This window comes from Triturus cristatus, chromosome 4_2 (genome assembly GCF_964204655.1).
Source record: "Triturus cristatus chromosome 4_2, aTriCri1.1, whole genome shotgun sequence".
Lineage (NCBI taxonomy): Eukaryota > Metazoa > Chordata > Amphibia > Caudata > Salamandridae > Triturus > Triturus cristatus.
Genome location: NC_140586.1, coordinates 744907770 through 745196127, shown reverse-complemented (window position 1 = coordinate 745196127; position 288358 = coordinate 744907770). Strand labels below are relative to the sequence as shown.

General features: G+C 47.4%; 1 protein-coding gene across 2 annotated transcripts in view; it reads right to left on the bottom strand.

Moving 5' to 3' along the window:
• FAF1 (Fas associated factor 1) overlaps positions 1-4286 on the bottom strand; it is a 1868643-nt gene extending 1864357 nt beyond the window's left edge. For both annotated transcript variants that reach the window (XM_085602652.1, XM_085602654.1), the window contains exon 1: positions 3114-4286. In XM_085602652.1, coding sequence (XP_085458778.1) covers positions 3114-3158 — 45 coding nt within the window. In that variant the 5' untranslated portion in view covers positions 3159-4286. The remainder of the gene's footprint in view (positions 1-3113) is intronic.
• Between the last annotated feature and the right edge of the window lie 284072 nt (positions 4287-288358).

The following is a 288358-nucleotide window of genomic DNA, read 5'->3' as shown; positions in this document are numbered from 1 at the left end:
GAGGAAAGACATCAACGACACTCTTCATCAGTGTGACACATACTTGGGTGCAGGAAATCTCTTGAGAGTGCCTCTGTGATTCCATTGGACCGCACTTATTAGGAAACGAGCACTGGAAAAGCCAAAAGGTCTCGCCTATGCAATAGCTATTGGCTTTAACAAATTTTTAGCCATGTTGTACACCAGTGTGTCTGCTGTTCAGCATGCCTAGTAGTTAGTGGCATAGAGGAGAGTGGCGTGACCTACAGTAGCGTGGAGTGTCAAGAATGTTGTAGGAGTAGAGCAGAATAGAGTGGTGTAGAATAGAGTGGCTTAGAGTGGAGTGTCACAGTCGGATGGAATAGAGTGGTGTATAGCAGAGTGGAGTGCCAGAGGGAGTGGCGTACAGTGTCGTAGAGTGAAGTGACAGATTGGTGTAGAGTGTAATGGCATACAGTGGAGTAGAGAGTCATGGAGTGGCTTAGAGTGGATTGGCATAGACTGGAGTAGAGTGTTGTGGAGCGGCATGGATGAGAATGGAGTAGAGTGAAATGGCACAGAGTGGAGTAGAGTATCGTAGAATGGAGTGGCACAGAGTGAAGTGAAGTGGTACAAAGTAAAGTGGAGTGGCACAGTGGAGTTCAGTGCCGTAGAGTGGAGTAGCATAGAGTTTTGCAGAGTGGCTTAGAGTACAGTGGCATAGACTGGAGTGATGCAGAGTAGAGGGGCTTAACGTGTGGTGGCATAGAGTGCAGTAGAGTGGCAAAGAACAGAGTTATGCAGAGTAGAGTGCAGTGGCGCAAATGTAGAGAGGCCTAGAGAAGAGTGTTGGAGTACAGTGGTGTAGATGCAGAGTGATGTTGAGTGCAGTGATGCAAAGTAGTTTGGGGTAGAATGCAGTGGTGTAGAATCCACTGGTATTGAGCAGAGTGGTGCAGAGTACACTGGTGTAGAGTGCATTGGTATTGAGTAGAGCGGCGTAGGAGTGTATTGGTGCGAGTGGCGCAATGAAGAGCGGGCATCTCAGAGGCGAGGGTCCAGTGGATTGGTGAGGGTAGGGCGGAGAGATGTGCAGGGTAGGGCTGAGAGCTGGGTAGGGTACAGAGTGGTGCGGGGCAGAGTGGAGAGTGATACAGGGCAAAGATGAGTGGTGTACAGTGCAGTTGTGTAGAGTAGACGTGCACAGAGTTCAGTGGTGTAGAGTTGTGTGAAGTACAGTGGTGTAGAGTGGAGTACAGTGGTGTAGACTGATACAGAGTAGAGTGCATTGGAGTACGGTGCAGTGGCGTACAGTTCAGTGTTGCAAATTGCAGTTGCGTAGAGGAGTGGTGCGGAGTTGAGCAGAGGCGTAGAGTGGACCAAGTAGAGTGGTGTAGAGAACAGTGATGCAGAGGTGAGTGGCATATAGAATAGAGTGCAGTGGAGTGGCGTATAGTGGAGTATGCATGTGTGGTAGCACACTGCCATAATAGATAGCACATTCTCAATTGAAAATGCCATTACATTTGCACAGAAGTACAGTTTAACAGATAAAACTATACAGCGCACAAAAGATAATGTGTGGAAATTACATCATCTATTGTATTGATAGTATTAAAATATTGGTTTCAACCACACTTAAGAATTACAAAAAAAAAATGCTTCATTTGTGTGTTCCTAATTCTTAAATATCTGCACAATTGATTTACAGACATTTAAAATATTGTTGTGTGCTTCAAAAAAGCCATTCCTTTCACAGCAAGATTGTCACATAAATCCTTTCTCTTTATAGTCGGAGAAAGAAGTAAACACTAAGCTTCCTCAGAAGACAGCGCCTGACATTTGACCTCTGTTTTTGAATGCACAGCAAATGCAACTACATAAGAACTAGCTTTAAATGCCTGTTGACAGAAAATGTTAATGGAGGAACAATGCACAGCATTTCTATTGCAAAGGCCCCAAAATCAGTGCACAAACAAGAACTGCCATCCCATTCAAGGTCAACCCAAAATAAAATCTACATATAAAAACCACACACAAATCATGATTTAACACCTCACCATGGAAATATAGCCTAAAGTAATAGGTAGCCAATCTATTTACTCTAATGGCGAACACTAACCCAGTGAATGCACTGGTTCTGTGTGTTGGGTTGTTGGTGGCAAACTAGACACTACAGTATGGTTGACAAAGTAGCCAAGGAATCATATTTCGTGTATTGATATGTGACACCACAACAAGGAAAACACTTGACCTTAAGCCCCAGGACCAGTTTTCAACTGCCCTGCGTAGAGACCTGGAAGAAGAGAACAGTGTGCATACATATCATGCACCACACAGACACCCTCGTGTACAAAGCCAAGGCAGCAATAGTTCGACTTAAAATCAATCGAATAACACTACACTGATATCTTCAAAACAGCTTCCACTAGATAGCTCGCAGCACACCTGCCTGTTTGCATGCAAGCACCCCAGAGATATCAAATGGGACCCCGCCCAGGTCAAAGTTGTTAACACCCAAGCAGTGGGCACCCATTCCCTGTAAATAAAGCACATGAATGCCATATGGGTTCCACAGTCCTACAAATCCTTTTAAAGGGTGCACAAGGACAGACTCTCGTAGAGAATCTAAAAACCTATGACAGGAATTTTAATATATGTTGAGCTTGCTTGGAAGATTATTTCAACACAACATGCCACTATATCGCATTTATCACAAAAAGCATGACAATGCAAATAAAATCGGAGACTGCTGAACACGCAGTCCCAAAGTCTGCTGTGAATTTCCTTGCTACCAGTGTTCGAAATGGAAATATACGAATGCTGCTAGTCGCTATCACAGAATACCTATTTTCTTTAGAGAAGTGTCGTTACTCTCCCACTAAAACGAATCCACACCTCATGAGAAGTGCTGGTAGCTTCCTTTCAAATTGAACAAGTGCAGCTACTCACTACCGGTCAGGATATGCCTATTTAAAGTCAGGACGGACTATCGTTGTAAGTGGCAGCCTTCTTTGTCCCTCTGTCAGGTTAAATCTAGTTGAACCTCTGCTGAAGGCAGTGCCTTATGTTGGCAGCAGCACCTGTCATGTCGGAATTAATGCAATATATAAATCCTTCTAAAACCAGAGAACCATACTCCCATTTCCATGTACCTGGAAGTCAGCAAGGATCATTTCCCGGTCCATATTGGAGGCCATGGCGGCGGTGACTGTGCGGGGGGACGTGCCAGGCGCTCATGTACACCGAGAAGCCTGGGTGAGCAGGGAAGGAAGACCTGGGACAGAGCAGGGGGGGGACAGCTTATACAGTTGCTTATGCCGGCTGCCTTTCAGATTGCAATACTGAGTTCAGAGCTGCCACTGGTTCCCATCACAGGAAACGACCCAAGCGATTACGTCGGGTCACGTGACAAGCACGTACCGCCTTACACTGCAGCGCCCTGAATACATGCCCCGCCTTCGGCCATGACTTGCTATAATAACAACATGTTCTACTCTTTTCGCGTTCCAATTGGTTCAGCCTGGCACTAAGGGGGCGGCGCAGAGAGCGAAAGGACAGTAGAGGCAGACAGAGTGCCAGAAAGTCCCTCGCAAAACACAACATTTTCAGCTTGTTGGTTTGTATATCCGGGTCACTGGTGTCGATTTTTACAAAGTCAGCCTGGAATTTGTCGTTGCCAGTGGTATTACTATTCTGGGCCTTTCTACCTGTGTGAGTGGTGCTGTGCTGATTACAAGTGTACAATTCGAATGCTAGGTTCTTTGAAGTCCGCGTTTCTGGCAAAAGTTCCCTTCCAAAGAAACACAGCATTGTCAACGCCAAGAGCGATTTGCCATGAGTTTTTGCTGATCTACCAACTCACACTGTCACCGTGTGACACGATTTCGCCCCCCTCACACTCCTCCCCCGGTGAAGAGCCGATATCACATGTGGCAGGGAAAACGAGTTGAAAACCAATGTAAACTGTGGATTATCAGCTCTTTATTGTAGTCTTGGGGTGTCGACCTCCAATTAGGGATGTGAAAACACTCCAGGACATCGGCACCAGGAAGCGTTTTTTCTTCTTTTTGGAGGAGGGGGCTTGAGTTCCGGGTGGGGGCAAAAGTGCGTCTTAGTTACTTCTCCGCCCCGTTAGTTGGCAAGTATTAGGGTGACCAGAAGTCCGGTTTTTCCCCGGACGGTCCCGTTTTCTCGTGAAGTGTCCGGGTGTCCCAACCCTTTCCTCCAAACTGAATAAATGTCCCAGTTTTTGGATAGTGGCTGGGATGAGCACAAACCGGTTTTTGAGTAGTGGATTAATACGCACTGGTGTAATAGAGATGTACGCATGCTCACTTCTCACTACTGGAGATGTTATTGCGTGATGTCACTCCAGAAGGGGTTGTTGTGGGAAGGGAAATCCTTTAAAGAGACATTTTCTCTCTGGATTTCCCTTCTCTTTCTACAACACAGCAAGAATGTCATTATGCCAGCCATCGCGGCAACAGCATGTCCAACCGCCAGCATGACCCTGCTCACTGCAGTCAGAGGTCACTGCCTGCACCAAAATCCAGCCAGCCACCAGTGTAAGCTGAAGTCCTACTTCTATGTTTATGACCTGTCCCATTTTTTAGGTCAAGCGCAAGCCAGCGCGCAAGCGCTGTGAAGAGCTGGGGTAGTTGAGTAGGGTGAGAAGCTTTGCCCACTTCCCCTGCCCTTATTTTTCATTGGCTTGTGTGTTTGTCCTTTGTAAATGCTGGCTTCTGATTCACTATGAGGCTTGTTAGTCCCTCCTTAGTACAGCCATGGTGTCATTTGCATCCTCCCATGGCTACTAGCCCCTTTACTGTGATTTTACACGGTTCCTGTACTTTTTGTTTATTGAGCAAGGACAATGGCATAAGCCTTGCAGAGCGAGGTGTCCCGGCTCCGCGCTTTCTTCCTCTCCTGTGACGCCAACCGCTCAGGGAACGGAAGCTGCTGTTCCAGACCCCCTCCCCCCCCAGCGCTTCACCGCTTCAGCGCTTTACCGTGGCCAGACCTGGGCTCTGCAGGCGGCTGGTGAGAGAAGGGGAGTTTGGGTGTGCCGCTTGCCCTCTCTGCAGCAGTGACGAGTATAAAACCTAAGGCAGACATGATCTGTAGACACCATCTTGTGCAGTTAATGCAAGAAAATAAAAAGCATATCTTTTAGAAAGTGACAGAAAAAGATACGGAGAATATAAGAGGGAACAAACAGGGAGGACGAACCAAAACATTTGGAAGAGGAACAAACTGTGTGAGCAGCCTACAAGTGCTAGTGTGCAGTCCTGCGGCTCAGTCACAGGTACATCATTCTGTTGCCAGACATCCAATGCCAACAAACATCTGTCGCATGATAATGTTCCCCATCAAAGAACCAGCTGCGTCAAGCAAGGGCCGTGGATGATACCAGTAAATGACAATCGTAATCATTCTCTTGTCAGCTTCTACCGAGCATCGGAAACACTGACTGATAGCTAGATGTGAGCAAAAAGTGGCAATTCGCAAATGTGGGCCAGGGTTTTTTTGTCATTTCCTGAGTCAGTTTCTCTTCCAATTTTGAGACTGTGTCTTCATCATCGAGGCATTTGCTCAATAAAAAATGTTTGAAGAGCAAACAATCTATTTCCACAGGAAATTGTAAAAGTTTTGGGTAAAATATTGCATGACTGGAGGTGGGCTATTGAAGCAATACACCAATGGCTTAAGGAAACTGGAGCGGGAAGAAGAAAAGGGATATGTGCTATAGAAGGTGGCTAGAGGATTCAGAAGAAGAAAAAGGTTTATAACTCCTTTGCAGAATCTCTCTTGCGACAAAAAGTGCAAGCAATTCCTGCACTTCAGAGAAACTATTTTGCAGCTGGAGCACTCCCTGGGGCATATCAGCAAGGGCCGGCGATAATTATCGCTCAGCGCTCTTAGCGCAAGGATAATTATCGCCGGCTAATGCTGGATTGTATCGCTGAGATAGCGTGCTATCAGCAACGCTTATCTCAAAAGCGATACAATTCCAAGCGCAAGCTGCCAAAAGTGCGATTATCGCTGGGAATCCAGCGATAATCGCACAACGTTTGGCGAAAGCTTGATGATAGGGCAGGGCATACTTAGCCACTATATCCACCTTCCATTGGATATAATGGCTAAGTCAGACTGAAAGCAGGCGTAAGGAAAGTAGCAATAACCAAGGTTAGCGCTACTTCTCTTATCGCTATGCTATGCGTGCAGCTTGTTATTTTGAGAAATGTCGGTTAGCGACATTTCTCATGTTATTTAGGTGTGAAACGCACACTTTGCATCTCATTAGAGATGCAAAGGGAGACGTAGGGAAAAAGGGTGCTAACATGCGATTATGAATGTTAGCACTCTTGTTAATAGGGCGATAGCTTTATCTCTTTATCTTTTTAAAGCCAAAAGGGCGGAGATAAAGCCCTTGTTAATATGCCCCCCTGTTTAGGTCTCGCGAGCCAAAGGCTCGAAGAGACATTTTATATCTGGGCATTTTCAAAGTGCTGCCGTGGCCTAAAGCTACAGTGCACGTGAACGTGCACGCGCGCAGCCCGTAGCGATCGTAATCACGATCACTTTCACTTTCGCGGGCTCCTCTGATGCTGGAATTCCCCCCTCCCTTCTCGTCTAACTTGCTTTGTTTCTCCTTTGTTAAAATGCTTGCTGTGAAAGGCCAGTTTCGTTGCATTGCCAGTGTTCAGTTTTCAACCTTATTCACCCATTGCTGTTTAATGAAACGGTTTTCTAAATAGTGGAGTCTAATTCTGATTTTATCAACCTTGGCAGCCGACGCGTGTTTTGCTCGCGTTGCTACGACCGTCTAATCTGTCGCCTTCATCAAGGCTTGTTTTGTTTGCTTTTCTGGTCAGCCCAAAGCCCCAATCACAAATGACATTCAACTGTATAGTTTGGCTCAGAAAACGGCCCGCCTTGGGCAAGCTGACATGCCTCGTTTTGCAAGTAGGAACTTCCTTCTTTCCATTCTTGTCAGCGCAGCTGCTGTTTCACCTTTTATCTCTGGTTGTTTTTAAAACGAAGCATCGTTATGTGAAGTCGGCGCGCCTTCCATGTGTGTTTCCAGCCTCTTCTACGCGCCCCCCTCCCAGCGCCCCCCTCGCACAGCTTCTCGCCGCTCGGATTCGATCTTACACGCGGCTCAGGTTTGGACACATTATTTCCACACTTGTAAGAATCTTGGAACAGGAAGCCGTGGCTACCCCTAGAACTGCCAAATATCACTTATTTCATGAGAACGGAGGTTAGTAGAGGGTGCGGGCTCCAAAGGTTCTCGAGTACCGATGAACACAATGTTCCATTTATCAGAACCAAGTTCACTTTAAGAGAATGCAGTTCCTTGTTTTGGTTTGGACTGTTCTCGTCTTTAAACAACAGTCGATTTATTTTGTACCCAATCCTTTTCCTCTTAAAAGTGTTCTGTTCCATTTTTTTTTTAGCGTTTTAGATAGCGCGAACTAGACCTGAAGATATCGGAGCGCTTTACATGAGCTCCAGTTTCGTTACAGACGGACAATTTCATTTTTGTTATGCAGGGGGAGATTATTTGCCCAGAATCACAAGATGTTGAGCGTCGTTGCCGAGACACGAACCCGATTCCTCGGCTTCCAGGTCAACCGCTCTAACTGCAAGGCCACACTCCTGACTTATTCTCGTTTCTTATTTGAGCATTCACATGCATGGTGTGCCTCATGGCATGTCTGGCAGAGCTAATCTACCTCCCCCCTCTCCCGCCCCATTCCCCCCCACATACACATCACAGTCTCATGCTCGGGGACGACAGAATTATGCTGCAATGATGGAGCAAATTATGCAGCATGGTTCACTAAATTATGCAGCAAGAAAAGGCAAGTTAGGCGGCATAATGTGGCCCGTTGTGTGTCAGTATTGTGCCTTTAGTTTGTCATTTTGACACAATTAATGTTGCCTGGGTAAAAGTTACATTTCATTAGCACCAGAGTAACACCCGAGTACTGCATAATCAGCTAGCTAACTTGTGCTCGGGCTCTGCCCCTGCTTGACACAAGTGTAGTACTTTTTTTTAGTAACTTTGGATTCGTTGGATTTAGATGCCTTCTTTTTTTTTTTTTTTATTAAAGTCTGCAAATGGCGCAGCAGATGGAGGTTTAAGTGATAAGTATGGTAAATCTATAATTATGCAGAAAACACTACAGAATTGCAGAATTCCTGTGCCCTGCCATGCTAAGTTTAGAAATGTAAGTTTCTCTATTATACAAGTAGTTTTTTAGGTCTCGCGAGCCAAAGGCTCGAAGAGACATTTTATATCTGGCCTTTTCCAAGTGCTGCCGTGGCCTAAAGCTACAGTGCACGTGAACGTGCACGCGCGCAGCGCCATGTGTCTTTCCTCCGTAGCGATCGTAATCACGATCACTTTCACTTTCGCGGCCGCGTTTCCACGATCGTAATCACGATCACTTTCACTTTCTCGGCCGCGTTTCCAAAGCTTGTTTAAATTCCGCCGAAGCTGCAATCAGCAAGTGGTGCCAGTCAATGGGTTTTCTCTGCTTCACCAGCCTGCCCGTTTCTGCCAGGAGTGCAATGACACCACATGAAATTTCAATAGTTGCTGATCGCTCGGTGTTTCAGTATTAGAGGCTAGCAGTGCAGCTTGGACAAACAGCTGCAGGATTTTAGGGCTTTTTTCATTTACCCACCTTTTTAACGTAGCCCGGAGTAGCCCGCTAATAATGTGGGCTGGGTGCAGACCTTTAATTCTATACAGAAAGTTTCAGAGGGGTGCAGCATCACATCCTGTGAGAAGTAGAAGGTGCCACTTCATGCAGTGCACAGAAAGTATTGGCACGCGGCCGCGTTTCCACGATCGTAATCACGATCACTTTCACTTTCGCGGCCGCGTTTCCAAAGCTTGTTTAAATTCCGCCGAAGCTGCAATCAGCAAGTGGTGCCAGTCAATGGGTTTTCTCTGCTTCACCAGCCTGCCCGTTTCTGCCAGGAGTGCAATGACACCACATGAAATTTCAATAGTTGCTGATCGCTCGGTGTTTCAGTAGTAGAGGCTAGCAGTGCAGCTTGGACAAACAGCTGCAGGATTTTAGGGCTTTTTTCATTTACCCACCTTTTTAACGTAGCCCGGAGTAGCCCGCTAATAATGTGGGCTGGGTGCAGACCTTTAATTCTATACAGAAAGTTTCAGAGGGGTGCAGCATCGCATCCTGCGAGAAGTAGAAGGTGCCACTTCATGCAGCGCACAGAAAGTATTGGCACGCACTCTCAAAAAATCACTTCAAAGCGCCCGCTTAATTCTTGCACCTCTGATGTGGGTGCTCAATTGTATGGCGCAGGCCAGCGCACAGAAAGTATTGGCACGCACTCTCAAAAAATCACTTCAAAGCGCCCGCTTAATTCTTGCACCTCTGATGTGGGTGCTCAATTGTATGGCGCAGGCCAGTCTCAAATGCCAGCTCAGAAGCAGGCCGGTTCCAGTTTCAGTTGACGACCTCAGAAATAGTCCGGCACCCGTGTCCCAATCTCAGAAGCGCCAAAACGCCATCCTCTGTGCCACCGCGCCAACAATCATCCAAGAGTCTCTCCAGGGGCACTTGGTGCCAGCTCCAGTGCCAATCCCTACAGATGGCATACTCAGACTGGAGTGCGCTTGTCTTCTTATTCTCTTTCCGAGCAATGTGGATCTCCCGTTGCCGTCGGCGAGGTAAACCAGCCAGAAAAACCCAGTCATGGAGGACGAAGAGGATGCCATTGGACTCCTGGACAGAGCCCTGAAGGAGGAGGACGTGTTTCTGTTGGGTGACTACAAGATCATTGTGATGCCCTCGTGCCCCCTGGAGCTGGACTTCCTCATGTCGGGAAAGGTGAGAAGACATGGAAACACTGATTTTATTTTTCATGTTTACAGTATTCCTGTCTTGCAGCTCTGTGCACATTGGAAGGCCAATGTGGTCATGTATGGACATTGCTTGGGGGTCAGAGGAGGGAGGGGGTTGTTGAGGGTGTGGCAAAGCCTGCCCTCTGAAAGGTGATTGCTCAGTGCGCATAGTAAAGGCTGTCTTGTTTGTAGGCAAGGTTGGTGGTGCTATGGCCGCGGGCTCTGGAAAACTCGTCTCAATGTATATTTGTTTTACCGGTGCTAGTAAAAGAGGGTGCGCCTGCTGCTCGTTTTCCACTGGAGCTGTTCCTTCGGAAGGGGGTAGGTGATGAACAAGAGTCCCATTTGTGCCCCTCAGCTTGGCAGACATTGTCCTGGGTGAACAGCGCGCTCCCTCTGCCCCCTTGGTGTGGTGCCAGCACGTCGACCTTCCTGAACACAAAGTGTGCCTCTTGCAGGATCACACTGCAGATTGCTGTCCCTGCTTCCCGTCTGTTTGCAGGTCTGAGGCACACACTTCTCTGGACATGGCTCGTCATACCTCAGTGCCCTTTGCACATTGCTACCTCTCTGAATGTAGCTCAGTAAAAGCCACACCCAGCTACCAGGGTTCAACGTGATGTAGCTAGGTTGGGTGTATGACTGTGCCAGGTGGCCACAGTTCTACCAGATTACACCTGTACTAACAGCAGTCACCAAGAAGGGTGCCCCAATGCAAACTGAGTGGACCTCTTAGCTGGCACACAACGCCCATAGCCTACAGCCCCCTCCGTTGTGTGTCTCAGCCTGGGCTGATGCAGCTGGAGCTGCTGTGCGTTCGGCTGGGCAGTGTCTGGAGTCTTATCTCCTGCACCCTGAGTTATTCACAGATCTTTAAAGTCCATTTGCATATTTACATTCCTTTGTAAACTGGTTACCCAGGCTTCGTTTGTTTCTGGTTCCAGTACCCCCTGTGCCCCCACTCTGCCTATTCCTTTGCCGTAGTTTCAGAATGTATTTCACGAAAAGGAATATAAAGTAGGATTGCCAGAAGAAAAATGCCAGCCATGTGTTGTTTAAAGAGCCTGCAAAACCTTGTCTTGACACTAAATAGGGATGTAAATAAAAAAGTATGTATTCATTTGTAATGTGACTTTTCTGTCTTTGTTCCCTTTAATTGTCATGGATCATTCAGGCAGTCCTAGAACACAATTAAAAGTGCTTTTTATTTATATTTGCTGTTCCAAGTATGCACAAATAACTGCTGAAAATACGGCTTTAGGTGACTGTTTATTTTTGTACCATTTGGGACATCAAAATAATGAGCTGGCAACCCTAATCATAAGACTGGAAGTTTGTTGTAGGATCACCACATTATTTATTTCCTCCACCCTTAATCCCTACTTTATGCCATAATAGAAATAGTTTAATTTATATCTGAAACTCTACGCCGCCGTCAATAACATGCTGAGTTACTTCAATAGTCTGGGAATGTACCCTGCATTCAGATAATTGACGCCTTATTCTCGACCTTCACTTTCACCCTGCACTCACAGTGATCACACTGATCACCATGCACTCACACTGATCACCATGCACTCACACCATTCACCTGCTCACCCCGCACTCACAATGCACTTGTACTGTTCACCCTGTACCTCACCCTGCTGTCAATGAGCACACTACTCACCCTGCAGTCATGTAACACTTCACTCACCTGTCCCCCTTACTGCTCAATCTGCAATCTCACTCAAATAAGCCCATCACTAACCATGCATTCATTAGTCGCACTCTGCACTTACATCCGCATCCAAATTCATATGGTCATCTCACTCACCCTGCAGTCACTCCTCTTACCGTACTCTCACACTGTCGCATCGCTCACCGTGCACTCACATGTGCACTCTTATCACCCACACAGCACACAGGGTTAATGTGCCTGCTACAAAGAACGTGTACCAAGCAGATCACAGAACTGAGTGTGAGTAAACTAAGAATAGCCCTATAAAACATATGAAATGTTTGTCAGAAAGAGGCTATAGAGAAATTAGGTGCACTGTTGGCGAATGGTAGGGAGGGAATTTATGGAGAAGGAGGAAATGCGGGAGGGGCGCCAAAAAAGACTGTTGCACTGTGTGCGACCAGGGCCAGCACTGGCTGGCAGTGTTAGTTTCCCCACCCCCCGAAGTTCGGGTCTAGTTGCACCCCTACCTCTTAGTGCCTCTGACTCACCACTGTGCACTACTCCCACCAAGCTGCACGGGGAGCTTCTTTTACTTTCCTTTTTACTTTTAATCTAGGAAACCCATTTTTTAAAATTATTGTTATCTTTGTTGTTAAGACCACACAACACACCTCCTCCAGGCCTTTCCCTCTTTAGGTCGAGCCGTGGCAGCGCATGCGCTGCAAGCTATGCTGTATTGGAGTATGTACTTGAAGCCCCGCTCACTCTCCGCCCATATTTGTCATGGGCTTGTGTCATTGTCTTTCATAAATGCTGGCTTCGGATTCATTATTAGACTTGTTAGTCCCTCCTTAGTATCACCTTGTCTATATTTGTAACATCCCATGAGTACTAGCCCTTTTACTTTGGTTGTTACACAGTATGTCTTTAGTCTGTGAGCACTATTTTCTGTCATGAGTTTCTCTTACTGCAGGAGGGTCTCTTGTGCACAGATGTGACCAATGGATTGTTTATTCAACTCATAGTAAATGGGGAGCTCTTCAGGGGCCAAAGGAGATAGAAGGGGGCAACTCAGTGATGCCGTCCAGCATTTGGAATGCAATAGGTCTCGCATTTGCGAGAGTTTAAGCTATTGGCATTTTAAATGACAATGCCTTTTATTTAGGTTTTAAAAACCAAATTATACATAAAAGGCATAATCATTTACAATGCCAATAGCTCAAACCCGCGTAAATGCGAGACCTATTGCATTGCAGATGCTTGTTTTTAAATGCTGTTATTTGGCACGTTGCTTGTAATTTGGCACCGCCTTTGGATGCCCCAGCCCTACTCTTGCACAAAACTCGGATCCATCCCTTCCCACTGAGAGCCACATGCACAATATGCACGGGCAAATTACTACTTTGTTGGTGGCTTTTATTGAACTCAGCAAGCTGTTGCCAACAGAAACCAAACCTGTACTCTTTCGTAGGATACCAGCATGGCAGCATGGCCACAAGATGCCAAGTGACAAAAAAATATCAGGGCGCTTGCTTCTCTTTTCAACAGGAGAGGTGCAGTGTATTAGGGTGCTCTAGATTAGTACCTGGTCTTGACAGATGAGTGTTTGAAAGCGACAATGTGAGAAGAGCACCGGTTGGAGAGAAGCCGGCATGCAGATGCACTCGTAGGTAGTGGGAGATAACAAATTACCAAACAAATTACTTAATCCCCCCCATTCTTGTAAAAATAAATGGCTGGCTGCTGTTCAGCATGGCTAAAAGTTAGTGAGGTAAAGGAGAGAGGAGTTGAACGTCATAAAGATTGAGCGGAGTGGACTGTTATAGAGTTGCGTAGTTAGTCGTAGAGTGGTGCAAAGTAGAGCTGAGTGGCGTGGAATGGTATGGAGTGGTGTAGAGTGTTGTGGAGTGTCGTTTAGTGAGTAAAGTGTCAGAGTGGAAGGGTATAGAGAGGAGTATAATCTAGAGTGATGATGAGTGAAGCAGGTTGTTGTAGAGTAGCGTGGCATTGAGTTGAGTAGTGTAGGAGAGTGGAATGGCATTTCGGGCCATATGTAGGTAGCCTAACATTTACCACTTCATAAATACCGAATTTTACCGATTCAGTATTTATGAAGTGGTAAATGATATGTAAGTAATCCATCGGTAATAATTACAGATTCGGAATGGGTCGGTAATTTAGAATCGGTATTTACCGATTCGGTAATGGTAACTGGCTTCCCATTGATTCCTATGGGCCAGGAGGCCCATAGGAATCAATGGGAAGCCAGTTACCATTACCGAATCGGTAAATACCGATTCGGTAATGGGGGGAGCACAATCAAGGGTGGCAGGGTGTCACAGTGACACCCTGTTGCACCCCTGATTCCTGCATGTGTGCACATGTGGCACACAAACATGCCCTAAGGGCATGTATGTCTGCCACATTGTACACTTCAAAGTGCAAAAAAATCCTTTTTTACAGCTATTCGTCATTTACCACCAACTTTTAGTTGGTGGTAAATAACGAATCCCCACAACAACCACACACTCCCCCTACATATCATTTCAGGATTCGGTATTTACCGAATCGGTAAAATTACCTAATCGGTAATTTTACCGATTCGGTAAATTACCGAATCCTGAAATGTGCCCCCTACATACCAAAAGCCTGAATACCGGTCGGTAACGGGATATTTACCGAAAATCGGCCGTTACCGACCGGTATTGGGCTTCCTACATATGGCCCATAATGTTGTAGAGTCAAGCGGCGCAGAGTAGAGTAGCATAGAGTGGAGTAGATTGGTGTAGAGTGGAGCAGTATGTCGTAAGATAGATTCAAGTATAGTGGCCTGGTGTGGTGCAAAACACTTTCCTTTGTGTTTGCTTCTCTTAGGCATTTCCTTTTCCTTTGAAAATCTGTTGGCGAGTTTGGGTCCTTTAGGCACGTGTTATGGAAATTACTAAATCTCCTTCTGTCTTTTTTTATACGAACGACAAAGATCTGTTGAATTTTTGTACTGAGTCGGGTGGCATAAGGTTTTTGCTTGTTTGATGCACTCAGAATGAAAGGGACATCTGTAGCATTGTACATTAGGCGGACAGGCTGTCTCTAAAGTAGTTGTGCCTAAATACAATAAAGGCTGAATTGTTTTCAGGGAAAACTGACTTATCTAGGCAGATGTGGCTGAAAAAATATGCAGTGGGTCTCACAGCTACGCAAGTTTAAGCCATTGGCATTGCAAAAACCAAAACATAAATAAAAGGCATTATAATTTGCAATGCCAATAGCTCAAACTCGTGAAAATGCGAGACCTATTGCATTGCAAATGCTTGTTTGTTTTGGGAATCTGGTCACCCTACTTGAAGTATGCAATGTAGTTTAGCGATAAAATAGAAAATGGTTGTTGCTAATGCGGAGCAACATATGTAGTTTTGTAGTTTATTTCTTTCATGCATAAGTTAATTAAAACCATTGCAATACAGTCGTAAAGTTAATACAAATAAAAACGTTAGTGCATCATAAAATGCTGTAGCCGTAGTACAGAATTAGCCCAGGCGAAAGGATCGAAAGTTCTCGTAGAGTCCAAGTTACTAAGTTCATTCCTTTCATTCGGAGCATATTTTCGTATTTAATTTAGGCTTGCGCTCTGCAACCGGGCCCAATTGCCCAGCTGCCTCTCAAAGGTCCTTATGTTGCTGTCCTCCCGATCTCCCCTGCTTCCTCGGTGCTCCATCCATGAGATGATGTACCAGGAGAAGTGCCTGTGCGTTGCGATTTAGTTCACTTTGAAGGGGTCAGCTGATGAGAAATATTAAATGGGAGGTTCCAGTCTCTAATTATTCCTTCAACACGAGGACAGCAGCCTGTTGTGATACTAAGTGCTCTGACTTAAAAGGGTAGCCAAGAGTGTTCCTTTGGTCTGGTCTTATCTGATGGTCATTCTGGCTTCCCTTTGAAGTAATCTGGGATCACCTTTTGGACTATCCGAAGGCCAGGTCGGGGCTGGAGAGCATCCCTGATGCTTTGTATGAAACGCCCACAACGAGCCAGGATGTGGGCTTCTTCTTGACTAAGACATATGGCAGATGCCTCCTGGCAAGTACTTGCTTTTTTGCCCAGGCATAATTCCCTCAATAGAATTCTTCTCACGTTGGCTATGGTTGGGCAACAACACAGAAGATGCAGCCATGATTCATGTTTATAGGCACATAGATGGCATGCCACCCCTGTTTTTTTGTGCGCCCATGCCAGGCTAAATTCCGCTATCGGCAGGGCCAGCAGTCGCATATATAGAATCTCTCTTGGGGTTTTTGGGTTCAGCGCCACTGAGAGGTAAGGCTGAGGTTTAGATATCAAGTATGATGCGTTGAGAGTGGCCAAGAAAGGAAATGCTTTTATTTTTTCCTGATCTTTCCGGAATGAAATTGTTTGCACTTTCTTGTTCATGCACGTTTTCCAGGTGGTGTATGTAATATAAGGCAAGGCAAGTGCTGTTTTGTTTATTTCTGTGGTGGCTAGGGCTTTCTCAAGCTCAGTGTGCCACGGAGATCCGGCTATCTCAAATATGTCTTTGAGGCAGTTCTTTAGAGATTTTTCCGGAGCTTTCAGGATCCGAATGTGATATTTTAGATGGTCTGCATCAAGAGCTAAAGATTGCGTGGTCAATCCGAGCTCCAGTCTCAGTCTCGCCCTGAGGAGATATTTTGGGAGTTGGAAGATCTTTTTGTAGCACAAACACTGTGCTCGTTCCAGGATTTCCCAGCAACTCCCTGGAAACGCATGATGCCCATATGATAGTGCTGGTAGGAGTGACACTTGCATGACTTTTCTTATGCCCTCTGCTGACGGACTTTTTAGCTTAGTATTTAATCTGATTAGTCCATAGGTAATTGCCGTTGCTTTCTTGTTCAGATCTTTTTTTTGCGCAGAGGGTTGAGCACTTTTTGTGAACCAGACCCCCAAGTATTTGTATTTTGGGGCTGAAATGATAGTCATAGCGCCTATATGGCAAAGGATTTGTGTTTTTGTTTTCCAAGTACCAGAATCTTGTTTTTTTCCGAATTAATGATTAGGTGGTTGGTGGTGCAGTACATGTGCAGACTGGTCAGTGCGCGTTGCAGTCCTACTTTGGTGTGGTCCATGATAAGAATGTCATCCGCGTATTGAAGGGCATGTAGAGAGCGGTGGCATAACCGTGGAGGGACCAGATGACGGTTGGAGAGGGCCATGGCCAGATCTGCTGTGTATAGATTAAAAAGTAAAGGGGCAAGAACACATCCTTGCTTCCGGCCACCAGATGTGCTGATTTTTGCAGACAGAGATTGAGGGCCTGTTTTCACACGTGCCCGGGTGTCCGAGTACAGAGATAGTATGGCCGTTAGGAGCAAGGATGGAATGCCCCAGTTTACCAGTTTCTTCCAAAGGACTTGTCTATCCACCTTATCAAAGGCTGCTGTGAGATTGACAAAGCAGCAGAAGAGGGGAGGTTGATTCATCTATGTGGCTTGATGGCTGAGAGCTGATAGGGCTATTATGTTGTCAGTAGTAGCTGCTCCTCCTCTGAAGCCTGTTTGGAAAAATGGTAGCAGCTCATTTTCTTCTGCCCAGGTTTCCAGTTTCTCCAGTAAGATTCGTCATACGCTTTTGCCTCCAGGTCTAACAAGGTGATTAGACGGTAGTTATTTGGATTCAGGAGGTTGCCCTTTTTGTGGATTGGGCACAATATTGAGCCTCTCCAGGATTCAGGTGTTTTACCCAGCGTGTATGCGGCATTAAACAGCGGGGTTAGGAACTTGGCACAGCTGTCTGGGGCAGATTGCAAAATCCCAGCAGGGAGCCCGTTTGGACTTGGTGCTCCGCTAGCCTTCATGGATTTGACTAGTTTTACTATTTCCATAGATGAAATTGGAGCTTGGTGTTCTTCTACTTTTGCCCTGGCTGATTCCAAGATGGTTGGGGCTTTGTGAGCTAAGAACTGACACCTCACGTGGTTTTCCCACACTGCTGCTGAGACTGCATTCGCCCTTGGTGGCCCGGGCGCTTTCAGCTTATTTACGTACTGCCAGAACCGGGCTAGGGATCCTTCTTTGAGCATCACAGATATCTTTTTCTACTCCTCCTCTAGGTTTGCACGTTTTACGGCCCAGGTGTTTTTCCTGTGTGCTTTCCGTGCCTCCTTTGCTGCTGATAACTTTCCGGATGTAAAGTTGAATTTGAGCAGACGGATTCTCATCCTCTAGTTCTTCCGCATTTGATTGATGCTCTGTTGCTGTTGAGAGTTATTGTGCTGGTTAAGATGTTGTCAATTTGGTTTTCAAAGTCTTATGTGGCCCTGGAGAGTGGTGACCTGAGTTCTAATCTTTGGGTCCCAAACTGAAAGAATTTGGATCCCTAGTTGGTCTATCAGCCAAAGTGTCCCATCCTTGAACCATTTGGCCACCTGGGGCAGTTGGTGAGGGTGCCACTTGATTCTCCTAACTAAGTTGTGTAATTCATCTCCTGTTGAACGACCTAGCACCTGCCCAGTATCAGCTTTCTGGTGGTTTAGGTTCAGGATTATGACCAGAGGGTTGTGATCTCTTTCTCCACGGGTAACTATGTCAAAGCTCTGGAGATTGTTTGTTAAGTAGTTTGACATGAAGATGTAATCAATTTTAGAATGTTTGGTTCCCCATGTTCGATGCATCTTGTCTGCCGATGTTAACCTGAATGCTTATAGTAGGTCGGGGTATTTGAGTTTGTTCATTGGACGTTTGTGCTGCATATTTATATTGGCCCAGGTGTTTGGTGTTAAAATTTCCAGCTAGCACAATTTCATGGGTTGGATAACTTTCTATAATTTCTTTTATGCTCGTGCATAGTGACCCCATGGCACTTGCCTTGGTGGATTCGCGAGGATTCAAGTAACAATTGATGAGAAGCATGGAGAGGGTCTTCTGACCACATTTTAGGCCCTCTGTTAATAGAGCTTGCAGGTCCCTGTGGTCTTGCGTTTGAATGGAAGTTGACCCTATATCTCCTTGCTTTAGGAAAATCGAGAAGCCCCCGAGGGCCACCCAAAAATGCTTGTTTGCATGGCTGGGTTGAAAATTACATGGAATCCATACATTGGTGTGGGGTTCAGCGACCATGTCTCCTGGAGACATAGGATGTTGCCAGTGTTTAAAAACTCCCGGCCCTGTTTTGATTTTAACTTAGAAGTCAGCCCGGCCACGTTCCAGTTGATGATGGAAAATTGATATTTTAATGCTGGGTTGCTTATCTGAGGATGGTGTGAGGGAAAAAGGTTCCGCTGTGTTAAGAAACAATGTCGAAATTGCTGGCACTTGGCGTTTGGCAGCTGCATTGGCCCCTCCTGGGACTGTGCTGCAGATTTCCACCTGATGGACCGATGTGCTGAACTGCAATGGATCCTTAGGGGGTTAGATTCCACCGTGTCCCAACTAACCAATCGTGAGTGGCTCTCCAGACTCCCTTGTATGAGCTCTAGCTCAGTACCCCAGTCCTCAAAGGTTGGTGCCTCTTTGAGGTTTGCATCTCGGGTTGTTACCGAGTCCCAGTTGGTTAGGGTAGATTTGGGTGCTCTTGAGCCCAGGATATGGGCAACGTTTACCGATTGAAGATCCGTAGTAGTGAGATAGTTTAGTGATGGTATGTGTTTAAATAGTTTTAAAATGTTGCCTCTATTCAGGATATCCGCTGGCCCTTTGGACGTGTAGTGGGGTGTGAATGCTTGGCCGGCCATGGACTTTTCTTCCCCCATTCGCCCGACTCTTTTAATACTTTGATCTATTAGTTCTCTTAGTTGCAGGGAGGCTAGTGCTGTACTATCTCTTTCTTGTAGGCGTATATGATTTATGTCGTTGGGCACGGCAACCCTAGGCGTTTCTTTATTGTTTGCCGTCCCTTATTTGTATTGCATTGAGATGCAGCCGATCTCCCATGTATCAAAGATTTGCTGGTTATAGGCGGATTCGGTATGCCTTTATTTTCGGTGCCCTGTAGGTGTTCAGTTTGGTTGTCCGTCATTAGTAAGCCAGCTGAAGGCAGGACAACTCTAGGGTGGGCTCCCTGTAGAGGGGTCAGGCTTCCTGAGTTAGAGATCGATTTTCCTGGCCTAGACTGTTGTTCCTGTATCATTCATCCCAAAGACTTTTGTGTTTCCGTGGTGTTATGGGAGATCAGTGTCGAGTCACTTGAGTTGCCACTCCTCGTATTTGAAATTGGCATTCTTTGGATCCCCTGTGTGGTTTCTGGCTTGAAAGGTAGTTGCTTTTCCTGATCGCAGGCCCCTAGGTCATTGGCTGAAGGTACGGTGATACTGGAGTTTTTGCTTACTTTAGAGCTGTGGTAAAAGATTGGAAATAATGTAGCTGGCTTTCCTTGTTGTTTGGTTGGACCTATACCTAAACTTGGGCCCAGTATCCCCCAATGTCTTTATTGAAGACTGTGTTTTTTGGATAGTTTCTTTCTGTTTATTCTTTGCTCTTCTAGTGAGTGATGGCTCTCCCAATGTGTGAGGGTTTGTGATGTACTGAGAGGGCCTCACTTGTATCGGAAGATTTTTTAAAGAGTTTACAGTTGCAATGGGATCTTTACTTAAATCGGTTTTGATGATTGTGGCCGTATTTCCTCTTTGTCAGGATAACACCGGGTGGGAGGCTAGTTCCACTGTTGTTGGAATTGAACTTGCTGCATGTAGGTTCCACTGTTGTTGGAATTGAACTTGCTGCATGTAGGTTAGTGGTTCCGCTGTTAGTGGAAAAGTGCTAGCTGCCACTGCTATGTTGTCTAATAGGGGGCAGTTCTTTTTTGCGTTGTCAAGTAGAGCCCACAAGATTTCTGGTAGTGTGGACAGTTTATCCATCAGTTGAGTACATGAGCAAAACTGGCCCGCATCAATCTGGTTACTTTTAAATACAATCTGCATCAGCCTTTTTCCTAAGTCCGCAAGCATTGTTGCTATTGACTGAATTAGGTAAATCTGTAACTCCGTTTTATTTTGATTACCAAAGTAAGACTTTGGCTATTGTTTCCTGTTTGTATGTGGAGATATCTTCCTGAAATAAATTTACGGGGCTCACTGGATTACTGCCCACTGCCTCTTCGTGTTTTTGCTGCGGAGAGAAGTCATTGTAGGTTGGTTCTCTCACAAACAGTGGCATTTGGGCCAGAGATGCTTCTGGTTGAGCATCAATTTGAGCTTCTAAAGTGGTTAAGAATTCCTTTGATAGAGATCCCAAATCGGAGTCTGATGTACAACATCGAATTTGCTCCCTTTGAGGGGATCGTAGCTCCATGGGGGCTGAGGGGCTTAGATGAGTGGCGGATTCCTGTGAGAGATGCCCTGCGTGGATTTGCACTACTGACCTGGAATGTCACAGACTTAGTGAAGTGAGAGGAAGAAGGCTGTTCTCCTAGGCTTTGCTCCCATTGGCTTTAGCAGCTCTGAGCTCGTTGTAGCATGCTTGGTTAGAGATAAGCAATGTCTTGTTTCGGCCTTAGGGTCTGGTCCTGGGTCGAGACAGGTGTGCGTTGGTTGCGTAACTTTACTGAAATAGTTCTGAATTTTCCCCCGTGGATGCTGAGGCATTTGCGTGATGGGAGATCTTTCTTTGAGAGCGCGTGTGCTGTACGGACTTCCATTTTCCTTTACGGAGTGCGTAATTAATTCCTGTGATTGAGTGGTCCACAGTGGCTCTGACTGGAGGCTAACCTTTTCACTTTCACGGGGCTCCGGGCTCTCTTGCGGGTGATCTGTTAAACCCTTCCTCGGGGTACTTCTGGCCGGGCATCTCTTTTTGACCATGTTTTACACCCTTCTGTTGGACCTGGAGGATGAGGGTATTCTTTTGCACCGCTTGAGATCGTCAGAAACAGATAAAATCTTTCTATGGCCCAGGGAGCTAATTATCTGGCCCGTTTGGCTTGTCGGTGCTGCCTGCGTTATACAAGCAATAAGCTGTTCTCTCGGGGGAGATCGAGGAGGAGGTCAGCTGGGATAGCCAACTGGGGCGGGGAACGTGCAGTAGCGAGCTTAGACAGGCCCGTCCCCTGTTACAGGCGCTCGTTGGATATCAAGTGTAGGGTGCTAAGCCCAGAGCAGCTGCTCCACCCATTCCTACCTTCCCTTGGGGTGCAAAGATTTGAGGGAGTCCTTGGGCCCCGGTCTTGCTGTCTTGTGATATCCAAAGATGTCCTGTGCAATAATCTTTTGAAAGAATCCTCAGTATCCACCATATGCACTGGTTAAGAGCTGCTACCAGGGACCTCCCTGATCCTGGCTTGCCACTCCTTGCCTATCCTTTGGTTGCCCTATTGAAAGAGGCTCAGTTGCTCTCCTCTGCTTTCCCCTTCACCCCCTTAGCTCTTCTAAGGGCTCCTTTGAGGACCGAAGTGCTCTTTAGCGAAATTGGCGAGTGGGCCAACCAGGTGTCGGCAGGCTGCGCCCAGAGCTACCCGCGCCGCCTACACGGAGCACTTGTGGCACACTCTTAGTGGCTGCTGACTGACGGCGGCCACACTCGCCGGGATGAAGGCAAAGCTGCGGGTGCATTTATGTCCAGGGGCGCCTCGCTCACCTCAGTGCTGGCTCAAGGGGTTTTAGATGGGAGTATTAGTAGCGGAGAATGTAAACTGAGCTCCCCTCGCTCCGCGCTGCACGATGCGCACTGCTGCGGCGTTTCTGACCACTCCACTCCATGTTTTCTGAGCGGAGTGCGCTTTCACTTTCAAAGCAGCATATGCCAAAAAAGCATATATGTTGCATCATGAACCACATCTTGATGGGGATTTATAAATGTACATTCATCACCCGGAACTACCAACTGATGGCACCCACCGTGTGTCACGAACAGTCATCTCACTTAACACAGTCTCCTGATGAAGAGCTGATCTAGCATGGTGTGAATACTGAGGTGGAAACCCATGTAGAAAACCATTTTCCAAAGTAGAGAAGGAGGCAGAGGTAGAGGCTAGGTGTATCCTCCTGACAGTTACGTAGTTCGAAAGAAAACCTGCTCCTTGGGAATTAGATAGGATCCAGCAAGAATTTGTTGTAATCCCTTGTCTAGAAAAATGACTTTTTCTCTAGAGACCCCTCACCCACCAGGGTTGCCCCTAGGTGGCATGCTTCATCATTGGGGTTCCTCTTAATCCTCTATTGATTGTGGCGTGCTGCAACTTGGGAATTACGTAGGAGCATTTTTTATTGTAGACTATGTGTAGTGCAGTGATGTGGAGTGGAAAGGGAAAGAAAATGTTAAAATACCTAATTAGTTGGCCACTCTTTTATTCCCACCCCTAGTTTGTATGGTTAAAAATCAGGGGTCGTTTCCTGAGAAAAAACCTTACCTTAATGAATCTGGTTGTCTCAGTAATGTGTTATTGTCAACATGTTTCAAGCTGTTCCCCTAATAGCTCTTCATCAGGACTCCACGGGGTCCAGCCCCATGTGTACCACTCCTAGTGGATCCTGTAATAAGGACACAAACCATGCATACCTGGTGCGCACTGTATACATACGGTTCTAGTGATTAATCCGTGTTTCTGTAGATGCTATATTATTGCATCATGGTCAAAGCCAGGGGTAGAAGGGCTTGTAGTCACACTTTCGTCAAAGCCGCCAGTAGGTACAGTAACCTGCTTCTCTCCCTGGAGACCGCATACTAACTGGTGCATGATTCGTTTCCGTTTATAAAGCCCTTTCCTAACCATGCGGCGGGAAAAAAACGCCCTGTCATTCTGCTTCGTGGTACTAGACCGCTCCATCAGCTCAAAATGGCCGCCGTTCTAAGAGTAGTGGCAGCACCATGTTGGGAGGATTCCCATCCTGAAAAACATTACGTTACTGGAAATGTATGAGGAAAGGAGTTGATATTAAAATGTTTCACATAATGCAGAATGCATACAAAATCATTGGGAATTACACAGGTATAGTATTTTGCCGTTTCCTGCCCAGAAAACAAGTTCTACTAGGGGGTGGTTAGATGTAATGGCTTCTACCTAAGTTTGATATTACTTCAACCAGGCTACTCACTTATAATGTAGAGCAGATGCTTCCCATGTTTTATTCTTATTACTGCATGCATGTACCCATGGACACAGCGGTCAGTATTTTATGATACAGATTTCAAACTAATGGCTGCTTTATGAGTTCTTTTCAACTGCTGATATGTCCCATTATCAGAGAGATGTTATCTGAAGGATCTCTCAATGATTCATTCCCGGAGAATAGTAACGCACTCGTATCACGCTCAGATGTACCATTGTTAGATAGATGTATATTAGAATCTCTCAATGATACATTCCTGGTGTTATTTTGTATTACTAATCATTTGTAAGCAGGTGGTCACTGTTTTAAATTGTCTAGTCTTTATAACACAATATTTTTGTCTGGGACTTCATAGTTATTGTTAGATGGGTCTCAAACTATTATGTACTTGTGTGAGCGTGTTCTCCAAAAAAACAGGGTGTTATACTTAGTTATAGAGACTCCTAAAGATGTCTCCACTAGTCTCAGTGTTGTGCATTTTCAACGTAAGAGGCCTCACGGGATATTGTCATGAAGTACCACGGTGTCAGTGTGGAGTTTGTACACCCACCGCTGTTCTTTTTCCAGAAGTCTTTGTTCCAGATTATCACTATAACACAGGTGTTCAAGGACAATCCACTTCAAATCATTGGGTGTGTGTTTCTGTTCCTTGTAATGTGAGGACATTTTTGTGGTGATGCGTTGACACCATACGTTTTTGAGTAGTGGCTGAGTATGCACTGGTGTTAAAGAGATGTGCTCACTTCTCACTACTGGAGAGAAGTTATGGCATGACGTCACTCCAGATGAGGTTGTTGTGGGAAGGGAAATCCTTTAAAGAGAGACATTTTCTCTCAGGATTTCCCTTCTCTTTCTACGACGCAACAAGAATGTCATTATGCCAGCCATCAGGGCAACAGGGTGTACGAACCACCAGCATGACCCTGCTCACTGCAGTCAGAGGTCACTGCATGCACCAAAATCCAGTCAGCCGCCAGTGTGAACTGTAGTCCTACTATTATGTTTATGACCTGTTCCGGTTTTTTGTTTTGGGAATCTAGTCACCCTACTTAAAGTATGCAATGTCGTTTAGCGATAAAATATAAAATGTTTGTTGCTAATGCGGAGCAGCATATGCCAAAAAAGCATATATGTTGCATCATGAACCACATCTTGATGGGGATGTATACATGTACATTCATCACCTGGAACTGGCAACTGACGGGACCACCGTGTGTCACGCACAATCAGCTCAAGTAACACAGTCTCCAGATGGAGAGCTGATCTAGCATGGTGTGAATACTGAGGTGGAAACCCATGTAGATAACCAGTTTCCAACTCATTTTATTTATGCATTTTTATATAGCGCAGACTTTACCCAGAGGTGTCCTAAGACCTTTACAATAGAGCGAAGAACGTGACATAAGAAATTCAGAGTAACATGGTAATAACTACTATGATTACTCATGGTGAGAATTATGTATTTACAGATTGCATTTTCATTGCTCATTACATATTTAGAAAAGTTAAAGCGATTAGGGTTGCACAAATACATATTACATATTTACAGAGTCAAAGGTCTTTGTAAACAGACAGTGAGTGGACAGCTGTTGCTGGGCTTACACAAAGGGGCTGATTTACAGGCCCCGTGCGCCACTTTTGCGCCGCCGTTGCGTCACTTTTGTGACGCAGCGGCGGCGCAAAGCTAGCACCATGCTGTGACAGATTTACAACGTGACGCATCTAGGGAGATGCGTCACGTTGTAAAGCCCTGCGCCACATTAAACCCGTGTCAGGTTTAATGTATGCAGGGTGGGCGTTACATCGGAAAAAGCCTCGGAAAAATGACGCAGTGAAATCTACAAGATTTCACAAAGTCACTTTTCCGACGCTGGTGCGTCAAATCCTTACGCCTGCTTCAAGCAGGCGTAAGGCGTGACGCACCATTTTATGTATAGGGCAGGTTGGAACAGTGCTGGAGTTGCGTTGCGCTTGCGACACAACTTCAGCACTGCGCCAACCTTACGCCGGCAGATGCGTCGGGCATCTGCTTGTCCTTGCACCACGATGCACCGCATTGTAAATGCGGCGCATCTGGGGTGGCGCAAGGGCAAACTTGCGTGACGCATCTTCCCTGGCGCATCCCTGCTGATTTGCAGGGATGCGCCCGGGGAACGTAAATCTGCCCCATAGTGTCTTGTAATGCCCGGTTTAAATTGATCCATTTTAACTTTCTTTGCAGGACATATGTGACCCCAAACGCACTCCATTGCATAACTTGCTCAAAACCGATAAAATACCCTCAATATAATGTCAATAGTGCAGGCTTTATACACTTAGCATGGTGGTGCCCCATGGTCCGGGACTATTTGATGCAAGTAGTTTTGGAACTGCGTATGATCAAACCCATCTATATCCGGGAGACTCCATTGGTTTGTATATTGGACAACGGTAAGAGGCCAAAAAAGCTTAAAATGGACTAAAACTTCTTACAACTGGCCGTAGTGTTAGCTTAACAAAGGGTGGCCATTACCTGGATGGGATAGCCTTCCTCCACAGTGGACTATTGGCTATGAGACGTTCAGGAATGTTCCCTGGCGGAAGAGTCACATATGAAATTGAACAGGAGGGATGACAAACTGATAGACGATCTGAGTGTCTGAAGAGAGCTTAGTAACACCGTTTTCACGCTGGTTGCCAAAACTGATTCCGCAGAGGACCATAGCTCTGGTGTGAGTGAGGGTGGGGATGAGAGAATGAATAGGGCGTATACATATGTAAGAGAATGTGTAGGGAAGTAGGATCTGCTTTCATGGTTACCCCCCACTTTTTGCTGATTTCAGTATGTTTTTTTGACTAGCCTGACTGGGATCCTGATAAGCAGGAGCCCGGTCTCTTTGCTTCCTCCCTAAATTTATCATAGTAAGTACTTCTGTACTTCCACAATTGGCTACTCGTGTACCCCCGTAAGTCCCTTGTACATAGTACCAAGGTACCCAGGGCATAGGTACACCAGGGGTCTCCCATAGGCTGCAGAATGTATTGTGCCACCCATGGGAGTCCACTTAAACTGTGACTACAGGCCTGCCATTGCATCTTGTTTGATTTGGTGCTTGCACTTCTCACAACAGATATAGGTTTCCTTATAACTGTGGTCACTACACTTAAAACCTATAAGTCACCCCTATGGCAGGCTCTTTAGTCCTGAGGGCAGGGTTTTTGGTTATGAGTGTGAGGGTGCCTGTGCATGAGCAGGACACCCCTACAAACCCCGTAGTTGATTCTCCAGGCTTCGTTAGGGCGGTCAGCCATTTTAATACATGTAGTGGACATTAGACATTACAAGATGTCTAACTATATAGTAGCTGCTCCAAACCCGGTCCTGTTTGGTTTCAAACATGTTGGAATCATACACCAACACAGTTGCCGGTGTTTAAGGTATGATTCCATGCACTCCTTCCGGGAAGCCCCCAGTACTCACAGTAACAGCCTTTCAGGGTCTGCTAGCAAGCTAGTGCTGCTGCCGACCACAGGCATGATTCTGCTCTTTTGCTGCTGACCTGAGCTCGAGCAGGGGAAGGTAGAACAATAGGTTTCCTGTCACAGGGAGGTGTGACCACCTCCAAGACAGGACTTAGTGTTTTGGGCTGGGGTGGGAGCGCTTGCCAGCGCCACCAGACTGCTTTGAAGGGTCATTTGGTGTCCTCCTTGCATACTCTGGTTTGAGCCAGTTCAGGGAGCCCTTGGCACCCACTCTGGCGTGAAACTGGACAAAGGACCTGGGAGTAGCCTCCCCTCTGTCCAACCCCTCCTCTGGGAGGCACCCCTGAGTCATCCTAACCCCTTTCTTAGAGTATAAAAGGACTCACCTCTTGGTGGGTCCTCAGATTCATCATGGGACCAGACTCAAGCCTGAAACCATGTGAAATGGACTGAGTATTTAGTCCCCCTTAATTAGCATTTTCTATGGTAGTCCACAAAAGAGTCCCATTTGATGTATATTAGATTTTGAGAAAAATTATTTATTTTAATATTCTTTTTGTATTTTCATCTTGAACAAGCTTTGTCGGTTTCATCCCTGTTAATCCAGATTGTTATGTGTAATGCATTGTAAGTACTGTAGCAACCGACACGTTTCACCCTATATGGTCAGTGCGACCAGGGCTTTCTCAAGGCTGTAACAGAATTTTGTTAAACAGTCAATGTCAATCATGGAACCGAGTGTGAACACCCCACGAGTGCATATTGTGGAGGGGACAGAGATGGTGACCATATCAAAGATAAAACTACGTTAAAAGTGCAAGTTTAAAAAAAGTCCAAGATATGGTTCCAAATAGAAGCACTAGAGGCTATTGAACACCAGGGTGTGAGGAGAGAACCTTGATTTAAAAATAAAGAAAAAAGATGTTTGGTAAGTAACGCAGTACGACAGTGCTCGCAATGCAGCATTTCGGAAATATGATTGTTAACAGTGATTGCATACGGTCTCTTCTATTAGTCATGCAAGGAGGTTAGTCGAAATATTCTGTTAGACGACTATTTATGTAAGGTGTGTCCATAGGCACCTTAGCAATGTCAAGTGAGGCCGTGTCATTAGTATATGTGATCACATTCTATGAGTGGGTATCAAGTACAGAGAGATAATACAGCTGGATAGGTACCTTCTTAAATAATGCATACATTTATTTTTTGAGTAAAAATTAGTTGTTCTTCAAGTGAGCATCTTTGATGTAAAATTCTTTAAAGTTCTTTTAGAGTGGAAGATTTAAAGAAAGAGAGGGAGGGACACAAAGAAGAAAAAGAAGCAGAAAAGCATTCAATATCTATTGGTCTTATAACTGGGGATCTATTCTCTGGGGGCCATGCCTTCTCTAGCACAGAGGAGGAGAGATTTAATGAGGCCTCTTTTAGGGACCATTTTATCCTCAACCGGGTCCGCTCTGCACTAAGAGCAGTAATTCCGGGATTCCCTCTCGAGCCCGAGCCTTTTGTCCCACTTACCACGGTGATTGGGAGCTCAGGGGGAGAACATCTAATTTCCAAATTGTACGGGGCGTGTGCTACACTGGTTCCCAATAGCGACGCTAAAGTTCGAGAAGCTTGGGAAAGCGATCTAGGGCATCCTATACTGGATGAGCAATGGCGATTTTTCTGCACACAGACTAAAGAGGTCTCCCTGAGCAGCCTACACAAATTGATACACTTTAAATTTTTGCGGAGGATTCACATAACACCTGAGAGAATGCACACTATTGATCCCGATAGACCACACTGCTGTTTGAAATGTGGGACACCACATGCCGACTTTGCGCTTCTTACTTGGAATTGCGTCAAAATTAAGGCTTATTGGTGGGAGGTGTTCAGAGTTATTGGGGAAATGGTAGATCTTGAGATTGCACCAATGCCTGAAACTGCATTACTGGGCTACGTGCTAGGTTTCCCAAAAGGGGTCCGCAAGTTTATGGTAATTGTGTTACTGCTTGCGAAGCGGGAGATAGCTCTCAAATTGGTTCGTAAATCCTCCCCAATGTTAAAAGGCTGGCTCAACAGTTTAACATACTGCAACACAAATAGTGACTTATACTCTAACACAAAACCACGGGCGTCCCATACGAAAGATACTTGGGGCCCCTTAAGTGTTATTTGCTGACATCAAGCACTCCCACTGACGTACAACAAGCGCACAGGATTGTCCCCACTGGAGTGAGTTGAATTGTTTCATACTGGGTTCCTAATAGTTTGTTTGCGGGGCGGCGCCATTACAGACAACACAGATGCTATGTATGGGTCAGTTGGGAATGAGGATTATGGGGTTAGGTGGGGTGCCGGTGGGGTGGCCAGAATTCACAAGAAATGTAATTGTTGTCTAATCTGCATCATGTCTTGTTGTAATGCAAAACACAGTGAGTAACCACGTATTGACTGTATCTCTTATGAAACTGGTAAATAAAGTTAAAAAAAAAATATATATATATATATATCTATTGGTCTAATAAGAACTAACAGGTCAATTAGTGTCTACCAGTTTATCTATTACCTGTCCATGTATCTCACTTTGTAGACAGATTAAAATGCTTTAGAGCCTAGAATGAAAAGCCATAAAGCGAAGGGTACATATTTCTTATTATGATAGGTAGTCATCCCTTTAAAAGAAGCTGAAACCTTGCGGACAAATATATCCAATATTCACGCGTTATAATAACCCGTAATAATGCTAGTTGTTTACTTGAACGGGTTAATTCTAGAAAGGTATATAATTCGGTTGAGGTGCTAGACGCTGCATCAGATTAAAGAATGCGGGAAATAACATCAGAGGTGCAAAAATTATTAGATTATTTCACTAAAAATGACGTTGAGGTCTCCTCATATCCGAGGAGAATAACATAATATTGTTTTGAAATGGTAAATAAAGGAGCTACAAGACAGACTTACTCGAGCTGTAATATGAGTCGGCAGCGCTGGGTCAATCCCATAGTCTCTATCAGCGCATGGGTGTTTTGGCGTTGTTCTTGGGCGCCATCTTTAAATAAGGGAACCGCTAGGCTCATACTTTAGGGAGAATCTTTAGGTGATTGTTAGCTATCTTGGAATGTCCAAGATCTAATGTTTATCGTTTGCCATGCCGATAAGTTGGAACATTTTTATTCAGCCTATGCTCCCCCTTATTCCATTACGAATGAGCTGCTGCTTAAAGAGATTTATTCCTAAAAGGATTTTTTGTTTGTCGCCTCCGAGATGAAATTCAGAAGTACGTCAAAGCATTGTAAATTAGCAGTCAGCACGGAGGTATGAGACATAATAAAGAGCACGTTGCCTGATATCTAAAATGGGCATTTTAACAAAGAAATGGAGGAGTAACAATTCTCATCGGCAAACTTGGTGCGCTTTTATTCGCGAGTCCGGCTGGGTTCTGACTCCTGACTGAAATGTTAACCAAGTGTGAGTTGCGTTGTTGTGTGGAGGCCATCTTTAAAATGATTATACCACTTGGATGACATTCAGAGTAACATTACCTTAATGATCCAAAGGTTTTTAGGGGATATGAGCCTAACTAGTCGAAAGAAGAGATACAAGAATCGGGTATGATCTATAAGTTACAGAGCCATTTCTGAAGGGGGAAGATCTTTAAAGAAAGCAGACAGAATTTAGGATAGTGCTTGTCGAAGGAGAAAGTTGCATACTATGAGAGTGCATTCTGTGTGGAAACAGAACAATTCATAAAGTCTTGACAAACAGATGTAATTTTTACTGTTAGTGAGACATCAATTATGGTTGTATTTACGTTAATCCTAAATTGTAGGATTAAAGACAGCAGGAGTTTTGTGGGCCTGGACATCTCACATACATTAACAGGTTTACATATTCAAAAGTGTTGGACAGTCAATAGTACTGTAAAAACAGTCTGTAGGCGAGTAATAGAATCTCATGATGATAGTCTCAAAGCCAATGATGCCATTCACTCTCTTTGTTTAGTCCTTTGGCTACAGTGTCAAAACGGATGATTAGGGCACTTTCCTGTTGGCGTAATCTATGTTCCAGATTACCTCCTCTTGCGTGTTGTTTCAACTTTTTGAGGGCACAGAAAGAAAGGTTACGATGGTGTGGATGATTTTTCTCAAAACGTTCCACTAGTGGCTGCCGTTTGTCAATCTTGTGAATGTTACGGTAGTGCTCTTTGATACGAACTTTAAGCGGACGTGTTGTACTATCTATGTAATGTTTGTCACAAGGGCAAGAGATTAGATAGATCATGTTTGTACTCTTGCAATTGATAAAGTCTTGAATATGGAAGGAGTGACCATTGACATTTACTTCCTTGGTTTTAGACCTGCCTAGTTTACAAATTGAACAGTTTGAGCATGTGTAAAAACCATTTGGTCGATGTAAGAAGGTGAATGAGTCTTTTTTGTTTTGAAAAAAAAGGGACATAGGACATATCTGAGATTCTTACTTCTTGTAAAGCTCAGTTGTGGTGAGTCTGTGAGAGCATGGCGGAATTCTTTGTCAAAAGGTTCCAGTTCTTTTTAAGAGTCTTACGTCTATGTTGTTGTCCATTATTGTATTGAGTAAGGAAACTAATAACTGGTTTGTGGTCTTTGGAATGTTTGTGCGTAGAGTTGGTGTGTTTCCTTAAGAAGTCTTTCGCCATATCCTCTTTGGCTCAGTCTTTCAGTAACCTCCAGAGATTTTCTGTCATATTCTGCTTGTGAGCTACAGTTGATACATGCTCGGCAGAATTCTCCCGATGGAATTTAGTAATTTTATGATGGGGATGGCAACCGGATGCATGAAGGATGGAGTTTGCAGCCATAGTCATTCTAACCCCTTTCTAAGAGTATAAAAGGACTTGCCTCTTGGTGGGTTCTCAGATTCGTCATGGGACCAGACTCAAGCCTGAAACCATGTCGCTATTAGTCTTTCTGACACTTGGACTTCGCCTGAAACCGACACTGCATCAAGGAAGACTCCTGCTGCTCCTGCTTTTCTACAAGACTTTTACGTCTTCTGTGCTTCTTCCAGCATCTTCAGCAGACCTGTGGGCAGCAGGAGCACCCAAAGTAATCTACCTTGGAGTGAAGGAGTCACTCCCCTGCATCTGCAGGCTCTGCAACAAAACTGATGTCTCACGACTTCAAAAGGTTCAGTAACACAGGTGGTGGTTGTGCAACTCCCTCGAGGCCTGACCTGCCCTCTTTGCAATTTGACAATTTGAGGCCAGTATTCCTCGTTGGAACTGCTGGGACCGAACTCCTGTGTACCGTCTCGACTTGCTATTGCCAAGGCTTGTTGACTCTGCACTTCAGAGATCTACGAGCTACAAGAAGATCCAGTCTCCAGCGTCTCTTCCTGTCAAGATCTTCGTCCTTACTGTATCCTCTGCACCATGGGCCTTCATCTTTGATAAGCTGCTCAAGGTCCTCTTATGACTTGTGTGCCTTTGGCCTCTGGGTTCTCTAGAGGGTCTTCTCTTGCTTCAGTGGACCCTCCTGCTTGCCCAGGGCCTGCTCTGACTCTCCTGCACTTGGTGAGTCCATTGGACCTTGTTGGTCCCAACGTTGCTCCATCATCGTTTACGTCTATTGCTGCTGCCAAGGCTTGTTGCTGCTCATGCCCGATACTGACCTCCTGGTTCTCGACTTCTAATGTGGGACAGCTCCAGCACGGCTCCTAGTCTTCCTCAGTGTCATCTGCCCCTCACAGCTGCAGTGACAAGGCCACCGTCATCACTCCTGCATCTTCCGTCATTGGTGGGCATTGCACTTCCGTGCCTCCTGGTCACCTCAGAGTGGCGTAGACTCTCGCCCATTTGCTTGCAGGTTATCCTCTTCAAGAATCCACCATTGGATTCCACCAGACTCTTGCACAGTCTTCTCCAGCTGCATCGTTTCTGAAGTCCAACATTATGGTATATGACGGTTTCCGTTGTCACTTCGCACCTATGATCCAGCTTCCCTGGTGTAAGTATCCTGTTCCTGCGGTCTCCCCGGGAGGGGTGATTCTCCAACCTCCATTGGGAAGGGTCCATCTTCTTCAAAAACTGCAACCATGACTTTTCCGTTAACTTCTATTGAGTACACAGCTGTGTTTCCATTCTGCACACAGCCTCCGCGGGGTTCCTGGGCACTTGCCATGAGTGGTTCCTTGTGTCCTCAGGTCTTCTGAGTCTCGTGGTACAAGTCCCAACTTTAGTCACAGATCGCATTCCAAATTCTTAGTATATGGTTTGATCTCCCCCTGGAGACCACTGTGTATGGTGCTTACTTACCTCTTGCAATTGAAGTATTATTGTGTATGTGTATTGATATCTCCGGGTAGGAGGTATACAAATGTGTTAGTGAGTGTTGTGTAATAAATAGCCATATTTTTATAACTACACTGTCTGATAATTTTTCATTTAACCCACACTACATGATTAGATATGATAAAACAATCTGCTTAACACTCCATCTGGACTAAGCCTGAAGGCTGCTCCCCACAGCTATCTCTTAGATAGCTTTCTAAGCTTGTCTAAGACCACTTAAATCACCAAAAGTGTTGTCTGGATTAGTGCAAGGTGCTTCACTTAAATAAGTGTGCACCTTATTGGGCATGGCTTGCCAAAATGGCCGCTTAGACGTGTCTGCAGGAGCTTCCTGGGACAAAAGAGTAAACTAAGAATTTTCCGCAAGTAATCCTATAGATTGATATACACGGAAGCAACAAAAAAGCACGGACTCACCTGCGAACTCAGTATGGGGTGTTTTCGATCCCCAGTGTGGAGCCCCAGGGGAGTGACGAGCCGAAAGACACGACCGCCGTGAATGGCCGGGAAACAACGTGGGCCACAGCCGATTGCCAACCAACGGGAGCAGTGAGAGACTGGCGCCCGCCTGAAGAACTCGGCTGGCAGAACTTATCAACCCTGCGACACTGTGGCCCAAACACTGAATCAGAAAGCTGCCGATCTGCATCATAAGATGGAGAGGTTCGGATCGAGATCCTGAGACGATGGGACGAGGCGACCGTCTGGCGCTGTGACCGAGGGGTGTTGAAGCACTCAGAAATCGGCTAGCGGTAAGCAGGAAGTCTCCCTCCAGAGAGTTGGAGTACCGGGGGTGTAATTAGACACACCCCTGACCGCGGTAGAAGCCCGATGGGCCTTAACAACTAAGACCTGTAGTGCGCGCAGAGTCCCCGGCGTGTTGCAGAGGCCAGAAGCCCTCCTCCAGTAGACCGACCGCGGCACAGCAACAAAGCTCAGAGAGGCTGTAATGGGAGATCCGCCCTAGAGGAAAAGCTGAAATTGATAAGGCTCAGCCCTGGGATCGAGGACAGCCTCTTCTGGAATCCTGAGAAAGCCGAGCCTGCACTTTAATTACATCGGGTGAGGATCTGGATGTCAGTGAGTGCCCCTGGGTCATGCTAACTGTGGGAAATCCAGAGATCCAAAGTAGGGGAAGTGTGTATAGTCCCCTGAACGGACGCAGTACCTGAGCAGTGCTGGAAGAGCAAGAGGCAGTATTATTATTCCTACGAAGTACAGGAGAACTGAGGGTGTGAGCCCTCCTGGGGCCATCATAAATCCTTGAATATCATAGACATTGGAGTGCAGAGAGAGCTGCTCATAGATATGGTCCAACGATCAGTGCAGCCAACAATCTTGAAATGTCATAACAGCGATTGTGAACCAGAGGTGAGGCCTCGCAGTGAAAAGTGCTTCGCATTGCCGTCAAATGCCATCTCATAGAAATCCCCAGCCTATGACATTGTTCGAAAATGTACCCCCTAGACTTCCAGTAGAAACCTGACACTCTCCCGGTATATCTTAATACTCTGTGGAATACACTTTTCAGAGTGTCCCTAAAGGCCCTGTCATCTGCAGAATAGTGGATGATTTACCTTGAGGCCCCCATCATGGTGAAGGATAAAGAAGCTACAGCGCAGACTAAAAAAATAAGCAACTATGCTTTGCCCCTCCCACTGGGATCGGAACACCGTGAAGAAAATATGGGTGCAGGTGATCATGGAGAACCACAAAAAGAAAACGAATCACCCTCGCTGGCGGACGTGCCGCAGGCGATTCAGTCTACCCGGGCGGATATAGTCCATAGAATAGATGCAGTAGTCATCAACATCAATCTCCTCCGATGCGACCTGAGGAAAGTGGCCGACAGAGTAACTAATGCAGAAGAAAACATGGAGACACTCCAAACAGAAGTGCGGACCCTCAGATATACAGTTATTGCACTTCAGAAACAAGTAGTTCACCTGGATGAGAGAGCGGAGGACTCCGAAGGAAGGTCCAGGAGGAATAATCTGCACTACGTTGGCTTCCCTGAACGGGCGGAAGAATGGATCCTGCAAGAAATAGCCCTGAAGCGTCTATCAAAGTTTTTCAACATTGAAAGAGCACATAGGTCATTAGCGCCCCACAACCGGGGGCACCACTGAAGGCTATCATCGCCCGGTTCTTTAATTATAGAGACAGAGACACAATCTTGCAATCTATACGTACTAAAGGTCCATTATTATTTGAGGGCTCTCCCATATCCATATACCCTGACTACACACAGTGTGTGCAGGAGCAAAGAAAAACTTTTCTCAACGTCAAAAGGCGCCTCCGGGAACCCAACATGAAATACAGCTTATTGTTTCCCGCAAAGTTGAGGGTGGAGAAAGCTGGTTGCGCACTGTTTTTCCAGTCGGCAGCTGAAGCCAGTGACTGGTTGGACTCCAGCGGAATACCAGGGGCCTGTCTGGTCCCTTCCACAGGATCATCCAAGACTTCAATGATGGGGGACAACAACCGGCAGCGACGAAGGGGCCCAAGGCAGAAATCGCAAACATTATGAGGCAGCCCGGTAGGGTAAGAGTCCATCCCGACGGAACACTACAAGCATCAGACACTGAAACCATACAGGAATCAGAGACTGCAACCTAGGATACAGGACATGACCTGGAGAGACTGGATGAAACGGTCGAGTGAGCATGAGAGGCTCCCTGATTGCAATGGGGGAAAAAATGTTCAGGGTTCGAGAAGCAATGTAAAGATGAGAGAGACAATAGTGTAAAACCTGGACATTGCATACATATACGTTGAAAAGAAAAATGTGATTGTTACAATTGAGTTGTCCCGGGGAGGCAAAGCCCCCTCCCCCCCAAAAGGGGCCAATTCCAACGGAGAGGGATGTAGGGTTCACATTGCAGCCCCCTAAGTAAATATGCCGCTAGCACAGCAACCAGTAGACTTGTGTAAAAGGACTTTTAAAGAATAGAAACTGCCTCTAGCCGAATTAGGCAAGATTAGTTAAGAGTTGTAGTTGGGGAGGTGGGTGGAGTAGGGCGTACTTGTGGCCTGAAATCCCACACCGTATGGGGGGGTGTGACTTTCAGGAATGCCCGTAGGGAGGGGGGTTGTTAGGAGTTTTGTTGTTGAATTTAAATGGGGAAATATGCAGTCAATAATGGTAAAGTGTCTAGTATCTGATTCTGGGATGCTGCTTAAGAAAGAGGGGAGCGAGGAGACCATTACAGGAAGTGCAAGACATAGAGTGATCAGAAAGAAATGGCAGGAACTATGGGAGTACAAGAACTAAAAATTATTACGTGAAATGTATGGGGTGTGGCAAATTTACAGAAGAGGAAGAGAGTGCTAGACTATCTTAAATGCTACAAGGTGGTGATTGCAGGTCTACAAGAAACGCATATATGGGGGAGGCGATACCATGCATTCGATGACGCTGGAGAGGCCAGATATATGCCACTTCCTATTCAGGGTTCACCAGAGGGACAATGATATGGGTGCCCCCCTGGGGTACCGTTCCAATGCATTAAACGTGTCAGATCCGGAGGGGCGGTATGTAAGACTTTATGGGAAGTGGGAAGGGCAGAAGATATGTCTTCTTAATGTTTATGCTCCCAATTTCGACTGCCCTGACTTTTTCACAAAAATAATGGAAATAGCTGCTCCTTTCCTGGGTGCAGAGGTAATCATAATGGGAGACTTTAACAGCCCCCTAGATGCGTGGCTAGACAGAGACCTGCCCAAGGAGAACACTAAACCCAGAACGCTCAGAATACTGCTGAATTTCCTGGCCGGCCTGCAGCTCAGAGATGAGTGGTGGGAGCAAAACCCCTTAAATGTTCTCCTGTCGCACCCCTGCTACAAATACTTAGTCGACTAGACTACTGTTGTATCTCCACAGGCTTAGCACCGGGCATAGACGGGATATCATATCTGCCAGATCACGCTTTGCTCCTGATGACTATTGGAGCAGTGTGAGCGTGGGGGGAGTGCGGGCCGGATACACAGACGCGGAGGCTGGATGTAGTGTGCAATCTTAGGGGGTTTATTAACAACAACCGGCTGTCTTGATGGTTTCGATGAAAAAGAGACCTCTTTGGTGTTTCCTCCTCTCCTTGTTGTGCTCCGGTGGTCTCTTCGGTGGGTTGGTCTTCTCCTGAGGTAGCTCCTGACAACGGGTTGGGCTTGCGGAGGCTCATACAGAGGGGATAAACAAGAATTAGACGTCAGTTGCTGCTTCTTATCTGATTCAGTGACTAACGACATCCGTCATCGCACCCAGTCGGTGATATGAGGGTGAAGATAATGGGGAATGGAGGAATGTGCAAAAAGGGGGGAAGGCGTAATACAGAAATTATAAGGTATAGGGGACGCAACGCTAAGGAAAGGAAAAAGGGGGGTCTCCAGTCCCTATGAGGGGACGTGAGGTTTAGAATATTTCAGGGTTTGTGTATCCTGCGTGCTGTACACCCAGACCCTCCCTATCACACCCCCGGTTTTTGTTCCCCTCCCACCTCCCCGGTTCCCGTTTCCTCTTTCTCTCCAGCTCGAGGACTCACCGGCTCCGCCGCAACTCTCCAGAGTTGCGGCCGCTCTCCAGCGTCCTCCGGTGGGCTCCACCACTCCTCGCTCCACTCTACTTCTCCTTCTGGGGCGTCCGCTTCGTCCACTCGACTCGGGGTCTTCGCGGTTTCTTTTCCTTACTGGCTCTCCTGATCGTCCTCCTCGTTCCCTGCAGATGCGCCGCCTTCCCTTCGCCTCCTTGTTCTATTTACTGGCTTTGGGTTTCTAGTTCCGGGGTCATTTCCGCCCCCTTCCGCCGACTCTCGCCTCGGGGTTGGTTCCTGCAAGGACACACGACAAGGGGCGTGGTTACCCTCGACGGCGTCGGACAATACTCCTCTGGATTTCGTAGGGATCGTGGAATGATTTTACCATGGCGTTCATGATGAAGAGGTACGACACCATCCCTAATATGAGCTGCCTCACAAGCAGGTAAGGGGCGACCAGCAATACCGGTATGGCGCCTACTTGCAGAAGCCTTACAAGACCCCCCTTATGTAGCTACCCTCCAAGATGCCCTCACACATAACTGGGAAACTGTCTCCTAGAGCAATAGAGTGGGAAGCTATGAAGGTTGTTATCAGAGGTGTAGCTATTCAGACAACATATAGAGTTCATCAACAACTAGAACAGGATATTCAAGCCCAAGAACAGAAACTAGGTGAAGTGGAAGAGGTCCTAGATGAGGATCTATAGGCGATGGGGGGAGTGGGGGAAGACACGAGAAGAACTTATGGCCTCCTAGTGCACATTGGAAAAGCATAAATATATAGAGTATAGACAACGCCTTCACAGGGAAGGAGATAAGTCTGGGGCCCTCCTAGCTAGATTGATAAGGTCCGAATCCGCTCCATCCCGTATAATAATACAGTTACAGTACAGTAATAGAGAGTTTGTAGGTACTCAGTGAGCTATTGCAGACACATTTGCACACCATCTGGCTACTGCTTGTCGATCCGATTCAGATATATTACCAGACCGAATAGAGAAATACCTTAATTATATTGAGCTGCCACGGATAGACCCCAAGGAAGCAGATGCCCTTGCGGCCCCCAGGGAAGAAATACTAAATGCTATTGGTCATCTTAAAACTGCCAAGTGTCTGGGTAGTGACGGCCTCTCAGCTGAGTTTTACCAACGGTTAGCACCGCTTCTGGTTGACAAGCTACTGGAGGTCTATACTGAAGCACATGAGAGACAATCCCTACCGAGATCAATGCGAGAGGCTCTGGTGTCCATGATCTTAAAACCAGATAAGGACCCTTTACAACCCGGCTCCTACAGACCAATTTCCCTCTTGAATCTAGTGTGGCAGGGATTCCGCCCAAAAACAGAACTATGGGTAGGATTATGGGACCTTAGTGCATAGGAACTGAGTCATCCTACCACCTGAGCACCCGTGAGCCCATGACCGACTAGCTATAGTGTCTCACTTGCTCTCCTACTCACTCGCAGAGAAACAAATGATTAGACCCCTCAGAACACAACACAACACTCCCAGTTCTCTCAGGAATTGCGGTTCAAGACACACCCTTTCACTCGCACTCTTGTACTTGTCCACAATAAGATCTGACAGAGACACAAAACAGTTTAAAAATGTATTTTTTTTTTTTTTTTTGAAACCGTTTATTACAGAATCCAAAAGATATACAAAGATGGGCCTACAACCTTCAGGCCGGCCGCTAGCAGACAGAAAGAGCATATAATACAAACAGTAGAACACACGCTGCGGCAGAAGAGAGATCACAGGAGTTGAAAGAAGCGTTGGCAGCCACACCATCCGGACCCCACACAACGGTTTCATTTTTATATAAATAACGAAGAAACAAGTCCACAAGGCAACCCACAATCGGAACAATAGCATGTGCTCCCCTGGGGGGGACCCTACCGGTCCACAGGAATATCAAGGGGGGGGATAGGTCGGGACGGAGACAAAGTGAACTCAAGCCCAGAACCAGGAAGACAAGCAGGCTAAGGAGACGGGGCCGGTGACGGATCAGGCATCAGCGGCGGGGTACAGATTCCCCCACGGTAGGCGTTCCAGGGGCCCCACACTTTCACCCATTTCCCAGGCTTACCTCTCGCAACATACACCACCTTTTCCCGAAACATACACCAATCCATGTTGTCCTTCCACGCCGAGACAGTCGGTGACCTCTGGGAACCCCACAATTGCGCAATATCACGCTTGGCCACCATTTATCCCAGAGTCACCCACCACGTCTGCGGCACTGAGTAGTCGTTACTCCCACACATTCAGGAGACATCTCCTCGCCTCGGGCAGCAGCGGCACATGCGTAACTGCCTGCAAGACCTCGTGCACACCACGCCAGAATCGCGCCACCTCCGGGCATTCCCACAATATATGGAGAAAGGTCCCCAAAGAACCACACCCACGCTTACACAACCCGTCCACAGCATAGCCCATACGCATCAGACTCGGCCCCGTAACATAGACCCTATGGAGTATCTTGAGCTGGACGAAGCGAAGGCGAGCCGGTATGGCCACCTCTTTCGGGGAGGCCACCGCAGACACCCAGTCCTCGTCATCCAGCTCCAAGCCATCAGCCCCCCACGCCTCACGAAGGCCAGTCAGCAGTCCCGAGCGATCATTGATGAGTTTTTTGTAAATTAATGAAATCGTGGCATCCGGTACATGCCCATCTAGCACTCTATCCTCCAGAGGGGAGTACTCCGGGATGGAGGCAACGTCCGGGAATACGGAGCACAACGCATGACGGATCTGCATATATCGAAAGTACTCCCTGTCCTGCAACTGGAATTCTGTCTGCAGCACATCGAACGTTTTGAATCCCCCCCTCGTCCAGAGATCGCCCACCCTGCTGATGCCTATCATATCCCACTTCTCAAAGCCCTTCGAGGTCCACAGGGAGCCCAGCCGCTCAGATGCGTATAGTGGCGTCGCCCGGGTCAAACGATCCTTCCACCCCATCGCCAAGTTAGCCGCGTGCCACACTCGCACCATGACCCGCGTGGGGCCCGTCAGACGTGCGTCGAGCGAGCTAGAATAAAGCGCCCGATTATAGTCGCCGCCCGGCAGTAACATTTTATCCATCTCAAAGGCCGGGTTTAGAGCGGGCCCGTAAAGGCCGTGATTTATCGCAGCCAGCTGGGAGGCCCAGTAATATCGCTTGATGTCAGGGAGGGCAACCCCCCCGTCGTACCACGGGAGCGTCAGCTTCGCCAGGGCGATACGCGGTCTACCCTCCCAGAACAGGCGGCGCTGCAAACTCTCCACCTCGCGAAAGTAGCGCGCCGGGACAACGTCCATCGTGTTCTGTAAGGCGTACAGGAAACGTGGCAGCGACATCATCTTAAACAATGCAGCCCGGCCGAGCGGCGAGAGCGGCAAGCGCCTCCAACGCGCGACATCCTCCTTCAGGCGCTGGAGGGGGGGAAGCAAGTTCTGTTTATACCGGGCCTCCGCGTCCAGGGTAATGAAGATACCCAGGTACCTAAATCCCCGCGGGGCAATCTGGATAGGACAACCCCGCGGAAGGATAGGAGCCTCCCCAGAGAGGACATACACACAAGATTTAGCCCAATTGATGACTAGGCCGGAGTTGAGGCCAAATGAGTGCAATACATCAACCAGCACTATCAGCGTTTTACGCGGGGAAGCCAGGTACAAAAGAATATCATCAGCGTAAAGAGATTCGCGGTCCTCATACTCGGGGGTCCATCGGAGACCACGGATAGAAGGATACCACCGCAGCCACTCCGCCAGGGGCTCCAAGGCAAGCGCGAAGAGGAGCGGCGATAACGGGCAGCCCTGCCGCGTGCCCCTGCCCAGCTCAAACGGAGCCGACACTCTACCGTTTACAGCCACCTGCGCCAGCGGTCCGGAATACAACAATTTCACCCAACCGATGAATCCCGGGCCAAACCCAAACTTCGCCAGCGTCGCCCAAATATACGGCCACTCAAGTGTGTCAAACGCCATAGTGGCGTCCAGGGACGCCAAAATGGCCGGCTCCCGTATGAACGGGACACGCGCGAGCACCCCATGCAAGCGCCGCAGGTTGAGCGCAGTGTTGCGATGAGGGATAAAACCGGACTGATCCTGGTGAATCAGATCGCACACCACGCCAACCAGCCGATTGGCCAACACCTTGGCGAGAATTTTGGGTTCCGCATTCAGCAGTGAAATGGGCCTGTAGGACGTGACCCGGTCCCGCGGCCTCCCCTCCTTGTGAATAACCACGATAGTAGCCAGACGCTGGTCTAGCGGGAGGGAACCCGCCGAACGGGCCGCGAGGAACATAGCACGGAGATGCGGCGCCAGCATATCCGGTTGCAGCTTGTACAATTCGATAGGAAGACCATTAGGGCCCATGGCCTTGCCGGAAGCGACCGAACGTATGGCGAGGGCAATTTCCTCAGATGTTGGGGCGGCGTCCAACGACACCCTGTCCTCCTCCGAAAGGGAAGGCAGCGCGATATCCCTGAGCAGGGCATGGGAATCCTCTTCCGAGCGGGAGGACACCGGGGAATACACCCCACGGAAATATTCTGCAAAGCAATCAACAATTTCTTCCGGTTCAGTGACACACACACCATCCAGTTTCTCAATCGACGGGACAACACGACTCGCTCTCTCCTTTTTATCCAGCCACGCAATCAGTTTCCCAGCCTTATCACCCACATCATATAGTCTCCCCTGTTGCTCTCTACTGAGGCCCCTGGCCGCCTCCGTGACGAGGGCCTTATAGGCCGCCTGCTTGAGTCGGAGAACATGTAGTTTGTCATCCGTCACCCCACATTCTAGGTCACCCTCCAACTCGGTTATCTCAGTTTCAACACGGGTCACCTCCTCCCGCTCGCGCTTCCGGGAATGGGAAATAAGGGACAGGGCCTCCCCCCGGAGTACCGTCTTGAAAGCCTCCCACAGGGAGACCGCCGATGACACTGACCCCACATTATCGTCAAAATATCGCTTAAGGGATTTAACCAACTCTGCGCGAATGGTGGGGTCACACAGGTACCAGGAATTAATCGGGACCACCCTACCCCCCCCCCCTCGGGAGAATGTCGAAGTGCAACAGGAGCGGGGAGTGGTCTGAAATACCCCGCGCCAAATGGCGCACCTCCCCGATCCTCCCCGCATGCGCCGCCGGCACCAGGACATAATCTAGCCTTGAGAGACTGCCATGGGCCCCGGAATGAAAGGAATACTGTTTCTGCGTAGGGTGTTTCAAACGCCAACAATCCACCAACCCCAAAGTATCCAAGAGGCCAGATAACCACGCTTGGGCACGGGGGAGATCCCTAGGGGGGTGACGGTCCTCAGTTCCGGAAACCACCGCGTTGAAATCCCCCCCAACCACTAGAATCCCCTCCGGAAGGCCAAGGAGGAGGCGCCCCAGATCCGCAAAAGTAGTCATTTGCAACCCTGGCGGGACATAGACAGAAACAAAAACAATCACTCTGCCCTCCATTCTACCCACCAGAACCGTATAACGTCCCCTGTCATCATGGAGCACCTCATCAACTTCCAATGGGAGCGAGGTTTTAGCCATGATACCCACACCCCTGGAACCAGACGTGAAGCCCAAATGGGCCAGAAGGCGGTAGCCCCGTCGATTCATAGCATGAAAGGAGTTGCCAATGAGGTGCGTCTCCTGCAGAAAAACTATATCAGGTGAAATTCGTTTCAGAAACTGCAGGACCACACCCCGTTTTATCCTGTCCCCCAGTCCATTAACATTCCAGGACAAAAGACTCAGTCCCCTACCCCCCATCATAGCCAAAAGCGATCAATCGTCCCCCCGCGAGCACTTTAGGAATAGCACAACAATACTTTTGCCTTGTGGTACAAATGAACAATACCCCACCCCAACCCAACCGCCCCAACAAAACTCCCCCCTCCCTGCACCCCTGCATGAGCCCAGACAGCCCCCCCAACTTGCAGTGTGCCTGTCGCCCCTATATAATTGGAACTAGCTAGACCCCCTAGAGGAGGAAAGAGTACCCCCTCAAGACCCCGCACAGCCTCCAAATGAGGGGAGACGAGTACAACAAACAAAAGACCCTAAGCTTGGCCGAAAGTGGCCGCGTCATCCGGAGTGAGCCCCGGCATCAGTACCTCAGACCCGGTCCGGTGGGCAATCCCCTCCCGCAGCCCCCCCCGCCATCCCGATCATGACCCCCAGACAAAGTGTCCAGCCAGTCCCCGGCCATTTCAGGACGGTCAAAAAAGTGAGTGCGACCATCCACCTCCACCCGCAGCCTGGCCGGGAAGAGCATGGCGTATTTTAAGTTCATGCCTCGAAGCCGCCGCTTGACGCCGAGGAAACTCAGTCTCTGCTTCTGGACCGCTTGGGTGAAGTCAGGATAAAAGTTCACCTCCATGTTCTCCAGCTTAATCGGCCCTTGCAGTCTGGAAGCTTGCAAAATCGCATCCCTGTCCCGAAAGTGAAAGATACGGGCAATAAGAGGCCGCGGAGGGGCTCCAACCTTCGGTCTGCCCCCGGGAACTCTATGGGCCCTCTCCACGGCAAAGAATTTACTCAGCCCTCGAGGCTGGAGATGGGTAGTGATCAGGTCCTCCACGAAGAGATCCGCCGCCGACTCCTCCCGTCCCTCGGGCACTCCGATGATGCGGATATTATTCCTCCGGGCCCGGCTCTCGGAGTCCTCCAGGCGCCGATCCATGAGCGCACTCGCCTGACGGAGCCGGTGCACCTCCGTTTGAAGGGCCACCACCTCAGTCGTGAGGCCCGACGCGGTGTGGGCCAAAGAGTCGACCCGGTCGTTAGTCTTAGAGAGATCAGCTCTCACAAGGTTGACATCAATGAGGACCGCGTCGATTTTGTGCGCTAAAGTGTCGAACTGCTGGCCCACCGAGGCCTTCATCTCAGCAATGGCGCTCATGACGTCTTGCAAAGACAGATCCGTGGGCAAGTCCGGGGGGCACTCAGAGGACTTGTGCGATCCGCCGGGAGACCCCTTCGGGAGGGTGTAGCGGTCCATGATGTTGGCCTGATGTGCGGCGCCACGCCGGGTTGACTTGGCCTTCAACCGATCCCCATCCTGCTTCGTGGCCATCGTCGCGGGTCTCACACCCGCACCAGTCACGCAGTGAAGAGCAAGCAATCAAGGCCACGAGCTCCGGGGGGCCACCCCAGGACGGCAGAGCGGGCCACAGCAGGCAGGCAGGCGGGGTCTCCCAGCGAGGCCACCCCAACACAAAGAGCGCCGTGATCCCACTTGCGAAAACGGCAAGGGGGCGCGAAAGTGAAAGCAAAAGTGTGGGGTACGCGACTCGCCAGGCCCAGCCCGCCGTTGTTGTTCACTTTGCCACTGGGTCGCCCCCAAACGCGAATCCGGGGTCATGAGAGAAGTAGGCCGCAAACTTCAATCGGTGCTCACTCCGGCACCCGAGGTCCGATTCGAAAACGGGAAACGGGTAGCAACTCGGCTCAGGCTCACCGACACAGTCCCCTCAACCGATGCAGGATGAAGACAGGATAAACGTAGGAGGTTGCGGAGGTCCTCGGGAGCCTCGCACCTACGCGGCCATCTTGGTTGCGCGCTAGGCTCCTCCTAAAAATTTATTTTAACTAATGTGCCCTAATATGCAGTATACATGCCACAACAAGCAGGAAAATGCATAGTACAAATACAGTCAGCATAGCAGCTAGCACATAAATCATGAAGGGAGACGTCATCATTAAAAGACAATAGAGCCTAACCTCCCTCCCCTTGCTAAGAAGCAGTATTATTATATATTAGAAGATCTCTGGGCTTTGTCAGCAGACCCCATACCTTTGCCTATAGACAGTAGATCTACATCATTGGTGCGGTCTCGCTCTTCTCCCTGGAAAGGTCCCTCTCCAAGTGTGTGCTACCTATTCGTGTATCCCTATAAAGCCAAAGTACGTTGACCCATTCAACAGCGGTATGTTTTGTCTAAGTGTCACGGCCTGGCCAGCATAAAATAACAAGGGGCGTTGTTGTTCGACCTTGCTCACAATGTTCAGTCAAAATCCCAGGAACCTGCAGAACGTGAACACAGCGATGAGTTCTCATGTGATAACAGCCATAGAAATTATTGCAAAAATAAAGTTGTGTAGTAATGTGTGCAAAGCAGTGGGCAAGCTGCAGTCTGCTCATGCTAATGTAGAGAAAACGACAATGTCCCCATGGGCCATGTTACACTAGATGTCAAGATTCTGAGTTGGATTCTTGCAACTAGGCTGCCATGATCCATCTAATCCACCCAGATCAAGCAGGTTTTATACCTTTGAGAAACACCATGCATAACTCAAGAAGGCTTGCTCATGTCTGGCATGCTCAGATAATACAAGGTGAGGACTGCTCTTTAGCCTCAGGACTACGCATTAACCCTGGAAAATCTTTATTAGATAGTCCCCATAGGGAAAATGTAGCAAAACAAAATTGCTGTACAGCCTGAAGTGGAGCTTCCATGGAAACAAGAAGGTATGAGATACCTGGGTATGCAACTGTGGTATACCTCCTCATAATTTTTAGAGTATAACATACGGAGGATAATCGCTGAGGTACAAGCTTCGGTGGGTTTCTGGAAATCCATGCCTATCTTCCTAATGGGCAAAGTAGCTATTATAAAAATGATAATCCTACCTCGCTGTATCTATACTCTGCAACACTCTTTCCAGGAAATCCCCAAATCCTACTTCACAACCTTAGATAGTTTACTGGTAGACTTGTTATGGGGGAACTAACAGAAACAAGTTAAATTGGATACCCTCCAAAGGAAATGGGTGGACAGGGGTGTGGAGCTGCCCCGTATACGCCTATATTACATAGCGGCCCAACTACAACACATGGTCCATTGGCTGGAAGAGGGTTGTAACTGGGAGAAGTCCCTACTGGCGGGCACGTACAACAATAGCACTTTGCCTGAGCTGCTTATAATGGGATCCAAAGTCCCAAACGACTTTCCGTACTTGATTAGATATGTGGTGAAAATCTGGGAGGTTGGGAGGTGATTCGAAGAGCACCTTACTCCCCCGACATGCCACTATGGATCATCAGACTTTTGCAGAGTCTATGTCTATTCAGAGATGGTAGGACGGGGGATGCCTTAAAATGGGAGACCTGTTCACTAACAGCAATGTTATAACCGGAGAGGATGTGGTGACTGCTTTCCAGCTGGGAGCAGGTCAATTCCTACAGTATTACAGCAGTAGCTAGAGAGCTTTGGACTTCCTTTCCGGAGGAAACCCCATGCACAGCCGTTCTTACAACCATACTATCAATGGCAGGCGGGCGGTGTCTGATCTCCCATATTTATAGGGTCCTTCGAGATGATAGCTCAGTCAGTGCTCTCTGAGTTCAGGCAAGGTGCGAGGTGGAATCAGAGGAACCCATAATAGAACGAGACTGGGCGAAAGTACAAAAAGGAGTTCGAGTGGTGAGCTCCAATACCCGTTTTAAGTTAATTAAATATAATATAGTTCATCAAGTATATCTACCCCCATATAGACTGAGAAAAATGTACCCAGACAGATCGGACCCTCACCCTAGATCTGGAGAAACACCAGCGCGCTTTGTACATATGATATGGAAGTGTCGAAGGCTGAACATTTTTTGGGGAGGGAATGCTGAAAATTATACAGATAGCTACCGGATGGTCTATCCCCAGGAAGGTCCAATCTGCTGTTTTGCATCTAATACCCACCCCGAAAGAGAAAAAGCTGAGTAGAAAATTTGTGCTCTTGAAGTTGGTGCTTGCAAAGAGGAGAATAGCAATCTCATGGCTTAGCCCAACTCCACCTCCGATAAGTAGGTGGCTGAGAGATTTGAAGGAATGGGCAACAGCTGAATTGGTTAAAATGAAACACATTAGGAAAGATGATAAACTTGAAGAGGATGCACAAGCATGGTCCGCAATGATTACAGATGTAAAGGATCCCAATGGGGAAGGAGTAGAGAAGGAGAGAGATTCGTAACACGTCCCAGAACAGGAAATGGGATAGATGGAATATAAAATGGCACTCCTGTTGGTTAATGTATGGATTCGTAGAAATGTGCACAGTTATTAGACACCAAGAAATGAGGGGTGGATGGGTAGAGGGGGGGGGAAAGTTGATGAGAAAAGAACACTTATATTGTTGCAATACAGCTGGAATCATACCAAATCCTGTCAAAAAGTAAATGCTGGAAGATCATATTACAAATGTCCATGCTACGTTATCATATACAAAATGCCAATAAAGAGTATTAAAAAAAGTGTGCACCATATACTAAGCCAGCCTTCTATTCAATATATATGTGTTGATTAGAAGAGAAAGCGCTCTAAAGCGCCCCTTCCTAGGAGGAAATTTGGGATCATAATTCCTAAAGCAAATCTTACACCTGTGTATGCTACCTGCCCATTACTACCTCACTGTTATGTATCACAGCCAACTGTTTTAATTTTTGAAAAAAGAAAATAAAAGTTATAACTCTTGTGTCATGTGACATGGTCATGCCATAGACTATGAGAGCATAGGTCTGGTGGGGATCTTGGCCAAGAGTGTTTTGATAAAAGTGTCTTTGGAAGAGAAGAGTTTTAGGTGTGTTTTGAAGATCCATAAAGAGGTGGTGGTGTAAAGGTTTGGAGATAGCGAATTGCAAATTCTAGGGGCATTACCTGAGAAAGATTGCGCCATAAGTCTTTCCCTTTTGAAAGTTGGAGGTTCGAGTGGCTGATTTTCAGCATTTCATGAAGATCTAGAGCCACATGTTATTTTGAGTTTGTTTGCTAGGTTGCAAGGGTTGGAATTGTGAATTACTTTATCGGTGATACAATCAGTCTTGTAAATGATTTACCTTCAATAGGAAGCCAGCGAAGAGATATCAGCATAGGTGTGATAAGGTCATTTCTTTTGGCCCCATAGACAAAATGCACAGTGAAATGAAGGATGGATTTTAAAGGAGATAAGTGGATATTGGGGAGGCCTGCAAGAGGAGAATTACTGTAGTCCAGTCTGGAGAGTACCAAAGATTGGACAAGAGTTTTCAGATCTTGCTCAGGAATGAAATATCAGGTCCCGTAAAGAAGGATCAGTTAGAAGCATGCATTCTTGGCCAGGGTGTTGATTTGGGATTGGAGGTTAAGTCTTTTGTCCAGGGTGGCACCTCGGGATTTGGCACTGTCAACTATGGTAGGTTTTCTGTTAAGAATGTTCATATTATCCATCCATGATTAAACAGGTAGTGGAGAATTTGAGGTATAGATAAAGGAATTCTGTTTTAGATGATGAGACATGCTCATTCAATATGTGGAGGCTTTGTGCAGCCGACATAAGGGATTTTTACAACTCCCCCAGGACGTTGGGCAGCCTTGGAAGCCTGTGTAATTTTTAGGTCTCGCCTGGCGAACGCAGCGCGAAAGCGCTGTCGCCAGCGAGATCTATTGTTGCTGACTTGCCTCGGAAGTGGGACAGGAGATGGGCACGCGCAAGGCTTTTGGCAGATTGGAGCCTGTGTACGCGAATGTGAACACGCACGTCCACGCACGCGTTGTGCACATCTCCTGTCCCCCTTCAGACCACATGCCAGCCCCGTTGGAGCGGCCCGCTGCAAGAAGTGCCACTCAGAATGCCAAAAGGACACAGTGCCTCGATCAGACACCAATAATAGCCCACACGGAGCCCCCCAGCCCATCTTCACTCACCGGGCTGCTCTTCTGTTGGGGGCTCCTCCTCGCGGCGGCAGAACTTCTCTTGCGGGGCTTCCCTGCACTCCTGGGAGCCCCACACTGCCGTGGGCAGCCTCAGCCGCCGCACTCTTCACCCGGGCCCCCTCCTGGGACCCGGGGCTTTTCTCCACTCCAGCCGCCACCGCGGGGCTCTCCCTTCAGCATGGGAGCCCCGCGTTAGCATGGCAGGCCGGTTTCTCTTCTTGCCGGAGCAGGACCTGCCCACTTCCCGGGCAAGGGCGCCTGACTTCCGGTTTGTTAGCGTCCGGGACTGAAGACTAGAAGTTAACAAGCATTTGCAATGCCATAGGTCTCGCATTGACACGAGTTTGAACTATTGACATTTGCAAATAATAATGCCTTTTATTTTTGTTTTCTTTTTAAAAGCATAAATAAAAGGCATTATTATTTACAATGTCAATAGCTCAAACTCGCATCAATGCGAGACCTATTGCATTGCAAATGCTTGTTTCTTTTGGGGTGGGAGGGTCTCGGCTGAACTTTAAGCCACTATTGACGGGTGCTGATGGGCTCAAAGCCCCTATACCCACACTAGACCCCACCCATTCAAGGCACCACCCTCTCCTCACCCTGTAAAAGACATTTTAAGGTTATCAGGTGTGGTCACCATACATCGGTACGTATACTTCATGGCAGTGAGGCAGCCATTTTTAGGTTTGGTATTTTCCAAGGCCTTCTACCTTTCAAAGAAATAGCTAAACCATGCCTACATATACCTACTTAAAGGGTCATTCTTGTTTTATTTCTGCTCATCACAATATATACAGTACAGGGCAGTGGGTCAGCCCTACACATCCATTGACTTACCTCACTGTGAGTGATGGGATTTTGCCACCTTACTGCTGCGTAGTGTCCGCTTTCACATAAAGGGCAGACAATGACATGCTACAAATCCCCTTAAGCGAGAGACCAGCTTTACAGTTCCAGGCTACAGGTGTTGGTGGGATTCATTTTGTCAGCTATTGTCCCCGCATTCAGCTGCAGCAGCATAGTATCTATCAGACGAGCATTGAACACTGTGGAAACTTGCTGCAAAGCTGCATTTGTATTCTATTAGCCCCAGAGGTCCTACTTAAAACCCCACCAGCCCATTAATGGCTCTGTGGCTTCTTGGGCTCGTGGTGTGTTGTAATTATTATGAATTATTATTCAAAGATGCCTGTTCAGCATGTCAGCTAGTATGCATCATTTAACACACTAGGGTGTTTTCTAAGTTCATATTAGTGGTTACAGAAAGGCTTCCACTCAAAGATGGCCTCCTCTTTCCATACACATTGTTTGTGGTTTATTTGGTGGTTACGTTTTCAGTGTTTACATATGTTGAACACATGTTAACAAGAAAAATCTCACCCAGCCATGTATGTGGCTGTAAGTGTATTTAACAAGCATCTGCAATGCAATAGGTCTCGCAGTTACGCACGTTTGAGATATTGTCATTGTAAATGATAATGCCTTTTATTTATGTTTTGGTTTATAAAACATAAATAAAGGGCATTGTCATTTACAATGCCAATAGCTTAAACTCTTGCAAATAAAATACCTATTGTACTGCAAATGCTTGAAGGCATCGTGGAGTTAACCCCTTCTGTCTCCCATTACCCCTGAAGAGCTCCCAGTTTGCTACGGGACAAGAGAGCCTCCTGCCGTCCTGTAATAAGATGAACTCATTAAAGAAAATAGTGCTGACAGACTAAAGAAGACGTACCATGTAACAACCGAAGCAGAAGGGCCAGTCCATGTGGGAGGTTATAAATGAAGACAAGGCGGTACTAAGGACGGACTAACAAGGCAGATTACGAATCAGAAGCCAGCATTTACGAAGCACAATAACACAAGCCAATGACTAATATAAGTAGAGAGTGGGCGGGGCTTTAAGTACATACTCCAATACAGCATGGCTCGTGTAGCGGTGACAGACTCAACCTAAAAACCTGTCCTGCACACCAAGATGCAGCAATTGCTGGCGGATTGGTGCAGACCGATCACTGGAACCCAAGCCTGAGCAAGGTAAGCTTAAAAGGACACCAAACAACTTCTCACTCTTTATGATGGGCAGAAACAATTGAACTGAAAGAGCAACTGGGGCCATACAACGATATTTATTCATATGAAATGTGCACACAAAGTCAACGAGAAAACAGAGATCCACCATCTGCACACAGGAATGGTGACAGAAATTACAGCATAGTAAACTGCATACGAAATAACCTCTCTGAAACAAAATTTCGTAAGAGCATGAACACAATTATAGGACACTATATCAGTATTTAGCAACAGTTTTAGAAAATGTTTCTTTTTTTAACAGGAAAGGATGTCAGGGTTGGCGTAACGAACTGATAGCAAGCTACAGCAAGAGATATCTTGGAGCAGGAAACGAGAGGAAAGTTATTAGATAGGCTTCGAACGTGGTCTAGTCTCGGGCCAAAACCCAAAATTCTCATCAGAGAAGCTAATGTAGAGCAGTGATTTACTTGTGATGGAGAAAACCCATCCTCTCTACAGTGCCATTAAGTTCTTTGATTCTTAAAAATGTTACCGACACCATATATTCGGTTATTATAATTCAAAGATGCTCCCTGATTTCATCCCAATCTTGGTAGAACATGCTTCATGACTCAAGTAGTTATGAAGCACAGAATGTGATAGCATTGTAATCCCTACGATATAGGAGACAACATAAAATAATGTCTAGGGTAAAGTCCGTCAGAAAGCAGACTGGATGAAGAACCACATTCTATCTGGTCTTCAATATCTCCAAAACACAACCACATTTCAGAGCTGGATTACCAGGAATCAAAAGCCCTAAATGTAAATGTATTTTGAATCACATAACTAGCCAGTTCACGGTTGAAGACCTTAATGTGTGCAAGGAGAGAATCAGATGGCCTCACACACCCCAGAGCCCTGATGCCCCCATTCCTACTGCGCTAATGATAGCAATGACCCTGGAGTAGATGCATGTAGTTGGTGTACACGTTGTTAGCTTCACTCACTTGGCAAACCAGTGTGTACTAAATCAGTCTGGCATCAAAGAGGCAGCAAGAATATAATGGTCAGCCAAATCAAAATCTGCTTGTTTCCATCACATGGCCAGTTTGTGACAAAGAAGCACGGTGCCAATCAACACACTGCTTTTCATACTTTTGGAGTTGTGCCCGTGTCAAGCATATGACAGAAGTTCTGAGTTCTTGCAGATGGAGTGCCCTTTCTGATACCACTATCCATATAACACCTATTCCAGTGCCTACCTGCCTACTTCCTTACAGTCTCTCACTGGTTTACTTGTGGCACAAGCCTAGGCTAAAAGGTTGTTTTCTAGGTTATCCAAAAACTTTGAATAATAGACCACAAGGGAATAAGCCAGGTTCGATGTTATGATGGCAGGGTTCAGCTCATCATCCTAGGTTTCAGATGTTGAACTCCGGAATTAATGTTAGTCCATGAAAATGCCAGGAGAGCTCGTCAGCTCATTTGAGTGTCATTTAAAGAGTCAGAGTATATCATCTAAGTAGGTGCTCGCCACTCAGTGAGAAAGTCGTGTTTCACAAGCCCAGAAATTTGAAAGCTAGGTGTTGTGTAAAACTGGGGAACGATTTACAGTACTTCTGCTGATGACTCTGCACATGCAGCCATTACCCATGACCAGCAGTGCTTCGGAAAATTATTTAGTACTTACCTGGTCAACAGTGACATGGATAAAAGCCAATCCTCCTATGCCAAAATAGAACTTTACCCGAAAACAAAGATATTTTCCACAGTCCACGTCAACTTTGATACAGTACAGCCCATTTGCAAGAAGGGAAGCTGCAACGACTCAGAGACGTAAACACCAGTAGACGAGCTATGCAAAACGAGTGGTGTGCGCGCGCGCGCGCTACAGCGAGACATGTGTTTTCAATTATCGCGCCCCTGTCTGGGCACGATAAGTGGAAACACATGTCAGCAATGCGCGTAATAGACACCAATAGGCCATGGGCGGAGCAATGCGCCCGCCTTTGGCCAATTGCGTGCTGTCTTTCATAAAAAGAGGCACGCAAAGGCCAATAGCGTGGGCCAAAAGGAAAAGCACACGCACGAGCGTGTGCGATTCCTAGGTCCATTTCCAAACCCCCTACAAAAAGTCTCTCGCTGCGCGAGCAGGTCTACGCACTGCATCGCTAGGCGTGAGACCTAAAAAGTGATGATTTCTTGGAGAAGGATAGGGAAAATTGGGAGGACTGGAAGATTGACCATGGATGTTTATAACAAATTGTAGTCCCTCTGCAATTGTAGGAAGCTCGCTCTCTATATAGAGTACTAAAAAGTACACTGTGAAGAGTCCAGTGGGTCCCAAATTGCCTTACAGAGGCTAAAGAAGATGATACTAATTCTCTCTTTTGTGGTAGTGTGGGCATGCAGTTAGGCTTATCAGAGGGTAGTGGTAAGCATTTGTTGTACTCACAGAGGCAATTAATGAGTAACACACTCAAAGAATAAATCCGAGACCAAATTATAAAAATAACATTTCTTTTTCTATATGTTTCAAAACCAAGAACTTTGTTTAAAGGTAAGTACTCTTTTCTATAGAAATGCGTACAGGTAAGTAAAGCTTTTTAAAGTTGTGCTCCTTTATGCACAATGCAACCTATGGAAGGAAAATTCAGAGATGCATAAAGGTAGGTACAGTCAGTTTCAGGGGTTCACTTTCCGGGTTTGGAGTTTTAGTGGGCCACGATCCAAAGTACGACCAGCAATTCTTTGAGAACTGCCCAGGGTCTACCTGGAGCAGGACGCACAGTGTGTCCTAGAGCTCCCAATGGGGTTCTTGGGTCTCAAGGAGTCTTGGAGCCAGGGGCTCAGCCGGTTCGTGGGGGGTCAGACAGCTCGGGTGCAGAGTGGTTAGAGCGGCTGTGCTGGTGCACAAAGGAGCTCCTTGCTGTTAGAGGCAAACAGCGGGCAGGAGCAAAATCAGCACAGCTGGGCTACTCACAAAGTGAGTTACAGTGATGCTGACGTCCCTCGATGGCTGCTCGGTCATGGTGCAGTGGGAATCTGGACTGGACTCTCAGTGTTAGTGTTTGGTGCAGGGCGTCCAGTACGGCAGAGGTTGATGCTGCATGGTTCCACTTGGTCTTGGTGTCTTCACACTCGGTGGGGAGACAGATCTGACCTTTCAGAGCATGAGTACCTTCCCCTGGTTATCTGCTGCGTGAGTCAGGCCGGGGAGATGCAAGGCGGTGGACCGGACTCTGCTTTTCAGTGTCTTTGGACTGCAGTGGAGTAGCTCCTCAAATCCAAGGGAGACTATTGGTGATTTTGGAAGTGCTGGCAGGCTACCCAAGACTTTGATAGTTCTCAGGCTCGCAGGACGAGTTACTCTGTCATGATTGTCAAGAGAGGGCTGAGGATGGGCAGGGTTTCACACCAAAAGTCTACAGTTCTGCTGTAGTTCTCGCCAGGCAGTGACTCTTCTTTGTCCTTCTCTTGATTCGTTGAATTGCAGTTCTTGGGGTAATGGGTGTCACCTAAATACTTAATTTAGGGGTGTTTAAGGGGATTGACCGGTAGTAGCCAATGGGCTACCTACCTTTAGGGTGTCAACACCCTCTATAGGACCACTTCCTTTGTGAAGTAGGCATATGCCTGACCCTAGAATGCTAATTTTGTCCAAATCAAGATGGAGGAATCTGAAAAATGTGGTCCACATCAGCTGGCCTGATCTGGGGGTGGTGCAGGCTGAATGTGGGCACACCTCCTAATCTAACACATTTTCTCACTTGTCCTGGCACCACAAGTGGGAGCAGAAAAGGGGGATGGGCCTCTCCACTATCTTGAGAGGTCTGTGTCGCATAACAAAGGCCTCCAACCAGAGCAGGCTTTGTTCGTTGCCTCCGAGAGCAAAGGATTTCACCCCAGGAGGTCAGAAACCTGTCTGTGGTGGTTGACTGGTCGAGACCAGTCAGTCAACACACTAGTAGTCGGTAGGTTTTCAGGGGGCATTACTAGGGTGCCCTCTGGGTGCATTGTTTAAAATATCCGCCACTGGCACACGTGTGGGTGTATCAAGACAAGGTGTTTAGTACCAAACACCTTGGGGGTACAGTAAAGACATCATGTAGCTGGGAAACTCGTAATCACAAGTGTCCAGCCCATGTATTCATCATGGCTTCCCTGTGCACTCGTAATAACTATAGTTCTGCTTAGATATCACAGGGACACATTCATTCATGCAGATATGCCCACACATAGGGTATTGTGCACCCTGCCTTATGACTGTAAGGCCTGCTGTGGGGTGACAAACCTATACCACATGCAATGCTTTGCTGGCATGAGACACGGGGGTGTCTGCCAAGTCGACTCTTGATTTTTCTCTGTACCAAGATGCACAGGTTGCAATAGCAGTTTGCATATGCTTAGTGAGGGTCCCTTAAGTTGGCATAATTCATGCTCAGCCCTTAAGGACCCTCTTTAGTTCCAAGGCCCTAAGTACCAGAGATATCACTTACTAGGGACTTACAGGGATCCTAAAGAGGTGCCAATTGTGGAACAATGGTACAGTTTAGGGAAAGAACACTGGTACTGGGAATCTGGTTAGCAGTTACCAAGTACACTTTCAGTCAAAGTGACACTAGATAGGCAAAAAGTGGGAGGAAATCATGTAAAAAGGGGCACTTTCCTACAGCTACCAACTCCATTTTCGCATGATGGTGGATGATGCATGCACTCTTAAACTCCTCTCATTAAATGTGCCCTAGTATATATGGGTATGGAGATACCTCTTGCACAACAATGCTGATATTTTTTACCTGCTGGAAACTTGCTGACTCAACAAAAATCACCCATGTATGTGTCATCCGAGATATACCCATCAACATTGAGGTCCTCTCATGGGCAGAACTGTGGGTGTTGCCATACTTTGTAGGATTCACATAAGTCTGAAGCCACTGACTAAAATAGAGACAAAGGGTTGCCAATTTAGGGGAGGATGTGGATCAAGCAGACAGTAATATCAATCTATGGATTAGTGAAGCCTTAGATTCAGTCACTACATTAGGTCCAAAACATCTGTCATGCTCCTTTCCTTCTACTCCCTTGTTTAATGATGAACTAGTGGCAGCCAAGAAAGTGTGCAAGCACCAGGAACACCACTGGTGGTTGGATTACAACCAGAGCAGTCACTCTAATCTTAAATTAGAACTTAAACATGATCAAAAGCTAATTAGGAAGGCACAGAGAGAGTTCTATGTGCAGAAGATTGATAGATCTAAGCATTCTGCTAAAGAACTTTTCTCCATACGCAAATCTCTGTCCTCTCTCAACTGAGTATCTGCCATAGAAACTCCCTCTCAGGACATCTGCAATAGCATTGCTCACTTTTTCGCCACTAAAATAGGCTGTCACCAGGCAGGTCGCTCCCCCCATCCGCCACGCAGCCCCCTGTGGGTTGAACCTCCGTTGCCGCTTTTGCCGCCTGACTGCTCGCTCCCTTTTTTATTCTGTACCCCTGCGCTTGGCTTTCTGTGCCACTTTGTTTATTCATTCTCTGCCCCTGTGTTTTGCTTTCTGTACCCCTGTGCTCTGTTGTCCCTCTCCCGCCGTCTTTTCCCGCCGTTTTTTCCCCAGGTTTCCCCCCGCCGCTGAGCCCCTGCGGCCCTGCCCCCTTCACTCCCATTGGCAGCCCCGCTCCCACCTCCCAGCTGCTCCTCCCTCCCTCTGCCCTCATATGGAGGCCGTGAAGCAGCCGCGCGTAGAAGCAAGCCCGTCTGCGCCCGTCCGTGCCTGGACCGCACCCAGCGCCAGAACCCCTGGACCCCGCACCCCTCGCAACGCCAGACTGCACTACGACGCAAGCACCCTCCACGCACTCAACACCAGACGAGACCACCCCTGCTACCGGGCCACCCCAAAACGCACCCAGGGGCCTTTCACCTGCCGGAACTGCAGATTCACCAGCATCCAACCCTCCACACCACCCGCCAGAGAACCCAACCACCTCCGCTGCATCCTCCTCAAGACCCGCTCCGCTCGCAAGCACGCCATCGAACTCTGGGTCCTCCTAGACTCCACCGCCCCCGACGTTGCCTTCCTGACGGAGACCTGGCTGAACGCCACCTCAGCACCAGAAATCGCCATAGCCATCCCACAGGGTTACAAGATCTCCCGCAGAGGCCGCACAAACGGAGTGGGAGGAGGAATCGCCATAATCCACAAAGACTCCATCAAAATCTCAACGAACACCGATGACACCCTCACCACCGCCGAGCACATGCACTTCAAGATCCACACCGACCCCAACACCACCTTCAGAGGAACTTTCATCTACAGACCTCCCGGACCCCGCCCACAGTTCAGTGACACCATCGCCGACCTCATCAGCACCCACGCCCTCGCTTCCACGGACTACATCCTCCTCGGGGACCTGAACTTCCACCTCAAGAACAACAACGACGCCAACTCCACCGCCCTGATCGACAACCTCGCCAACCTCGGACTCAAACAGCTCGTAACGACACCTACTCACGCCTCTGGACACACGCTCGACCCCATCTTCTCCGCAAGCCCCCATGTCTTCTTCAACCACACCACCGAACCACACTGGACCGACCACAGATGCGTCCACTTCACCTTCAGAAAACCCACCACACACCACCGCACCCAACAGCTACCACGCCGCTGCTGGGGCAAGGTCACCGAGGACCAACTGACTACCGCCCTCGCCCTGAGACCACCCACCGACTCCACCGACCCAGACACCGCCGCGACAAACCTGACACAGTGGATCAACGACTGCGCCAACATCCTCGCCCCTCTCAAGACCTCTACAACCAACCACACCAACAAGAAAGCCGCCTGGTTCACTGAGGACCTCCGGATCTCCAAGCACACCTGTCGGAAGCTGGAGAAGAAATGGCTCCACGACCGAACACCAGACAACCACACAGCCCTCAAGAGCGCCACCCGCAGACACCACCAACTCATCAGGACAGCCAAGAAGACCGCCTTCAAGGACCGCCTAGACAACAACGCACACAACACCAAAGAGCTCTTCAGCATCGTGAAAGGACTCTCCAACCCCAACTCCAACACCAACGACATCCTGCCATCTCAAGACCTGTGCGACTCCCTGGCCACCTTCTTCCACCGCAAGATCACCGACATCCACGACAGCTTCAACTCCGACCCCCCGCACCCACCACCGAATCCACCCCCCCTGCGACTACCACTCGCACCAGTCGCCTGACCGTCTGGTCCAGCGTCAGCGATGAAGACACCATCAAAACCATGAACTCCATCCACTCCGGATCCCCATCGGACTCCTGCCCTCACCACGTCTTCAACAAAGCCAGCGCAACCATCGCGCCCCACCTCCGGAAAACAATCAACTGTTCCTTCGAGACAGCAACCTTCCCAGAAAGCTGGAAGCAGGCCGAGATCAACGCCCTTTTGAAGAAGCCCAAGGTGGACCCCAAGGACCTCAAGAACGTCCGGCCCATCTCCCTGCTCCCTTTCCCGGCAAAAGTGACCAAGAAGATTGTCAACAAACTGCTGACCCGCTACCTCGAAGTTAACAACATCCTGGACCCTTCCCAATACGGTTTTCGCAGCAAACACAGCACCGAGACCGCCCTCATCGCCGCCACTGACGACATCCAGACTCTGATGGACAAAGGAGAAACAGCCGCCCTCATCTTCCTGGACCTATCAGCAGCCTTTGACACGGTCTGCCACCGCACCCTATCAGCACGCCTCCATGACGCCGGTATCCAAGAGAAGGCCCTGGCCTGGACCACATCCTTCCTCTCCGGCAGAACCCAGAGCGTCTGCCTCCCACCCTTCCGCTCCAAAACCACCGAGATCATATGCGACGTCCCACAGGGATCCTCCCTCAGCCCGACGCTGTTCAATATCTACATGGCCCCCCTCGCCCACGTCGCACGACAACACAACCTCAACATCATCTCCTACGCCGACGACACCCAGCTGATCATATCCCTCACCGAAGATCCCCACACCGCCAAAGCTAACCTCCACAGAGGAATGAAGGCCGTAGCCGACTGGATGAAGGACAGCAGACTGAAGCTGAACTCAGACAAGACAGAGGTCCTCATTCTCGGACCCACCCCATCAGCCTGGGACGACTCTTGGTGGCCCACGTCACTAGGCACAGCCCCAGAACCCACGGACCACGCACGCAACCTGGGGGTCATCCTCGACTCCACTCTCTCCATGACCAGGCAAGTCAACGCCGTCTCGGCGTCCTGCTTCAACATCCTCCGTATGCTCTGCAGGATCTTCAAATGGATCCCCCTCGACACGAGAAAAACCGTTACCCAGGCCCTCATCACCAACAGACTCGACTACGGGAACGCCCTCTACTCAGGAACTACAAACAAGCTCCTAAGACGACTCCAACGCATCCAGAACGCCTCAGCCCGACTCATCCTCGATGTCCCCCGCCGCAGCCACATCACACTCCACCTGAGAGGCCTGCACTGGCTCCCCGTCAACAAAAGGATCACCTTCAAGCTCCTGATCCACGCACACAAAGCACTGCACAACACCGGACCCACCTACCTCAACAACCGACTCAACTTCCACACCCCCACCGGAAGCCTCCGCTCAGCCAACCTCGCCCTCGCCACAGTCCCTCGCATCCGAAAAACCACCGCTGGGGGCAGATCCTTCTCCTACCTCGCCGCCAAGACCTGGAACACTCTCCCCACCATCCTACGACAGACCCAGGACCTGCTGGCCTTCAGAAGACTCCTCAAGACCTGGCTCTTCGACTAGTAGCACCCCCCATCCCCAGCACCTTGAGACCCTCTCGGGTATGTAGCGCGCTTTACAAATGCAGTGATTGATTGAATAGGTAAAATCTATGATAAATCTCTGCCAGAAGTCAAGGAATATAGTGCTAAACTGATGATAATAGATAACCCACTCACCCGGGTGCTCTCTTGTTCTTCACCAGCCCTTCGAAGAAGAAGTACAGGATCTTTTCCTACAGATTAAATCGGGGTTCCATTTGGATCCAGCTCCACCTAGGATCCTCCAACAAGGAATATTCCTCATCCTTCCGCATCTCAGACAAAGTATTATGATGTTTCTATATTCAGGATGTGTACCCCAGAAATGGAAACATCCCTCCCTGCTTTCCGTACTACTTCACCACTCTCGATCTGGTTATCGGCTGCCCACTCAACAGAATCTGCCCTTCTTCTTGCTACTGAAAGGCTAAGATACAATGCAGATCACGGTCCTACTTCGGCTTTATTACTACTTGACCTGAGTGCTGCCTTTGACACTGTATCCCGCAGCCTCTTGTGCCACAGGCTAAGGGAATGTGGAATTGATGGCTTGGCCGTAAGATGGCTTTCCTCCTTTTTGTGTAACCACTCATTTGAAATAACCCAGAGACCTTTTATCTCTGAGACACTGACTTTTCCTCAGGGAGTTTCACAAGGCTCTATCTTGAGTCCCACCCTGTTTATTATTCACATGCGCCCTCTGGCAGAGATTATTGAAAAACATAAGGTTAGAGTAGTATCATACGTTGATGACACTCAATTGATTGTGACTGTTTCTCAACATTAGGCTGGTTTGGCTCTCCAATTTGAATCCTGCCTGGTAGAACTGGCCTCCTGGATGACTGAGAGCTGCCTAAAGCTCAATGCTAACAAAATGGACATCCTGATAGTTGGTAAGACTCCTTCTATATGGTCATCGCTGTGGTGGCTGGATTCCCTTGGCTGGATCGCTGAACTGAAGCCGAAGGTTACAATCTTGGGAGTTTGGCTAAATACTAATCTTTCTTTTGAACCCCAAATCAACTACGTGGCTGAGAAATGCTTTGGCACTCTGAAAATATAAAGGAAGACGCTGGACCCCCTCCCTATTGAATCACGTGAAACAGTGGTTACCGCACTAGTCACATCCCAGTTAGATTGCTGCAATGTGCTATACCTCGTAGCTACAAAGGGGAGCCTAAAAAAACTTCAAAGAGTGCAAAATGCAGCGCCATCCCCCCCCCCCCCCCGGTCCTTAATCTCACCAAAAGGGGTTCAGCTACAACGGCTCTAGCCACCCTCCACTGGCTTTCATTGGAAAAGAGGATCTGCTTCAAGGCTCTCAGTTTTTGCCATGGGATTCTAGCTTAGAAAGGTCCCAAATATTTGTGCTCCCTAATAAAGCCCTAGTTCCCCGCAACGTTACCTAGGATGCTCTAAGGCCAACTTGGTGCAAATACCTAAGATCCGAAGGGCCATATTGTGGGCACGTTCCTTTCCCTTTGTGGAAGCTAAGTTTTGGAATCTCCTTCCCGCATCCATAAGAGCTGAACCTTCAGAGACTCGGTTTAGGAATTTGTAAAAACCTGGCTCTTCAGTTCAGCATAATAGCCCACCTGGGTTTCAATGTCGCTTGTGTCGGGCTTTGGCAACCTGGTCGTGGTGTGGGCACAGGGACACGCTGGTGTAGTGTAACCAGGCACTCTATAAATGTACATATCATTATAATTATCTGAAGCTCAAGGTCCAGCTGCAGGGAATACACTAAACTATGCTAAACCTATATGACCCTAATGTTTCACAGGATTACTATAACCACATCCTATCAAAGAAGCAACTTTACAATACCTAGGGTGGTATAATTGTGGATTGTGATTTTATTCTAGCCTGGGATCCAGATATGGACAGAAATCTGAACACATTTCACAGGGCAGTGCAATGTTAGCTCTCCTCAAAAAAGAGATGAATGAGTTTAGTGGATGTCTAGTGTTGCAATTGGTTTCCTCCAATTCAGTACACCCTAGCTTTTTGGATCACCCGGTTTTGGACTTTTTACTGTTGGTGAGTCTTACTAAGTGTCCCGCCCACGGTAATCACATGGCAAATGGACTGCAAGTGTTTTCTACCAGTGTCTGCGGTGGAGACTGCTGTTGTGTGCAGCCTGTTAACTGCGCACAGGTAGCCAGGCGCAGAGGGGATTCTGCAGGATTAGATATTGACGTGTGGTAGGATTTATGTTAGTGTATACTAATAGGGAAAGTCAGTGTGATTTACAGTTTTTTCTCTATCCACACTTTATTACACACACAAGACAAAACCTGTCTTAGAGTACAGTTTTGCTTCCCCTTGACCTACAGAGACCAATGCCATATTGAATTGGGGTGTAACCTGTGTGGGAAAAACAATTCTGCAAGTTCCACAAAGATATCTGTACAATTTATGGGTCATCCATAACTGTAATTTTTCTCTGTCCCAGATCAGGATCAGAGCCCAGGCCTTTTATTACCCTGCTGTGCCCACTTAATTACATTTTTCCGCTACTAAAATATTCACAACTTCCGGAAGAGCACTCCATAATGCCCTGTAGGGCTTTTCAGTACTTTTATTCCTTCCTTTATGGTGGGCCCCAAAATGGTTAGGAGGCACCACCAATGTTTAAAAGAAGGCATGGGAGGCTGCAGGAGTGCAGCAGTTCCCCCAAAGGATTTTTTCTAAAAGTAATGATCCTGTATTTGCGGGGTCATAGAATCCAGGACTCCTTCTGGATTTTATCAATGTTTCCAAGCACTCCTAACGCTGGAGCTTTGGTTCTACAGCTAGGAGTGCTGCACCCTCTAGAGGCTGATTTTAGGGTTTTAATAATTGTGGCCTAAAGATGCTTATTGAAGGCCTATGATGTAATGAAGTGTCCCCTAAAGGCTAAGTCTATGGTTGCATGTTATTGTAGTCAAAATGTGCTGCCCTTTTGGGGTTGTTTTTATGATTGCACTTTCATGGTTTAATAATCTACAAAAAGCACACAGACACATGCTTTGTTCATTTTGAGAATGCTTTGTTATTATAATTATGTTGGCAATGCTAATTGATGATAGTGCATATGCTTTATTAACATTAATAAGCTCATTTAGAATATTATTATTATTTTTGATGATTGCATTTAAGTAAAAAATGATGTTTTTAACATGTAGTCTGCTACCCTTGACCAAGCTACTGGACTTACTTGATATGCTTGCATTTTCCCATTGGGTGGGGGGGGGGGGGTTTCAAAAGTGATTATGCAATGTCATATATGGTTATTTTTCATCTGCCAATGTACATATTTGTAAACTACTACGTAGTATTATTAGTGTGTGTATAATAAATGTAGTTCTCCTTTTTCTAAAGAAAAAGTACTGACTGGACCATCGTTCATTGAGTGTTATTATTGCATGCCAGTGAACGGTGATTACCAGCCCACACCACTTCCCCCCCGAGTAGGCCTTGGACTGCTCTGCCTCACTACCCTGAGGGAGTCAAGTACTACAATAGGGTACTTGATTCCTAGTATGGAGACTTGTGGGCCTGTTACGTGTGCAGGCCACACAACTAATAACCCAGTTTTCTACACCTGATGACACCTACACCCAGAACCCAGAGACTACACTTTTTACTCATACGTGAATGTCACATATTACTGCATCAATTGCATATTCATCATTCACTCACTGCTACAGTCATTGGACTCAGCCCATCTCTCAGACATCTCAATCTCGGATCACACACAGTTGGAATTTACTTGGTGGCTGAATCTGCAAATTCTTAGGGACATAGTAACTAGAGCTACCACAGAAGCCACAATCAAGGAATACGTCTCTCTTAACAATTACCCTTACATATCCCCTCACATGCACTGGGATGCCATTATCATAATTTAGATAGACGGGGCAGAAAGCATGCCTTCTAGAACAAAATCTAAGATCGGAATCAACGAAAACTGGGTATCCTGAGACAGCAACTAAAATCATACAAAATAAACAGATCAGAAAGATCTTTACTTGTCCTGGGGCAGCACATTTATAACAAAGGGAAAAAAGTGGGCACTCTTCTTGTATGTAAAATAAAACTGCACAGAGCCAAATCATATATCACACCGGTCAAACCATGTACTGGCTCTTGGGCAACAAGAGTCAAGGAGAAACATAAGACCTTCCATAAATTCTACCAGTCACTTTACAGTCAAGAGGTCACACTAATACCTAAATCAGGTAAAGACCAGACTAATTGCTCATCCTACAGCCCAGTAGCACTTCTGAATACCAACACAAAAGTTTACACCTTAATTCTGGCCCTGTGATTTCCCTGACCTTATAGACCCAAGTCAGGTCAGATTGGTTCGCATACGAAAGGGAGTAGACAATATTAGGCAACTTGACCACTTGGTTGAAAAAGCCCATAGGCATAACTAGCCAACGCTGCTACTATGCTTAGACACAAAGAAAGGGTTAAGCCTAGTCACTTGGGATTTTCTCAGGTTGGTTCGGGACAAAATACAACTTGGACCTGCAATGATCAATAGAATCATGGCGGCATACACGTTTTCCACAGCAGTTATCAGGGTTAATGGCCAGTGCACCAACTCCATTACAATTGTGAGAGGTACTTGATAGGGGAACCCCTTATCTGTGTTCTTTTTGCCTCGGTGTCATCCCCACAAGGTGAAACTTTTCACTGACCTGCTCCTTACACTAACTCCACCACATCTCTGTCTGAACTAGTTAAGGAACTGGAAAATGCCAAGCTAGTATCAAGCTTCAGAATCAACAAAGCTAAATCTCATACCCGAAACCTTACAATTCCTGTGGGACTTGGTTCATTTCCTTTGGGCTACTCACTCCATCAGGTATCTGAGCCACAAACCTAGCCATCTAGGTGACGGTCCCTGTAACACCTCTTGGATCAGGTCAATGGAGGAAAGTTGATTTTCTCTGGTTCCCACAGCAGCTGCTGAGGAAGCACTCAACACCTGTGAGCCTGTTGCAGAGCCAGTGTCCACTCCGACTGGAGCTGAAGCATCCTGTGGGGCTTATAAGGCACTACAGAATCCAATTAGATATGTACCTAATGTACATGCAAACCATTTTAGAGAGGAAGCAGCTAGGCTGTGGTCCTGATTAGCAGGGCCACAGCCAGACTAAGGTCGAAAAACAGTGAAACACCAGCAAAAAGTGGGGGTACCCATGTGAAGCAGATCCTACTCTCCTACACAACCCCCCAACCAAACACAAGGACATTAAACTAACCTTGACCAGTTGAGTCTTCATGTTCTAAGTGGAAATACCTAGAGAGTCAATCTGCATTGGCATGGTTACTCCCAGGTCTATGTTCCACTGTAAAGTCCATCCCCTGTAGGGAAATGGACCACCTAAGCAGTTTGGGGTTTTCACCCTTCATTTGTTTTAGCCATAAGAGGGGCTTATGCTCTGTCTGAACAAGGAAGTGAGTACTAAACAAGTATGGCCTCAACTTCTTCAGTGCCCAAACCACAGCAAAGGCCAACCTCTCAATGGCTGACCAACATTTCTCTCTAGGGGCCAGCCTTCTGCTTATGAAAGCTACTGGCTGATCCTGACCTTCATCATTCAATTGTGACAGTACAGCCCCTACTCCCAATTCAGATGCATCTGCTTGGACAATGAAATTCTTGGAGTAGTCAGGACTCTGCAGAAAGGGAGCAGTGCACATGGCCTGCTTCAGGTCATCAAATGCCTTTTGACAGCTAGCTGTCCACTGAACCTATTTGGGCATCTTTTTAGAAGTTAAGCCATTCAAGGGTGTCACTATTGATCCATACCCTTTGACAAATCTCCTATAGTACCCAGTCAGGCCTAAGAAGGCTCTCACCTGATTCTGGGTAGTTTGAGCAACCCATTCCATTATAGTCTGGATTTTGCTCTGCAATGGTTGAACCTGGCCTCCACCTACAATGTGGCCCAGGTACACAACCTGACTCTGCCCTATCTGGCACTTAGTAGCCTTGATAGTGAGGCCTGCCCTTTGCAGGGCCTCCAAAACATTCCTCAGGTGGACTAGGTGATCCTCCCAGGTGGAGCTAAAGACAGCAATATCATCTAGATATGCTGCACTAAAGTCTTCCAGGCCTGTAAGGACTTGATTCACCAACCTTTGGAAAGTGGCAGGTGCATTCTTCAAACCAAAGGGCATTACCACAATTTGATAGTGCCCACTAGGGGTAGAAAATGCTGTCTTTGGCTTTGCATCATCAGCTAGTCTGATCTGCCAGTAGCCAGCTGTTAGGTCAAATGTGCTTAGAAACTTGGCTGAGGCCAAAGTATCTATCAGCTCATCTGCCCTAGGGATAGGATGGGCATCAGTCCTAGTGACTGCATTGAGACCCCTGTAGTCTACACAAAACCTCATCTCTCTTTTCCCACCACTGGTGTGAGGTTTAGGTACTCGGACTACTGGGCTAGCCCAAGGGCTAACTGAGGGTTCGATCACACCCAGATCCAACATCTTTTGGACTTCTGTGCTTATACAGTACCTGACATGGTCAGGTTGCCTGTAGATCTTATTCTTCACAGGTAGACTGTCCCCAGTGTCCACTTCATGAGTGCACCAGGTGGTCTAACTTGGAGTCAGTGAAACATATGTCTAAACTGGCTGAGAAGGTTTCTGCAGTCAGTTTGATAATGGGCAGTGAGGCTGCCTGCCAAGGCTACACCATCAACTGACCCATCATCAGGGTTCTGTGAAAGCAGGTCAGGGAGTGGGTCACTCTCTTCCTCCTGTCCTTCATCAGTAGTCATGAGCAAGACCATATCTTCCCTGTCAACATATGGTTTAAGTCTGTTGACATGAAGTTCCCTGTGGGGACTCCTAGGGGTACCAAGGTCTACCAAGTAGGTAACCTCCCCTTTTTGTTCAACAATAGTGCGGGGTCCACTCCACTTGTCCCGGAGAGCTGCTGGGGCCACAGGCTCCAAAACCCACACTTTCTGTCCAGGCTGGTAAACAGTCAGTACAGCCTTTTGGTCATGCCTGGCTTTTTGCAGTTCCTAGCTAGCCTCAAGGTTTTTGTTTGCCTTTTTCATGTACTCAGCCATCCTGGAGCAGAGACCAAATACATAGTCCACTATGTCTTGCTTTGGGGGCTTGAGAGGTAACTCCCATCCTTCCTTCACCAAACACAATGGACCCCTGACAGGGTGACCAAACAAAAATTCAAATGGGATGTAGCCAACCCCCTTTAGAGGCACCTCCCTGTATGCAAATAATAGGCAGGGCAAGAGCAGGTTCCATTTTCGCCTAAGCATCACTGGGAGTCCTTTGATCATGCCCTTTAAGGTTTTGTTGAATCTCTCAACTTAACCATTGCATTGTGGGTGATAGGGTGTGGTGAACTTGTAGTTCACTCCACACTCCTTCCACATAGCAGTCAAGTAACTGGACATGAAGTTTGCACCCCTGTCAGATACTACCTCCTTAGGAAAGCCTACTCTTGAGAACACACACTCAAGAGAGCTCTTGCCACTACAGGTGCTGTAGTGGTCCTTAGGGGAATTGCCTTTGGGTACCTGGTGGCATGATCCACCACCACCAGTGTAAATCTGTGCCCAGATGTGGTTTGGGGATCCATGGGACCAACAATGTCAATCCCTACCCTTTCAAAGGGAACCCCCACCACAGGTAGTGGTCTCAGGGGGGCCTTTGTAGTGCTCCCTGCTTTGCCACCGGCTTGGCAGGTTACACAGGAGCGACAAAACTCCTTTGTGTCTTCAGACATGTGGGGCCAGTGAAAGTGAGGAACAATTCTGTCCCAAGTCTTGTTCTGGCCTAGGTGTCCTGCTAGGGGAATATCATGGGCTAGTGTCAATAGGAAACCCCTAAACTTCAGAGGTATAACCAACCTCCTGGATGCACCAGGCTTGGGGTCTCTACTCTCTGAGTGTAGGAGTCCATCATCCCAATAAACTTTATGGGTGCCACTAGCATTCCCAGCAGCCTCATCAGCAGCTTGCAGTCTGAGGGTTTCAAGAGAGGAGCAGGTTTTCTGCTCCTGGCTCAGATCAGACCTGGAAGGGCCCCCTGTCCCCAAGAACTCAATCCGGTCAGCTTCAAGCTCCTCTGGACAGTTCCATTTTCAGGCTCAAGATCATCTCCCTGAGGAGACTGATCAGCATTCCGAGTCAGGTGGGAAGGCTCTGCCTTAACCCCATTGCTCCTCCTCTTGTGAGGCACCTGGTCCATTATTCCAGAATCCAGGGCCTGTCCAGTTTTAGATATTTTAGCCTGTGACCTGGTCACATCAAAGACATGTGCAGGCATCCCTAACATGTCTGCATGTGTCCTGAGCTCCACTTCAGCCCAAGCTGAAGTCTCTAGATCATTGCCAAGCAAGCACTGTACTGGTAGGTCTGCACTTACCACAACCTTCTTAAAGCCAGTTACCCCTCCCCAGGAGAAGTTAACAACTGCCAGAGAATGGTCTGTTCTGACATGGCTAGCATTGGTCACTTTGGACATTTCACCAAGTATAATCTGTCCAGGATCCACAAGATCTTTTGTTACAATTGTGACACTTGCTCCTGTGTCCCTGAATGCCCAAGCTTCTACTCCATTTATCAAAGGCTGCTGTCTGTATTTGCCCACGTTACTGGGACTCACAAAGGGGGACATATTCATGCCCACATCACTGACAAGCACAGCCTGAGTTGGTACTCTGACTAGGCCAGAGTCCATCTCAAAACCCAGGGTCAACCCTACTACACCCTTATTCTGTGTATTCCCACCACCAACTGTAACTGCACCAGGGAGAGCTGGTGCCTTAGGGGCATTGGTGGGGGCTGGAGTATTTTCTTTGGCCTTGGTGCAGTCACTAGTCCAGTGAGTTTTCTGTTTACAGATTTTGCACCAAGGTTTCTTCTGGCCTTTACCCTTTCCTGACTGTGAATCCCCACCTGAAGAAGATATTTGGGGCCCTTGAGAAGACTTCTGGTCTTTACCCTTGTCCCCACCCTTGTCAGAGTTTTTGGAATCTTGCTTCTTTGGGTCACCACCTTGGTTCTGTACCTTCTGCCTCACCCTGGTTCTGACCCATTTGTCTGCCTTCTTTCCCAATTCTTGGGGAGAGGTCAGATCAGAGTCTACCAGGTACTGGTGCTACAGCTGATTTTGATTATTAAGAATCTGCTCCCTCATTATCAGATTGTACAATCCTTTGAAGTCACACACTTTACTGCCCAATAACCAACCTTCCAGAGCCTTAGCAGCACAGTCAACAAAGTCAACCCAGTCTTGATTTTGTGCTTTTTGGGTGTCTCTGAACTTTAACCTGTATTGTTCAGTGGTTAGGCCAAACCCATCTATTAGTTCACTTTTCAAGACCTGGTAATCATCAGCATCCTCTTCTCTTACAGTGAGGAGCTTGTCTCTACCTTTGTCTGCAAAGGAGAGCCATAAGATTGCTGACCACTGTCCTTGAGGGACCTTCTGTACTTTACAGGCCCTCTCCAAGGCAGTTATCCATTTGTGGATGTCATCTCCACTCTGGTAGGAGGGACAGTCTTACTTAGGTTTCTATGGTCATAAGACCTCTCCCTATCTCTAGGGAAATTGCTGCCACCAAGGGACTCTAGTCCCTCCTTTTTACTAGCTCTGTAGAGCTCTAGGGCTTCCCCATCTAAGGCCATCTGCTGCTTTCTGAGGTTGAACTTGTCTTGCTCATACTTCCGCAGTCTCTCTCTCCTCTCCTGGGAGGTTTCTCTCCCTCTGTGAGAAGAGGCAGAGGTCCCTTTAGAGGAGTTAGACTGGACAGATCCCCTTGACTGAGATCTATCCCTTCTAGCCCTGTTGTCAGGTCTACCTGGAGGAATAAAGGAAGGAGCATTATTGTCATCCTCCTCATCCTCATCCAGGAGATCTGGGTTCACCAGAGTCTGGTCATTGTCACCAGTCTGGTCAGCATCAGAGGTAGGGTCAGGGGAGTTTCCACCCCTAGGCCCACCCTCAGGTGCTGCCCCACCCACACTGTCTATCCCATCAGGCCCACTAGGCCCTGTGATATCATCCAGCTTAAGTATCTTTATGAGATGCTGGGTGGATGGACTTTTGCCTGTCTTCAGCTTCCTAATGCACTACCTACACTAGTGTGGCCTACTAAACTCTCTTGAGTTGTAAAAAGGGTGTGCTATCCCTTAACACACAACTCTAAGTTCAGTAGAACTTACTGTAGCTAAACTTGATATTATATGTACCTCAGGTACCTTTAGTGGTTTTCAGTTGATCAATTCAATTGAGATTATCTGGTAAAACAATAGCAAGCTGGAATCCCACTGCTGCCACCAATGTGAGAAGGTGGCCTGATATATGCTGTCCACTAGTTCTAGTGGGCACCTTGTACCAGTCCAAACAACCCCTTATGGTGATTAAGGGTGGGCGTAGTTCGCGAAGTAGCACTTCGCGAAGCTACGCAAAGTGAAGTTCGCACTACGCGAGCTACGCGTAGCACTTCGCGAACTGCGAAGTAACATGTTCGCACTGTGCAAGATGTTGTTTTCAATGATTGCACAGTGCGGACAAGCAACCGGCACTGTGCAATCATTGAAAATGGCATCTTGCACAGTGCGAGCTGTAGTTTTCTGCTGCTCGAGTAGATTTTTCCTCGAGCTGCAGCTTTCTCAACGCGAACTGGTAGTTTCTCATCGCGAGCGGTCGCGAGCATACGCGACCCCTCGCAATGAGAAACCTGACCTTCTCGCGTTGTGAATCTCGCCGGGAGGTTTATTTTCCATGCTCGCGATCGCGAACAAGGAAAAAGTCTCGCCAGGATGTCATTTTGCTTGCTCGCGGTCGCCAACTTGACGTTGAGGACCGCGAGCAAGCAAAAAATGACCGCAGCACTACGCAACACTACGCTACGCGTGTTCGCACTGTGCTACGTGCAGTTCGCGTAGTGCGAAGTAGCGCGAACTTCGCAAACTACGCGAGCGTAGCGTAGTGCTTCGCCCAGGCCTAATGGTGATAGGTTAAAGACAACCTTTATTGAAGGCTATCCTAGTGGTAGCTATGGAGAGCAGCCTTCAGGCTAAGTCTTGAAGGAATATAAAGCAGCTTGTTTTACCAGTCTATAAACTCTTGAATGATCAAATGAAAGGACAACCACACCAGGTATATATTCAAAATATATGTATTTAGGCTAACACACACCCCTCTAGTCTCTTTATGAGACTGGAGTTCGAAGTACTTTGTTTACAAGTTAGCAATTATCAGTAATAGCACAAATACATGTTTGGGCCCTAGGGGCGAACCAAACCATATACCAAAAAAGTGGTATAAGAACCACGATTGAACTAGACACAAGACCTATAGCCTGTAGAATCGCTGAGACCCCAAGAAACCACCCAAGGTAGTGACACAGGGGACCCACGGGGACTGTATGCAGTGTGTAAACACAACCGCGGGTTACTGTTATCTTCTATGGGCAATGTCGCGGGTGAAATTTTTAAAGATTAGGGACGCTTAGAATCGAGTCAGGACCAAACCCTTTTGGACTTAAGATGTTCTAGGGCCAGCACCCATGGGAGCACTGTAGTACTCGAGTTACCTCACCCACGGAAGCCGGGTGCATAGGTGTCTTTTGGTGTCGAGTTGCGTTGTCGATTGCAATGGAAGCCTGCAAAGAACTGCTGCTGCCGTGAATAGGAGAAGTGTCCGAAGAGATCCAAGCCTGGATCTAGGATGGAAGGAACCTGAAAACAGAGGGGACAGAGTCTGGGTCACTAGCCAGTGACCGAGGGCAGGATGGACCAATGCCCACAGATGTCGGGTGATTCAGGTGAGTTGATGGGTGTCTTGACTCTTCAACCACGAAGTCCAGGAGGTATTTATGAAGTCCACGAGCCGGATTCAAGCTGTCCCATGAAGTCTGTCGAATGCTGCGGTGTCGGTGATCAGAATGGACCCAACAAGCCTTGGCAACAGCAAGTCACTGTAATTCAGAGAAAGGACTGAGGTGCAGACCAGCAAGGTCTGAGGGAATCACCCAGTATGGTTAAGTCAGGGCACATCTGGAGCAACCAGGAAAGCCCAAGCAGAAAAGGAGTTGCCTTCATGGGGACCTGCTAGCCAATGGGCTAGTGATTGCAAAGGAGCCTCGAGCAGTCGCACTTGAAACTGGCCCACGGGTCACTCGTGGAGTGGAGGCCAGCAATCTTCGATGCAGGAGGTGCTCAAGGCTGGGGCTACTCGGAACCTAAAGCACAACTTCAAGGAAGCCCAGGAAGATGCTGTTGCTGCAAAAGATCACGGTGTCCAGGGGTCACGGTTCCATGTCACCCACGATAGCCACGGGCCTCCGCTTTGCTGTGGACTCAGGGTAGCCTTGGGGAAGTCTGGAAATCCACCTCTGGTGATGCAAAGACTTCAGAGTACGGTGGGAGCTTCAGCGATGCAGACCCGTCAGTTGCTTCTTTGGTGCCTGCCAAGCAGGGTAGTTACTCCTTGACCCCAAGGGAGATTTCTTCAGTCTTCTAGTCAGGATAGAACGTCGAAGGTCCAGGATATATGATGCAGCATTTCGTCCAGGGTAATCTAAAGTCCTAGCGACTAGATTCCTATACTTATACTAAGTTTAGGGGATGGACTAACTCTAAGGCTCCACCTATGGGTGGGCTTGGAAAGAGGGGTGGTTACACCCATTTCCTTTGTCCAGTTTCTTGCCAGAGCAGGGGCAGGTAGCCCCTGCAACCGGTTTGAACTGGACTATGCACAGGGACACCAAGTGTGCCCCCAGTGTAGGACTTCAAAGCACCAGAGAGTGCTCCCGCCCAGCCCCAATACACATCTGCCTGTCTGGGTGGTTACACCTCCCTTCGACAGGAAATCTATCGTCCAGGCCTCCCCTGCCGGAGTTTCGGTCAGCAGCAGGAGGCCAGACCCGTGTCTATGGCAGAAGCATCCATTTTGTGATGCCAGGGCTCAGAAAAGTCCTACCGGGTTTGACCAGTGTGAACATGTCTCTCCCTCTAGATGGATGGAATGCTACCCCCGCTGCCAGAACTGGCAGGGGGGGGGGGGTAGTATTCCAAAGCGTTTGACACAAAACACAACATGTTTTGATGCAGCCATTCCAAAGTTAGCATTTACCGCGAGGTTATAATGCACTTAAGAGTATATGGTATGGCTGTATCACAGAACAGCCATAAGGAAGGATTTCCGAAAGCTGCAGAGGGGCTCAGCTCATGTTTGGGCATCCTCTCACACAAAACCAAGCACTCTGCCTTCAGGATTGTTAAGGCCTGCCATAGGAGTGACTTATAGGTTTATATGTGTCTGTATATATATGTGGATATAGGTAGCCTATACCACTGTAAGGGGTGCAAGCACACCCTTACCCAGGCTGCAGTAGCAGACCTGTGGTGCCATTTTGGAGTGCTTCCCAGGGGTGATATACATGCTTCAGCCCCTGGTAGGCCTCTGAGGTACCTGTGCCCTAGGTACATAGTATACCATATACTAGGGGCTTATAAGGCACTCCAGAATCCAATTAGATATGTACCTAAAGGACATGCAAACCATTTTAGAGAGGAAGCAGCTAGGCTGTGGTCCTGATTAGCAGGGCCACAGCCAGACTAAGGTCGAAAAACAGTGAAACGCCAGCAAAAAGTGGGGGTACCCATGTGAAGAAGATCCTACTCTCCTACAGGGGATAAGGCGGGGAAGCTTATCGCGTGGTTAGATAGGAGAGAGTGGGCGGCCCGGCTGGTTCCCCGAGCTGTACGGAGTAGACGCATCCCCCATAATAGCAGATTACTATCAAACAGTGTATCGCATGACAGGCAGATACACACACGACGACAACAGGGAATTGATTAGGGATATCAGACTCCCAGTCCTCTTCGAGGAAAATAATGACTATCTCAAGTCTTCTATCACAGTCGATGAGGTGGCACAGGCAATACAGGGGGGGGGGAATTCGGGAAAGGCATCGGGTCCCAATGGTATTCCGATTGAACTGTACAAATTAAAACCGGACAAGATTGCTCCATTCCTAAGTTCGATGTTCCTAGAGAGCAGAGACAAGGGGATGCTCCCATTTGACCAATGAGTGGCAAATATTGCGGTCATCCACAAGGAGGGTATACCCAAGACCAGCTGAGCATCCTACAGACCCATATCACTGCTGAATGCTGAACCGAAGATTCTAGCTAAACTATTAGCTACACAACTGATTAAGGTAATTGACACATTAGTGCACCCCGACCAGTCAGGCTTCATGCCACACCGGAATACTGCTCTCAACTTACGCCGTCTGCACGGTGCCCTGGTTGAAGTGCCAACAATCCTAGAATCCGCCATACTGGTATCCCTGGATGCCACTATGGCATTCAATATGGTCGAGTAGCCCTACCTTTTTGCTGTATTAGACAAACTAGGTTTTGGACCTAACTTCAAGAGCTGGGTCAGTCTGCTGTATTCTAATCCTATGGCCCATGTCGTTGTGAACAATTGCAAGTCACCTGCTTTTCAACTAAGCTGTGGCACGCAACAGGTTTGCCCTCTGTCTCTGCTCCTATTTGCGTTGACTTTGGAGCCCCTGGCGGCATGGATCCGCAGTGATCAGGTGATTCGCGGGATGCGGTGGTCACCGGGGTGGGAAGATAAGATATCGGTGTATGCAGACAATGTTTTGTTGTACCTGACCTCCCCAAAGGCCTCCATGATCGGCTTCCTTGACATTCTCGCGGTGAATGGGAGATTCTCCGGTTTCCCCATTAACTGGTCAAAGTCAGTGGTGTATGTCCTACAGGGAGCACCACCTAGCCTTGCAAGGGGCTGCCCAATTCATATAGTGTCAGATGGCTTTCGCTATCTCGGTATTTTCATCACACTGAATGCAGACCTTCGTTTTTCCCGCAAGCTGGGGCCACCTATGCAAAGGCTCAAGAGAGACGTCAAGTGCTGGAAGTCTCTATCCCTTTCATTGTTAGGTAAAGCAGCCTTCTTCAAAATGATGGCCCTACCTCGCTTCCTGTACGCTCTCCAGAATTCAATGCACCCAGTTCCCCCTTCCTATTTCAAGGAAATAGAAAATCTTCAAAGGGATCTCCTGTGGGATGGCAAACCCCACATAGCCCTAACTAAATTGATCCTTAATTGGTACGATGGGGGCATCAGCCTTCCAGACGTTAAAAAATACTACTGGGCGTCTCATTTGGCGACTATCAATCACAGGATCAATGGTCGACCGGATGACCCCGGGTACGCCATGGATAAATGGCTGCTCCCTGGGGGTGAATATACCAGAGCGCTCTACGCCAAGCCTCACAGGTATCTCCTCACAGGACCCACTGCACATTCGGTTCATGTTTGGCATGTGGCTAACCGGCAGCTGGGATTGGACCGCAGACTTACCCTGGCGACTCCACTGTGGAACTCCGAGAGACTGGGAGGCCTGTGGCAATCCAAGGGTTTCGACAAATGGGGTCTGATAGGAGTCTCACGGATTAAATACGTTTGGGGTAAGGAGACTATTCTTCCCTTTGCCTCCCTCCAGCAGCAATACCGTCTGGCAGATGCTGAATATTTCAGGTATCTCCAGGTTCCGACATGCCCTACTCACACAAGTTATGAGTGAATCCCCACTACCGGAGGCATCTCCATTGGAGGACAGGATACTGGATGGCCACCTCCCAGAGAAAACCATCTCCATGATTTATAAAAAGCTGATCAATAATATGGAAGATCCTTTACAATCACTGAGGGAGAAATGGGTTGGCGATGGTATAGAGTTAGATGAGGAAGATTGGCAGGAGGCAGTCTCCTCCCCGAGAAAAGTCGCGATCCAGGCAAGACTGAGACTAGTACAGCTCAAAATTCTGTACAGGATTTACAATACAGGGCCGAGCTTGGTTCGTATGGGTAGAGTAGACACGGAGGAATGTAGGCGAGGATGCGGGTAGGTCGGTACGTTTATGCATATCATATGGGACTGTGTACATATTCAGCCTTATTGGCAAGCCATACATCGAACTTTACGAGAGGTTCTGAAAATCAACATGCAGCCAGAGGCCCGTAGGTGCCTCATAAATATCTGGGAACCTACGGACCTCAACTCCTTTACTACATTGTGGGCTACTCTAGCTTTCATGATTGCAAAAAGGGACATTTCACAGCACTCACCCATACTGCGACAATGGGAGGAGGGTCTTGACTGGTGTATGTTCAGGGAGAAATAGGTTTATGCAGCAAGAGGATTGCCTGGGAAATGGAATAGAGTGTGGGGGTCCTGGAATCAGTACAGAGGAGATATCTGTGTTCCACCAGCTCCAATACAAGATACTGAAACTCTAGAAATCCCTAGAAATACTCTAAATAATACACAGTGAATTGATTTACTATGTCTTATGTTGCAATCTAAAATACTGTATGGTTCCTTGCTCGTGAATTTAACTGGTGTTTTCTGTTGATGATGTCTAATAAAAAGAATAATAAAATTAAAAAAATAAAAACAGGATACCATCTAAAAGGAGTAGGACCAGCAGAATCCCCCTAAAAAACACGGAGCGTATAAATGATGGGATAACTCCAAAGACTGTCTGAAAGGTGCTCTATAGTCCAGAACCTATCTCTTAAATAGGCGCACAATCCCACTCGTATCAGACATGTGAAAGATACGATGTACCATTTCTCTGAAATGGAGCAGGAAGTTCGTTTCGATTAGTGCCTGTATCTCAGCTGAAGACCTTGCAACCTGGAGATCAAAAGTCTCTCGGGCTGAGGTTAAGGCCACATCCCTCTGAAAAAGCATGGCTTTCAGTCTGCCCAGGGAATAAAACCATATACGGGACACATTCCATGAAGGCCATAGCAGTGCCTTCCTAACTGTGTGGGTCTGTGGAAACAATACTTGCATACAACAAGTAACCCTGGAGCCTACCGTAACCAGATATGCGATGCCTGGCAGCACCCCACAACCACCTTGGTCATTCAACATTAAATAACACTGGATGAATCACAGCAGCTCGGGATCCTTTTAAGTGACACAAAAGTTTGCAACTAAAGCATTACAGGCCCCATGAAGCATAATATCTTGACAAGTTAAGGACCCACTTAAAGAACTCTCACACCCTGAACCGCTAAGAAATACTTCAGTATCCCCATTTGTGCATCTAAATCTGTACGGAAATTCCCAAGATTCATGTTGGAATCCCTTACCCAAAGCTTTATGCCTGCCTATCTGATGGTACTGTAGATAGTATTGAAATTGGAATGTCGTGACTGGCAGTGTAATGTGGGCATGGATTAACCATTCTGTGGAAGGTAAAAGGTAATTGGTACAATTTATCAAACTGCAGCATTGAATATTTTGCACCTCTTCATGCCATTGTTGTCTGTCTTTCTGTCAGATTTCATGCAGAAAACTGAGACCTATTATTGCTATACCACCAGGAAACATGACCAGAGCGCAATGAGTGTAGCGTCTAGCTTAAAAAACACAATGCATCGCATTTGCATTTGCCCATGTTGAAGAATAGACAAATCCAGTTCCATTATATCTATTGCAGAAGATACAATGTTGCCCAGCGAATAAATCCTGGATGACAGTGTGGTTATGCCTTTGTCGACCACTGCCAAAGCCTTTTCTATTTTAACCCGGTCAAATACACGCAATCTCTCCACAGCCTCGTGTTGAGAGATGTTCCATACTTCGTTGTAAATAGCGTATAAGAAGCGCTTCTGACGTGGTTGATGGAGACATAATAAAAAATCCCATGTCATCTGAGAGTAAGGACACATGTTGTTTCACCTGGGACAGTGCTGAAGTTTTCAGCCACTCTAGGCATAACTTAACAACACTATAGGATGCCACCACCCCGAATGTTCTCGTTGTACGTAGTGTTGGTCAGGCCTATGGATACTAAACTCTTCGGTGGTACCCCTGAATCTTGACTGACACCTATTTGTGCCAATAGGCGAAACCAACCATCCATTCCAACTGGGGTCTGAGGAATTGTGCGTACCATCATGTAGAATGTCATCTACTTTATCCTCACTATGTTGTGTGTAGTTTTGCCATCCCTCAAAGTGTGAAAGCGAGGGAATCCAAGGTGTGTTCAAGCCCTTGATCTTGGCTAGACCAAGAGAGGAAGTCTGTTGCACTGTGTTGTTCAGGAAGATAATTTGCTGTGGTATGAAGCATGCTCTAAATAAGGCCAGATTTTGTGCCTAAGGTGTCCCTCCAAAAGTCGAAACCCTGTTAAGACAGCTAGGAAATAAACAAAGCAGACTATATCTGTTTTGCGTTGGTGAGCATATTTGTCTTTGCAGGTGAAGGCAGAGACGTTTTAAGCCATGGGCAAAGTGGGCTGTGACCCAGGACCCCAGCCTTTCAAGGCACCAGCTCTGTTCTACAGAGATTCTTGCCCTGATGACCTTGAATGTTTGTTTAACAGATGGTTGTAAACACAGTTTTCCTTTAATTTATTTTTAATGTGAGTGATGTGTGACAATCTATTTACATACATTTTTCAGAAAAATTTGCTTGTTTCATGCAACATCTATGAAAAAGTTTAAAAAAAAGTTTTTAAGATCAAAAGAGGACCTCACATATGAGAAATGGGAGGCTGTTGCAGAGATTTGCAGTAATATTAGGCAGCTGCTGATGTGTTACAATATTGAAAACACGTCACTATCTCAGAATTTTAGATGTAAACACATTAAGAATTTGGACAAGTTTACCTGTGCACTTTCAGTGACCTGCGCATGGAAGAGCTGTAACTGGATCATAAATTCAAAGCTCTTCCAAACAAGGGCCCCCATAATATGTTTGGCCCAGGGCCCTCAAAATCTTTAAGTTGTCCTTGGGTGTAGGTGCAACCGTATAATAATAAGATGTTGGGTCTGAAGTGTTAAACCCGAAAAATAAGCAAACTTTTGTGCAAACGTTTGTGAACTACCTTTCAGTGGTGTTGGGCAATGTTCCCATTGATGGTATGTGAACACATTATGTTATACTTGCTTTGTGCAAGAAGTGATGACCCTATTGTTGGTAACAATACATAGTGTCAAAATCAGATGTATCATCATACAATTAATTACTGGAAAATGCAGCAGATTATTCCAAATCAGACAGCATAGTATTTACAGTTTCAAAGTCCCAATCATCAGAAAAAGTCCTGTAGGTGAAGATATCATTCAAAGAAATTTTAATCAAGTGTGGTATTTTTAAAAGTTTATTTGGACCATATACATCAAATGAAACCCTATCCCAAACTATTCCTTCTGGAACTGCTGTAATGTTCACAAAGTACACATCTCTTTGTTTACGGTGCGATGATACATGTGGTTTCGGAACCAAGTTCACACTTTGTACTGCACAGCATTCTGGAAGATAGTTTCCATTCAGGTGCAGGAAAAAGACCAATTGCAATCAAGAGCTGTAGCCAGGGAGAAACAAAGTAAGTCATTTTCAGCCAAAGGTATAAATCACGTTGTTTTTCTTTGTGGGAAACAAGAGCTGGCGGTGACTCGGGTTCACTTGGATCCAGAGAGAAAGTATCGAAATCGATGAAGTAGCCAGATGCAGTTTGATCTATCTTTGCTAGGCCAGCTTGTTTTGTAGAACTGATACAGAGAACAATGGTCCTTGACCAATAATTCAAGAGGAACTTATTTTGTTTAACACAATAATCAGTTTACACATTTCAGAGCTAGCAAATGTCAGATCACAGTTTATATTCAACCATTTGGATTTGCAAAAATATAGAAGATGTGAAACAACCAATTTACAAAAAAAATAATATTTATTCTATTGATAAATGCCACAACATGGTTCAGAAAAATGGAGAGGGTCGAAAAAGGAAGAAAGGTTGTTCCAAGGGGAACGTGTAAAGGAGTGCTCAAGGGTGTCAAAAAATTCAAAGTATAGTGGGACATAGAGTTTTAAAGACTGTGCATAGAACTGATACCGAATAAACAGTTTGTTGTAGCCTGGCCAATCACAAGATAAAGTTTGGCAATTCACATAAAAAAACAGAAGATTTTTTCTTGGTTGGAATGAGGGTGACAGGAAATTGTGGTCCAGGTACAAATGGGGGGATTTCGTCGACGTTTTGATCCGACTTGACGGCAAAGAAGGGTAATTTAAACCTCAGCCATGCGGATCTTCCTCAGGACAGGGGGTGGGAGGGGCCGACCCTAAAACTTAAATTAAAAATGAGTGTAATTATTGAGGGGCACCTCCAAGGGTTGCCAAAAAAAATGTATTTAAAGGTTGCACATCCAGGGATGGGAAAAGCTCACCTCATCAACCGTGTTAGGCCCCCGAAGCGTCCAGGGGTGAGGCATCAACTATATTCTGTATATGACCTCAATCGTAGTTGTGAATCATCACTTATTGAGGTTGTGGTGGGAATGGCATCAGTACCTGAAAAATATTAACACTTGTAGTTGCCATGATGCCAAGAAGACAACCTAAATTGTAAAAGGAAGCTCGGGGCATCTCCACTTACCAGCAATAATGTTGCGCTGAGTGCAGAGAGATGCCCCTAGCTTCCTTTTACCCCTCCCACCCCCTTTCCTGAGGAAGATCCGCATGGCTGAGGTTTAAATTACCCCTCTTTGCCCTCAAGTCGGATTAAAACGTGGACGAAATCCCCCCATGTGTACCTGGACCACAATTTCCTGTCACCCCATTCCAACCAAAAAAAAATCTTCTGGTTTTTGATGTGAATTGCCTAACTTTATTTTGTGATTGGCCAGGCTACAACAAACTGTTTATTCAGTATCAGTTCTATGTACAGTCTTTAAAACTCTATGTCCCCCTATACTTTACATTTTTTGACTCCCTTGAGCACTCCTTTACACGTTCCCCTTAGAACAACCTTTCTTCCTTTTACGACCCTCTCCATTTTTCTGAACCATGTTGTGTCTTTTATCAAATGAATAAATATTAATCTTTTTGTAAATTGGTTGTTGCACGTCTTCTATATTTTTGCAAATCCAAATGGTTGAAAATAAACTGAGATCTGACATTTGCTAGCTCTGAAATGTTTTAACTGATTGTTGTGTTAAACAAAATAAGTTCCTCTTGAATTATTGGTCAAGGACCATTGTTCTCTGTATCAATCAATACCCAGGTCCAAGGACTTAATCGGGTTACCCCATTGTTTATAATGGTCAGTTTTGTAGGACTGGCAGATGACTCGTTTAGAGACATATTCACATAGATATCCGTATTAGACCGAATTGAGATTTGTTTTTCATTTGTATTGTGTTGCTGTTCAATTTCAACACTGAACTCAGGTAGTGAAGTGAGCTAAAGAACGATGATGGATTTAACCCTGATCTGTGACTGGGGGTGAGTGTCTGAAAAGTTTCAGCACTCCGTCCATCATCATCTTGTGTTTGCTTTGTTCGCACTAAGTTGGCAGTGTATGCCCAGATGTGGGTCCCTTGCTCACTTTGACACTGGATTCAAGCTAGCCTGTCTGATGAAGGGTATTTCCCAGAAACCGATCCCAGGATGCTTGTTTCCAGGTCAGGAAAGACCTGGCTTGGCAGTTCGCGCTGGACTGTTTTCATGAGGCACAGGGTCAAGACTGATTTGCAGATAGCTGGATCTGAACTGAGGTGGCGAAGTGAGCTAAAGGATGATGGATTCAACCCAGATCTGTGACTGGGGGTGAGTGTCTTAAAAGTTTCAGCGCTCTGTCCATCCTCTCCTTGTATTTGCTGTGTTTGCCTAAACTTGGCAGGGTATGCCCAGATGTGGGTCCCTTGCTCACTTTGCCACTGGATTCAAGCTAGCCTAGCTGATAAAGAATGTTACCCAGAAACCGGTCCCAGGATGCTTGTTTCCGGTTCAGGGAAGACCTGGCTTGGCATTTCGGGCTGGACTGTTCCCTTGAGGCACAGGGTCAAGACTGATTTGCATAAAGCTGGGTCTGAACTGAGGTGGCGAAGTAAGCTAAAGAACGATGATGGATTCAACCCAGATCTGTGACTGTGGGTGAGTGTCTGAAAAGTTTCAGCGCTCCGTCCTTCATTGTCATGTAATTCCTATATTACCTATACAGGATCTGCGTGTTTTGGATAACATAAACTGTGGGTTTGGTGGCAATCTGGTTCCGTGTAACCCCAATGGATCCGTTACCCTAATTTGCATTAGCTAGCTCACAGTGCCACAAGAATCTCCTCTTATCGGGGAGAGAATAGTTTCTGGCAACCTCAGAACAAGACAGCCCTGATCCCCCAGTGTCGTGGAAACAATATACTACTTTTCGCTCAGTCACTCGTGCTCACTTAGTTTGTCTCAGAGATACACAGAATAAACAGTCTGGGCGTTTCAATAAGTATTTATTGAACCGTTGTTATTCTAGTGTAGAATATATTAGCTGCAACAGCCATTCGACAGTAGCAGAGATATATGATTAGCATTACTAAAAAAGTAAAGGGAAGGTATAGTTCTACCATCTTGCAGTAATCATGAATATATACAAGTACATAGAATATATGATAATAAGTGCGTACTCCTACAATGGCTCCCTAACTAGACGTACCTAAATGTACCTAGCATCTGTGTAGGTGTCATGCCAAGAATCCCTCTAGGATCTAGTCCACCCCATTACCTGAGAATTAGAGAATGTGGGACCCTGTCCTGGTCTTGAGTTGGACAACCTGCAAGGGATGTTAGACTACTGCTAGCTGGAGCGTCTTCATGCAGGAACCTCAGCGTCTCTGGTCAGTGTGTCAGCCGGTAAATCACGGCCTCCTCTGTCTCTCTAAGCAAGACATGATGTATATATACCCACAGATCTCCCCAGGGGTCCTACCTTGATGTGTAACTTTGTCGGCCTAAAGGATGACGTTGGGCTTGAACTTTAACATAGATATTATACAGGAGATGTTCGTCCTGTTGTGAGTCCTGCTGTGCTTCCAAGAAGCCTCATGCATAATGTATGAGTTTCGAACCAGGGAAAAACCTGTGTTCTGAATGTAGTGTTGTATTTAGGTAAAAGGTCAGTGCCTAAGAACCGTTATGTATGTAATGTAGGGGAGAATATAGGTGAAAGATTGTGATGTCACCTGCGCCTATATAAGATACCTACATGGAATATAACACCCACTCCTCTTCCGACTGCATGACATATGTAACCGATCACGTACTTCTAGCCTAACTAGATATAGGTATGCTCAAAGTTCATAAAACATTTGTTTTCTTAAAATGTTTAAAACTTTTAAAAACTTCTAAAAAGCTTAAAAAATGTTAAAAGAAAAATGTTTGCAAACTATTGCTCTAAAAATGTACGTAGTTATAGTCCAAACCAATATAAGCATTAGAATGCCCAATAAATGAAAGGAATGTCGATGTCAATTTTGTTTCTGAGTTCCAAATTGAGCTTGTTTTAAAAGGGCACATTTTTTCCCAGCACACAACGAGCCAAAATGAGTCAAATGTTTGTGTTCTGGCTGGCTGGTGCAGGAATATCGACTGAGAAATATCGAGGGACATAAATATCACCGCAGAAATATCGTGGGGAAGAATCATCATCAACAAAAATATAGTTGACAAGAATATCGACTGACAGGTAAGTAATATCGATTACAAAAATATCGACGTTTTAAATATCGTTTACAAAAATATAGTTGACAAAAATACCGAATTATTAATAATGTTATGTATTTTAGTGTTTTTAATGAGAATTGTTTGTCATTTTATTATATGTTTAAAAATGTTACTAGTTATTATTTTATTTTAAGTATAATTTTGTGTTTTTAGTTCTGTAGCAGGTTGTGGGTTTATAGGGGAATAGGGTGGGAAGTAATTTAATTATATAGTTTAATTAATTATTTATAGTAGTTAATACTTTAAAAAAAAATGAATTTTGCGGTTTTAGTTCCATAGCGGGTTGTGGGTTTATAGGGGAATAGGGTGGGAAGTAATTCAATTATGTAAAATGTATTGAATAATTAATATGTATAATTGTGAATTTATAGAGTTAAATGTTTTAATTGATTAATAATTGTTTGATAATTAGTTGTTAATTAATTTCAATTTATCAAATAAGAAATAATTATGTTAATTGTTTAATTAATTGCAGGTGTGTGTGCTGTGGTGTTTATATGTGTAAATGGTGGGAAGGGTGATAATTACTTTATTATTGATTAATTATTACATATTTTTCAATTAATTTCCATTAATTAATTAGTAATTATATATTGTAATTGTGTAATTAATTTTAGGTGTGTGTTTTGGATATTATAGTGTTAATTAATGTGTAATTAATAATGTTTTATTATCGTTGTTAATAATAATAATATATTTAAATTTGAATTATAATTATGTTAATATTGGAAAATAAATTTAATAAAAATGTTGATGTTTTAGTTTTTTATTGTTGTGGGATCCAGCGCTTTCCCTACTGTTGCACTCACTGGAGTGGGAATAGTAATTTTTACCCCTCCCCTATCCAGTGCTTTCCCTACTGTTGCACTCACTGGAGTGGGAATAGTAATTTTTACCCCTCCGCTATCCAGCGCTTTCCCTACTGTTGCATTCACTGCAGTGGGAATAGTAATTTTTACCCCTCCGCTATCCAGCGCTTTCCCTACTGTTGCACTCACCGGAGTGGGACTAGTAATTTTACCCTTCCGCTATCCAACCCTTTCCCTACTGTTGCACTCACTGGACTGGGAATAGTAATTTTTACCCCTCCTCTATCCCGCACTTTCCCTACTGTTCCACTCACTGGAGTGGGAATAGTAATTTTTACCCCTCCGCTATCCAGCGCTTTCCCTACTGTTGCACTCACTGGAGTGGGAATAGTAATTTTTAACCCTATGCTATTGTAACGCCCTGAACGTCTCAGGATCGTTTAACAGACACGACAATGAGGACGCAACCACTTGTGAAGGGTTAGTTCTTTTAATGAAGGCAAATAAAATACAAAGAACAAACAAAAGTTATAGTCACTGGAATCCTCCAGGCTAAGTACGTTACCAGCCCACAGCACGGATGGTCCTAACCGTCCTCTGCATATACGCCGATCCCGGCGTATGCCAACAGAGGGCAGAAATGAAATGGCCGACAATGCCAATCGGTAGGCTGTGAGGGGCACGAAGAGTGTTGGGGAGAATCGAGGAGTCAGGGAAACACCCAGCCGGGGTCTCTACCTGAAGGGAGCAGCCGCTCAACCTCTTCCTCAGACTGCACCGGGACGCGGAGTCACCTCCTGGTGATGCGTCACCGATACCCCAATCACAAGCAAGAAGACTGAACCGAGAGCAGCCGCTCGATCGATCCTGTGGACTTCCGAGTCTGTAACGCGGCAAACACCTCCTGGTGTGCGTTACAGCTGGCAGTCCCTGTGTCTCTGGTCGGGCTGGGAGTTACGACTCCAACCAGCAAAAGCGCCACTGCGCTTGGACTCAGCCGAGTCAAAAAGCGAAGCTCAATGGTTGACCGGTAGAGCTTCCGGGTCCTTCACAGGTGACGATGGGGCAAGACACGGCCCAGGGAGTAACGACTCGACCTACCTCCGTTCTTGCCTTACTGGAGCACCACTCCTGAACACTGCTCTTCACGAAGCAGGTACGTCGGTGTAAACACAATATCCGACAGCCTTGTACCTCCCGGTTCCTCCCTTTATAGGGCGTGTTTTCCTTGAGTTATGTAACAGCTCTCCTGTTTACATAAGGGCGTGTTTCCCTTGAGTTATGTAACAGCTCTCCTGTTTACATAAGGGCGTGTTTCCCTTGAGTTATGTAACAGCTCTCCTGTTTACATAAGGGCGTGTTTCCCTTGAGTTATGTAACAGCTCTCCTGTTTACATAAGGGCGTGTTTCCCTTGTATGACAGGAATTCTTGACAGTACATCCTCCCTCTCAGCGGCTCCCCACGGGTCCAGCGCTGGCAGGAAAACGCCGATGGAACAAGGAGACCAAGCGCGGAGCATGAACCCCTTCAGCCGGTTCCCATGAATGCTCCTCCGGGCCATAGCCTTTCCACGCAACCAGGTACCACAGCTTCCCCCTGCGCCATTTGGACGCCCGTATGCCCGACACTTCATACTCCACCTCCGACTCCACGCATACCGGCCTAGGTGTCCCAGACGGCTTGGAGGGTGCTGGTTTGAGCAATGATACATGAAAGACAGGGTGTATCCGCAATGACTGGGGCAAGCACACCTTCACGTTCACGGGACCCATACACTTGGTAATTCGATAGGGGCCCATGTACTTGGGATGGAACACACTGTTCTTTCGAAACCTCATGTTTCTTGTGGATATCCAGACGTAGTCTCCAGTGCGGTACAGTGGCCCGGGCCTTCTCTTCCTATCTGCCGCAGCCTTGTATCTTCTCTTGGCCTCTATTAGGACAGCCCTTGAGCGCATCAACGTGTCTTTTATGTGTGCCACCCTGTCCGCTGTGGCGGGAATCCTGTCCTCTCTGAACGGATGTAGAAATGGCAAGAACCTGGGATGTTGGCCATAGTTGCTATAGAACGGAGATGACTGTGTGGAGCTGTGAGTGGCGTTGTTATAGGCTATCTCTGCAACCCATAGCAAGTCGACCCATTCTTCCCTGCCCTGGTCCACAAAACATCGCAGATACTGTTTGAGCGTTTGGTTCAGGCGCTCGGTTTGGCCGTCCGTTTGAGGGTGGTAGCTGGTGGACAGGGCGGTCTTAACATGCAGCGCAGTGCACCAAGTCTTCCAGAATTGCGCAGTAAACTGCGACCCCCGGTCCGACACGATCACCCCAGGTAATCCATGCAGTCGTACCACATTCTTTAGGAGTAGTGACGCCAATTCCCCGGCCGTAGGGACTCTCTTGCAGGGGATGAAGTGCCCCATTTTCGTCAAGTAATCCACCACCACCAGTATTGCCGTCATCCCCTGGTCTACCGGTAGGCCCACCACGAAGTCCAGTGATATGCTATCCCATGGTCTATCCGGGGTCGGAAGTGGATGTAAGAGCCCTTGGGTTCGGCCATGGTCGGCCTTCATGGTAGCACACGTAGGACACTCCTGTCCCCACCTCCTGACATCCACTCTCATGGTTGGCCACCAGAAATGCCGTCCCATGCTAGCCACCGTTTTTTCAAAGCCCAAATGACCTGCGCATGGAGAGTCATGGCACCAGATGAATGCTTGTTTCCTTAGCCTAGGCGTGGGTATCAATAGGCACCTGCCCTTCAGGGGTATCCCGTCCTTCAGCTGCCATTCTCTGTGACTGAGGAGCCACCTCCGCCATGCGAATGACCTGATCCCTCTCTTTATTCCCCTCAGGAAAGTATCCGGTTGGATAACCCCCAATACCATCCTCGGGGAAATGATGGAACGCTCGGTTGCAGGCAATGGTTCCTTAACTGCAGATTGACGGGACAGGGCGTCCGCCTTCCGGTTTTCCGTCCCCGGCCGATATGTGATGCGGAAGTTGAACCCCGCAAAGAAGATCATCCACCGCAGCTGCCTGGGAGAAAGGTGTCTAGTGGCCGTCATGAACTGTAGGTTCCGATGGTCCGTGTACACCGATACCACATGTCTTGCCCCCATCAACCAATGCCTCCATTCGGTGAAGGCGTCCTTGATTGCGAGAAGCTCCTTCTCCGCAATATGGTAGTTGCGTTCGGCGTCGTTGAGTTTGCGGGACATGTACGCAACGGGATGAAGCACTCCTGTGTCGTGGTTGCGTTGGGACAAGATAGCCCCCAGCGCCACATCCGACGCGTCCGCTTCCACCACGTAGGGGAGATCCGGATCGGGGTGAGCCAACACCGGCGCCTTACCAAAGGCGCTTTTCAGGGCCTCAAAGGCTTTGTTCGCTTCAGGGGACCAGACAAACTCCTTGGACTTCCTCAGTAGCTGTGTGATTGGGGCCACCACTCCTGAAAATCCATCTATAAACCGCCTGTAAAAGTTGGCGAAGCCAATGAAACTTTGGACGTCCTTCACGCTTTGGGGCACCGGCCATTCTTTCACCGCCTTGATCTTTCGTTCTGCCATCTCCTGTCCCTCTGGACTCAGCATCACTCCGAGGAATTCCACGGATGTGACGTGGAAGTCACACTTGCTGAGTTTACAAAACAGCATGTTTTCCCTCAGCTTTTGGAGCACAGCTTTGACGTGGTGTACGTGCTCCTCCACACTGGACGAATAGATGAGGATGTCGTCGATATATACGACCACGTAGATATCCAACTCCTCTCTGAATACCTCATTCAAAAAGTACTGAAAGGCTGCCGGGGCGTTGCACAGACCGAACGGCATGACGAGGTACTCAAAAAGGCCGAACCTGGTCTTAAAGGCGGTCTTCCACTCGTCTCCGTCCCTCATGCGCACCAGATGGTATGCCCCTTTCAAATCCAACTTGGTGTAGATACGAGCTTTCTTGACCTGTTCCAGAAGTACACTGATGAGAGGCAAGGGGTACCGATTTTTTATGGTTATCGCATTCAATGCCCTAAAGTCCACACAGGCTCTCAGCTCCCCATTAGCCTTCGGGATGAAGAAGAGTGGCGAGGCGGCCGGAGACTTGGACGGGCGGATGAATCCTAGCCTGAGGAGTTTATCCAGGTACCCCCGGAGATGCACGTTTTCAGGCTCCGTCAGGGCATACAGCCTGCCGCTGGGAACGCTGGCCCCTGGCACCAGGTCGATCTGGCAGTCAAACTGTCTATGTGGTGGTAGCACTTCCGCCTTCACCTCATCAAATACATCCTCAAAACTGTGATAAGCCTGGGGGAGAGCCACATCTTTTTCTGCCGCTGTAGCCACCGTCTGACTCCCGCTCTCATCTGCGTCAAGGGATTCCGTTCTTATTCCACAATGCAGGATGCAATACGGTGACGTCATTTCGATGCGATGTGTTGGCCAATCCACAAAGGGGTTGTGTTTCTGTAGCCACGGCAATCCCAATATGACGCCATATTGGGGCGCTCGGATGATGTTAAAATCGATTTGTTCCAAATGGTTCCTCCCATATCTCATCGGAAGGACCCCCGTGTGCTGTCCGATGGGCCCAGTCACCAATCGCCTTCCGTCTACCGCATAGACGTCTTCGGGTACTGCTTTGGGAAGAAGCACTAGCCCTAGCCTGCATGCCTCGTTGTGGTCCATAAACATGCCAGTGGCCCCTGAATCCACCATGGCCACAACGGGTATCCACTGGTCATGCACTCCCACGTGCACCGTGATAAACAGGTGTCGTTGTCCCTTAGTGACCGAGTTGGAAAGTGAAGGGATGGATGAGTGACTCCGAGATGCCCCTTCTCTGGTCTTGGAGTCCTCTAGTTTTCCGCCGGTATGTCCACCACGGCTGTTACCGACCGGTTGGCCCGATAACGTGACGTCTTCGGTTTGGCAGGGCATTCACGTACGTAGTGGCCTTTTTTGCCACAATATAGGCACAATCCTTGTTTACGGCGTGACTCTTTCTCCGTGGCTGTGAGGCTCGCTCGTATTGCGCTGATGTCCATGGGTTCTCCCTTGGATGCGGTGGAAGTTTCAGGACTTCCCACCGTCACATAAGATGGAAGGGATTTTCCTTTTCTCCCATGATCCCCCTTTCTTTCACTTAGCCTATGTTCCAGCCGTAATACCAGGTTGATAAGGCCCTCGCATGTCTTGGGTTGAGGGTCAATATGAGCCACGGCGTCCTTGAGCTCATCGCACAGCCCTTGATGGAAGAGTGCCGTCTGTTTAGCAACAGGCCACTTGGTTTCCGCAACCAGCCTTCGGAACGCGTTGAGATACTGCACCAGGTCGTTGGATCCCTGTCTCAACTCAAGCATTTCACGGTCCGCCGTGTACGAGTCAGCCCTTCTGTCGAATACCTTCAGGAATTCCTCGCGAAAAGCACCCCAATCACATAAGAGGGGGTCGTCCCTGCTCACCAGAGGTACGGCCCATTGTGCCGCGTTTCCAGCCAAATAGGATATAAGGAAAGCCACACGAGCCTGACTCGTGGGGAACGCCTTTGGTTTGCACGATAAATGTAGCGCCACTTGTGTGAGGAATACCTGCACTGTGTTAGGATCCCCACTGTACCTCTCTGGTGTTGCCAAGGGGATGGCTACCGGCATTTCCACTACTACCGCAGGGGTCTGGTTCGTGAGGGAGGTGCTGGGCGTGAGCGGGTCCAATTGGATAGCATCCAGTCTGGCTTTTACATCGGCTGTTTCTTGCCTAGAGGCAGCCACTTCAACTTGCATGGCCGCTAAAGCAGCCAGCACATCATCAAGTGTTGCCATGTCTGTTATCGACCGGGAGACAGTTAGTGTTATTAAGGTCGGATATTTTGTAACGCCCTGAACGTCTCAGGATCGTTTAACAGACACGACAATGAGGACGCAACCACTTGTGAAGGGTTAGTTCTTTTAATGAAGGCAAATAAAATACAAAGAACAAACAAAAGTTATAGTCACTGGAATCCTCCAGGCTAAGTACGTTACCAGCCCACAGCACGGATGGTCCTAACCGTCCTCTGCATATACGCCGATCCCGGCGTATGCCAACAGAGGGCAGAAATGAAATGGCCAACAATGCCAATCGGTAGGCTGTGAGGGGCACGAAGAGTGTTGGGGAGAATCGAGGAGTCAGGGAAACACCCAGCCGGGGTCTCTACCTGAAGGGAGCAGCCGCTCAACCTCTTCCTCAGACTGCACCGGGACGCGGAGTCACCTCCTGGTGATGCGTCACCGATACCCCAATCACAAGCAAGAAGACTGAACCGAGAGCAGCCGCTCGATCGATCCTGTGGACTTCCGAGTCTGTAACGCGGCAAACACCTCCTGGTGTGCGTTACAGCTGGCAGTCCCTGTGTCTCTGGTCGGGCTGGGAGTTACGACTCCAACCAGCAAAAGCGCCACTGCGCTTGGACTCAGCCGAGTCAAAAAGCGAAGCTCAATGGTTGACCGGTAGAGCTTCCGGGTCCTTCACAGGTGACGATGGGGCAAGACACGGCCCAGGGAGTAACGACTCGACCTACCTCCGTTCTTGCCTTACTGGAGCACCACTCCTGAACACTGCTCTTCACGAAGCAGGTACGTCGGTGTAAACACAATATCCGACAGCCTTGTACCTCCCGGTTCCTCCCTTTATAGGGCGTGTTTTCCTTGAGTTATGTAACAGCTCTCCTGTTTACATAAGGGCGTGTTTCCCTTGAGTTATGTAACAGCTCTCCTGTTTACATAAGGGCGTGTTTCCCTTGAGTTATGTAACAGCTCTCCTGTTTACATAAGGGCGTGTTTCCCTTGTATGACAGGAATTCTTGACAGCTATCCAGCGCTTTCCCTACTGTTGCACTGACTGGAGTGGGAATAGTAATTTTTACTCCTCTGCTATCCAGCGCTTTCCCTACTAATGAGTTTATTTTGTTATTAAATGTATGTTTTATTCTTTTTTTAATAGTTTGTGTTAATTAAATATAGAATATTTTATATTAAATTATATATGTGTATATTTTATTTTTATATAATTTAAAAACTTTATAAATCAAAGAAAGATAATAGTTAATAAAAATGTATTTAAGTAAATATATGTATATGTACACATTTTTTGTCTGTTTATATGTATTAAATTAAGTTTATTTGTTATAATTAGTTAAAATATATATTAAATGTAATTTATTTTGTTAATAACATTAATATTATTTGATACATTTTATTTAAGTTATGTAATTTTGAAAAGTTGATATTTTTTACTTCTATATTTTGTACATCAATATTTTTGTGTCGATATTATTGTACTTACCTGTTTAAGTATAGGGAGTCTATATATTTTTTTTAAAACAGAATTTTATTGAGTTTCAGAACACCTACATTCAAGTCTGTGGTCCCCGAGATGAACAGGGGAGAAAGTCAGCATACAGTACTATAGATAATATGACAATCAAGGTACTATGTCATAGCCAGCCCCCCAGATACTGGTGCTGCAGCTCAGCCCGTCAACAGGGTTGAACCAGTCCGATGGGTGAAGCTACAAGAAGAACTCCTGATCACTTCTCTCCCCTCCCACACCTAAAACACCCCCAACAAAGCCCCCCCACCCCAACCGCCCACCCATGTCACCAGATACAAAAGCAGCCAGAAGGCAGTCAAATCTCCCCACCACCTATCAGTCTCCCTCCCTCGAAGGTCGGGGTAGCACAGGTGCCAGAGACACAGGGGGAAGCCTATCGCCACACTCACAGGGATCGCAGTGCTCATCATACTCCCACAAGCGGGAAGGTAGTTCAAGGGGCCCGCTCCACGCCCCTCCCCCCCCCCCAGTGCATCCTCCTCATCCAAAGCTGGGTGTTTGACTAGGTCCAGGAGTGCCACCCATGCCCGTGCCATTTCCAAGGACTTCTCAGTCCCATTACGTTGAGCCATGCAGAGCCTATATTTCCCCTCGCTTTCTGCCCACTTCACTAACTCTTTATTCTGTTGCACAAGGCTAGGCCCCTGCCTCGCTTTCCAGTGGGAAGTAAGATCTCTCTTAGCTAAGACCAACCCTAGGTCAATGAACCTTCTGGTAATCTTAGTTTTTGCTGTGTGGGGGAACCAATGTAACAAGCAGACTCCCGGAGTCACAGATATCTGTCACAGCCAGCAGGACAGCCATCACAGCTCTCCAGAAGTCTCCCACCCACGGACATTCCCAAAACATGTGGAGAAAACTCGCCCCAACCTGGGCACACCGGGGACAAGTGGCCTCCACCCCAAAATATTCAGCAATCTTACCAGGTGTGAGGTAGGCCCTATGAAAAACATAGAATTGAATGAGCTGGAAGCACGCATTCCGAGAGCATTTCCACGGCAGGTCTACAATCATCTCCCAAGGTCTGTCTGCAATGGGCTCCCCCAGATCTGCCTCCCACTTGAGGTGCAACGCCGTCAGGGGCTGCCGCAGATCACGGGTGATCAGACGGTAGAGACAGGTCACCGCTTTAAAGGTTCCCGTGGCCATCACCATATATTGACATGCGAGAGACGTAGCTGGCTCCAATAGTCCCCCTCCCCAGTGCTTTCTGACAGCCGCCGTCAAAGCCGCATGGAAGAGAAAGTCCCCTTGCGGAAGATCATGTAGTCTCTAAGGTCATTAAAAGGGAGAAGGTTACCGTCCTCATAGAGGTCCCCGAGCGCCATAACCCCCTGCCTCCTCTGGGAGTCGATCTTTTTATAATCGATATTTTTACATCGATATTTTTTTTCATCGATATTTTTGCCATTGATATTTAAACATGGAACTGTTTTGGCTGGTAGACGCAACATTTTAGTTGCTTGCTTCCGCAGTAGATGGCCCCTGTAGTACCTTGCAAAGCACGTTAATTGAACACGGATGATGTTCTACGTTGTCCACAGCCGGTGCTGGGGCAGCCTGTGCACCGTCCTAAGCCTGGGTGTCAGTGGAGGAGCTGGGTGTCAGTGGAGGAGCCGGTGTCCATACCAACAGGTGCAGTTACTACCTGCGGTGGCTCAAGGAATGCCACCATCAACATTGGAATACGCTGGGGGCATTGCAGAACATGGGCCAATATTGGATCCAGTAGAGCATTCACATCCGGTTGCGCACATGATGGGAATGTCAAACAAAGGTCTAACATGCATTCTTCTCCGCAAAACAGGCATCGGAGGACAGGTAAGATGCAGTCCATCCAGACTGGTCGAAATGACAGGAACCAAGATGCACTTAGTTCTTTTAGGCGAGGCATGCCTAGATGTTGTACCATGCGGTCACGGTATTTACACTCCAGGAGTGCCTTTTCCATCTCCTTGGTGACTGGGACGTCCATTGCGTAGCAGATAGAAGACAATCAGGATACCTGCTATTAGAAACAGGATAGGTGGACAATGCTAGTCGCATCAGACATGTTAAAGATACAATTTACCATTCCTACGAAATGGAAATGGCAGTTTGTATGAATAAGTGCCTGTATCTCTGTTGAAGACCTTGCAATCTGGAAATCAAAAGTCTCTTGAACGAAGGTTAAGGAACACACCTCTGTAAAAGCATGGCTTTCATTCTGCTTAGAGTATCAAACCGTATTAAAGAAACATTCAGTGAAGGCCATAACGGCGCCTCTCTGACTGTATGTGTCGGTGGAAACAATACTTGCATATAACAAGTAACCCTGGAGCTCGCGCTTACCAGATATGCGATGCCCAAAAGCATTCCGCAGCAGCCTTAATTGTTCAGCATCAAGTAACTCCCATTCGAAAGTAGCCTGAATACTGGAGTAATCACTGCAGCCGGGGAACCCCTCAGATGACAGGACAAGTTCGCTACAGAACCATTACAAGCCCTGTGCAGCATCATATCCTGACATATGAGTGATCCACTTAAAGCGTTCTCACAGTTTGTACCGCTAAGAAACACTTCTCAATCCCCACTCCGGCATCGAAATCTGTATGGTAATTCCCAAGATTCCTTAATGTATTCTTTACCCATTTTTTCATATCTGCCTGCCTGCTTTTGTTCAAGGCAATATTGAAACTGAAAAGTTGTGACTGGTAGAGTTAATGTGGCCATGGATTAGCCATCCCGTGGACGGTGATTCTGCCACTGTAAATGGTAATCTATCCAGTTTTTCGATACGCAGAATTGTATATTTTTCTCCCCTTTGTGCAATATCTATCTGTTTATCTGTTAGATTGTATTCAGAAAACAGAGACGTGCTGTTGATAAAACTCCATGGCACGTAGCCTGCACGCAAAGATTGCAGCATCCAGCTTAACAACATGATAGAACGTAATTGAGATTGCCCGTGTTGTAATACGATCAAATCTTGTACTAGGATGTCTATCGCAGAAGATACAATGTTGCCTAAGGAATATATCCTGGATGTCAATGTAGTTAACCCATTGTCTACCACTGCTAGAGATTTTTCTAGATTTATAAGGTCTATTTCCGGTAATCTCTCTGTGGCCTCTTGTTGGGATATTTTCCATATTTCATTGTAGGCAGCATAAATGCCAGCATATATGAAACATTTCTGACGTGGTTTCCTGAGACCTAGTAAAAAATCCCTAAGATCCATATCCTGTGTGAGTAAAGATAAGTGTTGTTTCACCTGTGTGAGTGTTGAGGTTTTTAGCCAATCGAGGCACAACTTCCCAACACTTTATGATATCACTACCCCTGGATGTTTTATGTGCATAGCGCAGATTTGGCCTATGAATTGTGAACCCTTCAGTTTTACTCCTGAATCTTTCCTGACAACCATTGGTGTCTTTTGGCCAAATCAACCATTTCTTCCAATCGGGGTCTGATCTATTGTATTGTATGATGTCATCTAATGTAATCCCTGTTTGTGTTGTTTCGTTACCCTCAGTGTGTAATGGTGTCGGCAGCCGAGGTGTGTTCAAGTCTTTATTCTTGGCTAGTCCAAGGCAAGACGTCTGTTGCACTGTCTTGTTCAAAAACATGAGTTGTTGCGGGATGAGGCATGCTCTAAATAAAGCTTCTATCCCTGCACCTGCCGTTCTCTAGTACCCCAGACTGATTTCAAGACTATAGTGTCTTTCCATAAGTCGTAACTCTGTTCAGACAACTGGGCAATAAAGGATGCAGAGTAAATCTGTTTGGTGCTTTTTAACATATTTTTCTGTGCTGATGTTGGTGCAACCTTATAATAATATGAGGCTTGGTCAGACATATTGAACCCTGAAAAATATGGGAACTTTTGTGCAAATGTTTTCGAACTGCCCTTTGGCGGTGTTGGACAATGTTCCCACTGGTGGTATGTGAACACATTTCTAGGATTTGCAGATTTATGCAGAAAATGATGCTCATAATGTTGATAACAATACATTGATGCATAATCTACTGAGTTCTCCAATGTTTGTCTTAGAAAATGCAGCAGATTCTTCTAAATCAGTCAACATGTTATTTACAGTTTCAAAGTACCAATCATCGGGAAATGTACTTGAGGTAATGATATCACTTAATGATATTTTGAACAAATGTTGAATTTTTAAAATTTCTGTCGGGCCAAATATATTGAAATCAACCTTGTCCCAAACTATACCATCTGGTATAGGAACTGTGTTAGAATGGGGAACCTCTGGTTGGCACAGGTAGGTACTTGTGACAAGCAGTGGTCCCTTCTTCTATTCAGGGCGAGAGAATTACCCCTTCAGAACAACCCCTGCTCACCCTATAGGTAGTGTGGCGTGAGCAGTCAGGGCTAAACTTCAGGGCGCTAGTCAGTTAAGCATTTATGATCACACACAGTAAACCACAACGATCCCCCACAAATGGACACCAGGCGTAAGTTGTATCAAAAATACGGATGCTTTATATAAAAGATTCTGGGTTACGCAGGCATGTACAAGACCATCAATAACGGTTGCGAAATGGAAGCCACAAGATGATAATTAGGCACTGTTCTTTTCTTTGATAACTTATTCGATCACGAGCGTTTCGCAGGGCTCGGTTGAGTCGGTCCAGTCACGATGATGCGCAGTGCACCCGGGATACAGTGATACGGGGAAATCAGAACGTAGAGCACCCCGAGTCCGATAGAGAGTTCACTGTACCTGGGAACGTGCGATGTGCTTGGACGAGTCGTCCGGGGAGATGCAGGTTCTGCACCTCGCGGGTCTCCGGATCAAGAATTCAGCGGGCGGCTCTCGGTAGACAGGCGCGGCCCAGGGCCTCCGACACGGACTGTGCGGGAGGTCACTGCGGAGGGCGGCACGGTCAGACTCAGGCTGGGAGGTGAAGCGAGGCGGCCGGATACGTTACGACGTACAGGCGGCCGTCCGAGGCTTGATTTCACTTCCCACTTAGAAATCCGGCGGGAGGGCGAGAGGGCACCAGGCACTCTCCAGTGGCAGGCAGGTGACAGGGAAGCGGGGCGGCCAGCCTCGATGGGTCCAGAGCGACTCAGGTAGAGCGGGGCTCTCGGCGAGGGGAGGCGGCCAGGCTTCTGGGTGTCACGGCCCTAGGAGGGGTGGCAAGGTGCGCAGAGCACTCCGGCGGGAGAAAGCACACGGCTCGAGTTCTCAGACGAGCGGAGACACGGTGAACCCACTGGTCCTGGGGTTCAGTTCAGGGGGCAAGCTCTTCTTCCAAGCCCTTGGAGATAGTTGAAAAACAAAAGTGCAAAAGTCTCTTTCAGTTTTTTTCCTCTCCTTCCTCAGCAAGGCACCTACTGCAGGCCAGTCCCTCAAGTCAGGGAAAGTTACTCCTCCTTCAGCTTCTTCCAGGTCCTTCTAGTCGGGCAGAGTTCCTTCGTGGTTCAATCTGGATCTGATTTCTTAGGAGCCAGGCTCCTACTTTTATACCGTGATTCTTTTGTTCTTTAGCGCCAGGGGGCCTGGGCCTGGCTCAGTCCAGTTCTGGAGTACTTTGTTTTGGTGACTCTGCTCTTTCCTTTCAGCAGCAGGGCAGAGACATCAGCCGCTCCACAGGGGGGCGGAGCCGGCTTTGTGGTGGCAGAGCACAGGTCTATTCAAGAGTCAAGGTGTACTCCTCCCACCCATCCTGGTGTAATCTCTCTACCCACCACCTGGCAGCCAACCTGTCTCCTGGAATCCCCCAGCCCTGCTCCTGTACTGTTGCTAGGCAGAACACACACCCACAGCAGAGGCGGACTGAGATGGTCAGGCACGCAAAGGCTAACTTTCTAAAAGTAGCATTTGCAAACCCAGGATATTAAAATAACCTTTACTAAAAGATGTATTTTATTATCCCGAGTTCAGGCATACCAAGCATGACTTCCTACCATGCTCTCTGAGTCCACTGGGGTCACAGCGTGTAGCGATCCCAGCAGCCCATTCTGGCCTATGGAGAGCAGGTAGCCTTCAATAGTGAAAACGTAAATGGCTGTAATTCACTATTAAGACATGCCACACACATCAGGGCATGTCCTACCTTATGCCTACAATGCACCCTGCGCTTAGGCCTACCAGAGGGGTGACTAACATGTAGTTAAGGGAAGGTTTAGGGACTGGCAAGTGGGGACACTTGCTCAGTCAGCGCGACGGTACCAGACCGCGCGCAGGTTCTGCAGTGGCAGACCCTAGACACATTTTACCCCGCTGCTTCGGTGGGTGGCACAACCAGTGCTGCAAGCCCACTAGCAGCATTTGGATATACAAGCCCTTGGCACCCCTGGTGCACTCTACTAGGGACTGATAGTAAACCAAATAAACCAAACGTGGAAGTCAATTCACATCATACATTTTACCATAGGGAGCACTTGCACTGTGGCACTGGATGGCAGTGGCACAGTGCCCTGAGCAGCTAACACCAACACAAAACACATTGAGGCACAGACAAAAATGGAAGGGTGACCCACGCCAATGGTGCCAGGTCTAACACGTGTCCCCTCCAGCTGAAAAGTGGGGAGAACTACCCTACCCCAGGGAGTTCTGCATCACTAAGGCGGAAAAACCTGGACAGACCGTCAGCATTGGCGTGATCTGTGCCAGGGCGATGCTCCACCGTAAAGTCCATACCCTGTAGGGAGATGGACCACCTCAACAGTTTTGGGTTCTCACCCCTCATTTGCATCAACCATCTGAGGGGCCTGTGGTCGGTCTGAACCCGGAAGTGAGACCCAAACAAGTAGGGTCTTAGCTTCTTCAGCGCCCAGACCACAGCAAATGCTTCTCGTTCTATCGCACTCCACCTTTGTTCCCGGGGAAGTAGCCTCCTGCTAATAAAGGCTACTGGTTGGTCAAAGCCCTCCTCAGTGATCTGTGAGAGAACAGCCCCTACACCATGCTCTGATGCATCCGTCTGCACCAGGAACTCTTTGGAGAAGTCAGGAGCCAAGAGCACGGGCGCCGTGCACATGGCAGTTTTCAGGGTGTCGAAGGCTTTCTGACAGGTGTCAGTCCATATCACTTTCCTGGGCTGCTTCTTCGAAGTCAGCTCTGTCAAGGGGGCAACGATGCTGCCATACCCCTTGACAAACCTCCTGTAGTACCCCGTGAGTCCTAAAAAGGCCCTCACCTCCGTCTGGGTCTTTGGGGGCTCCCAAGCCAGGATGGTTTCAACTTTGGGTTGGAGGGGCGCCACCTGGCCGCTCCCCACTTGGTGTCCCAAGTACACCACCGAACCCTGCCCGATCTGACACTTGCTTGCCTTGATCGTGAGGCCTGCCTTGCGCAGCGCCATCAACACTTCCCAGAGATGTTGCAGGTGTTCTTCCCATGTGCCGCTGAACACTGCGATGTCATCCAGGTAGGCGGCGCTGAACTCGGTCAGCCCAGCCAACACCTGGTTGACCAACCTCTGGAAGGTGGCAGGGGCATTCTTCATCCCAAAGGGCATCACCCGGAACGGGTAATGCCCATCTGGTGTAGAGAATGCGGACCTCTCTTTGGCCCCATCAGTTAAGGCGATCTGCCAGTACCCAGACGTTAAATCAAACGTGCTGAGGTACCGTGCAGCCCCTAACCGATCGATGAGCTCATCAGCTCTGGGGATGGGGTGCGCGTCAGTCTTCGTGACTGAGTTGAGTCCTCGGTAGTCCACACAGAACCGGAGTTCGGGCGTGGCACCCGGCGCTGCAGCCTTTGGGACCAAGACCACTGGGCTGGCCCAAGGACTGCTGGAGGACTCAACCACCCCTAGGGCAAGCATCTTCGAGACCTCCTCTTTGATGCAGGCTCTGACCCTGTCAGTTACCCGGTAGGCCTTGTGCTTCACAGGTAAGCTGTCTCCTGTATCTACATCATGGACGCACCAATTTGTGATACCAGGAACCAGGGAGAACAGGTCAGGAAACTGCCCCAGCAGCTGGCGGCAGTCACCCTGTTGCTCAGGGGTCAGGGTGGGTGAGAGGTTAACTCCATCCACTGACCCGTCTCGCTCTGAGGCTACCAAGAGGTCAGGAAGAGGCTCAGACTCCTCTTCCGTCCCATCATCGGTGGCCAAGAGCATGCCCACTTCGGACCTCTCCAAGTGGGGCTTCAGTCGATTGACATGTAGGACCCTTAAGGGGTTCCTAGGAGACCGCAAGTTCACCAAGTAGGTGACAGAACTCTTGCGCTCCACAATCTCAAAGGGTCCTGTCCACTTGTCCTGGAGTGCACAAGGCTCCACAGGGGCCAGGACCCACACTTTTGGACCAGGTTGAAGCTCAACCAGAGTGGCATTCTGGTCGTACCACCGCTTCATTTCCTCCTGGCTGGCTTCCAGGTTTGCCTCAGCAAGTTGCCTGAAACGCCTGGTCTGGTTCCGGAAAGCCAGCATGTAACTGTATACATTCTGGGGAGGTTTCCTGGGAGATTGCTCCCAGCCTTCCTTGACCAGACTAAGAGATCCTCGTACTGGGTGGCCATACAAAAGCTCAAAGGGACTGAACCCTAGAGACTTTTGTGGCACCTCGCGGTACGCAAAGAGAAGGCATGGTAAGAGGACGTCCCACTTACGCCTCATGGGTTCCTCGAGACCCATAATCATGCCCTTCAGGGTTCGGTTGAAGCGTTCAACCAACCCGTTTCCTTGGGGATGGTAAGGTGTGGTGAACTTGTAGGTTACACCACACTCTTGCCAAAGGGACTTCATATATTTCGATATGAAGTTGGTCCCCCTGTCAGACACCACCTCTAAAGGGAATCCTACTCGTGAGAAAATTCCCATCAGTGCCCGTCCCACCACGGGGGCCGTCACTGTCCTCAGAGGGATGGCTTCAGGGTACCGGGTGGCATGGTCCACCAAGACCAGGATGAACCTGTTGCCCATGGCTGTCTTGGGGTCCAGCGGCCCCACAATGTCAATCCCCACCCGCTGGAATGGGGTACTGACCACAGGGAAAGGTTGGAGTGGAGCTCTCAGCTTCCTTCCACTCTTGCCACTTGCCTGGCAAGTCTGGCATGTCCTGCAGTGAGTGTCAGAACTCCTGCGCATTTGGGGCCAATAAAAGTGGGTGACAAGCCTTTCAAAGGTCTTGTCCTGCCCCAAATGTCCTGCTAACGGTACGTCGTGAGCCAGCCCCAGTAGGAAGGCTCTGAACTTCTGGGGTACCACCAGCGCACGGGCTGACCCAGGTTCAGCAACCTTAGGCTCTGAGTATAGGAGGTCGTTCTCCCAGTAGATCAAGTGAGTTCCGGACTGATCACCATTGGCCTGGGCTGCAGCCTGCTGCCGCATACCCTCTAGAGAGGGGCACTCTTTCTGCTCCCTGCAGAATTCCTCCCTGGTGGGGCCTCCTTCTTGCTGCCAATGGGTCAGCTCAAGCAGGTCCCCCAGTTCGGCTATCTGTTCCCCGGTAGGCTCCAGGGCATCCCCCTCAAGGTCTGCTTCCTCCTGGGCCGTGGGAACTTCAGGAGCCGGATTCCCGTGCCTCCCTTGCCCTCTCTCTAAGGCCGGTTCCTGGGCCTCTCCCTCAGGCTCCAGGGTTCCTTCAACACCCCTACCGGCTGCCATCGACCGGGTGGTCACGCACGCCCAATCAGGCAAGCCCACCATCCGCAGGTGAGTTGTCTTCTCCACCTTCTCCCAAGGGGAGCTCTCCAAATCGTTACCTAGGAGACAATCAACAGGCATGGCCTCTCTCACAGCCACTTGCAGAGTACCAGAGACTCCCCCCCCACTCAAAGGGAACCTGAGCCATTGGACACTGACTCTCTGTGTTGTCGGCGTTGACAACACGGCAGAATGCGTGTGGGACAACCTGCTCTTGAGACACCAGGTGTTGCTTGACAGCAGTCACACTGGCTCCTGTATCTCTAAGAGCCCCCACCCTCTTGCCATTTATGGTCACCCACTGCCCATACTTTTGAGTATTGGGGGGCAGCTGGGCCTCAGCGACCATCTCACTGTCTCCTAAGGAGACTAGGGTCATCTGTACAGGATCCCCCGCCCCTTGGACATCTATCTGCCTCCACAAGGCTACACTATTCACCTGCTTGGGGGGTGGAGCACCAGAGGGTGCTGGTTTACCATACAGGGGGCACTTGGGATCCACGGAAATGTGCCCCAGGTTGTTACACTTGTAACATCTGAGGGGCCCTCTTTGAACAGGGTTACCTGTCGGGCCCCGGTCTGCTTCGGGGGTGGGGGTGGGGGTGGCTGAGAACCTTTCCCTTGGTTCCCTTGGGAATTACTTTGGGGCCCTCTGTAGAACTCCCTCTGTTTACCCTTGTCCCCCCCACTCTACTGCTGGGGACCCTGAACACCTTTGGCGGGGCCTCCCACGGGACCCTTGTGGACCCTGGTGCTGATCCAGCGGTCCGCCTCCTCAGCAAGCTTCCTCGGGTTGGACAGCTTGCTATCGATCAGGTGCTGGCGTAGCTCAGGAAAACAATTATCCGACAAGTGCTCCCATGCAATTAAATCAAACAGCCCTTGGTAATCATTCACTTTGCTACCCTTCACCCAACCATCCAGCGCTCTGCAAAAAAAGGTCACATATTCTACATAAGTGGTACCAGGTTTCTTGGTGCAATCCCTAAATCTCTGTCTGTACAATTCAGGAGTTAACCCATACCTTGTCATAAGAGCCTCCTTCATGTGTGGATAGGATGTGTGGACATCAGAGGGGAGGTCTAGCAGTGTGTCCCGCCCCTCACTCAGGAACCTTCCCCACAACCCCGCTCCCCAATCCTTCTCAGGGACCCGGTGGGAGGACATGGCTACTTCATAGGCCCTGAACCACTGCCCAATATCATCCTGCTTATAATATTCTTTGACTACATCTTTAGGAATGTGCACCCTTGACTCTGTTGAATTGCTGCCACCAGAGGGTGAGTTGTCTAAACTCCTGGCCTTGAGATCCAACTCCCTCATTTTTACCTCATGCTCCATGGCCAGTTTCTGCCTTTCCATCTCCATTTGCAGTTTTGCCATCTCCACCTCATGTGCTCGTGCAGCACTCCTGTCGGCCATCTCCTCGGGCGACAGGCCTCTGCTAGGCTCAAAAACACCTTCTGGGGGTATCACCTCCCGTGCATTCTCGGGGAACTTTGATTCGTGCCAGGCTCTCAGCGCTTTTACGTACTGATCCTTGGTGCCAAGTCCACTTTGCTTAATTCTGTACTTGGAGAGATATCCTTTCAGGACATCATTTGTGCACTTCCTCAGTGCCTCGGGCTCCCAATCGATGTCATCCACTCCAGAGAATACAGAGGACGCTCCGCCTCCATTGACTGAGCTAGGCATGGTTTCGTAAGGTGGAGATTCTTCTTTAGCAACAACTGTCAATCAATCTGTGGCTGCGTTATAGGTCTGCTCTATGTGGTGATCAATAATTCACTGTATGTAAATCATAAATGCAAATTCGAAATCCCACCGCTGCCACCAATGTTAGAATGGGGAACCTCTGGTTGGCACAGGTAGGTACTTGTGACAAGCAGTGGTCCCTTCTTCTATTCAGGGCGAGAGAATTACCCCTTCAGAACAACCCCTGCTCACCCTATAGGTAGTGTGGCGCGAGCAGTCAGGGCTAAACTTCAGGGCGCTAGTCAGTTAAGCATTTATGATCACACACAGTAAACCACAACGATCCCCCACAAATGGACACCAGGCGTAAGTTGTATCAAAAATACGGATGCTTTATATAAAAGATTCTGGGTTACGCAGGCATGTACAAGACCATCAATAACGGTTGCGAAATGGAAGCCACAAGATGATAATTAGGCACTGTTCTTTTCTTTGGTAACTTATTCGATCACGAGCGTTTCGCAGGGCTCGGTTGAGTCGGTCCAGTCACGATGATGCGCAGTGCACCCGGGATACAGTGATACGGGGAAATCAGAACGTTGCGGACCCCGAGTCCGATAGAGAGTTCACTGTACCTGGGAACGTGCGATGTGCTTGGACGAGTCGTCAGGGGAGATGCAGGTTCTGCACCTCGCGGGTCTCCGGATCAAGAATTCAGCGGGCGGCTCCCGGTAGACAGGCGCGGCCCAGGGCCTCCGACACGGACTGTGCGGGAGGTCACTGCGGAGGGCGGCACGGTCAGACTCAGGCTGGGAGGTGAAGCGAGCGCGCCGGATACGTTACGACGTACGGGCGGCCGTCCGAGGCTTGATTTCACTTCCCACTTAGAAATCCGGCGGGAGGGTGAGAGGGCACCAGGCACGCTCCAGTGGCAGGCAGGTGACAGGGAAGCGGGGCGGCCAGCCTCGATGGGTCCAGAGCGACTCAGGTAGAGCGGGGCTCTCGACGAGGGGAGGCAGCCAGGCTTCTGGGTGTCACGGCCCTAGGAGGGGTGGCAAGGTGCGCAGAGCACTCCGGCGGGAGAAAGCACACGGCTCGAGTTCTCAGACGAGCGGAGACACGGTGAACCCACTGGTCCTGGGGTTCAGTTCAGGGGGCAAGCTCTTCTTCCAAGCCCTTGGAGATAGTTGAAAAACAAAAGTGCAAAAGTCTCTTTCAGTCTTTTTCCTCTCCTTCCTCAGCAAGGCACCTACTGCAGGCCAGTCCCTCAGGTCAGGGAAAGTTACTCCTCCTTCAGCTTCTTCCAGGTCCTTCTAGTCGGGCAGAGTTCCTTCGTGGTTCAATCTGGATCTGATTTCTTAGGAGCCAGGCTCCTACTTTTATACCGTGATTCTTTTGTTCTTTAGCGCCAGGGGGCCTGGGCCTGGCTCAGTCCAGTTCTGGAGTACTTTGTTTTGGTGACTCTGCTCTTTCCTTTCAGCAGCAGGGCAGAGACATCAGCCGCTCCACAGGGGGGCGGAGCCGGCTTTGTGGTGGCAGAGCACAGGTCTATTCAAGAGTCAAGGTGTACTCCTCCCACCCATCCTGGTGTAATCTCTCTACCCACCACCTGGCAGCCAACCTGTCTCCTGGAATCCCCCAGCCCTGCTCCTGTACTGTTGCTAGGCAGAACACACACCCACAGCAGAAGCGGACTGAGATGGTCAGGCACGCAAAGGCTAACTTTCTAAAAGTAGCATTTGCAAACCCAGGATATTAAAATAACCTTTACTAAAAGATGTATTTTATTATCCCGAGTTCAGGCATACCAAGCATGACTTCCTACCATGCTCTCTGAGTCCACTGGGGTCACAGCGTGTAGCGATCCCAGCAGCCCATTCTGGCCTATGGAGAGCAGGTAGCCTTCAATAGTGAAAACGTAAATGGCTGTAATTCACTATTAAGACATGCCACACACATCAGGGCATGTCCTACCTTATGCCTACAATGCACCCTGCGCTTAGGCCTACCAGAGGGGTGACTAACATGTAGTTAAGGGAAGGTTTAGGGACTGGCAAGTGGGGACACTTGCTCAGTCAGCACGACGGTACCAGACCGCGCGCAGGTTCTGCAGTGGCAGACCCTAGACACATTTTACCCCGCTGCTTCGGTGGGTGGCACAACCAGTGCTGCAAGCCCACTAGCAGCATTTGGATATACAAGCCCTTGGCACCCCTGGTGCACTCTACTAGGGACTGATAGTAAGCCAAATAAACCAAACGTGGAAGTCAATTCACATCATACATTTTACCATAGGGAGCACTTGCACTGTGGCACTGGATGGCAGTGGCACAGTGCCCTGAGCAGCTAACACCAACACAAAACACATTGAGGCACAGACAAAAATGGAAGGGTGACCCACGCCAATGGTGCCAGGTCTAACAAACTGCTGTAATGTTCACTGATGACAAATCTCTTTGTTCTCGATGAGATGATTGATGTGGTTTTAAAATTAATTTCACACTTTGGGCTGTAGAGCTTTGCCTAATGTACTGTCCATTAATAAGCATCTTAAAAACTATTACTAAGCCTAACCAGAAAAGAAAGAAAAGCACCCCAGTGATTACCCATAGTTCTACCCACGGTGATGCCAGGTAAGTTCTTTTGAGAAAGTTCAAAAAGTCTTTAACTTGCTGCTTGCATGTTTTCTGGGCTGGCGTCGTTTCAGGTTCACTTGGATCCAAAGAAAATGTGTCAAAGTTTATGAAGTAGCCAGAAGCAGTTCGATCAGTTGTTGGAATTACATTGGGATTTGTTGAAATCGTAGTTTGCTCTTGTCGAGGCATGTTGACATAAACATCAGTATTTGGTCTTATAGCAATTTGTGTGTTATTCTGAGTTTGATTTTGAAGTTGAACTTCGGGTCCAAGGGGAACGAGTTCCATAGCATTGTTGCATAGTCCTTCATTCTGTACAGGAGGCTCTTCGAACGTGATGAGTCTTTCCATTTGAACTTCTTGAATTGTAGCGAGAGGAGGGCGTCTGCGACTTTGGAGTCCACGAGGCCTACTACTTAGTATCAGCTACATAGTGTGGTTTGATTAGGTCAATTAAGACAAATCTTTTCTCCTTTTTTCCGGCAAGAGGCAGTAGAATTACAGTTCTTGTTCCTTCAATGGCTAGGACCGGTACATGTTTTCTGTAGGATGGCCCAAATTATTTCTTGTCTGCTATTTTCAATCTGACCAGATCCCCAACTTTTGGGATCCAGACAGGTCGTGCCGTGAGTGATTTGACTTCCCCAGGGGCGGTCTGCTTCAGGTGGATATTACTTTGTTGTGTCCTGGATTCATTTAGATCCTGTAAAACAGCCAAACGATCATGAATGTCAAATGGTTTTTCATCTGCCATTGCACCTTCACAATCAAGATCAGGTACCCACATTCTCATCCAAAATAGGACCTCATATGGGTGACCCCGCCCCAGAGAACATCTTGGCATGTTACTGAGAGCCTGCCGTACTCGATAGAGATGTTTTACCCAACTTTCGCCCGTGCCTAATACTCTAGCTGTTAAAGATTGCTTTAAGTCTCGTTTTTTTCTCTCCACTTCAGAATTTCCTTAGGGATGGTATGGAGATGAGTACCGCAATGCTACACCCAAATTTCCCATGGCCTCCTTGTAAGCCCTAGAGCTAAACGCAGAGCCCTGGTCAGAATGTAATGTGCCAATTGCATATGTCCCTATGAAGACTCGTAAATCTTTTATAACAGTTCAAGCGTCAGCCGAGCGCTGGGGCCACACCCATAGGAATCTCGAGCAGGAATCCACTGCTACCATAATATACATATGTAAGCTCCATCTCTTTTAAAGGGGCCACAGTGGTCCAAGTAAATACACGGTAGTGGTTTGTCAGATATTAAGAATGGTGTTTGTGCAAGATGTGTTACGGTGGAACCTTGCATCTGCTGGCAGATGGCACATTTCAAGACATAGTCCTTAGTCTGCTTTGTTAATCCAGGCCAACAATAGCGTTGTTTCAGTAAAGAAACTGTCGCCGTAACTCCAGCATGTGCAGAACCTATCCCTTCGTGTGCTGCTAGAATTAAACCTAACCTAAGATCCATGTTTAGAATTACTCTATCCCCCACTCCAGGAATCTGACCAAATTGAATCTTATTGGCATCTAACTTGTAGGAGTACTTGAGTGGAAACTTTTTTGATAGTGCTCCTCTGTTTTTGTGTGAAACTATAACAGCTACCATTATCTCACTGTCTATTCTCGTTTTAGAATGAGTGATTACAGCTACGGAAGCCGTGCGTACAGCGCCCTTTGTGGCTTCATCAGCCTTTGAATTCCCCTCAACGTGAACGCCATCACGCTGATGACTCAGTGTATGTATCACGTGAGCCCTTGGTAGTTCCAATTTAAACTTCACTACCTGTTCCCATAGCATTTTATGCTTAATTGTGCCACCTTTCGTGTCTTTGAACCCGTTTTGAACCCAGTATTGCAAGTATTCATTGTAAGACTGTACACAGTAAAATTAATCGCACACAATTAGTGTGGGGAATTCACAATCCGTGTTTACATGTGCCAGTAACAGCGCTTTTAACTCTGCCAACTGAGCCATGCAGTCTCCTAGAGATTGCGTTTTGGTGCAACTTGGATGGAACTTTCCATACCGCATGTGACCTTTAACGATAGCACATGCTGCACTGTATTGTTGTTTACTTCCTATGGCCGGTTGAGCAGACCTGTCAGTGTAAAAAATATATTCATACTGATCCAGAGGCATTATTTCATTTGGTAGAGGATATTCTTGTTCCTATTGCAGGAATGCTTTTGTCTTTAAATTTGGGTCTTACCTGTATTCTCTGTCTGTTGCAGTGAGAGAATTAGCCCAATGTATCCATCTCGGATGTAAGGCTTTAGCGTTAGGAACACTTGCCTTTGTCGCAGCCTCTAAGGCTGTAACCGTAGTCACTACTATTATTTGTTTCCCCTGAGACAGTGCTCTTTCTCTCACTATAGCAGTCTATACTGGCATTAGAATTTTTTCTGCAGATGCAAAGCGTATCTCCGCATTTGTGTACAAATGTGATTTGTATGCAATTGGTACTGTTTCACCGTCATTGTATGTCAGATAGGTGTACCCAGATTGACCTGCAATTATGCGGATCACCAGGTTGCGTACGTTTACGCATGTCTGCAAGTGTTTGGAAGCTATCAAGTCAGCTTATAAGGAACGAAGTGTATCTGTGTGTTCCTGTGTCCAGTTTCTCGCTGAGAAATCAGGTTTAATTAAGTCGTAGAAAGGTTTTACTCTTTCTCCGTAATCCAAAATGTACGTTCGACGAAAATTTAGGAATCCCAGTATTGATTGTAGATTTTTTGATGATATTGGAGGTTGGAGCAGTGCACATTTTTAAAAAAATTGGCTGCCAAGCTTTTTCCTTTACTTGAAAGCTCATATCCTAAAAACAGGACACTGAGGTGGACGATTTTAGATTCTTTAAAGTAGCCCTCAGATGTAAATCCCAATATTATGGTATTCACTCTGTTCAAGTGTTCCTCCAGGTCATCGTCCGTCAGATAAATATCATCCACATAGAACAATGCCTCTTCATCTAATTTTTTAAGTAACTCTATTACTCTGGCTGAAAACAACCCGTGCTGTTCTTATACCCTTGGGGGAGTCGCCGACATTGCCGTTGTGACCATAGCAATGAGAATGCTGTCAAATACCTGCTCTCAGGCACTATATTTTGGCAAAAAAATCCATTTGAGATAGCAAGTGTTGTTTTGTTTTTTTGCCGCACTATGTTAATCATTAATGCGGCACTGTGTGCATTTTGAACTGCAAATGTCTTAGTGCAAGTGTTTAAGTGTTTGTAATCTAAAACTAGATGATATGTATTGTCAGGTTTCATGATAGGAAACAAAGGATTGTTCATTTGAGAGGTGCAAGTTTCAATCACCCCTTGGTACCCAAGTTGATCTAAGATCTCCCTGACCTGTTTTTTAGCTTCTTGCTTTATTGGATACTGCCTCTGCGCAGTTGGAGTTTTTTTTATAAAGGAATTATGTGGTGGGTTGAATCCTCATCCCATCCAACATGTTTTTTGTGTAATGCCGGAGCCTGGGCTACCACCCACTCCTGTGCATATGTATGTTGCAAGTGCCTGGGAACGTGATCTGAGAAGGCTGGTAGAATTACCGTTTCTCCTTTAGGGCAATCCATGACGAATGCTGGTGGCCAATCTTGTTCAGCTAACAAAATGTCAGAGCCAAATGTAAGCTCTCCCAAAAGAGACCTCTCACTTTCCTACTCTTGTCCCCCTCCATTTGGAGCGTTATTTCATATACTTTATGTGGAACACTTACTCTAGTATGAGGTGTTTCCACCGTGATATAATCATTCAAGTCCGCTGTCACCAGAAATTCCATCAGGTCCTGGTGAGCTATTGTTACTTCTGCCGCACTGTCTAGCATCGTCAAAGCCCATTCCCCGTTCAGTAGTCGAGTCCTCAGAATTCTTGGCATGTCTGATCTTTAGACCTGCAACTTTCTTTTTTTTAAATGTGGTTTTTGCTTTGGTTTTTCTTCTTTTTTAGAAGTGTTATCTTGAGCGTGCTGCTTTTCTCTGGACTTTGTACACTCTTTTTGTTTTATGACCGCCCTTCCCTCTCTGATTGTTTTCGATAAACCCTGAAAGGAATGAGAGGAATGTGTATCAGTATACTGATACCTATCAGGTTTCCTAATTATAACCTTATACCTCTTTTCGGAGAGCTCCTGTGGAGGAGATCTACCTCGGGATTGAGATCTGTTTCCTTTTAAGTTTTGTTGTTTTTTATTATCCCACTTCTTTTTATTTGAAGCAGGCGTCTGCTTCGAAGTGTCCTTTTCAGGACAGCCCATCAGTTGTTGTTTTAGAGCTTTCCTATCCAAACTGTCTCTGCCTAATTCTACATACGCAGTTTCAATTGTTTTAGGTAGTTCGTGTTACTGGTCTAAAGGACTGAACTCCCTTAGGTGTTGGCGGATAGCCACTGAAGCTGCTTCCCTTTTAATATTAGCTAGTATTATGGCTGATACCTGGGCATAGTTACCTAGTAACTTAATCCCTAAATTCAGAGCAGGTTCTGCTCCGTACTCATTTTGTATTTGTCTTAATACATCCGGTATCACTGCTAATGAAGAAATATCATGAATCCTGGTATTCATGACTGCAATGACTGTACCCCAAGTGGTACAATCCTCTACTTGTGGTGTTATCCACATGGGCAAGCAGATTGTTAGCATTCTGGGTCCGATTCTGATTCCGGGCGCAAAACGATCCGACCGACACGGACCCAAACCGAATACTGACCGAAACGGACCAGCGCCGTACGACCCGTGCAGTACGATGCAACACGAGTGAATTACAACCGACACGTACGGAATACAAGCCGTACGACCGAGCCGGAGGGAAAATAGTGATCCGGTCGGAAAACCGACGTGATTTTCACCGACCGACACAAACCCGGAATGAACCCAACCGACCCGTACCCGCGATGTACGATTAGCGCAGTACGATGCAATGCGTGTAAGACTAGACCGACTCGCACGGAGACCAAGCCGCACGACCGACACGCACAGACAACCCGGCACACAAGCAATAGAGTCCGCCGCGAACGACGCCTACCAAACACAGAAGACAGGCAGCGTGAACGAGGCGGAGAAGCCCGCACGAGACAACAGCAGCGTTCGTTTCCGTCACATGAACGTCTCCTACATGCCTACAAAACACAAAGGCAAAAACACAAAAAAAGGACCAAACAAGCAATGACTAAGCCAATAAATACCCTAAAAAACACTCACAACTCACCCATCACACAACTCACACACCATCAGCACCTCCTACAAAAGCACACACACATACACACAGCAAAACCAACACCAACCCAACATTACTGTCACCCTCACACACACATCCCCCACCACTCATCACCATGCCTCCAAAGAAGAATCCAAAGTTCACAGATAGTGAGTTAGAAGTGCTGGTAGACGAGATCATCAGAGTAGAGCCACATTTGTTTGGTACATTGGTCCAAAGGACCCCCATCTCACAGAAAACCAAGATGTAGGCGAGGATTGTGGATAAGGTGAACGCACAAGCACCAACGTTGCGCACAAAGGACGATATCCAGAACCGGTGGTATGACGTGCGCAGAAGGGTCAAGAAACTCATTGAGAAAGATCACGCCTTGAGTCAGCGCACCGGCGGTGGCCCTCCTGCCAAACCAGTCTAATTCAGGACCTGGGAGGAGAAGGTGCGGGACATCCTACCACCAGAGAGCGTCCATGGCCTAACAGACATCTCAGAGACTGGTGAGTACACAAGCAACATACCCAAGATTGTGTGGCAAGGGGACAGTGAAACCATGCACCCCAAGCAAAGCTACACTAACCAATAGATAATCAACCCAAGATGTGTATGCCAGTCACACAAACACAATACCTGCCATCTCATAGTGACTGGGGACTGTGTCATGACATGCACCAACCTACAAACAAATAGAGCAAGCCAGTGGCACTAAGCCAAATACACCCAGCCAGACAGTTTGCCACCACAAACACACCACCACACAGTGCAGCTGACTGTCAGGAAGGAATAGTGGGGATGCAGGTGAAGTGAGTGTAGCTAAAAGCATGATGGGGCCTGTAGTCACAGATAATGCTCCCCCTCCTGATTGGCCCATCAAGACCCCTCTGAAACATGCCCACATCACAGGGAGTGGAAAATGACTGACAAGATGGCTGACACTGGCTCCTGCAGTGGGGAGCACAAGGCCCTGCTAGGGCTTGTGTGCAAATCAGAAGCAGTACACCACTGACTGACATCCTGAAAGACAACTTGCACGCCCTACAATGGAAGCACGTTTCATGATGAGAAGGAGGACTGACAGCCCTGACCATACTAATCAGCATGAGGAGACACCCCCCAACACAAACTCCACACAACTCACTGGGTACAATGCATTGACACACACCTCATTGAAATATCAGCAAAAGATACCCCGTACTGGGTGCTGCTGTGTGAAGCACAGGGGCTCACTTGGGACTTGTAGCCAAACAAACACCAGGATTTCACAGTCAGCCTCACAGGGAGTGGGAAGGGACTGACGATATGTATGACACTGGGTTCTGTTGTTGGGAGCACAAGGCCATGCTGGGACTGGTAGCCAAACAAACACCAGGATTTCACAGTCAGCCATCTTGGCATTGATGTCACACCCCCTCACGGGGAAGCAGAGTCAAGAGGGAGGAAGCATGGGTATGCTGGGAAGGGGGGTGTAGCCAAGAGTATGATGGTGACTCGCAGTCACAGACAACCTACACCCACCCACATGGCACAGAAAGATCAACCTGAACCATACTCGCCTCACAGGGAGTGGGAAGGGACTGACAAGATGTCTGACACTGGGCTCTGTTGTGGGGAGCACAAGGCCATGCTAGCAAATGGCCAACAACAAGATCAAACTCTGTCTGTGACAAGCTGGGAAAAAGCAGTGTACAGGCATCTGTATGAAATGTAGAAAATCTAATGTTTGTGAACCAACGATGCATGTAGAAACATAAATCACATTGTGTGTCTCTTCCAAACACAGGTCGTGCTGGGCACCCAGCGCCAAATGACGAGGATACCCAGGCCTAGACTCTGGTGGACACAGAGCTCTCTGGTCTGACTCTCTCACTGTCCTCTTCGGATGACGACCAACCTGGCCCCTCCGGTGTGAGCCATCATAAAGCACCAGCAGCAGCAACATCTGCCCCCCCAGTAGTGCCCATGTCATCAGCATCTGGACACCGACAGGGCACCCCCGCCAACACGGACAGACCAAGGACAATCAACACCCACAGCACAGGGACACAGGACCCCCCGGAAGCTACAGTCAACACCACCAGCAACACCACCCAAGGGGTCCCAGTGTCACCTGTGTGTACCGCCGCTGGTCCTGCCCGTGTGGAGAGGGGTGCTGGGAGGGGTGGGAGGCACAGGGCAAGCCTTGCAGAGGGGTCTGGACTGTATGATGACCCCCAACTGGCATGCATCTTAGATGCGTACAAGGAGAGCACCGGAGGATTTGGCCACGTAGTTGGGATCCTCAAGGACATGCAACAGGAGCAGGTCGCCCACCATGCCTGCATGGAGGCAAAGTGGGATGCCCTTACTGCGGTGCATCGGGACATACTACAATGACTCTGCCAGATCAACACCAACCTGTCCACACTCCCCTGTGTGCCCACAACATCTGTCGCAACACCATCTTCCAGCGCCACAGGGAGGGAGGAGGACTCTGGCGGAGAGTCCCCTGCACCGCAGAGGCCTGCACATGAGGATCCCCCACCCCTGGAAGAAGAGGGGTCGTCCGAAGAAGGACATGTGAGAGGCAGATGTCCCAGCACATCCCCCAGAGGCCTCTAAACCTGTTCTGGACAATGTTCTTTGTGAGCAACCAGTTCACCTTGTCCAATCGCACACAACTCGCCCACATGACATGGAGGGTTCATGTTGGGCCAATGTAGCAGACGACTGTGGACTTTACTCTGGACATTTCATCTACCAACACATCCAACTCAAATGTGAACTTTGGATTCCCAAACCACTGTACAGCACCCACCATCCTTTGCACTTCACTCACACATGTTTGTAAATAAACTCACCAGTACACCATACTTGCCTCTGTTGTGATTCCAACTTGTCATGTTCAGGGAGAAGTCGATCTGCTACACAACGCAGTGCATGCCAAATACTGCAACAATGTGACCAACGTAAGGTGAGTCATGGGGATGTGACACATGTGAGGGAGACACACCACTATGGCAACACAAAACATACTCACCATGGCCATGTTACTCATCACACACAATGATGTTGACCTGAAACACATTGGCATGCACAGACACAACACCAAGCACAGTCAGTGGTAACAAGTCCACAGGTGAGGTAAGCAGATGTCCCTCAGATGTGGGAAGACAGACAACGCACATAATAAAGCGTAGCACAGGTTCATTACACATCAGCAACACGTTTATTCCACACTAGTTGCACAGTAATTCTATGTAACAGTGGACACACGCTCAGAATGTGTTGGAGAATGGAAGTCCAGGGATGTGTGGTACATCAGTTGATGGGAATTGTCAACTTCCACACTGGTGTTGGCTTCTGGGTGTTGGAGGTCAGTGTTGACCACACAACAGGCAAAGGACCCTGGGAAGGACAGACAAGATACAGTCAAAAGCACAGACGAACAAGAGAGAAATGCAATACACAAAACATGTGGCAAAACACCTACACAAACACTAGTTAGCAGTACTACCCTATTGTGGTGTGGAAATATGGATTTTTCTGGTCAGTTATGTCCCCTATCTTGGACCCCAACGGTTCTATGTGCATGTTACAAGTACATGTATGTTCCCTCCGGTTCCAGTTATGAAGACGCAAATACATGTGCGTCCACCGTTAACATGTCCTCTTTCAGATCCGCCATGAATGGGCCGGATATTCCATTCCTAAGTACGAAAGGCCACCGGCTTTATATGGTTCACTTATGCCATTTTACAGTCCAGGCAAGTAGGCCCTGATTCTGTCATCAAGCTTTTCTTGCTTTCTGTCTCTGAAGCTCCAGTCCGAGCCTGCATCTGTGACCATGAACTTTGTCTCATCCTCTGCGCGGCTCACGATGCCTGACATCAGCTTGCTGCCTGCCAAGAACTGTATTTCACCTTCGAAATTATCTGCTCCGTTCCCTGCCCAATGCATTCCTGTCTAGTAGTTTAAGTAAACATTCTGCCAGCTACCGAGCAGAGGCCCGGCTTCTCTGTCTTTATACAAGTAATTCATAGCCCTATTACCATGGAAGACTTCTGCCCTCGCATCTAGTGTAGACACTTAGACGCTTGTACACGCACTAACAGTCAGTATAGTCAGTATAGAATAAGATTCTACTCTAAAAGACCTCTCTTTTGGATAACATAGTTCTTTAAACATAGGATGTTAGATATGATTTGGGATTAGGTTGACTTGACCCTCCAGACATCTGTCGCCACATGTAAAGCTAAATGTCAAGTCCCCTTCACCCCCTAGCTGCACGTCAATCACACGTCATGCTGCTGCGCGCGCATTTCTGCCAAGTAATTCTGCTGACATTGCGAAATTCCTTCATGGAACCACCCCATTATGACATCATACCTGATGACGTTCCTTTGTTACGCCCAATCACGCCCATTTTCATTACGCCTGAATAATGTTATCTTCCTTATCAATTGTTACGCCTCTCGCATTTGCTTCACTGTAATGCCTATTGTATAAAAGTGAATAATTATCAATAATGTATGTACTTCACTTCCTGAACCTCCGTGGTGATGGAACCTGGAGGCCACGATTCCGAATCGTCCATTGAAATAAAAGCCCATTCCGAACCTCTAATACCACGGATTCTGCCTCTTATTTATTGAGCTATTTTTATTATGTTCCGTATCAAATTAAGTCCCGGTAATTAAATTATTTACCACATAAATGGCGCCCGAACAGGGACACTTTCTCATCTCACGCGCCGGCGGTGCGTTGCAGGCCCGGTCTCCTGCCACAGCTGGACGGACAACAACGCGTACCAGCAGGATTTCCTGTATCTCCCTCCGGTCAAGCGGGGGCGACTGAGGCTGCGATCAACACCCAGACGAGGCGGTGAGAAGTGCGAAGTATCCCGACCATAGCCTAGCTGAGAGAGCAAGATCCGAGGTATACAGAGGCCCACCAGGTTTCCGATGTCCCGACGTGTCCGAAGTTTTCGAGTCAAGTCCAGTCCAGTCCGGTCCAGTCCAGTTCAGTTCCGTTCCGAGGCCTTCCGTTCCGAGCTACCCGGTGAGTACCATTACTGGGGAGGCGTTCTGGCGTGCACATAAGTTGTGCCGGTCCAGACGGGTTTGGGTACACAAATCCGGTCTGCACTGTTTTAGCAGTGTATCTGTACTGTTTAGCAGTATATCTGGTATATCAAGTATATAAATTCAGAATAATTCCGTTAATGTCGAGAATTATGTTTTGTGATTAAGTTTTCTTAGATCGTCATTATCATTGTTGCTCATTTAAAAACGTTAAATGTTAAATGTGTTAATACGTCCTGCATATTGTGGTATGAATGACTGTTCATTATTGTGTTTTATTGTATTAAGTTTGTTCAAAACCAAGTATCAGATCAGTTCTCAATATGCCGCTCTTTTCGAAACTAAGACAGATCACAACTAGAAAAGGGGTACTCGAAGAAGCTGTTCCCATTCCACCTAGGGACACTCCAGGGTACTTTATGTATCATAAGCATGGCCTAGATGCCGTATTATTTCTTGATTTATGGGTGGACTACACCAAGGATTTACCAGAAAGTCAGAGGTGGCCAGCAGTTGGGACATGGGATGCAGATTGCATCGTGAAAGTAGAGGAAGAATTATGGAAAAGGAAAGCCAGACAGTCACAGAAAGACGCCATTGAATTATGGCGTAAAGAATCGTATAGACGCACAGAAAAAGCACGTAGACAGGAAGAGAAGAGTAAAGAGAATTCAAATAAAGTTCGAGAAAATCTATTAATTGAAGAAGGTACACGAGTAAAATCAGAACAAGTAGACAGACAAAGAAATGCCCTTATGAAGGGTATGTATCCCCTTCTGGCCGAAGGATTACCTAAGGCTACTCCGGGGATACCAAAAGACTTGCCACCCCCATTATTTCCAATAAAAGTACATCCTAAGGGGCATCCTAGAACAGCAGAAGATGTTTTCCTTTCCTCATATTTAGATGACGCAGCTCCCGAGTATGCTAACCCCGCCCCACATAGACCGTCGGCCGGGGAGGTTCAACGCCAAGATCCTGTATCTGTATCCTTACAGCATCAAATCCTGACACAAGTTCCGGCAAGCGCGTCCGTTTCCACATCTGTTCCTACAGCTACTTCTATAGCTGTGTCGTCCACACCTATAGTTGCTGTATCGCGTTCTACGAATCCTTTCACGCCCGATACTCAAGACGGGGCTACTGGAGGTGCTACCAACATTTTTTCTACGCCACCCAGAATAAATAAACTTACCTTTCAAGAGTCAGCACATCCACGTACCCCCAAACTCATAAATGCCCGCACGCTTAAGGAACTTCTTATAGATTGTAGATATGACCCTGTGCCCGGCAAAGAGGACGAAATGATCCTGGCATCATTACGTATCAGACGAGCCGCGGTGTATTTAGGGAAGTTACCAGGAATGACTGTGCATCTAGATAATATATATCATTTTGTCCAAACAGGGCGAGATTCTGAAAGTATTAACAGAGCTATGGAATACCAGAAAGTGGAGATACAGGGGGAACTGTTACGTTTCCTCATAAATTGTGTGATCAGAAATCAAGACCGACCGGGGGTAGACCCGGAAACAATGGAAACTCTTACCAGATGGAGCCAAAATATATCAGAAGGGAGACATGATAGGCAAAAAAGTATAATAGCCATGTGCAGAAAGATCCGTAAAGAAATAGAACGCCTACACGAAGAGAGATTAGCGGTAGACCAGTTTGAACAAAACGAGGAGGAGGAAGGATCAGGACTGTCCACAGGACAGTCAGAAACCATAGCCTATGTAGGTAGAGGAAGATCTTGTAATAGTACTAGATGCTTTACTGACCCGATACATCCGATATGTCCAGATAATAACAGGAATTTCCAAACACCTATAATAAATATGAGGTCCCCCGAGCATTCGTTCCAAGCCGCTGATAAATTACTCCGAGAACGAAGGGGCTATCATTTACTTGATTCTATGGATGAACAAGAATTAGCCAGGTCAGCCGTTCATTGGGTTGACAGTCCCGGAAAATATGGTGATGATACAGTAGCACACACATTTTTGAACCTCACCCCAGATGAACAGCGTTTAGCTGGGATTTATATGATTCAACAACTTCTTATACTATATAAAAGCCAACATTCAGATCCTGGTCCCTTACCTGATATATTGACTGAATTACTCACGAATAGATGGAAAGGTTCAGGTACTAAGTTAATTAAGGAAATACTAGAATCCAGAAGGCAGTACATTCTTTTTGTATGTCCAGAACATGATTCACTGCCCATCAAGGAAAGACCGATGTATTACATGGACAGACAGAATCCCTTACGAGAAGTACACCCAATAAAGGGCGAGGACAATCAGTTTAAACGTGTATATGTATATACGCCCATATCAAAAATAGAATTGTTAGAAATGAAGAAAGTGGTACCCAGTCATGACAAAGACCCAGCGGGTTTCCACCGAGAAATTAAGGACATGTTACTCATGGGAGAGTATACCTATCCCGACATTATGACAATATTAAAGGTATTAATGCCTGCTGGCATTTATGAAAAACTCAAGGAAAAAGAGTGGGAGGTAGGAGACCAAAAGATAGATTGGACAGCATTAGAAAATGAAGAAAAGGCCCGAGGTCCAGGTTCGGGGCTTGGGGACAAAACTAAAGCACTACCAGGTTTACTAGTACAGGTACTGCCACGTTTATTAACCACGAAAAAGGAAGACTGGGGTGCAATCTCAGCCTGTAAACAAAAGCAAGATGAAGACACTAGTGATTTCTATGCCCGATTCGAAAAATGTTTTGGTATAAATAGTGGTATAAAAGCAAGTAGCGAGTCATACCCACATCTGTTTGTGACAAAATTAGTTGAAAATTCTTTGCCCCAAGTGAAGAATAGAGTATTAAAATTCGAGAGTACCTGGCAAGGTAATACCCCATCACAAATGTTACAAATGCTACAGTACCATTACAATAGAATTAGAGAAGAACAAGAACATGAACAAAGACGCATGAAAGACACGAAAATGAAAATGCTAGTCTCCCAGACAGTTCCAGCTGAAGGTCATAAAAAGGGTACGACACAGTCCGGTGATTCAGCAGGACCTGTAAAAGGGACATGCAACTATTGTAAACAGCCAGGACATTACATACACGACTGCCCAGTCCTGAAGCGTAATATCGCCACAGGTATTACAAAAGAAAGACCACGGCCACCTAGACAGGATCAGAATGAACAAGGAGCACCGCAGCATGCACAGGCCATGCCAGCTCCACAACAGTCTATACAGTTTGTGCCAGCCGCACCAGCGTTGCCTGCTGCTGCCACACAAACCACGACACGACAGCTGTACCAGACCGCACAGTATGACTATCCTGATTATCAACGATATGCATGAACCAGCCTAGAGAGGGAAGTTGACTTACCCCTTATCGAGGTCCCTGTAGACCAAGAAGGACCTTATGTACATAGTGAATTATTAGGCCAAGATAGAAAATTTTTACTTGATACAGGGGCAAGTCGAACAACTATAAAACGTAGTGAAGTTCCAGGGGCACCCCTCTCAGGCTCACAGAATATTTCCCTTGGTTTTTCAGGAAAACCTATTGTTAATGAAGTATCACAGCCTCTTCCACTTACGATAGGACCCTTGACCAGAACTACAGATTTATTGCTTACTAAATCATGTCCAGAAAACTTGTTAGGTATAAAAACACTGAAAGCTCTAGGAGCTATAATATGTTGTTCTCCGGAAGGAGTAAGATTGTTCTTGCGTGATTTCAAAGGTCATTATGTGTCTCGAGATATGGATTCCCGACTGCAGACTTTACCGACACATTTATGGGCACAAGGCCCTACAGATGTTGGTTGCATGAACATTACACCCTATCGAGTCACACTAAAGACAGGAGTGGTACTACCACGAATGCGACAATACAAGTTACCCCCAGATGCTGTAATGGCTTTACTGCAAATCATTGACGAGCTTATTGGCCAAGGAGTGGTTGTGGAGACCGACTCCAATGTATGTAATTCACCGATAATTCCGATTCTTAAACGAACTGATCCAGAGGCTCCCCCAGTATATCGATTGGTTATTGATCTGCGCGAATTAAATAAATGTATTGTACCACAATACCCCGTAGTTCCAGACATCTCTTCATTACTGACAGCTATTGATTCCGAAGCAACGTTCTTTACTGTAATTGATCTCAAGAACGCCTTTTTTAGCGTCCCAATAGATCCGGAAAGTCAATACTTGTTCGGATTTAGTTTAAATGGACGTAGCTTTAAATTCACACGCGCACCTCAAGGATTTACAGAAAGCCCCAGCATCTATAGCCAGGCACTGAAACGAGAACTTGACAGTATACACATGCCAGTCAACACTGCTCTGCTTCAATATGTCGATGATCTGCTGATCACCGCCCGAAGCGAACCTGAATGTGAAAAAGCATCACTGACGGTTTTACAATTTCTAGCCAAAAAGGGGCACAAGGTGTCCCCTTCTAAGCTGCAATTCTGTGTCCAGCGAGTTGTTTACCTTGGTCACTCGCTGTCCAAGGAGGGAAGGCAGCTTACACCAGATCGCATTCAGTTAATAGCTAACATGCCAATACCCAAGACAAAAAGGAGGTGCGGGCTTTCATAGGCCTCACTTCATATTGTAGGCAGTGGATCCCTCAGTATGCATTTCTAGCAAAACCACTCATTCAATTAACAACACAGGAGGCAGCCACATCGACTGTCCTCCCTTGGACTCAGGAACACACACTAGCTTTTGAAAGCTTAAAGAAAGCTCTATGCCAAGCACCTGTTTTAGCAACACCATGTTACAGAAAACATTTTACACTCTTTGTTACAGAACGAGAAGGTACTGCCTTGTCAGTACTCACACAGGAACAAGCAGGATCACACAAACCATGTGCTTATTTTTCTAGTACATTAGATCCCGTAGCTCAGGCTCTGCCTGCGTGCCTGAAATCAGTGGCAGCGACAGCTTTAGCAATCAGACAAAGCGATGCCATAGTGTTAGGACATCCATTGACAGTACAAGTACCACATGCAGTAGAGGTTCTTGTGAATCGAACGCAAACACAACATTTGACTATAGCACGACTTACAGGTTATGAATTAACATTGTTTCAGCCACATATAGAAATCAGACGTTGTAACACATTGAATCCTGCCACACTTTTACCTGTAAATGGAACAGACCCACTAGCTCATGATTGTATTGAAGTTATTACAATAACGACGAAACCCAGACAAGACTTGACAGATGTCCCATTGTCAGATCCAGACCTGACGTTGTATGTAGATGGTTCATGTATGAGAACAAGTACAGGAGAGTTAGTGGCCGCTTACGCAGTCACAACAGACACTGAAATTATTGAAACCAAGTGTATAAATACCTTGTCCGCTCAAGCAGCAGAGCTCGTCGCTCTGACACAGGCCTGTATTCAAGCCACAAATAAAAGAGTCAACATATACACTGATTCACGTTATGCATTCGGAGTTGTACATGACTTCGGCGTGCTGTGGCGAGAGAGAGGTTATTTAACTTCTCACGGTGCCCACATTCAGCACGGACCCCTCATTCATGCCTTATTAGATGCAATACATTTACCCATTGCAATATCGATTATGAAATGCAAAGCTCATACGAAAATTACTGATATCATTTCTCAAGGCAATGATCTAGCTGACAGAACAGCTAAACAGACTGCTCAAACTCAAACATCCGATATGACAAAGACAATAGTCCAGACGCCAACACATTGCATGATGGTTAAGGATCCCACTCTTGATGTAATTGACATACAGACACATGCTACTCCAGACGAAATAGGGAAATGGACTGAATTAGGAGGGATCCAAACGGATCAAGGATGGATGACGAAGGAAAAATCTGTGTGGTTCCTTCCTGATTCAATGGTCCAAGTCATTATTAACACTGTCCATAGTCCAGCGCATCTAGGAGAGAAAGCTATGCTAGACAGCATTCAACACATTTGGTTCAACAAACATTTACGAGCAGCAGCGAAACAAAAAGTTCGTACCTGTATGATCTGTTGTCAGTTCAACCCAGGAAAAAGCATCCCCGTAGAGCAGGGTGGATTTCAGCCTCCTGATCACCCTTTTGAAATCCTCCAGATGGATTATATCCAGATGGAACGATGTCGAGGATTCAAATATGTTCTCGTAGTTGTCTGTGCTCTTTCCCGTTGGACAGAGGCATACCCGGTTTCAGATTACACTGCCCCGACTACTGCCAAACAGTTAGTTCGAGAATTCTTCCCACGATACGGTTTACCACGTGCTGTCTACTCAGATAACGGCCAGCCGTTCTCATCCGAACTAATGAAACACGTTTCACTTTTGTTAGGCTATCAGTGGAAATTCCACTGTGTCCGACACCCCGAGGCAGCAGGTCTCGTGGAAAGACATAATCAGACCCTGAAAATTAGATTGTCCAAAATATGCAGGGAGAAAGGTGTCGACTGGGTAGTAGCATTACCAGTTGCACTCTTTTACATGAGAATGGTAGCACACTCTCGAACAGGGCTATCCCCGTATGAGGTGATCTTTGGCAGACCACCAAATATGTGGGGGACGCCTATACCACGTAAAATAACTGATATTGACTGTAATATGCTGACAGATTATTTGGCTTCCTTGATGTCTGCACTACAATCTTGTCGTTCACAGGTAGCTGCAGCTTTTCCTGACAACACTGAGGTGAAACCCCATGACGTAATTCCGGGGGATCTCGTTTTAGTGAGGAACTTTGATCGAAAGACTCAGCTGGATCCTAGGTGGAGGTCGCCGCAATTGGTCTTGCTCACCACAAGGACAGCCGTGAAGATCGAAGGCAGAAAAGGCTGGGTACATTCAAGTCATATCAAGAAATTTTATGGACTACCATCCGATGTAAAAACTACACCTCGCGTGTCTTCACCCATTGACTCAAAACTTCCTTTGGTTGACTCAAGTAGTCACGAACAATACAAACTAAAACTCAGGTCTAATCAGTCGGGCAGTTTGATTGTTTAAGTCCTCTCCAAGGTGAAGCGGTTGAATTTGTCTCTGACATGTATCCCTTAGATCTGAATAGAGAAAGAACCCGAAAAATGTTGAAACGACATGCATACTGTAAATCACTGCGTAGTCATTGCACAGTGACGTTATTAATTTTGTTCTTCTTAAGTCTTTTAATAATTATTGCAAGTATATTGTTGCACATATATTATCCTATTTCTAGACATGTTTATAATGTTACTGCTGAACATTCTTTTAGTGAATTACCTCCGCATGAATTGTCATACAGATTTGCGCTGCGCAATAACACTTTTATTAGTATGTTACATCATTCCCATCAGGTTAGCAATGCTACAAATTGTTGGATATGTGGCCGACTCCCTCCCTATCAGAACTATAAAGGAATTCTACCTCTTTTTCCATACCCGTTCACACACAACGGCTCCTGTGGAGCATGGTTTAGCTTAATTAATTCCTTAGATTCAAATTCTGCAGTTTATCAAGACAACTGGGTATGGGGAAATCTGAACTTAGTTTTACTTAAAGTCTGCCACCCCAACAAGGAGGGACTTCCCAAAAGAACAGGAACTGATCTAGAAAATGAAGTATATGGATTAGGTAATTTTACGCTTAATCTCCTGATCTTGAATGTCGAATCCAAAGCTAATCCAAGTTTGCCCGCCATGTCAGTATTTCCAGTAAAAGGTGAATTATGTGTGAGAAAGAATGGTTCCATACATATGGGCCATAGTAGATGCACCACTGTAATAGAATTCAGTGATCAAGGCAAGTCGACATTTAGAGCTTCCCGCCATTCCTATTTTATATGTGGTCAGACGGCATATGTACGTTTGCCTCTAGACTGGGATGGTACCTGCTACATTGGATTCCTTTCGCCACCTGTTTTTCTAGCTCCTCCTGATTATCACAGAAATACTCATTTAGTACACAATAGAGAAAGGAGAGATCTCCCAATAGTCGACTACACTGAAACAGCATGGGAAAAATACACAGATTTCAATAAAGGTCTCTTTCCCTATATAGGTACCGTTACTAATAGTAAGCTGATACGTAGATTAACTAGAACCCTTGAAGCAGTAGTGAACGAAACTATTTCCGCCTTGGGCAATTTAACAGAAGAGCAGTCTGCCATGCGGATTGTTGTACTTCAAAATCGTCTTGTCCTTGACGTCATCCTGGCCGATAGGGGCGGAGCTTGTAGGGTCATCGGATCAAGCTGTTGCGTATTCATACCAGAAAATTCGCCATCTGTATATAAAGCTATAACGCGCCTTCATAAGATTGTGAGCCAGATACACCAGAATCCAGGCACTTGGACTTGGTCCGGGTGGTTTTGGAGCGTGTTATCAGCCTGGGGATGGAGAGTTCTATCCTTCCTAGGTATTGGCCTTCTCATACTATTCAGTTGCTGCTTATGCCTGCAATGTGGACCAGCGATTTGTGGTCTGTGTGCCACATCGTGTATTCCACATCAAGATTTTCGTTCAAGATCCCGGAAGAAGAAAGAAGAACAAATGATGCTATATGAACAGATCAATGGATTGATGAAGATTGATATCTCTTGACGGGCAAGTAGGGGACAAGGAGGGAATGTGGAAATATGGATTTTTCTGGTCAGTTATGTCCCCTATCTTGGACCCCAACGGTTCTATGTGCATGTTACAAGTACATGTATGTTCCCTCCGGTTCCAGTTATGAAGACGCAAATACATGTGCGTCCACCGTTAACATGTCCTCTTTCAGATCCGCCATGAATGGGCCGGATATTCCATTCCTAAGTACGAAAGGCCACCGGCTTTATATGGTTCACTTATGCCATTTTACGGTCCAGGCAAGTAGGCCCTGATTCTGTCATCAAGCTTTTCTTGCTTTCTGTCTCTGAAGCTCCAGTCCGAGCCTGCATCTCTGACCATGAACTTTGTCTCATCCTCTGCGCGGCTCACGATGCCTGACATCAGCTTGCTGCCTGCCAAGAACTGTATTTCACCTTCGAAATTATCTGCTCCGTTCCCTGCCCAATGCATTCCTGTCTAGTAGTTTAAGTAAACATTCTGCCAGCTACCGAGCAGAGGCCCGGCTTCTCTGTCTTTATACAAGTAATTCATAGCCCTATTACCATGGAAGACTTCTGCCCTCGCATCTAGTGTAGACACTTAGACGCTTGTACACGCACTAACAGTCAGTATAGTCAGTATAGAATAAGATTCTACTCTAAAAGACCTCTCTTTTGGATAACATAGTTCTTTAAACATAGGATGTTAGATATGATTTGGGATTAGGTTGACTTGACCCTCCAGACATCTGTCGCCACATGTAAAGCTAAATGTCAAGTCCCCTTCACCCCCTAGCTGCACGTCAATCACACGTCATGCTGCTGCGCGCGCATTTCTGCCAAGTAATTCTGCTGACATTGCGAAATTCCTTCATGGAACCACCCCATTATGACATCATACCTGATGACGTTCCTTTGTTACGCCCAATCACGCCCATTTTCATTACGCCTGAATAATGTTATCTTCCTTATCAATTGTTACGCCTCTCGCATTTGCTTCACTGTAATGCCTATTGTATAAAAGTGAATAATTATCAATAATGTATGTACTTCACTTCCTGAACCTCCGTGGTGATGGAACCTGGAGGCCACGATTCCGAATCGTCCATTGAAATAAAAGCCCATTCCGAACCTCTAATACCACGGATTCTGCCTCTTATTTATTGAGCTATTTTTATTATGTTCCGTATCAAATTAAGTCCCGGTAATTAAATTATTTACCACAGTGGAGTACACACCACCTGAATGGACACATCACAGCACGCATCGATTCAAGTGGCACACAGACACACTCAGACAGCAACAGAGCTGGCTCAACACATTCAAGGCTACCTCCATACATTCACATAACAACACTGGAAACTCACATTCAGGTGAAGAAGTTGTTGATGAGCTGGGAGTGGACGTCACCGTCATCTTCATCATCACTAGCATCTTGGCCCAGGCCGGGATCCTCCACAGGTGCCGGACGTTGATTGTCATCATCCTCATCCTGGATGAGAGGCACCTTCTTCCGCACCGCCATGTTGTGTAGCATGCAGCAGACCAGTATAATTTTGCACACCTTTGCTGGCTCATATGGTAGGGCCCCTCCGGTCTTGTCCAGGCAGCGAAAGCGGCTTTTCAGGAGGCTGAATGTCCGCTCAATCACCCTCCTGCTCCGACCATGTGCCTCATTGTAGCGTAGCTCGGCTGGTGTCACAGGGTTCCTGAGGGGTGTCAGCAACCACGGCATGTTGGGGTATCCAGAGTCACCTACACACACAAAAATGAACAAGTAGCTGAGTTTTGTAGGAGTGCGGAATACAACACTGACAAACACACACAATGAGAAACAGTCAGTACACACCGACAAGCCAGGCACGCTGAGCTGGCATCTGTGACATCAGCGTTGCAATGTGACTACTCCTCATAATGTAGGCATCGGGCCCCGAACCAGGGAACCGTGCACACACATGTGTGATCAACATGTCAGCAAGACAGACCACCAGAGCATTGATCGAATGGTAGTGCTTCCTGTTCCGGTATGCCTGCTCATGTGCCTGTGGTGGTATCAGGGCAACATGTGTCCTGTCAATGGATCCAATGACGTTTGGCATCCTCCCCAGTGTATAAAAGGCATCCTTAATTTCATGGAGGTCATCTGGGCTCGGGAACTTGATGTACACGTCTAAGAAATGCAACATCCCCTCCAAGACATCGCGTAGCACCCGACTAAACATCGTTTGCGACATACCACCTGCAGTAGCCACAGTGTACTGGAAAGTACCAGTAGCAAAGAAGTGCAGGGCTGCCATCACCTTCACCTCTGGGGTCAGTGCTGTAGGGTATGTCCGGCCAGGTTGCAGATGTGGCGCCAACTGCTCCGCCAACTCCTCAATCAGTGGCCTGGTGAAGCAGTACCGTCTGGTGCTGTTGCGTTCCTGCATGGTTGCAAGGTCTGGGAACGGACGATGGACAGCTGGTGCCCTGCAGTACAGAGATGCACAAAGGAAGATTGTCAGTACATCCACCCATGTGGCCATGACCACGATCAGTATCACATGCTAGTTCATGACATTACACAATGTACTGAGGTGTGTGCTGTTGGGCATGGACACATATGTCACCTACAAGACCACCCCCTCACATCTCAATTCCACATGTCCACATGTGTCCCATATAGTGCAATGGGCTAATCATCTGGCTGTGTCACCCAACCTATGTGCTGCTGCGATGTTAAAAAAACACACCCCAGTGACAAATGAGGACTCATGTCTCCCAGGCATCACCGATCTTTGCCATGCAGAAACCCATGCTCCCTGTATTGCCACATCAACATGGCAATGGACATGGCGTAGCACGTACTCAAGCGTAAGTCCCACAGGTAGTGGCCACTGTTGTTCCTGCCGGCCCTACATGTACGTCTCTTAGACACACACCCCATCAAGGTTGATACATATATGGATGTGGAGACTGTCACCCATTGGTAACATGTGATCAGACACATCTGAGACACAACATGCACACAGACTGTGGGTGCACATCAGTATTGTGGCTACAGGTCTCACTGTGACGTACATGCCATCACCCCCAGGACTCAGGGTATATGTGACATGTCCTAAACATATCCAACCTGACACTGTGGCCTTGACTCATGCCCATTACTGTCCAATTGCACATCACAGTGGTAATGTGCACAACACACAAAGGATTCTGCCCCCATGTACACGTGCACAGCCTGGGAGTGGCTGCACAAAGTGCCAGTCAAAAAAACAGCTGTGGCCCCCCCAAACACCCAGGGAATGCAGCCTTACATGCCATGGGACACTGTGTGGCCAATGCTATAGTGTGGCAGGTGTGCGCAGGTGTCCATGGCCAGTATATGTGTGTTGCATCCGTATAATAGTCACACTAATGAGGTCTGACGCGGATGACAATGCGTACGCGTAGCACGGGTCATGTTCGAGCCTTGCGTACGCTTTGGCATTGAATGCAATGAGGTCCGACGCGGGTGATAATGCGTACGCATTGCACGGGTCATGTCCGAGCCGTGCGTACGCTTTGGCATTGAATGCAATGAGGTCCGACGCGGGTGACAATGCGTACGCATTGCACGGGTCATGTGCGAGCCGTGCGTACGCTTTGGCATTGACTGCAATGAGGTCCGATGCGGGTGACAATGCGTACTCATTGCACGGGTCATGTCCGAGCCATGTGTACGCCTTGTCATTGAATGCAATGAGGTCCAACGCGGGTGACAATGCGTACGCATTGCACGGGTCATGACCGAGCCGTGCGCTCGCCTTGTCATTGAATGCAATGAGGTCTGGCGCGGGTGACAATGCGTACACATTGCACGGTTCATGACCGAGCCGTGCGTACGCCTTGTCATTAAATGCAATGAGGTCCGACGCGGGTGACAATGCGTACGCATTGCACGGGTCATGACCGAGCCGTGCGTACGCCTTGTCATTGAATGCAATGAGGTCCGACGCGGGTGACAATGCGTACGCATTGCACGGGTCATGACCGAGCCGTGCGTAAGCCTTGTCATTAAATGCAATGAGGTCCGATGCGGGTGACTATCATGCATACGCGTCGGACAGGCATGGTCCGAGACAGGCGTACGCCTTTCCATTGAATCGTATGGAGACGGGTGCATGTGTATATTTAAAATACGCGTTGTACAGTCAGTTGAACGAGCCGGGCGCACCCATTGGCTCAGGACTGTCATGGAGACGGATGCGGATTCAAAACTTGTACGAGTTGTGCACTGGAAATTCAGTTGGATGCCTACAACAATGTTGCAATTTCAAGTGTTCCATGAAGGTGACGGTTTGAACGATGCGGAAGGCGTGTATGAGTCGTACTTTTGAATGGATTTGCCAGATTCATAGGATGCAACCGTGTTGGACCTATCACTTGGGACACATGGCACAGAGTCTGCCTCTGCAGCACAGATATAAGGCTGGCTGGCCCCTAGGGAGCTCACTTGCCTGCACTACATGCTACTGGACCACATCCCTGCTACCACTGCTGCTGTCTCTGTATCCTCTGGCTCCTGCTATGGCACGTACACTGGAGAGGGCCCCTGCCTTCACTGAGGAGGAGAACCAGGCCCTGCTGGACGTGCTCCTTCCAGAGTACAGAAAGTTCAATGGGACACCAGGGGAGCAGGTGAGTGTGTTGTCCACTGCCTTCCTAATTATGCATGTTGTCTGACTAGCAGTACTAGCAGTGTGTACACCAGTGGCAAGCATTCTCACTGACTACTTTCATCCACCAAAGTGTATAGGTACATGTAAAGAATAGTTTTCCTGCTGCTAAACTGCATTATTGCAAGCTTAAACTATCCAGGCATTGTTAACATGTCAGACATGCATGTGAGTTTTCATTCCCCATGGTTGCACTACCTGTGTAATTTATTTCCCTTTGTGATGATGATATGTATATCCAATTGTATGCTGCACAAATCTGGGGCATGTGTGTTAATGTACTTTTCACTTTGTCATCCTCACAGGTTAATGCCCACCAGAAGCAGGAGATCTGGCTGACCATCGCCCGGGCAGTTTGTTCTGTGGGGATCTACAAGCGCCGCATCCGCAACTGCCAGAAGAGGTGGCAGGACCTTCGGGCTGGACCCGGAGGATAGCTAGAGTCCAGCTGAAGCTGTCACCTCCACGCAGGAGGGGTGGACACCGGACCCTGACTCCCCACATGCTCCAGATACTGGCGGAGGTCTTCCCGGAGCTGGATAGGCAGCTGAAGGCCAGACAGCAGCAGGAAGGGGTTAAGTCCTGTGTACTATGTCTGACATGCAAATAGCAATCTTTTGTCCGGGTCACACTTCCACATTACGTAGTTCTTGTAGTCCCAATATCAGGTCCCTCATCTGTGTGATGCACCCTCCTCATGTGTTCCACAGGTGTGGCCCCTACAGTCTGTTACTTGTGTCACTAGGGCACTGTGTCCCTGCAGTCAGCTATGTTTCAGGTACCAGTCAGCATCAGTTCCCGTGACTCTGTTGTGTGTTTCATGTGTGGTTCAATTGTTTACACAATGCATGAGATCTGACATGTGAACTGTGTGTGCCCTTGAGATGTGTACCAATTGCTGGTCTGACTCGCAACATGTTTCTGGGGTATTCAAAACAAAACCATGCAGCAGGGGACTACAATTTTTGGGCATCAGGAGTATGTATATCAAGTATGTCACAATTGCTTAGCCACCTGAGTACTGTCCGTGGAAAAACACAGTTTCACTTAGTCCTGGCCAGTCATGCCCCCTTAAACACTCTTTAATCCCACTCCTGTGTATGAAATTGCAGGTTGTGCTTAGTGACATGTGCCCTCAGGTGTGTGCCTCTGTGTCATTAGGGTGTGGCTTGTTTCTACGTACAACTGGGGTGTCCATGATTCAGAGGGTCAGCATGACATCTGCAATGTGACTGTGGGAGACAAGACCTGTGTGACATATAGGTGTGTGATCATCTGACAGGCACAATGGTGTATGCAACTGTGTCCCTCTTGCAGCTGGTTTATATGCATGGCAGACTGTGATGTGTTAATGTACATGGATTTGTGTTTGCTGAGACTCATATGAATGATTTTCATGATGTGGGATCTTCTGGGTCCTGGATATGTTGTTTGCATGGGATGGGCAAGTGCGCTGGTCATCTGCAGAGTCAGATTTACCCCTGAGCTAGGATTGTGAGTCAGTGCATATTGTTGTTGTCTGAATGCCCTGCCCCTGTGACAGGAGACAGTGTGTGTTGCTGGCATGCATCCCGAGCATGTGAAATGAGTCTCTGCCCATCCCTTCATCCGGACACCTGTACTGAGTCAGTCGCAAGAGATGTGCTGTGTGTCTAGTGACATACTCCTACATGTTCACTTGCATGTACAACTAATGTGTGGGTGGTGCATGTTGGCACATTGGTGTGTTAGCATCCAACATGCAACGGACGTATGTGTGAAAGTCAAGGAGGGATATGTGTGCCATGGTTGATGTTGAGAATGACATTTGTCTCATCCGAAACAGTGTTTGCACTTTGAGCTGTGTTCAGCTGAAGATGCCAGGGCTTGCCCTGTGATGTGATGTACTCACTGTGGTGTGTGCAGTTGGTGCAGGTGACTGATGTTGTTCTGTTACTTCCTATTCCTATCCAGATACATCCACGGCCACAGGAGGGGACAGCTCCACGGACCAGGAGGAGCCACAGAGCCTTACAGGGACAGAAGGAGAGGAGTCAGGTGGACCCAGTGGCACGGAGGGCGAGTTGAGCCACACAGAGGAGTCGTCAGCACCATCCCCCCCCCAGCTGAAGGCCACAGCAGCTCTGAGGATGACTCCCCTGTGGAGGCGGGTGTCAGCAGCCACCAAACACCAGCTAGTGAGGCTGGCTCCGCCACCGCCACGCAGCTCCAAGGCAAAGTCTCCGTCCTCCATCCCCCAGGCCACCACTACAGAGGTTCCCCCGCCACTCCCTGCCCCGGGTTCCCCCACACACAGATACACCATCCCCAAAATGCTAAGGCCACCCCCCCCTACCGACCTCACCTGTCCCCCATTCTGCTCCCATGGATGTAGGCACTGCTTTGGGGTCCACGACCACCCCGTCTGACTTGGGCACTGCAGTGGTGAGCCAATCCACTCCATCTGACCTGCCCACTGGAGTTGTGCCAGCACCCACCCCATCTGACTTGTGCCCCACAGTTGTGACAGCACCCACCACTTCAGTCAGCTCCACTGCAGTTGCAAGTGTCTCGCCTGCATCCCCCACCTCTTCACTGCCTCCTTCTGCTGCGCCCTGATCCTGTCCCTGCGGTGCCTGTCCTGCCCCCATGTATGCCCCTCCGAGGGGATGACCCCGGTCCTTAGCAGTGCAGGCAAGCAAGGTGTGACAGTTGTCACTCTAGTTCACTCCTTGGCATTTTGAAATAGACTGGCCATTGGCCTTTTGATTGCACAGACGTTTATATTTTCATATACCGATTTTGTCACTCTAGTTCACTCCTTGCCATTTGGACATGGACTGGCCATTGGCCTTTTGTTGGAACAGACGTTTCACTTTTAATATGCTGAATAAAGCTTTTTTCTTTGTCCCTGTGAACTTGATTTAGCTGCACATCATGTTGATGTTGTTTTACATGCCCTCACACCTGTAATGCTTGGTTTACAATGTTGCATACTGATGTGTTGATGTGAGGTACTCCCTGTGGTCCATGAGATATGTATCCTATTCTGGTGGGAATCCATGTCATCCTTTGCAGCTACTTGGGTGTGTCTGGATCAACTATTTGTGTACATTTCATTTGTGAGCATTTCATTGGCATGGTCACATCTGTGGCTTGCACCCCTGCACATATGATGTGCTTACCATTGCCCTAATTGTCACTTCCACATACTTCGTGCTCATCACTACAGGCCCTACAGGTGTGGGCATCATTGTAATAGGAGCAACTGGGTCCTCTGTGCAACTTGATAGATATATGTTTTGCGTATGTGCAGCTGACTTAGGGGAGACTCCCATACCCAGGCAGTTGTGACCAGAGCCTTCATTGTGTGGTAACTGATGGCTGACCGACCAAGTGTTCTGCAGACATGAGTGGGACTTGCGGTGAATATGTTTGGCACAGCTGGGCTCCCACAGGAGTTGTGTCCCCTCATGTTAGTGTGTTGTCCAGTGACATGGCCTGGGCCCATGGTGTGTGTTGTATGTGCATGTGTGTGTGTCCACATCCCTGTTCATACACAGACAGTGTTCCCTTGATATGTTCCTGTTGTTGATGTTTGCTGAGTGGTACTGGGTTCATCCCACTACTTTTCCAATGTGCTACCACATGTGTGGGTGCATGACACACTACTGTTAATTGGTGTATCATTGTGATTTGTCAGTTCTGAGTGGTGATGATGTTGTCAGACACAGATGGGACACAGTCAGGGTTCCTCAAGACACTTGTTTGTTCGCAATATCATGTAGTTGTCCCTAGGTGGTAGTTTTCAGTGATTGAGACATTTGTATGTGTGTGTGACTGCTCCCACTTGTCGGGTTCACGGCAGCGATGCTGGCAGGTGTCAGCATGGGTGCCTTGTGTTCCTCCTTGGCATCTGCATAGTCCTGGGACTGTGGCAGGGATTCTGAAGGTTACATGACCTTTGAGGTCATGGCCATGTACTGCATACTGTGCAGTTTGTCTGTCATTCCCCAGGGTTGTAAACAGTCCTTGTGTGATGTGTGTGTGCACCTTAGTTCCTGGCAACATTCCTGTGTTTGTCATGGGTGCATGTGCAATGTCTCCTGTCCATGTGGACTTCACAGATACACATTGTTGTAGTTCAGGTGTGTGGTGTTGATGGTGGACTGATGTGAATGTTTGCATGGATGGTCCCCTAGCTCCCGTTTGTCCATGGATGAGGGGCCATGCTGAGCGATTTGTGTTTGTGTATGTGTGATGTACGTTTGTGGCACAGGACACATGTCTGGGTTTCCCAGTTTGTACGACATCTGCCTTTGTCATCACAGTGGAGGTGTCATGCATGCTTGTGTCACCCCACTGTCTGTTCCCTGGGGGTAGTGGTGTTGTGTGTCAGTCTCTTGCTGTGTTAGTTGGTGTTCATTCCAGCTTGTGTCACATGTGTCTGTTGTGCTTCCTCTCATCTCCCAACGCCTGATATCCCACTGAGGGTGTCCCAATGATGGTTTACTTTTGTATGGCACTGTGTCCACATCTGTGTCACTGTGGTTCAGCCCCCCTCATGTGTTGTGTAGTTTCCTGGGGATACTGTGACACACACACACATGATGTGTCCGATGTGCAGTGTGAGTTTGCTTGTTTGTGCATCTGCACCAGTGCATTGGTATTGCTGTTGTGGGCCTTGGTCTGGATGCTGTTTGTGTGATTTTGCATGCTCTCCCTGTGAGTCATTTCACATCATTGTGCACATTCATCCTGGTTGTTGGGTGCCATTGCTGGCATGGTATGTGAGTTTGTGAGCTGACACCTACAGTCTACACATGTTGTTTTGATTGGTGTGTCTATTTTCGAGATGTGTGCATGCTTGGTGATGGTCACTTCTGCTGTTGTGTCATTGTACGCTGTGTGCATTGTCAGCCCCCATGTGTGGTGCACATGGCCGAGAGTGTTATGTTTTCACAGCACTGTTAGCCTCACCACATCTCTGTGTGTATGGGACACAACCACTAGTTTGCCCCAGAAGTGTTTGATGTGTTGGGAGCAGGGATCATACATGCTGTTTGTTATTTGCAGCTTTGACCATGATGACACTTACCTTTTGGTCACTGTGTTGAGGGGGGTTTGGTCCCCATCACCACAATGCTCGACATCTGCTGCATTTTGTGGGTCCCCACTTAACTTCTGCTCTACACAGTGAGGGGGTGTTCTTTTTACATTGCCACAGTGCTATGGTGATGCTTGCCTTGTGTATGACACACTCATGTGTTGGTCACACATGTGCTGTTACTTACATTGTATGCTCGTAGCCATAATGACTGTTGTGGGCATTTGTCACAGACTACACACTGTTGTCATGATGTCATGGGGGATGTATTTTGCGGACATACCTCATGTTTGTGTATGCTGGATGTGTTGCGCATCACCCATCCTATGGCTTGGGGTGGCAGGGGTGATGAGAAACAGGTCCCCTGTGAGTGGGGGTGGCAGGGGTGATGGCCAACATAGGCCCTATGGCTGGGGGTGACAGGGGTGATGGGCAACATAGTCCCTATGGGTGTGGGTGGCAGTAGTAATGAGCAACAGGTCCCCTGTGAGTGGGGGTGGCAAGGGTGATGGGCAACATAAGAACTACGGGTGTGGGTGGCAGGGGTGATGGGCAACATAAGCACTATGGGTGTGGGTGGCAGGAGTGATGTGCAACAGGTCCCCTGTGAGTGGGGGTGGCAGAGGTGATGGGCAACATAGTCCCTATGAGTAGGGGTGCTAGTAGTGATGAGCAACAGGTCCCCTGTGAGTGGGGGTGGCAGGGGTGATGGGCAACAAAAGCCCTGTGAGTGGGGGTGGCAGGGGTGATGGGCAACATAAGCACTAGGGGTGTGGGTGGCAGGGGTGATGGGCAACATAAGCACTATGGGTGTGGGTGGTAGGGGTGATGGGCAACAGGTCCCCTGTGAGTGGGGGTGGCAGTGGCAAGGGGGATGGGCAACATAAGCACTAGGGACATGGGTGGCAGGGGTGATGGGCAACATAAGCACTATGGGTGTGGGTGGCAGGGGTGATGGGCAACAGGTCCCCTGTGAGTGGGGGTGGCAAGGGTGATGGGCAACATAAGCACTACGGGTGTGGGTGGCAGGGGTGATGGGCAACATAAGCACTATGGGTGTGGGTGGCAGGAGTGATGTGCAACAGGTCCCCTGTGAGTGGGGGTGGCAGGGGTGATGGTCAACAGGTCCCCTGTGAGTGGGGGTGGCAGGGGTGATGGGCAACATAGTCCCTATGGGTGGGGGTGCTAGTAGTGATGAGCAACAGGTCCCCTGTGAGTGGGGGTGGCATGGGTGATGGGCAACATAAGCCCTGTGAGTGTGGGTGGCAGGGGTGATGGGCAACATAAGCACTATGGGTGTGGGTGGCAGGGGTGATGTGCAACAGGTCCCCTGTGAGTGGGGGTGGCAGGGGTGATGGGCAACAGGTCCCCTGTGAGTGGGGGTGGCAAGGGTGATGGGCAACATAAGCACTAGGGGTGTGGGTGGCAGGGGTGATGGGCAACAGGCCCCCTGTGAGTGGGGGTGGCAAGGGTGATGGGCAACATAAGCACTAGGGGTGTGGTTGGCAGGGGTGATGGGCAACATAAGCACTATGGGTGTGGGTGGCAGGGGTGATGGGCAACAGGTCCCCTGTGAGTGAGGGTGGCAAGGGTGATGGGCAACATAAGCACTAGGGGTGTGGGTGGCAGGGGTGATGGGCAACAGGTCCCCTGTGAGTGGGGGTGGCAGGGGTGATGGCCAACATGAGCCCTGTGAGTGGGGGTGGCAGAGGTGATGGGCAACAGGTCCCCTGTGAGTGGGCGTAGCAGGGGTGATGGGCAACAGGTCCCCTATGGGTGGGGGTGGCAGTAGTGATGGGCAACAGGCCCCCTATGGGTGGGGGTGTTAGTTGTGCTGGCCATGCAACCCCTATGGTGGGCTGTTGTTAGTGGCCAGGATGTGGACCCCCTGTGTGTGTGTGCCATTTTGCATGTACGTGTCGTTTGTTTGTGTTGTAGAAGTCTGACTTACAGTCTGCGCAGTCGGCGTCTGGGCTGGCGTCGTTTCAGGTTCACTTGGATCCAAAGAAAATGTGTCAAAGTTTATGAAGTAGCCAGAAGCAGTTCGATCAGTTGTTGGAATTACATTGGGATTTGTTGAAATCGTAGTTTGCTCTTGTCGAGGCATGTTGACATAAACATCAGTATTTGGTCTTATAGCAATTTGTGTGTTATTCTGAGTTTGATTTTGAAGTTGAACTTCGGGTCCAAGGGGAACGAGTTCCATAGCATTGTTGCATAGTCCTTCATTCTGTACAGGAGGCTCTTCGAACGTGATGAGTCTTTCCATTTGAACTTCTTGAATTGTAGCGAGAGGAGGGCGTCTGCGACTTTGGAGTCCACGAGGCCTACTACTTAGTATCAGCTACATAGTGTGGTTTGATTAGGTCAATTAAGACAAATCTTTTCTCCTTTTTTCCGGCAAGAGGCAGTAGAATTACAGTTCTTGTTCCTTCAATGGCTAGGACCGGTACATGTTTTCTGTAGGATGGCCCAAATTATTTCTTGTCTGCTATTTTCAATCTGACCAGATCCCCAACTTTTGGGATCCAGACAGGTCGTGCCGTGAGTGATTTGACTTCCCCAGGGGCGGTCTGCTTCAGGTGGATATTACTTTGTTGTGTCCTGGATTCATTTAGATCCTGTAAAACAGCCAAACGATCATGAATGTCAAATGGTTTTTCATCTGCCATTGCACCTTCACAATCAAGATCAGGTACCCACATTCTCATCCAAAATAGGACCTCATATGGGTGACCCCGCCCCAGAGAACATCTTGGCATGTTACTGAGAGCCTGCCGTACTCGATAGAGATGTTTTACCCAACTTTCGCCCGTGCCTAATACTCTAGCTGTTAAAGATTGCTTTAAGTCTCGTTTTTTTCTCTCCACTTCAGAATTTCCTTAGGGATGGTATGGAGATGAGTACCGCAATGCTACACCCAAATTTCCCATGGCCTCCTTGTAAGCCCTAGAGCTAAACGCAGAGCCCTGGTCAGAATGTAATGTGCCAATTGCATATGTCCCTATGAAGACTCGTAAATCTTTTATAACAGTTCAAGCGTCAGCCGAGCGCTGGGGCCACACCCATAGGAATCTCGAGCAGGAATCCACTGCTACCATAATATACATATGTAAGCTCCATCTCTTTTAAAGGGGCCACAGTGGTCCAAGTAAATACACGGTAGTGGTTTGTCAGATATTAACAATGGTGTTTGTGCAAGATGTGTTACGGTGGAACCTTGCATCTGCTGGCAGATGGCACATTTCAAGACATAGTCCTTAGTCTGCTTTGTTAATCCAGGCCAACAATAGCGTTGTTTCAGTAAAGAAACTGTCGCCGTAACTCCAGCATGTGCAGAACCTATCCCTTCGTGTGCTGCTAGAATTAAACCTAACCTAAGATCCATGTTTAGAATTACTCTATCCCCCACTCCAGGAATCTGACCAAATTGAATCTTATTGGCATCTAACTTGTAGGAGTACTTGAGTGGAAACTTTTTTGATAGTGCTCCTCTGTTTTTGTGTGAAACTATAACAGCTACCATTATCTCACCGTCTATTCTCGTTTTAGAATGAGTGATTACAGCTACGGAAGCCGTGCGTACAGCGCCCTTTGTGGCTTCATCAGCCTTTGAATTCCCCTCAACGTGAACGCCATCACGCTGATGACTCAGTGTATGTATCACGTGAGCCCTTGGTAGTTCCAATTTAAACTTCACTACCTGTTCCCATAGCATTTTATGCTTAATTGTGCCACCTTTCGTGTCTTTGAACCCGTTTTGAACCCAGTATTGCAAGTATTCATTGTAAGACTGTACACAGTAAAATTAATCGCACACAATTAGTGTGGGGAATTCACAATCCGTGTTTACATGTGCCAGTAACAGCGCTTTTAACTCTGCCAACTGAGCCATGCAGTCTCCTAGAGATTGCGTTTTGGTGCAACTTGGATGGAACTTTCCATACCGCATGTGACCTTTAACGATAGCACATGCTGCACTGTATTGTTGTTTACTTCCTATGGCCGGTTGAGCAGACCTGTCAGTGTAAAAAATATATTCATACTGATCCAGAGGCATTATTTCATTTGGTAGAGGATATTCTTGTTCCTATTGCAGGAATGCTTTTGTCTTTAAATTTGGGTCTTACCTGTATTCTCTGTCTGTTGCAGTGAGAGAATTAGCCCAATGTATCCATCTCGGATGTAAGGCTTTAGCGTTAGGAACACTTGCCTTTGTCGCAGCCTCTAAGGCTGTAACCGTAGTCACTACTATTATTTGTTTCCCCTGAGACAGTGCTCTTTCTCTCACTATAGCAGTCTATACTGGCATTAGAATTTTTTCTGCAGATGCAAAGCGTATCTCCGCATTTGTGTACAAATGTGATTTGTATGCAATTGGTACTGTTTCACCGTCATTGTATGTCAGATAGGTGTACCCAGATTGACCTGCAATTATGCGGATCACCAGGTTGCGTACGTTTACGCATGTCTGCAAGTGTTTGGAAGCTATCAAGTCAGCTTATAAGGAACGAAGTGTATCTGTGTGTTCCTGTGTCCAGTTTCTCGCTGAGAAATCAGGTTTAATTAAGTCGTAGAAAGGTTTTACTCTTTCTCCGTAATCCAAAATGTACGTTCGACGAAAATTTAGGAATCCCAGTATTGATTGTAGATTTTTTGATGATATTGGAGGTTGGAGCAGTGCACATTTTTAAAAAAATTGGCTGCCAAGCTTTTTCCTTTACTTGAAAGCTCATATCCTAAAAACAGGACACTGAGGTGGGCGATTTTAGATTCTTTAAAGTAGCCCTCAGATGTAAATCCCAATATTATGGTATTCACTCTGTTCAAGTGTTCCTCCAGGTCATCGTCCGTCAGATAAATATCATCCACATAGAACAATGCCTCTTCATCTAATTTTTTAAGTAACTCTATTACTCTGGCTGAAAACAACCCGTGCTGTTCTTATACCCTTGGGGGAGTCGCCGACATTGCCGTTGTGACCATAGCAATGAGAATGCTGTCAAATACCTGCTCTCAGGCACTATATTTTGGCAAAAAAATCCATTTGAGATAGCAAGTGTTGTTTTGTTTTTTTGCCGCACTATGTTAATCATTAATGCGGCACTGTGTGCATTTTGAACTGCAAATGTCTTAGTGCAAGTGTTTAAGTGTTTGTAATCTAAAACTAGATGATATGTATTGTCAGGTTTCATGATAGGAAACAAAGGATTGTTCATTTGAGAGGTGCAAGTTTCAATCACCCCTTGGTACCCAAGTTGATCTAAGATCTCCCTGACCTGTTTTTTAGCTTCTTGCTTTATTGGATACTGCCTCTGCGCAGTTGGAGTTTTTTTTATAAAGGAATTATGTGGTGGGTTGAATCCTCATCCCATCCAACATGTTTTTTGTGTAATGCCGGAGCCTGGGCTACCACCCACTCCTGTGCATATGTATGTTGCAAGTGCCTGGGAACGTGATCTGAGAAGGCTGGTAGAATTACCGTTTCTCCTTTAGGGCAATCCATGACGAATGCTGGTGGCCAATCTTGTTCAGCTAACAAAATGTCAGAGCCAAATGTAAGCTCTCCCAAAAGAGACCTCTCACTTTCCTACTCTTGTCCCCCTCCATTTGGAGCGTTATTTCATATACTTTATGTGGAACACTTACTCTAGTATGAGGTGTTTCCACCGTGATATAATCATTCAAGTCCGCTGTCACCAGAAATTCCATCAGGTCCTGGTGAGCTATTGTTACTTCTGCCGCACTGTCTAGCATCGTCAAAGCCCATTCCCCGTTCAGTAGTCGAGTCCTCAGAATTCTTGGCATGTCTGATCTTTAGACCTGCAACTTTCTTTTTTTTAAATGTGGTTTTTGCTTTGGTTTTTCTTCTTTTTTAGAAGTGTTATCTTGAGCGTGCTGCTTTTCTCTGGACTTTGTACGCTCTTTTTGTTTTATGACCGCCCTTCCCTCTCTGATTGTTTTCGATAAACCCTGAAAGGAATGAGAGGAATGTGTATCAGTATACTGATACCTATCAGGTTTCCTAATTATAACCTTATACCTCTTTTCGGAGAGCTCCTGTGGAGGAGATCTACCTCGGGATTGAGATCTGTTTCCTTTTAAGTTTTGTTGTTTTTTATTATCCCACTTCTTTTTATTTGAAGCAGGCGTCTGCTTCGAAGTGTCCTTTTCAGGACAGCCCATCAGTTGTTGTTTTAGAGCTTTCCTATCCAAACTTTCTCTGCCTAATTCTACATACGCAGTTTCAATTGTTTTAGGTAGTTCGTGTTACTGGTCTAAAGGACTGAACTCCCTTAGGTGTTGGCGGATAGCCACTGAAGCTGCTTCCCTTTTAATATTAGCTAGTATTATGGCTGATACCTGGGCATAGTTACCTAGTAACTTAATCCCTAAATTCAGAGCAGGTTCTGCTCCGTACTCATTTTGTATTTGTCTTAATACATCCGGTATCACTGCTAATGAAGAAATATCATGAATCCTGGTATTCATGACTGCAATGACTGTACCCCAAGTGGTACAATCCTCTACTTTTGGTGTTATCCACATGGGCAAGCAGATTGTTAGCATTCTGGGTCCGATTCTGATTCCGGGCGCAAAACGATCCGACCGACACGGACCCAAACCGAATACTGACCGAAACGGACCAGCGCCGTACGACCCGTGCAGTACGATGCAACACGAGTGAATTACAACCGACACGTACGGAATACAAGCCGTACGACCGAGCCGGAGGGAAAATAGTGATCCGGTCGGAAAACCGACGTGATTTTCACCGACCGACACAAACCCGGAATGAACCCAACCGACCCGTACCCGCGATGTACGATTAGCGCAGTACGATGCAATGCGTGTAAGACTAGACCGACTCGCACGGAGACCAAGCCGCACGACCGACACGCACAGACAACCCGGCACACAAGCAATAGAGTCCGCCGCGAACGACGCCTACCAAACACAGAAGACAGGCAGCGTGAACGAGGCGGAGAAGCCCGCACGAGACAACAGCAGCGTTCGTTTCCGTCACATGAACGTCTCCTACATGCCTACAAAACACAAAGGCAAAAACACAAAAAAAGGACCAAACAAGCAATGACTAAGCCAATAAATACCCTAAAAAACACTCACAACTCACCCATCACACAACTCACACACCATCAGCACCTCCTACAAAAGCACACACACATACACACAGCAAAACCAACACCAACCCAACATTACTGTCACCCTCACACACACATCCCCCACCACTCATCACCATGCCTCCAAAGAAGAATCCAAAGTTCACAGATAGTGAGTTAGAAGTGCTGGTAGACGAGATCATCAGAGTAGAGCCACATTTGTTTGGTACATTGGTCCAAAGGACCCCCATCTCACAGAAAACCAAGATGTAGGCGAGGATTGTGGATAAGGTGAACGCACAAGCACCAACGTTGCGCACAAAGGACGATATCCAGAACCGGTGGTATGACGTGCGCAGAAGGGTCAAGAAACTCATTGAGAAAGATCACGCCTTGAGTCTGCGCACCGGCGGTGGCCCTCCTGCCAAACCAGTCTAATTCAGGACCTGGGAGGAGAAGGTGCGGGACATCCTACCACCAGAGAGCGTCCATGGCCTAACAGACATCTCAGAGACTGGTGAGTACACAAACAACATACCCAAGATTGTGTGGCAAGGGGACAGTGAAACCATGCACCCCAAGCAAAGCTACACTAACCAATAGATAATCAACCCAAGATGTGTATGCCAGTCACACAAACACAATACCTGCCATCTCATAGTGACTGGGGACTGTGTCATGACATGCACCAACCTACAAACAAATAGAGCAAGCCAGTGGCACTAAGCCAAATACACCCAGCCAGACAGTTTGCCACCACAAACACACCACCACACAGTGCAGCTGACTGTCAGGAAGGAATAGTGGGGATGCAGGTGAAGTGAGTGTAGCTAAAAGCATGATGGGGCCTGTAGTCACAGATAATGCTCCCCCTCCTGATTGGCCCATCAAGACCCCTCTGAAACATGCCCACATCACAGGGAGTGGAAAATGACTGACAAGATGGCTGACACTGGCTCCTGCAGTGGGGAGCACAAGGCCCTGCTAGGGCTTGTGTGCAAATCAGAAGCAGTACACCACTGACTGACATCCTGAAAGACAACTTGCATGCCCTACAATGGAAGCACGTTTCATGATGAGAAGGAGGACTGACAGCCCTGACCATACTAATCAGCATGAGGAGACACCCCCCCAACACAAACTCCACACAACTCACTGGGTACAATGCATTGACACACACCTCATTGAAATATCAGCAAAAGATACCCCGTACTGGGTGCTGCTGTGTGAAGCACAGGGGCTCACTTGGGACTTGTAGCCAAACAAACACCAGGATTTCACAGTCAGCCTCACAGGGAGTGGGAAGGGACTGACGATATGTATGACACTGGGTTCTGTTGTTGGGAGCACAAGGCCATGGTGGGACTGGTAGCCAACAAAACACCAGGATTTCACAGTCAGCCATCTTGGCATTGATGTCACACCCCCTCACGGGGAAGCAGAGTCAAGAGGGAGGAAGCATGGGTATGCTGGGAAGGGGGGTGTAGCCAAAAGTATGATGGGGACTCGCAGTCACAGACAACCTACACCCACCCACATGGCACAGAAAGATCAACCTGAACCATACTCGCCTCACAGGGAGTGGGAAGGGACTGACAAGATGTCTGACACTGGGCTCTGTTGTGGGGAGCACAAGGCCATGCTGGCAAATGGCCAACAACAAGATCAAACTCTGTCTGTGACAAGCTGGGAAAAAGCAGTGTACAGGCATCTGTATGAAATGTAGAAAATCTAATGTTTGTGAACCAACGATGCATGTAGAAACATAAATCACATTGTGTGTCTCTTCCAAACACAGGTCGTGCTGGGCACCCAGCGCCAAATGACGAGGATACCCAGGCCTAGACTCTGGTGGACACAGAGCTCTCTGGTCTGACTCTCTCACTGTCCTCTTCGGATGACGACCAACCTGGCCCCTCCGGTGTGAGCCATCATAAAGCACCAGCAGCAGCAACATCTGCCCCCCCAGTAGTGCCCATGTCATCAGCATCTGGACACCGACAGGGCACCCCCGCCAACACGGACAGACCAAGGACAATCAACACCCACAGCACAGGGACACAGGACCCCCCGGAAGCTACAGTCAACAAAACCAGCAACACCACCCAAGGGGTCCCAGTGTCACCTGTGTGTACCGCCGCTGGTCCTGCCCGTGTGGAGAGGGGTGCTGGGAGGGGTGGGAGGCACAGGGCAAGCCTTGCAGAGGGGTCTGGACTGTATGATGACCCCCAACTGGCATGCATCTTAGATGCGTACAAGGAGAGCACCGGAGGATTTGGCCAGGTAGTTGGGATCCTCAAGGACATGCAACAGGAGCAGGTCGCCCACCATGCCCGCATGGAGGCAAAGTGGGATGCCCTTACTGCGGTGCATCGGGACATACTACAATGACTCTGCCAGATCAACACCAACCTGTCCACACTCCCCTGTGTGCCCACAACATCTGTCGCAACACCATCTTCCAGCGCCACAGGGAGGGAGGAGGACTCTGGCGGAGAGTCCCCTGCACCGCAGAGGCCTGCACATGAGGATCCCCCACCCCTGGAAGAAGAGGGGTCGTCCGAAGAAGGACATGTGAGAGGCAGATGTCCCAGCACATCCCCCAGAGGCCTCTAAACCTGTTCTGGATAATGTTCTTTGTGAGCAACCAGTTCACCTTGTCCAATCGCACACAACTCGCCCACATGACATGGAGGGTTCATGTTGGGCCAATGTAGCAGACGACTGTGGACTTTACTCTGGACATTTCATCTACCAACACATCCAACTCAAATGTGAACTTTGGATTCCCAAACCACTGTACAGCACCCACCATCCTTTGCACTTCACTCACACATGTTTGTAAATAAACTCACCAGTACACCATACTTGCCTCTGTTGTGATTCCAACTTGTCATGTTCAGGGAGAAGTCGATCTGCTACACAACGCAGTGCATGCCAAATACTGCAACAATGTGACCAACGTAAGGTGAGTCATGGGGATGTGACACATGTGAGGGAGACACACCACTATGGCAACACAAAACATACTCACCATGGCCATGTTACTCATCACACACAATGATGTTGACCTGAAACACATTGGCATGCACAGACACAACACCAAGCACAGTCAGTGGTAACAAGTCCACAGGTGAGGTAAGCAGATGTCCCTCAGATGTGGTAAGACAGACAACGCACATAATAAAGCGTAGCACAGGTTCATTACACATCAGCAACACGTTTATTCCACACTAGTTGCACAGTAATTCTATGTAACAGTGGACACATGCTCAGAATGTGTTGGAGAATGGAAGTCCAGGGATGTGTGGTACATCAGTTGATGGGAATTGTCAACTTCCACACTGGTGTTGGCTTCTGGGTGTTGGAGGTCAGTGTTGACCACACAACAGGCAAAGGACCCTGGGAAGGACAGACAAGATACAGTCAAAAGCACAGACGAACAAGAGAGAAATGCAATACACAAAACATGTGGCAAAACACCTACACAAACACTAGTTAGCAGTACTACCCTATTGTGGAGTACACACCACCTGAATGGACACATCACAGCACGCATCGAGTCAAGTGGCACACAGACACACTCAGACAGCAACAGAGCTGGCTCAACACATTCAAGGCTACCTCCATACATTCACATAACAACACTGGAAACTCACATTCAGGTGAAGAAGTTGTTGATGAGCTGGGAGTGGACGTCACCGTCATCTTCATCATCACTAGCATCTTGGCCCAGGCCGGGATCCTCCACAGGTGCCGGACGTTGGTTGTCATCATCCTCATCCTGGATGAGAGGCACCTTCTTCCGCACCGCCATGTTGTGTAGCATGCAGCAGACCAGTATAATTTTGCACACCTTTGCTGGCTCATATGGTAGGGCCCCTCCGGTCTTGTCCAGGCAGCGAAAGCGGCTTTTCAGGAGGCTGAATGTCCGCTCAATCACCCTCCTGCTCCGACCATGTGCCTCATTGTAGCGTAGCTCGGCTGGTGTCACAGGGTTCCTGAGGGGTGTCAGCAACCACGGCATGTTGGGGTATCCAGAGTCACCTACACACACAAAAATGAACAAGTAGCTGAGTTTTGTAGGAGTGCGGAATACAACACTGACAAACACACACAATGAGAAACAGTCAGTACACACCGACAAGCCAGGCACGCTGAGCTGGCATCTGTGACATCAGCGTTGCAATGTGACTACTCCTCATAATGTAGGCATCGGGCCCCGAACCAGGGAACCGTGCACACACATGTGTGATCAACATGTCAGCAAGACAGACCACCAGAGCATTGATCGAATGGTAGTGCTTCCTGTTCCGGTATGCCTGCTCATGTGCCTGTGGTGGTATCAGGGCAACATGTGTCCTGTCAATGGATCCAATGACGTTTGGCATCCTCCCCAGTGTATAAAAGGCATCCTTAATTTCATGGAGGTCATCTGGGCTCGGGAACTTGATGTACACGTCTAAGAAATGCAACATCCCCTCCAAGACATCGCGTAGCACCCGACTAAACATCGTTTGCGACATACCACCTGCAGTAGCCACAGTGTACTGGAAAGTACCAGTAGCAAAGAAGTGCAGGGCTGCCATCACCTTCACCTCTGGGGTCAGTGCTGTAGGGTATGTCCGGCCAGGTTGCAGATGTGGCGCCAACTGCTCCGCCAACTCCTCAATCAGTGGCCTGGTGAAGCAGTACCGTCTGGTGCTGTTGCGTTCCTGCATGGTTGCAAGGTCTGGGAACGGACGATGGACAGCTGGTGCCCTGCAGTACAGAGATGCACAAAGGAAGATTGTCAGTACATCCACCCATGTGGCCATGACCACGATCAGTATCACATGCTAGTTCATGACATTACACAATGTACTGAGGTGTGTGCTGTTGGGCATGGACACATATGTCACCTACAAGACCACCCCCTCACATCTCAATTCCACATGTCCACATGTGTCCCATATAGTGCAATGGGCTAATCATCTGGCTGTGTCACCCAACCTATGTGCTGCTGCGATGTTAAAAAAACACACCCCAGTGACAAATGAGGACTCATGTCTCCCAGGCATCACAGATCTTTGCCATGCAGAAACCCATGCTCCCTGTATTGCCACATCAACATGGCAATGGACATGGCGTAGCACGTACTCAAGCGTAAGTCCCACAGGTAGTGGCCACTGTTGTTCCTGCCGGCCCTACATGTACGTCTCTTAGACACACACCCCATCAAGGTTGATACATATATGGATGTGGAGACTGTCACCCATTGGTAACATGTGATCAGACACATCTGAGACACAACATGCACACAGACTGTGGGTGCACATCAGTATTGTGGCTACAGGTCTCACTGTGACGTACATGCCATCACCCCCAGGACTCAGGGTATATGTGACATGTCCTAAACATATCCAACCTGACACTGTGGCCTTGACTCATGCCCATTACTGTCCAATTGCACATCACAGTGGTAATGTGCACAACACACAAAGGATTCTGCCCCCATGTACACGTGCACAGCCTGGGAGTGGCTGCACAAAGTGCCAGTCAAAAAAACAGCTGTGGCCCCCCCAAACACCCAGGGAATGCAGCCTTACATGCCATGGGACACTGTGTGGCCAATGCTATAGTGTGGCAGGTGTGCGCAGGTGTCCATGGCCAGTATATGTGTGTTGCATCCGTATAATAGTCACACTAATGAGGTCTGACGCGGATGACAATGCGTACGCGTAGCACGGGTCATGTTCGAGCCTTGCGTACGCTTTGGCATTGAATGCAATGAGGTCCGACGCGGGTGATAATGCGTACGCATTGCACGGGTCATGTCCGAGCCGTGCGTACGCTTTGGCATTGAATGCAATGAGGTCCGACGCGGGTGACAATGCGTACGCATTGCACGGGTCATGTGCGAGCCGTGCGTACGCTTTGGCATTGACTGCAATGAGGTCCGATGCGGGTGACAATGCGTACTCATTGCACGGGTCATGTCCGAGCCATGTGTACGCCTTGTCATTGAATGCAATGAGGTCCAACGCGGGTGACAATGCGTACGCATTGCACGGGTCATGACCGAGCCGTGCGCTCGCCTTGTCATTGAATGCAATGAGGTCTGGCGCGGGTGACAATGCGTACACATTGCACGGTTCATGACCGAGCCGTGCGTACGCCTTGTCATTAAATGCAATGAGGTCCGACGCGGGTTACAATGCGTACGCATTGCACGGGTCATGACCGAGCCGTGCGTACGCCTTGTCATTGAATGCAATGAGGTCCGACGCGGGTGACAATGCGTACGCATTGCACGGGTCATGACCGAGCCGTGCGTAAGCCTTGTCATTAAATGCAATGAGGTCCGATGCGGGTGACTATCATGCATACGCGTCGGACAGGCATGGTCCGAGACAGGCGTACGCCTTTCCATTGAATCGTATGGAGACGGGTGCATGTGTATATTTAAAATACGCGTTGTACAGTCAGTTGAACGAGCCGGGCGCACCCATTGGCTCAGGACTGTCATGGAGACGGATGCGGATTCAAAACTTGTACGAGTTGTGCACTGGAAATTCAGTTGGATGCCTACAACAATGTTGCAATTTCAAGTGTTCCATGAAGGTGACGGTTTGAACGATGCGGAAGGCGTGTATGAGTCGTACTTTTGAATGGATTTGCCAGATTCATAGGATGCAACCGTGTTGGACCTATCACTTGGGACACATGGCACAGAGTCTGCCTCTGCAGCACAGATATAAGGCTGGCTGGCCCCTAGGGAGCTCACTTGCCTGCACTACATGCTACTGGACCACATCCCTGCTACCACTGCTGCTGTCTCTGTATCCTCTGGCTCCTGCTATGGCACGTACACTGGAGAGGGCCCCTGCCTTCACTGAGGAGGAGAACCAGGCCCTGCTGGACGTGCTCCTTCCAGAGTACAGAAAGTTCAATGGGACACCAGGGGAGCAGGTGAGTGTGTTGTCCACTGCCTTCCTAATTATGCATGTTGTCTGACTAGCAGTACTAGCAGTGTGTACACCAGTGGCAAGCATTCTCACTGACTACTTTCATCCACCAAAGTGTATAGGTACATGTAAAGAATAGTTTTCCTGCTGCTAAACTGCATTATTGCAAGCTTAAACTATCCAGGCATTGTTAACATGTCAGACATGCATGTGAGTTTTCATTCCCCATGGTTGCACTACCTGTGTAATTTATTTCCCTTTGTGATGATGATATGTATATCCAATTGTATGCTGCACAAATCTGGGGCATGTGTGTTAATGTACTTTTCACTTTGTCATCCTCACAGGTTGATGCCCACCAGAAGCAGGAGATCTGGCTGACCATCGCCCGGGCAGTTTGTTCTGTGGGGATCTACAAGCGCCGCATCCGCAACTGCCAGAAGAGGTGGCAGGACCTTCGGGCTGGACCCGGAGGATAGCTAGAGTCCAGCTGAAGCTGTCACCTCCACGCAGGAGGGGTGGACACCGGACCCTGACTCCCCACATGCTCCAGATACTGGCGGAGGTCTTCCCGGAGCTGGATAGGCAGCTGAAGGCCAGACAGCAGCAGGAAGGGGTTAAGTCCTGTGTACTATGTCTGACATGCAAATAGCAATCTTTTGTCCGGGTCACACTTCCACATTACGTAGTTCTTGTAGTCCCAATATCAGGTCCCTCATCTGTGTGATGCACCCTCCTCATGTGTTCCACAGGTGTGGCCCCTACAGTCTGTTACTTGTGTCACTAGGGCACTGTGTCCCTGCAGTCAGCTATGTTTCAGGTACCAGTCAGCATCAGTTCCCGTGACTCTGTTGTGTGTTTCATGTGTGGTTCAATTGTTTACACAATGCATGAGATCTGACATGTGAACTGTGTGTGCCCTTGAGATGTGTACCAATTGCTGGTCTGACTCGCAACATGTTTCTGGGGTATTCAAAACAAAACCATGCAGCAGGGGACTACAATTTTTGGGCATCAGGAGTATGTATATCAAGTATGTCACAATTGCTTAGCCACCTGAGTACTGTCCGTGGAAAAACACAGTTTCACTTAGTCCTGGCCAGTCATGCCCCCTTAAACACTCTTTAATCCCACTCCTGTGTATGAAATTGCAGGTTGTGCTTAGTGACATGTGCCCTCAGGTGTGTGCCTCTGTGTCATTAGGGTGTGGCTTGTTTCTACGTACAACTGGGGTGTCCATGATTCAGAGGGTCAGCATGACATCTGCAATGTGACTGTGGGAGACAAGACCTGTGTGACATATAGGTGTGTGATCATCTGACAGGCACAATGGTGTATGCAACTGTGTCCCTCTTGCAGCTGGTTTATATGCATGGCAGACTGTGATGTGTTAATGTACATGGATTTGTGTTTGCTGAGACTCATATGAATGATTTTCATGATGTGGGATCTTCTGGGTCCTGGATATGTTGTTTGCATGGGATGGGCAAGTGCGCTGGTCATCTGCAGAGTCAGATTTACCCCTGAGCTAGGATTGTGAGTCAGTGCATATTGTTGTTGTCTGAATGCCCTGCCCCTGTGACAGGAGACAGTGTGTGTTGCTGGCATGCATCCCGAGCATGTGAAATGAGTCTCTGCCCATCCCTTCATCCGGACACCTGTACTGAGTCAGTCGCAAGAGATGTGCTGTGTGTCTAGTGACATACTCCTACATGTTCACTTGCATGTACAACTAATGTGTGGGTGGTGCATGTTGGCACATTGGTGTGTTAGCATCCAACATGCAACGGACGTATGTGTGAAAGTCAAGGAGGGATATGTGTGCCATGGTTGATGTTGAGAATGACATTTGTCTCATCCGAAACAGTGTTTGCACTTTGAGCTGTGTTCAGCTGAAGATGCCAGGGCTTGCCCTGTGATGTGATGTACTCACTGTGGTGTGTGCAGTTGGTGCAGGTGACTGATGTTGTTCTGTTACTTCCTATTCCTATCCAGATACATCCACGGCCACAGGAGGGGACAGCTCCACGGACCAGGAGGAGCCACAGAGCCTTACAGGGACAGAAGGAGAGGAGTCAGGTGGACCCAGTGGCACGGAGGGCGAGTTGAGCCACACAGAGGAGTCGTCAGCACCATCCCCCCCCAGCTGAAGGCCACAGCAGCTCTGAGGATGACTCCCCTGTGGAGGCGGGTGTCAGCAGCCACCAAACACCAGCTAGTGAGGCTGGCTCCGCCACCGCCACGCAGCTCCAAGGCAAAGTCTCCGTCCTCCATCCCCCAGGCCACCACTACAGAGGTTCCCCCGCCACTCCCTGCCCCGGGTTCCCCCACACACAGATACACCATCCCCAAAATGCTAAGGCCACCCCCCCCTACCGACCTCACCTGTCCCCCATTCTGCTCCCATGGATGTAGGCACTGCTTTGGGGTCCACGACCACCCCGTCTGACTTGGGCACTGCAGTGGTGAGCCAATCCACTCCATCTGACCTGCCCACTGGAGTTGTGCCAGCACCCACCCCATCTGACTTGTGCCCCACAGTTGTGACAGCACCCACCACTTCAGTCAGCTCCACTGCAGTTGCAAGTGTCTCGCCTGCATCCCCCACCTCTTCACTGCCTCCTTCTGCTGCGCCCTGATCCTGTCCCTGCGGTGCCTGTCCTGCCCCCATGTATGCCCCTCCGAGGGGATGACCCCGGTCCTTAGCAGTGCAGGCAAGCAAGGTGTGACAGTTGTCACTCTAGTTCACTCCTTGGCATTTTGAAATAGACTGGCCATTGGCCTTTTGATTGCACAGACGTTTATATTTTCATATACCGATTTTGTCACTCTAGATCACTCCTTGCCATTTGGACATGGACTGGCCATTGGCCTTTTGTTGGAACAGACGTTTCACTTTTAATATGCTGAATAAAGCTTTTTTCTTTGTCCCTGTGAACTTGATTTAGCTGCACATCATGTTGATGTTGTTTTACATGCCCTCACACCTGTAATGCTTGGTTTACAATGTTGCATACTGATGTGTTGATGTGAGGTACTCCCTGTGGTCCATGAGATATGTATCCTATTCTGGTGGGAATCCATGTCATCCTTTGCAGCTACTTGGGTGTGTCTGGATCAACTATTTGTGTACATTTCATTTGTGAGCATTTCATTGGCATGGTCACATCTGTGGCTTGCACCCCTGCACATATGATGTGCTTACCATTGCCCTAATTGTCACTTCCACATACTTCGTGCTCATCACTATAGGCCCTACAGGTGTGGGCATCATTGTAATAGGAGCAACTGGGTCCTCTGTGCAACTTGATAGATATATGTTTTGCGTATGTGCAGCTGACTTAGGGGAGACTCCCATACCCAGGCAGTTGTGACCAGAGCCTTCATTGTGTGGTAACTGATGGCTGACCGACCAAGTGTTCTGCAGACATGAGTGGGACTTGCGGTGAATATGTTTGGCACAGCTGGGCTCCCACAGGAGTTGTGTCCCCTCATGTTAGTGTGTTGTCCAGTGACATGGCCTGGGCCCATGGTGTGTGTTGTATGTGCATGTGTGTGTGTCCACATCCCTGTTCATACACAGACAGTGTTCCCTTGATATGTTCCTGTTGTTGATGTTTGCTGAGTGGTACTGGGTTCATCCCACTACTTTTCCAATGTGCTACCACATGTGTGGGTGCATGACACACTACTGTTAATTGGTGTATCATTGTGATTTGTCAGTTCTGAGTGGTGATGATGTTGTCAGACACAGATGGGACACAGTCAGGGTTCCTCAAGACACTTGTTTGTTCGCAATATCATGTAGTTGTCCCTAGGTGGTAGTTTTCAGTGATTGAGACATTTGTATGTGTGTGTGACTGCTCCCACTTGTCGGGTTCACGGCAGCGATGCTGGCAGGTGTCAGCATGGGTGCCTTGTGTTCCTCCTTGGCATCTGCATAGTCCTGGGACTGTGGCAGGGATTCTGAAGGTTACATGACCTTTGAGGTCATGGCCATGTACTGCATACTGTGCAGTTTGTCTGTCATTCCCCAGGGTTGTAAACAGTCCTTGTGTGATGTGTGTGTGCACCTTAGTTCCTGGCAACATTCCTGTGTTTGTCATGGGTGCATGTGCAATGTCTCCTGTCCATGTGGACTTCACAGATACACATTGTTGTAGTTCAGGTGTGTGGTGTTGATGGTGGACTGATGTGAATGTTTGCATGGATGGTCCCCTAGCTCCCGTTTGTCCATGGATGAGGGGCCATGCTGAGCGATTTGTGTTTGTGTATGTGTGATGTACGTTTGTGGCACAGGACACATGTCTGGGTTTCCCAGTTTGTACGACATCTGCCTTTGTCATCACAGTGGAGGTGTCATGCATGCTTGTGTCACCCCACTGTCTGTTCCCTGGGGGTAGTGGTGTTGTGTGTCAGTCTCTTGCTGTGTTAGTTGGTGTTCATTCCAGCTTGTGTCACATGTGTCTGTTGTGCTTCCTCTCATCTCCCAACGCCTGATATCCCACTGAGGGTGTCCCAATGATGGTTTACTTTTGTATGGCACTGTGTCCACATCTGTGTCACTGTGGTTCAGCCCCCCTCATGTGTTGTGTAGTTTCCTGGGGATACTGTGACACACACACACATGATGTGTCCGATGTGCAGTGTGAGTTTGCTTGTTTGTGCATCTGCACCAGTGCATTGGTATTGCTGTTGTGGGCCTTGGTCTGGATGCTGTTTGTGTGATTTTGCATGCTCTCCCTGTGAGTCATTTCACATCATTGTGCACATTCATCCTGGTTGTTGGGTGCCATTGCTGGCATGGTATGTGAGTTTGTGAGCTGACACCTACAGTCTACACATGTTGTTTTGATTGGTGTGTCTATTTTCGAGATGTGTGCATGCTTGGTGATGGTCACTTCTGCTGTTGTGTCATTGTACGCTGTGTGTATTGTCAGCCCCCATGTGTGGTGCACATGGCCGAGAGTGTTATGTTTTCACAGCACTGTTAGCCTCACCACATCTCTGTGTGTATGGGACACAACCACTAGTTTGCCCCAGAAGTGTTTGATGTGTTGGGAGCAGGGATCATACATGCTGTTTGTTATTTGCAGCTTTGACCATGATGACACTTACCTTTTGGTCACTGTGTTGAGGGGGGTTTGGTCCCCATCACCACAATGCTCGACATCTGCTGCATTTTGTGGGTCCCCACTTAACTTCTGCTCTACACAGTGAGGGGGTGTTCTTTTTACATTGCCACAGTGCTATGGTGATGCTTGCCTTGTGTATGACACACTCATGTGTTGGTCACACATGTGCTGTTACTTACATTGTATGCTCGTAGCCATAATGACTGTTGTGGGCATTTGTCACAGACTACACACTGTTGTCATGATGTCATGGGGGATGTATTTTGCGGACATACCTCATGTTTGTGTATGCTGGATGTGTTGCGCATCACCCATCCTATGGCTTGGGGTGGCAGGGGTGATGAGAAACAGGTCCCCTGTGAGTGGGGGTGGCAGGGGTGATGGCCAACATAGGCCCTATGGCTGGGGGTGACAGGGGTGATGGGCAACATAGTCCCTATGGGTGTGGGTGGCAGTAGTAATGAGCAACAGGTCCCCTGTGAGTGGGGGTGGCAAGGGTGATGGGCAACATAAGAACTACGGGTGTGGGTGGCAGGGGTGATGGGCAACATAAGCACTATGGGTGTGGGTGGCAGGAGTGATGTGCAACAGGTCCCCTGTGAGTGGGGGTGGCAGAGGTGATGGGCAACATAGTCCCTATGAGTAGGGGTGCTAGTAGTGATGAGCAACAGGTCCCCTGTGAGTGGGGGTGGCAGGGGTGATGGGCAACAAAAGCCCTGTGAGTGGGGGTGGCAGGGGTGATGGGCAACATAAGCACTAGGGGTGTGGGTGGCAGGGGTGATGGGCAACATAAGCACTATGGGTGTGGGTGGTAGGGGTGATGGGCAACAGGTCCCCTGTGAGTGGGGGTGGCAGTGGCAAGGGGGATGGGCAACATAAGCACTAGGGACATGGGTGGCAGGGGTGATGGGCAACATAAGCACTATGGGTGTGGGTGGCAGGGGTGATGGGCAACAGGTCCCCTGTGAGTGGGGGTGGCAAGGGTGATGGGCAACATAAGCACTACGGGTGTGGGTGGCAGGGGTGATGGGCAACATAAGCACTATGGGTGTGGGTGGCAGGAGTGATGTGCAACAGGTCCCCTGTGAGTGGGGGTGGCAGGGGTGATGGTCAACAGGTCCCCTGTGAGTGGGGGTGGCAGGGGTGATGGGCAACATAGTCCCTATGGGTGGGGGTGCTAGTAGTGATGAGCAACAGGTCCCCTGTGAGTGGGGGTGGCATGGGTGATGGGCAACATAAGCCCTGTGAGTGTGGGTGGCAGGGGTGATGGGCAACATAAGCACTATGGGTGTGGGTGGCAGGGGTGATGTGCAACAGGTCCCCTGTGAGTGGGGGTGGCAGGGGTGATGGGCAACAGGTCCCCTGTGAGTGGGGGTGGCAAGGGTGATGGGCAACATAAGCACTAGGGGTGTGGGTGGCAGGGGTGATGGGCAACAGGCCCCCTGTGAGTGGGGGTGGCAAGGGTGATGGGCAACATAAGCACTAGGGGTGTGGTTGGCAGGGGTGATGGGCAACATAAGCACTATGGGTGTGGGTGGCAGGGGTGATGGGCAACAGGTCCCCTGTGAGTGAGGGTGGCAAGGGTGATGGGCAACATAAGCACTAGGGGTGTGGGTGGCAGGGGTGATGGGCAACAGGTCCCCTGTGAGTGGGGGTGGCAGGGGTGATGGCCAACATGAGCCCTGTGAGTGGGGGTGGCAGAGGTGATGGGCAACAGGTCCCCTGTGAGTGGGCGTGGCAGGGGTGATGGGCAACAGGTCCCCTATGGGTGGGGGTGGCAGTAGTGATGGGCAACAGGCCCCCTATGGGTGGGGGTGTTAGTTGTGCTGGCCATGCAACCCCTATGGTGGGCTGTTGTTAGTGGCCAGGATGTGGACCCCCTGTGTGTGTGTGCCATTTTGCATGTACGTGTCGTTTGTTTGTGTTGTAGAAGTCTGACTTACAGTCTGCGCAGTCGGCGTCGGTCCCTGATCCGGTCATAGATGTAGAGTACTGGTATGACCTGCGCGATGGAATTCATGATGTGTTCGTGTCGTACACGCTGCTTGTTGCTCCGTCTCGTATCCGCTGCAAGCTGGTCCATCTCGTAACCGTGTATTGATTTGTGGCGCGAATCGTAGCTGATCTGCTTGTTTTCCGGATGCTGTGACGTGCCATAAGTGACGACCCGTCCGGCGCGTAGGAAGTACACATCGTACTTGTCATGCCGGAAACTGCTATGGCTACTGCTTCCGGGCCACTCGGTTCCTCTTTAGGAGTTACGGCTCGGACGGAGAATGGGACTTGTTTCACAGCCTACGTGTCGGTCGTGTTTTTGGCAGTTATGCGCATCGTACTTACTCAACAGGACAGACCGGCTCCGGGTACGTGTCGGTCGCAGGGTAAGGCTACGGACAGCTGTCTGACTGGCCATCGGAATCGGCCCCTCTGTGTTTTTCATATGGGGTAGTATTGGGGAATACTGCCTCAAGCTGAGTTATTTTCTGAGCTACCCAGAATGGCATTTGTTTAGATGGTATTTTACCCATCACTGCGTGTACTGTTTGTGGTGTGATTTTAGTTGCTGTACCCTGAGTTTGAGTTCCATTTATTGCAACTATTGCTGGTTGGACAGTAAATGTCCTCATGATGAATTTCATTAAGTTTCTATCGATTTTTATTTAAATCCTCGTGTTGTTTGAGTAAGTCTGCCTGTGGCATTGTGTCGAAGTCAGGATGTGGTGTGTAGGCCGCTAATATCGGCCATGTTGCCCCTTCACCTCCGACCGGGCCTAATCTTTCTCTTCTTCTTATGCGGGGTAGGGTGCCTTTAAACCAGTATAAATGTTCCTGGTATGTGAGTGGAATCTCTATGTCCTCGAACGGACCATATTCCACTGGTGCATCTCCTTGTGTATAAGAGTGAAATGTCTTTGTTCTTGCATTTGCTGCTGGGAATGTAACCCACAAATAAAATTCCTTTGTTTTGTTCAATTCGTGTGCCTCAATCACAGAAGCTACTAGGCCACCCCTAGCTGATAAACCATTCTCTAACAAATTCATGGTGACTGTATGCCTGAATTTTGGTGCAATTTATATTGCGTCTGCATCCTCCTCGTCTTCCGAGAGGGGTAGTGCTTGTTGCAGTGGGTCTAAGACCTGGTTCGTCATTGTTTTTAGAATACTAAATAGTTTTCCAAGGGAACCAAGATAAGGTGTTTATGCACAATTTTTGGAACACTGTGTCCTTCAAGCTTGATTAACCAACAGCTAATAATAGGATTCTTAGTCTACTCACCGGTGGCGGAGTTTGTGCCCACCCACTCCAGACGTCTCAAGTGTTTTGTGAGTGGGGGTCTCTGAGAATAGCATGACTGAACCACTCCAATTCTACTGTTAAATAAGTACCCAAACAACGTTGGCGGCGCCATGTCGTGTAGGTTCTATATTACCTATAAAGGATCTGCGCATTTTGGATAACATAACTGTGGGTTTGGTGGCAGACTGGTTCTGTGCACCCCCACCGGATACGTTAGCCTGTTTTGCATTAGCTAGCTCAAAGTGCAACTAAAATCTCCTCTTATCGGGGAGAGAAAAGTTTCTGGCATCCTCAGAACATGACAACCCTGATCCCCCAGGATCATGGACATAATATACTACTTTTCGCTCAGTCACTCGTGCTCACGTAGTGTGTCTCAGAGATACCCAGAATAAACAGTCTGGGCGTTTCAATAAGTATTTATTGAACAGTTGTTATTCTAGTGTAGAATATATTAGCTGCAACAACCATTAGACACTAGCAGAGATATATGATTAGCAATACTATAAAAGTAAAGGAATGGTATAGTCCTACCATCTTTCGGTAATCATGAATATATACAAGTACATGGAATACATGATAATAAGTGCGTACTCCTATGATGCCTCCCTAACTGGACGTACTTAAAAGTACCTAGCATCTGTGTAGGTTTTATGCCAAGAATCTCTCTAGGATCTAGTTGACCCCATTATCTGAGAATTAGAGAATGTGGGACCCCGACCTGGTCTCGAGTTGGACACCATGTGAGGGATGTTAGACCACTGCCAGCTGAAGCGTCTGCATGCAGGAACCTCAGCGTCTTTGGTCAGTGTGTCAGCCGGTAAGTCATGGTCTCCTCTGTCTCTCTAAGCAAGACATGATGTATATATGCCCACAGGTCTCCCCAGGGGTCCTACCTTGCTGTGTTACTGTGTCGGCCTAAAGGAAGACATTGGGCTTGAACTTTAACACAGAGATTATACAGGAGATGTTCGTCCTGCTATGAGTCCTGCTGTGCTTCGAGGAAGCCTCATGCATAATGTATGAGAATCGAACCAGGGAAAAACCCGTGTTCTGAATGCAGTGTCGTATATAGGTAAAAGGTCAGTGCCTAAGAACCGTTATGTATGTAATGTAGGGAAGAATAAAGGTGAAAGGTTGTGATGTTACCTGCGCCTATATAAGGTACCTATATGGAATATAACATCATCTCCTTGTGTTTGCTTTGTTCACCCTAAGTTGGCTGGGTATGCCCAGACGTGGGTCCCTTGCTCACTTTGCCACTGGATTCAAGTTAGCCTGCCTGATCAAGGGTGTTACCCAGAAACCGGTTCCAGGATGCTTGTTTCTGCTTCAAGAGAGACCTGGCTTGGCAGTTCAGGCTGGACTGTTCCCATGAGACACAGGGTCGACTGATTTGCATATAGCTGGTTCTGAAAGGAGGTGGCGAAGTGAGCTAAAGAACGATGATGGATTCAACCCAGATCTGTGACTGGGGGTGAGTGTCTGAAAAGTTTCAGCGCTCCATCCATCATCTCCTTGTGTTTGCTTTGTGTGCCCTAAGTTGGCAGGGTATGCCCAGATGTGGGTCCCTTGCTCACTTTGCCACTGGATTCAAGCTAACCTGGCTGATGAAGGGTGTTACCCAGAAACCGGTCCCAGGATGCTTGTTTCTGGTTCAGGGAAGACCTGGCTTGGCAAATCGGCTGGATTGGCATGGCAGAAGTACTGTTCTTGTTCCTTCGACAGCCAGGACAGGTACAGATTGCACAAATTCTTTTTTTGTCCACAATCCTTTCTTTGACCAGGTCCCCAATCTTCAGGGACCCAGGCAGTCTTGCCGGAGCATGTTTCACTTCCCCAGTGGCGGCACGTTTTACTTGGACGTTGCTTTGTAATGCCATGAATTCATTGAGTTCATGGAAAACAACCAAACGATCATTGATCAAAATGCTTTTTTATCCGTCACTGTGCTGCCACAATTGAGGTCAGGTACCCACATTCTAGTCCCAAACAGGACTTCATATGGAGTACGTCCTGCTAGGGAACTTCTTGGCATGTTGTTAAATGCCCACTGCACGCCATGAGATCTCCCCGGTGATATGTGCGCTCAACAAGAACATTTGACATTTGACATTGACATCTAGGTTATTGACCCAACTACCACCCGAGCCTAATACCCTCGCTGTTAATGATTGCTTTATGTCCTGGTTTTTCCTATCCACAATCGGATTTCCCTTGGGCTGATATGGCGAGGAGTACCATAAGACCACACCCATACTTCCCATAGCTTCTATGTGAGCCCCTGAACTAAACGCAGGGCCACGGTCAGAATGTAATCTGCCACTTGCGTATGTCCCTATGAATACTCTCAAATCCTTTATAACAGTTCAAGCGTCAGCCAAACGTTGGGCCAAACTCACAGGAATCTAGAGCATGAATCCACTGCCATCAAGATGTACTTGTGAGCCCCATCAGATTGTAAGAGGCCGCAGTGGTCTAATTAGACACATGTGAGAGCTCTGTCTGATATCAGTAGTGGTGTTTGTAGTGGACGTGCTACGGTGGAACTTTTCATCTGCCTGCAGATGTTGCACTTGAAGACAAATCCTTTTGTCTGTTTTGTTAGATACCTGCATGTGCTGAACCCAGACCCACGTGTGCAGCTAGAATTAAATCTAATCTGTGATCTATATTTGGTATTACTCTATCTCCTACTCCTGGAATTTGAGCATACAGAATGTTTTGCACATCTAACCTATAGGAGTAGTTGAGTGGAAAACCTTTTCAGCTATCATTATCTGTCTCTCTATTCTCGTACTAGAATGAGTGATTGCAGAAATGGCAGCAGTTCGCACTGTCGCCTTGGCGGCTTCATTAGCCAGAAAATTCCCTTCCACTTGCACGCCACATGCTGATGACTCAATGTGTGAATTACATGAGCCGTTGGCAAGCCTTTTGTCAGCTCTGCCACTTGTTCCCAAAGCAATTTATGCATTATTGTGCAATCTTTGGAATCTCTTAACCCATTCTGACCCCAATCGTGAAGATATTCATTGTATGACTGAACACAGTAAAACAAATCACACACAATGAGTGTGGGGAATTCTCGATTTTTGGGTCCCGGTATCAGGGCTTTCAGTTCTGCCAGCTGTGCAGTGCAATCTTCTGGAGACTGTGTATTGCCAGGACGGTACTTGCCATCCTGCATACTTCCCTTCACAATCGCACATACGGCGCTGTATTGCTGTTTACTTCCCATGGCCGTCTGGGCAGATCCGTCATTGTAAATTATGTATTCATATTGATCTAGTGGCATTAGTTCATTTGGAAGAGGATATTCTTGTTTGTACTGCAGGAATGTTTGTGTTTTTAATGTAGAATCAAATTTGTAGTCTATATCTGTTACAGTGAGAGAATTAGCCCATTTAATCCATCGTGAATGCAGTGCTTTGGCGTTTTGGAATGCTTGCTTTTGTAACAGTCTCAAAGGTTGGTACTGGAGTCACGACAATTATTCGTTTTCCCTGTGCTAGTGCTCTTTCTCTCACCACGTTACACTTCAATAGGGAGAACCCAACAACGGCCAACGGCCAACGGACCTGGGTCAATGTCAGTACAAAAAACAGGTGGTCACAGTGGAGAGCCTAATTCTCAAACATCACATCGCCCATGCCAAAAATTAAAGAAAAAAAATTCTGAAAGTTCACTTCTCTTTTTATCATAGCATTATATTCATGCATCGTAGATATACATATACATAGGTGCTCCAGGTAGGAAATTGCTCAAAGGAGAAGTGCTTGTTGTGAGGGTTTTGCAAGCATGAAAACAGGTAGTGTTTATACAGTATTTACAGTGTATTTTTAAAAGAAGACCTGTCTGATAGCCTATGCGTCCACAAAGCATTTAGATATACAATCAGATGATGGATACAGTAACACAATTACTGTTATCAAAGTTGTGTAACATAATCAGTACAGGCATTCAAATGACAGTTGATGTTTCGACCCCATCAATAAACAAGGTGCATTAAGTCCTTAAACCGGGGTCATCTTCAGGACAGAGTGTCAGAACCATTACCGACAAGAAACCTTCTATCTGCACTATCAGTGCCCATCAACCAATGAGAAACAAAAAGATCCTAAGAACTCTGACTTGGAGCAAGGCCTGGGAAGTATGGAACCTTAAGATGGCCGACGCTCTGGGGGAGTTAGCGTTCTAGTCTTTCTCATTGTTCCAGAACTCTATGAGAAGCGCGCAACTTAGAACGTTGGCGCACTTCACCTGAACCCGTCACCCTAGCAGCAACCTTGAGTCCGAGTTAGTTTTAGTGAGGGCATTTCCCGTAGTTTCCTGACAGGAAGAGTTTCCAATTACGCTTACCTTGAACCGTAGCAGTTTCGGAATTCGTGTCTGCGTGTTAAGTTTCACCTCGAGCCTACCGCTCCTGAGGTAGTGTTCGGCTGGAGCTCATGCGCAGTTCAAGAAAGAGTCTGGAGTTCCGCAACAGAAAACCCGTCATCAGTTTGAAGGAGGAGAACCTTCGTCAGAGAATCATGCGTCAGTGAGGCGCGTCTGTTCCAATTGTTGTGAGACATTGGACTGGAGAGTCAGTGAAGAGTTTGAAGTTCCATGAGAAGCACCAGAGCTAAGTTTTGAGTCTAAAGTCACACCGTGTAAATGTTATGATGTAAATAAGGAATAGTGTTGTAGTACTACCCAAGTTCATCTATCTACGAACTGTTCCTGTGAAAAAGAAAAAGAATATTAGAAATTGATACATTCCTGAGAGTAAAAGATAGGTATGACGTAGTTTTAGGGAGTTAAATAGATTGTTGTGAGGTATAAGAAAAGACCACTAACTTTTGTGTTAACATTAGGAACTATTAGAAGAGAGATACGGAGCAGAAAAAATAGCTGTCCAATAGAAGAGAAGCAACACTGGGTTTACAAGCTGGTATGTAGAAGGGGCTTTAATATAAGACTAAAGGTTATTAAGAGGAAGGAGATTAAATAGAACTAATAAGTCAAATGTTTATTCAGCCTCCTGAATGATCTAACCAGAAGCCAGTTTAACAGAAAGAAGACCCAACAGGAAGCAGTCAACCAGTGGCAGTCTCTTCTCTTCTCTTTTGTTATTTTATCCAATCCCCCTACCCCCTCCGGAGAAGGCATTAACGCATCTTTCATAGTGCTGCGTTGGTGGTTCTTGGAGGTGGTGTTGGGAAAAGGCATCTCTGTTCCTGCGCAAGAAAGAAAGGGCTCCTGACAGAGTGAAGTGCCCACGTATTGATTGCGCCCGAACAGAATGGCTGAAGGTTTGGAGTTGCAAAAATTAGGAGAGGTCTTGCACATAATACAAAAAGAATTAGCCGCAGTTAGGGATGAAAACAGGGGTTTGAGACAGGAGGTAATGGACACAAGGAGGGAAACAGTCGAGCTGGCAGCTAAGATTTCCAGTTTTAATCCGACATCCAGTTTGAAATTCCCAGACACAGAAGGTGAACACTCCACTTCTAGTGTAGCCACACATGTAGTCCATTCTCTTTCTCCTGTTATTCCTCTAGCCCCCCCAGAAAGATTTAGTGGTGATCCTCAGAAGGCTCAAATCTTTTTGACGCAATGCTCCCTGCACTTCATGTGTCGTCCTTCGATTTTTCCAGACGCACAGTCCCGTGTGGCCTTTATTTTGTCATACCTTAGCGGAGATGCCGCTAGTTGGTCCATGCCCTTAGTCACCAGAGACGATGCTCTTCTTTATCACTTCGAAGATTTCAAAAAAGAATTTTTGAGGATATTTGATCGCCGAAAGATTTCTCAAGCCACAGACAATGAACTTTTAGAATTAAAGCAGGGGAACAAGGATCTTGTAGCATATCTAGCTCAATACAATAAGTTGGTGGTAGAAACGGACTGGCCGGAATGTAAAAGAGCAGCAGTCTTCTATCGTGGATTAAAAGACGAATTGAAGGATGTTTTGGCCCAAATTCCAAATCGACCTACCGACGTTTCAGCCTTAATCGATTTGGTTTTGGAAATCGATTTTCGTCAAAGTGAGAGGAGGGGTGAAAAGCGAAAGGATTTCAAATTTAGTATACCGAGATTCGACAGAACTAAGAATGACTCAACGAAAGTACCAGACAGTCAATCTGGAACCGAGCCTATGCAGATTGGAGTGGTTCGGGGTCCTCTGACCAAGGAGGAGAAGGAAAGAAGACGACAGAATAATTTGTGCCTGTATTGTGGAGGAAGTGGACACTTCGTCAGAATTTGTCCCAAAAAGCCAAAAATGTTCTCAAAGGAGAAGGAAAACTCCACGCACCACCAATAGGAGGAGTTGGGTTGGTAGGTGCTGAGGATAAGGCAACTCCAGAAGAACATCATATCGCGAACACTTTACAGTCTTCATCTCCCCACCTTGTAATTTCAATGAAAATAAAGTTCAGGAATGTCATTTTAACTGAGGTGTCAGTTATGATTGATTCAGGGGCAACAGGAAACTTCTGCGATATCAAATATGCAGCCAGCGTCGGACTAAGACCCATCTTGAAGTCAAGAAGTGAACCAGTAAGAGCCGTAGATGGAACTAATCTTTCCTCCGGACCGATCACTAGTCACACGGAACAAGTAGAGTTGACCTTTCAAGAGGAACATCGCGAACTCATCCAGTTCAATTTGATCGATGCTCCTCAGTTCCAGATTATATTGGGCCTGCCGTGGTTAACGGAACACAATCCAAGCATCGATTGGGGAGCGAGAACTGTGAGCATGAATTCTGAATTCTGTAAGGGCAACTGTTTTGACCATCTCGTGGAAACTAAGGGATCAGGACCAGCAACCTCTTTGAGTGAACAAGAAATTTCTGTGTGTGTGATCCACACTGGTGAAATACCATCTGAATATAAGGAATTCGAGGAAGTGTTCAACGAGATAGAGGCAGAGAAGTTACCGCCACATCGGCCATTTGACTGCAGGATAGATCTGGAGCCAGGCGCGCAATTACCATGTAGCCGAGTGTATGCCTTGACAGAGAAAGAGAATGAACACTTGAAGGAATACATTGGGAAATACTTGGCCAACGGATTTATCCGTCCATCTCAGTCTCCGGTCTCCTCCCCTTTATTCTTTGTACCCAAAAAAGAAGGCGAGTTAAGAACTTGTATTGACTATCGAGCCATTAACAAAGTTACCATCAAGAATCGGTACCCTCTTCCTCTCATCTCTGTGCTGTTAGACCAGGTAAAGGAGGCACAGATTTACACGAAACTAGACCTGCGAGGGGCATACCACTTGATCCGGGTTCGAGAAGGGGACGAGTGGAAAACGGCGTTCCGAACAAAGCTAGGTTTGTACGAGTACCAGGTCATGCCTTACGGCTTATGCAACGCACCAGCAGCCTTCCAACATTTTATAAATAGTGTCTTGAGTGAGTATATCGATCAATGCGTCATAGTATATATCGACGATATATTGATTTACTCCAGAACAGAACAAGAACATCCAGGCCAGGTGAAGAAAATTCTACAAAAATTGAAGGAGAACCACTTGTATGTTAAATTGGAAAAGTGTGCATTTAGTGTAAAAGAGGTGGAATTTCTTGGATTCGTGCTCACGCCGTCTGGAATCACGATGGACATTAAGAAGGTTAAGGCAGTTCTAGAATGGAAATCTCCAAGTTGTGTGAAAGAATTGCAAAGCTTCATTGGTTTTGCCAATTTTTACCGGAGGTTTGTGAATGAATTTTCACACAAGCTGGTTCCTCTTACTCGATTGCTCAAAAAGGGAGTTCCTTTTGAGTGGTCCGAGGAGGCAGAAGAAGCCTTTAGGTCACTTAAAGAAGAGTTTACCTCCGCACCAATTTTATTACATCCAGACCCTAGTGAACCCTTCTATTTGGAGACGGATGCTTCGGATCTAGCAATAGGAGGGGTCCTCTCTCAACGACACAAGAAAACAGGACAACTCCACCCAGTGGCTTACAGATCGAGGAAATTAACACCAGCTGAAGTTAACTACACCATCACAGAAAAAGAGCTACTGGCGATCAAGGACGCTTTCCAGGAGTGGAGACACTATCTATTGGGAGCGAGACATACCGTGACCGTGTTCACAGACCATAGGAACCTAAAATTCCTGAAATCTGCAAAAACCCTTACCCCGAGACAGCTGAGATGGTCGTTGTATTTCGCGGATTTTGACTTCGTGATCACTTTCCGACCAGGAACTAAGAATGGGAAGGCTGATGCCCTGTCAAGATTAAAAATGGAAAAGCTTGAAAGCGACCAAGAATCAAAGACAATCATTCCCGAACACCAAATACTTGGGGCGGTGAGTCAAGAAACCTTCGAGGAAAGGGTAGCTGGAGCAATGTCACAGAAAGAAATGCATGATTGGGCAGAGCAAGAACCTTTCCGAAAGATTCAACATGGACTACCTTGGCATGAAGAAAAACTGTATCTGCCTACTCTAGAGCTTCAGCAATTAGTTTTGAAGAACAATCATGAGAGCAAATTAGCCGGGCATAAGGGCATACAAAAGACTGAAGACTTGATTAAAAGAAACTATTGGTGGCCACAAATGACTAAGGACATTCACTCTCATGTGAAGGCCTGCGGGGTCTGTGCGCGAGGAAAATCGGAGAGACAGTCACCTAGGGGGTATCTCCAACCTATGCCCACACCCCCACATCCCTGGCACACGGTTACTGTAGATTTGATAGTGGACTTGCCTTCCAGTCAGGGTTTTAACTCCATATTAGTATTTGTAGATGCATTCACCAAGATGGCGCATTTTGTTGCATTAAAGGGACTTCCGACAGCTAGAGAACTGGCTCACCAATTTGGCATACACATAGTGCGAGCCCATGGTGTTCCTCGAGTGATTATCTCAGATCGGGGTTCACAGTTCATATCTCGCTTCTGGAAGGCCTTCATGGACAGTTTGGGAGTTGAAACCAAATATTCCACTAGCTATCACCCGGAGACAGATGGGCAAACTGAGAGAGTCAACCAGGAACTAGAACAGTATTTAAGGATGTTTTTGTTAGATCAAGAAGGGGATTGGCCAGAGTATTTGTGGGCTGCAGAATTCGCACACAATAATGCTAAAAATGTTTCTACGGGTTTTTCCCCTTTCTATCTAAATTATGGTAGGCATCCAAATGCTTCTGTAATTGGTAAAGAAATCTCAGTCCCAGCTGTGCAGGAAATAGTACAAAATTTAGCCCAAGTCCATCAGACTGCCACTAATAACTTAATACAAGCCAAGCAGACATACAAGAAATATGCTGACAGGAAAAGAAGGGAAGGTCCTAAACTGCAAGTAGGAGACAGGGTTTGGTTAAACGCTAAAAATCTCAGACTCAAAGGAGATAGAAAATTCCAACCAAAATTTGTAGGTCCTTACCCCATAGAGAAAGTAATCAATCCAGTGACTTACCGTTTGACCTTACCACCTGAAATGAAGATTCATCCTGTGTTCCATGTTTCCTTACTAAAAAAAATATCCTCAGATTTAAGAATGGACCTCCCTCCAAAACCTGTGCACTTAGAATCAGGAGTTGAGTTTGAGATAAAAAGAATTCTAGACTCTAAGAGATCTAAAGGAACAGTTTACTATTTAGTGGACTGGAAAGGCTATGGTCCAGAGGAACGATCTTGGGAGAAATGTTCTGATGTCCATGCCCCCCGTTTGATACGATCCTTTCATCTAAAATTTCCTCGGAAGCCAAGATTGGAGGGACCTCCTTTGAGAGGGGGTACTGTCAGAACCATTACCGACAAGAAACCTTCTATCTGCACTATCAGTGCCCATCAACCAATGAGAAACAAAAAGATCCTAAGAACTCTGACTTGGAGCAAGGCCTGGGAAGTATGGAACCTTAAGATGGCCGACGCTCTGGGGGAGTTAGCGTTCTAGTCTTTCTCATTGTTCCAGAACTCTATGAGAAGCGCGCAACTTAGAACGTTGGCGCACTTCACCTGAACCCGTCACCCTAGCAGCAACCTTGAGTCCGAGTTAGTTTTAGTGAGGGCATTTCCCGTAGTTTCCTGACAGGAAGAGTTTCCAATTACGCTTACCTTGAACCGTAGCAGTTTCGGAATTCGTGTCTGCGTGTTAAGTTTCACCTCGAGCCTACCGCTCCTGAGGTAGTGTTCGGCTGGAGCTCATGCGCAGTTCAAGAAAGAGTCTGGAGTTCCGCAACAGAAAACCCGTCATCAGTTTGAAGGAGGAGAACCTTCGTCAGAGAATCATGCGTCAGTGAGGCGCGTCTGTTCCAATTGTTGTGAGACATTGGACTGGAGAGTCAGTGAAGAGTTTGAAGTTCCATGAGAAGCACCAGAGCTAAGTTTTGAGTCTAAAGTCACACCGTGTAAATGTTATGATGTAAATAAGGAATAGTGTTGTAGTACTACCCAAGTTCATCTATCTACGAACTGTTCCTGTGAAAAAGAAAAAGAATATTAGAAATTGATACATTCCTGAGAGTAAAAGATAGGTATGACGTAGTTTTAGGGAGTTAAATAGATTGTTGTGAGGTATAAGAAAAGACCACTAACTTTTGTGTTAACATTAGGAACTATTAGAAGAGAGATACGGAGCAGAAAAAATAGCTGTCCAATAGAAGAGAAGCAACACTGGGTTTACAAGCTGGTATGTAGAAGGGGCTATAATATAAGACTAAAGGTTATTAAGAGGAAGGAGATTAAATAGAACTAATAAGTCAAATGTTTATTCAGCCTCCTGAATGATCTAACCAGAAGCCAGTTTAACAGAAAGAAGACCCAACAGGAAGCAGTCAACCAGTGGCAGTCTCTTCTCTTCTCTTTTGTTATTTTATCCAATCCCCCTACCCCCTCCGGAGAAGGCATTAACGCATCTTTCATAGTGCTGCGTTGGTGGTTCTTGGAGGTGGTGTTGGGAAAAGGCATCTCTGTTCCTGCGCAAGAAAGAAAGGGCTCCTGACACAGAGGGAGACACCTAAAGTTATTTTTTAAATATGTGTTAAAATTTTTATCATAAATTTATCCAAATACATTATTAGTATTTTCTCCATAATACAGTCCTCAACATGCATGATACAATCGGCCTTGGAGGAAAATTATTACAAAGGTCAGTACAGTAGCCAAATGCTCTGGAACATAGTCATATCAACATTTGACTGATCCAGTAGATATGTATACCAACAGTTAGCGGTACCCCAAATCCAATTAGTCGCACACTGCTCGTCCTACCAGCGTGTTACCCCAAAGCATTATGGTCCATGAAGTCAGCATCAGCGAGTGCGCCTCTGCCAGAGTATTAAACAAAATTAAAGTCGCGTTGGCCATCCCTGGACACGTGTTTCGAGGTTATTACCTCTCGTCAGCAGGGAATAGGCATGTGTGTAGGGTTGCTGCGTAGGCTGCCAAAAATTGTTCTCAGGTCCAGTACCGCTCGTGGCATTCAGGTGCGTAACCATGAGCTCGTCAGCCCCACCGGCTCAAGGGAGCCTGAATATTAACACAAATCCAATTGGTCGCACACTGCTCGTCCTACCAGCGTGTTACCCCAAAGCATTATGGTCCATGAAGTCAGCATCAGCGAGTGCGCCTCTGCCAGAGTATTAAACAAAATTAAAGTCGCGTTGGCCATCCCTGGACACGTGTTTCGAGGTTATTACCTCTCGTCAGCAGGGAATAGGCATGTGTGTAGGGTTGCTGCGTAGGCTGCCAAAAATTGTTCTTAGGTCCAGTACCGCTCGTGCATTCAGGTGCGTAACCATGAGCTCGTCAGCCCCACCGGCTCAAGGGAGCCTAAATATTAACACAAATCCAATTGGTCACACACTGCTCGTCCTACCAGCGTGTTACCCCAAAGCATTATGGTCCATGAAGTCAGCATCAGCGAGTGCGCCTCTGCCAGAGTATTCAACAAAATTAAAGTTGCGTTGGCCATCCCTGGACACGTGTTTCGAGGTTATTACCTCTCGTCAGCAGGGAATAGGCATGTATGTAGGGTTGCTGCGTAGGCTGCCAAAAATTGTTCTCAGGTCCAGTAACGCTCGTGGCATTCAGGTGCGTAACCATGAGCTCGTCAGCCCCACCGGCTCAAGGGAGCCTGAATATTAACACAAATCCAATTGGTGGCACACTGCTCGTCCTACCAGCGTGTTACCCCAAAGCATTATGGTCCATGAAGTCAGCATCAGCGAGTGCGCCTCTGCCAGAGTATTAAACAAAATTAAAGTCGCGTTGGCCATCCCTGGACACGTGTTTCGAGGTTATTACCTCTCGTCAGCAGGGAATAGGCATGTGTGTAGGGTTGCTGCGTAGGCTGCCAAAAATTGTTTTCAGGTCCAGTACCGCTCGTGGATTCAGGTGCGTAACCATGAGCTCGTCAGCCCCACCGGCTCAAGGGAGCCTGAATATTAACACAAATCCAATTGGTCGCACACTGCTTGTCCTACCAGCGTGTTACCCCAAAGCATTATAGTCCATGAAGTCAGCAACAGCGAGTGCGCCTCTGCCAGAGTATTAAACAAAATTAAAGTCGCGTTGGCCATCCCTGGACACGTGTTTCGAGGTTATTACCTCTCGTCAGCAGGGAATAGGCATGTGTGTAGGGTAGCTGCGTAGGCTGCCAAAAATTGTTCTCAGGTCCAGTAACGCTCGTGGCATTCAGGTGCGTAACCATGAGCTCGTCAGCCCCACCGGCTCAAGGGAGCCTGAATATTAACACAAATCCAATTGGTCGCACACTGCTCGTCCTACCAGCGTGTTACCCCAAAGCATTAGGGTCCATGAAGTCAGCATCAGCGAGTGCGCCTCTGCCAGAGTTTTAAACAAAATTAAAGTCGCGTTGGCCATCCCCGGACACGTGTTTCGAGGTTATTACCTCTCGTCAGCAGGGAATAGGCATGTGTGTAGGGTTGCTGCGCAGGCTGCCAAAAATTGTTCTCAGGTCCAGTACCGCTCGTGGCATTCAGGTGCGTTACCATGAGGTCATCAGCCCCACCGGCTCAAGGGAGCCTGAATATTAACACAAATCCAATTGGTCGCACACTGCTCATCCTACCAGCGTGTTACCCCAAAGCATTATGGTCCATGAAGTCAGCATCAGCGAGTGCGCCTCTGCCAGAGTATTAAACAAAATTAAAGTCGCGTTGGCCATCCCTGGACACGTGTTTCGAGGTTATTACCTCTCGTCAGCAGGGAATAGGCATGTGTGTAGGGTTGCTGCGTAGGCTGCCAAAAATTGTTCTCAGGTCCAGTACCGCTCGTGGCATTCAGGTGCGTAACCATGAGCTCGTCAGCCCCACCGGCTCAAGGGAGCCTGAATATTAACACAAATCCAATTGGTCGCACACTGCTCGTCCTACCAGCGTGTTACCCCAAAGCATTATGGTCCATGAAGTCAGCATCAGCGAGTGCGCCTCTGCCAGAGTATTAAACAAAATTTAAGTCGTGTTGGCCATCCCTGGACACGTGTTTCGAGGTTATTACCTCTCGTCAGCAGGGAATAGGCATGTGTGTAGGGTTGCTGCGTAGGCTGCCAAAAATTGTTCTCAGGTCCAGTACCGCTCGTGGCATTCAGGTGCGTAACCATGAGCTCAAGGGAGCCTGAATATTAACACAAATCCAATTGGTCTCACACTGCTCGTCCTACCAGCGTGTTACCCCAAAGCATTATGGTCCATGAAGTCAGCATCAGTGAGTGCGCCTCTGCCAGAGTATTAAACAGAATTAAAGTCGCGTTGGCCATCCCTGGACACGTGTTTCGAGGTTATTACCTCTCATCAGCAGGGAATAGGCATGTGTGTAGGGTTGCTGCGTAGGCTGCCAAAAATTGTTCTCAGGTCCAGTACCACTCATGGCATTCAGGTGCGTAACCATGAGCTCGTCAGCCCCACCGGCTCAAGGGAGCCTGAATATTAACACAAATCCAATTGGTCGCACACTGCTCGTCCTACCAGCGTGTTACCCCAAAGCATTATGGTCCATGAAGTCAGCATCAGCGAGTGCGCCTCTGCCAGAGTATTAAACAAAATTAAAGTCGCGTTGGCCATCCCTGGACACGTGTTTCGAGGTTATTACCTCTCGTCACGCTGGTAGGACGAGCAGTGTGTGACCAATTGGATTTTAGTTAGCGGTACCCCATTCAGGCTTGTAGGACCCTAACATTAGGTGTCTGTTCCTCTGCCTCCCTGGTCCCATATAAGCGTACATTCTCAGAAGCATGCAACACGTTTATGTCTGGGCATGCGGAATCTCCCCACTTCAAGACCCTAAGTCCATAGTAACGAAAAAAACACGTCAAATGGGGATTTAAAAACTGTGAAGTTAGCTGCCTGTCAGTGTCCAGTAGGGCACTATACATACGTAGCGCATCGTAAGTCTCAGTTAGTGCCCGGGTAGGGAGGGGAATGAGGGAGGGATTAGAAGGGAGGGGGGCAGGTGGGGGTAAAACCGACCCGCCCTACTGGTCATTCTCCCGCAACAAACCCAGTACCCCTTATGAGGGGGGGGGGAAAGAAGGAAAGGGGTAGGAGGGTGGGGGGAAGAATCCACTCCATTGAGTCATTGCCTCCAGACTCCGGGGGAGGGGTGTCGCTGTCTCCACTCGTGGCGTCTGGGAATTCCGGGTGGTCCCACGCTTGTAATATGTCTCTCCATTGATCTGCTATCTGATGCAGTCGCAGCCCTCTCAACTCTTCCCTACGTAGCGCTCTCTCTTCTGCCCCAGCCCACGTTGTTACCTCCCTCCACCACACAGCGGCCTGCGGTCCTGCAGGTGCTTTCCATGTGATTGCTATGCGCTGTCTTGCCAACGCCAATTCCAGATCTATTAATTTATTTCCAGCTTTACATTTGGTGGCCTAGGAAAGATTCCCAGCAGACAGACAGCCACAGTGCAAGGAACATACATGAGTATTCAAAGGAAAATAAATAGAAAATTCCAGTCTCAATAGAAAATGCGCACTTATATCCTTAGTAAATGCACACTTTATCCTTGTGTATACATCACAGTCATCAAAGTCTCTTAGCACATACATTACCTTGATAATCCAGGCTCAATGGTAAATGCACACTTCATTGCTTTTTGTGTAACCACGTGATCATACTACATGCACCTTAAAAAGTACACACGTTTGCTCTCCATGTGTATGTCAACACATTGAAGGTCCGTCGGTAAATGCTGCCAACTTACATTATACTCATGCCACAAATAGTTGTGCAGGAATGCTTGTTCTCCTACATGAAAACGGTGCGTCTCTACCGCTGTCCGCCGGCAAAGTTAGAGCCGCCAAGCATGAAGAATTCTTCTTGCGTGCTGCCCCCAAAATAATCTGCGTTGAGTGGATGGGTGCAAAATGCTCAGGATAGCAAAGCCGGCTATAACTAAAAAAATATAAACAAAGAGACTGGCAATGGACTTTGCAGTGCTATGTTTGGGACACAAGCATTGGTACCTACACATACAAGGCTTCTTGCATTGTGCAGCGCTAATAGAGTTTCTGTGTAGCTTTTACACACTGGTCATTGTTTTTCACGCTGTGGGGTAGGACAGTACTGTTTTAAGTTTGTATACTGTTCTATTTCTACACACACAATTTGAATTATGGTATTCTTAGAGTCTTAGCCTTGGGAATCATGACAGTCCTCCGCATCTAAAACAGATACACCAGCTATATCTGTGCCTGAGGATGAGTCCTATGAAATTGCTGCAGCAATAGTGGGACATGGATAGCCTCTTTGGGCTCCCACAAATCCTCTTTAGGACCATAACTTTTCCATGAGACTAAATACCAAAGTTTCCCATTTTTCCTTTTACTATCTTTTATCCGTTGTACTTCATATACGAAGTGGTCTCCTATCACCACTGGCGGAGGTCGGATTTTTTACTGTGGCTTTTACTGGTTTCAGTAAGGATGCGTGGAACATGGGATACATTTTCATAGTTTTTGGGAGTTTTAACTTGAAAGACACTGGATTGATGCGCTGAATTATTTCAAAAGGTCCTATAAAGCATGGATGAAAAGGATATTTTCTCCTAAAGTTGAGATTTTTGTTAGACAACTATACATTTTTTTCTCCTGGTTGGTAAAAGGGACCTGGTTGTCTTTTGTTGTCTGCCAATCATTTATACGTTATTTTTGCTTTGGCTACATTTTGTCATAGAGAGAGCATTACATTCGTAATTTGTTGTAATGTGGAGGAGACTTCTAGGACTTGAGTATCATTTTGATTTACTAATGATATTGAATGTGGATTCCAACCAAGATTGGCAAAAAATTGAGACATCTTTGTGGACGTATGAGCCAGATTATTATAGGCAAATTCAGCTTCCCATAATGAATCAACCCAAGAAGCATGTGTATGTGGCAAATAGCAGTGAAGGTATTGTTTTAAAGCTTGATTAATACGCTCCTTTTGACCGCCCGATTCAGGATGGAAACTGGTTGAGAGGTTGCATTTAATTTGCAGGGCTGTACACCATGCTTTCCATAGTTTGGAGGTGAATTGTGCCTCTCGATCAGATGTTATTGATCATGGTAATCCATGTAATCACACCACATGATATAAGAGCATCTCTACTAAAGCAGTGGTTGTTGGGACTCTAGCACATTTTTCAAAATGTGCCATCTTTGACAGTCGATCTACAATCACTATAATAGCTGTTTATCCTTGATGTTTTGGCACGTTGGTGATGAAATCTAATGAGATGTCCTCTCAAACATGAGTAGGGTTTCAAAAAGGGAGTAAATAGCCCCGTTTTGGAGAATGATCGGTTTTAGCCCTTTCACATATCTCACAACGTTGCACGTAGTCCGTAGTGTCTTTTTTCCAACTGAACCACCAAAAATTACGGCTTACTAGGTATAACGTTTTTTTACAACCCAGATTACCTGCTAATGGATGTGTATGACACCAGTTAAGTACTTGTTTATGCTGTTTCTTTTTTGGAACATGCAGCAATTGTCCCTGAAATGGGAATCCATCAATCATAGGCTGTCTTTTAACATGTTGTTGTCAGAGCAGTAGCTTTTGTATGGACATGGTGTCTCTGATTTAATTCAAGAAATGACCAGACATCGTCATTCCAGTTATTTGTTCACTCGGTACCATAGGTATTGGATCTTTTTGCCTGGTGATTTTAGGGTATTTCATCATAACTAGAGAGAGTATCTGCTTTGTTATTCGCACTTCCATGTCTGAAAGTGATGCTAAAATCTAATTCTGCAAAGAATAGAGTCCAACGTAACTGCTGCGGTGTCAGCGTCTTATCACATTTTAGAAATTGTAGATTACGGTGATCTGTATATACAATAATTGGATATTTTACAGCAAGCAGATAGTGACAGCATTCCTCAAACACTAGCCTGATGGCCAGAAGTTCTTTCTCTGCTACTATGTAATTAGCTTCTGCTGGTAGGAATTTTTTTGATAAAAATGCTAGTTGATGGAGCTAATTGGTTTTGGCACCTTTTTGTGAAAGTATGGCCCCTATAGCGGTGCCGGAAGCATCTGCTTCTACAATGAATGGTTTAGAGGGATCTGGATGCTTAAGAACTGGAGCAGTGATGAATGCCATCTTTAGGTCTTGAAAAGCCTTTTCAGTTTCTCGTGACCACTGAAATGTAATCCCTTTCTGTAAGAGCTGTGTTAATGGAGTGGCCTAGGCAGAGAAATTGCTGATAAATCACCGATAGAAATTTGCTAACCTAAGAATTGCTGAATGTCTTTTACTGACTTAGGTTCCGGCCAATTTTGGATGGCCTGTACCTTTCAATCGGCCATTGTAATTCTTTGTGGCAAAAGAATGAAACCCAGAAATTCGACTCTGGTTACATGAAATTCACACTTGGGTAATTTGCAGTAGAGGCCGTGTTGACCTAGGGTTGTCAGGATTGTCTTTACATGAAATTCGTGCTCGGATTTTAAGGTAGAATAGATGAGAATATCATCTATATACACAACTAGAAACTGTTCCAGATCTTCACGGAGGACGTTGTTTACAAAGTACTGGAATGCTGCTGGGGCATAACACAGTCCAAACGGCATCACACAGTATTCAAAGAGACCGTAACGAGTTTGAAATGCAGTTTTCCATTCATCTCTGGAACATATCTGAACCAAGTGATACGCCCTTCTGAGATACAACTTCGTATACACTGTGGCCGCTCTGACTTGATCAAGGAGCACCGGAATAAGAGGTAGTGGGTACTGATTTTTTACAGTTATGTTGTTCAATGCTCTATAATCAATGCATGTACGTAATTCGCCATTACTTTGAGGCACGAAGAATAGAGGTGAGGCTGCTGGGGATTTGGAAGGTCTGATAAACCCGTTTTTTAAATACTTATCCAAATACGTCCACAGATATTGATTTTCGATCTCAGTGAGGGCATATATCCTACTGCAGGGTATCTTACCTCCTGGTATTAGATTTATCTCACAATCCTAATCACAATGCGGTTATAATGTTTCTGCACTTTGCTCGCTGAAGACATCTAGAAAAGACTCATACTGTGAGGGTAGTTCGATGTTTGCTGTGCTGCAGTGGCTATAATATGTGCTCGGGTTGGTCTTTCAGATAGCTTGTCCATTACAAATGCAGTAGATTCCTGATGAGATAGACATTCCTGATGACACCAGTCTGAATTGCAGGTAAAACTTCTCTTGGCCCAATCGATCGTGGGGTTGTGCCCTGTGAGCCTTGGCATGCCTAAGAATACTGGTTATCAACAAAAGAGTGAGGGAAGGTATGGTGGAAACACTCTTGGTCCCCCAGGTAAGGTAGTATAAACAACAAAAGAGTGGAACTTTTTTTTGGAAAGAAAAGGGAAGGGAGCATGGAGAATCTTACTAGATACTTATAGAAAGCCCTCACTCACCAACCTAGTTGGTGGCATGCTTCATCATCGGGCCCCACCGGGAGAGGCCAAGTGCCTCCCCGGTGTGCTGCGACGCCAAAACTACTGCGACGCCAAAACTACCAAATTACACATACAGAAGAACAGAAGCCTCAAAATACATCAATGACTACAATCCTGTGATTTTGAAGACGTGGAATGGGAATTTGGATCTACAGTTTGTTGCAGATAACTCAATGGCTGTTGCTCAGTACATCACCTCTTAAATAACAGAGTCAGGGAAAACCAAGCTGAAGGAGATGTGAGAGGAGATTTCAGCAGAAAAGTCTTACAAAGAAATTGAGCAGTTTTAGTTTGAAAGTGCTTTCTCACAGAGAGATCTACTCTTATGAATGTGCAGCTAGCTTATTTTTGAAATCTAGAGGAGTTCTATGGGTGAGTTTAGGGCTTGCTAATACTCATAACTGAGTACTTAAGTCTTTTCCTGAAATCCAATATCTTGCAGAATTTGAGCCATACAGTACAGTACAGATATTCTGAATACTAACATACTACATACATACTATCCAAGAAAGAGTGCTCATCTAAAAGGATGTGTCTTGAAGGAAAACTTCAACATTATACATACAGAAATAATGTCAGTGAAATCATAGGAGGAAAAATTGCTGTCGATGGATGTGAAAGATGTTTGGTCAGATATAACAAAGGAAGTTTAATCAACCATCAAAAGCTAAGTTGTCAAACTCCAGACTATTTAGCCTTGTTACAGTTGTTCAAGCCAGGGCGAACTGAAAGAGAGCTACTCAGAGAATTTGACTGTTATAAAGACTCATTCAACGCTGTGAGCATTGAGTGCTCCGTGTTTCAGGTGTGACAAATGCAAAAATAACTATTGATGGACAGAATGCATAACAATGTCATACATTCACCCCAGTACAGAGATCTGGGCTGAAATCCATCGTTTTTTTGCTCACCATGCCATTCCAGTTTGGACCCAGCCATATGCAAATCAGTCTTGACCCTGTGCCCAATGGGAACAGTCCAGTCCGAACTGCCAGGCCTGGTCCTCCCTGGACTGGAAACAAGCATCCTAGGACCGGTTTCGGGGTTTCACCCCTCTTCAGCCAGGATAGCTTGATTCCAGTGCCATGGAGAGCACGGGACTCACGTCTGAGCATACCAGACCTACTCGGGGTGACAAATGCAAAAATAACTATTGATGGACAGAATGCAGAACAATGTCATACATTTACCCCAGTACAGAGATCTGGGCCTAAATTCATCTCGGCCTAAACTGGGATGGCATGGTGAGCAAAAGAATGATGGATTTAACCCAGATCTCTTGACTGGGGGTGAATGTTTTGATTTGTTCTGCATTCCGTCCATCAATTATGTGTCCTTTGCTGTGTTTCAGATGTGTCTTCAAATGCTGAGAGATGATATTGAACAAGAAGAAACAACTGCAGCTGAGATAGCAAGCTAAGATAGCAAGAGAGAGTTCTCCAAGCAGTCAAAGTTCAGCACCTGGAAGTCAAGATCCTGTTGGATAGCCAATCATTCAAAATAATGCTGCAATAGCCATGAATGAAGTGGAGAATGCAATGCAGCAAGCAAGACAGGAAACTCTGTATGTAGAACAACTAATACAGAAATTGAATGCAGATCAGAAGACATTTTTGATGAAGTAAAAATTAGTACATGGAATTCTGCATGAGGAAAAAGAGTTTGCTTGTTCTACATATAAACCAGATCTAATGTACATAAGTGGTCAAGCTAGAACTGGAAAAAGCTCCTTGATTAAAGTAGTGACAAGTTATATACAGAAGATAACAGATGCCAATTTGTCATGCGTGGTTACAGCACCAACAGGGTTTGCTGCACATAATATTAAAAGAGTTATCCTTCATTGATTATTAATGCTGCTTGCTGAACACGACAACAAATTAGAATACAACAAATGATCTGGTGATGCTTGTCACAAAGTGGGAAGAGTATTAAAGAAATTAAAGTTAATAATTATTAATGGAGTCAGCATGGTATCTAACCTAATGCTTGCTTTTATACATTTAAAAATGCGGCAAATACGGGAGCGTGGCCAACAACATGGCCGTGTATGACGTGCTTTCACCGAGCTCCGTCGTCGAATCTGGTAGTCCGAAGGCTCGGACAACATTTGTTTTTGACCTGCAGGGAATGTGGACACCTCGTCCACACTTTTGAGGGACTTTGGGAGGGCTACTAGCCTCGGCACAGCCACTACAGGTCCCGGAACAACTCTGCGCCCGCCCTGACAAATTGACGCCGACCTGAAGCTGCGACGGCCCGGCTATCCCTCTGATCCGGAGCTGCGTCGCTGAGAAGCTGGGTCCCTGGGAGGCGATCGGGAGGATAATCGGCCTTCGTGCCCCCCGTACCCCCCTGTTCCTGGAAGGGGGTGCGCCGTGAATGCCCTGGCCCGAATCCGCTCTGACCCGATCTTGCCGCGGTGCACCTCGGCTGCCGGGCTCCCTGCTGTGGGCTGGACAGGGGAGGCGCATTTGTTTGGGAGACTTAGTCAAAAACAATGATACAACACTTGGGAATGGAGAGCTATTAAGGCGATCCAGGCTCATCCTCCACCGCAGCCGCTGGTGGAACACATATGCCTCCCCTATAAGTATTCCATTTTGTCCACACACAGGACCACTTCTGGGGGCAGCCTCTTGCTATGTAGACTGTCTTCTCCCTCACATGCACCAATCAATATGTGTTTTCCACATGGTAAGTGTAGGAGGCGAGGTCCCCCTCCCACATCTGGGCAATATCTCTCTTAGCAACAGCGGCTCCCAGGGTGACCCACAGTTTCTCCGCCCCTGTCAAGTCAGTGGGTTCCCACACATTTAGCAAACATCTCATAGCCTCCGGGTTGATATTTTTGTGGAGGACGTCTCTCATGCAGATGTGTATCCCCCTCCAATATCTTTGTATCTGATCACACTCCCAGAGTATATGCATGAGGGTGGCGACCTGCCCACATTGTCATCTGCAGTATGCACTCTCCCCCGTCCCACACAGAGCAACTGTGGCCCAGTGATGTAGGTTCTATAGAGTAATTTCAATTGGACCAATCGAAGGCGAGCAGAAATCGCCACCTCTCAAGGGGAGGCCAGTGCTTCTCTCCACCCCTCATCGTCAAGTAGTAAGCTGTCCCTCTCCCAGGACTCCCGCAAAGCAACTAGTGGGTCAGGTGTATTATTGACTAGATTTCTGTATGTCAGCGAAATGGCTTTCTGTGGGAGCAGGCCATCCAGCAGTCTGTCCTCTAGTGGGGATGACTCGGGAGGGAGGAGCCTTTCTCTAAGGCCGTGGTCAGGGCATGTCGGACCTGCAGATAGCGGAAGTACAGAGTACCCGCGAGTTCGTACTGTTGTTGCAACTGGCCAAAGCTAAGTATGTCCCACTTCACCCAGAGGTCTCCGATCCGGGAAATACCAATCATGTCCCATTTGTCAAAGCCCTTGGAGGAAAATAAGCTGCCAAGTTTCTCTAAATCCCAAAGAGGGGTAGCCAGCGTCAGTTTACAGTCCCACCCCAGACTTCTGTTCACAGTATGCCAGACCTGGACCGAGTGCATGGTGGGGCCGGTTAATGGGAACTTCTTGGGCTCTGTTAAATGTTCCGCCCGGCATAGCCTGGATCTCCAGGTGAGCCGCCCAATAGTATTTCTTAATGTCCGGGAGGCTAATCCCACCGTCATACCAGTTAAGGACCATTTTATGAAGCGCTATTCTTGGTTTCCCTTCCCACAACAGCACCCTCTGCAGCTCTTCAATTTCTTTAAAATATCACGCTGGGACAGGGACAGGGTAGTTTTGCAGGGCGTACAGGAAGTGGGGTAGGGCCTTCATTTTAAAGAGAGCGGCCCTGCCCAGCAGCGAGAGAGGGAGTGCTCTCCAGCTGGCTACATCTCGACACAGGTGCCGCAGGGGTGGGAGCAGATTCTTCTCGTAGCAGAGCTTGGGGTCTGCGGTAACAAAGATACCAAGATACCGACATCCATCCCTCACCACCTGCATCGAACAACCTCGGGGGAAGAGACGGAGCTTCGCCACTCAGAGTATAAAGCAGGGATTTATTCCAGTTGATGGAATAGCCTGAAAACCTGCCGAAGGATGCGAAGACACATATAAGTGATTCCCTCGGGGAGGTCAGATACAGAAGGATATCATCCGCGAGATGCGATCTTCCCATTCCGCCAACCACCGCATTCCTCGTATGGTCAAGTCACACCAGATCCATGCGGCGAGGGGTTCCAAAGAAAGGGCGACGAGCAGGGGTGACAATTGGCACCCCTGCCTAGTACCTCGACTAAGAATAAAGGGCGTTGACCGTTTGTTATTCACTATCACCTGCGCCAGCAGGGCAGAATTAAGGAGTCTTACCCATGATATGAAGCGCGGCCCAAACCCCAGCTTGAGAAGGACGGCAAAGAGAGAAGGCCACTCAATGGTGTCAAAAGCCATGGAGGCATCTAAGGACAAGATCACCGCATCTTCTCTGATAGTTCTGGCCCTCCCTGTCACTCCATGCACCCGCCGCAAGTTGAGGCAGTATTGCGATGGGGCATAAAGCCCGACTGGTCCGGGTGCACCAAGGCACTGATCACCAGTGATAGGCGGGTGGCCAAGAGCTTGGCGAGCATTTTAGGTTCTGCATTTAGCAGGGAGATGGGCCGATAAGAATCACACCTATCTGCGCTTTCCCTCCTTAGGGATGACTACTATCGACGCTAGTCGCTGGTCAGGTGGTAACTCTCTCTTCTTTCTACTCTCCTCATACATAGCTCTCAGGTGCGGGGCTAATTTGTCCGGACGCAGTTTATAGAGCTCAATGGGTAACCCATTGGGGCCCATCGCCTTTCCCGGCCGGAGCTATTTGATGGCTTGCTCGATCTCGTCGTTGGTAATGTCGCTATCTAAAAAGTTCCTGTCCTCCTCGGAGTATTGGGAGTTGGATGTCTCGCAGTAGGTCCGCAGAGTCCGTTTCAAGGAGGGACGAGTGCGCCCGATAAACGGTACTATAGTGTGCAGCGAACTCCTCAGCAATGCGGACGGGATCCTGTAACCTTGCACCCGAGTCAGCCTTCAGTTCAGGCACCAGGTGACTAGCCCTTTCCTTCTTGTCCAACCAGGCAATTAGCTTGCCCGCTTTGTCGCCCCATTCATACACTCTACTGCCCCTCTCCCTACCCCAGGTTTTGGCCCGCGCTGTGACAATAGCTTTATATTCATCTGTTTTCAGTTGCAGGAGGTGTACTGTTTCTGGGGTGTCTCTCCTATCTGAGTTTGCCTCCAAGCGTAGGATCTCCCGCTCAATATTTTCAAGCTCTTTGGCGTTTTCCTTCCGAACTCCCGCAATTAGAGAGAGGGCTGCCCCTCTAATCACTGTTTGAATGCTTCCCAGAGGGTCAGGGGAGAGTCAACAGAGCCTAGATTTTCCTGGAAGTAAAAATCAATCGCCTTCAAAAGGTCTTTGCGAACACTGGGGTGTCGCAAGTACCAGGGGTTGATGGGCACTACCATGTCAATTCTTTTGTCTCCTAGGACTAGCCATGCACATATCAGAGAGTGGTCAGATATACCACGTGCAAGATGGCGAATCTCATTGATATGCATAATTTGAGAGGCAGGCAGGAATAGTCTATCCAGGATGAGCTATGATGAGCGCCCGAGAAAAAGGTATACTGTGAGTCCCCGGGATGAAACGCCCGCCAGGCATCCGTGAAGCCAAATGCCTCCAGAAAGTCGGGAAGCCAACTATTTGAAGGGCTCAGCGCATGGGGGGCTGTTGGTCAAGCGTAGCGGATGCTACAGCATTAAAGTCTCCTCCCACCAGCAGTAGGCCTCCCGGCAGGGAATGGAGCTGAGCCCCTAGATCGGCAAAACTTCGACTCTGCAGCCCAGGCGGGACATACACCGATACCAATGTCAGTCCCTTTCCCTCCCAGTGTCCTGTGGTTGCAACATACCTTACACGATCATCAGTGTGTGAGGACTGAACCGAAAAGGGGAAGGAATGCTTAGCCATAATTCCCACTCCCCTGGAACCAGAGGTGAAGCCAGAATGCGCAAGGGGCCTGTACCCCCATCTATTTAAAGCTCTACACGTATTGCCAATCAGGTGGGACTCCTGTAGGAAGACTACATCTGGAGAGTGGCGCCTTATATATTGCAGGACGATGGTGCGTTTTACCTTGTCCCCCAGCCCGTTAACATTCCAACTTATTAAGGTGAAACTTTTGTCCCAGTGCGTAACCATGATTGTGGATTGTGCGGAATACCATCTCCCAAGCCATAGGCATCAGTGAAGCCGATGAAACAACAAAGGACAACCCCTTACCTCCACCCCCCATCTAACACCCCCCTCCCTGCCTCCCTGCACCCCGGGCAATAACCAACCCATTAAACAAACTGTGCAGAGTGCCTGTCGCCCCAAAAAATACAAACACTAGTTAAATGCGGGGAAGAAGGCCCCCATCCCCCAACCCCACCCCTCCCCACAAAAAAGAGAAGGGAAAAAAAACACACAAGAAAGATAGTCCTCCATTAGGAGGCCGCCTAGATTCAACAATCAAGGATATAGAGTCATCAGTGTCAGCATATACAGTTCCGCATTAAAGCACCACCAACAGGGCCAGGGACCAGAATGGGCAGGATACACTGGAGCCCCGGAGTGGGTTCAGACAACATCAGGTTCGAAATAACAAGAGGTGGCATTCATCACAAGACTCAGCGCGAGTTGTGTTACCCGGCGTCTCTCCAGCCCTCCAGCCAGTCGGCCACCGCCTCTGGGTTGTCGAAGAACCAGGTCTTTTCCTTCACCTCTATTCGCAATTTTGCGGGGAAGAGCATAGTGTATTTCACCCCTCTGCCTCTCAAAGTCTTTTTGACGGCTAAAAATGCCTGTCGTTGCCTCTGCACAGCCTGCGTGAAATCCGGGAAGAAGGTTACAGTTGAGTTTTCATACTTGAGAGGTGGTGAGTTCCTGGCATTTTGCAATATCACATCTCGGTCTCTGAAGTTCAGGAGTCTTGCCAAAATGGGGCGAGGTGGGGCCCCCGGATTTGGGCGTCCTCCTGGGACCCGGTGGTCCCTTTCAACTAAGAAAAACTTCGAGAGGCCCTTCGGTTTGAGGTGATTGAGCACAAGCTCCTCAACAAACAGGTCTGGCGTCTGCCCTTCCGCTTTTTCTGGAATACCTATGATGCGAACGTTGTTCCTCTGAGAGTGCCCTTCATAGTCATCCAGCTTGTCCTCAGCTAGTATTTTAAAAGTCTGAAGAGCCTGGACCTCGGTTTGCAGTTGCGAGACATCATCCACAAGGCTACGCGCGGTGATTTCCTGTTGCTTGACTTTCTCGTGTGTTTTGGCGAGGTCTGCCCTGATCAGAGTCACCTCCACTGTGATGGCGTCCGTGCGTTGTTCCATGGAGGTGCGCACCCCCGCAATGGCCTCCATTACGTCTCTGAGGGATGGTTCAGGGGGTTCACCTTCCAACCCACCAGCAGGTTCAGTCCGGGCTTGGCGCTCCGGGACAGGGCCCCTGGGGCAGGTAGATTTGTCCAGCTTGCTTTGCTGCATTGTTTTTAGACCCTTACCGCTCAACATTGCGTCTGTTTCAGGGGAATCTCGGCGGCGCACTTTTTCTCTCAGCTGTGGGGGCCCCACCAAGTTTGCCACTGGAGGTCAGTCTGCGATCGGGTGAGAACAGGGCCCCTCTCTGGCGGCGAGTTATTTCTTCCCAGGAGGCCCAAGGGCACTGCAGGTCGAAAGCAGGTTCTCTCCCCTGGGTCCCTTCGGGATCTGGTCACACCTCCGCTGGCCGTTGTGGGTGCTTGGTCCCTCAAGAACCTACTCACTCCCCTGTCCATGCCGTCTGTTCTTGGGGGGGCCCTAATTATATGGCTGTAGGGCTCGGGCTGTAATAATCCTCCCCCCCCCCCCACACGGCAGCTTGACTCACCGCACTCCTGATGGTCACCTCCGATTCTCAGTCTGAGGCGAGACAGCCTTCGAATGCACTGCAGTCAATCCGCCGTCTCGCGGACCAGGCCGCAAGCTGTGGTGTAAAGTAGGCGCGCGCTCGCACTCCAGCGCGGTCACAGCGGCACCAGGAACCACCGCAGGACGCAGCTGCAGGATGCGGGGAGGGCCAAGACTGTAGCAGGCAGCGCTCCGTCCACCCTCGTTCAACGGGGTCGGAAAGCGGATCAGCTGGGTCACGATCACTTGGGGCGGCCTTTCCCCACTTTGGGACTCAAATCTGTGTGGCGGATGGAGGGGTTTTAGGTCGGAGGGCACGGCGCTACCTCAAAACGCAGCCATCACGCTGCCGCGCGTAACCCGTTATTCTTTCTTTTGATTCTTGTTTTTGGACGACAAAAATATATATATATTTAAATAAATAAAAAATGCTGCAGATGCTAAAAACTGACTACAACGTGCTTTTTGGAGGAAAACACTTTATAGTCTTTGGAGACCTGCTACAATTAACTACAGTCAAAGGACAACCTGTCTTCAAGACATTACTATATAATGAAAATAATTCACTAGGAAGTATTGGAAATGTAAACATTTGGGAAAACTTTGAATACAAAGAGTTAATCAGAAATATGCGTCAAGCATCATATATGCAATATGGAGATATACTAATGGACATTAGAGTGGGAGTTCTCACACAGGAAGGTAAGGGAGCATTACAAACCCATCTCATTAAAAATCTGTTTCCAACTAATTTTTCAGCTGCAGAAGTGATGTATAATTTTGTTAAGGAAGAGAAGTCTATTGTTTGTCTGATGCCAACTCTTGAGGAGTGTAGTAAATTCAATGAACAATTATTAAAACTGGAAAAAAGAAGAAATAATCGAAATGAGGGCAAATGATAAAATGGAACATCAAGGAGTTACAGTGCTAGTAACAGAAAAACGGCAATCAAAATAGGATAGTTTAGAAAAGTCTGTGTCAAAAACTGCATGATTAGAAAAACAGTTATGTATCTGTAAAAATTGTCGTGTAATCTTACGTCGTAATTTAAATGTTGAAGAAGGTCGAGTGAATGGCGCAATGGGTAAAGTTATTACATTTATTTATTATCCAAATAGAAATTATGTGGAATACTTAGCCATAAAATTTGATGATGTTGGTGGAGTTAAGCATATTGGTAGATGCATTGTACGTTTCCTACTCGTGAAAGACATGTATGGCCAGCAAAAGCAGTTCCCAGTGTCGTTAGCATATGCATTAACTATCCACAAATTACAAGGTTTAAGTGTAGATACAGCTTGTATTAATATTGGTAGTAGTGTATTCAACGAAAAAATGTCTTATGTCGATTCATCATGAATTAGAACATTATCAGATTTATTTCTGATTGATTTTGATGAGAAGAAAGTAAGTGCTGATTTGAGCTGTGTAAGAGAGTATAATCAGGTAAGAGCTTAATCTGCTCCTCATTTAGGCCAGTATCCTGTGTTTGAAAGCTGATAATGTGTCCAAAACAGAACATTTTCAAAGCTGTCTATCAGAGCTGAACAGAAAGATGAACAAAAAGAAAAACAAGGACCTAAGAAAAGAAAACTACAGCACAATGAGGAAACAGAAGGCTATCACTTTGATAATAAATCTAGAGTGAATTGTTACACAAATGTAGTGTTAAATGGACTATACCATTTTCTTCATTTTATAAATTCTATTAATGGTAGATAAAAGGATGTCTTCACAACTCTATATATGTTACTTGAAGAATTAAGAGGTGGCACAAGTATTATACATTCTGCTACTGGAATATGAAAACTTACAGATGACTGTAGTGGATCAGAAGTATTTTCTCAAAATCTTCAGCAGAATGCTCAAGAATTTTTAATGGTAATGCTAGAACTATTTGAGGAAGAAGATGTGAATATCAATGACGTTTTAGGCTTAACTTATAAATGGAACCATAACTGGGAAGATTGTGAATTCACATCTAGCACTGAAATCAATTCAGAACCACTACTTGACATTACCAGATTGTAAAGCTGTGCACTTTGAAAATGTAACTAAAAACGCCCTTCAAGATATGAACTTTCCAAACTGCAGATTAGAATTAAGGTCAAATTTGTTTCTACAAAGGTATGGAAAATATGTCATAGTCATGCCACAACGATGCAGAATGGATGTTACTAAACTAGGAACTGAAATTACTAACTTTGTAGCTGAACAAATTTCTATTTCAAAACAAACTTTCACAACTATAGCAATCCTATTTTATGTAGGAGTTAATATAACTTCTGGACACTACACAATATATTTAAGATGTCAAAAAGGATGGACAGAGTGCAATGACATTCAAATGAAGACAAAACTCATACCTGCTATTTCTAGAACTGAAGTTCTAAGGAGAATTTAGGATAAGAAATTGTGGTATTGTGAGACATTATTCAGCCTCCTAGGGATATTGTCTATAGCAAGCTGTTAGAAATGATAGACTCTTTTTAACTACGGGGAAGGAATTTATAAAACATTTCTGGACTACATTCTGTTACTACAGATAAAAACAGAATGGCGTTACTATAATACCAGTAACCTTAAGTTGCATCTAAGAAGTCTCTTCAGCACTAAAAAAATTCCCCCTTTTGTTACAGAAAATTGTACGTAGCCCTGTGTGTTATGTTTTTCGGACATGGACCAAGAACATTTTAGACATCGTTTGGCCTAACAGAGATGATGTTTACAAAAGGATATCCAAAAACGAAGACTGCTTCATAATTGTTGGACATTTTGTAGCAGGTATAAAAATATCAGAAACAGTTTTAGCATATAGTTGCTTTCATTAAGGTGGTAACATATCAGCAAGCCACTATTAAAGAACTTGTAGTGAGTGAAGTACACAGCATGACATAGTTGTAATGATGAACTGTACACCTTTGGTTTTTTTGTAATCCAATCCTTTGATTGTTTTTTCCCCAATGTTTGATGAAGATGCTTCATACAGAACACAGTTGAAGTATGAAAGCTAAAACAGTAAAAGATTTGACTATGTTGAATTAAAGTTTTGGAGAAAACATACTGTGTGTTGTTTTGGTTACCTAATGTTCATAATGAAATTCTAATACAAATCAGGTAATTTCTAGATAGGAAATGTCGATGTCTCCATGTTGCATTTTGGACCCTTTCCTGTTACGGGCAATAGGCCCACCCACACTGGTAAGGTACCATTTTTATCAGGAGAAGAGGGAGAACCCTAGGTGGTAAGAAATTTGTGGCATCCCACAGATTCCAGCAGTTTTGATCACAGAAAAGTGAGGAAAGTGTGTTTTTGTAGCCAATATTTGAGGTCTACAAGGGTTTCTGGGTAAGAAGATCTAGTGAGAGCTACACAAGTCACACTACCCTGGACTCTCCTGGGTGTCCAGTTTTCAGAAATTAGCAGATTTGGTATGTTTCCCAACTTGCCCACAAAGCTAGGGCCTATAATTCAGAGCTGGTATCATCTTTATTGGGCAACATGTGGGAACATAGAATTGTAGAACATTTGTTATTACTAATCACATTTCTTTGCATTTTCACCATCAAAATTTAACCCAGTGATCAAGAACGAAGGTATTTTCCAAAATGCCCCCTGAATCACATGCTAGTATGGGTACATTTAGTGTATTTGTGAAAACTTTGAGAGATCTACACAAATGACCCCTTGCTAACTGCAAAATGTTGTCTACTTTTCAGAAATGTATAGGTTTCCGGAATCATCCAAGGCTTTCACACCTGTGTTCACCACAAACTGCAAGTAGGTTTAAAGCACAAATATTTTTCAAAAATGATTTTGAAAAGGCAAATCGGTGGTAAAAATGTTTTTTTTTGATTCAGCTCTGCTTGCTCCTGAATGCTGGGAAGATGAATCATTTCTTAGGTGCCCTCTTTTCTTTCATCCTGTGAGTCTTAATAACATGTCCACTCTCGATATTCTTGGGAAAGCAGTGCTAAGAAGAGGCGCCATGTGGTTCTAAATGCGTCCCCCCAGCCAGTGAGCGTAAGGTTAAGTCTCTCCAACCCCAGGATACCCCACATACGATGCAACCTACCCAGGTGTGTCGGTGTAGTGGCTGACCGCCAGAGCAAGAGGATAGTCTGGTGAGCAGCGCCTAACACAATTCCTATTAGACATACTGTGCGGGTAAGTTAATGGGTTAGGAAGCCCCATTAATGTGTATGATGGGAATCTAGGAAGCTTTGTTGAAAGGTGGGTGTCTATGTCATTTAGGACCGAGTCCAAGAACAAAGTTATTTTGGGACACTCCCAAAGGATGTTAGTAAGCGTACCCTTCTCCTCGCATTGCTGGCAACATTCGTCACTATGAGCTGGGTTACCCCGATGAATTCTTGACGGCCCTCACGAAAGCTTACCCCACTTCCTAAGAGAGATGGAGGAATTTGGGTAGGCATCCAGGTTCCACATGAACATTCATAAGTTCCAGGCCCTCAACATCTCAGTACCCCCGGCAACAGTTGAGAATTTAAAACAAGACTTAACCTTACGCTCACAGGAAAAAAGAAAAGAGGGCACCTTATGAATGATCCATGTGTAGAACCTGAGACATTGATCATTGCATAGTTATTGGTACCGGGGAGGAAGGAAGGGAAGTTGTGGGAGTGAGTTTTATTGACCCATTTTTTTCTTTTTTAGTTATTAAAAAGTAAGTCACACTTGTACTGATGCTTGCAGAGTTTCCTCTAAGAAGATGTGCAATGCAACCTGTAATGAAGTTGTGATAATAAAACGGATTTAAACCATGTAGTTATAAATTTAGTGTTGGACATGGCCATCCTTTGCATGGCATTCCCCCAGATTTTTGCCTTCTTTTGCTGAACCAGTTTTTGCTGCCCATAGGCCTCTGCACACCTCACTCCTGCTAACCAGTGCTTGTGCTCTCCCTTTTAACCAAGTTACAATTGACATACCCCTAACTGGCACATTTATTTGACTTTTAAGTCTCTAGTATATGGTACAACATGTACCCAAGACCTGGAAAGTACCCAGGACCTGGAAAGTAAAAGCTACTAGTGGTCTATAGCTCTCATTGTGCCACCCACTAAAGTAGCACTGTAAACATGTATTCAGGCCAACCTTTGCAGCCTAAGTGTGCATTTTCAAACTACCATTCCAACCTAGCTAACAATCATTATGCCAGGGCTAAATCTATTTTTTTTAATACTTACAGGTCACCCCTAAGGCAGGCCCTAAATGCCCATAGGGCAGGGTGCATGGCATTTAACATGTAGGACATGTATATTTAACGTTGTATATGTCCTAGCAGTGAAAAACCTCCAAAGTTGGTTTTCTCTATGGCAAGGCTGGCTCTATGGTAGGAAAACACTGAGTTATATTATAACAACATATGTTCCTAATTTCAGTTTAGGAGCAGCCAGAGAAATGAGTCAAGGACTAATTTTAATGGTAATTTAAAATCCAACTTAATGGCCAAGTCAAATTTTATTTCACTATGTTGGAAATTACACTTTTAAAAAGGAAAAAGGCCTTAATAAAGCGGGCTGAGCCATGCGTGCTATATTCCTGCACGCCGTACCACACTTGCCTTAACCACTCATGTGTCTTAAAAACGCATATGAGTGGTTAAGGCAATGCGCTGTCTAATTGCAGAGCGGAGGCACAGGAAGGGGAACGACTATCGGGACTCAGAAGAGGACACGGTGAAGTAAGTGGGGTTGGGGCTTGGTCTTGGGGGAGGTGGGGGTAGTTTTTAGAGGTGGGGGTATGTTTTAGGACTAAGGAAGGGGTCGGGTAGTTTTTAGGGTGGGGGACAGTTTTTAGGGCAAAGAGTGGGGGAAACAGGGACAGTTTACAGGGCAGGGTCGGGGTAGTTTGGGGATATAAGGGATAGTGTATAGCGCTTAGGGAAGGGGGGCTGGGTCGGGGTAGTTTTGGGGCGGGGCTTAATTTTTAGGGCTCATGGCAGGGGGAGAAGGGACAGTTTAGAGGGCAGGGTCAGGGTAGTTTATGGATGTAGGCAATAGTTTAGGGCTAAGGGCGGGGGGCTGGGGTTGGGGTCGTTTTTGGGGTGTGGGTTCAATTTTCAGGCGGCAGGGCAAGGAGAAAAGGGAGAGTTTACAGGGCAGGGGGCAGGGTTGTGATCTTTAGCCCGCATGCCCCTTTGCCCCTCATGTCTTTATCACGAGATTGCATGGTGAAGGCATATATGGTAAAGGCTTGTATGCTAAAGACGAGGTCGTGGTAGAGACCGCATGGTACAGACTTGCGTTGTTCAGGCATGCAGTGTAGCATCATACAACCCTGGAGTAAGCCCTATCCCCCAAGGGCTGCCACCAAGGTATTGGACCATTGGCTAGTGTTGGACTGTACTTCTCCTGTCCCAAAACTGCAAGAAGGGTGACAGAAGCTTTTTGGCAACTTTCGGCCTGGAAAACCAATGGAGACCAGGATCTAGGCTCAAGCCGTAGCCATTGATGTCGAATTGCTAGTCGGCCTCAGCTTGCTGGTTTACCCCGCTGAAGGAGATCTGACATCCAGAAATGTTTCTAAGTTCCATAGTGGGCTTCATCGGCACCGATGCCAAGCAGAACCCAATTGACATTGATGCCTTCCTGTGCACGGACTGCGCTCATTGTGAACTTTCGCGCCTTAGTCAATGACCGCACATGGACCCCGATCTTCAGCAGCTCACCATAATCAAGCCCCGCTTTGGATGCAGCTTGCCGACCAACTACTCGTTGACAACCCCTTTTTCCCCATAAAATGTTTTAAGTCAAAGGTAAACTTTACAAATGACGAACCTGTTGTCTGTATCCGACCTGTGTTTCCTCTGGGACAACTTTTACTTTTGACTTTGACTCAGTCTAGCACAAAAAGATGACGGTGGTTGGCGCTTTGTGCTTTTTGGCACTATTTTCAATTCAAACTTTAAACGTTCATATCTACGGTTTTACTTATTGGATTTTTTTCCTTTTGTTGGCATTTTATTGATTAAAATATTCTCTATGTTTCTAAACTGATTCAGGATTTTTCCTGTGTTGTATTTTTGCTTTATACTGTTTGAGTTTGGCTTATATACCTTACACATTGCCTTTAAGATGAGCCTGACTGCTTTGGGCCAAGCTACTAGAAGCTTAAGCACAAGTTTATTTATTGACTTTAATGGTTCAACTTGACAAGGATTGCGATTATGATGTGAGGTGGGTTGTCATTCCCCTCAAAGTGCACTCCAGTTTGTTACATTCAGTATAAGGAACACGGACATTATTCGCATGTTGATGTCACTGACTTTATGCACAAATAATTCCACAGAAGCCCACACAATGATAAAAGCAATAAAACAAATTAACACGAGATTATAGGGTCAAAAAAGGGGCCGGGAACGTGCTCTTTGCGACAGGCTAACAACAAATTTAAACTGGTTATATTTCATGAGACACATTTTTACTTTGTTTTTCTGGCCTTTAAAAAGCAGATTAATTGAAGAGGAGAAGGTACATATTCAGAATTTGAGTCATCACCATTCTATGTTATAGCAGTACTTCATTTTGCAGGATGCTTCTGGTTTTCTTTTTTGGTTTACAAAGCTGCAGAATTAAGAGCAGAGACATCAGCGTCCTGGCTTGTCCTTCCAATAGACACTATAGCAAGACCTTTTTTTCAAGGTAACCTCAGGCCTGTCTTGGCTGGCTGGCTGAAAAAAGCCAACCATTTCTGTGGCATCCTTCTTAGCCATGGACTCTAACCCTGCATATGTTTATTGGAGAGTTGCGGTTGCGATCAGGGTTGATCTTGGCAAATGGAGGAGGGCCTTGCACCAGGATTGGAAGAATCAATGCAGGCCACTAGAACACGCACAGCTGTCACTCCAGACATTGTGTGTCAATCTGCAGACTCCACGCCAGTGTTTGGGAAAACATTTTCTAGTGGAGAAAGTCTTTCCCCTACAGGTCACAAGATGCAGGGTGATCCGTTCCCCTACCAACTCTGGAAGGAAAGGTACTCTCGCCCTTTTATGGAGCAAATCTCTCGTCATTTCCAGGAGGCCAAGGGGATGCAGAAGAGTTTGGGAATGCCAACAAATGCACTTGCTTGTGGGTATTCTATGCACATCACCTCTCATGCGCAAGTCCCACCCCCTTGAGTTCCCCGCACTTGTGGATGAGAAATCCACAGGCATAAATACACATGCACCTGCCATGCGTGAGTACTGCAGACCATGGTACTTCACTGTGTGTTGGTCATGTTCAGCTGATACAAAGGCTTATCTTTGCAGTGCCGTGTTTGCAAATGTGTTCTGACTGCAGACAGGGATTTAGAGGGACGGCCTGCCCTGCAGATTTGTTTACTGTTTTGTTGTTTCTATTTCAACCTTTAGAATAATTCCTTATCAGCTGCAGCTGAGTACGTGAATGTTCGAATACGCGCTGTTATGTTGTAAAAAGAGCTGTGTGCACCATGGATGTTGAGTCATCAAAATGCCAGGGGTAGCGGAAGTGACATCACATATCATGTGACCCCTGCCTGATGTCACAGAAAGTGACATCACCTGCCCTTAAGATCCCCATGAAATCTAAGGAAGCGACATTGCATGACCTTTGACTTGGAGCCATCACAGGAAGGGAAGCATCCAATATTTGGTTACTTACATCACACACAGAGGCTGGACAGTCTCTGCAGATACAAAAGAAGTACCCTATAAACAGAAATACTGCAAATCCTATTGAAAATGCAGCTGCATACATTGTTTCAGGTAGTATCTTCAGATATCCGATTAAGACAATGTAGCATTGATTAAGAACCTATCAAATATTGTATATTAATGGAGAATAAACTAGTCAAGTTGAAATCAGCCATTATCAATATCAAATAACTTATAAAATGGGAAGCTTGATGGGCATATGATGTTTGAAACAACTTCACTTTATCATTTGTTTTAGAAACTAAGAGTACCATGTAATTAAATCTAAATCTTGGAACATAGATAACAGTGCTTTTTAATGCAGGTCAAGTTCTCCTAGCAACCTTCCTTTCCATGACATGGTATGCATACTTCTAAATCTGTGGAGCCATTGAACCTTTCCAGATTTACCATCATTATTTTCTTCTACAGAAAACATGAACATCACTGGTACAGTACACACATGTTGATCATTATATCAGCATTAGCAATATAAAGAGTGTTACGACAATTTGGGCAGATTTTACTCACATGGACAAAGATACTGGCTGTCATGTTGATACTGCATTACTGATAAGAAGATATGCTTCTGCCCAGCTTCCTTGAAAATAAGAAGGTGCTGTCTCGGTGAATAGAAAGAGGCCAACAGTTTACATGTCTCCATCAAGAATTGTATCTGCAGGTATGAGCAGAAACTGGTTCTAGTGATGATTGGGTCATCATCCTATGTAGAGACTGACTTGAGGGTAAGTTATTGCTCAAGCTAATATGAAATCCAGAATACCCTGACAGTGCCACAGATAACAGTATACAGATCTCTGAATAGGATAATGGCTGGTGCAAATAATAGTTGCTGTACTGATAATTGCCAGTCATGATGAGAGAACAAATAGGTGGACAGCAAGTGCTTGGCTACAGAAAATCAAGGTGGCTAGCAGTGTTTGTAATACTAGTTCTAAATTTCTACACATGACAAGCTGATGTGATGAGGCTGCATATCCACTGCGACAAAAAGAAACAAAATCGACAGCGAGTTGGTGCTTTGCCAATAGTGCTTAGAAACGTGGTGGCTGCCATCTTCTTGCCCCTTCATAGGTTACTGACGTCTGTGATCACTGGCAGATATCTTCAGGTGGCATAGGCATCAAGGGAAATAGAAACTGATTGATGAGTAACTGTTGTTTGCCTGGCCATCAGGAGAAGGCCGATACTGCATGGTTGTGTGTTAGCTGCTGTCTTTGTGCTCCTGCATAGGCTATTGGCTTCTGTGATCACTGGCAGATTTCTTCAGGTGACAAAAAGGTTGAGACACGCACTACTGGGGTGTTCCCCTGACAAAGGGCACATCGCTGCCCGAAATGCATCGGGATTAATGTAAAAAAAGTTTATATTCAAATGGATTTGTTTATCAACCACAGATGTCATTGAAAATGTTCAAACTTATTGATTGATGTCAATAAACGTCAACCTACAACTGACTTCACTGGCAAGATTACTCCAGTTTCAAACTTTCACCCAAGAATTGGGGCTTACAGCTGTGCACAGGGGGACATCGCCTAATCAGGAGATGCAACTTTGTTGTTTTACAGATTTCTTCAGGTTACATAGGCCTCAAGGGGAATGGAGGCTGATTGAGGAGTAACTGTTGTTTGCCTAGCAAAGTGTAAGGCAGCTTCTCTGCCTCTCTGAGGCTGCTTCTCTGAATGAGAGAAAGGACCAGCTCATTTTTAATAGGATACCTCCTGTGGCGCATGTAAGCAGATCTTTCGATGGCTTCATTCAAATTTACCTGCTTAACCTCATTAGGTTCACAAGCCATTATCATTAAATCAATGAGTTTCTTGTCTCCACATTTATTGCGCAAATACCTTTTTATCCTTTTCATACAGGAGAAGAATCTCTCATTTGTAGTAGTAGTAATAGGTAATGTATGAACTAGATGCCAAAGATCCAAAACATGTGGAAACGCTCCTGGTAGATACATGAGATACTGTCTGAGTGAATACTTTGTACATTCTTGTCCGAAAGATACAATTTAGAAGATCCAGTATGGATTGTAGAAGACTTCGGTCTACTGCACCCTCTTGATATGTGTCAACAATAGCTAGTGCAGAGGAAAAGTCCCAAAAAATTGCAGCTTTTTGATTGAACATTCCGACAGCAGACCTGAGGCCCATGTTGTCTATAAATCGAGCATTAAACTCATTTACAAAACTATCCAAGTAGAGAAATATACTTCCTGTTTTAAGAGGTTAGACAATGGAGTTTGGCTTTCTGAAACATCAAAATGGCTGGATCTTTTCCCTACAGAGGTACTGAAAAAAATTATCTGTCAGTTTATTACTCAATTTATGGTGTCTTGAAGGTGGAGCCCTTGAATTGGATTTTTCATGAATCTCAATTCCACACTGCCCGCTAAGTCCTTCGTTCCACTGGCTGTCTTGACGGAGTTTCACTAAAACACTTTTTGTTGATTCAATTAGATCACATGCTCTTTGCAAGTCAAGGTCTTTGATCTGTAGTACTTCGGATAGACTATGAATCTTTTGGAGAATGAGTTCCATACACTGCAATGTAAGCAAGAAACCAAAGTTTTCAATGTTCTAAAGAAGTCCTTTGGCTTCTGAACTAGTCTCCTTGTCACATTGTTGTGATTCTATTACACGGAGAATAACGATAATAGACTGAAATTGCATCAGTACTTTTCTAACACAGGAGTAACAGTAGAACCACCTCATACATAAGAGTCTTTCTAGTTCCATTACATAAAGATTACTCTCTTTCTGAGCTTTCACAAAGAGCACATGCCTTGGAGAACTTTGTGAAAGAAAAACATAATCTGCTTGCAATGTTGAAAATAAATGTTTTACTGGTTGTATGTTAGTTACCGTTTGCAATAAAGCAAGATTTAGGCGATGGGCATGGCAGTGTATATAATTTTCTTATTTTTGCTTGGACACCAATAAAACAGCCAGTCATAACGGATGCTGCATCATAACACAGTGAAACACATTTCTTCCTTTCGGCCCATGCTCGGTGGCCTCCCAGGGAAACCTACTAAATCAGACATTTATGAGAACTAGACATCAAGGGGATTACAGGGTGGTGTGCCTCACATGGGTCTCATAACGTTTTCTTACCAAGAAGACCTTGCAAACCTCAAACATTGGCTAAAAACATATTTCCCTAACATTTTCAAGAGGAAAAGTTTTGGAATCTCTGGGGAGCCACAAATTTCCTACCACTCGGTGTTCCCCCACTTGTGTAGCTAGGTCTAGTGCCCGAGACAGGAAGCAATCAAACTAGGATCCATAAGAGTCCTTGAAAATCTTTCTGCCAACCTCTTCCTGGGGCAAATTGGAGCAAAACCCTATCTTCTGGAAAGGGTAACATTCAAACCCATCGTTTTTCACCCACTGTGCTACTTTAGACAGAGGGACAGATTTAGGGTTTGCAGAATAGAGTAAACTCAGACAGGGTTGTGGAGGACTGTACGTCTGCCCCACTTCCTTTACTCTGTCTAGCAAATTTAGAGATGTCTGCTGACCCCACGGACATCTCTATACAAACCACCGTAATGGCGATTTCTGTCAATGTAGGAAAGGTTTGAGGGACAGATCCATCTAAAATGATGGCTGGTCATCAAACTTTTCCAAAGTGTTCTATCCTTCAAAAACAAACTCTCAAAGCAAGAGTTTATTTTTGAAAAATAAAAAAACTAATGACCCCTCACACCATGGGAGTTTTTTCACATGGTGTGGGGAGTCATTTTTCTTTTCTTTATTTTACTGTCCCTCACAACCAAAATATTCCTGGCGGTAACGGACAGTAAAAAAAAAGCCATCCAACCGTCCACTTTACATTGGGCGGACAGTTGGGTGGCTTACCTCAGACAGCTCTTTCTCAATTGGGCCATGAAACTTGTAGTCTGTTCGACTCAAAATCAGGGAGGCAGACCTTGAGTTTGGCAGCCAGGGTACTCTGCTGCGATGAAGTACCTTGTCCACCAAACATCTCTAAATCAGCCCCAGAGGGCCACCTGAAGCAAGTATGTACAAATCCTGCTTCTCATGGGAGCAGTCCATCCCACATCTTGGTCATCTCACCCTTTCACCCTGTGGCCCACTGCTTTTTTTAGTTGGGAAATCTGAGATTAACACCGCTGAATCTCACTGGCAATGCTTTGCCCGTGCCTGGTAGATTTATGATGTGATTTGTACCTATTGTAAGTCGGTTCTATTGAAAATATGGAACTCAGTGTATTTTGTTTTCAAAACATAAGATTAGCCTTTACTCTAAAAAATAAAAAGGATATCAGTCACTCTTGAGGCAGAATTGTAGAGTGTTTGGCCAAAAAGCCTGGGCTGGAATCACAAATTCCACATTAGGCTGAACTGCGCAATCATTGGCAAACAACTTTAAGTCACTGTACAAAGCACACCAAGAAAGTAACTTTCTTTTTATGACGATTATTAGAGTCACCAGGCCTTCTAATCTCTCTCAAATCTTTATTTTTTAACTAAAAGTATTAAGAAGAGTTACTTTATATTGTAAATAGATTTGCTGGTCTTAACAGGTTGTTTAACAGCCTGACTAGCATGGGTCTTTCCCATCGATATCTCCGCATTTTGTTGAATCTTCCCAGTCATAGGGACATTCGCCACTGTAGACCTGTGAGAATTATGACTAGAAGAGGGCATGGAAATATCAGAATTACTTTCTACTGGAGTGGAGAAAGAAAAGTTGTCATCATTGACATTTCTACTGCATGGAACAGATCCAATCCCAAGAGTAAAATCAGTCTTCAAATTTGTACCGATATCAGTAACCACATCTTCAGAATGCTCCTTCCTTCTGAGTAAACATTAAAGTTTTCTGATTCCCTTTGTGAAACATGAGCCTCTGGTCGGTTATCAAACACTTTCTGATCTACTTGCCCATGATGACTGAATAGAATCGCTATTTTCCTTGGAGTGTCAGACTTTGCGGGGTCAATGGCCACCAAATGTTTTTCAAAAATGTGCAACCATTCCCTGAATTTTATGTTTGGTTTTCCTGGCAGTTGTAAAAAGGGTGGTGTTTGCAGTGCATGCTACATGGAGGCCCTAATAAGTAAGAAAAACTGTGTTAAGCCAAGAAACAACATCAAGCAGAAGATAAACTGAACGAAGAAATAAATGACTGAGAAGAGTTTTGTTTTATATATATATAGTTCTTAGTTATTAAAAAAGAAATTGAGGCTGACCGTAAAACTAAGAAAAGGTTAAAAGCGTTGAATATCGTGCTTCCAGTTGTAGAATATAAAGGAACAATAGGTCCCTTCCAGATAAAAGCAAATGATTTCTATCGCAGCCTGAAGTAGAATCATATACTCAGTAATTTTAATAAATATTAAAAAAGGACTCAAAGCCATTACAGCTTGGAAAGAAAAAAGGAAAAACTGAACAGACATTTACAGTGTGGTTATATAAATATTGAATAAGAACCACATTTTTTTCAGTACCCATACTACTCATATATTAAATAAATCACATTTCGAATAGTCATGGTACTTTTTCGTCAACAACATTTCAGTCCCTCATTGGAATATGGGCACCATCATCAGGACTTAAAATATATGCCTGAGAGAAGAAAATGCCTGTCATGAAGGAAGAACAAGGGAGAGAAAGAAGAAAGAGAATAATTGGATAAAAAAGAGAAGGGAAGGGAGGGAAAAAGCAAAAATGAGTCACATATAGAAAATTATAGTGCGACAGCCTCTCATATCATGTATGTGGGTGAAGGAGATGTGAAAGCACTTGCTATAAGGGTGAGATTGCTACCATTGCACCAATGAGTATTACTCAAAAGTGGTTCTATGCGTGATCTAGCCGTGGTTTTAATAAACCAAACTGCACACTGCTATTGTGAAAGAATCACGCGCTGACCTAGTTGCAGTTTTAATAAACCAAAATCCACGCTGCTGTTGTGAAAAAAATCAGGCGCTGACCTGTATAGTTAAGCAATTACTTGTGGAGGACTGTCACTGCGCCTTCAATGGTCAAATACCACCTTTGGATCTCCTATCTACCAGGTACAGCAACAGTGCCATGCTCACTGGGCTCTCACATTATCCTTATTAGGAGCACAATTTAATTCCCCCAACCACCCCTCCTCCCTTTTTTTCTTAGCAGCCACACTCAAGCTGACGGACCGACCAGGTTCATTTCAGCTCATGACGTGTCTCAACATTTTCGAGCTGGTAAGGATGCTCTGGTGTGCCTGACTCTGGTATCCTTAAAGCCCTTACCCGCTTGTCTTACCTTTGTCTGTACATTTCTCACATATTGTAAAATTATTTGAGTAATATTCACGGGTTCAACTGTAGCAATCTCACCCTTACACACACATGCATGTTGTGAGAGGCTTTTTCCCTCCCATCCCTTCCCTTTTTTCTCCAATTATTCTCTTTCTTCTTTTTCTCCCTTGTTCATCCTTCATGACAGTGTGGTGTGGTGTCTTTCTTGTCCGCGAGAGCGCATCGCTTGGATAACTACGCCCGTTTCACAATCGCGATGATTTCTGGAAGGGGAGCTTCGCCGCTAACCCAGAGCTTTTCCTGGACACTCGTGTGGGTGGAGTGCATGAGGATTTGGTCTCGTATGAGGTTCTCGTGCAGGGTGCCAAACTTGCAGTTGACGGACAGTTTCTTGAGGGCCGCCACGCAGTCCTCCACTGACTCCGCTTCCTCCTGTTTCCGTTGGAAGAAGTTGTAACGGTCAATGGCCGTACATATCACGGGCTCGTAATGGCTGTCCAGGTCTTCGAAGGCGTGTTGGAAAACGTCGTCATCGGTCGAAGCCCTGGCCTTCTTCACCATCTGGTCATAAACACGCAGACCCTCCGGTTCTAGATTATGAAACATGATCTTCTTCCGCCGCTTGCTGGAGAATTCCTCCTAGCCTTCGTCCTCTAACGCTGAGAGGTAATTCAAGAAGTACCCCTTCCAATCAGCCCATTTCATGGCCGGCTCCCCGGGTTTAGGCAGGAAGGGCACTGGGTTGGTTAGGGAGAAGGTCTGTGCACACATGGTGCGTGTTGGGAGGACCGCAGTGGAACCTTACGGTATGCGTAGAGCCCAGGGGCCACAGCTGGCTTGGTGGAGGTGCGCTCCTGCGTGGCTGAGAGGTCACCGCTTTCTGGGTTGTAGGCCGCCACTCGCCACTACAGGGTGCCTTTCGTACTGATGGGTAAGGCTGCTGATTGGCCACGTGGTCGCCAAGGCCGCGGGAGGCCAACTGGGGCCCTTCTGTGGAAGTAATCGGCAGAAAGGAAGGTGCACGCCGAGCTGACAACTTGCCGGGGTGGCTCCTCTTGAAGGTGGGCCTGGGGGGGTTCTCCTTGTGCACGGCCTTCCTGGGTACAGGTGGCTATCCTTGCACAAAGGCCTGGCGGTAGTTGCCCCTAGTGCCCCACGCTGTGCTGTGCAGTGGCTGGCCCCTGTGGGAATGGAGTCAGGTGGTGGCTGCTCCTATTTCCTGTGGTAGGTGGTCCCTTGCGCCCCCAAGCTATGTTGTACAGAGGCTGGCCCCTCTGGGAATGGCTTTAGAGGTGGTTGCCCCTGTTGCAGGCTGCCTGAATAGGAGCAGCATGGTGCTCGCGCCGCGTGCAGAACTGCGTGCCGAGAGTAGGTGCCATGGTCCACGCACCACGCTGGACGGTGCTCCGATGCTGCGCTGCTAGGAGCGGAGGCAAGGCGAAGCACGAGAAGTGGTGCGCTCCCCCTGCCGCATGTCCGGCGCCGACTCTCCCCTACCTTGTTGCAGTTGGCCGGTGACTGGTCCTTCCGCCTCGTCGCCACTGTGGGGTAGTGATGTAATGCCCCTCGGAATAATTAGCGGAGACTACGGGGGTGAATTACAGCTATATTTTATTCATGTTTACTCCTTACAAGGAAGTGCCGTCCTCCATCTCGCTGTGCCGTGGTCCGAATGCCCGCCCCCCACGTCACGTCCCCCGCACGCACTACAGACGGGTCACGTGATGCGGGGAGGCTAGACCGCAGCACCACAGACATTTATTCTTTTTTTTTTTTTTTTTTTTTGAAAGACCTTTATTGTTATGCTTCCCAATACACAGCTTTGGCCTACAACCCCTCGGGCCGGCCGCATAGTTGTACACATGCACTTTGTCGTATCTAACACAGCCCAGTGCCGTCAACCCGGGGGTACGGCGGCGATAGAAGGTGCAAGCGTCTCACAGGTTAGAGAAGGATAATGCAGGACTCATTTTCTCTGTGTTACAGCCATAAACAAGCGGAGAACACCACAATGGCGCCCGGGCGCCTAACGATCAACTACCCCCCCCCCCAACTCCCTAAAACCGGTCACCACTCGAACCACATAAATACCACCCACTTTCTAGCCCCAGGAGCCACAAGATCGTTGGGAGTCCTATATAGCCCCTGCACCGTCCTGCTCGACGGCAGGCGGCTCACAAATGCCCCCCCTGAAATCATTCCATTTGGACCACACTTCCCCCCACTTCCGGGGGCACCCTCTTGCTATATATACAGTCTTTTCTCGCAGCATGCACCAGTCCATGTCGCCGTGCCAGTCCGACAGTTTTGGTGGAGTAGGGCTTCCCCATAGTCTGGCAATGTTCCTTTTCGCCACCATTTGACCAAGCGTCACCCAGAGCCTTCCCTTCGGTGGCAGGTCCGTTGGCTCCCATATGTTGAGGAGACACCTCTTGGCCTCCGGGCGAATTTCCACCTCCCATACCTCCTCCATACACTGTACCACCCTTCTCCAATAACGTTGAATCTTAGGGCAGTCCCACAACACATGGAAGAAGGTACCCGTACCCCCGCATCCCCTTCTACAGAGTACTGTGTCCGCCCTACCCATTTTGTGTAGCCTAGTACAGGAGATATAGATTCTAGGTAAAAGCTTGAGTTGGATCAGTCGCAGTCGGGCAGATATCGCGACCTCCCTGGGGGAGGCTAAAGCGTAGAGCCATTCCTCGTCGTCTATCTCCAGCCCATCAGCGACCCACTTTTCTCTAAGGGGCAGAAGCAAATCATGGGGGTTGTTAATTAGTTTTTTGTATGTGAGGGATATAGCGTGTTCTGGGAGATGCACATCCAGTAACCTATCTTCCAGCGGGGAGGTTTGCGGTGGTTTAGTTTCCGGTGGAATATTGGCCTGTAGGGAGTGCCGCACCTGCAGGTATCTAAAGTATTCAGTGTGTGCCAGCTCATATGTGTCTTGCAGTTGGGCGAACGTGCGGATCCCCGTGGGGCCCCAGATGTCCCTGATTTGGGAGATGCCGATCAAGTCCCAGTTCCGGAAGCCCTTGGTGCGTCCCAGATTGCCCAGTTTTTCAGAAGCCCAGAGTGGCGTGGCTAGTGTTAGGACTCCCGCCCATCCGAGCTTCCTTTGAGCAATGTGCCAGATCTGTACCGAGTGAAGTGTAGGGCCAGTGAGATTATGTGTACCTCGTTTAGAGTAGAGTGCTCTCTCATAGTTCCCTCCGGGAAGCAGCCATCTATCCATACCGAAGGCTGGGTCGTTCCCGTCGCTGTATGTCCCGTGATTGATCGCTGTGAGATGAGCCGCCCAGTAATATTTACGAATATCAGGGAGGGCTATACCGCCGTCGTACCACCCCAATGTGAGTTTGGTCAATGAGATTCAGGGCGACCCGGCCCAGAGGAGGTCTCGCAGCGCAGCCTCGATCGCCACAAAGTAGGCATTGGGGACTAAGTCGGGATAGTTTTGTAGCGCATAGAGGAACCGTGGCAGCCCCAGCATCTTGAATAAGGCTGCCCGGCCCAACAGAGACAGTGGCAGGCGCTGCCAGGCCTTGGCCTCCCTCTGTAGCTGAACCAACGGTGGCTTGAGGTTGTGCTCGTACAACAGGGTCTTGTCAGTTGTGATGAATATTCCCAAGTACCGGAACCCGTCCTCCGCCACTTTGATCGGGCACGTATCGGGAAGCCTCGGGGGGTTGACCCGCAAGACGTAAAGATGTGATTTGGCCCAATTGATCCGGAAGCCAGAGTTACGCCCGAAACTAGCAAATATGTCAAGTGCCACGATGAGCGACCTGCGCGGCCTGCAAAGGTACAAGAGAATGTCGTCGGCGTAGAGGGATATTCTATCTTCCCACCCTTCCGCCCATGCTATACCTTTTAGGTCTACATCCTGCCTTATCCAGGCCGCGAGCGGCTCCAGGGAGAGGGCGAAGAGAAGGGGAGAGAGGGGGCAGCCCTGCCTAGTCCCTCTTGCCAGTGTGAACACCTCGGACAGCTTGTTGTTAACCAGTACCTGTGCGAGGGGTTCGGTGTACAATAGACGCACCCAAGCTATGAATTGAGGTCCAAATCCTAATTTGTGCAGGACTGCGAACATGTATGGCCACTCTAAGGTGTCGAAGGCCATAGTGGCGTCCAGGGAGACCACCACTGCGTCTTCCTGCAGTCTGTGGCGCTGCCCCAGAACGCCGTGTAGCCGTCTAATGTTGAGGGCCGTGTTACGATGGGGCATGAAACCTGATTGGTCCGGATGGACCAATGAAGGAAGCACTGCCATGAGCCTGTTGGCCAGCGTCTTTGCCAGTATTTTGGGCTCCGCGTTGAGGAGCGAGATTGGCCTGTAGGATGCACAGGAGTCTTTGGGTCGTCCCTCTTTAGGGAGGGCCACTATAGTCGCGATGCGCTGATCACGGGGCAGGACCCCCATCTCCTTGCTATGTTCGAACATAAGTTTCAAGTATTTGCTAGTGACGTCAGGCCGGAGTTTGTAGAGCTCTATCGGGAGACCATTGGGTCCGAGAGCCTTACCAGGGCGAAGTTCCCCTATTGCACGCTGCAGTTCCGCCTCAGTGATCGGGCTATCCATAGCCTCCCGATCCTCTTCCGAGAGGGAGGGCAAGCGAATATCAGTTAAGAGGACCCTGGAGTCCTCCTCCGGCCGGTCCGACTCACTCCTATAGACCCGCTGGAAGTGTCTCGCAAATTGGTCCACTATTCCCCTGGGTTCTGTCACTACATTCCCAGACTCGGTGCGTATTTCAGGCACCACCTTACTGGCCTGTTGTTTTTTCTCCAGCCAGGCTATCAATTTCCCGGCTTTATCGCCCTGGTCATACATCCTGCCTAGCTTGTGCTGAGCCACTGTCTGAGCCTCCTGGGTAACCAGCGCCCTATATTCAGCCGCCTTCAACTGCAATTTGTGCCTAACTTCCCTATCCCCACCCTCCGTCGCCTCCCCCTCCAGAACCTCCAATTCCGCCTCGATCGTAGTAACCTGCAGGCGCCGCTCCCGGCGCCTGGCCGATATGACCGAGAGCGCCTCCCCTCTAATCATGGGTTTAAATGCCTCCCATAAGGTGACCGGGGAGTCTACAGAGCCCACATTCTCCTCAAAGTACTGGGAGATGGAGTCGGACACCTGTTTCCTGGTGTCCTCATGTTGTAAGTGCCAAGCGTTCACGGGTACTATACCTCCCTCCCGGTGATTACCAAATACGATGTGTGTACGGACCGGTGAGTGATCGGAAATACCTCTAGGCAGAAGCTCTGTCTCCCGGACTGTCATATCATGGTGAAGAAGGGTAAGGATATAGTCTAATCGGGAGAATGAGTGATGCGAGGGAAAGGAGCAACGCAACCAGATCCGCGAAGGCCCGGGCCTGGAGGCCAGGCGGGATGTATATGGAGAGTAGGTTAAGTGTACGGCCCTCCCACCGTCCAGAGACCGCCGTGAAGCGGCCCTGCTGGTCAGTTTTGATATGGTCAAGGAGCGCCGCAGGAGAATCCCCACTCCCCTTGAACCAGAGGCAAAGCCAGAGTGCGCCGCCAACGAGTAGCCATACCTATTGAGGGCCTGACAGACATTACCCATCAAATGAGTTTCTTGCAGTAGCACTACGTCCGGCTGGTGCCGCTTGAGAAATTGCAGGACTATAGTACGCTTAAGCCTGTCTCCTAACCCGTTAACGTTCCAGCTGAGGACTTTGAGGCTCTTCTCCCATCGGCTATCCATAGCCCTTGCTCCGCAGGGTGCCTCGTCCCACCACCCCGGTGTTCCGGCTGACTAAGTGACAACATAGTTCGTGTGACCATAAATGAACCCCAACTCCCCGCCCCTCCCTGATCCCCACCCCACAAGCGCACTCAACACCCGCGGTCCAGGACCTGACAACCCTCACACTCCCCCCTCCCCCCCAACCACAACTGTCCTCAACATCCCTACCCCCCCTTGCACAGCAAACCCCCCCCCTCCCTGCCCCCTGCTCCGTGGGCTCCAAACTACCCACCGCCCCAATTAGCAGAGCGCCTGTCGCCCAACCCTACCCCGGTGAGAGCCCACCGAGGAACTCTACGTGGGAAGTCCGTGGGCCAGCCCCCTCCTGGCCGCCCGCCCGTGGTGCCCAGTTCACTCAGCCCCCAGGCCCAAAGTACATCTGCCACATAGGGAGCCCGGCTCAGCAGCCGTGGGCATACAGTCTAAGCACCGCATGGAGCAAGCCAGTCTAACAGCCAACAACTTTAATACTTTACTGTCCGATGGCTTCTCCGTCGAGCGTTCATGACTCATCTCGCTGCGTCGTCTCTTGGTGTGTCCCAGCGAGGACTATTCGATCTTGACCTCCAAGACCGCTGGCTCTGCTCTCCTCCGTCCACTCGCCCCGTCGCTGACCCCGGGGAGGAGTGCCCTGCGCCTCTCCATTGTGCACCATCTCGCCGGGGGGCCCCCCAAGTACCCTCCGAGTCCCGCCACTCCTGCACCGCCGCAGGCGAGGTGAAGAAAAGGGATTTGCCGCCAGCTATGATCTTCAGTTTGGCGGGAAAGAACATCATGTACCGAATCCCGCGGTCTCGTAGTGCCGCCTTCACCCCCTGAAAGGAGCGCCTCTCCTGCTGAACCTGGAGCGTGAAGTCCGGGAAGAAGCGAACCGTGGCGCCCTCATACTTCAAGTCACCATGTTGTCTAGCAGCCTGGAGAATTGCATCGCGGTCTCGGTAGTTCAATATTTTAGCAATGATTGTTCGCGGGAAGGCCCCCGGTTTAGGTTTCGGGATCGGGGCCCTGTGCGCCCGCTCGACAGTGAACAGCTTAGATAGTCTCTTGGGTTTAAGGTGATGAAGGATCAAATCCTCAATAAAGAGCTCCATACAATCCCCTTCAAGTCCTTCCGCCACACCTACCACACGAATGTTACTTCTCCGGGCCCGGCCTTCCTGCTCGTCGAGCCGCAGGGCCATCATCCTGTGTTGGTGCACGAGTTCGTTGACCCTCCCGGCGAGCCGCTTCTCGGATTCCTGCAGGGTTGCGATGTCCGCTGCATTGGTTTTAGAGCGGTCGGTGGTGGTCCCCAAATCAGCACGGAGCAAGTTCACCTCTATCGTGATCTTATCCATTTTCGTCTCCAGGTTGGTGCCCAGGGTTTGAATTGCGGCCATTATGGACGTCAGGGAGGGTTCCGCCTGGCCCGCCGCCTCCTTCGCCGTCCCTCCAGGCTGCGCCGCCGGTTTGGCCACCGTGTAGTTGTCCAGCTTGTTGGACTGGGTCGCGGCTCCCCCTTTAGGTCGCATGGTGCCGCCGGTACCTCTGGGGACAACGTCCCTCCGTCCTCCTTCGCGCGGAAACGCCCGCAGGGGGCCGCGCAAGCTCCAGCCGCCCACGTGTAGTCCGGGCGCAACCCTGGCACCACCGGCACTCTCCTGGTAGAAGCTCAGGGCGGGGGGTCCCCAAACGAGCCCTGCGCGCCCGCTATGGGGTCCGCAACCATTTATTCTTTGTTAATAACAATAATAATGCAGTTGTTAAAATGGTGAGGAAAAGTCAAACAGTATTACACCCAATTCATCCTGATGTGAGATGGCCCAATCCAAGATGGCCATGTGTGTGATGTCACACGCTGTCCATTGTATTATGGGAGATGCTAGCAGATGCTAGGCACTGTTGTATAGTTCCTATATACCTTATACAGGATCTGGGCGTTTGGATAACATAAACTGTGGGATTGGGGGCGGACTGATTTCGTGCACCCCCAGCGGATACGTGGGCCTGTCTGTATCAGCTAGCTCACAGTGCCACCAGAATCTCCTCTTATCGGGGAGAGAATAGTTTCTGGCAACCTCAGAACATGACAACCCTGATCCCCCAGGATCGTGGAAACAGTATACTACCTTTCACTCAGTCACTCATGCTCACTTAGTTTGTCTCAGAGATGCACAGAATAAACAAGCTGGGCGTTTAAATAAGAATTTATTGAACAGTTGTTATTTTAGTGTAGAACAGATGAGCTGCAACAACCATTAGACAGAAGCAGATATATATCATTAGCCGTACTACGAAAGTAAAAGGATGGTACAGATCTACCATTTTGCAGTAATCATGAATATATACAAGTTCATAAAATAAATGATAATAATTGCGTACTCCTACGATGTCTCCCTAACTAGATGTACCTAGCATCTATGTAAGTGTTATGCCAAAAATCCCTCTAGGATCTTGTCCACCTCATTACCTGAGAATGAGAGAATATGGAACCCCGTCCTGGTCTCGAGTTGGACACCCCCGAGGGATGTTAGACCACTGCGAGCTGGAGTGTCTGCATGCAGGAACCTCAGCGTCTCTGGTCAGTGTGTCAGCCGGGAAGTCATGGTCTCCTCTGTCTTTGTAAAGCAAGATGTGATGTATATATACCCACAGGTCTCCCCAGGGGTCCTGCCTTGCTGTGTTACTGTGTCGGCCTAAAGGATGACGTCGGGCTGAACTTTATACAGCGATATTATACAGGAGACGTTCGTCCTGCTGTCAGTCCTGCTGTGCTTCCAAGAAGCCTCATGCATAATGTATGAGTTTCAAAACAAGGGAAAACCCGCTATCTGAATGCAGTGTTGTATCTGGGTAAAAGGTCAATCCCTATTAACCGTTGTGTATGTAATGTAGGGAAGGATATAGGTGAAAGGTTGCAGTGTTACCTGCGCCTATATAGGGTACCTCTATGAAATATAACACCCACTCCTCTTCCGACTGGACGACATATGTAACCTATTATTGTACTATCATTCGAACTAGACATTGGTATGCACAAAGTGATAAAAACATTTCTTTTGCTTAAAATGTTTAAAACTTTTTTTTTAAAACTTAAAACCATCTAAAAAAAATAAATTGCAAGGTTTAGCTTCTAAAAAGTGTCCGTAGATATAGTTCGAATCACTATAAGCATTAGAAAGCCATGTATGCCCAATAAATGAAAGGAATGTCAATGTCAATTTTGTTTTGGAGTTCCAAATTTGAGCTTGTTTAAAAAAGGGTGAATTTCTTCCAGCACCCGACGAGCCAAATGAGTCAAATGTTTATGTGTCCTGGCTGGTAGAGTCAACATTTTTGTTGCTTGCTTCCGCAGTAGACGGCCCCTGTAGCACCTCGCAGAGTACGTCAATTGAGCACAGATGATGTTCCACGCTGTCCGCAGCCAGTGCTGGGGCAGCCTGTGCGCCATCCAAAGCCTTGGTGTCAGTGAAGGAGCTGGTGTCCATACCAACAGGTGCAGTGCAGTTACTACCTGAGGTGGCTCAAGGAATGCCGCCATCAACATAGGAATATGCTGGGGACATTGCAGAACATGGGCCGTCATCGGGTCCAGTAGAGCATTCACGTCCGGTTGCGCACATGATGGGAGTGTCAAACAAAGCTCTAACACGCATTCTTCTCCACAAAACAGGCATCGGAGGGCAGGTAAGATGAAGTCCATCTAGACTGGTCGAAATCACAAGAACCAATATGCACTTAGTTCTCTTAGGCGAGGCATGCCTAGATGTTGTACCTTGTGGTCACGGTATTTACACTCCAGGAGCGCTTTTTCCATCTCCTGGGGCGTGGGGATACCTGTTATTAGAAACAGAATTAGCGGAAGTCCTCCAAAGATGCTTCGAATACAGAGTGTATGAAGTTTGGTATAACTCCAAGTACCGTCTGACCGGTGCCTAGAAGTCCAGAACCTATGGTCTTAAATAGGTGGACAATGCCAGTTGTATCAGACATGTTAAAGATACGATTTACCATTTCTACAATATGCAAAGGGCAGTTTGTTTGGATAAACGCCTGTATCTCTGCTGAAGTCCTTGCGATCTGGAGATCAAAAGTCTCTCGAGCGGAGGTGAGGGGCACATACCTCTGTAAAAGCATGGCTTTCATTCAGCTTAGAGTAACAAACCATATAAAAGAAACATTCAGTGAAGGCCATAGCGGCGCCTCCCTGACTGTATGTGTCGGTGGAAACAATACTTGCATACAACAAGTAACCCTGGAGCTCACGGTTACCAGATATGCATTGCCGGGCAGTATTCCGCAGCCGCCTTGATCATTCAGCATCAAGTAACTCCCATTTGAAAGTAGCTGCAGCTGGGGAGCCCCTCAGATGACAGGACAAGTTCGCTACAGAGTCATTACAAGCCTAGTGCAGCCCTATATCCTGCATATGAGTGATCCACTTAAACCGTTCTCACAGTTTGTACTGCTTAGAAACCTGTCTCGATCTCCACTCCGGCATCGAAATCTGTATGGTAATTCCCATGATTCCTTAATGTATTCCTTACCCATTTTTTCATATCTGCCTGCCTTTGTTCAAGGCAATACTGAAACTGAAAAGTAGTGACCGGTAGAGTTATGTGGCCATGGATTAGCCATTCCGTGGATGGTAATTCTGCCACTGTAAATGGTAATCTATCCAGTTTTTCGATACGCAGCATTGTATATTTTCCTCCCCTTCGTACCATTTCTATCTGTTTATCTGTTAGATTTTATTCAGAAAACAGAGACATGCTGTTGATAAAATGCCATGACACGTAGCCTGCACGCAAAGATTGCAGCGTCCAGTTTAAGAACATGATAGAACGTAATTGAGATTGCCCGTGTTGTAATATGGCCAAATCTTGTTCTAGGATGTCTATCGCAGTAGATACAATGTTGCCTAAGAAATATATCCTGGAGGTCAATGTAGTTAACCCATTGTCTACCACTGTTAGAGATTTTTCTAGATTTATACGGTTTATTTCCTGTAATCTCTCTGCGGCCTATTGTTGAGATATTTTCCATATTTCATTGTAGGCAGCTTAAATGCCAGAGTATATGAAACGTTTCTGACGTGTCTTCCTGCGACCTAGTATAAAATCCCTAAGATCCACATCTTGTGATAGTAAGGATAAGTGTTGTTTCACCTCAGTGAGTGTTGAGGTTTTTAGCCAACCAAGGCACAACTTCCCAACACTGTAGGATGTCACTACCCCTCGATGTTCTCTCTATACATAGCGTGGATCTGGCCTATGGATAGCAAACACTTCAGTTTTACCCAAGAATCTTGCCTGACAACTATTGGTGTCTGTGGGCCAAACCAACACTTTTTTTCAATCGTGGTCTTATCTATTGTATTGTATGACATCATCTAATGTAACCTCTTTTTGTGATGTTTCATTACCCTCGGTCCGTGATGGTGTTGGCAGCTGGGGTGTGTTCAAGTCTTTGTTCTTGGCTAGTCCAAGGCAAGACGTCTGTTGCACTGTCTCGTTGAAAAACATGATCTGTTGAGGGATAAGGCATGCTCTAAACAAAGATTCCATTCCCTGAACTTGCCATTCTCCAGTACCCCAGACTGATTTCATGTCTATGGTGTCTTTCCATAAGTCGTAACCTTGTTCAGACAACTGGGCAATAAAGGATGCAAATCTGTTTGGTGTTTGTTAACATATTTTTCTGTGTTGATGTTGGTGCAACCTTATAATAATATGAGGCTGGGTCAGAAATATTAAACCCTGAAAAATATGGAAACTTTTGTGTAAATGTTTTTGAACTGCCTTTCGGTGGTGTTGGACAATGTTCCCACTGGTGGTATGTGAACACATTTCTAGGTTTAGCAGATTTATGTAAAAAGTGATGATCATAATGTTGAAAACAATACATAGTTTCGAAATCCGATGTGCTTTCCAATGTTTGTCTATTAGAAAATGCAGCAGATTTTTCTAAATCAGACAACATGTTATTTACAGTTTCAAAGTCCCAATCATCAGAAAATGTACTTGAGGTAATGCTATCACTCAACGATATTTTAAATAAGTGTGGAATTTTCAAAATTTCTGTCGAGCCAAATATATCGAAATCAACCTTGTCCCAAACTATAACATCCGGTATAGGAACTGCTGTTGTGTTCACTGATGACAAGTCTCTTTGTTCTCAATGAGATGATTGATGTGGTTTCAAAATTAAATTCACCGTTTGGGCTGCAGAGCTTTGTTTAAGGAATTTCCCATTAACAAGCAAGCTAAAAACTATTACTAAGCCTACCCAGAAAAGAAAGAAAAGTCTCCCTGTTATTACCCATAGTTCTACCCAAGGTGATACCAGGTGAGTCTTTTTAAGAAAGTTCAGTAAGTCTTTAACTTGCTGCTTGTGTGATTTTCGGACTGGCATCATTTCAGGTTCACTTGGATCTAAAGAAAACGTATCAAAGTTTATGAAGTAGCCAGAAGCAGTTCGATCAATTGTTGGTATTGCATCAGGATTTGTTGAAATCGTAGTTCGCTCATGTTGAGGCATGTTGATGTAGACATCTGTATTTGGTTCGAATAGCAATTTGTGTTTCATTTTTAATTGAATTCGAATATCAGGTTCAAGGGGAATTAGTTCCATAGCATTATTGTATAGTCTTTCATTCTGTACAGGGGACTCTTCGAATGTGATGAGTCTTTCCGTTTGAACCCCTTGAGTTGTAGCAAGAGACGGGCGTCTGCTACTTTGGAGTCCACGTGGCCTACTAATCAGGATCAGCCACATAGTGTGCTTTGATTAGGTCGATTGAGACAAATCTTTTCTCCTTTTTTCTGGCAGGAGGCGGTAGGAGTACAGTTCTTGTTCCTTTTACTGCTAGGACCTGTACAGGCTTTCTGTAGGATGGCCCAAACTCCTTCTTGTCCGCTATTTTCTCTCTGACCAGATCCCTGACTTTTGGGATCCAGACCGGTCTTGCCGTGACTGATTTGACTTCCCCAGTAGCGGTCTGCTTCAGGTGGACATTACTTTGTTGGGTCCTGGATTCATTTAGATCCTGTAAAACAGCCAAACTATTATGGATGTCAAAAGGTTTTTCATCCCCACTGTCTCTTCACAATCAAGATCAGGTACCCACATTCTTGTCCCAAATAGGACCTCATATGGAGTGACCCCCACTAGAGAACTTCTGGGGATTTTGATGAGAGCTGGCTGCAATCCATACAGATGTTTTACACAGTTCTCACCCGTGCCTAATACTCTAGCTCAGGGGTCCCCAATCTTTTTTGTAGTGAGAGCTACTTCTGGTCAGTGAAAATCGTCGTGAGCTACTAAACCTCAAGCAACTCCCGTATTTTTCCGAGAGACCCCCCACGCCCAGTTTCAATGACTTTCAGCCTAATTTCTTCAGAGCCCATACTGTGGTTTGAACAAAATACTTAACCACTCTCTCTCAGATGCATTTAATTAGTTTTATAGCACCACTCCTACAATGTAAGGTGTCAGAACACGTTACATCACACAGAGACAATCAATCAGTAAAATGTTACATAAGGCAGAGGACAAGAAAGTATAGGAGTCATAGGTCATCCATAATGGTAGGCAGGATAGTTTAAGAGTGCTTGGTCAGGAGGGGCCGAAACATAGAATTTAAAACCTAACACCATGGTTGGTGGATTCTCTTTAATAATAAGAATTGATTTCTACCCAAATGAACCTATTTTGCAACATTAGGATAATGAAAAACTGGGGGAAATCATAACAGTCCAGCCAGCCCTATGCCTTGCAGTTTTCATGCAGCTCTTTGATAACAGTTACTTACTCACTGTTCTACATTAGGATTTTAACTCATAAAGAGCTAGCAACAATATGGTCTCTCTGGCAAAAGTAGTAACCCACTGACCTATTTACATTACGTTATATATGAACTTTGTGATCTGCAACTTCTTTGCAGCAGGCATATTAACCCTATGTGCTACCTTACGATGAGTAAAACCTTCCTTTACACTTACAGATTATTACACAAAGCTCCGATCTCTCTCCCTCTCTCTTTCCAGGAAGTACATTTATTACCCCGTTAATTTGCTATTTTTATTTTTGGCTGAAATTTGCCGGATGTCAGAAGTGCAGCAGAAGGTGCTTTTCCATAATATTGACACCCCCCACTTGAAGTCAGCATCCGGTGGCACCGGTTGCGCCGCCCTAAAGCCGGCTCTGGCGGTAGCAGCACAGTACAAAAATACAAACCCACAACTCTCCTCTGCTGAAGGCTCCACACTGGTTACCAGTCACAAGAAGTTTTCATCCAAGCTAATATGCATCACTCACGTAGTGAGATAAACAGTAAAGGTCCTAAAAAATCACTGCAGACAAAACTGCTCAAATACTTCCAACCTAGAAACTTATGTTGCGGGCTAGCACAGGGTATAATAATTCCAGCATACAATAAAATGTGGTGGCAATACTTTCTCCATACAGGCCTTCAAATTATTCGGAAATGCATTCCAGGCAAAAGTACGAGCCGTTCAGACTCATCTAGAAATCAGAAGCATGGCAAAGACGAGTCAATGCAAATACCAGCTCAACTCTATTGCTGGACAAACATCTTGCCTGAAGTCTTTTTTGAACAGAACATAATTAATAGAAAGGCCAACACGCCTACAAAGATAGTAGACTCCTTCATCTCGACCTGCTCAAACCCTATTCAAGGACTTTTAATTTGAATGTCGGCTGCCACTGTGCTTTAATACTTTTAAGGCAGATGTAAAGCACGTGGCAGCTGATGTTAAAATCAAAGGTCCTTGCATGCTCTGTACAGCTTTCACAGTCATGCACAAGCAAATATATAGCGCGGTGTAGTATTACTACACTGCGCTATATATTTGCCTTTGCATGACAATGAAAGCTGTTCATTGCAGGCAAACACTTAGAATTTAACATTGGCGGACACCGTGGTAACGGTCAGTGCCTGCAAGGACCTTTGATGTTAACGTCGGTTGCCACGTGCTTTATTCCTTAATGCAGATGTAAAGCACAGTGGCAGCCAATGTTAAAATCAAAGTTACTTGCATGCACTGAGCTGCTTTCACTGCGCAAAGGCAAAAGAAAGCGTGGTAAAGTCAGTGAAAGCGGATTAGTGCAGACAAGAACATTGCATTTTAGCACAGGCTGCCACCGCGGTATCGGCCCAGTGTCTGAAAGGACTTTTAATTTTAACGTGGCCTGCCACTGCGCTTTATTACCGAAGGCCGATCTAAAGCGCAGTGGCAGCCAACTTTAAAATGAAAGGGCCTTGCATGCAGTGAGTCGATTTTTCCGATTCTGCTACTGCTCAGTCAGGGGCCCACTTACCTCACAGCTGCTCCGGGAGGCCCAAACGAAAAACAAATGCAAAGCGCGGTGCCAGCCTGGAAAAGACAGGTGGCGAAGACTACGAGGAAGAACGTCACATTCTTCAGCCCGCCCCACCCCAGCTAAGCTCACTGCAGCCAATCGGAGCAGCTGGTTTTTGTGAGGGCGGGCAAGGGCTGATAGCTGTCAAAGAGGATGAAGGGTTACAAAATAAAATGCTTAAATGACGTCTCAATAATTAGATAGCAGCGTGAGCTACTCCTAGAGGGTCGGCGAGCTACCAGTAGCTCGCAATCGACAGGTTGGAGACCCCTGCTCTAGCTGTTAAAGATTGCTTTAAGTCTCGTTGTTTTTTACCCTCCACAACCGAATTTCCCTCGGGATGGTATGGAGAGGAGTACCGCAATGCTACACCCAATCCTCGTATGGCCTCCTTGTAATCCCAAGAGCTAAACACAGGGCCCTGGTCAGAATATAATGTGCCAACTGCAGATGTCCCTATGAAGACTCGCAAATCTTTTATAATAGTTCGAGCCTCAGCCGAGCGCTGGGGCCACACCCGTAGGAATCTTAAGGAGGAATCCACTGCAACCTTGATATATCTGTAAGCCGCATCTCTTTTTAAGGGCCACGGTGGTCCAAGTAAACACACCCTAGTGATTTGTCAGATTATAACAATGGTGTCTGCGCTGGGTGTGTTACGGTGCAACCTTTCATCTGCTGGCAGATGTCGCATTTCAAGACATAGTCTTTAGTCTGCTTTGTTAATCCAGGCCACCAATAGCGTTGTTTCAATAAAGAAACTGTTGCCGTAACTCCTGCATGTGCAGAACCTATAACCTTGTGTGCTGCTAAAATCAAACCTAACCTACGATCCATATTCAGAATTACTCTATCCCCCACTCCAGGAATCTGAGCAAATGGAATGTTATTGGCATCTAACTTGTAGGAGTACTGAGTGGAAATCTTTTTGGTACTGCAAAGCTGATCTTGCGTGAAGCAATAACAGCTACCATAATCTCACTGTCTATTTTCATTTTAGAATGAGTGTTTGCAGCTACGGAAGCCATGCGTACTGCCCCCTTTGCGGCTTCATTAGCCAATGAATTCCCTTCAACGTGAACGCCATCACGCTGATGACTCAGTGTATGTATCATGTGAGCCCTTGGTAGTTCGGTTTTCAACTCCACTACCTGTTCCCATAGCATTTTATGCTTAATTGTGCCACCTTTTGTGTCTTTAAACCTGTTTTGAACCCAGTATTGTAGGTATTCATTACATAAATGCACACAGTAAAAGGAATCACGCACAATTAGTGTGGGGAATTCTCGATCTGTATTTACCAGTGCCAGTATCAAGGCTTTTAACTCTGCCAGCTGTGCCGTGCAGTCTCCTAGAGATTGCTTTTCGTGCAACTCGGATGGAACTTTCCATCCGGCATGCGACTTTTAACGATTGCACATGCTGCGCTATATTGTTGCTTACTCCTTATAACCGGTTGAGCAGATCCGTCAGAGTAAATTATATATTCATACTTATCTAGAGGCATTATTTCATTTGGTAGGGGATATTCTTGTTCGTCTTGCAGAAATGCTTGTGTCTTTACATTTGGTCGTACCTGTATTCTATATCTGTTGCAGTGAGAGAATTAGGCCATTGTATCCATCTCAGATGTAAGGCTTTAGCGTTAGGAATGCTTGCCTTTGTCACAGCCTCTAAGGCTGGAACCGGAGTCACTACTATTATTCGTTTCTTCTGAGCCAGTGCTCTTTCCCTCACTACAGAAGTCTCTACTGCTGTTAGAATCTTTTTTTCTGTGAATGTGAAGCGCATCTCGGCATTTGTGTACAAATGTGATTTGTATGCAATTGGTACTGTTTCACCTTCATTATATGATAGATTGGTGTACCCAGATTGACCTGCATTTATGTGGATCACCAGGTTGAATACGTTTACGCATGTCTGTAAGTGTTTGGAAGCTATCATGTCAGCTTGTAAGGAACAAAGTGTATCTGTGTTCCTGTGTCCAGTGTCTTATAGAAAAATCAGGTTTTTATTAAGTTGTAGAAAGGTTTTACTCTTTCTGCACAATCTAAAATGCATGTTCTACCAAAATTTAGGAATCCCAGTATTGATTGTAGATTTGTTAATGATTTTGGAGGTTAGAGCAGCGCACATTTTTCTAAACAATTTGCTGCCAGGCTTTTCGCTTCACTTGAAAGCTCATATCCTAAAAACAGGACACTGAGGTGGGCAATTTTTGATTTTGTAGCCCTCAGATGCAATCCCAAAATTATGGTATTCACTCTGTTCAAGTGTTCCTCTAGGTCTTCGTCCGTCAGATAAATATCATCCACATAGGACAATGTCTCTTCATCCAAAATTTGAAGTTACTCTTACTCTGGCCGAAAACAACCCCGGGCTGTTCTTATACCCCTGGGGAAGTCCACAAAATTGCTGCTGAGACACTAGCACTGAGAACGCTGTTAAATACCTGCTTTCAGGCGCTATATTTTTGCAGAAAAATCCATTTGAAATATCTAGTGTTGTTTTGTATTTTTCCCGCACAATGTTATTCGTTAATGCGGCACTGTGTGCATTTTGAACAGCAAATGGCTTAGTGCAAGTGTTTAAATGTCTGTAATCTAAAACTAGACAATATGAATTGTCAAGTTTCATGACTGGAAACAAAGAATTGTTCATTTGAGAGGTGCAGGTTTCATCATATGTGTTGGGTTGAATCCTCATCCCATCCAACATGGTTTTTGTATAATGCTGGAGCCTGGGCTACCGCCCACTACTGCACATATGTGTGTTGTAAGTGCCTGGGAATATGATCTGAGAAAGCCGGTAGAATTACCGTTTCTCTTTTAGGGCAGTCCATGACAAATGCTGGTGGCCAATCTTGTTCAGCGAACAAAATGTCATAGCTAAACGTAAGGTTCTCCCAAAAGAGACCTCTCACTGTTCTACTTTTGTCACCCTCCATCTGGAGCGTTATTTCATATACTTTAGGTGGGACACTTACCCTAGTATCGGGTGTTTTTACTGTGATATAATCATTCAAGTCCGCTATCACCAGAAATTCCACCAGGTTCTGGCGAGCTCTTGTTATTTCTGCCGCACTGTCTAGCATCGTCAGAGCCCATTCCCCATTAAGTAGTCGAGTCCTCAGAATTCTGGGCATGTCTGATATTTAGACCTACAACCTCCTTCTTTTTGAACTATGGCTTTTGCTTTGGCTTCACTTCTTTTTTTGGAAGTGTAATCTTGAGCGTGCTGCTTGTCTCTGGATTTTGTACGCTCTTCTTGTCTGACTGACCGTCCTTCCCTCTCTGAGTTTTTCGATGAACTCTGAAAGGAACTAGAGGAACGTGTATCAATATCCTGATACATGTCAGGTTTCCTAATGTTATCCCTATTCCTAAGCTTATACCTCTTTTCGGAGGGTTCCTGTGGAGGACATCTGCCTTGGGATTGAGATCTGTTTCCTTTAAAGTATTGTTGTTTTTTATTGTCCCACTTCTTTTTAGTTGAAGCAAGTATCTGCTTGGAAGTGTCCTTTTCAGGACTGCCCATTAGTTGTGGTTTTAAAGCTTTCCCACCCAAACTGTCTCTGCCTAATTCTGCATATGCAGTTTCAATTATTTTCGGTAGTTCGTGTTCCTGTTCTAAAGGACTGGACTCCCTTAGGCGTTGGCGGATTGCCACTGAAGCTGCTTCTCCTTTAAAATTTGCTAGGATTACGGCTGATACCAAGGCATAGTTACCTAGTAACTTCATCCCTAAGTTCAGAGCAGGCTGTGCTCCGTACTTGTTTTGTATTTGTCTCAATACATCTGGTATCACTGCTAATGAAGGAATACCATGATTCCTGGTATAAATGGCAGCAAAGGCTGTACCCCAAGTGGTACAATCCTCTTCTTGTGGTGTTATCTCCATGGGCAAGCAGATTGTTAGCATTCTGTGTTTTTCATCCGGGGTAGTATTTGGGAATACTGCCTCTAGCTGTGTTATTATCTGAGCTACCCAGAATGCCATTTGATCATTTTTTGTAGGTATTTTGCCCATCACTGCGTGTAATGTTTGTGGTGTGATTTTAGTTGCTGTACCCTGTGATTGAGTTCCATTTGTTGCAACCTTTGCTGGTTGGACTGTAAGTGTCCTCATGACAAATTGCGTCATGTTTCTATAGATTTTAATTAAATATTTATGTTGTATGAGTAAGTCTCCTGGTGGCATTGTTTCAATGTCAGGATGTGGTGTGTAGGCCGCTCATACTGGCCATGTTGCTCCTTCTCCTCCGAGCGGGCCAAGTCTTACTCTTCTTCTTATGTGGGGTAGGGCACCTTTAAACCAGTATAAGTGTTCCTGGTACGTGAGCGGAACTTCAATGTCCTCAAATGGACAATATTCCACTGGTGCATCTCTTTCTGTGTAAGAGTGAAATGTTTTTGTTCTTGCATTTGCTGCTGGGAATGTAACCCACGAATAAAAGAACTCTATTTTGTTTGATTCGTGTGCCTCAACCACGAAAACTACTATGCCACCCCTAGCCGATAGATCATGCTCTAGCAGTCTCAGGGCAACTGTATTTCTAAAATTCGGTGCAATTTGTATTGCATCTGCATCTTTCCCCTCAGAGAGGGGCAGTGCTTCTTGCATTGGGTCTAACTCCTGGTTAGTTATTGTTTTTAGAACACTAAATACATTTTCAAGGGAACCAAGATAAGGGGTTTATGCACAATTTTAGGGACACTGTGTCGTGCAAGCGTGATTAACCAACTGCTAATAAAGAGGATTTTTCGCCTACTCAGCTGTGGTGGAGTTTGTGCCCACCCACTCCAGACGTCTCTGGTGTTTTGTGAGTAGGGGTCTCTGAGAATAGCATGACTGAACTACTCAGATTCTACTGTTAAATGAGTACCCAACCTACGTTGGGCACCATGTCGTGTAGTTCCTATATACCCTATTCAGGATCTGCGTTTTTGGATAACATAAAAGGTGGGATTGGTGGCGGACTAATTCCGTGTACCCCCACCGAATACGTTAGCCTGTCTGTATCAGCTAGTTCACAGTGCCACTAGAATCTCCTCTTATCTGGGAGAGAATAGTTTCTGGCAACCTCAGAACATGACAACACTGATCCCCCAGGATCATGGAAACAATATACTACCTTTCGCTCAGTCACTCGTGCTCACTTAGTTTGTCTCAGAGATACACAGAATAAACAGGCTGGGCGTTTCAATAAGAATTTATTGCACAGTTGTTATTCTAGTGTAGAATAGATGAGCTGCAGCAACAATTAGACAGTAGCAGAGATATATGATTAGCAGTACTACGAAAGTAAAGGGATGGTACAGTTCTACCATTTTGCAGTAATCATGAATATATACAAGTACATAAAATACATGATAATAAGTGTGTACTCCTACGATGTCTCCCTAACTAGACGTCCCTAAATGTACCTAGCATCTTTGTAGGTATTATGCCAAGAATCCCTCTAGGATCTAGTCCACCCCATTACCTGAGAATGAGAGAATATGGGACCCCGACCTGGTCTCGAGTTGGACACCCCAAGAGGGATGTTAGACCACTGCGAGCTGGAGCGTCTGCATGCAGGCACCCCAGCGTCTCTGGTCAGTTTGTCAGCCGGGAAGTCACGGTCTCCTCTGTCTTTCTAAAGCAAGATGTGATGTATATATATCCACAGGTCTCCCCAGGGGTCCTACCTTGCTGTGTTACTGTGTCGGCCTAAATGATGACGTCGGGCCTGAACTTTATACAGAGATATTATACAGGAGATGTTAGTCCTGCTGTTAGTCCTGCTGTGCTTCCAAGACGCCTCATGCATAATGTACACTTTTAGAACTAGGAAAAACCTGTGTTCTAAATGCAGTGTCATATCTGGGTAAAAGGTCAGTTCCTATGAACCGTTATGCATGTAATGTAGGGAAGGATATAGGTAAAAGGTTGCAGTGTTACCTGCGCCTATATAGGGTACCTGTTAGAAATGGGGGTCTCTAGTTGGCAGAGGTAGGTACCTTTGACCAAATAGGGACCCTTGCTTCTAGTCAGGGTAAGGGGGATACACACTTTATATAACCTCTGCTCCCCCCTTGGTAGCTTGGCACGGGCAGACAGGCTTATCCCAAAGGCAATGTGTAAAGTATTTGTACCAACACTCACAGTAACACAGTGAAAACACCACAAATGGACACCACACCAGTTTAGAACAATGAAATATCTTTATCTAAACTAAACAAGACCAAAACGTAAAAAATCCAACATACAGAAACTTAGTTGAATGTCTTTAAAAAGGTTGTTACAAAAATAAACTTGTAGATGATAACTGCGACACTCAAAGTACCTGGGATGCGTAACGCAAAACAAACAAAAGGGGCACAGAGAAGGTGATGCGTCGATTCTTCCTGTGCTCCGGTTCTGTTGCAACAAGATGGCCCCTCGATGCATTGCGACGATCCCGTGTGATGCGACTAAATGGCGTCTTTATTGCGATGCAACAATGTGGAGGCGTTGCGAGTACGCCCGATTGCCATGCGGCGAACTTGGTGGTTTTCTGAGCGCGACAGGCCCTGCGACACTTCCCCGGTGATGCGACGACACCATCAGCCACTGCGACACGCTTCTATGGTGTTGCGGCGGTGGGCTTCCTCAGCGATGCGACGGGCTTGCAACACACTTCTCCGGTGATGCGACGGCACCCTTTGTGGCGGCAGCACGCTTCTCCAGTGATGAGACGGCGAACAGCGGCAGCGTTGACACGCTTCCTCAATGATGCGACAGCGGCTGCTGCCGCGGCGTTGAGCCTCTCTCTCGTTGCGTCGCGCTTTTAGCTCCCAACAGCAAAAAGGCCTCACATACTGTTACAGGCAATCCTGGCAGACTGGAACTCCCAGCAAGGAAGTTCAGGGAAGTCCTTTTGTGCCGGGGACTTCAGAAACAGGAGGCCAGCTCTTCTCAGGCCCTTGGAGACTTTTCTTCAGATGGACACAACACACAGCAAAGTCCTTCTTCAAGCAGGGGACACAGCACACAGCAAAGTCCCTTGGTCCTCTCCTCAGTAAAAACAGCAAACTACAGGTCAACCCCAGACACACAGCAAGGGCAGTACTTCTCCTCAGTCTCTTCAGCTGATCTTCTTTTGGAAGGGATTCCTCTTGATCACAAAGTAGTCTAACTCTCAGGGGTTTCAGCTCTCATATTTATACCCCAAAAGTCTTTGTTCTCTATGTGTGAGGGGTCCTGGACCCATTCCAAACCAGTTCTGGGGGCACTTTGCCAGTGCACATCTGCTTCCTTTGTGAGTGTGGGTCAGGGCCATCAGACACACCGCAGGAGGTGGAGCCAGCATTGTGGAAGGCAGGCACAGCCCTATTCAGGCCCAGGTGCTACTCCTCCCACCACTCCAAATGCAGATAGGTCTATTCAGCCTAGTGCTGACTCACCCAGACTCCTGGAGCCACCCCAGCCCCTGTCACTCTCAAACCAGACAGTCAATCCACAAACAGGCAGAGGCACATAGAAAGGTTGAACAAGAATATAGCCACTTTCTAAAAGTGCTATTTTCAAACACAGAATTTAAAAGTCATCCTTCCTAAAAGATGTATTATTAAATTCTGAGTTCAGGGATACCAGATTCCAAATTTCTATCTTACTCCTATGGGAAGATATGCAGGTAAACATGTTACAAAGCATTCCCCATTCTGTCCTATGGTCAAGATAGCCTTTCAATAGTGAAAAACTAAATTGGCAGTATTTCACTGTTAGGACATGCTACACACACTAGTACATGTCCTACCTTTCACATACACTGCACCCTGCCCGGGGGGATACCTTGGGCCTACCATAGGGGTGTCCAATGTGTAAGAAAAGGGAAGGGTAAGGCCTGGCAAGTGGGTGCACTGGCCAGGTCGACATGGCAGTTAAACTGCGCACAGGCACTGCGGAGGCAGGCCTGAGACCCCTTTTCAGCGCTACTTCTGTGGGTGGCACAATCAGTGCTGCAAGCCCACTAGTAGCATTTGAATTACCAGCCCTGGAACACTCAGTGCACTTTACTAGGGACCTACTGGTAAAACAAATAAGCCAATCATGGATAACCAATCACAATAACAATTTAAACAGGAAGCACTTGCACTTTGGCACTGATCAGCAGTGGCAAAGTGCCCAAAGCATCTAAACCAGCAAAAACGAAATCCAGCACAGTGTCAAAAATACAGGAGATGGAGACAAAAAGTCAGGGGGAACCACGCAAAGAATGCCAAGTCTAACAGTATCTATATGGAATATAAAAGCAACGTGAAAGAAGAACAGCAGCCGGAAGTAAGAACGATCCCCCTAGGGTGCGAGAGTACCTTAGAGGACCCCCCCAAAACCCACCTGTGTAGCCTTACAGGGTCTGACTGCCAGCCCGTACATCTGCCGACCCTACATAGTGTTCTGCCCCCTACTGATGAGCTTTACTCGGGCAGGAGAAGCTGAACAAAGGTTTTCCTACAAAGGAGAGGTGTGACCACCTCTCCTTTAAAATTAGGTAGGGTGGGGCGCTTCCGAGCGCCACCAGACTGCATTGAAGGATGTATTTGGTGCCCTCCTTGCATAAACCAGTTTTGACTAGTTCAGGAGCCCTAGGTTCATTCTCTGATGCAAAACTACACAAAGGACATGGGAATGTCCACCACCCTGTCCAACTCCTCCATAGGGAGGTGCCCAGAACTCCTCCAGGTGGCCACTTGATTCTGCAATGTTGAATCTTGGCCCGTGGGAGCATCTGACTGGCTAAGCAAGCTGAGTAGCATCCCTGACCCCCTACGATAGGCAGGTCACCACTGAAGAGGTCCTTCCCCTTTTTAAGGTTACTTAAGGGCTCCCCTGAGGGTAGGTCCTTAGATTCGTCCTGACAATAACTTCAATAACCAGCTGCCTGTCGTCTGAAGACTGTTCAAAGACTCCTGCTGGTGGACACTGGAACTCTACTGTTCTTTGAGCCAGAACCAAAGACGACTGCTTTGGTGGGGAGATTCCTGCTGCATCTTCATCCCTGTGCTTCTTCAAGCTCTGCAACTCCGTGGCTATGCATCCCTCAACTCACCAAGGACCCATCCTGCATTCAAGCCAGAAGGAATCTCCCTCGAAAAGAAGGAGTCACTACTCTGCATCCGTAGGCATCTCTACAACGATGACCAGTTTGCTGATCCTGTTGTCCCATGGACATCGCCTGGCTCTGCAACACATTTAGTGGTTTTTTGGTTCTCCAGACCAGTCTTCCCTGCAACTGGGGTGAGTGTAATTCCTCTCCAGCTGACGTGAACCGCCTCCCTGTGCACAGCATCTGTTTGCCATTGCCAAGACTTGTTAGCTCTCTTCACAAAACGAAGCCCCAGCCTCCAGCGTTGCAAAGCCCCAAGAACGATGTCCTGCCTGCATCCTCTGCATCGTGGGCCTTCATCCCCTGTGTGCTGCTAAGGCTTCCTTGCGACTTCCTGTGCCTGCTGCCAGAGGGTCCTCGAAGAGTCTCCATCAACTCCTGCTTGTTCTCCTGTGTGCTGACAGCCAGCCAACTACTGCTTGTTCTCCTGTGTGCTGACAGCCGGCCCTGACTTACCCTTGCTGGATCAGTCCTATAGACCTTGGAGATCTACAAAACAGCATCTTCACCCGCAATCCATTGTTTGCATCTGTCAAGGCTTGTTGGTGGTCCTGCTGGGCACTGACCCTCCTGCACTTGTTGAACGGCATGGGACAGCTTGTGGAAGGTTCCTGTGCTCCTGCATCCTGCCTGGGCCCCACAGATGCTGCTTCAACCTAAGCGTGCTACCCCAAGAGCCAAAGACAAAGGCTAATATTGTGCTCCTGTGCCTCCAGGTCACCTACGGGTGGTTTGGACTCTGTCCCGTTTGCTTTCAGGATCTCCTCATCTGGATTCCACGTCCTGGTTTCTCTGGTCTGGTCTACGAGATGCTGTAGTTGCGGATCTTCCACAAACCTCCATTTGCATCTAAGGGCGGTTCCGACACTACTTCATACCTGGGCTCCCGGGTGTAAGTATCTTGGTTCCTGGGGTACCCCTGGGTGGGGTGGCTCCCCAACCTTCCTTGATCCAAGTGGTCCTTCAGGGTCCTTTGGGAAGGGTCCTAGAACTGTAAATCTCCACTGTGACTTACCCTGTGTTATTTTGTATTGTAAACACTTTGCACCCGGCGCCTTGGTGTCCCTGGCTTCTCACCTAGGGTGGTTCCGTGTTTCCCTTGGGGCCCTCCATCCTTGGGTACTAGTCCTGTTTTGGTACTTACCTCACATACCACTATTTTAGTATATAGTTTGGCCCCCCGGTTGGACCCTATGTGTTTTTCTATGCTACTTGCCTATTTCTTAAATATTTCTTGTGTGTAGTTGATATCTCCGGTTAGGAGGATATACCAAGTTAGTGCCTAGTGTGTACTAATAAATACAAAGTACATTTATACTCATCTGGTGTGGCTCTTTCTTGAGTGAAAAGCTTACTGACTGACTATAGTGGTAAATGCACTTGCTTCACATCTTCCTAAATAATCCTTAGCTGCTCTCCACAGCTACCCCTTGAGAGCTCTGGTTTTAAGGGACATAACCACTATCACTAAGGATTGCCTGGACTCAGTGCCTCACAAATGGTGGACACTATATACTGAGCCAGCCTCCTACGACAGAGGGCTGTCGAGTCAACAGAAAGTGTCAGCGGGCTCCAGAAAACAACTCATTGCCAAATTGTGGCAACAGTAAGGCTACAGGAACACAGTAGTTAAAGTAAATAGAGCAAAGGAGCCCACGACCAGAAAAGCATCAAAGAGGTCTGAGGGATCAGCAGCAACTGACTCTATGGAACCAAATGCCTTCTGTAAGTGGAACACACGTTGAATATACACAAATATAGAATGTAGAACTCTGAAGGGAAATAAAGAATGTTATACAAAATGTAGAGCAATACAGTGAAGGAGCAAGAAGGAATAATCATGCTGCCAAAATAATCAGCACACAACAGGCAGAAATAAATGTCAGGTTGATACACATACAGGCCATGTCATTGAGAATGACATTTCTCCAATTAACATGCAGAGAGAATCTTGATTTCATTAAAGACAACGGAGGCTATAATTACGCATCAACCTTTATTGCTGCCCCACATGCAGCCCTTTAAAGAACTTAAACACATCATAAACTAAAAAGTTACATTCTGGAATCATAATACAGTATATATGTCCATGGCACATAGCTATATTCCGCCTTATGGTGCGACACGAAAAACTTGTAAATAAACTTGAAACATCTCAAACATTTTATTAAATGTAGAACATCTCCAACTTGGAACATTTCCAACTTGGAACATCTCCAATTTTTCTGCCTTTCCTTCAACAGAAGATATCAAATTAAGGGTTGCTTTCTACAGAAAAGGAAACAAAATCAATAATATCATTTCCATGTGAATTGAATTAAAAAAAAAATCACATCCACTTGAACAGTTTAATATATTAATTAATGCCCACTCATTATTGATCTAACCCACCTAGATATTGTAGTGGTAGAAACCGCTTTATATGGTTTCACATAGGATGTTAATAATTGAACTTCACCATTGGGTCTGTATTCTAACATTCTTTGTTCGTATACTTCATACAACATACCACTCTTAGTCTTCGGACAATCCTGAAATGAAAGATAGAAAACATTTCCAGACATAGACTTTGTTCTCTTCCAAATATTAAAATGTACACCATCTGATGAGTGAAATCTATTACAGGTTTCTAGAACTTTAACATCCGATACCCTTTTGAAAGATATTAAGCTTAAAATAGTTGCTAGCTTCTAAAATATCTGTTTTAGTGAGAGGGAATTATTCCCCAGCCTTGAAATAAATAATTTGAACACCAAATAAACTTCCCATAAAGAGACATAAGGAGCCTTAGGTAGTATCTCTTTTTTTTTTTTTTTGTAAACATCTTTATTCAGACACATCACATAATCATTTCTGTAATGTACATATTAAGCAAATTTGCATCAAGTGCATACACTACATACCGTGTCAGTTTTTAAATTAAATAAACCCTCCCGCCCCACCTCCCCATGGACCGAAGAGAGAATTAATCTGTTAAATTTAATGCGTACACAACAATACTTAATTAATAATAATTAAAGTTTCTCCGGGTGGTTTGGCTGTTGCAATTTAAATTAGATTATATCAAGCTAAGGCATCATTGATCCAATTAGTTATTGGTCCCCACATTTTAAGCCCACTTTCCTTTGCTTTAACACCAGAACGTAAAAAAACTGCTCTCTCCCAGCGATAAGTGGCTAACAGCTTCCCCAGCCAACAATGAACTGAGGGGGGTTCTTTGTCTAACCAAATAGTGGCTAAACAAATCCTAAGGACTGCAATTGCGGCAAAAAGCAAAGCCCGTTTGGAAGCTAACATCTCCTGATTACTTACTCCCAGTATAATAACTTGCGGGGTAAGAGCTACCTCAAAGCCAAAAATGTTCTTAATATATTTACCCACTTCACACAACATAATTGACAATCTAGGACATGTAGCAAACATATGCAGAATATCTGCGGCAAAGCAATGACAGCGAGGACAATTTATACCAGAGGAACCTCCCCATTTAGAAATTCTCGCTGGAGTAATATACAAGTTTGACCACGTTTTAAAACATTGTACTTGCAGATTAGCAGAGAAAGTTCCTGCCAACAATTAGTGTGTTTTAGAAAATCATCCTCCATCTCATTAATAAGTAATTCATAACATTTTGAGATTGGCTAGGAAGCCCCTAATGTAAGCTCCATTAAAGGAACTTTATGCCCAGTAATTGCTTTTTTAGATAGGTAGTCCCTCACTTGTAAAAATTTAAAGAAATAGTTATTGCCAATTCCATATTTCTCTGTAATCACGTCAAACGAATACATAGCATTCTCCATCATAAGATCGCCTATGTACCTAATACCCCTAGAAATCCATACCTTCATATAACCATCCTGAAAAATTTCTGGCAATAAATCGTTACTTGCAATAGGAGTATATCTATGAATCCTATTCATCTTAAGTTTCTTCCTAACAGCTGTCCAGATCTTAAATGCACCTATCATAATTTTAAATGTAACTCTTTTGAAGTATGCGTAATCGATATGGCACAAAAGGCAGCAATTGACCTCTACCCCCATTACTAAGCTATATATTGAGGTGTATGGATTTTCCTCTAATACTCCTTCCTCCTTCCCCAACAATACCAACATATGTTGTATAGCGACAGCCCAATAGTAGATCTGAAGATTAGGTACTGACCAGCCCCCCCTATCTTTAGGCAGCGTCATATATCTAAGCGCTCTACGAGGACGTTTCCCTGCCCACAGAAATTTAGAAATTAAGTGATTAAAAGCAGAGAACCAGGTCTTATATATTTCTACAGGAATGGCTCTAAAGAAATACAATATTCTGGGCAAAAACAGCATCTTTATAATATTGCAGCTCCCTAAAAGCGTAAGATGCAAGCCGTTCATTCTGTTGAAATTGCCCCTAGTCTTTCGTAGCAGAGGTTCCAGATTGATTTGTACTATCTCATTCGCATTAGAGGCGATCTCAACCCCTAGGTATCTGGCAGTACCCACAATGCGTGTATCCTCCAGGCCCACCTTATCATTTTTAATGATCATTGTCTTATTTTTATTAAGAAAATACCCTGCGATTTAACCAAACTCTTCAGCCTCTCTTTCCACTTCCTTCATTGCCTCTTGTGGATTAGTTGTTATTACAGCAAGGTCATCTGCATAGACCAATATCTTTGTATCCCCACCGATACATCGAGCAGGCAAAATCGTATTGTTCTCTACTATTTTATTAATTAGCGGATCTATATAAAGCGCAAAGAGCAGTGGGGAGCATGGGCACCCCTGCCGTGTACCACGAGTAATCCTAATTATATCAGATAAATTATTCATCAGACTCATCCTGGCGACAGGTTCTGAATACATACATTTAACTGCCCTTATAAAACCTCTACCAAGGCCTTTCCTCTCCATGATCAGCCATAAAAAAGGCCAGGAGACCCTATCAAACGCTTTTTCAGCGTCCAAAAATATTGCAGCCATAGGGCCTCCTGTAACTTTAGCATAATCAAATAGAGTAATTATGCGCCGGATATGCTCGGTTGTTCCCCTCCCAGGTACAAATCCGTGCTGAAAGGGAGAAACCAATTTTAAAATAACAAGGCTAATCTTTTCGCTAATATTTTAGAATAGATTTTAACATCACTATTTACCAAGGAAATTGGTCGATATGACCCCAATTCCATGGTAGATTTTCCTTTTTTCTGAAAAACTATAATATTAGCGTTTTTCCAAGAGTCGGGGGCAGCTAATTCGAGCTGTGCTCTATGAAATACCTCCATCATAAGCCCCATAATTTGAGTCCTAAATTTCTTATAAAATTCCCCTGGGATCAGATCACAGCCAGTAGCTTTCCCCATCGGAAGGGAGTCTATAGCCTCGACTATTTCATCAATTGTAAATGGTGTATCTAGACCAGCTTTCTCCTCAGTAGACAGTTGATCAGAAATTTGCCCCCTCAAATAATATTCCATTGCCTGGTCCTCAACCAGCACATCCCCCGTATATAGTCCTTGATGAAAGTTTTGGAATGAGGCAAGAATAGCATCAGGTTTGCTTATCAAACCAACCCCCGGATCTCTGATTTCCCTAATCCGTGTTTGGGCCATTTTCTCCCTTGTGCGAACAGCCAGCATATGGCCCACTCTCTCATTGTTCTCATAGACCCTACTTCTCCAAGCAATATATTTTCCCGCCGCCTTTTTTAGTGATATCTCTGTGATAGCGGATCTCGCAATAGTGATCTTTAATTGTGCTGCTACAGCGTCCCCCCCTGTGTTTAATATCTTGATCAGATCACTCTCTGCCTTACCCAGATTCTCATATAGTGATTGTAGCAGCGTTCTATCCTTTTTCTGCACCTCCTAACCATACCTAGAAGTTTCTCCTCTAATTCCTGCTTTTAGTGCATCCCATATTATACTCAAACTAGTGCTCCCTAGATTCTCCTCAATAAACTTTGGAATCCATACCTTCAGTTGCTGTACATACCCCTCATCACTTAGTAAAGCCCAATTAAATGTCCAACGTGTCTGTAGGGGTTGTCCACCCATTTCTAGCTCAAACACCACAGGATTATGATCTGACATAACTTTCGGAAATTTACTACACCTACCTAAAAGTTCAAATGATACAAAAAAGTAATCCAATCTAGCGTGCATTAAATGTGGTGCAGAAAAATATGTAAAGCCTGGATCAGACCCCTTTGTCTCTGCCCAAACATCCACTAACCCGTGCAATAGCTCAAGTTGTTGGAATGATTTAAAAACTCTGGGTTTCCGCCCTTGATACATAAGCCTGTGGGTAGTGACGTGACAACTCATATTAATATTTAAGTCCCCGCATAATATCAGGGGAAGAGGCAATCCCACCAGTTCCACTTTCAGCCAATCATACAATGTAGGATCATCCAGCACAGACCCATACACTGCACAAAGGGTATACATTTTGTTATCCAGGTCCATTTGTACAATGGCCCATCTTCCCATTTTAGCGGTGAGAACACGTGGATAGCTTCCCATCCCTTTCTTAGCTAACATAGCCACTTCCCTCATGCGAGTTTCTTGAGTTGTGTACGCAACAAGTTGATACCCTTCCATCTCTAAAACCCCTTTCCTACTTCCCTCAATATGGGTTTCTTGAAGGCATAAAATGTCTGCTTTCAAAAATCGAACATCCAAGTTAATTCGCATTCTTTTTGGGGGATTATTTAACCCACATATATTGACTGATGCGAATCACATTTTCTCATTAGACCAAAAACATAAATTTCCATCTATTCCCAAGCCAAACCAAAAAACACCAAAAATTACCAAACAATAAACCATGTGCATATCCTATACAAAAAAAAACACCATCCCCCCTTGAGTCCCCCAGCCCCACCCTTCCCCCCACCCCAATCAAAAAGGCAAAAAAGGTCAAGGACCCTTGTGATGCCTCCTGCATAATGCTGTTTGTGCCCCCTAACCGCACCCCCTACCAGCAAAAATAACAAATAGAAAAATATACAAAAGAAGAGAAGAGAAAAAAAAAAAGCGGAACAAGGCATGAGTTTACCAAAACAGTACAATTCTTAAAGAAATACCGCACACCAGTTCTTGAAGGCACTCCTGTGCCTTAATCTCTGAAGTGAATACCCTAGTAGAACCTTTATGCACGACTTTAAGTTTAGCCGGGTTCATTAGGAACACCTCACATCCAGATTTCTGAAAAGGAGTGATCAATTGATGAAGTCGCCATCTTCTCTCCACAGTTGAGTGGCAGAAATCGGGCCGTACAAAGAATGAATGCTCTGCTACTGTCCTCTTTGCATCTGCCTAGCCTTTTCAAAAATAGATTCTGGTAAAAGAAAATTGCCCAAAAAAATAAGAATGGCTCTAGGTTTATCATCTTGACCTGCCCTTCTCTTGAGCATTAGGGGAAACCGATGTACCCTTTGGACCTCTGAGTCCCAATTCCAGTGCGCTAACTCAGGGAATGCTTCCCTAAGAAGCCTCAATGTAAATCCACAGATATCGTCCCCCTCAGCTTTTTCTGCAATACCAAGAAGTCGCAAATTATTCTGGCGCTGCTTATTTTCAAAATCCTCGAGTTTCCAAAGGACATCTGTCATCCTGCTTTCTTGGGAGGTCGTCCGTTGTTCCGAAGTTTCCACAGTGGCCTCTAATTGCACAATACGCTCTTCCAGTGCACTGGTGCGCTCCGCAATTTCTGAACAAGTTTTATTCACCTTTCGCACCGCACCCTGCAATTTTTTAGTTGCCAAATGGGCCCTCCTATGCTCTTGTCGTGCCTCCATTTGAATTTGTTTTAAAGTATTGTATATTAGTTCCATTGACGGAGGGGGTACCTGGTCCCCTAAATCGTTACGACCATTTACATTAGTTTCTGGGTTCAGCGTCAGAGTATTTTGGTCATCCTCCATTCTTCTATTGAAATGGGACGCGGAATAATCCCATTTCATCAAGCTTGACTGGCTATTGTCTGATGTAATCCCATTATCATTATCATTATCATATCCCCTCACACTCTTCTTCTTTGTGCGACATGATTTACGTTTCTGGGTATCCGGCTTCACTGAGGGGCTGCTACTCTCTTCTGTAAGATCATTATCCTCCGTCTGGTCTTTACTGCTGTTAAAGGATACATCAGAATCATCGGTCAGCGAAAAGAACTTGTCACCTTCCAGTGTCCCTAGAACTGTGCCTTCAACCGGAGCGAGGCTTCCATGTATTTTCTTAGAGACTGGAGTCTTATTAGACGTAAGAGGAGCCTGTATTATAGTATTATTATCCCCCCCCTGCTGGGGTGTACCCGTCTCTTGAGACAGCTCTTCTGCTGCTCCCTGTGTGACTGCATCCAAAATATCAGACCCCCCCAAAATCACCTCCTATTGGAGCCTTTATAATACCGCTGCCATTATTATTCATTAAGGCAATAATATTTTTACCTTTAGGCAATTCCGCTCCCACCGAAGCAGACGATAGGCCTCGCCCCGCAAACATCCCTGGAACTGTCGGTTGTTTTGGGCCGGGTAACTTTCTCAGACCTCCTTTCCCTTGGCTCGGTGTCGCACGGTACTTTCTTAGAAGCTCCGCTCATAGACTGTCGTGCCTGTAATGCGCTTGTTGCAGCCTGGCTCAAATTCAAATTCAGGCTTCTTCCCTCAGCAGCAGCACGCAGAATCATCGATGCTCCTCTGCCTCCTCCGGTCGCGTTTGATTCCTTCTGCAAAATTCTTCCTTTCAGCGGCATCACAGCAATAGCAACGCCGGAGTTTCTCTTTGCCGTAGAATCCCTTTTAGATACAATGTATCGGCGAAGACTTTTGGACCCCCACAGCACCTCGTATGTAGTCACGAACGCCGCGCCGTCAAAAAGCGTCTTAAAGTTTGCACCGCACAGAAACCAGCCTCCGTCAGCAGCCTCATTGATTTAAAAAATAGCCGTGAGTAAATATTAAAGGTTAAATCGCTGCATTTCCCTCCTCACTTCATAACTTCTGAGAGCGCTGGTAGGAGACGGCTGCCCACAACACTCACGCAGCCGCCATCTTGCCCCTACCTTAGGTAGTCTCAAGCCTAATTCCTTTAATCATTTTACATATTATAGGATCTCATCCAATAGTGTTGTCTCTTACCAAAGCATGACCGGCTGACACACCTCACCTATGAAAATTGATGGTCCTAAGATAGGCCTGAATGAAATAGTCTGGCTAAATAATTTGCCCAATCCATCACAGGAGTCTCACTGGGATCCAGATTCCTTTCCATGAACCAACTACTCCGTTTACACCAAACTTCTTTATACCTCTTTCTAGTGACTGGTGCCCAGGACTCGTCCAGTAAATCGTTTGCCTTTCCCGAAAGGCCAGAGTATCTTCTAGAACCCCTGAGAGCCTCCAAGCAAGAATGTTCAACTTTCCTTCTACTACCAGAGGGTGTTCCTTTCCATCTGGGCTCAACAGTAAACCCTGAAGTACTGGTATAAAACGAGTCTCCTCTACAGCCAGCTCCATTACCACTGGGAACCAAACTTGTGAAGTCCAAAATGGGGTAACTAGGACAATCTTGAACTCCTCCTTCCATACCTTCCAGAACACTTTCTGAATCATCTGTAAATGCTTCAGTAGCTCTGTTCTCTCATGGCCCATTGACAAAATGTTGTCTAAATAAATTATTAAATGAACACCTCCCTCTTTAAAAGAGGCCACAATCGGCCGTAAGACCATGGTGAAATACCATGGAGCAGAAGATAACCCAAAAGGGAGACAACAAAACTAGTACAATACACCTCTCTATCTGAATCTGAGATATTTCTGACAAACTTGCCTCCATAGGAATCGTGAAATACGCCTCCTTCAAATCTGCTTTTACTAGCCAATCCTTTTCTTGCAAAATGTCCTGTAAAAGATGGATTCCCTCCATCTTGAAGTGCCTGTCAACTAAATATTTGTTTAAATCTCCGATTCTTTACTGGGTGCCAACCTTTGACTTTCTTTTTCAGAAAGAAGTTTACACTTAGAAAACCATCTTCTGACTACGGTATCTCTATTATTGCTCCCTTTTCTAACATTTGAGCAACCTCTAAACCCACTAAATCCATTTTTTTTCTGTCGAAAATAATTTTTGGGGGTTTAAAAATTTAGATGGGATTTCCCAAAACTCTATACTGAAACCTTTTCCGATCTCCAGAACCCAAGTGTTGTTTGTCAGTATTAACCACTTATGTGCAAAGAGCTTTAGTCTTCCAGCCACCTTTACCTGGCAAGAACCAGTACAAACTTTGGTACTTACCTTCATGTTCTGCACCTTGAGACTTTGATCTTCCTCTCCGCGTATAGAATCCAGTTGAGGACTGAAAATTCATCCCATATCGTCTTGAATTCTGGGAGTAAAAATGGGACCTTCTGATACCTCGCCGGCAATCAGTTCCTTACTGTCAGACCTTCCAAAAATTTGTGCCCCAAAAACACCCTTCATATTAAATTGAGCCTTAATCAAGGCTGTAAAGTTGGACACATACTTCCCTAATGACTTAATAAAGTTGTGACCAAAAAGAAGCCCTAGTGTCTTAGTACCAGCAGGTGGACCCTTGGGCTGGCAAGTGTGGGTTAACCTTGAAGGCCTGTCCACCACAACCCCTATTGAAGCTCACCTCCAGTCATTTGGGCAGGCCTACGAAGCAGCACACCCTAGAGCAAAAGTGACTCTGTCACTGAGGTCACAGGACCCTTGAGCAGGGCGGCTCAATGGCGGTGCGACTGGTGTGATCGTACCGAGTGCTGACTTCGGGTGGGGGTGTCATGTTTGCAAGTATATTATGTTTTTATAAGCACTTGCTGACTCCTTCTTGGCCTCCGGCAATTTTCTGCAACAATAAAAATATCATGATAAATCCGGTGAATAATGTTCTTCCTAGAGACAGATGGAGTTTTGTCAAGTGGAAGTTTTGACTCGTGGAAAGGTAGCGCAGAGGGTTAATGTGCCTGCTGCAAAGAACATTTACCATGCAGATCACTAAGGGCACATAATGTAGGTCAGTGGGTTACTGCTTTTGTCAGTGATATCCTTTTGTTACTTGCAGTTTATAAGTCAAAATCCTAACATAGAACACTAAGCTATGAACTGTCATCTAAGAACTGAATGCAAACTGCAAGGCATAAATTAGGGCGTTATGTTTTTTTCCCCAGTCTTTGATTATCCTAATGTTGCAAAAAGGGTGGATAGAAATCAATTTTGGTTATTAAAGAGAACCCCCAACCATGGTATTAGGTTCTAAATTCAGAGGTTGTGTTTCTCCAGACCAATCACTATTAAACTATACTACCTACTAGTATGATTGTCATGTGACTCCTACACGTTGTAGTCCTTTATCTTATGTAACATTTCCTATACAGTGATTTACACACTTATGATTGATTGTCTCTGTGTAATGTGTGTGATATAAAGTTCTCTAACACACTACACTGGTATCAGTGGCGCTGTAAATCAAATTAAATGCATCTGAGCAAAAATGTGGTTATGCAGACTTGAGGGGCACTGTTAAAGGGTGGTATTGAGGGGATCCATGGCAGAGGGAGCCATTGGAGGGTACCAACAAACATTGTCGCACAGGGCTCTACCAGCGCTAAAGTCGGCCACTTTCTACAGTTCTAACACCAAATCAAAAACGTTGATTTGAAAACCCCTTCAATCTGCAGCATACCTTCAAGTCAATGTATGATTTAGCAGTGGTCTTGATTGTTCTTAGTCTTTTCTTATTTAAGTACAATCTTTATTTGTTTGCAATGGTGTCTTCTAATTTTGTATTATATGTGTTGTGTTTTTGCACTTAACATGATTCTGGTGAGTAAAGAGCCCACACACAAAAAAGATTGTCCTACGACTCTTAGCATGTGCGTGCGGGATACTGGTGAGAGGATGTAAGTTAAAACAAATGACTAAGTATTAATGTTATCCTAGGGGGGGAGCAATAATGGCACAGAAAGATAAGGGAGCCTTTTGAAATTTGCGATTATATCCATGGTGCGAGAGGTTTTCTCTTGTGTCATTTTATATTTTGAATGATCCACCCCTCTCATTACCTCAACAGGATCTTTCCCCTTTATGAGACAGAACTGGAATTGTTATCATGCACTCATCTGAAAACAATCAATTAACATGGAGTAAAAAAATATCCATCTTTGTGAGACCTGCACCTAGCTTTTCCATCCAATGTGACAAATGCAATCCATTTAATAAAGTTCTAAAATATATGGACTCATTTCATTTGTATATTTATATTTTTGTCCATGTTACTAATAGCCACGTTAGGTCTCTTCAGTGATGCCAAATAAGATAAATAGTCCTGCGATGTCACTTTCTGGAATGTCACTTCTTGTGATGTTACATGAAAATTAGAGGGGCCTCACATCTTAACTTTCGACTGAGGCCCCAGAAGTTCTAGAACCGGCCCTGGTTGTAGGTACCCAAGGTTGATATCGTTCACAGGGCTGGTCTCGGAGAATCCACGAATGTTGTCGCTTCTAACATGAGAATAGAAAGGACAATGGAGCTTCTCATGGAGTGAACAGGGGGTGTTACCCAAAAGATTTGTGTGGCATTAAATGATGTTCTCACATGTTGATGTTAGCCACTTTTCCTTTGCACTTTGAGAGGTACAGACCTCTATGTTTTCTCCTTTGATTCGTTGCTGAGTGTGGTTTATGCTTACACTCTTTTCTCTATCCCTAGAAGTCTGTTGACCGACCTTCTGCAATATTGACACCTTCCCACATTTTTTTCTTTTTCTGCATTTTCCCAACTTTTTGAGAACCTTTTAGACTTGATCACCCTTATGAGTTTAGGCTGTAAATTAAATGACTTTAGATATTACTCATGTTTAAGAGAGAGGAGACTCTTCTCTGAGCCCCAGAATTGAATGTTTATATTCTGTATTGCTGTGAATGTACTTCTTATTTCCCTCAAGTTGATGTGCCTGAACTTCTTTAGGAAGTTTGGCTATCCTGTTGTCCTGTATCTCTACAGCATGGTATTGAGATTCATTTACATTGTCCTGACTGTTAACTTGTAATAAAACCTTTTAACTTTATTCTCTGATTCCTAGTTTTTATTATGTAGCCAGATGGGTTACACTGTCAATTAGATGTGTTTGACTAATGCTAACTCTCTTCAACTCTCAGTTGACAAAGAAAAGACCCATCGGAAAATCAATGGTAAGAGGTTGGCCAGCACTGGATCACCTGGTAGCTTGCTGGATGGTTTGTCATTGAAGTGAGGGAGTTAGGGTGTCCCATTCAGATATTGCCCAAACTCAGTTCAAACCCATAAACCCCTTTATTCGTTCGAAATATTGATGGAGTTCCAGTGGTTCAGGAATGAGTTGTAACAGAGGAGGTGTGAGTATTATTAGGGTTGTGCGTTGCAATTGCTTATGCTTAGCTTGCCGTGTTATCCCAGTGTTTGTATGGTGTTCTGTAGAGGTATTTTAAGTTGTTGTGTGTATGTGAAACTTATTGCAGAGAAGTTGAAGCAGCAATTGGGCCCGACTTGGCCTAAGATCTCAGGATGGTATTAAAAAGTGTAGAATACACAACATTGTTGTTGTCTGCTGTGTTGTGGTGCTAGTCGTGAGATGTCGTCAACAGCACAAATGACATAGGTACTTTATCTTTGCATAATTGGGAGATGTGGTTGGTATAGTAAATCTCATTAAACATGGAGGAATTGTGTCAATCCAAGTGAGATCCAACTGGTCGAGGCTTTGTTCGAGTGTGCATCAGGGTAGGTCGGAACGTGTTACTGCAGACTGTTTCTTGTGTGCATGAATACTTTAATTTCTTTAGAGGAAAGACAAAGTTAGCTGTTGAAGTTGCTTTGCATTTGTTTTTGCGTGTAAATTGATGAGAGAATACATTCGTGAAAAATCATAAAGGAAGGCCGCTGCAAGAAGTGAGATTGAAGTCACAGGGGTACCGCACTGGTATTGGTCAGTTGGTGTAGAGCTGCACTGGTATTGGTTGGCTACATCATAGAGAGCCACGCTGGTATTGGTTGTAGACACCAGACCGAGAACTGTGGGTGGAGAATAATTTCCTGGTTTAAACAAAAAGTTATTCGTAAATTTTGTACATCTCGACTGAAAATGAAATTCTTTAAGGCACTACAAAGTCTAATGAAGTGAGATGTGACTATAGCTGTTAGAAAGGAAGAAGAAGTACTGCCCGATGGAACACTAGGCTTGAACAATTGCATAAGATCACTGAGAAAGAGGTCGTTTCGCTGTCATGGAACACAATCGATCAAATACTTTATTTCCAAGAAATAAAACCTTATAGAAATATACACACAATTCATAAAAGGTGGACAATATTTTGTTAGTTAGCCTAAAGCAACTATTCGTTATTATATCTTTCAACCCCATATAATTACAATTTATAAAATCATAAACATTAACATTTCTCTAAACCATGACTCAATATGGTTCACAGCCCAAGATCTCACATATATTTACAGCGCTATTAAAACACCATTATAAGATTTGAGCTAATTACAAACAATTCATTTTACGCCTATCAGCATTTCTAAAGTGCTAAGTAAATAGTAGCTTATCACAACTTCAATGATCTCTCTTAATCTTGCTTCAGTTTGAGACATACTTTCTGTCTTTTTACATATTTCTAATAGGAAATCCTCCCATTGCAATTGGGATGTCCTTACTAAGTAAAAAACACCCATGCTCGCATTATGTTAAAATATTACGAAATGGGTAATATCGCTGGTGTCTTTAAGATTTTACATAAAAATACTGGCCAATGGCTATCGCTACATCTCGGAACCTAAGGTCATGTATCAAATCCAGACCTATTTCCCTCACTTGGAGTCCATATTTTTTAAATACTGGATGAAGTAATATTTTCCTTTCCATCATCAAGAATGCACAATCCATCAATATATGGCTCACTGAATATTTCCTACTTCGCCGACAGAGGCACTGCCCATTGCTTTTAGCAACTTCTATTTTTAATCCCTTAATACGCCACCCAGGGTCGATTCCCACCCTCAAACGCAAGACTTTATTACGTGGGCACTTGTCCGGAATGTTACTAATAATACATCTGTATTGCTTGATTAATAAAAATCATTGCAATCAAAACATCTTTACATCACACAATATTTAAAACTATTCCATGAGTATTATTTAAGCATTTACCAATATATTCATAAAAATGTAAAAAAAACAGACCAATTCACCATACATTGTGCATACAAAAAAGGATATAAAATCAATCAGACATGGGCTTAATCATGCAAAGCACAGATAAAAAATACATCAATAATTTCACATATTACATTTTAAAGTGCCAACGAGCAAAAATGACTAATTCCAATATATAAAGACAAGAATAAAATGCAATAAAAATACATCAATAGTTACCATAACAGGATATTGCACATATTGCATCTTAAAGTGCCAACGTGCAATAATGACTAATTCCATTGTTTAAAGCAAAGATGACCGTCAAAAGGACCCACAGGCCGGAGGCACAGGAGTCGCGAGGGGACCTTGAGCAGTTTCACAAAGCAACAGCCCACAGAGCACTCAGTGCGAGGAGGTCAAAGTTCTTTGGTGAAATGGTACCAGAAGTTGGGGCTACTCGGAGCCCAGTGCACTTGTTTTGGAAATGCCAACAAGCATATGCACTTGCAAAAGTACGCGGTGCACAGGTATTGCAGCCCCCACAAGGGATTCTGACCTCAAACTTGGTGAGAGGGCAGCTCGGACCTCGAGGAACTAGGAAACTCACCTCACTGGAGCCTTCAGAGCTTGTAGGAGATCAGGAGCAGCAGACTGGTCAATCGTGCTGTGGTGCATGCGGTTGCAGGAGAGTGACTCCTTCACTCCAAGAGAGATATCTTCAGTTGTCCTTGATGCTCCACAGGTCCTGCACGGAGCCTGTATGGTGCACGGGCACAGACAATGCTTCAGACTGAGAGGGAGATGAAGTCGGGCCCAAACGAAGTCCAGCGAAGTCCGAGTGTCCAGACGGTCGAAGATCAGTAGTTTCTAGTTTAGAATCTTGTCCTCGTCGAATCTAGGGTCCTACAGTCAGGTAAGCCCTTTTGTACCCACGGGAGAGGGTTGGACAGATTTAGGGATCCCTCACAGGGTGAGGATGATACTCCCATGTCCTTTGTCCAGTTTCATGCCAGAGCAGGAGCCAATGGCTCCCAGGACTGGTTTGAACTGGACTATGCACAGGGACACCAAATGTGTACCCCTCATGCAGACTTTCGGTCACTGGCAAGCTCACCCCCAGGCCTAATACACTAAATCCTGTCAGGGAGGTGGTCATACCTCCCTGTGACAGGATGCCTATTGTTCTGTCTTCCCCTGCACAAGCTTGGCTCAGTAGCAGGAGGGCAGAAATGTGTCTCTGGTCGGCAGCAACAATTTTGGGCTGCCTGGGACTAGAAGGCTGGTACTGGGAACACCAGGGACCTCACAAACCTCGTTTCTGTGGGGTGGAATCATACCTCCCAAACCGGTTACAGGTTTGGGGGTATGATTCCACAATGTTTGACACCAAACACAATAGGGTTACTTTCAGCTTTTTTAGAGTTGGTCATCATGCAGTCGCATAAGGCCACTCCATATGTCGTAAATGGCTGCAGCACTAACAACCCGGGAGAATATACTCCGTAGGCTGCAGGGGTGTCCAGCTCATGCAGTGGCACCCTCTCACCTAGAACCAAGCACCCTGCCTTCAGGATTGTCATGGGCTGCTATAGGGGTGACTTATAGGTTTTAAGTGTAGTGACCCTTAGATATAGTAAACATATATCTTTAGTAAGTGGTGCATGTACCAACTTACACAGGCTGCAATAGCAGGCATGTAGATCCATTTTGCATGGCCTCTCATGGGTGGCATAATATATGCTTCAGCCCATGGGAGGCCTCTGGGGTACCTATGCCCTGGGTACATGGGTACCATATACTAGGGACTGACAACGGTACCCCAGTATCCAACCTGGAGTGTACCTAAGTACATGACATTACATTTTAGGGAGAAAGCAGCTAGACGGCTGTCTTGATTAGCAGCATCTCAGTCAGACTAATCAAAAACAGTGTAACATGAAGCAAAAAGTGGGGGTAACCATAAGAAGCAGATCCTACTTTCCTACACACACTATACTTGCTAGTGTTTTTTGTAGCCATTCACATAGTCTACAATTAGGAATTCGGCCACTGCTGAATCCATGACTGTGTGCCCTCTTTTGTAGGATTTATTCCCATTCGTAGTTTTAAATAGATATTTTTTATTTTTACTGAGGAATGAGATGTCAAATATGGCTGAATGCGTTGAAATTGGTATGAGTTAATCACATACCATGCAAAAATATTCCCTGCTAGTGCATTTATATCCAACTGAAGGGATTCAACTTTAATCATTTTTTTTTTAATTAACATGGTTTGGGATTTTCAAGTCTTGGAGCGCTGTTTGCAGACCAAAGTCCCTTAAGGAGGTTAAAATATGGGTTCTCCATTTGACAGCATAGGTAGATTTGTCTATTTCTAACCAGCAATAGTTCCCCAAAGATGCAGGAGCTGAAGAAAACATAGAGAACATATATTTCAAAAATGCTCCCTCTGATACCAAGCACTGTCTCTGGAGACCAAACTCTAATCTTATCTCTGCTTGGCCTAATGATCTAGGATTCCCAAAGTTTGATTGTGAAGGCCTTAACTACCAATAGATCTAGGAGCTTCGCCTCTTTCCCTCTGATAATGGGTGAGCCATATAGAAGGGTTGGTTGTAACTTGGCTTTCATGACTTTAAGAATATAGTCAAATGATTGACAATTCTATATTATTGTAAACATTCAAAAGCATGAATTAAACTCACAGTTTTTGCCCTTAGGTCCTTAAAATGGTATTTGAAAGAAACTCTGTTATCAAACACAACCCCTAAATATCTATACGTTTTAACAACTTCGATTGGGCCGGTCCTGGACTTACTTCCATGTATTGAACCAATTTTCATAATTTTAGTTTTTTAACATTCAGTTCAAGGCCATTTATTTGTATGTAGTCATCAAAGGCATTTATAAGTCTTTGTAAGCAAATAGGAGTGTGGCTCAGGACGATGGAGTCATCAGCATATTAAAGGTAGCTGATTTGCACCCCTCCCAACCTTGGGGCATGGGCATTAATAGAGTCCAAATGCTGAAAAAGATCTGATAAAAATAAATTAAAAAGGCAAGGAGCAAGAGCACAACCTTACTTTGGGCCATTATATGTTCTGATTTTCCTTGATAAGGAACTGCCATCACCCAACCTGACTTGAACCTAGGTATCCGTATACAAAAGGTTAATAGCATTCAATGGTTTCCCTGGAATACCACAGCCAAGCAATTTTTTCCATAACAAATTTTCAGGCACTGAGTCAAAGGCTGCCTATAAATCAATAAAAGCAATATATAAGTTTTGTTTTTTCAAGGCAGCCCGCTCAGCAAGTAAAGTGAGTGCCAGCAGGTTGCTGGTGGTGGATTGGCCCTGGCAAAAACCAGTTTGGTTAAATGGAATGATGCTTTCCTGCGTAACCCACTTTTCCAATTCTTTCAACAAGATGGAGGCAAAGACCTATTCATCAACATCAGTCAATGAATTAAATGGTAATTAGCGGGATTATCAACCAGACCACTTTTATGGATAGGCTGCAATATGCTACCTTGCCATGATGCTGGCGCAATTCCCAATGTCAATACTTCATTGAACAATTTATATAAGATTCCAGCCCACATGTCGACATTGCCACGAAACAGGGCATTGGGCAGCTCATTTGCTCCGAGAGCACCATTTGCGTGAAAGCCACGTAGCACAGTCAATATTTCATTACAACTTATAGATTCTAGATTAAGGCTCAAATCAAAACTGGAATCACTAGATTTGACTGTGGTATTCATCCCCTGGCACTCAATACTCTCCATATCAATAATTGATATACTATTTTCTCCATAACCAAAGCACATATCTGGTTGATTTACCGCTGCCTGATCTGCTGTGCCATACAGGTTAGTAATAAAGGTTACTGATATATTTACACAAAATACCCTGCAGCCTCCCCTTTCAAGCTTGTTGATTACTGCAAAAAAACGTTTTGCATTATTTTGTTTGGAGGCAGATAGTAAACTGTTCCAAAGCCCTGTTTGATAGTTAAATTAGTTTTCCAGACTTCTTGTTTATAGACGTTTCTTTTTTTTTTTTTTTTTCTTTTTTTTTTTTTTTTTTTTTTTTAAAAACCTTTATTCGTGCATCTTAAAAGAACAAATACGGGCCTACAACCCGTCAGGCCGGCCACGATACAGTAAAGCACTGATACCCACATTACAGCCCCCGTGCATCAACGGTCAGGATTAACAACAGGTTATGAGTTACATACTGGAGATATCTTTGAAACCCGGGGAAGGAGAGGTGAAGGTTAATTTTAAGTTTTTGATAATTGTATCGGAGAAAAAAGTCAATGAAGGATAAGAGCAAAGTAGATTCGAGTCCGCAAGATAGCTTCACCACACGGGCGAGCATCAACATTAGTAAGAACCACAATGGGAGTAAAATCTCAATCAGTGAGGCGGTGCAAGGATATATCAGGATAGTCACATGAGCAAGTACGCGCCCCTCCAGAGCCGCCCCCACTAGATCCACCCCACACCCGGACCCCGAATCGAAGAAAGTAGAGCACAGAGACATAAAAGAAGAAAGGCCCATAGAACTAATTGAGAACCGAGTATTACCCCCCCACCCTACACCAATGCGGAGGCTACGGCCTACCCCCCCCCCCAGCATAGTGCCTGTCGCCCAATGAACCCGAAATATAGAGAAGAGAGAAAGTAGGAACAGAGTAAAGAAGGGAAGAAAACAGAAAAGAAGGTGGGGAGGAGCCCACTGGACACCAGAGCGCCCCGAACCATCAGCCAGTTATGGCCCCCACACACTGAGAGCCCTCTACGCCAAAAAACGGCATGCAAAGATACCATGGCACCACAGTTTAAGCAAGGGATACAAGTCGCGACGAGTGCGCGCAAAACATACATACAGTCCCAGACCCAGGCCAGCCCGTCCATAAACCATAACGATAGAAGTCAGTCTAGCCCTGGCCCGATCGCGGGCTTGGGATTAAACCAGCTCCTGCGTGAAGGCCCCGTGTCCCGAGCAGACAAAGACAAGATGGCCGCTTGTGAGAGGATGGTGAAGTGGGATCACGAAATGGCCGCCGACCACCGATTGAAGTCCCTCGTTGCACCACATAAAATCCAAACCTGGCAAGTAAGGTACAGGAGTTCCACAAAAAGGCAGCAGTGGGCCACCGCGGACGGTCCCTCGAAGCTGTTAGGTAGCGCTCAGCAGGATAGCCTCGCGGACGCGGTGATGCAGGGAACAATGAAGCAGGCAGCCATGACCAGGGGGACAAAGTATCCGCAGTTGAGGTGGAGAGCGGTGGACCCTGGGCGCCGGGAGCGCTAGGTGAAGGCACCAGTGTAGCACAATCATACACCGCCGCTGCGTCCCCGCAAGAGGACAAGAGCACCGGGAGACCCACGCCCTGTGGATGACAAACAGTGGGCTCACGGTCCGCAGCCGACAGTATGGGGTCAAACCTCTCACTCAGCGCCTGCAGGCCAGCGCACATCTGTAGTTGAAAGTCCCGCAGGACAGCCAGAACGGAGCCGCATGTCAGCGGAAGCTGGGCCCCAACATCGGCAGCAATCCGGGACGGCACTGTAGAGCTGGTGTCCGGAAGAGGGAGGGCGAAGTGGGCAGCGGGCGAGACCGAAGTATCACCCCCCAGCCGCGAGCAGGCACTCAACGCCATGTTTTGCCGCTATATGGTGCAATGGCCAGGGGGGGGGGTCGTGGCAAGGGGTCAATTCCCCTCAGGTCTACGCCGCAACAGGAAAGGCCGACAGTCGCTTATCTTCTCGCCGGTCCCCCTCGCCGCTGGCTAGGCAATAGGCAAAGGGGGCAGCAGCCCCCCGCAGCCCGGTCCTCAGAGCGGGGCAGGAGACTCACCGCACCGGGGCCCACCCCACAGCTCCAGCCCGTCAGGCACAGGGTGCAGAAGGTGTCCGGCCGTCTCTCCCCGGGCTCATCCGGCAACGATCCATGGTGCGAGGCGAGATCGGGGCCGCGGGGCTCAGGTTAGCGCTAGCTGGTCCGGTAACTGCGGAGCTTCCAGGAGGCTGGCAAAGGCCGTAAGGGCGCAGGGTTTCAGTGCCGAGGACAAAAGCACCCAGAACTCGGGCATCCGGGCGGGTTGAGACTCCGGGAAAACAGCAGCGCGGTCAGCGCGTCTTCGCACACGGTGCACCTCGAGAATCGGCGAGGATGGGCATCAGGATAGTAGTCCGAGGCCACGGACCGACGGAGCCGGGCGCTCAAGCGTCTGCTCCGGTCGCCATCTTGGCTCCTCCCCCGTTTATAGACGTTTCTAAGTTCATTCATTTTTTCTTTATAAACAGAGTAGGACTGATGGAATCTATGAGCATACACATCCCAAACAGCTCTATTAAGAGATTTTTTTATCTTAAATAACTTAGAACGAAACCAGATGTTCGAAGATCTTAAAGGATTATTTACTTTTTTAACCTTTTGGGCTGTAAATTTCCCCACCAGGGACGTTGTAATAAAGTTCAATTTATCAATCATGTTGACATCCCCCAGCTTACACTGCTCACCTTCATTTATTAATGTTTTAGCAGCTTGAGTGATGTCCTCTTCCTTAGCTATATGCCATACGAAACTCTTCAGATTATATGAGGAGTGGGCCATGTTGGGAAGTTCGGTAGGGCTTGAATAACACTTCACTAAAAAATGTTATGTTACGATCGGAGGGTTATGATCACTTTCGAGCCGAGGGATTACCGTATATTCGGACACTTTTGATCTCAAGTTGACTGAAACAAACGTGTGGTCAATAATTGATCCTTGTTTAGAATTTTTAAACAATGGAATGAACCTAGATTTTTCTTTTAACTGACTAAACCCAGCCTCTGACATAGTATCACAACATTCTTTAGCAATTCCGTCCATCTTACGGTTTACTGAGTAAAACAGAATCAGATGCAAATTAAAATCACCCGAAACTATAAAGCCTGCTTTGGGGTGCTGGATTATTAATGTACTTAAAATATCTTGCAAAATATACAACTGCGTAGACTTATTTTTCCTAGCACTTAAATACACATTGAGTATAATTAGACTAGATTCAGTATTGTTTAACACAAGACATTGTAACCAGCCCAGATCAAAAGCCACCACTTCCACTACTGAATTTAGATCAGCCGCAATGTAGCACGACAGTCCACACTTTGCACGACCTGATTTATTCGTTCCCACTGCCAGAAGACTATATTCATTAAACCCAAGCACGGGAGTCATTTGTTCACTCCATGTTTCTTGATATAACAAAATTGTTAAAGAATTTAGGAACATTATTGTATCAGGGTCAGACAGTAGATGGTTTAGCCCAGGAACATTCCAAGAGCATAGTCGTAATTCTATAACATTAACATCTGTAGCTATGGACATTCAATTTCTATCTCCTCTGGCACATTCGACAGAGTAGCTGGAAGCCAGGTCCAATCCTCCCTTCGCACATTATTTTTAGGTAGCCACTCACAAATTCGGCCCCCTGTTTGTGAGTTGGTAATCAACAGGCCAGAACAGCAAGATTGATTAGCAGATGGACCTGATGCGCCTCTAAGTACTGGATTTGGCTTCTTACTTACGGCTGTTATTCTTTCCTTATCCACCTTAAGGGCCAAAACCTCCAAAATCGGGGGATAATGTAATCAGGTCAAATTCTCAACCTTAATGCCACAATCCATAAAATATGATCACAGTATCATTTGAGGAGCAAGTTATAATAGTGGGCTCACGGGGAGTGTTTGGCTGTATGGGCCCGATTCACAGAACTAACTTAAGACAAAATCCTAAATTTACTACCATTTTGGTATTCACAGAAGGCATTAACTCATTTTGGTATTCACAGAAGGCACTTACTCATTTCGGTATTCACAGAAGTTAGTAGTCCTAACTTTAGGACTCCTAAATGCCTTCTGTGAATACTAAAAGTCTTAAAGTTAGGATTTTTCTCAGTTTAGGAGTAGTAAAGTTAGGACTCCTAACTTTAGGACTCCTAAATGCCTTCTGTGACTACAGAGAGTCTTAAAGTTAGGTTTTTTTTCAGTTTAGGAGTCCTAAAGTTAGGAGTCATAACTTTACTACTCCTAAACTGAGAAAAATCCTAATTTTAAGACTTTCGGTATTCACAGAAGGCATTTAGGAGTCCTAAAGTTAGGACTACTAAATTCTGTGAATACCGAAATGAGTAAGTGCCTTCTGTGAATACCAAAATGAGTAGGTGCTTCTGTGAATACCAAAATGGTAGTAAGTTTAGGATTTTGTCTTAAGTTAGTGCTGTGAATCGGGCCCTATGTGTTTAAACTGCACTGACACCAAATCAGTGGTTTTATTAAATGCTAATTCAGGAATGTTTGAGGTACTTTTCAGTATCAGGCTCCAGTTAAGACTATCGTGGAAACCCTGGGATTCATTCAGGGGATGCATTACTAGTTTTTTATCCCAATTGTTAGAACAATTAATTATCCTGTCTACAACATAGGGAACTTGATGGGCCTGGTTTGCTATATTTAGCTAAAGTGATATTTGCAACTGCTTTTAGTGATGTGGGACTCTGAGTGACAATGGGCTCTAACATTTCTACTGAACTTAACCTATTTGGGGTATGAGCTACTTGACCTTGGGATGGAGGCCTAGTCCCCTGGGGCTTGCTGTCATACCTTGTCCTCTCTCCCTTATTAATGCCTACTATATCCGGCTTCATTATACCACTGGCAGTAAGAACTTCATTTTTTCTACCATTTTCAGATACCTGAGCTTTTCCCCTCAAGAACATCAATAAATCTGAAGAAGATTCCGCACCTTCTTGGGCACTGTCCTGAATTGGACATTTCTTATTAGCTTTTTTTGAAAATGGGATAACAATCCTTGGGTTTAGCTGCTGTGAATACTGAAACAACCGACTTCTTAGCATTATTCCGAGCTTCCTGCAACCTTTTGCTTGCCCTTTTAGGTAGTGGGGGACAATCACTGAAACTGTCCCCAGAGCTTGAGCATGGGGATTTGGCAATCAGTGCTGACTTGATTTTCTTGGTTCCCTGAGGAACATGACCTTCATCAATTTGAGTATCTAAACCCTGACAGACCTCAGCCTCCCCACCAAACTCCTCTGGAACCCTAGGATTATCACAACACACATTTACCTGGAGTTGTTGCTGCTTCATGTTCACACTAGGTACATTAACTCCCAATTTCTTATGACATACTGGAGTTCAGTCCAGAAATGTATTACCAGCTGTTTTTTTGATTTCGTTAACAAGTGATCCTACTATTTTAGGGAGATCAGACATCTTATCCAAGATGTGAGAACATGTGCATCTTATCAATTGATCATTAACCTCAGTCTGGGCCTTAACCACCAAACCTGTCACATTTTATAATTTTGTATCAAAGCTGACCACATAGACTGCTGACATGTTTAGAAGTTCCACCTGTATTCCGAGCTTATTTGAATGGAAATTAAGTGCAGAAGTTATGGTATTCATTGTATTTAACAGACTTTTCCACACACCAATATTATCAGCGCTTTTATACATTGTGGAGCGCACATCAGTAGTAGGTAAAACATCATATTTCTCTAGGAACGAGAGATCTGCAGAGTTCAGCGAGTTATCTACTTGATCAATTATCTGTACACCATGTTGACTATTTAAAGTATTACTTTTTAAAGGGATTATTTTTGAATGGTCATCCAATATCTGATCATCATCGCCTATCCCTGGACCAAATGGACTTAGAATACTCTTATTGTTTGATATCTCTAGGCAATCCTAGACTCTAGCATTCCTTCTCATCCCCAAAATTAGGCGATTAAGATACCAACGAACTTTGATTCACTTGATTCACATGCAGCTCCCCCAAACAGATAACAGAAGCATCAATATAATTTGAGGGCTTATTACACTTAGTTATGTCCCAGAGAGTCTCATGCCTGTTGTGCACAGTTCATTCCAGGCTGCGTCTTCACTTGGGTAGACGTCACGGTTACCTGCTCAATAGTAGGAATATTATGGACTTGAGCTTTAACTACTACTTCATAAGGGGAATTTCTTGCCACAGGTGCTTTTAAGTTTAAATGCGTAAAACCTGCAGACTGTTTTCGACTATCTCTCAGCTCATCCCTGTGAGATAGAGTGTCCTCACAAATTGCCTGGGCTATAGATAAATAAATGTTATTCAGAACAGGCGATGTCAGAGGCAATTCGGCATCACAATTACCTTCACTTTGAGCACCACCTTTCTGTTTGAAAAGTCCTTTATACTTGGTTGGGAAAAGGGGGCCCCCGCCCCTCCCAACAAAGGTTTGATTGTGGATTTGCCCCACAGCACTCAATGCCCCCCTCTGGACTTGGAGTTGGCCCAACAATGGTCAGCAAATCCTCAAGGACAATTTCATTTACCTGTGAGGTATACTTTTGGGCTCGGGTTTAGTTTTTCCCTGCGGCTTTGCGGCTTTTTTGTAGTTGTTCTTGAACTGAAAGTTGTGCTTATCCCCTCATTCGACCTGACCTCATGATGTAGGCCTAATTACTCCAAGGATGGCTCAGGGGTGACACATGGGTGACACAAGGATAGGACAGAGAGGCTTATTTCAGAGCAACAAGCTTTTGTCAAAAACTACTGCCTCACCCTTAATTGGATCTTTAATCCTCTGTACTTCACAAATCTTTTCCCTCCTGCAAGCCCTCTGCGGTGTACTGCGGCCTTGGGGTGCAGTCTCCCGGCAGGGCCTCCAAGGCTTCGCCCCCTGGTAAAGTGGGGTGGAGAACGATGCAGTCTGCCAGTAAAGCGAACAGGATGTAACTGGAGCACAGGTGGGTGAGGCTCAAACGGTTAGGCAGCAGGCTGCCCCCGTACCTAGCCGGGCCGCCTCCGCTGTTTACCAGGTGCTCCCTCTCGGCTGGAGTAAGGCTCTTTGCACTAGCAGTGCTTATGGTCCTGGAGGCTTTTGATCTAGGAATGCCAAGAGGTACTCTGTAGTACTCTGTAACAATTGTCCTAACCACCTAGAAGTAACTGATGGCAGGCGGCTGGCAATACAGAACAAGAACAACACAACCTAAATGCTAAGTAGGGGCTGGATGGGGGCACCGGCCGGACAAACAGAACGTAACAAGCCTGTTTTTACAACCCCCCTGCAGAGGCCCTGGTTCCTAGGTGCTTGGTTCCCCAATGGAGGCCTTTCTGGCTTGGAGCACAGCACAGCGAGGAGACGGTTGATCTAACCTTAATGCCACTCCTGGCCGCTTCTGCCATTTTTTGTCCCGCTGGCACACGCTCCTCCGCGCTCCTCCACACCAGCAAACAGCTCCTCAACGACCACACGCATTCCAGTCTCAGAGCCGGTCTCAGAACGCCAACACTGACACAGGTGTCAATGGCAGTCCGCTGGCAATCCGCCCCATTGGTAAAACCGCGGTAGAACAGCGGTAAAGCAGTCTGCTGTTGTGTCCTGAGGGTGCGAGCGCTAGCTGCGCTAGGGTACTAACCAGGGGCCTACGCTGGTGAATAATACACGGGGACACACAAGTTATGGTTCTGGTCCGCCGCCGCAGCCCTTCTGGCGTACGTGCGTGCGCGACTGGCTGTGATTGCCAAAACTCACGTGACCTGACGCGTACGCCTCAGCGTATCGCGTCAGTGTCACGACATCACATTCCTCCCCAACACACAAAAGCAAAAACAAAACATTCCGAGACACTTCTGACTTAGAAATACTCCCAACCCCGATGACTACAGTGTTACGTGAGGTAGTCCTTAACCCCTTCCCCGCTCATGACGGAACCACTCCGTCATGAGCCACGGTTGCGCTGTGCTCATGATGGAGTGGTTCCGTCATGCTGCGGCCGTTGGCGGCCGCTCCGCCCACGCGGCGCTAATTCCCCGCCCACGCGGGCGATTAGCGCAGTGGGCAGAGACGTGACGGAACCACTCCGTCATGAGCACAGCTCAACCGTGGCTCATGACGGAGTGGTTCCGTCACGAGCACAGCGCCACCGCACCTGCCCCCAAACCCCCCCAGCGCCGCGGCGGAATTCCTGCCGCGCCGAAGGGTTTAAGGCGACAGGAGGGCTCTGGATTATGCCGCAAGTTGTACCTGGACACTCCCCGGGTCGGCGAATCACCTGGACTGCCACCCAATCGGTCACTGATAGCACTGCTGTCACAGTCTGATAGATCAGCACTTCCGCCCTGAAGTGGCACTTGTGGTTGTTGGAGTGACCGCGGAGCATCAGTCTCACCGGACCGTGGGGTGGCCCAACCCATCACATTGTCCATGGACACATCTGGCTCCAATGAACTCTCCGCACCCCCAGGGCTGTCGCAGGGAGCCCCCTGATTCGTTCCTCCAGTTCCTTGGGACGGCTGGATTCTTTTGAAATGTGACACATTCCGAGTGATTCTCTCCCCTCTCCGACTGGCTGTGACGCAAGTACCTTTGACAGCTTCCACTGTCCATGGTTCCTTTTCAAACCTCAGCCGGAATTTGCTTCCGAGTGTTCTGTTCTTGATGAGCACCACGTCACCTGGGACAATGTCAGGTACTGCCGCTCTCCGTCGGGTATCGGCATGCGCATACGCCCCCCGGCGTCGGGCATTAATGGCACTGTCATCCAGGGCTTCCGGTTGCCATTCCGGGTGATGCGGTATGGTATCCGTGACCACTCTTCCCATCAGCAGGTGTGTGGGAGCAGCTCCCGTAGTGGAGTGAGGCGTCTGGCGGTAGCTTCGAAGGAAGGTGTAAATGGCCAGCTCCAACGATTGGTTCTTGTCGTGAGCTATGCGGATTACCTTATTGAGGGTCCTCATGAACCGTTCCACCTCCCCGTTCGCTTGAGGCCATCGGGGCGTGATTCGCTGATGACGGATGCCCAAGGTCTGCAGATACGTGGCGAACTCCTGGCTCTGGAATGGGGACCCATTGTCCGTCCGGATCTCTCTCACTAGTCCATGGGTGGCCATTATTTTTTCTAGCTTGGGTATTACTTCGCTGGCACTGAGTGCCGCCATTATCTCCACCTCCGGATACTTTGAGTGGTCATCAATAGCCACGAGAGTGTGGCATCCGTCCGGCAGGCTGCCAAAATCAACACTTATTTGGGACCAAGGGACTCTCGGCCGAGGCTCCATGACAATGGGAGCGGGCCTGGGTGCTTCCCCGGTGACTTGACAGGGGTGGCAGGCACGAACAGTAGCTTCTACCAGGTCATCCATGAGGGGGAATCAGACTTTTGTGCGAAGTCTCGACTTTGTTTTCACCATGCCTTGATGGCCCACATGGGCTAGGTCTACCATCCTCTGTGTTAGCGACGTCGGGATGACAAGTCTATGCCCCCTCAGCAGGCACCCCGTGTTGTCCTCGGTCAGTTCATCCCTCACATGGTATAAGCTGTCCATTATCCGTTGCGCCATGGGCGTCAGGCTCTTCAATTCTTCTTTTGCTCTGTTCCAATTGTTGTTCTGGATGGCTCGCTTGGCCCTCTGTAGACAATTGTCCTGGCTTGTGGCCTGTTGGAGGCTGGCCATGGAAACAGGTATGGGACATGATCGAGCCGTGACACATCTCACATTCTCCTCGGTATCGGCGGCTTCTTCCATTTCTTGGGGAGTGGCCTTCCGTGGATGGCGAGAGAGGTAATCAGCCGGGTTCCGTGCCCCAGGTTGGTATTCTATTTTACAGTTGTAATTTTGTAACTGGAGCATCCACTTTTCAATTCTTGGTGGTGGTTTTGTAGAGGTACCCGAGAAGAGTGCTACTAGGGGCTTGTGGTCGGTCGTCACCACGAATGGTTTCCCATACACATACAGATGAAAATGATGACAGCCCCAGTGAATTGCAATAGCCTCTTTCTCTATCTGGGAGTACCTTTGCTCCGTCTCGGTAAGTGACCTGCTGGCAAACGCCACCGGAGCCCATTCATATTGAGGCGTTCTCCGCTGTAGGAGAACAGCACCCAGTCCGACTGGACCGGCATCCACGGCGATCAATGTGAGCTTGGCAGGGTCAAAGAACGCGAGTGTCGTCGATTCGGAGAGCGCCTCCTTGGTTCTTTCGAAAGCCCGAGCTTGCTCGCTGCCCCACGTCCACGGGGTGGACTCTTTTGTCAGTTCCCTCAGGGGGGCTGTCAGGTTGGCCAAGTCTTGGATGAATCTTCCACAGTAGTTGACCAGCCCTAGAAAGCTTCGAACCTCAGTAAAATTCGTGGGGGCAGCCGTTTCTTTGATGTCCTTCACTTTCTCGGGGTCAGGGTTTACTCCTTCCGCAGAGAAAGTGTACCCAAAGAATTGTAATTTGTTGCACAAGAACTCACACTTTTCTCGATGCAGCGTGAGGCCGGCCTCTCGAATCCGACGCAGCACTTGAAGTAGTCGCTCATTGTGTTCTGGGACTGTCTTCGCATGGACCATAATGTCATGGCTGACATTGATTGCTCCCGGGATCCCCGCGATGAGTTCCTGTATTACGTTTTGAAAAACCTCTGCGGCACTCCATACTCCGAAACTTAAACGGGTGTATCGCCTGAGCCCCACGTGTGTCGAAAACGTGGTAATGTTTCGGGAGGCTTCATCTAGTACCAGCTGGTGGTACCCCGACCGGAGATCCAATTTCGAGAACCACCTGGCACCCGCCATTTCCCCAATTAGGTCGTCAATTGTGGGAGTGATGTGGCGCCGAGCATCTCTTCCCTCGTGCTGGACAATCCGCCGCGGCATGTGGCAGACCCCCACAGTACCCGCATGACTTCGGTTGTTCCGGAGCGGTGGCTCCCGCCCCTTTTTTGTTCCATTTCAGTTTGGGCCTTGCCGACACCACGTTGACTGGTTCAACCTTCACCGGCGCTTGAAGAGCGGCTTCCATGTGCGCAGCACGCGCTTTCGACCGATCCTTGGTCCGACCCATTGTTAGTATTTCCGCCAACGGTTTGCCAGACTCCTCCAGTATCCGCTCTCGCAACTTGGCTGACGCGCACCCCTGAATTATTTGCCCTCTTATTTCTTCCGTTTCGTCTCGGAACCCACAGGTGGCTGCTAAGTTCTTGAGGTGGGCATGAAATTTATCCAACAACTCCTCTGGGAGTTGGCGCGCCTGTCGGAATATGAATCGCTCATAGTCGCGGTTCGCCATTGGTTCCAAGTGTTCATTGAGCGCGGCTATCAGCGTAGTGTGAGTTTTAGGGGTAGCTTCTGCGAGCGTCTTGACGATATTGTGAATGTCCTTTCCCCCTAGGTGGATGATCATCGCCCGTTTTTGGTCCCTATGGACTTTGGTGGCCTCAAAAAATATGCGTAGCCTGTCAACCCAATCCTTCCATCTGGCCGCCACTGCCGACGGTGACCCCTCCACTGTGAATGGTTCGATTGGAGGTATGTTCGTCATGGCGTGTGGGTGCTGCCTCTGCTAGGCGAGACCTGTTGGTGATGTGGGTGTGTTTCCCCTGTAACTCTCCCCTCCCTTGTGGAAGGCCGATGAGTTAGAGTCTATGGGTGTCAAAAGGGCTCCCTTCCAGGCTATACATGCAGTGTAGCCCCTCCCAGGGCCTCAGGCACTTCGTGTCTATTACTCACGGGTTCCTCAGCAGGACAGGTGCTCAGGAGTCCACCTGCGCTTTCACCAGCGCTCAGGGCTGCATCCGCGAGGCGCGGGGCACGTGGCAGGCAGCCCCAGGCAGTCACCACGCAGGAGCTCTCCGACGCGCTTCGATCCGCTGCCGGGCCCCGACCACGTGGTGTGCAACAACAGCCACCTCTCCGCGCCCGGGTGCGCGCTCAATGCAAAGGGGGCCCGCGACGTCCCGCAGGGGCATGAGCACCACGAGCTACACGTAACTCGCGGCCGCCACTCCCGCTTGCAGCACGTTGTCGAGGGCACGCCCACCCTCGTCGCCAATTTTGTTGTGTCCTGAGGGTGCGAGCGCTTGCTGCGCTAGGGTACTAACCAGGGGCCTACGCTGGTGAATAATACACGGGGACACACAAGTTATGGTTCTGGTCCGCCGCCATAGCCGTTCTGGCGTACGTGCGTGCGCGACTGGCTTTTATTGCCAAAACTCACGTGACCTGACGCGTACGCCTCAGCGTATCTCGTCAGTGTCATGACATCACAGTCTGCCTGTTCTGCCTGCTCTGTCAGTTTCCCGGGCGTTCCTTCGGCACACATGCACGCCGCTTGGAGCTCAGCGCTCGTCGGTCGGTCTCGGAGCACAGCGCTCTGTAGCCTTCACACTCGAGCAATCGTCTGCACTAGATCGCTTTGGTCGGGACACAATCAAAACAAGCATTGGCATAACCAATAGGTCTCGCCTTTGGGACCTTATAAGTGTTTAGCCATGTAACAGTTGCATAACTAAATACTTATAAGGTCCCAAAAGCGAGACCTATTGGCTATGCCAAGCGGCCGTGCGGCCGCGAAAGTGATCGCAATCGCGATCAAACATCAAAGCGGCCGTGAGGCCACGAAAGTGAAAGTAATCGTGGTAAAAGCGGCGCGCACGCCCGCGCACATGCACTGTAGCTCTAGGCTGGCCTGGTAGCACATTTTTGGAGCCCTCTCAATAAGTCTCGCCGGACCAGCGCATGCGCTGGGTCAGGCGAGACCTAAAAACTCTGTAATGTTATACGATCCATGTACTCCTGAGAGCTTAACTAGGGCATAACTGAGTTCTTGGTTTTGAGTGCAAATCCTCTCTCCAGCTAGTTTCTAAAGCACATTGCCTGAGTGTAATGTTTATATGGTTAGTCTGGGCCACTTTTGGTACGCATTTCTGGGTTTCCTAAATGTTTCAACATTATTATCACAGGATTCTTTTTATTGGCGTACATTAACATTTTTTCTGGTAATGCAGCATGAGACGGAGGAGTCGAGGCAATGAAAAGACCGCACTTGCCAACAAAATTATTGGGCAGAGTATATGTATTTCTGATGGTGCAACGAACCTGAAGTACAACCCCTCTCTGCTTCAAATGGAAAACAGTTTGCAAAACAAATTAATTATTGATAGTTCAGCACTCTTAATTAGTGGTTGTGTCGAGTAAAATACATTTAAAGTTCAGCAAAAGTTTTCATTCTATTCACAGAAACAACATTCATGGTGCATTGGCACAAGCATATAATTAAAGCATATGCAGAAAGTTTCTTTGTTCAGTCCTTATTTATTTGTTTTCTTCTTATGAAAAGTACATCAATGAATAATAGACACAGTAGCCAACACGTTTCGTCCAACAAGGACTTCTTCAGGGCTCTGATTTATAAACGAACATCGCCAGTTCCTCAGTGTGTGCTGACATTAGAATGGTCCAAGCTTTGTCATTTCATTCAGTGCAAGAATTCTGCAGAAATAACCATGGCTCCTCTCTCAATCACAGCAAAACGCCATCGGACCCTAGCAGAAACTGCCAATGCACCATGAACGCTGTTGTTGTGAATAGAATGAAAACATTTGCTGAACTTTAAATGTATTTTACTCAACACAACCACTAATTTTAAGTGCTGAATGATTACATTATTTCTAGTTAGATTTGCTCTGACAATTTATCAAGAGCATCACATCTTTCAGAGAAAAAGAGAAGCCTAAGGCTCTGGCGTCCGTCAGGGCACTCAAGGCTACAATTCTCAACTCCTTCCTAACTGCTTGAATCATAGCATTTTTAGGGTGTTCATGGAGCAGTTTCAGAGAATTACTTTATATGGCACACATAATTTGAGACTCATTTAACATTTAAGGAGGCCCCTGTATGAAATGAAACTGCCTCCAAGACCTGCCCAATAAGAAGCACTTAATGCTTGGGAACACATAGTTCACCTTAAATTAAAGGAAACATATGAAGGAAGGGTGAAGAAGGCCATATGCACTTCTGCAGATACTAGGTGTGACGGGGAACAAAAGACATGGAGATCTGATATGATCGATGGAGCTATAGTACCCTGCATTGAAGAGTGGGGAAGAGAGGAAAGGCAAAGGAAAAGAAACAAAAAAGAAGGACGAAACAGATGACACAGAGAATGGAGGTGAGGACAGTGCTAGTAATACAGATAACGATTTCATAAATTAACTATTGTTTAAACCAGCCACCCCCATACAATGTGACCCAAGTTGGAGATGTGAATAATGCAAATACCAATGGGAATTCTGACGTTCCTAAGGCACCAGCAGATGTAAATTATAATTCGATGAGAGAGGGTTCAGGGATCACAGTCTCTCCAAATGTGTCTGTCTTAAATACTCCAGATGCACCGACCATTCCTGTCACAATTGGTCCTGTAGTTCCTTTGTATAAACCTGGATTGGCAAGAAATACTACACATACTTTGGCTGTTCCAACTGAGATGAGTGCCTCAGGTAACAATCCTGTGGCTCGACAGTGAGAAAAATCCATTTGGTCCTGACAAGTGATTACTCCATGTGCTGCAAGTACAGATCCAACACTAAATCAGACACTGTTTTCCCCGAATGGAAGGTTTTCCCAAAGATCACCACTTTTTTCATGCCCAACATGAATGTACCTCCAAGTGCTAATTGCAGTACCCCAAGGACAGGAATACTTTTCGATTCGTCAAATTCTGATATGCCCATTTTGGAATTCTCCAGTTGATGCAAATCCTAGTATCTCTGGAGCAAAGATAATAATTAATACCCCTGCAGAGCCACTTGCCCAAGAACTAGATGACTGGTTGAAGAGGGGTGAAACCCCGAAACCGGTCCTAGGATGCTTGATTCCGGTCCAGGGAAGACATGGCTTGGCAGTTCGGGCTGGACTGTTCCCATGAGGCACAGGGTCAAGACTGATTTGCATATGGCCATGTCTGAACTGGGGTGGCGTGGTGAGCAAAATAACGATGGATTAAACCCAGATCTGTGAGTGGGGGTGAATGTTTTGCCAATGTGCAACATTCCGTCCATCATCTTGTGTGTTTTGCTGTTCGCCCTATGTGGGAAGGATATGCCCAGACGTGGGTCCCGTGCTCACTACGCCACTGGAGTCAAGCTATCCTGGCTGAAGAGGTGTGAAACCCCGAAACCGGTCTGAGGATGCTTGATTCCGGTCCAGGGAAGACATGGCTTGGCAGTTCAGGCTGGACTGTTCCCATGAGGCAGAGGGTCAAGACTGATTTGCACATGGCCATGTCTGAACTGGGGTGACGTGGTGAGCAAAATAACGATGGATTAAACCCATATCTGTGACTAGGGGTGAATGTTTTGCCAATGTGCAACATTCCGTCCATCATCTTGTGTGTTTTGCTGTTCACCCTATGCGGGAAGGGTATGCCCCAGATGTGCGTCCCGTGCTCACTATGCCACTGGAGTCAAGCTATCCTGGCTGAAGAGGGTTGAGGCCCAGAAACCAGTCCTAGGATGCTTGATTTCGGTCCATGGAAGACATGTCTTGGCAGTTCAGGCTGGACTGTTCCCATGAGGCACAGGGTCAAGACTGATTTGCATATGGCCATGTCTGAACTGGGGTGGCGTGGTGAGCAAAATAACGATGGATTAAACCGAGATCTGTGACTGGGGGTGAATGTTTTGCCAATGTGCAACATTCCGTCCATCATCTTATGTGTTCTGCTGTTCGCCCTAAGTGGGAAGGGTATGCCCAGACGTGGGCCCCGTGCTCACTACGCCACTGGAGTCAAGCTATCCTGGCTGAAGAGGGGGTGAAACCGCGAAGCCGGTCCTAGGATGTTTGATTCCGGTCCAGGGAAGACATGGCTTGGCAGTTCGGGCTGGACTGTTCCAATGAGGCACAGGGTCAAGACTGATTTGCATATGGCCATGTCTGAACTGGGGTGGCGTGGTGAGCAAAATAACGATGGATTAAACCCAGATCTGTGACTGAAGTGAATGTTTTGCCAATGTGCAACATTCCGTCCATCATCTTGTGTGTTTTGCTGTTCGCCCTATGTGGGAAGGGTATGCCCAGATGTGGGTCCCGTGGTCACTATGCCACTGGAGTCAAGCTATCCTGGCTGAAGAGGGGTGAAACCCCGGAACCGGTCCTAGGATGCTTGATTCCAGTCCAGGGAAGACATGGCTTGGCAGTTCGGGCTAGACTGTTCACATGAGGCACAGGGTCAAGACTGATGTGCATATGGCCATGTCTGAATTGGGGTTTCGTGGTGAGCAAAATAACGATGGATTAAACCCGGATCTGTGAGTGGGGGTGAATGTTTTGCCAATGTGCAACATTCCGTCCATCATCTTGTGTGTTTTGCTGTTCGCCCCATGTGGGAAGGATATGCCCAGACGTGGGTCCCGTGCTCACTACGCCACTGGAGTCAAGCTATCCTGGCTGAAGAGGTGTGAAACCCCGAAACCGGTCTGAGGATGCTCGATTCCGGTCCAGGGAAGACATGGCTTGGCAGTTCAGGCTGGACTGTTCCCATGAGGCACAGGGTTAAGACTGATTTGCATATGGCCATGTCTGAACTGGGGTGACGTGGTGAGCAAAATAACGATGGATTAAACCCATATCTGTGAATAGGGGTGAATGTTTTGCCAATGTGCAACATTCCGTCCATCACCGTGTGGGTTTTGCTGTTCACCCTATGTGGGAAGGGTAAGCCCAGACGTGGGTCGCGTGCTCACTATGCCACTGGAGTCAAGCTATCCTGGCTGAAGAGGGTTGATGCCCCGAAACAGGTCCTAGGATGCTAAATTTCGGTCCAGGGAAGACATGTCTTGGCAGTTCAGGCTGGACTGTTCCCATGAGGCACAGGGTCAAGACTGATTTGCATATGGCAATGTCTGAACTGGGGTGGCGTGGTGAGCAAAATAACGATGCATTAAACCCAGATCTGTGACTGGGGGTGAATGTTTTGCCAATGTGCAACATTCCGTCCATCATCTTGTGTGTTTTGCTGTTCGCCCTAAGTGGGAAGGGTATGCCCAGACGTGGGCCCCGCGCTCACTACGCCACTAGAGTCAAGCTGTCCTGGCTGAAGAGGGGGTGAAACCGCAAAGCCGGTCCTAGGATGTTTGATTCTGGTCCAGGGAAGACATGGCTTGGCAGTTCGGGCTGGACAGTTCCCATGAGGCACAGGGTCAAGACTGATTTGCATATGGCCATGTCTGAACTGGGGTGGCGTGGTGAGCAAAATAATGATGGATTAAACCCAGATCTGTGAGTGGGGGTGAATGTTTTGCCAATGTGCAACATTCCGTCCATCATCTTGTGTGTTTTGCTGTTTGCCCTATGTGGGAAGGGTATGCCCAGACGTGGGTCCCGTGGTCACTATGCCACTGGAGTCAAGCTACCCTGGCTGAAGAGGGGTGAAACCCCGGAACCTGTCCTAGGATGCTTGATTCCAGTCCAGGGAAGACATGGCTTGGCAGTTCGGGCTAGACTGTTCACATGAGGAACAAGGGTCAAGACTGATTTGCAAATGGCCATGTCTGAACTGGGGTGGGGTGGTGAGCAAAATAACGATGGACTAAACCCAGATCCGTGACTGGGGGTGAAAATTTTGCCAATGTGCAACATTCCGTCCATCATCTTGTGTGTTTTGCTGTTCGCCCTATGTGTGAAGGGTATGCCCAGACGTGGGTCCCGTGCGCACTACGCCACTGGAGTCAAGCTATCCTGGCTGAAGAGGTGTGAAACCCCGAAACCGGTCCGAGGATGCTTGATTCTGGTCCAGGGAAGACATGGCTTGGCAGTTCAGGCTGGACTGTTCCCATGAGGCACAGGGTCAAGACTGATTTGCATATGGCCATGTCTGAACTGGGGTGGCGTGGTGAGCAAAACAACGATGGATTAAACCCAGATCTGTGACTGGGGCTGAATGTTTTGCTAATGTGCAGCATTCTGTCCATCATCTTGTGTGTTTTGCTGTTCGCCCTATATGGGAAGGGTATACCCAGACGTGCGTCCCGTTGTCACTACGCCTCTTGAGTCAAGCTATCCTGGCTGAAGAGGGGTGACACCCCGGAACCGGTCCTAGGATGCTTGATTCCGGCCCAGGGAAGACATGGCTTGGCAGTTCGGGCTGGACTGTTCCCATGAGGCACAGGTTCAAGACTGATGTGCATATGGCCATGTCTGAATTGGGGTGGCGTGGTGAGCAAAGTATGGATGGATTAAAACCCAGATGTGTGACTGGGGGTGAATGTTTTGCCAATGTGCAACATTCCGTCTATCATCTTGTGTATTTTGCTGGTCGCCCTATGTGGGAAGGATATGCCCAGACGTGGGTCCCGTGCTCACTACGCCACTGGAGTAAAGCTATCCTGGCTGAAGAGGTGTGAAACCCCAAAACCGGTATGAGAATGCTTGATTCCGGTCCAGGGAAGACATGTCTTGGCAGTTCGGGAGGGACTGTTCCCATGAGGCACAGGGTCAAGACTGATTTGAATATGGCCATGTCTGAATTGGGGTGGCGTGGTGAGCAAAACAATGATGGATTAAACCCAGATCTGTGACTGGGGGTGAATGTGTTGCCAATGTGCAACATTCCGTCCATCATCTTGTGTTTTTTGCCGTTCGCCCTATGTGGGAAGGGTATGCCCAGACGTGGGTCCCGTGGTCACTACGCCACTGGAGTCAAGCTATCCTGGCTGAAGAGGGGTGAAACCCCGAAACCTGTTCTAGGATGCTTGATTCCGGTCCAGGGAAGACATGGCTTGGCAGTTCATGCTGGACTGTTCCCATGAGGCACAGGGTCAAGACTGATTTGCATATGAACAATACACGTACCCCGGCACTCATATGTGATGTTCTTAAATGGTGAGAAAACAGTATTATGCACAGAATTTCATTCTCATCTCGTACTAATTCAACACAGAGAGGTTTTTATGCGAAAGTATAGATATTTTTAATTTCATCAAAAAAGTTTAGTATGTGATTCTGAACAAGACGTTAAGATAATATTCCTAAGACAGAAACCAATGGAACACCTTTACATATTCAAAACATTGTTATCTTGGAATTCGTTTGTGGTTGGTGATATTGGTTCCGTAATCTTGATCTCAAGCGCACTACAGCCTACAGGGTATGCCCAGATGTGGGTCCCGTGGTCACTATGCCACTGGAGTCAAGCTATCCTGGCTGAAGAGGGGTGAAACCCCGGAACCGGTCCTAGGATGCTTGATTCCAGTCCAGGGAAGACATGGCTTGGCAGTTCGGGCTAGACTGTTCACATGAGGCACAGGGTCAAGACTGATGTGCATATGGCCATGTCTGAATTGGGGTTTCGTGGTGAGCAAAATAACGATGGATTAAACCCGGATCTGTGAGTGGGGGTGAATGTTTTGCCAATGTGCAACATTCCGTCCATCATCTTGTGTGTTTTGCTGTTTGCCCCATGTGGGAAGGATATGCCCAGACGTGGGTCCCGTGCTCACTACGCCACTGGAGTCAAGCTATCCTGGCTGAAGAGGTGTGAAACCCCGAAACCGGTCTGAGGATGCTTGATTCCGGTCCAGGGAAGACATGGCTTGGCAGTTCAGGCTGGACTGTTCCCATGAGGCACAGGGTCAAGACTGATTTGCATATGGCCATGTCTGAACTGGGGTGGCGTTGTGAGCAAAATAACGATGGATTAAACCCAGATCTGTGACTGGGAGTGAATGTTTTGCCAATGTGCAACATTCCGTCCATCATCTTGTGTGTTTTGCTGTTCGCCCTAAGTGGGAAGGGTATGCCCAGACTAGCGCCCCGTGCTCACTACCCCACTGGAGTCAAGCTATCCTGGCTGAAGAGGGGGTGAAACCGCAAAGCCGGTCCTAGGATGTTTGATTCCGGTCCAGGGAAGACATGGCTTGGCAGTTCGGGCTGGACTGTTCTCATGAGGCACAGGGTCAAGACTGATTTGCATATGGCCATGTCTGAACTGGGGTGGCGTGCTGAGCAAAATAACGATGGATTAAACCCAGATCTGTGACTGGGGGTGAATGTTTTGCCAATGTGCAACATTCCGTCCATCCTCTTGTGTGTTTTGCTGTTCGCCCTATGTGGGAAGGGAATGCCGAGACGTGCGTCCCGTTGTCACTACGCCACTGAAGTCAAGCTATCCTGGCTGAAGAGGTGTGAAACCCCGAAACCAGTCTGAGGATGCTTGATTCCGGTCCAGGGAAGACATGGCTTGGCAGTTCAGGCTGGACTGTTCCCATGAGGCACAGGGTCAAGACTGATTTGCATATAGCCATGTCTGAACTGGGGTGACGTGGTGAGCAAAATAACGATGGATTAAACCCAGATCTGTGACTGGGGGTAAATGTTTTGCCAATGTGCAATATTCATTCCATCATCTTGTGTGTTTTGCTGTTCGCCCTATGTGGGAAGGGTATGCCCAGACGTGGGTCCCGTGCTCACTATGCCACTGGAGTCAAGCTATCCTGGCTGAAGAGGGGTGATACCCCGAAAACGGTCCTAGGATGCTTGATTCCGGTCCAGGGAAGACATGGTTTGGCAGTTCGGCCTGGACTGTTCCCTTGAGGCACAAGGTCAAGACTGATTTGCATATGGCCATGTCTGAACTGGGGTGGCGTGGTGAGCAAAATAACGATGGATTAAACCCAGATCTGTGACTGGGGGTGAATGTTTTGCCAATGTGCAACATTCCGTCCATCATCTTGTGTGTTTTGCTGTTCGCCCTATGTAGGAAGGGTATGCCCTGACGTGGGTCCCGTGCTCACTACGCCACTGGAGTCAAGCTATCCTGGCTGAAGAGGGGTGATACCCCGAAACCGGTCCTAGGATGCTTGATTCCGGTCCAAGGAAGACATGGCTTGGCAGTTCGGGCTGGACTGTTCCCATGAGGCACCGGGTCAAGACTGATTTGCATATGGCCATGTCTGAACTGGGGTAGCGTGGTGAGTAAAATAATGATGGATTAAACTCAGATCTGTGACTGGGGGTGAATGTTTTGCCATTGTGCAACATTCCGTCCATCATCTTGGGTGTTTTGCTGTTCGCCCTATGTAGAAGGGTATGCCCAGACGTCGGCCCCGTGCTCACTACGCCACTGGAGTCAAGCTATCCTGGCTGAAGAGGTGTAAAACCCCAAAAGCGATCCTAGGATGCTTGATTCCGGTCCAGGGAAGACATGGCTTGACAGTTCGGGCTGGACTGTTCCCCTGAGGCACAGGGTCAAGACTGATTTGCATATGCTCATGTCTGAACTGGGGTGGTGTGGTGAGCAAAATAACGATGGATTAAACCCGGATCTGTGACTGGGGGTAAATGTTTTGCCAATGTGCAACATTCCGTCCATCATCTTGTGTGTTTTGCTGTTCGCCCTATGTGGGAAGGGTATGCCCAGACGTAGGTCCCGTGCTCACTACGCCACTGGAGTCAAGCTATCCTGGCTGAAGAGGGGTGATACCCCGAAAAAGATCCTAGGATGCTTGATTCCGGTCCAGGGAAGACATGGTTTGACAGTTCGGGCTGGACTGTTCCCATGAGGCACAGGGTCAAGACTGATTTGCATATGTTCATGTCTGAACTGGAGTGGCGTGGTGAGCAAAATAACAATGGATTAAACCCGGATCTGTGACGGGGGTAAATGTTTTGCCAATGTGCAACATTCCGTCCATCATCTTGTGTGTTTTGCTGTTCGCCCTATGTGGAAATTGTATGCCCAGACATGCGTCCCGTTGTCACTACGCCACTGGAGTCAAGCTATCCTGGCTGAAGAGGTGTAAAACCCCAAAAGTGATCCTAGGATGCTTGATTCCGGTCCAGGGAAGACATGGCTTGGCAGTTCGGGCTGGACTGTTCCCCTGAGGCACAGGGTCAAGACTGATTTGCATATGCTCATGTCTGAACTGGGGTGGTGTGCAACATTCCGTCCATCATCTTGTGTGTTTTACTGTTCGCCCTATGTGGACAGGGTATGCCCAGATGTGGGTCCCGTGGTCACTATGCCACTGGAGTCAAGCTATCCTGGCTGAAGAGGGGTGAAACCCCGGAACCGGTCCTAGGATGCTTGATTCCAGTCCAGGGAAGACATGGCTTGGCAGTTCGGGCTAGACTGTTCACATGAGGCACAGGGTCAAGACTGATGTGCATATGGCCATGTCTGAATTGGGGTTTCGTGGTGAGCAAAATAACGATGGATTAAACCCGGATCTGTGAGTGGGGGTGAATGTTTTGCCAATGTGCAACATTCCGTCCATCATCTTGTGTGTTTTGCTGTTTGCCCCATGTGGGAAGGATATGCCCAGACGTGGGTCCCGTGCTCACTACGCCACTGGAGTCAAGCTATCCTGGCTGAAGAGGTGTGAAACCCCGAAACCGGTCTGAGGATGCTTGATTCCGGTCCAGGGAAGACATGGCTTGGCAGTTCAGGCTGGACTGTTCCCATGAGGCACAGGGTCAAGACTGATTTGCATATGGCCATGTCTGAACTGGGGTGGCGTGGTGAGCAAAATAACAATGGATTAAACCCAGATCTGTGACTGGGGGTGAATGTTTTGCCAATGTGCAACATTCCGTCCATCATCTTGTGTGTTTTGCTGTTCGCCCTACGTGGGAAGGGTATGCCCAGACTAGCGCCCCGTGCTCACTACCCCACTGGAGTCAAGCTATCCTGGCTGAAGAGGGGGTGAAACCGCAAAGCCGGTCCTAGGATGTTTGATTCCGGTCCAGGGAAGACATGGCTTGGCAGTTCGGGCTGGACTGTTCTCATGAGGCACAGGGTCAAGACAGATTTGCATATGGCCATGTCTGAACTGGGGTGGCGTGGTGAGCAAAATAATGATGGATTAAACCTAGATCTGTGAGTGGGGGTGAATGTTTTGCCAAAGTGCAACATTCCGTCCATCATCTTGTGTGTTTTGCTGTTTGCCCTATGTGGGAAGGGTATGCCCAGAGGTGGGTCCCGTGGTCACTATGCCACTGGAGTCAAGCTATCCTGGCTGAAGAGGGGTGAAATCCCAGAACCGGTCCTAGGATGCTTGATTCCAGTCCAGGGAAGACATGCCTTGGCAGTTCAGGCTGGACTGTTCCCATGAGGCACAGGGTCAAGACTGATTTGCATATGGCCATGTCTGAACTGGGGTGGCGTGGTGAGCAAAATAATGATGGATTAAACCCAGATCTGTGACTGGGGCTGAATGTTTTGCTAATGTGCAGCATTCTGTCCATCATCTTGTGTGTTTTTCTGCTCGCCCTATGTGGGAAGGATATGCCCAGACGTGGGTCCCGTGCTCACTACGCCACTGGAGTCAAGCTATCCTGGCTGAAGAGGTGTGAAACCCCAAAACCGGTCTGAGGATGCTTGATTCCGGTCCAGGGAAGACATGTCTTGGCAGTTCGGGCTGGACTGTTCCCATGAGGCACAGGGTCAAGACTGATTTGAATATGTCCATGTCTCATCTGGGGTGGCGTGGTGAGCAAAACAATGATGGATTAAACCCAGATCTGTGACTGGGGGTGAATGTGCTGCCAATGTGCAACATTCCGTCCATCATCTTGTGTTTTTTGCCGTTCGCCCTATGTGGGAAGGGTATGCCCAGACGTGGGTCCCGTGGTCACTACGCCACTGGAGTCAAGCTATCCTGGATGAAGAGGGGTGAAACCCTGAAACCTGTTCTAGGATGCTTGATTCCGGTCCATGGAAGACATGGCTTGGCAGTTCATGCTGGACTGTTCCCATGAGGCACAGGGTCAAGACTGATTTGCATATGGCCATGTCTGAACTGGGGTGGCGTGGTGAGCAAAATAACGATGGATTAAACCCAGATGTGTGACTGGGGGTGAATGTTTTGCCAATGTGCAACATTCCGTCCATCATCTTTTGTGTTTTGCTGTTCGCCCTAAGTGGGAAGGGTATGCCCAGACGTGTGCCCCGTGCTCACTACGCCTCTAGAGTCAAGCTATCCTGGCTGAAGAGGGGATGAAACCCCGAAGCCAGTCCTAGGATGCTTGATTCCGGTCCAGGGAAGACATGGCTTGACAGTTCGGGCTGGACTGTTCCCATGAGGCACAGGGTCAAGACTGATTTGCATATGGCCCTGTCTGAACTGGGGTGACGTGGTGAGCAAAATAACAATGGATTAAACCCATATCTGTGACTAGGGGTGAATGTTTTGCCAATGTGCAACATTCTGTCCATCATCTTGTGTGTTTTGCTGTTCACCCTATGTGGGAACGGTATGCCCAGACGTGGGTCCCGTGCTCACTATGCCAATGGAGTCAAGCTATCCTGGCTGAAGAGGGTTGATGCCCCGAAACCGGTCCTAGGATGCTTGATTTCAGTCCAGGGAAGACATGTCTTGGCAGTTCGGGCTGGACTGTTCCCATGAGGCACAGGGTCAAGACTGATTTGCAAATGGCCATGTCTGAACTGGGGTGGCGTGGTGAGCAAAATAACAATGGATTAAACCCAGATCTGTGACTGGGGGTGAAAGTTTTGCCAATGTGCAACATTCCGTCCATCATCGTGTGTGTTTTGCTGTTCGCCCTACGTGGGAAGGGTATGCCCAGACATGGGCCCCGTGCTCACTACGCCACTGGAGTCAAGCTATCCTGGCTGAAGAGGGGGTGAAACCCGAAGCCGGTCCTAGGATGCTTGATTCCGGTCCAGGGAAGACATGGCTTGGCAGTTCGGGCTGGACTGTTCCCATGAGGCACAGGGTCAAGACTGATTTGCATATGGCCATGTCTGAACTGGGGTGGCGTGGTGAGCAAAATAACGATGGATTAAATCCAGATTTGTGACTGGGGATGAATGTTTTGCCAATGTGCAACATTCCGTCCATCATCTTGTGTGTTTTGCTGTTCGCCCTATGTGGGAATGGTATGCCCTGACGTGGGTCCCGTTGTCACTATGCCACTGGAGTCAAGCTATCCTGGCTGAAGAGGGGTGAAACCCCAGAACCGGTCCTAGGATGCTTGATTCCAGTCCAGGGAAGACATGGCTTGGCAGTTCTGGCTAGACTGTTCACATGAGGAACAAGGGTCAAGACTGATTTGCATATGGCCATGTCTGAACTGGGGTGGCGTGGTGAGCAAAATAACAATGGATTAAACCCATATCTGTGACTAGGGGTGAATGTTTTGCCAATGTGCAACATTCCGTCCATCATCTTGTGTGTTTTGCTGTTCACTCTATGTGGGAAGAGTATGCCCAGACGTGGATTCCGTGCTCACTATGCCAATGGAGTCAAGCTATCCTGGCTGAAGAGAGTTGATGCCCCGAAACCGGTCCTAGGATGCTTGATTTTGGTCCAGGGAAGACATGTCTTGGCAGTTCGGGCTGGACTGTTCCCATGAGGCACAGGGTCAAGACTGATTTGCATATGGCCATGTCTGAACTGGGGTGGCGTGGTGAGCAAAATAACGATGTATTAAACCCAGATCTGTGACTGGGGGTGAATGTTTTGCCAATGTGCAACATTCCGTCCATCATCTTGTGTGCTTTGCTGTTCACCCTATGTGGGAAGAGTATGCCCAGATGTCGGTCCCATGCTCACTATGCCAATGGAGTCAAGCTATCCTAGCTGAAGAGGGTTGATGCCCCGAAACCGGTCCTAGGATACTTGATTTCGGTCCAGGGAAGACATGTCTTGGCAGTTCGGGCTGGACTGTTCCCATGAGGCACAGGGTCAAGATTGATTTGCATATGGCCATGTCTGAGCTGGGGTGGCGTGCTGAGCAAAATAACGATGGATTAAGCCCAGATCTGTGACTGGGGGTGAATGTTTTGCCAATGTGCAACATTCCGTCCATCCTCTTGTGTGTTTTGCTGTTCGCCCTATGTGGGAAGGGAATGCCGAGACGTGCGTCCCGTTGTCACTACGCCACTGAAGTCAAGCTATCCTGGCTGAAGAGGTGTGAAACCCCGAAACCAGTCTGAGGATGCTTGATTCCGGTCCAGGGAAGACATGGCTTGGCAGTTCAGGCTGGACTGTTCCCATGAGGCACAGGGTCAAGACTGATTTGCATATAGCCATGTCTGAACTGGGGTGACGTGGTGAGCAAAATAACGATCGATTAAACCCAGATCTGTGACTGGGGTAAATGTTTTGCCAATGTGCAATATTCATTCCATCATCTTGTGTGTTTTGCTGTTCGCCCTATGTGGGAAGGGTATGCCCAGACGTGGGTCCCGTGCTCACTATGCCACTGGAGTCAAGCTATCCTGGCTGAAGAGGGGTGATACCCCGAAAACGGTCCTAGGATGCTTGATTCCGGTCCAGGGAAGACATGGCTTGGCAGTTCGGGCTGGACTGTTCCCATGAGGCACCGGGTCAAGACTGATTTGCATATGGCCATGTCTGAACTGGGGTAGCGTGGTGAGTAAAATAATGATGGATTAAACTCAGATCTGTGACTGGGGGTGAATGTTTTGCCATTGTGCAACATTCCGTCCATCATCTTGGGTGTTTTGCTGTTCGCCCTATGTAGGAAGGGTATGCCCAGACGTCGGCCCCGTGCTCACTACGCCACTGGAGTCAAGCTATCCTGGCTGAAGAGGTGTGAAACCCCAAAAGCGATCCTAGGATGCTTGATTCCGGTCCAGGGAAGACATGGCTTGGCAGTTCGGGCTGGACTGTTCCCCTGAGGCACAGGGTCAAGACTGATTTGCATATGCTCATGTCTGAACTGGGGTGGTGTGGTGAGCAAAATAACGATGGATTAAACCCGGATCTGTGACTGGGGGTAAATGTTTTGCCAATGTGCAACATTCCGTCCATCATCTTGTGTGTTTTGCTGTTCGCCCTATGTGAGAAGGGTATGCCCAGACGTAGGTCCCGTGCTCACTACGCCACTGGAGTCAAGCTATCCTGGCTGAAAAGGGGTGATACCCCGAAAATGATCCTAGGATGCTTGATTCCGGTCCAGGGAAGACATGGTTTGGCAGTTCGGGCTGGACTGTTCCCATGATGCACAGGGTCAAGACTGATTTGCATATGTTCATGTCTGAACTGGAGTGGCGTGGTGAGCAAAATAACAATGGATTAAACCCGGATCTGTGACAGGGGGTGAATGTTTTGCCAATGTGCAACATTCCGTCCATCATCTTGTGTGTTTTGCTGTTCGCCCTATGTGGGAATTGTATGCCCAGACATGCGTCCTGTTGTCACTACGCCACTGGAGTCAAGCTATCCTGGCTGAAGAGGGGTGAAACCCCGGAACCGGTCCTAGCATGCTTGATTCCGGTCCAGGGAAGACATGGCTTGGCAGTTCGGGCTGGACTGTTCCCATGAGGCAGAGGGTCAAGACTGATTTGCATATGGCCATGTCTGAACTGGGGTGGCGTGGTGAACAAAATAACGATGGTTTAAACCCAGATCTGTGACTGGGGGTGAATGTTTTGCCAATGTGCAACATTCCGTCCATCATCTTGTGTGTTTTGCTGTTCGCCCTATGTGGGAAGGGTATGCCCAGATGTGGGTCCCGTGGTCACTATGCCACTGGAGTCAAGCTATCCTGGCTGAAGAGGGGTGAAACCCCGGAACCGGTCCTAGGATGCTTGATTCCAGTCCAGGGAAGACATGGCTTGGCAGTTCGGGCTAGACTGTTCACATGAGGCACAGGGTCAAGACTGATGTGCATATGGCCATGTCTGAATTGGGGTTTCGTGGTGAGCAAAATAACGATGGATTAAACCCGGATCTGTGAGTGGGGGTGAATGTTTTGCCAATGTGCAACATTCCGTCCATCATCTTGTGTGTTTTGCTGTTTGCCCCATGTGGGAAGGATATGCCCAGACGTGGGTCCCGTGCTTACTACGCCACTGGAGTCAAGCTATCCTGGCTAAAGAGGTGTGAAACCCCGAAACCGGTCTGAGGATGCTTGATTCCGGTCCAGGGAAGACATGGCTTGGCAGTTCAGGCTGGACTGTTCCCATGAGGCACAGGGTCAAGACTGATTTGCATATGGCCATGTCTGAACTGGGGTGACGTGGTGAGCAAAATAACGATGGATTAAACCCATATCTGTGAATAGGGGTGAATGTTTTGCCAATGTGCAACATTCCGTCCATCACCGTGTGGGTTTTGCTGTTCACCCTATGTGGGAAGGGTATGCCCAGACGTGGGTCCCGTGCTCACTATGCCACTGGAGTCAAGCTATCCTGGCTGAAGAGGGTTGATGCCCCGAAACAGGTCCTAGGATGCTAAATTTCGGTCCAGGGAAGACATGTCTTGGCAGTTCAGGCTGGACTGTTCCCATGAGGCACAGGGTCAAGACTGATTTGCATATGGCAATGTCTGAACTGGGGTGGCGTGGTGAGCAAAATAACGATGGATTAAACCCAGATCTGTGACTGGGGGTGAATGTTTTGCCAATGTGCAACATTCCGTCCATCATCTTGTGTGTTTTGCTGTTTGCCCTAAGTGGGAAGGGTATGCCCAGACGTGGGCCCCGTGCTCACTACGCCACTGGAGTCAAGCTGTCCTGGCTGAAGAGGGGGTGAAACCGCAAAGCCGGTCCTAGGATGTTTGATTCTGGTCCAGGGAAGACATGGCTTGGCAGTTCGGGCTGGACTGTTCCCATGAGGCACAGGGTCAAGACTGATTTGCATATGGCCATGTCTGAACTGGGGTGGTGTGGTGAGCAAAATAATGATGGATTAAACCCAGATCTGTGAGTGGGGGTGAATGTTTTGCCAATGTGCAACATTCCGTCCATCATCTTGTGTGTTTTGCTGTTTGCCCTATGTGGGAAGGGTATGCCCAGACGTGGGTCCCGTGGTCACTATGCCACTGGAGTCAAGCTATCCTGGCTGAAGAGGGGTGAAACCCCGGAACCGGTCCTAGGATGCTTGATTCCAGTCCAGGGAAGACATGGCTTGGCAGTTCGGGCTAGACTGTTCACATGAGGAACAAGGGTCAAGACTGATTTGCATATGGCCATGTCTGAACTGGGGTGGGGTGGTGAGCAAAATAACGATGGACTAAACCCAGATCTGTGACTGGGGGTGAAAATTTTGCCAATGTGCAACATTCCGTCCATCATCTTGTGTGTTTTGCTGTTCGCCCTATGTGTGAAGGGTATGCCCAGACGTGGGTCCCGTGCGCACTACGCCACTGGAGTCAAGCTATCCTGGCTGAAGAGGTGTGAAACCCCGAAACCGGTCCGAGGATGCTTGATTGTGGTCCAGGGAAGACATGGCTTGGCAGTTCAGGCTGGACTGTTCCCATGAGGCACAGGGTCAAGACTGATTTGCATATGGCCATGTCTGAACTGGGGTGGCGTGGTGAGCAAAACAACGATGGATTAAACCCAGATCTGTGACTGGGGCTGAATGTTTTGCTAATGTGCAGCATTCCGTCCATCATCTTGTGTGTTTTGCTGTTCGCCCTATATGGGAAGGGTATACCCAGACATGCGTCCCGTTGTCACTACGCCTCTTGAGTCAAGCTATCCTGGCTGAAGAGGGGTGAAACCCCGGAACCGGTCCTAGGATGCTTGATTCCGGCCCAGGGAAGACATGGCTTGGCAGTTCGGGCTGGACTGTTCCCATGAGGCACAGGTTCAAGACTGATGTGCATATGGCCATGTCTGAATTGGGGTGGCGTGGTGAGCAAAGTATGGATGGATTAAAACCCAGATGTGTGACTGGGGGTGAATGTTTTGCCAATGTGCAACATTCCGTCCATCATCTTGTGTGTTTTGCTGCTCGCCCTATGTGGGAAGGATATGCCCGGACGTGGGTCCCGTGCTCACTACCCCACTGGAGTCAAGCTATCCTGGCTGAAGCGGGGGTGAAACCGCAAAGCCGGTCCTAGGATGTTTGATTCCGGTCCAGGGAAGACATGGCTTGGCAGTTCGGGCTGGACTGTTCTCATGAGGCACAGGGTCAAGACTGATTTGCATATGGCCATGTCTGAACTGGGGTGGCGTGGTGAGCAAAATAACGATGGATTAAACCCGGATCTGTGACTGGGGGTAAATGTTTTGCCATTGTGCAACATTCCGTCCATCATCTTGGGTGTTTTGCTGTTCGCCCTATGTAGAAGGGTATGCCCAGACGTCGGCCCCGTGCTCACTACGCCACTGGAGTCAAGCTATCCTGGCTGAAGAGGTGTAAAACCCCAAAAGCGATCCTAGGATGCTTGATTCCGGTCCAGGGAAGACATGGCTTGACAGTTCGGGCTGGACTGTTCCCCTGAGGCACAGGGTCAAGACTGATTTGCATATGCTCATGTCTGAACTGGGGTGGTGTGGTGAGCAAAATAACGATGGATTAAACCCGGATCTGTGACTGGGGGTAAATGTTTTGCCAATGTGCAACATTCCGTCCATCATCTTGTGTGTTTTGCTGTTCGCCCTATGTGGGAAGGGTATGCCCAGACGTAGGTCCCGTGCTCACTACGCCACTGGAGTCAAGCTATCCTGGCTGAAGAGGGGTGATACCCCGAAAAAGATCCTAGGATGCTTGATTCCGGTCCAGGGAAGACATGGTTTGACAGTTCGGGCTGGACTGTTCCCATGAGGCACAGGGTCAAGACTGATTTGCATATGTTCATGTCTGAACTGGAGTGGCGTGGTGAGCAAAATAACAATGGATTAAACCCGGATCTGTGACAGGGGGTAAATGTTTTGCCAATGTGCAACATTCCGTCCATCATCTTGTGTGTTTTGCTGTTCGCCCTATGTGGAAATTGTATGCCCAGACATGCGTCCCGTTGTCACTACGCCACTGGAGTCAAGCTATCCTGGCTGAAGAGGTGTAAAACCCCAAAAGTGATCCTAGGATGCTTGATTCCGGTCCAGGGAAGACATGGCTTGGCAGTTCGGGCTGGACTGTTCCCCTGAGGCACAGGGTCAAGACTGATTTGCATATGCTCATGTCTGAACTGGGGTGGTGTGCAACATTCCGTCCATCATCTTGTGTGTTTTACTGTTCGCCCTATGTGGACAGGGTATGCCCAGATGTGGGTCCCGTGGTCACTATGCCACTGGAGTCAAGCTATCCTGGCTGAAGAGGGGTGAAACCCCGGAACCGGTCCTAGGTTGCTTGATTCCAGTCCAGGGAAGACATGGCTTGGCAGTTCGGGCTAGACTGTTCACATGAGGCACAGGGTCAAGACTGATGTGCATATGGCCATGTCTGAATTGGGGTTTCGTGGTGAGCAAAATAACGATGGATTAAACCCGGATCTGTGAGTGGGGGTGAATGTTTTGCCAATGTGCAACATTCCGTCCATCATCTTGTGTGTTTTGCTGTTTGCCCCATGTGGGAAGGATATGCCCAGACGTGGGTCCCGTGCTCACTACGCCACTGGAGTCAAGCTATCCTGGCTGAAGAGGTGTGAAACCCCGAAACCGGTCTGAGGATGCTTGATTCCGGTCCAGGGAAGACATGGCTTGGCAGTTCAGGCTGGACTGTTCCCATGAGGCACAGGGTCAAGACTGATTTGCATATGGCCATGTCTGAACTGGGGTGGCGTGGTGAGCAAAATAACGATCGATTAAACCCAGATCTGTGAATGGGGGTGAATATTTTGCCAATGTCCAACATTCCGTCCATCATCTTGTGTGTTTTGCTATTTGCCGTATGTGGGAAGGGTATGCCCAGACGTGGGTTCTGTGCTCTCCACTCCACTGGAGTCAAGCTATCCTGGCTGAAGATGGGTGAAACCCCGAAACCGGTCCTAGGATGCTAGATTCCGGTCCAGGGAAGACATGGCTTGGCAGTTCGGGCTGGACTGTTCCCATGAGGCACAGGGTCAAGACTGATTTGCATATGGCCATGTCTGAACTGGGGTGGCGTGGTGAGCAAAATAACGATGGACTAAACCCAGATCTGTGACTGGGGGTGAATATTTTGCCAATGTGCAACATTCCGTCCATCATCTTGTGTGTTTTGCTGTTCGCCCTAAGTGGGAAGGGTATGCCCATACGTGGGTCCCGTGCTCACTACGCCACTGGAGTCAAGCTATCCTGGCTTAAGAGGGGCGAAACCGGTCCTAGGATGCTTGATTTCGGTCCAGGGAAGACATGGCTTGGAAGTTAGGGCTGGACTGTTCCCATGAGGCACAGGGTCAAGACTGATTTGCATATGGCCATTTCTGAACTGGGGTGGCGTGGTGAGCAAAATAACGATGGATTAAACCCAGATCTGTGACTGGGGGTGAATGTTTTGCCAATGTGCAACATTCCGTCCATCATCTTGTGTGTTTTGCTGTTCACCCTATGTGGGAAGGGAATGCCCAGACGTGGGTCCCGTGCTCACTATGCCACTGGAGTCAAGCTATCCTGGCTGAAGAGGGGTGATGCCCCGAAATCGGTCCTAGGATGCTTGATTTCGGTCCAGGGAAGACATGTCTTGGCAGTACGGGCTGGACTGTTCCCATGAGGCACATGGTCAAGACTGATTTGCATATGGCCATGTCTGAACTGGGGTGGCGTGTGAGCAAAATAATGATGGATTAAACCCAGATCTGTGACTGGGGTTGAATGTGTTGCCAATGTGCAACATTCCGTCCATCATCTTGTGTTTTTTGCTGTTCGCCCTATGTAGGAAGGGTATGCCCTGACGTGGGTCCCGTGCTCACTATGCCACTGGAGTCAAGCTATCCTGGCTGAAGAGGGGTGATACCCCGAAACCGGTCCTAGGATGCTTGATTCCGGTCCAAGGAAGACATGGCTTGGCAGTTCGGGCTGGACTGTTCCCATGAGGCACCGGGTCAAGACTGATTTGCATATGGCCATGTCTGAACTGGGGTAGCGTGGTGAGTACAATAATGATGGATTAAACTCAGATCTGTGACTGGGGGTGAATGTTTTGCCATTGTGCAACATTCCGTCCATCATCTTGGGTGTTCTGCTGTTCGCCCTATGTGGGAAGGGTATGCCCAGACGTGGGTCCCGTACTCACTGCGCCACTGGAGTCAAGCTATCCTGGCTTAAGAGGGGCGAAACCGGTCCTAGGATGCTTGATTTCGGTCCAGGGAAGACATGGCTTGGAAGTTCGGGCTGGACTGTTCCCATGAGGCACAGGGTCAAGACTGATTTGCATATGGCCATGTCTGAACTGGGGTGGCGTGGTGAGCAAAATAACGATGGATTAAACCCAGATCTGTGACTGGGGGTGAATGTTTTGCCAATGTGCAACATTCCGTCCATCATCTTGTGTGTTTTGCTGTTCGCCCTATGTGGGAAGGGTATGCCCAGACGTGGGTCCCGTGCTCACTACGCCACTGGAGTCAAGCTATCCTGGCTGAAGAGGGGTGAAACTCCGTAACCGGTCCGAGGATGCTTGATTCCGGTCCAGGGAAGACATGGCTTGGCAGTTCAGGCTGGACTGTTCCCATGAGGCACAGGGTCACGACTGATTTGCATATGGCCATGTCTGAACTGGGGTGGCGTGGTGAGCAAAATAACAATGGATTAAACCCAGATCTGTGACTGGGGGTGAATGTTTTGCCAATGTGCAACATTCCGTCCATCATCTTGTGTGTTTTGCTGTTCGCCCTATGTGGGAAGAGAATGCCGAGACGTGCGTCTCGCTGTCACTACGCCACTGGAGTCAAGCTATCCTGGCTGAAGAGGTGTGAAACCCTGAAACCAGTCTGAGGATGCTTGATTCCGGTCCAGGGAAGACGTGGCTTGGCAGTTCAGGCTGGACTGTTCCCATGAGGCACAGGGTCAAGACTGATTTGCATATAGCCATGTCTGAACTGGGGTGACGTGGTGAGCAAAATAACGATGGATTAAACCCATATCTGTGACTAGGGGTGAATGTTTTGCCAATGTGCAACATTCCGTACATCATCTTGTGTGTTTTGCTGTTCGCCCTATGTGGGAAGGATATGCCCAGACGTGGGTCCCGTGCTCACTACGCCACTGGAGTCAAGCTATCCTGGCTGAAGAGGGGTGATACCCCGAAGCCGGTCCTAGGATGCTTGATTCCGGTCCAGGGAAGACATGGCTTGGCAGTTCAGTCTGGACTCTTCCCATGAGGCACAGGGTCAAGGCTGATTTACATATGGCCATGTCTGAACTGGGGTGGCGTGGTGAGTAAAATAATGATGGATTAAACTCAGATAACTGACTGGGGGTGAATGTTTTGCCATTGTGCAACATTCCGTCCATCATCTCGTGTGTTTTGCTGTTCGCCCTATGAAGGAAGGGTATGCCCAGACGTCGGCCCCGTGCTCACTACGCCACTGGAGTCAAGCTATCCTGGCTGATGAGGGGTGAAACTTCAACACTGGTCCTAGGATGCTTGAGTCCGGTCCAGGGAAGACATGGCTTGGCATTTTGGGCTGGACTGTTCCCATGAGACACAGGGCCAAAACTGATTTGCATATGGCCATGTCTGAACTGGGGTGGCATGGTGAGCAAAATAACGGTGGATTAAACCCAGATCTGTGACTGGGGGTGAATGTTTTGCCAATGTGCAACATTCCGTCCATCATCTTGTGTGTTTTGCTGTTCGCCCTATGTGGGAAGGGTATGCCCTGACGTGGGTCCCGTGCTCACTACGCCACTGGAGTCAAGTTATCCTGGCTGAAGAGGGGTGATACCCCGAAACCAGTCCTAGGATGCTTGATTACTGTCCAGGGAAGACATGGCTTGGCAGTTCGGGCTGGACTGTTCCCATGAGGCACCGGGTCAAGACTGATTTGCATATGGCCATGTCTGAACTGGGGTGGCGTGGTGAGTAAAATAATGATGAATTAAACTCAGATAACTGACTGGGGGTGAATGTTTTGCCATTGTGCAACATTCCGTCCATCATCTTGTATGTTTTGCTGTTCGCCCTATGTAGGAAGGGTATGCCCAGACGTCGGCCCCGTGCTCACTACGCCACTGGAGTCAAGCTATCCTGGCTGAAGAGGTGTGAAACCCCAAAAGCGGTCCTAGGATGCTTGATTCCGGTACAGGGAAGACATGGCTTGGCAGTTCGGGCTGGACTGTTCCCATGAGACACAGGGTCAAGACTGATTTGCATATGGCCATGTCTGAACTAGGGTGGCGTGGTGAGCAAAATAACAATGGATTAAACCCAGATCTGTGACTGGGGGTGAATGTTTTGCCAATGTGCAACATTCTGTCCATCATCTTGTGTGTTTTGCTGTTCGCCCTATGTGGGAAGGGTATGCCGAGACGTGTGTCCCGTGCTCACTACACCACTGGAGTCAAGCTATCCTGGCTGAAGAGGGGTGAAACCCCGAAACCGGTCCTAGGATGCTTGATTACGGTCCAGGGAAGACATGGCTTGGCAGTTCGGGCTGGACTGTTCCCATGAGGTACAGGGTCAAGACTGATTTGCATATGGCCATGTCTGATCTGGGGTGGCGTGGTGAGCAAAACAATGATGGATTAAACCCAGATCTGTGGCTGGGGGTGAATATTTTGCCAATGTGCAACATTCCGTCCATCATCTTGTGTGTTTTGCTGTTCGCCCTAAGTGGGAAGGGTATGCCCTTACGTGGGTCCCGTGCTCACTACGCCACTGGAGTCAAGCTATCCTGGCTTAAGAGGGGCGAAACCGGTCCTAGGATGCTTGATTCCGGTCCAGGGAAGACATGGCTTGGCAGTTCGGGCTGGACTGTTCCCATGAGGCACAGGGTCAAGACTGATTTGCATATGGCCATGTCTGAACTGCGGTGGCGTGGTGAGCAAAATAACGATGCATTAAACCCAGATCTGTGACTGGGGGTGAATGTTTTGCCAATGTGCAACATTCCGTCCATCATCTTGTGTGTTTTGCTGTGCGCCCTATGTGGGAACGGTATGCCCAGACGTGGGACCGTGCTCACTACGCTAATGGAGTCAAGCTATCCTGGCTGAAGAGGGGTGAAACCCCGAAACCGGTCCTAGGATGCTTGATTCTGGTCCCGGGATATACATGGCTAGGCAGTTCGGGCTGGATTGTTCCCATGAGACACAGGGTCAAGACTGATTTGCATATGGCCATGTCTGAACTGGGGTGGCGTGATGAGCAAAATAACGATGGATTAACCCTGATCTGTGACTGGGGGTGAATGTTTTGCCAATGTGCAACATTCCGTCCATCATCTTGTGTTTTTTGCTGTTTGCCCTATGTGGGAAGGGTATGCCCAGACGTGGGTCCCCTGCTCACTACGCCACTGGAGTCAAGCTATCCTGGCTGAAGAGGGGTGAAACCCCGAAACCGGTTCTAGGATGCTTGATTCCGGTCCAGGGAAGACATGGCTTGGCAGTTGGGGCTGGACTGTTCCCATGAGGCACAGGGTCAAGACTGATTTGCATATGGCCATGTCTGAACTGGGGTGGCGTGGTGAGCAAAATAACGATGGATTAAACCCAGATCTGTGACTGGGGGTGAATGTTTTGCCAATGTGCAACATTCCGTCCATCATCTTGTGTGTTTTGCTGTTAGCCCTAAGTGGGAAGGGTATGCCCAGACGTGGGTCCCGTGGTCACTTGGCCACTGGAGTCAAGCTATCCTGGCTGAAGAGGGGTGAAACCCCGGAACCGGTCCTAGGATGCTTGATTCCAGTCCAGGGAAGACATGGCTTGGCAGTTCGGGCTAGACTGTTCACATGAGGAACAAGGGTCAAGACTGATTTGCATATGGCCATGTCTGAACTGGGGTGGCGTGGTGAGCAAAATAACGATGGACTAAACCCAGATCTGTGACTGGGGGTGAATATTTTGCCAATGTGCAACATTCCGTCCATCATCTTGTGTGTTTTGCTGTTCGCCCTAAGTGGGAAGGGTATGCCCATACGTGGGTCCCGTGCTCACTACGCCACTGGAGTCAAGCTATCCTGGCTTAAGAGGGGCGAAACCGGTCCTAGGATGCTTGATTTCGGTCCAGGGAAGACATGGCTTGGAAGTTAGGGCTGGACTGTTCCCATGAGGCACAGGGTCAAGACTGATTTGCATATGGCCATTTCTGAACTGGGGTGGCGTGGTGAGCAAAATAACGATGGATTAAACCCAGATCTGTGACTGGGGGTGAATGTTTTGCCAATGTGCAACATTCCGTCCATCATCTTGTGTGTTTTGCTGTTCACCCTATGTGGGAAGGGAATGCCCAGACGTGGGTCCCGTGCTCACTATGCCACTGGAGTCAAGCTATCCTGGCTGAAGAGGGGTGATGCCCCGAAATCGGTCCTAGGATGCTTGATTTCGGTCCAGGGAAGACATGTCTTGGCAGTACGGGCTGGACTGTTCCCATGAGGCACATGGTCAAGACTGATTTGCATATGGCCATGTCTGAACTGGGGTGGCGTGGTGAGCAAAATAATGATGGATTAAACCCAGATCTGTGACTGGGGTTGAATGTGTTGCCAATGTGCAACATTCCGTCCATCATCTTGTGTTTTTTGCTGTTCGCCCTATGTAGGAAGGGTATACCCTGACGTGGGTCCCGTGCTCACTATGCCACTGGAGTCAAGCTATCCTGGCTGAAGAGGGGTGATACCCCGAAACCGGTCCTAGGATGCTTGATTCCGGTCCAAGGAAGACATGGCTTGGCAGTTCGGGCTGGACTGTTCCCATGAGGCACCGGGTCAAGACTGATTTGCATATGGCCATGTCTGAACTGGGGTAGCGTGGTGAGTACAATAATGATGGATTAAACTCAGATCTGTGACTGGGGGTGAATGTTTTGCCATTGTGCAACATTCTGTCCATCATCTTGGGTGTTCTGCTGTTCGCCCTATGTGGGAAGGGTATGCCCAGACGTGGGTCCCATACTCACTGCGCCACTGGAGTCAAGCTATCCTGGCTTAAGAGGGGCGAAACCGGTCCTAGGATGCTTGATTTCGGTCCAGGGTAGACATGGCTTGGAAGTTCGGGCTGGACTGTTCCCATGAGGCACAGGGTCAAGACTGATTTGCATATGGCCATGTCTGAACTGGGGTGGCGTGGTGAGCAAAATAACGATGGATTAAACCCAGATCTGTGACTGGGGGTGAATGTTTTGCCAATGTGCAACATTCCGTCCATCATCTTGTGTGTTTTGCTGTTCGCCCTATGTGGGAAGGGTATGCCCAGACGTGGGTCCCGTGCTCACTACGCCACTGGAGTCAAGCTATCCTGGCTGAAGAGGGGTGAAACTCCGTAACCGGTCCGAGGATGCTTGATTCCGGTCCAGGGAAGACATGGCTTGGCAGTTCAGGCTGGACTGTTCCCATGAGGCACAGGGTCACGACTGATTTGCATATGGCCATGTCTGAACTGGGGTGGCGTGGTGAGCAAAATAACAATGGATTAAACCCAGATCTGTGACTGGGGGTGAATGTTTTGCCAATGTGCAACATTCCGTCCATCATCTTGTGTGTTTTGCTGTTCGCCCTATGTGGGAAGAGAATGCCGAGACGTGCGTCTCGCTGTCACTACGCCACTGGAGTCAAGCTATCCTGGCTGAAGAGGTGTGAAACCCTGAAACCAGTCTGAGGATGCTTGATTCCGGTCCAGGGAAGACGTGGCTTGGCAGTTCAGGCTGGACTGTTCCCATGAGGCACAGGGTCAAGACTGATTTGCATATAGCCATGTCTGAACTGGGGTGACGTGGTGAGCAAAATAACGATGGATTAAACCCATCTCTGTGACTAGGGGTGAATGTTTTGCCAATGTGCAACATTCCGTACATCATCTTGTGTGTTTTGCTGTTCGCCCTATGTGGGAAGGATATGCCCAGACGTGGGTCCCGTGCTCACTACGCCACTGGAGTCAAGCTATCCTGGCTGAAGAGGGGTGATACCCCGAAGCCGGTCCTAGGATGCTTGATTCCGCTCCAGGGAAGACATGGCTTGGCAGTTCAGTCTGGACTCTTCCCATGAGGCACAGGGTCAAGACTGATTTACATATGGCCATGTCTGAACTGGGGTGGCGTGGTGAGTAAAATAATGATGGATTAAACTCAGATAACTGACTGGGGGTGAATGTTTTGCCATTGTGCAACATTCCGTCCATCATCTCGTGTGTTTTGCTGTTCGCCCTATGAAGGAAGGGTATGCCCAGACGTCGGCCCCGTGCTCACTACGCCACTGGAGTCAAGCTATCCTGGCTGAAGAGGGGTGAAACTTCAACACTGGTCCTAGGATGCTTGAGTCCGGTCCAGGGAAGACATGGCTTGGCATTTTGGGCTGGACTGTTCCCATGAGACACAGGGTCAAAACTGATTTGCATATGGCCATGTCTGAACTGGGGTGGCATGGTGAGCAAAATAACGGTGGATTAAACCCAGATCTGTGACTGGGGGTGAATGTTTTGCCAATGTGCAACATTCCGTCCATCATCTTGTGTGTTTTGCTGTTCGCCCTATGTGGGAAGGGTATGCCCTGACGTGGGTCCCGTGCTCACTACGCCACTGGAGTCAAGTTATCCTGGCTGAAGAGGGGTGATACCCCGAAACCAGTCCTAGGATGCTTGATTACTGTCCAGGGAAGACATGGCTTGGCAGTTCGGGCTGGACTGTTCCCATGAGGCACCGGGTCAAGACTGATTTGCATATGGCCATGTCTGAACTGGGGTGGCGTGGTGAGTAAAATAATGATGAATTAAACTCAGATAACTGACTGGGGGTGAATGTTTTGCCATTGTGCAACATTCCGTCCATCATCTTGTATGTTTTGCTGTTCGCCCTATGTAGGAAGGGTATGCCCAGACGTCGGCCCCGTGCTCACTACGCCACTGGAGTCAAGCTATCCTGGCTGAAGAGGTGTGAAACCCCAAAAGCGGTCCTAGGATGCTTGATTCCGGTCCAGGGAAGACATGGCTTGGCAGTTCGGGCTGGACTGTTCCCATGAGACACAGGGTCAAGACTGATTTGCATATGGCCATGTCTGAACTAGGGTGGCGTGGTGAGCAAAATAACAATGGATTAAACCCAGATCTGTGACTGGGGGTGAATGTTTTGCCAATGTGCAACATTCTGTCCATCATCTTGTGTGTTTTGCTGTTCGCCCTATGTGGGAAGGGTATGCCGAGACGTGTGTCCCGTGCTCACTACACCACTGGAGTCAAGCTATCCTGGCTGAAGAGGGGTGAAACCCCGAAACCGGTCCTAGGATGCTTGATTACGGTCCAGGGAAGACATGGCTTGGCAGTTCGGGCTGGACTGTTCCCATGAGGTACAGGGTCAAGACTGATTTGCATATGGCCATGTCTGATCTGGGGTGGCGTGGTGAGCAAAACAATGATGGATTAAACCCAGATCTGTGGCTGGGGGTGAATGTGTTGCCAATGTGCAACATTCCGTCCATCATCTTGTGTTTTTTGCCGTTCACCCTATGTGGGTAGGGTATGCCCAGACGTGGGTCCCGTGGTCACTTGGCCACTGGAGTCAAGCTATCCTGGCAGAAGAGGGGTGAAACCCCGGAACCGGTCCTAGGATGCTTGATTCCAGTCCAGGGAAGATATGTCTTGGCAGTTCGAGCTAGACTGTTCACATGAGGAACAAGGGTCAAGACTGATTTGCATATGGCCATGTCTGAACTGGGGTGGCGTGGTGAGCAAAATAACGATGGACTAAACCCAGATCTGTGACTGGGGGTGAATATTTTGCCAATGTGCAACATTCCGTCCATCATCTTGTGTGTTTTGCTGTTCGCCCTAAGTGGGAAGGGTATGCCCTTACGTGGGTCCCGTGCTCACTACGCCACTGGAGTCAAGCTATCCTGGCTTAAGAGGGGCGAAACCGGTCCTAGGATGCTTGATTCCGGTCCAGGGAAGACATGGCTTGGCAGTTCGGGCTGGACTGTTCCCATGAGGCACAGGGTCAAGACTGATTTGCATATGGCCATGTCTGAACTGCGGTGGCGTGGTGAGCAAAATAACGATGCATTAAACCCAGATCTGTGACTGGGGGTGAATGTTTTGCCAATGTGCAACATTCCGTCCATCATCTTGTGTGTTTTGCTGTGCGCCCTATGTGGGAACGGTATGCCCAGACGTGGGACCGTGCTCACTACGCTAATGGAGTCAAGCTATCCTGGCTGAAGAGGGGTGAAACCCCGAAACCGGTCCTAGGATGCTTGATTCTGGTCCCGGGATATACATGGCTAGGCAGTTCGGGCTGGATTGTTCCCATGAGACACAGGGTCAAGACTGATTTGCATATGGCCATGTCTGAACTGGGGTGGCGTGATGAGCAAAATAACGATGGATTAACCCTGATCTGTGACTGGGGTGAATGTTTTGCCAATGTGCAACATTCCGTCCATCATCTTGTGTTTTTTGCTGTTTGCCCTATGTGGGAAGGGTATGCCCAGACGTGGGTCCCCTGCTCACTACGCCACTGGAGTCAAGCTATCCTGGCTGAAGAGGGGTGAAACCCCGAAACCGGTTCTAGGATGCTTGATTCTGGTCCAGGGAAGACATGGCTTGGCAGTTGGGGCTGGACTGTTCCCATGAGGCACAGGGTCAAGACTGATTTGCATATGGCCATGTCTGAACTGGGGTGGCGTGGTGAGCAAAATAACGATGGATTAAACCCAGATCTGTGACTGGGGGTGAATGTTTTGCCAATGTGCAACATTCCGTCCATCATCTTGTGTGTTTTGCTGTTAGCCCTAAGTGGGAAGGGTATGCCCAGACGTTGGCCCCGTGCTCACTACGCCACTGGAGTCAAGCTATCCTGGCTGAAGAGGGGGTGAAATCCCGAAACTGGTCCTAGGATGCTTGATTCCGGTCCAGGGAAGACATGGCTTGGCAGTTCGGGCTGGACTGTTCCCATGAGGCACAGGGTCAAGACTGATTTGCATATGGCCATGTCTGAACTGGGATGGCATGGTGAGCAAAATAACAATGGATTAAAACCAGATCTGTGACTGGGGGTGAATGTTTTGCCAATGTGCAACATTCTGTCCATCATCTTGTGTGTTTTGCTGCTCGCCCTATGTGGGAAGGGTATGCCCAGACGTGGGTCCCGTGCTCACTACGCCACTGGAGTCAAGCTATCCTGGCTGAAGAGGGGTGAAACCCCAAAACCGGTCCTAGGATGCTTGATTCCGGTCCAGGGAAGCCATGGCTTGGCAGTTGGGGTGGACTGTTCCCATGAGGTACAGGGTCAAGACTGATTTGTATATAGTAATGTCTGAAATGGGTTGGCGTGGTGAGCAAAATAACGATGGATTAAACCCAAATCTGTGACTGGGGGTGAATGTTTTGCCAATGTGCAACATTCCGTCCATCATCTTGTGTGTTTTGCTGTTTGCCGTATGTGGGAAGGGTATGCCCAGACGTGGGTTCTGTGCTCACCACACCACTGGAGTCAAGCTATCCTGGCTGAAGAGGGGTGAAACCCCGAAACCGGTCCTAGCATGCTTGATTATGGTCCAGGGAAGACATGGCTTGGCAGTTCAGGCTGGACTGTTCCCATGAGGCACAGGGTCAAGACTGATTTGCATATGGCCATGTCTGAACTGGGGTGTCTTGGTGAGCAAAATAATGATCGATTAAACCCAGATCTGTGAATGGGGGTGAATATTTTGCCAATGTGCAACATTCCGTCCATCATCTTGTGTGTTTTGCTGTTCGCCCTATGTGGGAACAGTATGCCCAGACGTGGGACAGTGCTCACTACGCTAATGGAGTCAAGTTATCCTTGCTGAAGAGGGGTGAAACTCTGAAACCGGTCCTAGGATGCTTGATTCTGGTCTCGGGATATACATGGCTAGGCAGTTCGGGCTGGATTGTTCCCATGAGACACAGGGTCAAGACTGATTTGCATATGGCCATGTCTGAACTGGGGTGGCGTGATGAGCAAAATAACGATGGATTAACCCTGATCTGTGACTGGGGTGAATGTTTTGCCAATGTGCAACATTCCGTCCATCATCTTGTGTTTTTTGCTGTTTGCCCTATGTGGGAAGGGTATGCCCAGACGTGGGTCCCCTGCTCACTACGCCACTGGAGTCAAGCTATCCTGGCTGAAGAGGGGTGAAACCCCGAAACCGGTTCTAGGATGCTTGATTCCGGTCCAGGGAAGACATGGCTTGGCAGTTGGGGCTGGACTGTTCCCATGAGGCACAGGGTCAAGACTGATTTGCATATGGCCATGTCTGAACTGGGGTGGCGTGGTGAGCAAAATAACGATGGATTAAACCCAGATCTGTGACTGGGGGTGAATGTTTTGCCAATGTGCAACATTCCGTCCATCATCTTGTGTGTTTTGCTGTTAGCCCTAAGTGGGAAGGGTATGCCCAGACGTTGGCCCCGTGCTCACTACGCCACTGGAGTCAAGCTATCCTGGCTGAAGAGGGGGTGAAATCCCGAAACTGGTCCTAGGATGCTTGATTCCGGTCCAGGGAAGACATGGCTTGGCAGTTCGGGCTGGACTGTTCCCATGAGGCACAGGGTCAAGACTGATTTGCATATGGCCATGTCTGAACTGGGATGGCATGGTGAGCAAAATAACAATGGATTAAAACCAGATCTGTGACTGGGGGTGAATGTTTTGCCAATGTGCAACATTCTGTCCATCATCTTGTGTGTTTTGCTGCTCGCCCTATGTGGGAAGGGTATGCCCAGACGTGGGTCCCGTGCTCACTACGCCACTGGAGTCAAGCTATCCTGGCTGAAGAGGGGTGAAACCCCAAAACCGGTCCTAGGATGCTTGATTCCGGTCCAGGGAAGCCATGGCTTGGCAGTTGGGGTGGACTGTTCCCATGAGGTACAGGGTCAAGACTGATTTGTATATAGTAATGTCTGAAATGGGTTGGCGTGGTGAGCAAAATAACGATGGATTAAACCCAAATCTGTGACTGGGGGTGAATGTGTTGCCAATGTGCAACATTCCGTCCATCATCTTGTGTGTTTTGCTGTTTGCCGTATGTGGGAAGGGTATGCCCAGACGTGGGTTCTGTGCTCACCACACCACTGGAGTCAAGCTATCCTGGCTGAAGAGGGGTGAAACCCCGAAACCGGTCCTAGCATGCTTGATTATGGTCCAGGGAAGACATGGCTTGGCAGTTCAGGCTGGACTGTTCCCATGAGGCACAGGGTCAAGACTGATTTGCATATGGCCATGTCTGAACTGGGGTGTCTTGGTGAGCAAAATAATGATCGATTAAACCCAGATCTGTGAATGGGGGTGAATATTTTGCCAATGTGCAACATTCCGTCCATCATCTTGTGTGTTTTGCTGTTCGCCCTATGTGGCAACAGTATGCCCAGATGTGGGACAGTGCTCACTACGCTAATGGAGTCAAGTTATCCTTGCTGAAGAGGGGTGAAACTCTGAAACCGGTCCTAGGATGCTTGATTCTGGTCTCGGGATATACATGGCTAGGCAGTTCGGGCTGGATTGTTCCCATGAGACACAGGGTCAAGACTGATTTGCATATGGCCATGTCTGAACTGGGGTGGCGTGATGAGCAAAATAACAATGGATTAACCCTGATCAGTGACTGGGGGTGAATGTTTTGCCAATGTGCAACATTCCGTCCATCATCTTGTGTTTTTTGCTGTTCGCCCTATGTGGAAAGGGTATGCCCAGACGTGGGTCCCGTGCTCACTACGCCACTGGAGTCAAGCTATCCTGGCTGAAGAGGGGTGAAACCCCGAAACCGGTCCTAGGATGCTTGATTCCGGTCCAGGGAAGCCATGGCTTGGCAGTTGGGGCTGAACTGTTCCCATGAGGTACAGGGTCAAGACTGATTTGTATATAGTCATGTCTGAAATGGGTTGGCGTGGTGTGCAAAATAACAATGGATTAAACCCAAATCTGTGACTGGGGGTGAATGTTTTGCAAATGTGCAACATTCCGTCCATCATCTTGTGTGTTTTGCTGTTTGCCGTATGTGGGAAGGGTATGCCCAGACGTGGGTTCTGTGCTCTCCACGCCACTGGAGTCAAGCTATCCTGGCTGAAGAGGGGTGAAACCCCGAAACCGGTCCTAGGATGCTTGATTCCGATCCAGGGAAGACATGGCTTGGCAGTTCGGGCTGGACTGTTCCCATGAGGCACAGGGTCAAGACTGATTTGCATATGGCCATGTCTGAACTTGGGTGGCGTGGTGAGCAAAATAACGATCGATTAAACCCAGATCTGTGAATGGGGGTGAATATTTTGCAAATGTGCAACATTCCGTCCATCATCTTGTGTGTTTTGCTATTTGCCGTATGTGGGAAGGGTATTCCCAGACGTGGGTTTTGTGTTCTCCACGCCACTGGAGTCAAGCTATCCTGGCTGAAGATGGGTGAAACCCCGAAACCGGTCCTAGGATGCTAGATTCCGGTCCAGGGAAGACATGGCTTGGCAGTTCGGGCTGGACTGTTCCCATGAGGCACAGGGTCAAGACTGATTTCCATATGGACATCTCTGAACTGGGGTGGCGAGGGGACCAAAATAACAATGGATTAAACCCAGATCTGTGACTGGGGGTGAATGTTTTGCCAATGTGCAACATTCCGTCCATCATCTTGTGTGTTTTGCTGTTCGCACTATGTGGGAAGGGTATGCCCAGAAGTGGGTCCCGGGCGCACTACAACACTGGAGTCAAGCTATCCTGGCTGAAGAGGGGTGAAACCCCGAAACCGGTCCTAGCATGCTTGATTCTGGTCCAGGGAAGACATGGCTTGGCAGTTCAGGCTGGACTGTTCCCATGAGGCACAGGGTCAAGACTGATTTGCATATGGCCATGTCTGAACTGGGGTGGCGTGGTGAGCAAAATAACGATCGATTAAACCCAGATCTGTGAATGGGGGTGAAAATTTTGCCAATGTGCAACATTCCGTCCATCATCTTGTGTGTTTTGCTGTTCGCCCTATGTGGGAAGGGTATGCCCAGACATGGGTCCCGTGCTCACTACGCCACTGGAGTCAAGGTATCCTGCCTGAAGAGGGGTGAAACCCAGAAACCGGTCCTAGGATGCTTGATTCCGGTCTAGGGAAGACATGGCTTGGCAGTTCGGGCTGGACCGTTCCCATGAGGCACAGGGTCAAGACTGATTTGCATATGGCCATGTCTGAACTGGGGTGGCGTGGTGAGCAAAATAACGATGCATGAAACCCAGATC